The 288,358-nt window shown below is 42.5% G+C and overlaps 1 protein-coding gene and 1 non-coding gene across 2 annotated transcripts; both read left to right on the plus strand.

Annotated features, from left to right (window-relative positions):
• Window positions 1–13,586: 13,586 nt before the first annotated feature.
• On the plus strand, window positions 13,587–13,669 carry TRNAL-UAA (transfer RNA leucine (anticodon UAA)). Its single transcript has one exon. It is a non-coding gene; the product is annotated as a tRNA-Leu (tRNA).
• Window positions 13,670–22,895: 9,226 nt separating this feature from the next.
• LDB3 (LIM domain binding 3) lies at window positions 22,896–204,893 on the plus strand. The gene is made up of 15 exons (XM_065408201.1): window positions 22,896–22,988; window positions 77,532–77,683; window positions 102,960–103,035; window positions 118,743–118,765; window positions 122,195–122,398; window positions 133,988–134,157; window positions 134,564–134,600; window positions 160,263–160,275; window positions 179,900–180,026; window positions 195,135–195,146; window positions 195,688–196,003; window positions 197,340–197,520; window positions 201,053–201,173; window positions 202,964–203,079; window positions 204,804–204,893. The coding sequence occupies exons 1-15, from the start codon at window positions 22,896–22,898 to the stop codon at window positions 204,891–204,893; spliced, it is 1,731 nt and encodes a 576-aa protein (XP_065264273.1).
• Window positions 204,894–288,358: the final 83,465 nt, after the last annotated feature.

Below are 288,358 nucleotides of genomic sequence, written 5' to 3' on the forward strand. Positions count from 1 at the left end.
TTTCTTACTGCATGTTGCCATGGCACGCTTTCAAAGTTCAATAGATCTCATATTTCAAAACCGTTTCCCCCCAAAAACTTCTGTGAGCATATATAGCTCAGGGACTATGCATGTGTGACATTTTAAGTTTGAAGTTTCTGCTGTTTTTTGACTTGGAAAGAATTAATAATTTAGTTTTTATATTGGTGAAAATTGGTTGCTCGGCATTTTCTTATTATTTTGCTCTTTCTCATAACTGAACACTCTAATTGAAGCAGTTTACCATGAAATGCAATGGATTTTATGTCACTGAATGTTTAAAATCAAGACTGGGTGTCTTTCTATAGATATACTATAGTTTATGGACAAGTTATTGGGCTAAAAGCAGGCATTACTGAGTGAAATTCTATGGCTTGTATTATGCAGGAGGTCAGACTAGCTGATCACAATGGTCCCTTCTAGCCCTTAAATGAATGAAAAATGGAAGATTTTGGCCAAATTATAATAGAAATCAGCAGCAGCCAGAGACATATCATGGAAAATTTCAGTACCAAAGATAAAGGTTTTAGAAAGTTATGAAGCCATGAAAATGGTTAACAATGGAAACTGTTCTGCAACATTAACTAAAGTGGGCACAATCAGCCAGTCCTATAATACACTCACATTTCCATTAGCCCTTCTTTGACAAATCCGTGTCATGTCACCTTTATTTCAAACCTCTGTGAACTATTTCAGTTTGATTTGTCATATTGTCCAAAAAATCAGTTTGCAGCGTGTTCATTAGTGCTCACGCTAGATTGTGACAGTCTGCCTTTACACAGTACTGTGACCTTTTAATCTAGCCATAAGCATCCAGGAACTGTTCCAAAAGGATTTATTACAACACATCTCCTCTATCTATAAATTGTTCAGGCAGCTCTATCTCAAACTGTTGGATTGCCCTAGGGTTTAATTCAGTGCCACATTCTGAGGCTTAAATTCCCATAGCTAGAGCTGAGGAGCCTATATGAACTATAAAGATTTGAACCACAGCAGTTAAAAATTGTTGCTAGTACTGTATAGTCATATGCCAAAGCTATAGCTGGAAATAATGAAAGAATACAAAGGGGGTAGGGAAGATTGGCTCACAGTGCTTACAAATTAATCCCTGGTGTATAATATAACTCCACTGAAGCGCTGGTGAGATTAACCCTTTGTCTAGAACTGGGTGAAGTTTTTAGACTGAAATTTTTTCAACAAAAATGCAGATTTGGTGACTGAAATTAATGTGTGTCAATTTTTACTGAATTGTTTTGGTCGAAAAAAACTTTTTAAAAATCAAAAAATGTTTGGTTTAGACAATTTTTAAAAACTAGACGGTCTGATTTTTCACTTAAAAACAACTTTTTGTTTCAAAATTTCCTTAATTTTATTAAAAAATTAAAATATTAAAAAACCTCAGAATTTAAATGCAACGTTTTGTTTGCCCTGAAACTATTTTTTTTTTACTTTCACTGAAAACTTTGAAAAATATCATTTTTGGTTTGACCCAAAGTGATTTTTTTCAGAATTACCAGCAAACCAAAAAAGCTGTCATCCACCCAGCTCTATTTCTGTCTATTGCACTTTAGTTAGTTAGTTTGTAGGTTAATTTCTCTCCTTTGCCACAGCACAGTAGGTATAATTAAAAACAGAATGAAAGAATCCCTCCAAGTGATGAGGAGAGTGAGAGAATTAGGTTGAATCATCATTAAGTGGCTCAGTCTTATCCTGAGAGCACCTTACTCACTGAACACCTCTGCTAGAGTCTTCTAACTGATGCTGGGTGCCAAATGTTACCTTGTATATATTCTCTGTCCAATTCCGGTTGATGAGGCACATCACGACCACAGCTGTATTAGATCTAAATTGTCAGGCATAGATTTTGGTCTAACCATGAAAATCTGTCCCCTCCCCTGTTTAATAGTAAAGTTAATCAAAATATAACAGACTTGCAGTTATTGGCCCAGCTGGTGGCATTAAGAGGGGGAGGGGCAGGATGCTATCCTACACATATCCCATGAGAGATAGCATATGGCAGTGGCCATTTTCCAGGGTTTGCTATTATTATTTTTAAATCAGTATCTCCATCCCTGACTATTGCATACCAAAAGTGTTACTTTGCAGCCACTGTGAGAAAGGCAGTTTAGCCTGGTTCATGTGTCATATCTACAACGAGATCCAAAATTCTTGGAAAAGTCTGGGTAATTCTTCCCATCCCTGGAAAATGTTTGCTGCAGATCATCGTAGTGACTGCACTGGTGAAAGAGCAAAATATTTCTCAACTCTGGATTCTTAAAGTAAGGGCCTGTCTGTACGGAGACTTAGTGTGTGGCAAGCGGGGGTATAAATCTACAGCACACTAACTTGCTGTGCACTAAGTGGTCTCCTGGATCCTGCTGCCACACAGTTAAAGTTCCATTGTGTGCTTTGATATACTGCTGCTTAAGCTAGTGCACTGTAGATTCACACTTGACTTGCCACATGCCGCACTCTGTATAGATGAGCCTTCAATATGCTGAGTGTTATGGTCCTGTAAGGTATTATATAGAGGTCACATCCAGTTTGTAATGCATGTTTTAGAAAGCCTTGGGTATTATTTTTAATGATCACATGATTTTAGTGTTCATGAAAAGTGCTCATGTCTGAGTCCTTTCTCCACAGAAGAGGTACAGCATGGGCAGCAATAAAGCAATATTGTCAACATTACGATGTGCTTGGTCCCTCCAGCTCAGGGTCGACCTCTTGGAACTAGAGGATAGTTTACATTTCAGGCCCATGGAGTCATTCACCTCCCTGCTGAGTCTGCCAACAAGAGGGGGAGGGGCAATTAGTGCCAATTGTTATATGGTTTGTGTGATAAGTGCTCCTGTCTACCGGGAGTCAGGCTGAGTCCAAATCATTGCACAGAGGCCACCAAACTATCCCTTGTTAAAACTACAGATGTCTGTCTATCAATATTTGTGCATATATATGTTTGGTTACTTTCCTGCACTGAGATGGCACTTGTGAGACAGCAGGACACCAGAGAATTTTCTTATGGCTTTTGGGGTGTAATCTAGTGGTCTGAGGGCAGTTGTTAAAGCCAGAAATTTCTTCCTTTCTAGAGCATGTTTCCTATCTGGAATGATCCACAGGGTAGGGTGCTAATCTCAGACATGGGCGCTTCTGGTTCAATTCGTTCCTTCACCACAGACTTCCTGTGTGTCCTTGAAAAAGTCACTTAGTCTCTCTGTGCCCCAGTTCCCTATCTATAAAATGGGAATAATAGTATTTGCCTACCTCGTATGAGGATAGATACATTAAAGATTTGAGGCTCTTGGATACTGTGATAATAGGGTCCATATAAATACCTAAAATAGATAGAAAGTTCTAATTCCAGCTCTGATACTGACTCCCTCTGTGACCTTGGGCAGATCACTTCACCTCTCTGTCCAAGTTCCCTCATCTATAAACAGGCATACTATTGTTTACCTCACAGAGGTATTGTAAGGCTTAATTAGTTATGAGAATGCTAAGTATTATTTATATTATTGTGGTTACTGATTTTTGAAAAAGGTTAAAAGGTAGATGTTTCTTTCCCCAATCCTGACACACATGAATCAGTCTTTATCTTAATAAAGATAAATGTACAGATTAATAAGCCATGAACTGTGATGTGAGAATTGGAAGGTCTCTAGAGAGAGATGAAATGGAAGGGATGGACAATGCCTGTCACTGCACAGATGGCAGACATACGCCACTGATTATTTACTGCCTCTATTTATTGGGGAAGCTGGATATCTAATTTAAACTTCAGTGAATTCCTGTTTTCTGTTTACATCTGCAATTGTAGTATCAGAATTTATTTTCTAGACAACACATTGACATTTAGAGATTGGCCTGAACCCAGGGGGAGTTTGGGTTGTAAACTGCACTTCAGTGCTTGGGTTCATTTCTACTAAGAATCTACCTTGACTTTCACTTAAATAATGGTGTCTTGATGTCATACTATGTCTTGGGATGTTATGTCAATGGTGCATCTCAGTGAATTGACAGAGATTTCCAATGAAGATTACAGTATTTGACCTCCTCCTCTTTCATTTGTAAGGAAAACTCTAAGAAGTCAGTAGGTAATAATGTTTTTACTTGATTTCTGTATAACAGCTAAGTTGTCATATGGGCAATATTACAAATGCACCTTTTAGAAAAGTGTATGGTGAGCAAAGATTGTTGCTAAAACTGATGCAATCCTATGGTAAAAGTGTATAAAGTAATTAATGTAGATGTGCTGGAGTTCTTCATCTCATTTACAGAAAATCTGAATATCCTCTGAGTTTCATTTTGACTTGTTTTGCAAAATAAAATCATTTGTAAAACTCTAAAATATTAGATTCCTTCTTTTATGGGTAAGTTTGGCATTATTCACTAACTATGCCATATCACCATTTGAGTCAGCCTGTGTATTGGACACATCTGTGGTCCTGTTTTTAAAGAAATTCCTTGCATTCTTTAATCAATAGGGAAGTGAAGATTGTGAGTTGGTTTGAGTCAGTTTATTCATCATTCACAAAAGGAAGAGCAGACCATTGAACCTTATACTTTCTGCACTTAGCACTGGGTAGAAGATACTGGGAATCAATGTTGTTATTAAAGTGCTAAGCACTGTACATGATCACATGGTAAAAGCCAAGCTTTTCTGTCCTTTCTAAAAACTGAATGCAATGCTTATTATGAAATGTGACCAATTGATAGCATTGGAGACTGAAACGCTTCCTTTATTAGAACTGGTATAGTATGTGCAAATGGCAGTGCAAGTTTCACTTGTGCTTCTCTGCCACTGTACCTGATACCCGATCACCGTTGAGAGTGAGTCTAGATCGCTATCAGTGCTGCCCATTCAGTCCTTGTTCTCTTAGGGTGCCAGCTGATGGACCAAGTCATTTCACATACTTTAGAATTTTTCAATTTATCTTTAGTTGAATCAGTGAGCAAGAACCAAAATTCTCCTATGCCATTAAACTAATCCCATGAGCCATCCAAAACATATACACGTGAGCATTTTTTACAGTGTCAGAGATGAGTTATGGGTAAAGAACATTCAGATGGGTAAGACAGTCCAACCACGTCTCAAACATGTCTACCTTAAGACTGGCTACCAGGGCAAATTTGCAGCCACCTGTCAGAGCCACCAATGACCTCTGCCACAGAACTGCATGTTGCTAAAAGTCTGTTGTAGAATTTTACATTTGGGATCCTACATCTAATCTTTAATGCACTCATCACAAATTTAATCTGATAGGACCATGTTTTCCCGACCACTCACCATTTATGCTATTTTACATGGACAGTTCTTGCTATATTTCCAGGAGAGCCACTTGTGGTCACTCTGCAGCTTTTGTTATTGAGGAAGGAATTGTGTGACATGATGGGGGGAAATAGAACTCTAGGGATGGCAAGGCATGTATTCACCCTGATCTTTACTAGCATGGGATTCCATTGCAAAGGGTATACCAGTGAGAATGCCTGGCCTCTGACAGTTTCATCCTCAGCTTCATCAGCCATTACATTCCCCGCGATTACAACTGTTTTGGTGGATCACACAGAGCAAGAGAGAGCTCCATCCACTGAGGACTTTAAAGATTGGCACCAGTATACCACTGAAGCTGAAGCCAGTGCAGAGCCCCAGGGTTATGTGTAACTTCTATGGTTGTCAGGATCAGACCCAAATAAAGGGTCAGATTCTGCCCTCATTATTCCTATGCAATCCTATTGAAGGAAATGTAATTGGAATGGCATGGGTGCAAATGAAGACCTAATCTTGCCCAAACTATTTTCACTCCTTTTCTTGTCCAGTGTTGGGAAGTTTGGTGGCACACAAAGGAAATGGGTTAATATTAACCAAACCTTCTTGAACCCCAAATATAGGTTCATTTGAGAGATGTGCAAAAATTTGGATATATTCTTATTTTATTTGGACTTTTCTTGTCCCCCCCCAAAAAAGAGAAGCAAATCTAAACTAAAGCAGTGGAATTTTCAAAAGCACTCAAAAATGGTTTTCCTCTGCTCCCATTGAAGTTAAAATTTTCTATTGACTTCAGTGGGGATAGAATCAGGCCAATGCTGAGCTCTTCTGAAAATCTCACTTAACATGTTCCTAATCATTCAAATGGTGATGCCAAAATTGTTATAACTTTCCTCTTACAAAGGTCTCTGAGAATGACACACTCAAAAATCTTAGTGGAAATTGAAGGATGCCGTCAATAAGATTAACAATGAAAATTAAAGTTTATTTCATAATTGGATTGTGTACATAGGGTACATGTTTGCTTATAGCTGGCATGCATTTTCCTCAGCCAAAACTATTGGAGTGTCAGTCCTGCTCTATTTCTGCATGTAGCAGAGCCTGCCTTCTGCCTGTAACTCCCCTTCTCCCCTGAATCTCAAACTCACAGAGGTTTCATAGAATTGGTACATTTCATTTCATCAGCTGGAAACAACCACTGTCGCAGGTATATATCTATTTGGCAATTCTTACTCATGTGAGTAGTTACATTTAAGCCAGTGTGGCTACTCACATGAATAACAGTTGCAGTTTGGGTCTAAGGGTAACATGATCAGCACCTGCTGACTACCCAAGTCAACTGTCCCTATTTATTTTTGGGTGAAATATTTGTTTTGTTCCCAAAAAAGTTCTCCCAATGAAATGGAGTGAAAATATGTGTTCCAGTTCCCCCACCCCAAACTTTAGATTCTGAATGTTGGCCAGTATGTGGCCAAAAGGTAAAAACTAACCAAGTTTAAAGCAAACAAACTCTAAAAACATTTAAAAAGAAATGTGGCACTGTAGCTTTAAGAGATCCACCTTAAGCAAGCTCCCCCCCCGCCCCTTTGGCCTGAGTGGACTACGTCACTGGGGATGCAGGGATCAGATAAATCTGCAGCTGGAGCAACAGTAGAGCCACAAGAGTACCAGAGGACATCTGTAGAGCTACTCCCAGGTAGAAGTGACCAGCACGTCTCTATCTAAGCATTGCCAACTGTCTAGCTACACTAATTCTTTTCCTAGTAACCAAGGGCTTTTCCTTACTACTTTGCACTTACTGCATGTTGTTTCTATCTCTTGCTGATAGTTTTCTTCCTTTTCCTCTCAGAATGGAGCATGCTAATTTTATTTACTGAGGCTGCTGTCATGTTGTTTGCATTTCATGCGTATGCCTGTTGGGGTATTTAATCAGTCTGATGTGCTAACTGGGATTTACTTCAGACCATTTGTTCACTAATCACATAGGATCAGCTGTTCGGTTCTTTTTTTCTTTCTCTCTCTCTCTCTCTCTCTCCAAAGCACACAGGTCACCCAGTATTCAGCAGAGGCGGTTAGCAGCCAGCACATCATTCCTCTCTCCCTTTCTCCCTCCCCCCAACAAACCAAAAACTACTTTTAAGCCTCATTCTACATTTATCATTTAATTTTTCTAATTAGTTGTATGCTAGGGGATGTGTTTGTGATACACTTGGAATAATCCATTTGTATTTGCCAAACTATCTTATTTTTAAAATTTGGAGTCAAAAATTGCTTCTGAGCTAGTCTCAAAAAATGTTTTTAAACCTATATTCTACAGCTAACTAGCAAAATATATTCTATTATTTGTTAATATGACCCATCTTGAGATTTTATTCATGAAAGCAATAAACTGATGCACATTAATTTTAATTGTATTAACAAAAATCTGCAGTCTTTTTCTCACTTTTTTTGGGGTGCCAATGTTAGTTTAAAAGTCAATTTGTTTTAAAGCATCTCCAGCAGCAGCATACTTTCTATACATCCCTCTGTGAAGACCTACACTATTTAAATGGTGTAACTTCTATATTGCATGATATTCATAGGTTAAATGATATAACTATAGGTATGTGAATTAAAGCTGGATGTACATACTGAGAACCTATGATCCAAACTGATAGTACTATTTTAAACCTTTTTCTAATGCTAAAGGATGTAAGAAAATAAATATACATGCTGATTATGCTTACATAGTTTCTCTGTGATACACATCTGCTCTTTTCATGTTATTTGAGGCATTAGATCTAACAAAGCTTGTAGCTCCAATTAATCAAGGATTTATGCTCGCATCAAGTAGAAATGCATTACAATGTCATAACACGAACATGGCTGAATTTAACAATCCCAAACTGCTGACCATTTAAGCAACTGTGGCTGGACTTTATTATGAGGAAAGCCTTTCAGTTTCTAACTGCTTTCCTTCTTCTGCAAAAAAAAAAAAAAAAAAAAAAAAAAAAACCCTCTGGAATTGGAACAGCATAGAAAAACATAAGGTGAAAACTCCAGTTCTGCCCAGAGATTGGGTATGGTACACCCTAGCCAATGGAAGGACGTTGCCATATGCACAAGTAGCATATATAATTTGTAAATTAGCTGTGTGTAAAGTGGGTTGCCATGTATTTTTATAAAATATCCTTAGACATTAACGTTTTTCTTTATTGGTAGACATTACCAACAAACAAACGGGCTTTGTTGTTGGGCATGTAAAAGCTGGTGGGCAAGTTGTTTGCATGTTGGTCTGAATTGATCATTTTGGGATCTGACCATCAAAATAAAATTCGTTCCGTTTATCTGCCTCTGAAGGTGAAATAGTTTATAGGCCTCATATCACCAAATCATAGTGGAATACATTATGAAAGATTGCAAGTGAATGTATGGATTATACTCTTCCTAGATATAAGACCAATCTTGTTATGGCTCAGGTGTCCTTGACTCCGTTTATTTTGAAAACCATGGGAGTAGATGGTGCTCAAACTCAGGATTTGGTCCCATATTCTCATTTTATTAGAGTGTTTAGAGTAAATCCTAGTAAAACATTTTACAAAAGAGACAATACTTTCTTAGGCCTGGTCTACACTGGGGGCGGGGAGGGGGGTCGATCTAAGTTATGCAACTTCAGCTACATGAATAACGTAGCTGAAGTCGACATACTTAGATCTACTTACAGTGGTGTCTTCACTGCAGTAAATCGACGGCTGACACTCCCCCGTCGATTCTGCCTGCGTCTCTCGCGCCGGTGGAGTACCGGAGTCGATGGGAAACTGCTCAGCGGTCGATTTATCGCGTCTAGACTAGACTAGACGCGATAAATCGACCTCCCCCCCGCTGGATCGATCGCTGCCCGTCGATCCAGCGGATAATGTAGACAAGCCCTTAGTACTGTAGCATTTGGTAGAGTACTCTTACGTGAAGATTTTACTGCTTCCTGGTTTTGGACAGAAGGCCAGGTAGTTAGCTCTTCATGTAGCATTTCCATTTCCAGAGTCTCCCAAAACGAGGAAGTATCCAGAGGCATAGAAATTAAAACTAAGAACCATCCGAGGTATGTTTGAATATGAAGTAAGTTTTGTGTCTTGGGTCTACTAGTGGATTGCAGATCACATCACATCACAGCTGGCTCAAAGCTTGATGGAATTCTCAATACAGAAGTCAAGTGACTTAACTACCCACTCTCACCTTTAGTAGTGGGTCATCTGGGTGAGGAACAAGGCATATTGGTGGGGCCATGGGGGTAGACTCACATGACTGCTGCCCATGTGGTACACATTCTCTAGATAAGTAAGGGACCCCAGGACTGTCAGTCTGACACTTCTCATGAAGTGTTTATTTATTTATTTTTAAAACTCCTCTAGATCTCCAAGGAGGTTCAGATTTTTCTCATTCTTCTTTTGACGAAGTTTGAGTCCGTTATTTTATCTGGACCGTTTTCACTTCCCTTAATATTGAGGCCCCAGTTATAAACACGTTAATCTTACACATTTGATTATCTAGCATTATATAGGCAAACCTCAGCTTTATAGAGATTCAAGGGACTTTAAGGGTGTCTAAACTCCATAGGCCTAATGCTAAGCTCCATTGAGGTTCCTGAACCCCACTTAGGAGCTTGGCAAGTACCAAGCCTGAAATACCACTCCTACAGGATCTGATCTGCACTAACTGCAGCCGTGGGAAACTTAACTAACCTTTCGTTAAACCAAAGATTTGGAATATCTGGGATTACTGTAACAGAACATCATACTTAAAACAGGACTATTAGTATACTGGATTGATTCCCCCAAATAGATGTGTGGGTGAGTACAACTAACCTAATCACTTGCTTTAATGATTGGATGTATTAAATATTATTGTCCTCATTTGACAAATAATACTGAGACAAAGAGATATTGAAGGCTTAATTTGAAGACATTCAGTTTACCAAGGGGATTGTTATCAAACTAGAAACAGTAGCTTCTCTGAAGCCCAATTGATACATTATCTTAAGCAGACCACATGAAAGCTCACGGAGGCCATGATCTTTCAAACTGCTCCATGTACACTATCTTCTGCATATGCACAGAGCTCATTGCAGGATCAGAGCCTAAGTCAAGTGTCAACCAACCTACCTCTGATGTAAATCTCTTGGAGATTCTTAATCTTATAGATCAGTGGTTTTCAAACTTTTTTTCTGGCGACCCACTTGAAGAAAATTGATGCCCGCAACCCAACGGAACTGGGAAGGAGGGGCTTGGGGTGTGGGAGGGGCTCTGGGCTGGGTTGGGGATTGGGGTGTGGGAGGAGGTCTGGGCTGGGAGTGCAGGCTCTGGGGTGGACCAGGGATGAGGGGTTTGGGGTGCAGGATGGGGCTCTGGGTTTGGGGGGGGCTCAGGGCTGGGGCAGGGGATTGGGAGGCGGAGTTGGGCCGTGGGCTTACCTTGGGTGGCTCCTTGTCAGCGATGCGGCAGGGCTGCTAAGGCAGGCTTCCTGCCTGTCCTGGCACCGCGGACAGTGCTGCATCCCGGAAGTGGCCAGCAGCAGGTCCGGCTCCTAGTTGGAGGCACGCACGCTGCTCTCGCCCGCAAGCACTGCCCCCCCAGCTCCTATTTGCCAGGAACTGGCCAATGGGAGTGCAGAGCCGGTGCTCGGGGAGGGAGCAGTGCACGGAGCCCCGTGGCCCCCCCGCCTAGGAGCCGGACCTGCTGCTGGCCGATTCCAGGGTGCAGCGCAGTGTCGGAAAAGGTAGGGAGTAGCCTGCCTTAGCCGGGCAGCGTCGCTGACAGGACTTTTAATGGTTCGGTCGGCGGTGCTGACCACAGCCGCCGTGACCCAGTACTGAGTTGCGGCCCGCAGTTTGAAAACCACTGTTATAGATGTTACAATTTTGTTATCACAGTAATGTTCAGGGAACTAATTCACTACTGCATATAAAATATACAGGATGAGCAATGTGACCAAGTTAATGTAGTCATAGAAACCTTATCATTTGGAATTTCTGTGACTTGATTAGTGCTTATATCCTCAATCTTAACTCTGCATTGATGCTAGGTTTTTGTCTTTCCATTCAGTTGATAGTAATGTACTTCCAAGCATTCAGTCATAACTTTCCTCAAGCTCTTTCTTTCTAGTACAACAATGTAGTATCCTGGCATTTACGAATTGTTTCCACTACTCTAATGAATCTGCCATTAGTTGTCAAACCATCACCCGGTTCTATTCTGAGCCATTACTTTGAGGTAGCCATTCTCCCCCTTGCACGCGAGATACTCTAACATGGACACTAATGTATCATTGTTACCTTTACAGTTGCATCTCTTCTGTGACATGAATTTACAGATGTTTGTATCAATCAACTGCTGTCAACACTGGTGGGACTTGCTGAACTCTAGATAATCCTTCATTTTGATATTGGAAGAGAACATTTCATTCTGTTCCCTGATATTTTTTTTTTTAATGTTGTTAGTTAAGTCTGTGACCTTCTCGTCTGCTTAAACATAGTTACTATCTACATACGTCTCTTGTTTTAAGGGAAGTCTAAGATGAAGAATGTGGGGGAGGAGGTCACCATTAAAGATAGTAAATGCTACCTTCTTAGGCAAAATAAAAGACTTTGAGAAAGATGCTCTTTATAGTGATATAAAGGAATATTAAGAAACTAAAACAGGCTGTAATTAAAAGTCATCAGAAGTTTTTGACAAGAACAAGGGTGTTATGTAGAATAGTTTATTACATCATCAGGTTTTCTAAAGTGCTTTACTCCACTAAATTCTGAGTTAATGTGATGGGGTATAAAAACCCCACCCTAGGATTGAAGGGGTTAAAGGACAGTACTGGGCCCAGCTAGCACCGCCCCTCCAACCCTGCAGAGCATGCTCCAATTGGAGACAGGGTTGGAAAGGGAGCAACCAAGCTCTGAAGGCTGCAGAGGAGTACAGACCTATCTGAAGGCTGTTGCCAAAAGGGGCTAGAGATGCCTCCCTGAAGTGCCAGGACTGTGCAATGAGCCTGGTTTGGTTACCTTTTCATTTGTCTTTTGCCGTATCTGGGACCAGAAGTGGAGGGAAGTAGTGGTAGGAAGTGACCCAGGGAGGGTAACTCAGAGGTTGCCCCCCTCCCGCCCCCCCCAGAGGTCAAATGTTGCTGACCTTCTTAGGACCTTGGGTAAGAGCCTGGTGGAGTGGTGGGCCTGGGCTCCCCTATCATTGCCCCATTGAGTGGATGCTAACCACTAGGCCTCACAGCCCACTGAGGACCCTATTACAGTTACATACTAGTGGTAATGACTTGCTGCTGGGATGGTACACAATGCAGCAACCTAGTTGTCTCTCTTTGCCCCAGATTCTCCCTATGGGCTTATGGGCCTGATTTCCCCCCTCCCTCCCCCCTGCCCCACCGATGTGTTGAGCACCTGCATTTCCCAATGACTCCAGCAGTCGCTGGGTCTTTGAAAATCAGACACCATATGATCAGCACGGAGGGCGGTGGAATTTATTTCATTTGGAGTGACACTCATGACTGCATATAACTGGCTGTCACACCACCAGTCCTCTGCTCCAGATGCAAGAATATGCACAAAACAAGCACCATCTGTACTGCAGGACTTAACAGCAAACCTGGTGTTATGACTATAGCATGAAGAGCTCTGGCTGCTATAGCAGCTCACTATGTGGCACAAGGCTTAAATGGAGGAGTGGCAAAGAGAAGGGAACAAGAAAGAGGGGTAGGTGAGGCAGAGTTAGTGGGGAGGGAAAGGGACACAGTAAAGGGGGAGCAGGGAAATTAGCATTCTATAATCCCTCCTCTCCAATGCTGCTATTGGTACAGTGACTGTGTGGGCAAACATGGAAACATAGTTCACGTTGCCTTGGGCATTAGATCCTGTTGTATTGAAAGGGAATGTTGTCCAGGACAGAAGAGGTGTTCCTTATATTCTCCCTGAAAATGCCAAGCTATCTTGAACTTTAACATGGATATGGAGAACCACCAAAGAAATAGGCACAAGTGACCTCAGTTTAACAGTGTCTGAATAAGTGGCGTCTTTTATTTCTCAAACAGTAAACTGAACAGAGGTAGCCATTCAGGGATTTTACGCAGGTATTTTCCTATCCTCTACTGCTTTTTAAGACATTTTTGTAAACACCATTTGCTTTCCTTTATCTGATTAAATAGTACAGACTTTACAGCTGTCCTCAGAGTTCTGTTTCATAAACTGTAACACTGATTTAATGATTTTAATTCCTTTTCCACAGCAGTATCTATTGTAGTGAGTCAGTGACTCTCAGTGGTCTATGCACTTACCAGAATGGCCGAGTGGTTAAGGTGTTGGACTTAAAATCCAATGGATGTGTGTCTGCGTGGGTTCAAACCCCACTTCTGGTAGCAATGTTCTTTTGACATTGATAAGGAGTAATGGTTTCAAGTTGCAGTGGGGGAGGTTGAGGTTGGATATGGGGGGGGGGGAGGACTTTTTCACTAGGAGGGTGGTGAAGCACTGGAATGGGTTGCCTAGGGAGGTGGTGGAATCTCCTTCCTTAGAGGCTTTTAAGATCAGGCTTGACAAAGCCCTGGCTGGGATGACTTAGTTGGGGATTGGTCCTGCTTTGAGCAGCGGGTTGGACTTAGATGACCTCCTGAGGTCCCTTCCAATCATATTCTATGAGAGGATCTCTCTCCTATAGTGATCCACAGAAGGAAAATGTTGAAGAACCATAGTAGTGAGCCATTAAGTTACTGTGTACCTGGCCTAGTGCTACATTGACATTGCTTAGATCTTGTTCACACAAGTAGAATTGTAACATCTAGAGATGGAAGAGACCTAGTATGTTATCTGTTTCATACCTCTCCACATTACATGAAACACACAGCAACTGATCTTTCTTTGAAGCTCTTCTGCTACATGCTCTGAAACTTGTCACAAATTCATAGGAGGGGAAGGAGGAAAAGACCGTAAAGTCTCTCTTTTTTTGTCACTATTCTAATAAATTAGAGCTTTAAAGTATTTGACCATTTTTTCCATTATTTGACAATATTTGGTCAACTGACCAGTCAATTATTTTTGTACCGTGTGTGTGTGTGTGTATATATATGGTACAAAAATAATATAAAGCCTGGAGCAGAAAACAGGGTTGGATTAGTCCATAATTGCCCTATTCTGTACACCTACCTGAAACTCTGGTACAGACCACTGTTGGAGACAGGATACTGGCCAAGATGGACCATGGTCTGACCCATTATGCAGCTCTTATGATCATATATTACACACAGCAATATATTTTGGGCCCTTTGCAGCATGTTTTGGAGGTATCTACCTTGCATTTGGGTTGGAGTAAATTCTATTATTGGAGTATTGTCTATTATCAGTGGTAACTTAGGGCAGCATTTGGACCTTTGGTAGGAAATACAGAGGTATGATTAAAGCCAACTCTTTACGAGTACATGATTAATCCCTGTTGTACAAATTGCTCTTTTGACAAACTGCCAAAATAAGCCTGAACATGAATACTTTTCTTTATTTCCTTCTGGCTTTAAATCTTTACCCAAGAACTACTAAATAGGACAGTGGTGGTGGTTTGCTTTTTCTAGCCTCTCTACTGCATTTAGGATTTATGTTGTAGCAACAGTGCCATTTACAGACTGACCTCCCATCAACACTTTTAACTGATTTCCGCTCATTATGTGCCTTTGATTGTCTCTAGTTTATCTGAGGACAGCTACATTCTTGTTTTTCACCAACACACAAATAGGGATTACTTCATTCATCAATCTGGGATGACAAGAAGGAACTATGTAGCTTCTTAGGAGGTGCAGCAAATGAAGAACATATTGTGCTCATTTGAAATTAAAGGGGAATATAGATAAGCAGAATGCAATTACTCAAGTTGGAATGCAGACAGAATTTTGGAAATAACAACCTTACTCCTGTAGAAAGTGCTATGGGATCTCTCTTCTTCAATGACCTGGACTAATTAAGTTCTCAATTTTTATGTTTCACTTGAAAGACAGCACCTGTAGCTGCATGGGTTCTGTAGTTTCTCAGCGGGAAGACTGCCCCCATCTAACACCATGGTCCCCTATACAGTATTACACTGAATTGTCAACACTAAGGCCTGGCCTCCCTTTCCTTTTTCCTTGACTTTTATCTTGAAGTGACAATATTTTGAGTTGTGCTTGCAGTGTGCTCGCTCTCTCTCACACTCTCTCTTTCTTTCTCTCTCCCCCTCCCCTGCCCTCATGAGTTATTAGAGGTAGTTTAGTGGAGGCTTTGTACATACTAAGCCATGGGGACTCTCAGATGGGAATAGCTTTTTCTCCTCTCCAAAGTTCTAAGAGAGTTTGTATGTTGTGTCCTCCCTGGTGCTTACCAGACAAGAGCCAAGGGTGAGGGATCTAGTTGAATTCCTCCATCCTGTCAATCTAGGTTATCTTTCTTTGTACTGACACAGAAAGAAAAAATGTTGAGTGTGTAGCCCCGTCTGTTTTGGGGGCAATTCTGTCAGAGCTCACTTGGCTTTTTCCTTTGGCACATCAGAAAGTTGCTAGGTGGGGTATAATGGGGATGCGGAGAGGTTGCATGCGAACAGAATTGCTGCATCTTCTCTGTGCCCTTTAATAATTCAAGTGATGTATGAATGAATTAGTGGTGTGACTTAGGCCTGGTCTACACTAGGAGGTTATGTCGAATTTAGCGCCGTTACATCGAATTAACCCTGCACCCGTCCACACCACGAAGCTATTTAGTTCGACATAGAGGTCTCTTAAATTCGACTTCTGTACTCCTCCCCAACGAGGGGAGTAGCGGTAAATTCGAAATGGCCATATCGAATTAGGCTAGGTGTGGATGGAAATCGACGCTAATAGCTCCGGGAGCTATCCCACAGTGCACCACTCTGTTGACGCTCTGGACAGCAGTCCGAGCTCGGATGCTCTGACCAGCCACACAGGAAAAGCCCCGGGAAAATTTGAATTCCTTTTCCTGTCTGGCCAGTTTGAATCTCATTTCCTGTTTGGACATCGTGGCGAGCTCAGCAGCACTGGCAACGATGCAGAGCTCTCCAGCAGAGATGGCCGTGCAATCTAATAGAAAGAGGGCCCCAGCATGGACTGATCGGGAAGTCTTGGATCTGATCGCTGTGTGGGGCGATGAGTCCGTGCTTTCCGAGCTGCGCTCCAAAAGACGGAATGCAAAGATCTACGAGAAGATCTCTAAAGCCATGGCAGAGAGAGGATACAGCCGGGATGCAACGCAGTGCCGCGTGAAAATCAAGGAGCTGAGACAAGGCTACCAGAAGACCAAAGAGGCAAACGGACGCTCCGGATCCCAGCCCCAGACATCCCGTTTCTACGAGGCACTGCATTCCATCATAGGTGCGGCTGCCACCACTACCCCACCACTGACCGTGGACTCTGAGGATGGGATATTGTCCACGGCCGGTTCCTCGGACATGTTAGCGGACGAGAAAGATGAGGAAGGAGATGAAGAGGACGAGGCAGTCGACAGCGCTTACAACGCTGATTTCCCCGACAGCCAGGATCTCTTCATCACCCTTACAGAGATCCCCTACCAACCGTCCCCAGCCGTTAACCCGGACACAGAATCAGGGGAAGGATCAAGCAGTAAGTGTGTTAAACATCTAAACATTTATTTTTAACAGAACTGGAATATTAACAATAACAACAATGGGTTTTTCATGATTAGTTTGCCCTAGGCGCTTAACGTTTCAGTCCTGGGCAGTGCAACTATTGAAAAAAATCTAACAATGTCCGGTTTTGCATGATTGTTCTGCCCAAGCCGCTCTACTGTTTAGTCCCTGCCAGTGCAGCTACAGTAAAATGCGGTCTATATGTCCGGGGATAGAGCTGAAATCCTCAATGGACATCTCCACGAAGCTCTCCTGGAGGTAATTGAAAAGCCTTTGCATCAGGTTCCTGGGGAGAGCGGCCTTATTGGGTCCTCCGTGGTAGGAAACGTTTCCGCGCCAGGAGACAATCAAGTACTCCGAGATCATTGCCCTGCAGAGCATGGCGGCATACGGCCCTGGTCTTTGCAGGCTTTCCCGAAGCATTCTTTCTCTTTCCGTGTCTGAGATCCTCATCAGGGTGATGTCGCTCATGGTGACCTGCTTTGAATTAGGTAGGGGAATGTTAGTATTGGGACTGCTTGCCCGTTCCTTTACAGAACTGTAACCGGCGGTTTACAGGCACGCGGTGGAGGCGGGAGAGGGGCAGCACACAGGGATCTTTCCCTGGGACAGCCGCGAGGGGGTGGGACGGGGCAGAGCTCATGCTTGCCGGATTGCTGGCAGCAGGGACTGGCATTGCTTTCAATGTGAAAGGAGGCCAGTGCAACTATTAAAGTTTTAAGCAGCCACAAGTCTACGGCTTACCATGTCGGCCTGCTACACAAATTCCGGTGTCCTGCCCCGCTTCTCTGATCTGCATTGCAAGACCCCAGGCACTGAATGCGAAGGCCGAAAATTCGACCTTGTCCTGAGTGCGCATGTGATAGGTGCTGTGCATGGTCTTCTTTACAGAGAAAGACTATGTTCTTTGTTCACAACTAAATTTATCTTTCTGAGGAATTCACTCCCTTTTTCCCATTCCCACAGCTGCGACTGTCTCCCAACCCAGCCTGGCATCACACTCCCTGAGGCTAGCGCAGATTAGGCGTAGGAAGAAGAGGACACGGGAGGACATGTTCTCGGAACTTATGGGCTGCTCCCGAGCCCAGGCAGCACAGCAGACCCGGTGGAGGGAGAACTTGTCCCAAATGCACCGTTCACACATGGAACGGGAGGAGAGGTGGCGGCAGGAAGACCAGCAGGTGACTCAAACGCTGCTTGGACTACTGAGGGAGCAAACGGACATGCTCCGGCGCCTTGTGGATGTTCTGCAGGATCGGAGGCAGGAGGACAGAGCCCCGCTGCAGTCTATCTCTAACCGCCCTCCCCCGCCACCAAGTCCCATACCCCCCTCACCCAAAGTCCAAAGAAGGAGGGGCGGCAGAGTCCGTGAAAACTCTCACTCCACCCCTGCAGACAGCTCTACTACTAGAAGGCTCTCATTCCCCAAAATTTGACAAGTCCTTTCCTTCCCGCCTCACCCAAGCCCCCATCCAAGTTTCACCCCCCAGTTTCATGTGTAGTTGCTAATAAAAAATACGTTTCTGTTAATTACTGTTTCCATCGTGTTCTTTAGAGGAGAGTCTGTCTGAAGGGGGGGAAGGGGGTTGGTAATTGGACAGAACAGTCACCTTTACCAGGGTACAGAGGCGGGGGCAGGTTCAGCAGCAGGGCACACACACATTGCAGTCACTAGTTACCCTGGTCATTCTGGGAGGTGGTTTTAGTGTTCTGTGGGGGGTGCTCTGTGACTTTGTGGCGGGGGAGGGCAGTTACAGATCTTATGCAGCGGTCCTTATCCTGGATCACAGAGCCACGCAGCAGGGGATCTGTAACCGTCCTCCCCCTGCCACAAAGTCACATAGCCCCCCCCCCACACAGAGTCCCGAACAGGAGGGGTGGCAGGGTCCGTTGAAACCACCAGTCGACCACTGCGGAGCCTGTCATTCCTGGAGTTTGGAAGCGTCATTTGCATCACTACACTACACCCGCTCCCCACCACAGTCTGCGTCCCAGGTTCAACACTTTCCCACGAAAACAGTAATAAAGAAAACGGTGTTCATTAACAAAATTCAAGTGATTTTATTTTTAACCGTGTGTTGGAAGGGGGGGAACGGGGTATGTAACTGGAGAGGATTCTGAACATTTAGTGGGTAAAGAAACGGGGGCAGGTTCAGCTTCTCTGTACACAAACTGAAAAGTCACTGGTTACCCTGCTCACTCAGGAACCTAGCTTTCAAAGCCTCCCGGATGCACAGCGCGTCCCGCTGGGCTCTTCTAATCGCCCGGCTGTCTGGCTGGGCATAATCAGAAGCCAGGCTACTTGCCTCAACCTCCCACCCCGCCACAAAGGTCTCCCCCTTGCTCTCACACAGATTGTGGAGCACACAGCAAGCTGCAATTACAATGGGGATATTGGTTTCGCTGAGATCACAGCGAGTCAGTAAGCTTCTCCATCTCCCCTTGAGACGGCCAAAAGCACACTCCACCACCATTCTGCACTTGCTCAGCCGGTAGTTGAAGAGTTCTTTTTCACTGTCCAGGGCGCCAGTATAGGGCTTCATGAGCCAGGGCATTAGCGGGTAGGCTGGGTCCCCGAGGATCACTGTAGGCATCTCCACATCCCCAAGAGTTATTTTGTGGTCCGGGAAGTAAATACCTTCCTGCAGCCGTCTAAACAGACCAGAGTTCCTGAAAACACGAGCGTCATGAACCTTGCCCGGCCATCCGACGTTGATGTTTGTAAAATGTCCCCTATGGTCCACCAGTGCTTGCAGCACCATTGAAAAGTAGCCCTTTCGGTTGATGTACTGGCTGGCCTGGTGGTCCGGTCCCAGGGTGGGGATGTGAGTTCCATCTATAGCCCCACCGCAGTTTGGGAATCCCATCGCGGCGAAGCCATCTATGATGGCCTGCGCGTTTCCCAGGGTCACTACCTTTGAGAGCAGTACCTCAACGATTGCGTTGGCTACTTGCATCACAACAACCCCCACGGTAGATTTGCCCACGCCAAAGTGGTTCGCGACTGACCGGTAGCTGTCTGGTGTTGCAAGCTTCCAGAGGGCTATGGCCACTCGCTTCTGGACAGTCAGGGCTGCTCGCATCCGGGTGTCATTGCGCTTCAGGGCAGGGGACAGCAACTCACAAAGTTCAAGGAAAGTCCCCTTCCGCATGCGAAAGTTTCGCAGCCACTGGGATTCATCCCAGACCCGCAGCACTATGCGGTCCCACCAGTCCGTGCTTGTTTCCCGTGCCCAGAATCGCCATTCCACAACATCCACATGACCCATTGCCACCGTGATGTCCTCGGCGCTGGGTCCCGTGCTTTCTGACAGGTCTGTGCTACTCTCAGACTTCAGGCCCTCACCGCGGTGCCGTAGCCTCCTCGCCTGATTTATCTGCATCTGCCTCTGGGAAAGGTGGATGATAAGCTGCGAGGCGTTGACAACGGCCACAACTGCAGCGATGGTTGCAGCGGGCTCCATGCTCGCAGTGCTGTGGCGTCCGCGCTGTCACTGACCAGAAAAGTGCACGAACTGATTTCCCGCCGGCGCTTTCAGGGAGGGAGGGTGGGAGTGACGGTTGGATGACGACAGTTACCCAAAACCACCCTTGACACATTTTTTTCTCCAGAAGGCATTGGGGGCTCGACCCAGAATTCCAATGGGCAGCGGGGACTGTGGGAACTGTGGGATAGCTGCCCACAGTGCACCGCTTCCAATGTCGACGCTTGCCCCGTTAGTGTGGACTCACAAAGTCGAATTACTGTCCTTAGTGTGGACACACACGTTCGACTTTGCAATATCGATTCCACATATTCGATTTAAGTAAAATCGAACTACTCTCGTAGTGTAGACATACCCTAAGTATGTCTTAGGGTATAGCCCAAGTGAGAGAGTAGGTGTTTAAACTTCTGACCTTCCATCCATAACTGATGGTGTTAACAAATGAATTGTTTTAGCACCAACAAGTGAGGCCTGCAGTGAGGTGGTGCTTAAATAAGCTGGTTTCGCATTTTACAGAGACTTTGGGCATGTCTACACTGCACAGTAAGCTCGAGTCTGTCGGACTTGGCTTGGAGACAGTGTCTCCAAGCCTGTGCTGGAGTGTCTGCACTGCATTAAACCTGAGTTTACAGTTGCTGGACTCAGGTCTCACAGCTGTGCTAACGTGTCCATACTGGACTACGCAAACCTGACTCTGGTCTGCTGCTTGACCTGCATTCCCACTGCAAAATGACAGTGCTTGGACCCAAGTCACAGTGGGATCTACTTCCCCCAGCAGGTCCTAGGACCTGAGTTCTGGCCGACCCAAGTTAGACTGATTTGTGTGTGAATGGAAGTGGAGCGTGGGCTCAAACCTGAGTCAGAACTTGGGTTTCATGTGCAGTGCAGACATACCCTTGGAGTCTAGCCATAGAAATGAATAGGCAGGTACAAACTGTGAGTCTCTTATAAATCTCATCTTCCTCTTGAAGCCATGTCTGCTTTGGTGCTGTGTTGATTTTAATTACATGGGTATTGTGGGTTGGTTGTTCTGGGCAAGTAGAAGAGGTTATCTTCTCCATATGCCCAAGAGGCAACTCCACTAGATAGAATGTTTAGGATTTTAAACAAATATCCTGCCATACAACATGTCCTGTTGTCCATACCAATTTGTGATGCTTGTTTGCAATGTTATTGTGCTGTTAGAAGCCATAGGTAGGAAGAAGTTTGCTAAAGTAGATAGCTTGATGTAAGGAAACATTTAACTAGTTGTTAGAACTTGGCACAGGGACTCAAATTCTGTGTTCTATTCCGAGCTCTGCCAATAACCCACTCTGTTACAATGGATAACTCACTTAACTTCCCTAGATGTCAATGTTCCTCAGTGAAAAATAAGGGTAAGAGTTACCTACACCATATGGTGGTTGAAAGATTTAATTTAATAATGTTTGCATACTGGCTTAATATTTTCTGACTTGCTAGAGAGCAAAAGATTTTTTTTTTCTTGAAAATGTTCAATTTACTAAGAAATGGAGACAAATTATCAAACCTTCCAAAAATAAACTAGAAAACAGTGCTGTGTCCAAGTGTATTGTCTTTAGCTACTCTTTTCTTAATTGATAATTCTTATGTCACCTGACAGTAACATGATCAAAATGCTTTAGCTGTAGAGATCTTTTCTAAATCCAAGGTGATTTTATGAAAAACAATAAAAAGCCACTTCTGTTGCATGATAACAGAATAAACTATATTTTTCTGTAGAAGTAAAGGCTGTAGAAACAAGGGGCAAACATCTTTTCATGAATTGGTGAGTGTATGGGGCAGATATTTTTCCAGTGCTGCAGCAAATTTTCCAGCTTACCAGGTCAATGCAGAGAAAGGAGCAAATGCTTCCCAATTCATATACTTTCGGATATAAGAAAAGGGTCAGTATAAAAAAAAAAACTTGATTTGTAGTGCATGAAATCTCAAAATGAAGTAAATATGAATTTATGTTCTGTGGAGCAACAGTTATAAGTGGCTTTGGAAAGCAAAAGTCTTTCCGTTGTTAGCAGGATATTAATGTTTGGGCTTCTAGTGAATCCTAAATTAGGTTCTGGGGTTGCTGTTGGTAGTAGTTTTTTGTTTTTATTTAATTTATATATAATAAAGTAGTTCTGAACATGAAGAGGGACTTGGGGAGCCTAGAAAGATCTGCTAACCTCCCAGGGGGCTATATTAGATCTCTGAGTCATGGAGTCCTTGCATAGTAAGTGTTTGGTTACAAGCCTTTTATGGGCCCCAGCTCAGCTGGGATATCAGTATCTGTATTATAGCTCCTATCTATTCTTAGGTGGCACTTCAGCAGGACTGAGCAGGCAAGGCAACAAAGAAGCAATTATTGTGTTCTCAATATTTGTAAATGTCTTTTTTCTTTATTTTTAAAAATATTTTCTTTTATTTCCCTCCCCATACCCCTTTTCTGTAGAGCCTTTTTGGTGACCTGCGTAAAAGAGTTACAAAATGTCTTACAACGTGACTCTAAATGGACCTGGACCATGGGGTTTCCGACTGCAAGGGGGAAAGGACTTCAACATGCCCTTGACCATATCCAGAGTAAGTGCTAATACACAAAAAGCCTTCTTGCATTTGCTTAGGTTGGAAAGTAGCAGCAAAGGAGTTGCTAAATGCACACTCTAACCTGGACAAAATTAAGAGATTGGTCAGTCTGCTTAAATAGAGGCAGAAGGGACTGAAAAAACAGAGCATTTTAGTGGAACTAAAAAGAATAGAATGTTTTCTTTTAGCACATTTAAACTTGATGATTCAAGGCATAGCTGATAATGCCAAGAAGCGATATCTTAGATGGACTGTATAAGAAAGATGAAGCTGCATCTTTACTCAATAAGAGCAAAAACCTCCTTTTAAATTAATGTTTCTGTCATGCTATAAAACAATTTTATTTTCCATAATATTGCTTCTTTGCTGTGACCAAGGGGCCTTACCTACTTTGTTTGTAATGAGGTTTGGTGATGGAGGGAAGGAAAAGGAAGTGTTCATAATAAATCAAATGAAGTTTCCAGAAAACGAGCATGTAGCTGCCTATAAATGTGTATAGTTTGGGTTTTGTCAGACTTTTTTGTTTTGACATCCCCCCCCCCCCCCCCTGGCTTTTCATCTGTAGTCCATCAAGCTTTAGGACCTGTGACTATTTTTTTTTTCTTCTTACTTGGCACAGAATAGTGTAGCCACATTGGCTAATAAGACGAACATCAAAGATCATTTCAATAACTCCTGTTTTGAGAAGAACATGGTGGTAGGTTTGGGGCTTTTGTTGCTTTTTTTTAATCATCTTAGATTTAAAGAAAATTTACTGAGGTTTGTAATGGGCTTAAAATTACACAGAGTGAAGCAGAAGCTCAATGGTGCTGAAAATATTGTCTTAAATTATACAGGGGCCTTCCACTTGCTGATGAAAAGCAGTGAATGATGTAATAATTAATTACTCAGTGCAGTTATTGAGTATGAATCAGTCCATTGGTTGCATTTCCACCTCCTTTATTTCCTCTAAGAGTAATTTTTAAAGGCAATCCAGGGGCATGCTCTACTTATTACCTGACCTATTTTACTAGTTTCCTAAAAGGAGAGGTGTTCCAAAACCTCTCAACACTGAATGCTTTTGAATTTGTAGATGGGAAAGATTTTTCTCTGTAATCAGCAACTAAGCAGTTATTTAACAGTTCTAATTCAGCAGCTGGAAATTTTGCTCCCTATTTGATTTTTGTGAAGTCAGTCTTAAGTATTATTTCAGACTATTTAGATATAGAAGCAGAAATGTGTAGTCCAGATGTGTTCTGATTCCTTCACAAAATTAGCTGCAGCAGGAGTTCCAGTTTTTGTGGTGGACACAAGAGAGGTTAGTTAATTAACAAAATGTTAAAAGAATAACAAACTTATCTGCTCAGATAAACAGGTAGATGGCAAATAAAAACTGTTTGGGGTGCCACATACTATCAACACTCATTTGGAAAGCTAAACTTTATCTGATCCTCCAGCATTTGAAGCTTTTAATACAAAATTTATTATGTTGACTTTTGGAAACAAAACTGATTATCTTTGCACCAGTCATGAGTCAAAGACTTCAGCAAGCTTTTGAAATCCTGGGAAACTATCCATTTTAACCTTTATGCTATAAAGCTCTGTCTTATTTGCTCTCCCTTGTATATATGCATAGTGTGTGACACTCTGTTCAAGGCTGAGTCTGCATTAATTTCAGGTTGCTAAATTTATATGCTCCTACTCTGATAGGAGGAACCCTTTCTTTATCCTCTCTGCAAAGGTGTCATTGTTCGGTACTGTTATTAAAGAAGACTGCTCTGTTGTCAGCAATACAAAAATATTGTCACAAAAATAAAAATTTACTTTTCCAGTTTTAAGCTAATTTTAGTACCCTAGATACTGCTAGTCTCCCCTTATCCCAAACAAGGTAAGGATATAATAGACTGCTTATGCTAGATTTGCTAATATCCTGTAGATGTACTTGTGACTTTTACCACCCTTTATTGTGAGGTCCTAGTTATTATTTGTAGTGCCTAGAGGCTACCCAATCAAGGATCAAGGGCCCCATTTTGCTGACTCTGTATACACAGAAATGAAAAGACAGTTGTTGCCCTAAAGAACTTAAAATCTCAGGCCCTGATCACTGTGAGAGTCCCATTGACTTCAGGGGGACTGCTGAATGCATATAATTTAAGCATGAGTGTAAATCTTTGCAGGATCAAAGCCCCAAAAAGTGCTTCAGCTTCTCTGAGCACCCTCAACTGCCAGTGATCTCAACACCTTTGAGCCCTTCATCAGGCTGACTTTTGCTTGCACTGATAATGTCAAATATGATGTGAGGCTGTTTGAAATCTTGCCCAGTGAAACATTTATTCTTGGGAATATTACTCTGGAATTGTGTTTTGTATCTAATATAAAATAACAGCAGATCATGCTCTGTTTCTGTACATGAAAATGTACACAGCCTTTTTCCCCCCTCAGAGAGGGGGATGGGCGGGAATAGGAATGTTTGGAAGCTGCGTTATTTTTAAATTGGAACATTGTATCCCATAGCTTTTGGTGATAATAGCTTAATAAACCCTGTTTTTTATATAAATATCCCAAAACCGATCAAGAGACCCCCCATTGTCAGCAATTAATTTGCAGTCATAAGCGAGGCAAGCTGTGAACTCAGTCAGATAGCACACACAAAAATGTTATTGCAGGAATAATACTTTACTTTAAAATTATGAGCCAAGTTCTGTTCTCAGGGAACACAGTGCTCCATGAATCTCCAAGTGCTGTCAATGGAGATTACACATGATTATCTGATAACAGAATTTGACCCATAGTAGCATGTGATGGGACCGGAACCTCCAACTCTTCCCAAAGCAGCATATGCGAGTAGGTAGAGCCCTGGATTGAGACTCAGGAGTCCTGAGTTGTATTCCCAGCTCTGCTGCTGGATGACCTTGGGCAAGTTACTTTACTTGTTCTTTGTGCCTCCATCTCCCTTCTGTAAAATGGGAGAGACAAAAACCTCTGTTAAAGCCCTTGGAGATCTCACTGATGAAAAATACTATACAAGAGCTTTTATTATGATTTCCCTTCCTAAGACTGGCGTTTACATTTTAAACAGTGGGCAATGAAGGAGAATTGCCAAAAATAAATGGTCTGATGGCTGGTTTGTTTTTTAATGCTCTCTGAGGCACTATCATTTGTTCCCTTCTGGGAGGTCCAGGTGATCAAATCCCTGCCAAGTCTTCAACAGCTTGAGACACAGGAGTCCCAGTCAATCAGCTGAATGACAGGTGAAGACATATCTTTGTGTTCCCATGAAATGGAGCATTGTGCCTAATACCCTGTTCTTCATCTAAAAATAAGTGTCTGTGTGGTGTCAGCACTGGGGTAGGAGGGGAAAGCCAGCACGGAAGATTTAAGGTAACCCTGCAGCTTCATACTCCTTGAACTATGGAATTAGCAAATAAAAGAGAAGTCTTTGTAGTTTCATGGGGTTTTTTTCATCCCCCACCTCACAGCTCCTCACACCCTGTAGGGGTAACCCTGCCATGCAGCGGGATAGGCAAATGTCTAGGGTAGCGTTTTGCTCTATTCTACGTTTCAGTAGATCTGAGTACCTGTCATCCTGTTTAAATGAATGGGAGTTACAGGTGCTCAGCTCCACTGAAAGCTGTTGCCAATGGCCTGATTGTGTGAGCGACTCTGGTCCTTTCTAAATTGATGAGCCCAGCAAAAATCCTAGTGCTGATGTGATCCATTTTCTTCTAAAGCCTGTGTGTGCTCTTCATTGACTGGTGGTGAGGAGGAGGAGGATGCTCTGAGACAACAATTGCATTGACCAAGCTAATGCTCTATTCTGCCCTGTGTAAGAAAGGGGGCTTTGTAAATTAAATATTTTGCTGCTGGCCTGCCATGTTACCTAATAGGCTATCATCATTCCAGTACTTAGATACCATGGTTGATTAATGTTATATTAAAAATAGGTACATTCTCTTCATGTTCCAGTGAAATGTAGAATGCCAGGAACAGTCCAGAGAGAAACAAGAGGCACCTGAATTGGCTTATATTGAAACCATAGTTTAAATTTGAATGGAAAGATGCCCCAAGTGATATATGTATAGTGTCGTTACATATGGTTGATCAATCTACGATATGGTATTTCTAATTCATCCACCACTGTATTGGCTGGGCACTATTTATATAATATATAAATTTACTGTTGCCTTCAGCGCCAGCTCAGAAGCCAGAGCTCTGGGGCTGGTAAAAATGGCAAAAAACGTCTGTGGTTTTTGGTTTTTTAAATGAAGAGAATAGAAGGTGTGACAGGATTGTGAGCATTATGGGTGAACAGTAGGAGGAAGGAAACTGAAGAAATGGAACCTCCTCACCAATTCGTATACTTATGCTGCTAATCAGAAAAACAGTCTGGGACTGCTTAAGTAAACCATTTTATATGGCATTGGAAGAACATGAAAGTGTTTTTGTTGTTGTTGGTTTTTTTTTTTTTTTGGTCATATTTGCTGGGCTGAATTTTTTTTTTAATTTTTTTTTTTAACTACTATCCTTCCCTCCTTACTACCTCTTCCACCCTTACCACCACACACACAGAGGTATACACCATCCTTCATGAGGAGATATTAATGTGACAGCATTTCCCCTTTGAGGGACTATAATGTATATGAGAATTCCCCTGGCGCTTTTGTTTTACTTGCTGTACATGGAGACTCCTCACCTTGCATAGTGTACTAGTGATGAATGATGGGAGCCCCCCTTAGTTTTCTTCACTACTGAAGGCAGTGGAGCCTTGGGTCATCTTTTGAAGCATCATCCCTTCCCCACCATCAGAGTGATTTGTCATTTAATCATCCGGACAGCTGAGTGCTACTGCATGTGAACTGCCTTCAAAAGGGCAAAATGTACCTGAGTAAATTGATAACACAGAAACTCTGTAGAGGAGCACAGAACTCACTGGAGGCATTAAAGGGGAAATGATAGCATAAATGATGAATTTGCCATGGTGCCTTAGCATAAAAACAAAGCATCTTTTGGACAGCAGATATCTGACTTTCTGTTTAGTACACTGACTTCATTCTCTATCTGTGCCTGGTCTAGTGCAGAGATATAGCCTTTGAAAGGGTAAGGGTACCATGGCCTTTTTTGGTATGGAATATGTCAATCCCATTCCAGCAATTCCTGTACTGTTTCCATGACACACCAAGGGCTATCAATCTGTTCTTTTCTCCCTCTTCAAAGATGAAGCAATCAAAAAATTTCCTCTACTCCTGCTCTTACTTACTCTAGCTAGACCCAAGAAACTTTTTTTAAATAGTAATAAATAATATTTACAAAGTTTAAGAGCATTAAGTTTTGTATGCTAGGCTCTTCCCATCTCCCCCACAGATCATTCTAGCTACCACTCACTGCATAGATATCAGGATGACTTTTTATTGGCAGGTGTACCAGATTTTCCTGTTATTTGCCTTGGGCAGTAGGCAAGCAGGTTTGCGGAAGTGTGTTTGAGTAGTAGCTGTGCATATAACTTCATAATCTTGGGTTACACTGACTAATGACCAAATTCATTAAAAATTATATAATCCTATATGAAGCAGCACATCATATGTAAGTGTGCTGTGTATGCATCCCATATGTGTAGCTGATATTAGTATGACAAACTGATAGAATGCATTTATCATACACCTTTGACCATCTCTGACCACCTCCCCGGGTCTCTAATCATTGATCCATCTCTGCCAAGATTATTTCTAACCTTCTAAGGTGCTGTCATATTTAAAAATCAAATTTTCAGAGGAAAGATTCCTTGCTGCTCCCCCAAATGTGGAATCCTCTGCAATACCTAAACCTACAGCCCAGGAGAGATAATAGCTAGCGCTAGACCACAGAGAAGCTAAAGGTCTGATATCTAGCTATCTACCAATGTTGGAAATGGGACCTTTATACCGCTGGTAAGCCGAGATTTCTCTTTTTTTCCCAATTAGACACAAACAGCCCTTGTTTTAGTTTCTGGAAGGTCCAAGCTATTGGACTTTAATGTCATGCTATTTTCATAGCTAGAAAAGCTATTTTAGGTTCTTTTCTATAGAGTTTTAAATTGGTTTCTCTCTCTCCTAGCCCTCCACAGTTGAACTCTCAGTTAACAGCTAGTGGAGGAATAAGGGATATCAAACAGTCCCAGTGCAATTTTTAAGAACACTCAAAGCATGACTAGTTACATAACAACTGTATGTGTTTCTGATTCATGCTATTGATGACAGGTAATGTGGTGTATACAGGGTTTATCTGCACCCCTTTGGGATGACCTGCTAAACTCACTGGTGACTTAATGAGTAACAAAGCCATCCCAAACCACTAAAAACCTTTATGCCACACAATCATGTATTTATACTCTGTTTATGTATCATTATTGTGGACAGCTGGAAACAAAGGTACCATCTAGGACAGGGTGGGCAAACTACAGCCCACAGGCTGGGTCCAGCCTGTCAGGGTTTTGGATCCGGCCCGCAGGATTGCCACCCCAATGGCACCGTGGGCCCAGCGCCGCTGCTGGAAGCGGCCAGCACCACATCCCTGCAGTCCCTGGGGGCGGGGGGCAGAAGGCTCCATGCGCTGTCCTTGCCTCCAGGCACCGTCCCCCGCAGCTCCTATTGGCTGGGAACGGGGAACCACAGTCAATGGGAGCTTTGGGGGAGGTACCCGCAGGGGAGGGCAGCACGCGGAGCCCTCTGCCTCCCCTCCCCCAGGGGCCACAGGGACATGGTCCCAGCTGCTTCTGGGAGCGGCGCGGGGCCGGGGCCAGGGCAGGCAGGGAGCCTGTCTTAGCCCTGCTGCGCACCACTGCCACCCGGAGCCGCTCCAGGTAAGCGGCACCAGGCCGGAGCCCAGACCCCAAACCCCTCCTGCAGCCTGCACCCCAACCCCCTGCCACACCCCGCACCTCTCCTGCACCCCAACCACCTGCCCTGAGCCCCCCTGTACAACCCGCACCCTCCTGCACCCCAACCCCCTGCCCGAGCCCTACATTCATGATCCTGCATGCAATTTTCCCACCCAGATGTGGTCCTTGGGCCAAAATGTTTGCCCACCCCGATCTAGGATCTCTCCGTACACAAGGACTCATAACTAGCATCTTTTTCCACCTTAGCCTTCTCTAATAATTATTCATACAATGCTGTATGGTCCTCCTCTTAGATCATTAGTTTCCCTACACTCCTCCCTCCTTTGTCTTTTTAATTGTAAGTGATTTTCAACTGCATAATGAACCTAGTATTTGACTAACTGATTTCTTCCCCCCCCCCCCCCCCCACCGCATGCTGCAATACCATGGTGTACAAAGGAAATCTTCTGGTTTCCTCCCTTGAGGAAAGCATTCTTAAAAAAGGACACATTCATATTATTTGGTGTTAGACTAGGGCTTTTGGAATCCATGTTGTGCTTTGAATTTCAATCCTTCCAGCATCATTGTGCAATGTACTGGTTTTGTGTGCGCTTTGCATGTGAGCAATATTGCCCTCTGCTGACTGGCCCACAGAGAGGATATGGGACCAACTACAAAGGTTGGCTAAATGGACTCTCCTTTAGATCAGGTTGACTGTGTGTATTTGGAGCCAAAGTACAAGGTATATATTCATTGTAATTCACTTCTATGCCTGTTGCCATAAGCTAGCAGTATGTAAAGATGTAGCAACTGTGAATATACAATAGATATCTTGCATCTATCCTTTGTTTGGCTCATAAATTTGTTTTGTTTTTTAATTGAACACCCAATTTCTTGGGTCTGGCCATGTTTTTAATTTCAGGAGACATATTTAGGATTCTTAAAATATAGGCCAAAGCAAATGGTGCTCTTACCAGTGCCTGTTACAATAGCTGAGGCCCTGGGCTAAATGGTGGCTGTATATAACAAAAACTTCCATAGCATTGCCCATGTTGGCACAATTACCAGTTATGTGCCAGCAGTCTTTCCTTTGTGTTTCAGCTGCATAATGCAGCCATTCTATTTGTGTATTGAACAAGTGGGGCTGTTTCTTCATTGATCCCTATTCTTGCCTTCTGTTGGATCATCAATCTGTATGTGACATCATCTCATACCACAAGAAAAACATTGAAATCACAGATCCAACATTATGACTAGAACTGGGCAGAAAATGGTTTTCCTGTCCAGTGAGAATTTTTCCAAAAACTTTCATTACTATATTAGACAAAAAGCCAAAATTGGAAAACATTTCACAAACCAGCAAAACAAAAAATAATTCAGTACAGGTCCATCAAAATATTTTGTTTTGCTATTTTCAAACCATTTTATTTCAATTTGTCTTTTTTAAAAACTTGTTTAAATCAACAGTTATTTTTACTCGAAGTGAAACTTTCTGGTTCAGGTTTCCCCCCCCCCCCCCCCCCCCCCACAAAATTTCTGTGTCGGGAGATTAATTGAAACTGACCCTGTTTCACAAACTGTTTCAGCTTCTGATCAGCATTGTGGGGCAGAAAAATGGTTCATTGAAAAAATTTCCAACCAGCTGTAATTATGATCTCAATGTAGGAGATTGTAAGCAGATAAAATAGAGAGGAATAAACACTGGATTAAATCATTATACTCAAATGGAATTTTGTACAGGGATGTTGTACAGCTACTCACCACAAATACAACCTTATTCTCATGCATTTTCCTATACCAGGCTAGTAATGTCCCCAAGGTTCAGTGTTCAGTTGCAGCCTTTGACTCCCATCAGGGCCGGCTCCAGCTTTTCTGCCGCCCCAAGTGTCCCCCCCGCCCCCAAAAAAAGGCGAGCGGTGGCACTTCGGCGGCAGCTCAATCGCTCCGCTTCTTCTGCGGCAGTTCGGCGGTGGGTCCTCCCTTTCTTCCTCTTCGGTGGCAATTCAGCGGCAGCTCAAAGAGGAAGAGAGGGAATGAGGGACCCGCCGCTGAATTTCCGCCGAAGACCTGGACATGTCGCCCTGATACCGGATGGAGTGCCGCCTCTTTGAATTGGCCGTCCCAAGCACCTGCTTGCTAAGCTGGTGCCTGGAGCCGGCCCTGACTCCAATTAAAAGATGCGGAAAGATGATGAGGAAATTGTGTGCGGGAAATCTAGCCTACCATGCTGAAAATTGACTCCTGCAAGTCTTGAGGCACTGAAAAGCTTAATTTGTGACAAAATATTTGAGATGCCATCTTTTATATGAATTAAAGGAATAATGCTAACTGAAAATGGATGACTTGTACATAAGGAGAGGACAGCGTGTGAAAGGACAATTTCTCCTTATTGGATTATAACTAAAGCCTGCAAATTAAAAAGGTTACCCTAGGAATTAAGAATTAGATCTTGTACAATCTTTTAAATTCTTCAGTTAGAATTTAATGTGGAAAACCTTGGTAATCTTCAATAAAAAGCATTTAGTAAGAAACTGAATTAATGCCTATACACGGATGGTAATACTAGATTGTTCATGGTATGCCATTCAATCACACTACTGTATTTGTACAGACACTCCCCGACTTATGCAAGCGTTCCATTCCGAAACGCCTTGCGTAGCTCGAATTTTGCATAAGTTGGTAACGTATACCCGACCATTACGCGCAAAAAAAAAAAAAAAAAAAACAACCAAAAACCATTTCTAGCTTACAGAACTTTTTCCGTAAGTCGGGTTTGCGTAACCCAGGGGGCGTCTGTATTTAAATACATTGAATGATGTAAAGCTCAAGTCAACACAAACACAGTGATATATTCTTCAAAATGTATCAAAACATGGCTAGCAGATGATAAAACAAAAAAAATGTACTCTTCATTGTCACTGTCACAACTTAATGGTCCAAATCAAATGAGAACTTCTTGCAAAACAATAATAGCAAGGTCATATATCCTCTAAGCATGGCCCCAAACTCAGTCCACTGCTAGAGACAGGTATTCTTTGGGAACCGTATTCAAACATTATCCAGTTTTAAGGCCCTAGAAGAGATCTTCTTAGCCTTGTCATAGATTCTGAGTCTTGTGGGAAAAGGAAAAACCACTTCTGTGTTCTGTTGGGAGGTTTTTTTCAGCAGCATAAATAGTCAGCACTTCATCTGTTTAGTTTCTATATCTGAAAAAAAATCTCCATCCTTGTCTCTGGGATTGAGTACCATGGAAATAAGTACCCACCAGCATATTAACTAATAGCTCTAAATGGCATCTTGAATTGTTTAATATAAAATTATTCCTGTTTTTCAGTGATGGGGTAGTTGGCAGTCATTTTTTCCAGGGCAGCAATGAGATCTTGCCCTTCTTCTCCCTTCAGGAAAACCTGACAGGCCAAATGTGCTGCTGTCATAACTGTGCAAATCCATTGGCAAGGATGGAGTTACCTTCTGCACCTCCCACGCACATAGCCAGGGTTGGTGGCATCTACATCAGAGGATGCCTGTACTTGAATACTGTGAATAAATAGGTTTTGTTCTTTGTTCAAAATCATTCCAAACATATTGATTTGTAGCAATGGCAGCTGATGGATTAGGAAGAGTTCTGCCTTTCATGATACTGGAACTCCGTCATCCTGTCTGCCTTGCTCAGAGTCCAAATGCCAGTTGCTGAGCTATTTTGGCTCCCTCGCTGCTGCTGTTGGTTGGTTATCCTTGCTGTTAATACTGACCTAAACCTTTTCTCTTAAAAGATCATCAGCTCAAAGCTGTAAATTAATTATGAGCTACCTATAGCTCATTGATGTACAGCCAGTGTTAGTCAGAATTACTATGCAGCATGAAGACAAATAATAACTGTAAGGCACTATATAACTGGTACCTGGACCAGGCCACAAGTACACCCCTCTAAAGCCTTTATGAGGACTGACATTCTATATTTAAAGCATCCTGTAACATAGGAAGCTATTTTGAACTGGAGCTAATGCTCCATTTACTTCACACCTCTGGAATGCTTGCTTGGGACAGGGCATCCAGAACTCCCAAAATACATCTTGTAACCCCAGATTCTTGCACATCATGCCAAATCCAGAATGCTTTGGTGTTAGGGTGCATTTGGGCTGCCTTCCCTTCATCCTGGGAGGTCAGTTGGAGCTGTCCTCTAACTGAGAATGTCAGCATTCCCTTCTAGCCTAGTCACAGCTGGTTCCAGAATGATAGAGAGCAGGTGGTACTGCAGGGGGTGATTTTTTTTTTTTTTTTAAAAAGACAGCTAAACCAAGGGAGGATCTTTAATCAGAGCTGGATGAACTTGGTTGGACTAAGAAATAAGCTTAACGTGCTTCTTGTTGAACTTTAGTTAGAAGTTGCAAAAGACAAATACCTTTCTGCTCCCTTGTCCAGTTGCCTTTGTTACAAAAGCCTTTCTGAGAGGTGATTGTTTAGTCAGTGTTTGATAGTAGTGGCCCTCTCTGAAAGTATTAATCGGATTTCTCCAGGTCCCTTCTAGTGTAAAGAATTATTTGGGATAAAATCTCTTACCTAACTAAATGTGCTGTTCACAGGGGAGATGGAGGTAGAATATGATCATGTTTATCCTTTGCGTATTCTGAGGACAATGTAGGTCTGGTGTGGCTTCCATAAATTTCACTGTATGTATTCCTTTATCTTTTGTACTGGTGTGATTTAGAAAGTGAGGACTTTATATCAGACTGAAAATAGTGGCATCAAGAAGATATGCTTTCCTAAACATTAAAAAAAAGAACAGGAGTACTTGTGGCTTATGCTCAGATAAATTTGTTAGTCTCTAAGGTGCCACAAGTACTCCTCGTTCTTTTTGGAAAATATAGAAGATACTCTGGGACTGAAGTTTAAATTAGTCCAACCTGGGAAAACCCGCCGGCTTTCTCATGAGCGATCCTTGGCTGTTGTCTTAAGCTGTTCTTTTTGCGGATACAGACTAACATGGCTGCTACTCTGAAAACTAAACATTAAAGGAACCACGTGAATGGTGATCGGTTTTCATTGATTGATTGTTCTAAAGTTTAACATTTAATTTTTTGCGTACCACTTACATTTTAATTCTGTATGCCTTGTCAGTGTATTGTATTTATGGCCATAGTTAAAGCTGTGTGTTGGTAGCTCAGGGTTAGAGTGAAGACATGTAGGTGGTGGGAAGGAAGTAGTTGAGGTTGAGAAGGGGAACTGATGAATGGAGTGAAGAGGGGCATTTGAATGAGTCAGGTGCTTATTTCCTGATGTTTACTTTGTATCTGGTGAAATACACAGTCTAGCATCCTTAACTCAAATGTAACCGTTTATGTTTGTGCGTCTTGTTTTTCTGAGTGGGAATTTCTCATTTTTAATTGTGTGTATCGATTATTGACAGCCAGCTACATGGATAGATATCAACGTTACTGTGTTTATGCTCTTCTTCTTCTTCTTCTTCTTCTTCTTCTTCTTCTTCTTCTTCTTCTTCTTCTACTGCTTTTTTTTTTTTTTTTTTTTTTTTAATTAGTGGAGCTCTGGTGTCTCCTATTGGCCTCCTTTCCCACCCCAGCACCCAGCTTCCTCCTCCTGGCCCCATGCATAGCTTCACCCCTCCCTTTCCTACACCCCTCAGCCTTCCACCTATAGAAACCTATTTCTCCATGCTGCCCTCTCTGCCTGCTTCTCCTAGCCCTGATGCTCACCCACATCCCTATTTCCCCACCATGTGCGGGCAAGGAACCCTCCCCCCCCCCCCCCGCCGGCACTGTTCTGTTAATTTAGATGGAATGTATGAGCCCCAAGAGTTAAAGGGGTTAATATAATCCAGTCACTGTCCAGTGTTAAACAGTGTTAAAGAAGGTTCAGGGTTTGGTATACAGCGACCTCACCCTGCTTAGTGCACACTATAAAATTCATGCCAAAAGTTAGAAAATGATTGATTGATACATACACACACACACACACACACACACACACACACACACACACACACACACACATACGAATCGAAACAACGTAAAGAGCATTGAAATTACAGTAATTATCCAAAACAAACTTAATCAAAACCTATCAAAGTCCCTTTTTTGGAGTCAATGAATATTGATTAAATTCTCTCTTCAGCCAAACAGTCTTTCTTGGTGGGTAAGAAAGGGTTTAGTCCTGTAGTTCAGTTCTGTGTTGGGAAAGATAGTCACTTTCCTGCTTAAGACAAAACAAACACAGAAGGGAGGGAAAAAAGAGGATTGTAAAGATGAGGGAAATGCAGCTGGGTGGACCATCTCATCTCGCTGTACTGGTGCTGTGCAGTACTGTTGATTTCAGGATCAGGTGAAAAGTTTTGAGAGTGAGGACAGGAGGAAGACCAGGGGGTGGGGCGTGGGGAGCCACTACACAAACAATGAGTTAACGATTGGGGGGGGGGGGTATGTGTGTATATATAAATTGTATTAGAAATATATTAAGGGTGATTTTCATATTCACATGTAAATCAATACAGGCCTGATCCAACCCCCAATGAAGAGACTCCCACTGATTTAAATGAACATTGGATTGGGCCCTAGATGATCATGAATAAATCTAGTGTGTCAAATATATTTTCCTTTATATAGCTTGCACAAAGAAGCGTTCCATGTTATGGGAAGTACACTAAAATATAAAAATATCAAGCAAAAGTTAAGCATGCTTTTGAGAGCCTTTAAATTTAGTACTGTTCTTACTCTTTCTGATCTGGTTCTTTTCATAGCTGAAATGGGAAGGCATTGGGAATCAGTAGTACACTTTCTTGTTCAGTGCATGGGGCTACTTTGTGATGACCTCATCAAATTATGTGGAAGAACATTATGTTAGGATTTGTTATAATGTTTGTATAGTTTTGGGGAAGCAGTAGTTGTTTGTGCTTGAGTATTCATAGGGCAGAGCAAAAAGTGATCATTGTTCCCACAGTACTGAATACATATTTCCAATTTGATTGACAGACTGAGATGGTGGGATATCTTCCCTCTGCATATCAAGGGGCTGGCAGTGAATGAAACCAAAACTAGAACTGAGATGCTTTATTTAGCCACTGAACAGGTGCAATGCAGGCAACTGCAGTGTGAGCTTTCATCCCCTCCACTCACAATTCCCTACAGTTAGTGTGTCCTAAAGGCTTACCCTCGAAAGGGGCAGGACACTCCCTTGTACAGTATTATATTTTTATATATCTCTCACACACACACACACACACACACACACACACACACACACACACACACACACACACACACACACACACAGTCTGAGATTATAGTGAGGGAAACCAAGGCCATATCACAGTCTCAGGCTATTTGATGAGATTTGTGGGTGTCTTCTCTCTCCACTGACATGAACTTTTGGTTAAAATACTTAATCTTAGTTTTTAGTAACTTTTCTATATTTGTCTGCTTAATAAAACCCTTAAATGTTTGGGCAAATGAGGAATCTGAGGCAGAGAAACCATTTAAAAAATCATTTAATAAAAAACCAACATGTTGTGTCTGTCTCTTATTAAACGGACAGTCCAATTCACTTTAATCTGAGGTAATTTAGGCAAGAGGAATGTCAAGAAATAAATTACTTTTGCCAAAATAAGGCCTGATCCAGCTCTCATTGTCCTCAGCAGGAAGTTGAATTGTGGGCCCCAAAATAGGCATTTTTTAACTTAAACATCTACGTCCATGTTTAGGTACCCAAATTTGGAGATTTCGGCCCTAGGTCTAAAACTTGTCGCATGAGAAAGTTATATTAGTGGGCTATAAACCTTCATGCATTAGGATAGAAACCAACTTATAAATTAAGGGATAGGAAGAAACTTTCTTTGTGGCCAGGCTATTCTAAATCATCTACTCTGTTTGTGAGAGGCGGGGCGGTTCTCTGTTTTTTACCTTTCTCTGAAGCATCTGGTTCTGGCTATTATCAGAAACAGGATACCGGAGTTGATGGACCATGGGTCTGACCAAGGTTGTCTTATCTTTAAATGAGCCAAGAATGATAAGGTTCCTTTCAGCACAATATTTTCCATGTAAACCACTCTGTTTTTTTTGTTTGTTTGTTTGTTATTTTTTTATGTTAATCAGGGACTGGAATAGAAAGGGCTGATTTTGTAGGAATGCATCTGAGCACTTTTAGACAAAAGGCATAACAGCAGGATATGTGTTCTCTTGTGAAATTTTTACTGTACCCTTATCTTGACACACTTGCATACTAAAATGAAATTCAATAGAAGTTAATTTTTTCATGCTTTCATTACTCATTTGTATCTTTCTGACTGCCTGTGGCTTTAAGGGGTTAGGGTGACCACCTTGAAAATGTGAAAGTTGAAATGTATTTATTTAATAAACTGCAACATTGAAGCCTCCAGATTTATTATTGTAGAAGAAAGTGAGGAAATAGGAGCTCAAATAAAAGCACATCTATTTGGAAAGACCGCAAACCATGAGAATAAATGGATGATGCGGAGGGTAATGTTGACTTTTGGTATCTTTGGTATATTTTTGTTTTGGTTTTAGTTTCACATTTTTGGTTGGCACCCAAGAAATGTCTCCCCTCCCCCCCCCCCCCCAAAAAAATGAAATGTAAATCATACAGTAATGCATGCATTTTATCTTGTGATTTAAGTGGGTCATAGAAACTTCTCCAGCTTTGCTCTTGTATGTCTAGATGAGTCATAGATCCCCTTGATTTAAAATATATATCCTTCTCTCTTATTTCTGGCCGCATTGCACATTACTCTTTATTGCTACTTTCTTTTCCTTTAGTACAAGAATAAGCAAAATATTTGGCCTGCTCCAGTGGGAAAGTTTTAGTTAGATAACACTTCATCTATCCTGTCAACTGATGGGCTAGTGGATAGGGTGCTTGGCTGGGAGTCTGGAGACCTGGGTGCTGATCTCAGCTCTACTACTGACCTAATCTGATTTTGAGCAAGTTGTTTCATCTCTGTGTCTCTTTCCTCATCTGCTGTTTCTTTCTTGACTGTATGTTCTTCTGGGCAGGTATAGTCTCTCCCTGCATGCTTACAATGCCTAGCACAATGGGGTCTCAATCTCAGATGGGACTTTTAGACACTACTATAATGCAAATAATAAATAACTACTAATTTGACTCTCTTGACTGTTTCATTTGCTTTGTGAGAATTCTTCTAGTACCTTGCATGGCTTTAAGAACAGGAGTACTTGTGGCACCTTAGAGACTAACAAATTTATTAGAGTATAAGCTTTCGTGGGCTACAGCCCACTTCTTCGGATGCATGGCTTTGTATTCTAACTGGCTTACATCATGACTTTTCTCAATTTGAGACATTTAAAAAAAGTGTTCCAGTGCCCCTCTGTTTACGGAGAGCTGTGTTTTAAGTGGACTTAAAATTGCCTGTATGAGTATTAACCTCCATTTAGCCTTCTATAATGTCTGACTTATTGAAACTTATTCTCTCTTCCTTTTCCCCCCCCATGTCTTCAAACCCCTATGTTCACCCTTTTACAGCCAATTTAATTATAGACTGTGACAAAGTCAAAGCAGACGACTGTAAGAGAGTAGTGGAAGGCAGGTATATCATCCCTAGAATGAACTGAAAAGAGTTGAACTCAGGTCAACTAGGGACCCCTGAGTCCAATTAATGGCTGCCTCTGACCTTTAATCATCCCCACTCTCCTTCCAGTGAGCAAGAGGGAGGAGAGAAGGGAGACAACCTGCAGCAGGGAGAAAAGATGTCTCCTGAGTGGAAGGCTGCTCTCCTCTCTGTAGAGGAAGCAACCAAACTAACTGCCTGTTTAAGGAAGGACTGGCTCTCAGAAACCAGCATAACAAGGGAACAGCCCAGAGAGGTGGCAGGGAAAGGTATTCCCTTTTTGTATTATGAATTTGTTTCTTTGGTTTGGCTGAAGAGCACTCCTTGGGCCTACCCTTGGGCCCACCTTGTAAAATACTGAAAAATAAAACCTGAGTGAGGAATAAAAATTCTCCAGAGGGGGAATGGTTTGCTCCAGCTCCCCACCACCAGAGGGGGAGGTGAAGGAGGTGCCCTGCTGCAAGATTGAATAATCTCTTCCACAAGAAGAATTCTTCTTCCCTTGGGCTAAAGTACATGTTGCCAAATGTATCAAAGGAGTCCATCATAGATTCATAGGACTGGAAGGGACCTCGAAAGGTCTTCTAGTCCAGTCCCCTGCACTAATGGCAGGACTACATATTATCTAGACCATCCCTGACAGGTGTTTGTCAAACCTGCTCTTAAAAATGTCCAGTGATGGAGATTCCACAACCTCCCTAGGCAATTTTTTCCAGTGCTTAACTACCCTGACAGTTAAGAAGTTTTTCCTAATGTCCAACCTAAACCGCCCTTGCTGCAATTTAAGCCCATTGCTTCTTGTCCTATCCTCAGAGGTTAAGGAGAACAAATTTTCTCCCTCCTCCTTGTAACAACCGTTTATGTACTTGAAAACTGTTATCATGTCCACTCTTAGTCTTCTCTTTTCCAGACTAAACAAACCCATTTTTTTTCAATCTTCCCTCATAGGTCATGTTTTCTAGACCTTTAATCATTTTTGTTGCTCTTCTCTGGACTTTCTCCATAGTTAAGATTCTTATCATAGTTAAGATTACATTGGAGCTTTCACTGAAACATTCTGCCAACCTCGTTCCATTTTCACAAGCTTTTTGAAATTTCTGAATTCTATCAAGTATTGATATACCTAGGGAGCGCGATCAAGACTAGGCAAACACTAACATTTAAAGTGGAATAGGCATTCCGGGAGGTGGTGGTGTTAGCAAGCCAGTTGTCTGCTGCTGGAGACTTGATTTCGGATCCTAGCTTAGATTGTAAATGGAAATGACCTTGATAATTCTTACCCCATATCCTAATGTTCATAAAACCATCAACATTTGGCACAGTCAAAGCATACATTTTTTTTTTATTAGGACTGGAATATTTTGTGGAGGCTTAGGTTGGGATTGAGGTATATTAATAAACATGTGGGAACTCAGGTCTGAAATAGCAGAGAGTACTGCAAGTCAGGCGTATGTGGCAATAATAGAACCATATGGAGGCAGTTTACATTCTGCTTCATTCTAGCTACTAGTAAACATCCCTTTTTAACACCAAAATCACCTATTTTATTTTAAACAAAGAAGTAGAAAAAGTGAAGAAAAATAGCCTTCTTTTCCTGTTTACTGCTCACTCACAACATCTGCAATGGCAGAGAATGAAGTTGATTTTTAAGCACTGCACCAAATGTCATTTTAAATAGTTACTTTTATGAGTAATAGGGAAAGAACACTTCCACATTTTACTCAGGTAAATTGTATATCAGTTGAGACTGAGATCAAATTAATCCCTTGTCTAAGGGGTTGAAAACAATTGGTTTCAGTGAAATTGAATCTGCTTATGGTCCCCTAAGGGCCTGTCCAAAGTGCACCGAAGTCAGATGAGTTAAGAACACAATACAAGTGAACACTCCTGTGACGGGTTGAATCACAGAAACCCCCTTGGGAGCTGCCACCTGATGTGCAAAGACTACCTCTGCTCCTGTTTTCCCTGCCAGCTCAGGACTCCAGCACCCTGTCTTGCTGAGCCAGACACTCCCATCTGCTTCAACACAGACCCAGGGTCTGAATCACTTGTCCCAGAGCTGCAAGTTTACCTGAAAACAGCTCACAGAAGTGTGCTGTCTTTAGCACTCAGATGCCCAACTCCCAATGGGGTCTAAACCCAAATAAATCCGTTTTACCCTGCATAAAGCTTATGCAGAGTAAACTCATAAATTGTTCACCCTCTATATAACACTGATAGAGAGATATGCACAGTTGTTTGCTCCCCCAGGTATTAATACATACTCTGAGTAAATTACTAAATAAAAAGTGATTTTATTAAATACAGACAGTAGGATTTAAGTGGTTCCAAGTAGTAACAGACAGAACAAAGTAAGTCACCAAGTAAAATAAAATAAAATGTGCAAATCTATGTCTAATCAAACTAAATACAGATAATCTCACCCTCAGAGATGCTTCAGTAAGTTTTTCTCAGACTGGACACCTTCCAGGCCTGGGCACAATTCTTTCCCCTGGTACAGCTCTTGTTCCAGCTCAGGTGATAGCTAGGGGATTCTTCATGATGGCTTCTCTCCCCCTTTGTTCTGTTCCACCCCTTTATATATCTTTTGCATAAGGCGGGAACCCTTTGTCCCTCTGGGTTTCCACCCCCCCTCACTGGAAAAGCACCAGGTTAAAGACGGATTCCAGTTCAGGTGACATGATCACATGTCACTGCAAGACTTCATTGCCCACTTGCCAGCACACACATACAGGAAGACTAACAGGTAAACATAGCCATCTGCAGACAATGGTCCTTGTTAATGGGAGTCATCAAGATTCCAAACCATCATTAATGGCCCACACTTTACATAATTACAATAGACCCTCAGAGTTATCTTTTATATTTCTAGTTTTAGATACAAGAGATGTACATTTCTACAAATAGGATGATCACACTCAGTAGATTATAAGCTTTGTAATGATACCTTACAAGAGACCTTTTGCATGAAGCATATCCCAGTTGCATTATATTCACTTATTATCATGTTTTTATAAAACCATATAGACTGCACAACGTCACAACTCCCATTGGCTTTATAGGGTTTTGGATTGGGCCCTAAATCTTCCTGACCAGGGCCGGCTCCAGCTTTTTTGCTGCCCCAGGCGGCGAAGCGGGGGGGGGGAAAAAAAAGAAAGCCGATCAGCGGCAGCTCAATCGCACTGCTTCATTCTTCTGCGGCAATTTGGCAGCGGGTCCTTCGCTCCCTCTCTTCCTCTTCGGCGGCATTTCGGCGGCAGCTCAAAAAAGAGGAAGAGAGGGACTGAGGGACCTGCCGCCGAATTGCCGCCGAAGACCCAGACATGCCGCCTCTTTCCATTGGCCACCCCAAGCACCTGCTTCCTTCGCTGATGCCTGGAGCCGGCCCTGTTCCTGACATGCCATGTCAGAAATGTCACAGCCCTTGCACAGAACTTGATATACTCTCCTCTTTTTCTTTTATCAAGGTACAAAAATATTGACTCCAGTAAGTTAGAGGATGCTGCTATTGTTGGCAGGTCTTCGATGGGCACTCCTGGAATTTCATTGCAGGAGCTATGACTTCTGTTTTATTTAACATCTCACTGGCTCTTGATGACAGACAAGATCTGTTTTTAGCATTGCACTGAAGGTCAGGCAAAAGTTTCCCAAATAGAGAGCGGTTGAAGATATAGGGCCAAATTCATTCCTGATACAACTCTACTGGCTCTGTAGAGTTAGCCAAAGAATAAAATTAGTCCATGGAGTTTCATGAACAGGGAGACATCTTTACTTTTCAGTCACTTGGGAAGAAAGGTAGGGGATGAAGAAAGTCATATATCATGTAAAGTTAAAATTCTTTTTGTGAGAGGAGCATTACATTATCCAGGACTAGAGGGCCATATCCTCAGCTGATTCACTCTGCATAACTCCACTGAAGAGGTTTGTACCATTGAACACAATGGAGCTATGCTGCCTTAAACCATCTGAGTTTAGAAGCAAGAGATGGGAAGGATAGGGCTAGAACGATTAACACGCTATTTTCAACTTTATGTATCACTTATGGATTAAATAGGGGGATATATCCTGAACTTTGCTCTTTAGGCTGATTTCCTCCTCCCACCCCCACCCCCAAATGTTCTGGGTTAACATCATCTTTCACAAATCATTAATTTCCCCCTCACATAAGATAAATGATAAGCTTTTAAATTGCTTATCAAGTTGGCTGGGTAGATATATCTCTTTTCTTCCGCTAGTTACTGATGATCTTAATTCACATGCATGGCAGTAAAGTGATCTGGCAAATTACTTACAAAAGGTCACGAGTAATTTTTGTGGAAATAAAAAAAATTATATAGAATTGTATACGCATTTGGAGAGGAACTGCAAAGACCACTGAAAAGGCAGGATATTATGAAGGTCTAAGAATTGAGAAGATTAATTGGTTCTTCAGAGGAGTTTGTTAGAGGCAGAAATCATCTTCCTCCTTGTTTGCATAGGTCAAGACCTTAATGGCCAATGGTCATGTTGGTTTGGGGTATTGTGTGTGTTTTCAAGTGTGGCCAAGAAGGAGGGTCATCTCCTCTTACTCTTCATGATGATGGCAATGAGTCATAGGAGATGCTCTATTCACTCCAGGTTCACAGTAGTAAAGAGGCAATACTTTCTGGACAATGACAGAGTTTCTGGCTGCAAGAAATATCTATGCAGGGGAAGAATGTCAAGACCCTGGTCTCAAGCCCCTGACTCAAACTCAGGCTCACTAGGCTTTTGGGATGCAGCCTTGGCTGTCATGCCACATGGATTTACTGAATTACCAGGTAATGCAGACTTGGGTGGGCCAGCCTCAAGGTTCCGAGATGTGCTTCCTGATTGGCCACATGATCTTGACCCTGATTGGCTGGTGAACATATTTAAACTTTCTGCTTCTTTTCTGGCCTTGTCTGATTAACAACTTGATAGTCACTAGTTGGACCCTTCATGACCATGCCTTGCTACCTTGCCTGATTCTGTCTTGCCACTTCACCCTGCCTTACTGCTTCCCTCAACCCTGCCAGCTGCCTTGCTGTAGCCTTCCCCTTGGATTGGATCTCCAGGCTATCAGACCTCTTGCATAAATGCTGACCACTTATCTGGACTGCCCTTCAACTTGCCTGACCCCTGGACATTGCACAGAAGAAGTACTAATGACATGTGAAGTCACATACTCTGATATTGCAGTAATAGGCGCAACAGAAGGCTCTAAATAGATAAAGTGGGTCCATATGCTACCCATCTTGGTATCCTAATTCTTTGGATATGAAATGCCAGATTCAGTTTTGATTACCAGCTTATGTGAAGGCTGGATTTGGCACAAAGATACAAGGTGGATTTCTTATAAAGAGGGTATTTATCAATCAGTGTGGAATAAACACATAGCACACCTCTGGATGTTGAAAAAGTAGGCTCAGTTATTCTTTATTTATAGCTCTGTATTTATTTTAGAAAATTTATTTTTACCACACTCTGTTACGTCAATATTTTACTCTCATTCCAACCTGAAGCTCATACTGGGTGAGTTTTTGGCTAACAGGTGACACCGTTTTTCTTAGCATATAAAAGTACTCATGGTGAACATAAGGAATAAACAGCTGTTGCTGTGCTGATTCAGGATTTCTTCAAACTCCTTCAGATATGATTCAGTCACACCCATGGCTCTAGTCTTCCAGATCATTCAGGACATATGTCCTTTTTAAGCCTATGCGGAACACCACCAACAGTGGACTTGCTCCATATCCTACATTTTAATGGCAGTGCATACATTTGCCTTGACATATGGTGCCTCCCAGGACACATTGTTCAAATACCCTTCAGTAGTACTAAGACACCCCTGTACTTGAGGGCCTTTCAGCGGATCTGTGACAAACCCCACTTTGGAAAAATGTGTAGCTTTCCCCAAAATGAATCGAGGCAAAACTTGTCATAATTCATAAGGGAAATTTGGCTGCCATTTGCTGCTTAGTGTGACTTGGACTGATGCCCTTTGAGGGAGGGGTGCATGTGTATGTATTTTTTTTTTAACCAGGCAAATTGCAAATAATCCAGTATTTTTTTTTAAAAGTGCTTAAGAGAATTAGGCTCCCAAATCCCATGTCACTGTAGTGCCCTTAGGGCCCTTTGAAAATCCCAGTCTATATTTTTAAATTTTGAGTACAAACCACTGTACCATCACAGTTTAGTTATACTATATGCTTATAGCAAGAAAGTAATCCCAAAATAATGGGAAGAGACATGAATACCACCTTGCTTTATCAAGTATTCTTTGTGCTTCAGATTGCTCCTCAAAATATACCTTGCTAACATCAAGTCACTCCAGATTATGTATAGTATGACCTCTACCATCTAGTTATTGATATCTTCATACTGTAGACTCTCAAATGCTTTGCCCATAATTCACACCAAACTACATAGGCACTGCATCATATGGTGTGCTGTAAGACATTATGCTTGGATCTGAGATCCTGCAATGCCTTAGTAAATAAGGACTGAAGCTTTTTTCCCTAAATGGAGTTGCTTTGGTATATTACATAAAGCTGAAAAAGGAAACAAAATTTGGTTTTCAGGAAAAAAATATAAATGTGATTGTTTCTAATACATTCTCATTTCTCTTGGAAGCTTCTGTAATCTTCCTTGCTCTGTTGTAATCTGCTGTTGAATGCGCCCTCCTAATCTGCAATGCAAGTGAAACAGAATCTCTCTTGAATTTCATTGCACACATTTACTATTTTTATGGCTATCAATTACTGCATAGTTTCAAGCTGATAATACCTGCTTGTTTAAGGGGTTTCTGAACAGAAGTTTAGTGAAGTCTCTTCCCCTGATTCTACGAACCATTCTCCTGACTTGCTGTTAGCAGCATACTTGCTAGCTAACTCATCTGTGTCATTCTGAAAACATGCTTCTGAATATATTCCTAACTCTTTACTGCCCAGAGTTTGCCACTGTCCTTTTCTACTCCCCATCCCTCCAAGTTCATCATTCTACATTGTTGGCCACTGTTTTGTTTACAGCAATCCCTTCTTTGTATTTACCTTTCATACTGTACATCAATTGGTACTGGAGGGCAAGGACCGTAGAAACCCTCTCTGCAGTTCAATTAAGCTACTGTGGGGGATTTACACTTGACATTTGTAATGTTTGTGTAACTGGTTTAATAAAAAACATACTGGACTGCTTATGGCCAAACTGGTTGTCCATATGCTTGCTCCACTGAATCAGTGCATGATCTCGGACCGTCTAAATCTAGGAAATAAAATGTGAGAATAAAGTTAAATGAATATTAACTTGAAATTTTTAGCATGAAGAGCTAAATTGAGTTTTGCCCTTAGTATTTCATTTCTTGACATCAGGTTTTGAAGGTGATTAAATCAAAAGAGAAATAAGAGGTAGACTGGTCCAGCCTAGGTGCTCTAATACAGGGCCGCCCAGAGGATTCAGGTGGCCTGGGGTCTTCGGCGGCGGTGGTCCTTCACTCGCTCCGGGACCCGCCGCCGAAGTGCTCCGAAGACCCGGAGCGGAAGGAGCCCCCGCCGCCGAAGTGCCGCCGAAGACCCGGAGCGGAAGGAGCTCCGGGTCTTTGGCAGGGGGTCCTTCACTCGCTCCGGGTGTGTTCGGTGGCACTGAAGGACCTGCCGCCGAAGACCCGCCAAAAACTCTCGTGGGGACCCCTGTGGGGCCCCGGGCCCCAGGGCAAATTGCCCCACTTGCCCCCCCCCCCCCCGGCGGCCCTGCTCTAACCACAGGAATAAACACAGTATAAGTAACTAGATAGTGTGGCTGATGCAATGAGGACCAGGTCTATAAGCTGTGCCGTGTGCTTGTAGCATAGCATATAACCCAGCCAGTTCTTCCAAGAGAAATTAGTTTTCTGTGGCCTCAGCCTTAGTGTATGTTTCTTCATGTTTCAAAACAATGGCAAAATATGGCAGAGCTGCCAGTTGTTAATTTGGGATTAGAATACCTGGGGTGTTGCCATGCAGGACTCAGGTGTATGGGAACACTCTGTCATGGCTGCCCACCCTCCTTGGCTTTAGTCAGAGATGAGAGTCCCTCATTTCCACATGCACTAACATTCACCAGACAAGGTCCAACATTTCAAAAGGGGAAACTGGAGCCTTTATAATCCAGGATAACACTAAAATGTAAATCCAAGGCACACTTTCCAAATATTATTTGAGAAGGAACCATTGATATATTGGTGGAGACTGGAGATACAGAGACTGATTCTCCACAGCCGTGCAGCTTGTGCAGTTATTTATATATGGAATTTTTGCTACAGTAAAGTTTTAATCCTGAAGCTCTGGGCTGGCCTTACCATGAGGTGAACTGAGGCGGCCGCCTCAGGTGTCAGACTGTGGAGGGGCGCCACTAGGACCCAAAGTGTAGAAAATTGTGTCTGCTGCTGGTGCATTTGTATTCTCTCTGCTCTAGATGCACAGAGATGGTGGAGTGCTGTGCTGGAGGAAGGAGGGCACAAGAGACATAACAGGCAGGCAGGAGAAAAGATGAGAGGGAATAACAGGGAACTGCAGGGGGAGAGAGGAGGCGGAGCCTCTTATGTACTTCTCTAGCACCCCCAGGAGCCTGGACTGATTAACACCAGCTTCTCAGGGAGCTTCTTGTTTCCTGTTGCTTCCCTGAACCCACTTGAGGAGAACAGGCAATCAACGGAAGTAGTAGGAGCCAGTTAGGCCCTTAAGATGCTGATATCTTCCCTCACTCAGGCCCTGTTACCAGCCTGCTTATTTGTCCCCTTCAATTGAGTGTTGAGAGCCACTATAGCTGGCGCAGAACAGCAGTCATGAGAAAGAAGAAAACGCCCCTCTGGGGCAGCATTTAGAAAAAGAAAGAAAGCAAAGGAAGCTTTTCTATCTAAGCAGGAAGGAGCTCTCCTGAGATACGTAGATACAAATGTTCACAATAAGCCTTCCGGCCTCAGTGGCAGTGGTGAGCTGGAGCTGGTTCACACTGGTTCGCAGGAACCAGTTGTTAAATTTAGAAGCCCTTTTAGAACCGGACAACCAGTTCTAAAAGGGCATTTAAATTTAACAAGCGCTCCCCGCCGCGGCCCCAGCTCACCTCAGCTCTGCCTCCTCCCATGAATGCTCCGCCCTGTTTCTCCTCCCCCCTGCTTCCCGCGAATCAGCTGTTTGCGCGGGAAGCCTGGGAGGGCTGAGAAGCAAGCAGGCTTCCCGCTCAGGCCCAGGAAGACGGAGCTAAGGTAGGGGGAGGTGGGAGCGAGGAGGGCCATGCGCTCCGGCCGCGGCCCTGCCCGGCCCCGCGTCCCCACCTGCCCAGCTCTGGCCGTGGCCCTCCCCGGCTCCGGCCGGGGCCCTGCCCGGCCTCGTGTCCCTGGCCTCCTGGCTCCTGCTGTGGCGCAACGCGGGCCGGCTCCGGCAGTGCGGGACCGGGCGCAGCGGCGGCCCAGCCCCGCAGCTCCGGCCGTGGCCCTCCTAAGCCGCCCGGCTCCTGCTGCGGCCCTCCCTGGCTCCGGCCGGAGCCCGGGGACGCGGGGCCGGGGCAGGAGTCGCACGACTCCTGCCCCGTCCCCGGGCTCCGGCCGCCTGGCTCCTGCCCCGGCCCCGCGTCCCCGGGCTCCGGCCGCAGCCCCGCATCCCCAGCTGCCCGGCTCCGGGCGCGGCCCTCTCCAGCCGCCCGGCTCCTGCCGCGGCCCTCCCTGGCTCCGGCTGGTTGCCCGGCTCCCGCCGCGTCCCCGGGCCCCGCGGGGGTGTTGGAGAGAGGGCAGGGGGGGTGATGGGGAGGTGGATAGGGGTTGGGGCGGTCAGAGGTCAGGGAACAGGGGGATTGAATGGGGGCAAGGGTCCCGGGGGGGGGGCAGTCAGGAAGGAGCAGGGGTTGGATGGGGCGGTGGGAGGCAGTCAGGGGACAGAGAGAAGGGGTGGTTGGATGGGGCAGGGGTCCCGGGGGGCCATCAGGAATGAGAGGAGGGGTTGGATGGAGCAGCGGGGGGCAGTTAGGGGACAGGGAAGGGGGTGGATGGGGCAGGGGTCCCTGGGGTGGGGGAGGCATCAAGGAACGCGGGGGTTTGGATAGGGCAGGAGTCCCGGGGGGGTGGGCCATGACCCCCTCGTGGGGTGAGGAGGGAACCGGTTGTTACGATTTTGGCAGCTCATCACTGCTCAGTGGGGATGTGAGTGATGAGGAGATGCCTGATCTTCCAGTTAGTCAGAGTGCAGGTGACCTGGCAGCTACTGCAGCATCCATATCTCCATCTCAAATGGATGTAACCATGCACATTCCTGAAGAAAAGTGTAGATAAGAGAAGAGTGTGGTGGAGGTGCAAGAAACAGCTGCTGCTGCGTTTAGTTCCTTAAGTCTAGATTATCCAGGACTGTGGGCCCACTTGAGCAGTAGCCTGAGGGACTTCCTTGTACTGCATAGGCCACAGCAAGTGAAAAACTTCATGTTCCCCAAAGACAATGAAAATAGAAGTTTCCATCCAACACATTACTGGTGTGAAATCCCCAATGGTGACAAAGTGGAGAGGCCATGGCTTATGTACTCAAAAACCCAGAATGCTGCATGCTGTTTTTATTGCAAACTCTTCCAGTCTAATGTCCAGCCACATTGGGTTCTACAGGAACAAAGGACTGGAAAAATCTGGCTAGAAATCTGGCATGCCATGAGAAGGCAACAAATCACCAGAGAGCATTCCATAGGTGGAAAGAGCTTGAGATGAGACTTAGGTTAAAGGCCACCGTAGATGATCAGCAACAAGAAAAGATTGCATCAGAGTCTCTTTACTGGCAAAATGTTCTGAAAAGGTTCATTGCCATTGTGAGAGTGCTTGCTACCCAAAACCTAGTACTGCGTGGCACTTCAGATCAGCTGTATGTGCCAAACAATGGAAACTTCCTTAAAATTGTGGAGCTGATGGCTGAGTTTGATGCTGTACTCCAGGAGCATCTAAGAAGCGTCACCACCCAAGAAATGTACACACACCACTACCTTGGAAAAACAATTTAAAATGAGATCATACAGTTACTGGCAACAAAAGTCAAACAGAAGATTGTGGCAGATCTGAAGTCAGCAAGATATTACTCTGTTATTCTGGACTGCACACCTGACATCAGCCATACAGAACAAATGACTTTAATGGTGCGTTTTGTAACAACAGAACCTAGTGAAAATGTCCCTGCAATGGCGACTGTCAGAGAGCATTTTCTAGAATTTATTGACATTGATGATACTACAAGAGCTGATATGACAACTGTACTTCTTAAAAAGCTGGAAGATACGGGAATTGCAATAGCTGACATGAGAGGTCAGGGCTACGATAATGGTGCCAAAATGAGAGGAAAGAACAGAGGAGTGCAGACACGGATCCAAGAGTTAAACCCTCGAGCTTTTTTGTCCCGTGCAGTTCTCATTCATTGAACTTGGTGGTCAGTGATGCAGCATCAGCTTCTAATGAGGCTGCTGAATTTTTTAATGTAATTCAAAGCATCTATGTATTTTTCTCTGCATCAACTCATCGATGGCAAATTTTGAAGCAACATCTGGGAACATCCTCTCTGACACTGAAACCACTGAGTGCCACACGATGGGAAAGTTGAGTGGAGGCGATAAAGCCTATCAAACACCAAATTGGGAAGATAGATGATGCCATAGTTGCCATTATGGAGGATAATGCTATGACAGGAACTGTTCGTGGGAGAACAGTGGCAGAGGGAAATGGAATCACCAGAAACATACATAACTTCAAATTTCTATGTGGCTTAGTGTTGTGGCATGACATACTGTTTGAAATAAATGTTGTAAGGAAGAGACTCCAAGGTGTTGACCTTGATATATCTGGAGCAATGGAACAACTGGACAAAGCAAAGTCATAACTACAGTCTTACCGGTCAGATGAGGGATTTCAAAACATTCTGAAGAGTGCACAGAAGTTGTCAGAGGAACTTCACACTGAAGCTATTTTCCCACCCATTCAAGAATACAGAGTCACCGAAGAAGAAGACATTTTGATTACGAGGCACGGGATAATCCCATAAGAGACCCCAAACAACAATTCAAAGTTGAATTCTTTAACCAGGTGCTAGATTGTGCAATACAGTCAGTTGAAGAATGTTTCATGCAGCTCAAGAAACGCAGCAGCATATTTGGGATGTTGTATGATATTCCAAAACTCCTCACTATACCTGAAGAAGACCTACACCGGCAATGCAGGGCATTAGAGACGGTGTTGACACATGATGACATGCGCGATATTAATGCGAGTGATTTAGGTGATGAACTGAAAGCCCTTTCAAAATACATTTCAGCAGGATCAACTCCAAAGGCTGTTCTGGAATATATGTGCACAAATAAGATGACCACCCTCTTTCCAAATGCTTTTGCTGCTCTGCGCATACTTCTAACACTTCCTGTAACAGTTGCCAGTGGAGAACGCAGCTTTTCCAAGCTGAAGTTAATAAAAACACATCTACACTCCACAATGACACAGGAGAGGCTGGTCGGCCTTGCAACCATCTCAATAGAGCATGAGCTGGCCCAGACTGTGGACCTTCAGCAGGAAGCAGTTCAAATCTTTGCAACCAAGAAGGCACGGAGAGCACCACTTTGATTATTCAAACAGATAAAAATGCCAGTGTTTACAATGCAGACAAGAAAAGTTATATTTGCTGTTCAGGTGTTTGAAAGTTAAATGTTACTTACAATTTTGGAACAAGGCATTTTAAGTTGTTAGTTCTCCTTTATTGGGGTAGGTAGCAGAGCTGCACCATGAAAGGAGTAGAACAGGAAGAAGGCAGAATTGAGACCTTTCAAAGTTTTGGCCCAAGCAAGGGGGTATGGGGGTGTCATTTGAGCTCCCGGCCTCAGGTGCCAAAATGTTGCGGGACGGCCCTGCTAAAGCTTCCACTCAAAACAACTATGCCCTTCCTACTGAGATGGGAAAGGTCAGATTTGGGGTACAGGGGGAAGTCCCACAAGGAATTTATTTCCTGCACTGGGAGAATTTTTTTGCCTTCTCGAGTGTCTATATTACTGGGAATCTTAACTCAAAACCTACTTGATAATGTATTTGCAACCATGCTGTTTCAAATTCCCCTAAATCCATAGTTCAGAATTACCCTATGTTTTGTCTTCTCTGGAAGGATTTAACCACTTTTGACATTTAACTTTTAGTTCTCCATTTTGGTCTTTTGTGATGACTGATTATCAGATACCTGCTAGCATAAGCACAAGACCTAATTACATGCTGATATAGTACAAACAGCGCATTAACTTCTTATCGCCCTTTACATAATACAGGCATGGCTCTCTATCATTTCTGAATGGCAGCCAGGAAAAGCCCAGCTTGACAGCCCAGTGCCTTTTCTCTCTGGACTATCACATTGCACATTCTTATAGGGTCATGCCTGATAAAAAGGGATAAGGAGCCTCCCAAGGGACGTGACCGATATCTCATTGTCTGCAAAGCTTTGACCTCTAATTTTCTCTGGTTCCTTCACTGCAAATTCACCTAAACCAAGTCTTTACACAGAGGCGAGTGTGAGGAGACGTAATATGGTTATAGCTTATATGACCAGCTAGGGGATCATAGTGGGTTCTGAAACTGATGCCTTAGTCTTTGAGACTGTTGTCTTTAAGATCAACAGTGTCATATTAGCACCTCAAAGTGGACATCAGAGTTAATATCCTGATCTCCATCATATTAGAATCTTGTCTTAAAACAACTTTTTTCTCTTTGCTTAAGTCTCTTAATTTCTTCTTTCCCTTCTTTCCCTTTATTGTTGGACTATATTCATGTAACTTATACCAGTTTTTGATTTCTTATCTTGATATGTCGCTGTCTTGTATTTCACTCTCTCTAAAGCAGTGGGATTCCCCATTTATGTTTTTTAATTAATTATTTGTATTACAGAAGTGCCTGGAGGCCCAACATGAGATCAGGTTGCCAGTGGGTTAGGCACTGTACATAGACAATTTCTGCCTTAAATATTCAAGACAAAAAAAATTATCCCATTTTACACGTTAAAAACTGAAACACAGAGATCACACAGGTCACAAAGGAAATCTGTGGCAGAATAGGGAGATGAATTCAGGGCTCCTCTCAGGTCCCAAATTAATGGTCTAATCACTAGCATATCGTTCTTCTCTTTCCTTTTATTAGCTCATTTCTAATGTACGTTGGAAGTTTCTTTCTAGTTCTGATTTTGGATAGCTTTCAAATAACAGCATTGCTATGATATCTGACTTGCTGCTTTCTGGTACAGAGTGATGAGATCGTACATTTGTGTGGGGCAGCAGGGATTTCTGTTGAAGTTATGTTGGGTGGGATTTGACCAGATGTGTTGAGACTACCTGGAATCATGAGGGAGCTCTTTCTTGTGGAGTTTGTGTTTGGGAAGTGGAGAAGTGGCAGTACTACATATGAATTTCATTTAATCATGGGCTACAGTGTCAAGATGGACAGAGGGAAAGGATTTTTTTGGAGTGACTGTAATCAGCTGAGAGGACCAGATGGGACACTTCTTTGTATTGTTAGTTAACTAATATTTAGTAAAAGCTGTGGGAGTGTCCTCAGATTTTCATTATGCAGTAACATGCAAAGTCCATATGCTGCTTAAATGTGGGACACTATTGTAATTTTACAGTCCTTGGGAGAGCTGTATAACTCATAAATAGGAGTCTAATGATAGGGTGTAGGCAGGTTATTCATATTATTCCATTTGTGGAGCACATGTTTCTCTCCCAGGAATCTCCCCAGCTGCATTCTTGATTTTGGTTTCTTTCCTCCCTTTGGGACATGAAGTTGTTAAATGGGTTCATGTTGATTGGTGAGAAATACTGTTCTCATGCTGCCCCTGGGTTTGCCAAATTCTCAGAATGCTGCATATCAAGGCCATTTTGCTGAAGATTATTGAACATTTTCCCTGCAAATACGATTCATCAGACTGAGCAACGTTCCCTCTGTTATGTGTGCCTGAAAAAGAGAGCGATGAAGAGAGAGAGTAGGGAGGATTCTAGCCAATAATTCATTGGGTAACCCCCTGAAATATGGGGACTTGAGAAAATGAGACCTTCACATGGCCAAACTTAACTGATGTTTTGCAGCACCAAAACCATCAGTTTTATCCACATGTAGACCTACCGCTGTAGAAAAATATTTCGTAAATATTCCTGTGCCAACAGATGGATAAGCGTAGGAAAAGAACACTGCAGGTATTGTTGCTAAAATATAATGGACTGGCATGTCTGCTGTTTTTGCAATATGATGAGTTAATCACATTAAGACTTTTGCTGTGTTCTTCATGGTGCTTCTGCTTTACCTGCATTTTTAATCATAATTTTTAAAATTTTGTGAGTAAATTCAACTGAGGGACTGAGCACCATACAGAGCTCTGCATTGGGTCTCTTGCAAACACAGGCTGCTGTCTGTGGTGAAGTGTACCCAATGAACAGATGTTTTTATGCTGATGAGTGTGGCATATTTTTGACTGACTCCAAGATTTGCATGGGGGTCTCAGAGGGTATATTAATCCACTCCATCACTTACAGCCACTTGTAGTTTTGATTCTTTAAAAACACCTTTACTTAATGCAACCCAAGTCCCAAATATCATTTTAATTTAACAATCCAGTTTCTTGTTTGCAGGAGGTGATGGATGAAACCCATTGTCTTGCAGAAATTTCACAAGGCACTCACTGGAGGATATAGTGGTGGTGGCTAACTGATTTTTTTTGCTTATCTTTCAAAAGTGTTTTTCTTTTTTTAAACAAGTCATGTGAATTCCATTTTGCAAGCATCAGAAACCCCAAATTGAAGTAACTGTCTTGGACTCAGTCATCTGCTCTATTCATTGTTCTTCAATTAATCATTTAATGCCAGATGAGGAAAAAGAGACATGCCATGCAGAGGAAAACAAACTGCTCCTTCCTCATCCTTTCTGAAGTGCTTTGTCAGTGGGACAATGGCTTTCTAGCTGTTACCTTTGAGCCTCATTGCATGTACCAGAATGGCTGATGTTGCCAAGAAGAACAGCTTTTAAAAATATTGAGGCCAAATTCTGTCCTTGATTGTATGCATTTCATTGGCTTAATAAGATATTCAGGCAAGTTCATTTAAGGATTGAGGCAAAAAATAAATGGATAGAATGTCATCCTTCGTTGATGTATTTGTCTCCTACGTTGGGCCAAGGACCTCACTAAGTCAAACACCCTGAATTAACAAGCTCTGAGTGGTCATCTATGTGCCTGTGCTGATTACTGTCTCTGCTTTTGGTGTTTGAGAGAGAGAGAGAGAAATGCATGTTGTTGTCATGGGAAGGTATCAGAGATAAAAATGTATGTTTTGAAATGGGTAAGATGTACCCTGTCAGATGACTCTCTTACACCCCCTTATATCTAACTTGATGAGTTGCAAAGTCTTTTGGATCCCAGAGTTATAGACAGTGCAGTACAAAGTCACAGCCTTCTAGAGCATCATTCTGAATCCAAGGAGCATAGGGAAGTGAATAAACACTGCAAGGGGAAAATGACGTTAAAGAGAATTAATTAGCAGATGTGGGTTTGTGTGTGCACAGAGCAATCCCAAATATATATTGCTTGACATAGATTTCTCCCTTGGAAAACTGTAGTTAATAAAGTTGTTCTTTACTGTAAAACAAATGATCAGTGCTTGGCAGATACAGTGAAAAGCATATTGACAAATTGCATAGTAAAAGGATATTAAGGTTCTGCTGGAAGTTTCCACTGTATCTGCTGCTTCACTTGTTCTACAGCTACCTAGTATATTAAAATTATAAACTACCTAAGAAATCAGAATGTACTGTTAGCTGAGAAGAAAAATGGTCTTGTGGTTAAGCCACTAGACTGAGACTTGGGAGATTAAGGTTCAGTTCTTAGCTCTGCTGTAGACTTCCTGTGTGATCTTAGCCAAGCCATTTAATCACCTTGAGCATCAGTTCTGTAAAATGGGTGTAATACTTCCTTTCTTGCACCCTTTACCTCTTTGACAAGACCTCTGTAAGGCCTTCAGAACAGGGACCATTCATCTGTGTGTCTATAATGTCCAGCCCAATGGGGCCTGAATCTCGGTTGCAGCCTGCAGGTGCTATCATAATACAAATAATTAAAAGTAATAATAAGCTGAACACCACCTGTAAAGCTCTGTGCAACACTAATATGGGATAGTGGTTCTGCTGGTTTTGAGGCACATCTTTGATTATTACTTTTTAAATGTAAGGTTTTTAAATTGAAAATTGTAAAACTTCCATGGTTGCCCGAGACTATCAGGTGTAGCTAAGTTAGATCTCTTGTCTCTTTTTGGAGCACCATTGATTCAGTTTGTATGAGACCAAAGTGCTTATCTTACTTTGCACTTACTGTATTTTATTCTCTCCCAAACAGCACCATGAATTGATAAATCTGCACTCTGATGTGGAAAAGAAGACTTTGGGTGCATGTATTAATGTTGTATCTGGAGCTGGCCAGAAAAAAACCCACTTCTATTCCGTGAAACATTTTGGTTTTGATTAAATGGCTATTTTATTGGAAAAAAGTTTAGGCTAACATTTGTTGACCAGCCCTAGATGTATGTGCTCAAACCTCCAGGGTTTTCTGACCTTTTTTCCCAGATAAAAGAAACAATTAATTTTAATAAATGGTATATTTTCTGTGAGGTGTTTCCGCTGGTAGTAAAAGCCAATTGAGGTGATGTAAGCAATCTAATGGATACATGTAGGAGTGTAAGGTCATTTTCAAAAGTAATGTAAGCACTTAAGAAATCTAATGGCGTGCCTAGGTCACTTTTGAAAATGGGATCTGTTCACCTCTCTTATCCTCTCCCGTTGATTGCAAAAGCAGGCGGCTCAGTATGTGACAGTTCAGTGAAAATGGGGCAGACTTCTCTGCTTCCTCAGAGTCTCTTTCTGATCCACCAGTTGTGCAGAGCCTTTGCTACCTGCGTATGGAGAAATTTCCCTTTTTCCTGCTAGAATGTAAAACCTATTGTCAGAGATGACTGTGTAGCATAGCAGGGAGAGAATTGTGCTGTGACTCCTTAGACAAGCAGAGGACAAATGCTGGCTAAGTAGCATTACAGTGACTTGAAACTTGAGCAGAGCTACGAAAATAACCTAGCTTCTCCACCATCAACAGCATCAGTACAACTCTCCTGTTTTAACTCTTGCACACAGCAATATTTCTTCCCCACCATGAGCTACAGGAATATGCAGCTAACTGAGCAAGCTGGTTAGCTGCACATGCTTTGTAGTTACAGGTGAATCTCCAAAGGTTTGGAGTTTGAATAAGTATCCTCTCCCACCAAAAAAATCTCTTTATCCAAAGATTACTGGGCCTGGTTGAGCCCCTTGGTTCTGAGCTAGGATGGATAGCTTGTGCATTCAGGCTCCTCTCTTTGGGATGGAATGCCACCAAAACAGCTTCTCTTGTTATATTTTGAAATATCTGAATCTAGTCCCCGTCAAAAACCTGGTTTACTGAGGTGCCTCAAAAGTAAGTGGCATGATGACAAAGGTGAACACTGCTTTTTGGAGCCTCACAAAGAGGTCGCTCCATGTGAAGATCAATTTGTGAGGTGGGAGGTTTATTTTATCTCTAGATTAGTTTAAATCTTAGTGTTAAAATGCTTTCTAAATGTCCTGTTTCAACACCAGGTTATTTCATACTTATCAGAGGTATGAAACATTCATATTAAAACCTAATTTCAATGGCTCCCTTTCCTTTTTCCTTGACTTTTATCTTGAAGTGACAATATTTTGAGTTGTGCTTGCAGTGTGCTCGCTCTCTCTCTCACACTCTCTCTTTCTCTCTCCCCCTCCCCTGCCCTCATGAGTTATTAGAGGTAGTTTAGTGGAGGCTTTGTACATACTAAGCCATGGGGACTCTCAGATGGGAATAGCTTTTTCTCCTCTCCAAAGTTCTAAGAGAGTTTGTATGTTGTGTCCTCCCTGGTGCTTACCACACAAGAGCCAAGGGTGAGGGATCTAGTTGAATTCCTCCATCCTGTCAATCTAGGTTATCTTTCTTTGTACTGACACAGAAAGAAAAAATGTTGAGTGTGTAGCCCCGTCTGTTTTGGGGGCAATTCTGTCAGAGCTCACTTGGCTTTTTCCTTTGGCACATCAGAAAGTTGCTAGGTGGGGTATAATGGGGATGCGGAGAGGTTGCATGCGAACAGAATTGCTGCATCTTCTCTGTGCCCTTTAATAATTCAAGTGATGTATGAATGAATTAGTGGTGTGACTTAGGCCAGGTCTACACTACCGCGGTAGTTCGACAGCTGGCAATCGAACTTCCGTGTTCGATTTATCGCGTCTGGTCTGGACGCGATAAATCGATCCCGGAAGCGCTCGCCGTCGACTGCGGTACTCCAGCTCGGCGAGAGGAGTACCGCGGAGTCGACGGGGAGCCTGCCTGCCGCGTGTGGACCGCGTCTGAACCGCGGTAAGTTCGAACTAAGGTATGTCGACTTCAGCTACGTTATTCACGTAGCTGAAGTTGCGTACCTTAGTTCGAATTTGGGGGTTAGTGTAGACCAGGCCTTAGTGACATTCCTCCTTTACCACTAGCTTACTCACTGGACTTTTATCCTTGAATCATCAAAAGCCTTGGAAAGAGAAATGCTAAAATTCTTTGTCTTTACAGATCTTTAAAATATCTGATTTCAAAGTATTTTGTTTTTTGTTTGGAAAGCCTCAAACTCTTCCTAAATCATATTAAGAATGGATACCGTACAGCATACACTAGTACAGTGAGATCCGTTGGGTCCAAAACACACAGCATTTTGGGGAGACTTGGAGCTTAATACTGCAAGGTCCTAGAGCCCTCAACTCCCACTGAAGTCATTGTGGAACAGGTGAGGGCTCTCTGCATTTCACAGAAAGCAGTTAGCTACTTGCAGGATTAGGCTTGTTATCTGTGTGATATGGAATTACAATCTGATAAATGATATGTAACAAGCTCACACAGAAACAGCATTTTTATCCTGAGAAAACTGTGTGTGTAGGTTTGCTTGTACTTCGTCAAACAAACATTACCTGTTGTGGTAAATCAGTCCATGAGACTCAGCAAATTTTAAATGAGAAAATTCAAAGTTATTGTCAAGGCAGATTTGAAATGGATGTATTTAAAATGAAGAAGAGCTCTATGTAACCTCAAAGGCTTCTCTTTCACCAACGGAAGTTTTTCCAATCAACGATATTAACTCACCCACCTTGTCTCTCTAATACTTTCTGCGATAGTCAATCTCTCTTTCAGACTGTAGCCAAAAACAACAGTAGCAGCAACAACAACACTGTAAAAAGTGAATAGTAGCCTCAGCAATATCTACACTTCTCATTATTCAAGATTAAGGGAACAGATAAAGCAAAATCGTTTTTTGGCTAGAGAGTTTTCTTTAAGTTTAAATTGTTTTGCTTTTCATTTTCTTTTGTCTGTCTTTTCTGTCCAGAATAAAGACAAATTCAAGTATCACTGAGGCAAGTTACCTCTCTTCTGTTTTTTGAGGTCCTGCATTCTTCTCTTTTACACAGATATACTTCTCAGTGGCTTCCCACTACATCACTGTTACAATGGGAGAGGCACCTATACACCTGAGAGCAGAATTAAAACAGCGTTTTTAAACCATGAGATTTTTCATTTTAGATGACAGAGACATTTTCATTTACCACCACCTGTCTACTGAACCATCTGGTGGTACACCGCTACCTCGATATAACACGACCTGATATAACATGAATTCGGATATAACGCAGTAAAGCAGTGCTCCGGGGGGGCGGGGCTGCGCACTCCGGTGGATCAAAGCAAGTTCAATATAACGCGGTTTCACCTATAACGCGTTAAGATTTTTTGGCTCCCGAGGACAGCGTTATATCGAGGTAGAGGTGTATATGTATCTGTTGTGACATTGGTGTTTATGTGATACATCTTCAAATTTCCAAGTACCCTGCCTGCATGCAGGGTTATCTGCCATTTTGTGAGGCAAAGATGATGCAGCATATTATAGTGATGACTCACACTGTGCTTTCTCATGGGGACTTCTTGTTTCTCTTAATTATAAAATAAATCATGCAGCCTCTAAGCATGGGAAAATAGCTAGGTGACAGCAAAATCTGCTTCTTTCTACTCAGAGAGGGCAGGGAGGAGCTAGCCAGTATAGTACAGGGGAAATGCTTTGCACTATCCTAAGGGATATTGGGAATATTCACACTCCCCTGGTGCACTGGTAGCTCCAGGAGGTGCAATCCCACATGGAGGTCTCTCTGGGTCAATGTTGCTCATACACAGCCTTGAACATGAGAATAATGGCCAGGATGCTGAGGTTCTCTCTTGGGCTTCCCAAAATGTGCTTTGGAACCTTTAGACTTCCACCTGTACAGTGAAACAATGAAATCATACTTCTGTGGCTCCTTTGGGTAATGTTGATCACTAATTTGGCTCCTGAGCCACTGAGGTCTGAGTATCACTGGTTTAATGTCTCCAGCCACAGACGCCAGCTTCCTCCTTGCCCCGGGGCTGCTCAACCCCCACTCTGCCCTGGGCCCTGGCCCCACTCCATTCCTTCCCCCACTCCAGCCCAGGCCTGCCCCCACTCCACCCCTTCCTGCCACTCCTGCCCCGCCTCTTCCCACCACATTCCGCCCCTTCCCCCAAGCATGCCCTGTCCCTGCTCCTCCTCCTCCCCTAGCGCCTCCTGAATGCTGCGGAACAGCTGATCGCAGTGGACGGGAGGTGTGGGGAGAGAGAGGGAGGAGTTGATTGGTGGGTAGGAGTCGCTGTGGGGGAGGAGGAGGAGCTGGCTAATTTTTTTCCGTGGGTGCTCCAGCCCTAGAGCATCCACGGAGTCAGCACCTATGTCTCCCTCTGCAGGGCAGCACCTCTGAAAGTACCGCTCCTGTCATACATCTCTAACCTCCCTATTACCAGTACACTACAGTACCATGTCAGCTGCTGGCAAGGTGTGGGAGTGAAAGCTACCCACTTATGGTTCAGAAATGAGACCGCAACCTGCTGCATCAGACTGACACCAAGCATTAAGCTGGTTATTGCAGGGAGTTCTACCACTGGTAGATGGTGGTGAAAAGAACCTGCTGAATTAAAAGAAATATAAAGAATAGCTTGAGATTAAAATGATCTTTAAAAAAAACATATAACACCCTACAACTTTGAATACATATAATAAAAATTCTAGTTAATTGAATAATAGGACAAGACCAATCATTTATACAGGAGCAAAATTTGTGCCTAGAACTTCTGGACATATTCAAAGTCAAAGCTATTTTGAGTTGCTGAATATCAAAAGTGGCTTCAAGCCACTGAATCAGTGAGTACCAAATTAAAACTCTTCCTATTATCTGGAGTGCCCTTTTAGGACCTGAGTTCAGGCCTTATTTTTGCTGAATGGGTCAAAAAACTGAAGTTAAACTAAAATATAGAGGTCTTAGTTATTTCCTGTGAAATATATTAGAAAGGGTGGTTTAAAAAGAAAGTAATTAAAATTGTCTTAGCATAGTAACCAATAGTAAAAAGACATACAATCCTTAGTTTATTGCTTGTGCTTATAGTGGGAAGCAAGATAATTTTTTTCTGAGTTAGGAGGTAGGGCAGGCCAAAAAAACTGCACAGAAAAGAATTCAAAAACACACAAAGCTGTGATAATCTATAGGGATGTCTTCAAAATCGATGAGTACACACAGCAATGTCCTACCTCATAAGAAGGAGGGAATTAAAAACTATCTTAAAATGAATCCAAATTAAAAAAGGAAAACTCTGAAGGAATTTGGCAGCCCTAATCCTGCAAGTATATATAAATATGCTTAACTTTATGCATGTGAGTAGTCTGATCGAATTCAAAAGAACTACTCATTGTTTGCTGGATCATTGCCTTGATTAAGGTACCAAATTTCACTTGCCTTAAAATTATTAAAATCCGTGATCGCATCAAGAGCCTATAGATGACAATGTTTAAAGAACAAAGTAATCACAACACAACAGGTGGAGAAAGGTGCACTATTCAGTTCTCCACTTTAACTTAAACAGGACTTCATCTCTGCAAGATATTCTATAGTAAAGAAAACAGCTAACCTGTTTTATACCAGAGGAGAGCACATTGAACTAATCTCTCTGCCACTATTATTTATTCTTTGAGAGGAGTGGGGAGAGGAGAGGTTACCAGTAGTTATGCCATGCTAAATTCAAAAGGCCAAATTCTCTTTTCCATTCTCCCACCCCATGAGGATCCCTCAACCATGCTCTGGCTATCAATTGCATACTCCACACTGTACTGAACATGCAGAAGAGAGATCCACAGAGCACCCTGGAGAGAAGAATTTGTACTCGAGTCCATACAGTGACAACTGCCCAGAGTACCACTTCTAAGAGATCACTTCAAAGCACCTCTGATACTTTTTAGCTCAACTCTGGTTAAACTTTATTATAGGAAGTAGCTATGTGAGGTCCAATAGAGTATTTTGCTGATCCCTTTAATGTTTGTTGAAGGAAGGTTTTGTTGCCTTCAAAAGCCAGACCTCTGTTTTTTTTAAAAACAAAACTGGCAATAAATTGAAAATATTGAAACCATTTATCCAGCAAAGGCAGAGCAGTGACTGCACAAAGGAAATCCTTTGGGATTTGTTATTGGTGCATAGGGGAAAGTGATGAATTTCAGCCTGACAGTTTACTCCAGAAGTTTTCCTCTTTCTCTCCTTCACTGACCCCTGCTGATCCAGAGGTCTCTCTTTTAAACTACTGATTGCCACTTCGGGGATATTAAAGCTACCAGCTTCATTGTGGGGGGGAGAGTGGTGGGAAGGAGAGGAAATGTAACTTGTTTAGGAGATAAAGCTGCTTCCTCTCCTTCATCTGTGGACCCTTGCCTAAGCTGTAGAAGGAAGAAGTGCTGTCTGCAATCTAGAGCAGAAAACTTGGAGTCACATGGGACTGCTTCTATTCCTGGCTCTTGCACTGACATGCTGTGTGACCTTAGTGTGTCACTTACACTTTCAGCAGCTCAATTTCCCACCTATGAAATGGGGATAATGTTTACCTACCTCCGCCAAGTGTTGTGAGGCTTAGTGTATGGAAAGAATGTCTCTTCTGAAAGCCACTCTAAAAAGGCATAGTCGCACAATTTTCTTCTGTGTTGCCATGCAGAAATTAAATCAAAAGAAACTAAAATGCTCAGTTTTTCATGGAGCAGATGTATTTTATTTTCTAGCTGTCCTCAGTATCTATCCTTCCATTCATTTTCTTATAACAGAAACCATAATGGTTTCTGGCATCAAATTACTTAAATCATATTTCCAAGACCTTTGCTGCAATTCCAATTTCATAGTATTTCTGACTATAGATAGGATCCTTTTCTTTTTTTTTAATCCCAGGAATTCTATCTATTAGATTTCTTATTCACAGGTACCTCAGCTCATCTATAATGCTAATACTTCTTTGCTTCATAAAGCTTTGTCCAACATAGTGCCAGTTAGTGCTTGGCCTCCGCCTCTGCACAAGTGGAGGAGTCTGAAAAAATCCTTTCATCCCATTGGCCCAGCACAGGGCCAGGCACAGCTGTCATCCTGGAGTTAGAACTGCTCTTCTCTGCGCGCTACCCCAATAACATCCTAAATCCTGTGTGTAATTTTCTGTCTTTTGGATTGGGAATTCCTTGAGGATTCCTTGGGAAGGGTGTATGTATCTGACTAGCTGCTTATATGGGCATTCTCATTAATATTGTAACATTAATCTCCTGTGCAAGATGACTGGTCCCTTTGGAGCAGAGCTGGCTGGGTTTAGATTGGAGCACACGTTGCACTCCCATAGTGTAGCAGCTGCACACTGCCTCCCAGAGCTCCTGCTGGGGTGCAGTCTGTACACACTGCACCCAATGCATCCCTGTGTTTTCAAGGCACAACCGACCCATTGTTTTACTTGCTAATCCAGTACATAATTCTCGTCACTACAGAGTAGCAGCAAAATTCTCTTTAGTGCATTGAAAGCAATATCATGTTCCCTCAGCCTGCCCAATTGCTCTAAGCTGATGATCTTGGAAGTAAAAATTTTCCTCCAGGGAACTTGCGGGAGCTGGGAACAGGTCACGTTTTTGCAAGGAAAGCTGTTCCTCCACTGATATCTCCTTTTCTGGGGAAGTTGGTGAGAGGCATAAGGTGTTTAAAAACTGTATCTATACTTCAAACTGGGAAGCTAAAGAAATATTTTTTAAGATTAGCTTTTGCTGTGAATGAGTCACACACTGCTTCTACCTGTCCCCTGACTTGGATTTTCTATACCAGGCTACAAGAGCTTGTAGTCACAACTTGAATCTCTGGCAAACAGCTCACTGCAGCCCTAAATAAAGACTCTTGCAACAGTTAGCAGCCCAAAGCTGTGCTATAATCCAGTGTCACCTAAAGGCTATGTTGCATGGTATGCACACCCCGTCCTCCTTAAGGGTGGGTCAGTGTAGTGACACCAATGCGGTTACAGTCTATTGGACTGTCCTTAGGCTGAGAACAGGAGAGGCCGGAGTCAATATGGCAGCCCTCGAGTACAGAAACTGCACGGCCTAGCAGCCAGAGTCTGTGCAGCTGCCCTTGGAGTCAGGGCAGCGTGGCCTGGTGGCCAGAGTCAGGGAAATGGCCTACCACCTATGGGTGGGTGGCAACTGTGGTGGGGGACCCAGGCCCTCCCTCTCCACCAGGTCCCAGCCCAGGGCCCTGTTGGCAACAGGAGTAGTTGTCACCCAGTCAACGGGGAATCCTACCGCAACACGCTGACCTTGCTTGGTGGTAGATACCACTCCTCCACCTCCCTGGGCCACTTCCTACCGCATTTCCTGAGGTAGCAGTCCATACAGTGTCGGGGCCTCTGGGTTCCCTGGTGGGGGTAACTCCCTGGGAGTCTGGCTCCCTGCGGTCTGCTGGAGGTAGGAGTTCACCAGTCTGGTCCTTGGGATCTCTGGTTCCTGTAGTCTGTGACTATAGCAGCTCCTGGCCTGGAGCCTCCACCAAGTGTCTTCTCCCCTCAGTGGTCAGCCTAGAACAGGGGTGGGCAAAGCACGGCCTGTGGGCCACGTCCAGCCTGTCAGACGTTTTAATCCGGCCCTTGAGCTCCCGCTGGAGAGCGGGGTCTGGGGCTTGCCTCACTCCGGCATTCCAGCCGAAGAGCAGGGTTGGGGGCTTGCCCTGCTCCGCGAATGTTGTGGCTCTGCGCAGCTCCCAGAAGCAGCTGCATGTCCCCCCTCCAGCTCCTATGCATAGGGGCAGCCACGGGGCTCCGCACGCTGCCCCCACCCCAAATGCTACACCCATCAGCTGGGGCGGTGTCTGCGCACGGGACAGTGCAGTGCGCAGAGCCACCTGGCCACTCTTCTGTGTAGGAGCTGGAGGGGGGACATGCCGCTGCTTTCGCGAGCTGCTTGAGGTAAACGCCGCCCAGAGCCTGCACTCCTCACCCCCCCCATACCTCAACCCCCTACCCCAGCCCTGATCCCCCTCCTGCCCTCCGAATCCCTTGGTTCCAGCCCGGAGCACCCTCCTGTACCGCAAACTCCTCATCCCCAGCTCCACCCCAGAGCCCGCACCCGCAGCCGTCAGTCCCCCCTCCACCCCAACCCCTGCCCCAGCCCTGATCTCCCTCCCGCCCTCCGAATCTCTTGGTTCCAGCCCGGAGCACCCTCCTGCACCCCAAACCCCTCATCCCTAGCCCCACCCCAGAGTCTGCACCTCCAGCCGGAGCCCTCATACCCCTTCCACCCCAACCCCTGCCCCAGCCCTGATCTCCCTCCCGCACTCTGAACCCCTTGGTCCCAACCAGGAACACCCTCCTGCATCCCAAACCCCTCATCCCCAGCCCCACCCCAGAGCCCTCCCCCCCACACACCCCAACCCCAATTACGTGAGCATTCATGGCCCGTCATACAATTTCCATACCCAGATGTGGCCCTTGGGCCAAAAAGTTTGCCCACCCCTGGCCTAGAATGAGCTGGGCTGCTCCCTTTTATACTGAGGCAGCAGTTGGCGCATGCCCAGCAGGGTCTAAGGGGCAGGACTTCCACCGCCCATAATGTGGGGTTAACCCTCTCTTGTCCAGTGCGGGGTATGCCCACCCCATCACAGGCTATTACAAAGGTTTTCTGAGGTATCACTCTATGGACCTTGCTCAATAATATTTTGATTAAGGGCAAAATATTCTAGTCATAGATTGCATTAATGTGCCTATGACCTAAGCAAGATTGTATTGGTCCATTCAAAAATCTACTTTTATTGACAGATGAGAGGTAGAGATCAGGCCAAACCAGAACACTGAATTTGGGTCTTATTTACCTTTTATAGAGGCGTGGACCTAGATTTGGATCCATACTTTAAAGTTTGTTTGGGGTTCGTCTCTCATTGGTAGCCTCCAAACTTTAACAGAAGTGATAAATTAACACACATCCACTGTACTGTCCAAAAAAAAATTGGAGGGCTTGTAAAGAAGATGAATATTATAATCTTGCAATGGACTCTGCATGGGTGGATCCCCTGTGTCTGTGTGGAGCTCCAGTGACTTCAGTGGGGCACTGCATGGATGTAGGGGGTCTACCTGAGCAGAGTCCATTGCAGGACAAGGGCCTAAATGAGGACATTTATACAAATGACTATACAAACAAAAATTAACTCCCTTCCTGAGGCACTCACAATTTAAGACAGCCTGGACCAGAATACACTGGAAGAGCCATAGAATTGTGATAATTTAGAACATTTTGACTAATATAGATAGCTGTGGTGATGGTGTTATATTGACAAAGGTTGTCAAAGTTTTAATTGGATGCAGTTGGACTGGCACACTGGGATAAGGGACATTGTTCTAGGCTTAGTGAGAGAGGCAGGGAAGAGGACACAGACTAATGGGAGAAGGAAATTAAGGGAAAGGTGAGGTTGGCATTATTTGTGGCATGAAGAGGCAAAATGAGATAAAATAAGAAACGAGCAGAGATTTAGGCAGGGTCAAATTTTGCAGAGTTTCAAGGGTCAGGACAAGATCCTTAAACTAGATTTGGTTGGTCAGCGGGAACCAGTAGGTGGACTCAAAGCCTGGCACTTTAAGAACCAGAGTTATAATTAAAGCTGCGATTCTTTCACGGAGGTCATGGAAGTCACGGATTCCGTGACTTTCTGTGACCTCCATGACTTCTGCAGCAGCTGGTACGGCTGACTTCAGGGCCGCTGCTGGAGCGACCCGGGACCAGCTGCTCCGGCGGCCCTCAGGGCCAGCCGCAGCAGCCGCTGCTCAGCAGGGCTCCAGCAGCTGGCTCCAGGGACAGCCTGAGCAGCAGCCAGTGCAGATGGTCCCACGGACCGCTTGAGCAGCGGTCCTGGGGGTGGCCCCAGGGGCTTGGGCAGCCCATGCGGCTGGTCCCGGGGACCACCCAAGCAACAGTCCTGGGGGTGGCCCCAGGGAACGTCTGAGCAGCGGTCCCGGGGGCTGCCACAGGTCTAGCCGCACCGGCCACTTCTCGGGCGGCCCTGGGCAGCTGGCTCCGGGGACTGCCGCCGGTGTGGCTGCTCCGGGGAGCACCTGAACTGTGGTTCTGGGGGTGCCCTGGGGACCGCCCGAGAGCAGCGGTCCCGGAGTGGCTGCCGCAGCGGCCTCAGAGGCACTCAGAGGCTGTCTGGAGAGTGGTCCCCGGGAGCAGCAGGTGGGGGAAAATCAACCCCCAGCGCTGGAGCAGGAGGGCTCCAGAAGTAGAGATTTAGTTAGGGGTATTTTTGGTAAAAGTCATAGACAGGTCACAGGCTGTGAAATTTAATTGACCTGTTCATGACTTACCAAAAATACCCCTGACTAAATCTTAGCCTTAGTTATAGTTAAGCCCCAATGTAAAGAAAGGGTTCATTTGCAGCATTAGGATCTAAGTTCAGATCTGAAACATCTGTGGAGTCTGGAGAAGCTGCGAGTTTTCATTCAGGTCTCTAGTCTAGGTGAACTCATTTTAAAAAAATCAGGAAACTTTTAAAAAAAATTTTAATCTGGAAAAATAGTACTTAAGACTTCTGGCTTTTTGTCTTCCTGTTTTTTTCCCCTTTGTTTTTTAATTTAATGAATTAACAGGAGACCAGAACTGAATTTTCAGAACAAGAGAAGACATCAGGAGAGAGAGGCCATGCTTTCCATTTCTTTTTGCTGGATTTTTAAAAATAGGAACAGCATAGTCCCAAATGTACCTTGACACTTCAGTCCTGGCTCCGCTTTATCTCCATCAGTATGCTGGAACTTTGCCCCACGGTGATTATTAAATGTTCTCAATGCTGGCCCTAGTTGCAGATTGTTGGTTCACTTGGAAGTCTATCAGGGAAGCCACTTAGCTTCTAATTATAGTGACTGGGTTTTTACTTCAAGATAAGTCTTTTATTTAAGTTATAAACCCTGACCTTTAGGATCTCATACATTTCAACTCCACTGAGCTGAACAGTTTTCATAGCAAAGTTGCTAGTCCAGTTGTCTTTTGTTTGTAATCGGTATTTCTTCTTCGAGTGCTTGTTCATGTTGATTCCATTCTACGTGTGAGCACGCCCACATTCACGGCCATCTGAGATTTTTGATTTAGTGGTATCCATAGGGTTGGCTGTGGCGCCCTCTTGAGTGCCACGCTTATGCATCAGTATATCAGGCGCTGCTGGCCCTATGCCTTCTCAGTTCCTTCTAGCTAGCGGTTTTCATCTCTTCTGACTTCAAGCCTTAGGACCTTGTAAATAGTTTGTTTATAGTAGTTAGTGTTAGTCAGTTTCTGGGGCTTAAGCCCTGCTCAGACTGCAACAGTCCTATGACTGTTAATGACCTCCATAGCACCTGCCTGAAGTGCTTGGGGGAGTCACAAGTGAAGGACAAGTGTCACATTTGCAAAAACTTTCGACCCAGGACCTAGAAAGAGTGCGACATCCGTCTGAGGGCCCTCCTCATGGAGGCTGCTCTTCGCCCAGCTTCCAAGCCTTCCCAGCCGGATTCTACCACTAGTACCTCTGCCTCGGTACGTAGCATCCCCCCGGCACCGGGATCCACCCAGCACTGCTCTCCGTCACCAATGCCCAAAAGAAGGCCAAGAAGCATGGCTCCTCAGCACCGGGCAAGAAAGGCCAGGAGGTATTGGGCAAAGGACCCAATTTGGGCCACCCGCCCACACCAAAGTCACATGGATGTGCCTCCTCAACTGGAACCTCAAGGGATCCCCTCCCAAGGGATCTGCCACCGACTCCCAGGAGTGGTAGGGGACCCAGACTTGTGGCGGGGCCGACGCCTTCCCAGGCTCTCCTGGCGCCTAGAGAGCAGAGGCCTCTACCAGCGCTGACAGTACCGTGTATGCCTCAGGAAGCAGCAAAGGCTCCCTACGAGGGTAAGCCAGCTGTCAGGACCTGCCTGAGGGCACTTGAGCACCGTCGATCCCCAGAGATGAGGCAGCGCTGTCTGACTCCGTGCCGCAGATCTCCAGCTTCACAGCCCACGTCCTCTGCAGCTTGCCCAAGATCACTGACACTGCGATCGTGGTCTCCGCCCTCTTGATGCGGATTACCTAGGGGGAGGCGCCAGTCACCGTATCGCTGGCACCATTCACCCGCCTGCTGGTCATCTTCTCAGAGCAGATCCCTATCCCCCGCACTGTGGGAATGATCTCCGTCGCGGTACCGGTCCCCCCGGCCCTGGCACCGGTCCCATTCAAAGCGCTGGTCAGCTGACAAATGCAGGCATTGACGGCCCCACTGTGGTCACTGGAAGGGGATTTCTCTGGCATGGAGAGGAAGTTCAGCCCCTCACCGAGGCATCACGGCATGATTGGGCACCTGAGGCTGCGTCGACCTTTGCGATGCCGCCTTGGCAACATGGCCAGTGGCCAGCACAGTGGCCCTATTGGAGTGCATTGGGCACGCTTGTGATGTCGATGCCTCCTTCGCACCATTCATCAGCTGCCACCTTGGAGCAACAGTTGGCGGTACCAGGCTTGGTGTGCAATGCTCACTTGGAGGTCGGGGTATAGGAGCAGGTGCCCACCCTGAAACTCCTTTCCCCTATGGGAGATGATGCCCCGGGGCCTCCCCTGGCGGTACAGTTGTCGTCCTCATCCCCGGACAAGGCGGTGACGGGGCCCTCGAGTGCCAGCCCGCTGGACAATTTTAAGGAATACCAGGGGAGAAAAATTTATTCAACAGTCAGCCTTCAGTTTCGGGTGGCGAACCACCAGGCTCTCTTGGGCAGATACTATTTTAACTTATGGGACTCCCTCCGTAAGTTCAAGGAGTCCCTACCCTAGGACTTGGCCCAGGAGTTTGGCACCCTGGTAGAGGAGGGTACTGCAGCAGCAAGGTGCTCCCTTCAAATGGTGTGGAACACAGCCGACTCGGCAGTTAGGGTGGTCGCGTTGGTGGTGTTCCCTGTGCCGGTAAGTCTTCTATGTTACTTTCACCCCTGGATAGTACAGCAACGACTAAAGCTTGTCTTTTTCTCCTCCCACTCACCTGCGCAGCCCGGCCTGGCAAAGCATCCCAGGGGCCAGAAGTGCTCATTTTGAAGGTGCGCTCAAGAGCGATGCCCCAGTCAGCTCCCGGGATCCACCTTGTTCTTCACTCGACTATCGTCGTCCCTACCATTCAGCCTGGTCACAGGTCACCTCAGACTATTGGGTGCTAGAGATACCCTGCAGCTATATCTCTGGCCGGATCTGCTGTCCCAGAACCACGGCAGTCTTCTACACATGAACCTGGTGGCATTGCACATGACAACATGGCTACTGCATGGCTGAATGCGGAAGAACGGGAATGCTTGGCCCATGTCCAACAGGTCTTGCTGGGTAGCAGAAAGCCCTCCACCAGAGCGACCTACCTGGCCAAGTGGAAGAGGTTCATGTGCTGGATCTTAGACGGGGTATCTGGGCCGAGCAGGCTTCTCTGCAGGCGATCCTGGACTATCTTCTGCACCTCAAGCTTCAAGGGTTGTTCTTGTCATTGATCAAAGTCCACTTGGCCACTATTTCGGCCTTCCACCTTCCGCTCCAGGGCAGGTCGGTCTTCGCTCATGACAACGGTCCAGTTTTTGAAAGGTCTGGAGTGTCTCTACCCACACATCAGGGATCCCGTCCCTCCCTGGGACCTGAACCTCTTGGTGTCATGGCTCATGGGTCCTCCCTTCAAGCCTCTAGCTTCCTGCTCCCTTCTCCTCCTGTCCTGGAAAGTTTCTTTCCTGGTCACAATAATGGCCGCCAATAGAGTCTCTGAGATCTGGGCGCTTACTTCAGAGCTGCCTATACGGTGTTCTGCAAGGGCAAGGTCCAGCTGCAGCTACATCCAGCGTTCCTGCTCAAGGTAGTTTCACAGTTTTATACCGGTCAAGACATATACTTACCGGTCTTCTTTCCAAAGCCTCATAAATCGGAAGAGGAACACATATTGCACACCCTGGACTTCAGGAGGGCGCTTTCCTTCTACATTGGCAGGATTAAGCCATTTTTCAAGTCAACGCAGTTGTTCATTGTGGTGGTGGACAGGATGAAAAGTCGCCGAGTGTCTGCTCAGAAGATTGGATCATGGCCTGCATCCGTTACTGCTATGAGCTGGCGAAGGTGCCTCCACCAGTGACCGTGACTTCCCACTAGACTAGGGCATAGGTGTCATCGGAAGCCTTCCTGGCACAGGTACCGATCCAAGAGATCTGTCGGGCTGCTACCTGGTCGTCCGTCCACACGTTTACGTCTCATTATGCTCTTACCCAGCAAGCCCAAGACGATGCTGGCTTTGGCGGAGCAGTGTCGCAAGCCACTTGGCCCTGACCTCTGAGCCTGCCTCCAGGGATACTGCTTGTGAGTCACCTAGAATGGAATCAATATGAGCAAGCACTCAAAGAAGAAAAAACAGTTACTTACCTTTTGTAACTGTTGTTCTTCGAGATGTGTTGCTCATGTCCATTCCATTACCCGCACTCCTGCCCCTCTGTCGGAAATGCCGGCAGGAAGGAACTGAGAGGGCGTAGGGCTGGTGGCACCTGATATACTGATGCATGAGCGCAGCACTCAAGAGGGCACCACAGCCGACCCTACGGGTACCGGTAAGGCAAAAATCTCCAACGGCCGTGCATGTGGGCTCATGAACACCTAGAATAGAATGGACATGAGCGACACATTTAGAAGAACAACCGTTATGAAAGGTAGGTATCCGTTTTTGGTTTTTTTGTTGGTTATGCTGGTTCTGAGTTACAGATCTAATACATTAGTTTGGATTAAATTTTTATATTTATAGGCTTAGTGGGTGTCTGAAAAATGATTCTGGAAGTGCTGTCCAATCCCTTAAAATGGACTTCAGTGCATGTAAAGAACAGTGATTATATATGGATGGGACAAACTGGTTAGAAAAAGTAAAAGTGTCTCTGAACATCATGCTGTTTTACCTCTGCTGCAACAATGCGTCGTGACTTGGGAGAATGCAACATGATTGGCAGACTCTGCTCAGAAGAGTCAAAGGGCTAGAATAACTGGGATATTGAAGGCCAAGTGAAGAGTGCATTAGTGAAGCTGTGCAGGGCCCCAAGACTGGAACACAAAAGTCTACTGCAGAGCTGTTTGGAGAAATCTTGCACAGAGCATGCCCTCACTATCCTTGGCTCAGGACATGGCTACTAATCCCTTCACTTTTGTAAACAGTTAACTTTCAAATGAAACGGATGCTGTCAAGACTGACAGGCTACAACTTTGACCCCTTCCCCAAAGATCAATTTTACCTTTAAAATATGGTCCTACTATTGCTTGTGGCCTCACAGATGACTGTGATGGTCATAATTAGAGGTTTGTACAGAGCACTATGCAAACCCAAACCCACTCAGGAATCTTTAGTATTACAAATGCCTATCATGTGGATGGAGTTGATTTAGTTAGGGGTCAGACATTCTCTGCTTGTGTAAATGAGTGCAAGTCCATTGAAATAAACAGTGTTTAATCCATTTACACTAACAGAGAATTTGGTCCTTTAATTTTAAGACAGTTATAGCCCTTTTCTATACCAGGGCTTATTTAAAAAGGTAAGGCCTTTATTTGGGGCTGGGGGAAAGGAAGATGTGGCCCGTCATCCCTGTTTCAGTCCTCTTTATTGAGGTGTTTAGCTCTTTTTGTCCATACTATTTAAGTTCATGTTCCCTAGCTTTATTTAGTTCATAAGGTGGGCGGGAGGGCAGGGTGGAGAGGTTTATGTGTGGAGTAGGAATTCCAAAGTTAGGCTAGCTTTTTCAGTAAGAGGCTTAATGTTCAGCAATGAATCTTTATTCTTGATAGGCACAAGCAGGTGCGCAGATCACTAGGAGTCCACTAGCTGAAGTGTGGAGGTGTCAGCAGCACAGCACAGTTAACATTTTTATGACAAGGGCATGCACGTTTTCTGTGGGAAGGGAGAGTGGTATCTTACAGATGGCTAGAGATTTTTTTTAGTAGCCTTTATCAGCCAGGCTCATATCTTGGTGTCTGACTGCTTGGAAAGTACTTTCCTTTCAGTGAAGAAAGGAGTTAAAGGGATCACTCAAGCCATGGTGTTCAATCTGGTATTTAAAAGGAGTTCTGCTAGATTATTTGACTCTGATTGAATTGGCTGTTGGGTCTCCTTTCCATTCTAAAAAAAGAACAGGAGTACTTGTGGCACCTTAGAGACTAACAAATTTATTTGAGCATAAGCTTTCGTGGGCTAAAACCCACTTCATCGGATGCATGCAGTGGAAAATACAGTAGGAAGATATATATATATATATAGATATATATATATCTACACACACACACACACACACACACACACACACACACACACACAGAGAACATGAAACAATGGGTGTTATTATACACACTGGAACGAGAGTGATCAGTTAAGGTGAGCTATTACCAGCAGGAGAGGGGAGAGAAAAAACTTTTTGTAGTGGTAATCAAAATGGCCCATTTCCAGCAGTTGACAAGAAGGTGTGAGGAACTGTAGGGGGAAAAAATAAACATGGGGAAATAGTTTTACTTTGTGTAATGACCCATCCACTCCCAGTCTTTATTCAAGCCTAATTTAATGGTGTCAAGTTTGCAAATTAATTCCAATTCAGCAGTCTCTCGTTGGAGTCTGTTTTTGAAGGTTTTTTTGTTGTAATATTGCAACTTGTAGGTCTGTAATCGAGTGATCAGGGAGATTGAAGTGTTCAACTGGTTTTTGAATGTTATAATTCTTGACGTCTGATTTGTGTCCATTTATTCTTTTACGTAGAGACTGTCCGGTTTGGCCAATGTACATGGCAGAGGGGCATTGCTGAGACATGTTGGCATATATCACATTGGTAGATGTGCAGGTGAACGAGCCTCTGATAGTGTGGCTGATGTGATTAGGTTCTATGATGGTGTCCCCTGAATAGATATGTGGACAGAGTTGGCAACGGGCTTTGTTGCAAGGATAGGTTCCTAGTTAGTGTTTTTGTTGTGTGGTGTGTGGTTGCTGGTGAGTATTTGCTTCAGGTTGGAGGCTGTCTGTAAGCAAGGACTGGCCTGTCTCCCAAGATCTGTGAGTGAGAATCATCCTTCAGGATAGGTTGTAGATCCTTGATGATGCGCTGGAGAGGTTTTAGTTGGCGGCTGAAGGTGATGGGCTAGTGGCGTTCTGTTACTTTCTTTGTTGGGCCTATCATGTAGTAGGTGACTTCTGGGTATTCTTCTGGCTCTGTCAATCTGTTTCTTCACTTCAGCAGGTGGGTATTGTAGTTGTAAGAACGCTTGTAGGTGTTTGTCTCTGTCTGAGGGGTTGGAGCAAATAACCTGCTGGTAATAGCTCACCTTAACTGATCACTCTTGTTACAGTGTGTATGGTAACACCCATTGTTTCATGGTCTCTGGGTGTATATATATATATCTTCCTACTGTATTTTCCACTGCATGCATTCAATGAAGTGGGTTTTAGCCCACGAAAGCTTATGCTCAAATAAATTTGTTAGTCTCTAAGGTGCCACAAGTACTCCTGTTCTTTTTGCGGATACGGACTAACACGGCTGCTACTCTGAAACCTTTCTATTTTAAGTTATTCTCCCTACCTTTCTATTTTATGTATTATTGTATGTGATGACATATTTGGGGGATTGAGAGGGGAGAGGGTCTTTCAGTAATTGGATTATTTGGAAAGTAAATCTGATAACTGAAATAATTTATTCTTTAAATTGTGTGTGTGTGTGTGTGTGTGTGTGTGTGTGTGTGTGTGTGTGTGTGTGTGTGTGTGTGTGTGTGTGAAACAGGTCAGTGAGATGCATAGGAAAGCTGAGAATGAGAACAATTCTCTGGTGCTGTTCAATGAATGACAAATTGTAATATGAAATACACTAAATCCTGTGTTTCTTGTATGTCCCTACTTAAGAGGGAGTGGATGATGCATAAAAATTGCAGGATAAAACTTTTTCCCTAGAGATTGACTTTAACTTTCCCCCCCTATTCTATGAAAACAGAAAAGTACAAGAGAGAATGGATCTATATTATTAATGAAACCTTTAAATCACATGCAGAGAGCTTTAATACATCTTTGGCTATTATTTTTTCATTCAGAGTACACACAGCTAGCCTTGATGGCATTACAAGAATATCTCTGCTAAGGAGCTAAAAAATGTCCTACTCTGATGTAAGGTTGTCAACCACAATCTTCGTGCTGGAGTTCTAGATGATTTATTTTTTAAAGATATGCTGTGCCCAGATAATTGATTGCCTAGAACACAGGGAGTAAGAGACAGATTTTTAAAGTCATTTAGTTTCCTAAAAATGAAGAAGGGTGCCTATTGAGATTTTCAAAAGCACCTGGTGACCTGACATTGAAATCAATGGATTCAGGCGCCTAGGTGCTTTTGAAAATCCCACTGCGTATACTGGTCTGCATCTTTAGGCACTTAATTTCCTTTAAACATCTGTCTTTAAGACCTTGAACTTGATTCAGTATTCTATGGGAAGCCAGAGTAGAGAGCAGAGGACAGGTTTGATGTGCAGTTGGTAGCCTATGTTGCTGAGGAATTGTGCTGCAGCATTCTGTAGTAGTTGGAGTTTCCTAAGGGCTGATGGCCTCATGCCTAGTGATATTACATTGCTGTAGTCCAGATGGAAAGTACAAAGGTGTGTGTAACTGAGGCCAGGATATTTTCTGCCATGATGAGATGGCATCTCCTATACAACTGAAGATGGTAGAAATCTTTATTTGTAGATGCTGCTATAGGAGAGCTAAGTGTCTGTGAGGAGTCCAAGAGCATTCCTAAACTATGGATGGAATTGACCAGTTGTGGGTGTGTACCTTCAACCAAAGGGAACTGCTCCACCGTCCCAGTTCAAACCAATAAAATGGATTTTGGGAAAGTTCAATGGTAAGGGAAAGAGTGACAAAAAATTAATATGTTCTGCACCAGGCAGAGCGGTGCTCGATCCTGATTAGGGTCTGTAGGGACTCCCAACTGCAATCCAAATGATAATAAATAACCATAAAATTTAAGGCAACTTTGGATGTGAAAATAAATGCACTTTCGAGCAACATGTAGAAACAAATCCAATTCTGATGGTTATTACACAATAGGTGAACTCCCTGCACACTCTCTGTGCAAGGGAGATGGTAGAACATGCCTTTCAGTGGTGAGAAATACTTTTGAAACTAACTGTGTATTTATAATGGACTAGATCTTCAGCTGGTGTAAACCAGTGTAGTTCCATTAAGTTTGCTTGGGCAAAATCCAGGCTGATGTTAAAAATATTTTAATTGCTTTAGACAACTTTTTATAAATAACCTGACAGTTATCTGAACCTGTTGAGTAACATCCATCTTGGGTTAAATGGGAATTTTCAATATATGCAGAAAGTGCTGGGAGATCTACTCTCCGTTAATTGAGGGTGAAGTTTAGCCCTGTTTAGAGGGGCCAACACAAGTTATATGGAACACTTAAGTCCAAAATAGTGCTTAAGTGAAAAAGACGAATTTCACCCTGTGTGTCTAGCTTCCATTAGTATCATTATTTGCAGGGATCGAGGAGAGTGAGGAATAAACCCCTCCCATAACAACTCTGGACTGGACTTGTTCTCTGAAACCATTTCACACAAAGAATAAAGTCTGTTTTTCTTTTCTCCCTCACAGATCACCCCTGGCAGCAAAGCAGCCCAGTCCCACATGAACCAGGGGGACCTTGTGGTAGCCATTGATGGAGTCAACACAGATGGCATGACCCACTTAGAGGCCCAGAACAAGATCAAATCAGCCAGCTACAACCTGAGCCTTACCCTTCAAAAGTATGTTGACATAAGTTAATACTTTCATGAGCTGCAGAATTGTTACGAGAAAGTGGCAGACCGAGGGAGTGATAAACATCAGAGTTTTGCCTGTTAGGTTTTCTTCAAGAATCTGTGAAGATTTGGACATAAGATTGAGATGAAAGGTCAAATTCTGCTCTGATTTACACCATGTGCAACTTTACTGAAATCAGTGGGGTTGCACAGTGTGCTAGTCTGGGTGGAATTTATCCTATTGAATATAAAATGGGTATGCTAATGCTTCCTTAGCCCGCTGGGAAATTTTTAAAAGCATCCTGTTCCAAAGCAATTCTGCTTATAATTGATTTTGTTCTTGCTTATTCCCTGGCTGATGTCAAACTATTTTGTTTTTTGACATCATGAATGTCTGCTGTGGAAATGATTCCCTCAAATGGAGGATTATGATTTCAGATGAAGAACAAGGTGAAAAAGCCCACCAGATATTTGCATCAGATCCCTTCAGTGGTGGCTACTAGTGGCCTGATCCTTCTTTCTGTGAGGGTGGAGCCTAGCTTCGTCTGAGAAAGGTGTGGTCTGAGCACAGGACTGGGAGCCAGTACAATTGCAGGGAGGAGAATCTCCCTCACAGAGATGGGGAAGAAGCTTCCTTCCCCTGGAGAGCGCAGAATCACTCTCCTGATTCCTCCTGGCATTGCTTCCTTGCACTGCATAAGAGAGAGTTCATTTTTGAGAGCCTTGTTCTAAAATGCAGTAACCTTCTTTGACATTGTGATTAGATTTAATTAGAAAACTCTTTCTTAATACCTGTGTTAATATTTAAAGCTGTGTAATGATAGGAGGCAAAGTAACTGCTACTTACATTGTATGGCATGTTAGAGAGAATACTTCGTATAAATCACAGGAAGCAATCCTTGGGAAGGCTACGATGTGTAAATCGTAAATGTGTACGATGTGTTATGTGCTGAGAACATAACAGAGGCTCTGTTGTGCCATTGCATAGCTGAGCCAGTTAGCACCAGGAGCAGACTAACTGCTAAGGGACACAGATCCTGGGTTGAGGTTTTGAAAGCAGTGCAGGGGATTCTAATAGATGATGTGTGGCTAAATTCCCTGAAACTTCCATTTTTTAAGCAGATGTTCCTGTTAATGCATAAAATAAGTAAATGAAAAGAAAAGGCACTAAGAGAGTTCCTAATGTATAGAATATGTTTTCGGTTTTCAGGTGATGTCAGTTGCTTTTCACAAGTTACATTGTATTAAATGTGGACTGGAAAAGAGAGAGTTAAGTTTAATAATGAAAATAGCCTAAGGAAGTCTGAAAAAGGTTGCAGTCCATCTGTCTTAATTAATTTCTCTTCACCCCAAATCTTAATACATCAGGTAGAGGGGCATAGAGAGTTATTTCCATCACTCCATGTAATGTGGAGGGGCGTCTCTAAGGTAAGCAGGAAGGGGACTCAGCCAAAATTAATAAAGGGCCAGACCAAAGGTCTGATACAAATTAATGGATTTCCATTGACGGCAGTGGGCTTTGGGTCAGGCCCCAAGCCAATAAATTGACAAGACTAATTTTATTTCATCCACAGCCCCTTGGGCTCCCAAACTAATGCTACGCCCTCATAGAATAGATCCAGGAGGGTTTATGTATCTGCTGGGCCGGCTCCAGGGTTTTTGCCGCCCCAAGCGGCGCAAAAAAAAAAAAGCGGCGATCGCGATCTGCGGCGGCAATTCGGCGGGAGGTCCTTCACTCCGAGCGGGAGTGAGGGACCAGCCCCCAAATTGCCGCCGAATAGTTGGACCTGCCGCCCCTCTCCGGAGTGGCCGCCCCAAGCACCTGCTTGGCAAGCTGGTGCCTGGAGCCGCCCCTGTGTATCTGTACAAGTGAATTCCCACCTGGTCTTCTCCTATGCTATACATGTGCAAGTGTACAACAACTTCTAGCCCTGCCCACTAAGGGTTTCATTGTGCTGCTGTAGTGGATGTGAATGGATTTCACATAGATTTGTTTTGTGCTTTTTAAAATAGTCTGGATTATTCTTTGCCTTTTGAGGGAAGGGAGAAATCCTTCCAATAAAAAAAGTCTCTCTTCTACTGGATTCTCGTGTTTCTTGCTGAGGGTTTAAATCTCTTGAATAGTAGTCATCTTTTTAGGCCTCAAGTTCATTCAGGACAAGCAATGTTTCCTTTTCTTTTTCTTGGCATTATTGTACACATGTATTTTTTTCCCCAACCATCTGCAGTACTTTTTACCCTACTTTTTAATAGCAGTGAAAAATACAATAAATGTTAACCTTTTTAAAAATTTATTTCACTAGTGTGGAAATGTAACAATATTTTGGTTTCTGCGAAAGGAGTAGATGGTCTCAGACTGCTTCAAAGAGTATCCGTATCACAAACCCACCAACACAGCTGGCACCTTTGTTGGCAGTCTTAGCAGAAAAAGGATTGAATAGACATGGAAATAATGCTAATGTCTTACAAAAACGATTTAACCAATTTGTTATAAAGGACATAAATGCATCTTATTTTCATAAGTAATAAAATAATAATTTTACAAAAACCTCAGAAAATGGTTGTGAAACATGAACATTGGCAGTATGTGTCCCAATTTAGTGTCCTCTATGTATCTTGGATGTGTTGAATGAAAACTATCAATTTGTTGAACACACAGTGTTCAAAGAGTCTTGTATTCATATATGTGAGTTTGCTCTGCTGTTATTCATGTAGCCATCTTGTTCCTTGTTTGACAGTTCAAGCAACTGTGACTATGTTAAAATATTTGTAAAATCCTGAAAACTTCACATATTTTAGTATAAAATAGATTTGTTTGAAAACTCTTAATAGAACTGTGATGTTCTCAAACCACTATTACTTTATTACTATTTGTTCTGCTGTTTAAAAAAGTATGCATCCACTCACAGCTAAAAAAACCCAATATCATGTGACTCAGATGACCAGTCTCTCACTGTGAATAGTCAGAGCAAACAGTTTCAGAGTACCATATAGGCTGAAATGTGTTTGCATAGATTAATGTATTCATGTTAATCAGATCAGTTTGTGAACAGGAAAGAGCTAACGTTGCATTGAGCATTTATTAATCATAAAAAGTCTAGCAGCTTCTATATTCACGACATTTTACCTTTTACAGATGCTCGTGCTCTGAATGATTTTTTTCACTACATTTCCTTTTGTTCTGTTGCCTCTTGATGTTGGCCAACAGTGAGAGATGGTGGCTCCTTCTGCCTTGTTAGACCCTTAGAAATGATGAACAATGTGTGAAATCAATGCAGACTTTTTATAGTAGAGTCTGGTACCTAAGCAGATTTACAGACACTTATGGATTTGGTATCAACTGGATGTCTAACATAGTGAATGCCAGTGAAAATGAGGTATGGTCTGAGGCTAAAACAGGGAAAGAATAAGTTAACTGTTACTTAGACAAATTAGATTGTCTTCAAGTTGCCAGGGCCTGATGAAATACATCCTAGAATACTCAAGGAGCCGACTGAGGAGGTATCTGAGCCATTAGCAATTATCTTTGAAAAATCATGGAAGATGGGAGAGATTCCAGAGGACTGGAAAAGGGCAAATATAATGCCAATCTATAAAAAGGGGAATATAAGGACAACCCGGGGAATTACAGACAAGTCAGCTTAACATCCAGAATGATAATGGAGCAAATAATTAAGCAATCAATTTGCAAACACCTAGAAGATAATAAAGTGATAAGTAACAATCAGCATGGATTTGTCAAGAAAAAATCGTGTCAAACCAATCCAATAGCTTTCTTTGACAGGGTAACAAACCTTGTGGATGGAGGAAAATGGTAGATGTGGTATATCTTGACTTTAGTAAGGCTTTTGATATTGTCTCACATGACCTTCTCATAAACAAACTGGGGAAATACAGCCTAGATGGAGCTACTAATATAAGGTGGGTGCATAACTGGTTGGAAAACCATTCCTAGAGAGTAATTATCAATGGTTCACAGTCAAGGTGGAAGGGCATATCGAGAGGGGTCCCCCAGGGATCAGTTTTGGGTCCAGTTCTGTTCAATATCTTCATCAGTGATTTAGATAATGGTGTAGAGAGTATACTTCTAAAGTTTGTGGATGATACCAAGCTGGAAGGGGGTTGCAAGTGCTTTGGAGGATAGGATTACAATTCAAAATGAACTGGACAAACTGGAGAAATGGTCTGAAGTAAATAGAATGACATTCAATAAGAACAAGGGCAAAGTACTCCACTTAGGAAGGAACAATCAACTTCACACATACAAAATGGGAACTGGCTGCCCAGGAAGTAATACTGTGGAAAGGCATCTAGGGGTCATAGTGGATCACAAGCTAAATATGAGTCAACAGTGTAACGCTTACAAAAAAAAAGTGAACTTTATTCTGGGCTGTATTAGCAGGAGTGTTGTAAGCAAGACACAAGAGGTAATTCTTCCACTCTACTCCACACTGATTAGGCCTCAACTGGAGTATTGTATCCTTGTTCTGGGGGCTACATTTCAGGAAAGAAGCACACAAATTGGACAAAGTCCAGAGAAGAGCAACAAAAATAATTAAACATGACCTATGAGGGAAGATTGAAAAAATTGGGTTTATTTAGTCTGGAGAAGAGAAGACTGAGGGAGGACATAACAGTTTTCAAGTACACCTCTACCTCGATATAACACTGTCCTCGGGAGCCAAAAAATCTTACCACGTTATAGGTGAAACCGCGTTATATCGAATTTGCTTTGATCCACCGGAGTGTGCAGCCCCGCCCCCGCCCAGAGCACTGCTTTACCGCGTTATATCCGAATTCGTGTTATATCGGGTCGCGTTATATCGAGGTAGCGGTGCACATAAAAGGTTGTTGCAAGGAGGAGCTCTTGGACAGTGTAATGTTTGGTTTCTACCATCCTTCATTCCACTGATCCTGCAAACAGTATTATCCAAATTCACAAAAAGTATTGTTTGGACTCAGAGTTGCTTTCACAAGTTGTACTCCCACCAACCTAATCAAGCTGTGGCTTTTAATAGCTGGGCTAGAGAGAGAGTAGGGTATAGAAAGAGGGTGGTCAAAATGGCTTTCAGTGAAGTGTGGTACTGATGCTCAATCACTTTTAACTGGAGGCTATTATATGACTCTACTTTCAATGCAGATGGACTGAACTTGCTTTGCTTTTCTTCAAATCTGTTTAAAGTCCCAAATGTCTTCATTCCACATTCTTTCCTGGAAGTGACTATGGTCTCTTCGTGACTATACATTTTTGGGATGGGCACTTCATAAAGGAATCCACACCTTTCCAGCTACACCACATCACTGGCCAGCTACATGGCAGAAGATCTCTGTATTCCTCTGATGCATCAACAATGCCTAGGATACATGACTTGATGTGATATGCTGTGGTAAATCCTATATCCTCAAAAGTGATTCTCACAGCCAAAGTAATTGCCAAGTGCCCTTCTTTAAGAGAGAAGGGAAAGAGATACTGACCAAGGGGAGAAAAGTGGGAACTATCTCTGAGCAGTGAGAGAAGGCAAAGAGAGTTTCCAACCAAACCAAGAACCAAAAGGGAGAGGAGAAACCCCCTTGGACCTAGTAGCCAGCAAAGTGACCAGTGTTAATTGAAACGTCTGGAGGTTATACCTCCACATAGCCCTCTTCTAGCCATGGCTTGTTTGGAGTGAGGCTAGCTTGGACAATCTTAGTACTGTGGATATGAAGTGGAAATCAGGTTTTTCCTCAAGACTTTAAAGAAAGGTGGGAATGGGGATGCATAAAAAAAAATCTGATAGGTACATTAAAGGTGAGAAATCTTGGGAAATTTATTTTTTAAAAGTATTGCTTAAATAGTTTATTTTTCTGTTGCCCTGTATTACAGTCAATGCAGGGGAAGGGAGTATCTGTATACGGAATGAGAATATGGTGGGGCTAGCACCTTTTAGGGCTTTCGATGGAAAGGCCGTATCCCTAGATTGAGATTATTTAGGACAGTAGTGCATGGTAGCAACACCGCTCTATAGAGAATGATCCTTAGTAGTGAAATTCCCAAGCTATGCCAGGAAATTAATAGTTTTGTTTTGCTCTTCAAGCACTGTTGATCAAACGGAGCTAGCTTGCTCACTTCCTCTATCTACAATACCAGAGAAGAGAGGAATCTCATTTTTAAGCAATGAGATATGAAATCTAGACATTTTCACTCCCAGATAATTTTTTTTAAATGGCTCTTGGCTCCAAGAGCAGTGACATTTTCTTTTATAGATCTTGGCCATGAAGGTTTCATGAGCATTGTTTATAACATGGCACCTCAGATGGAGTGTGCTACCGCTTACTTTTATTACCACAGTTACAGGCCTGGTGGTTTTTTATTGTGGGCAGGTGGTTGTTTTTTATTTGATTATCTAAGAAAATTGTGCATTCTGGAAACAGTTGTGCAGGACATCAAATCAAACTGCAAACATCAAGCCTCACACAGCACACTCCCCTTCTCTTTTTAGATTGCCTGCCTATACCAAGGTGAATCTGAGTTCCTTCTGTCTAAATACACATAAGTGAAATATTTTCTTCAGGTTAGATTAATCCAAGTTGTTGAGTGTTCAGTTATCATAAATACTTTAATAAGGTACTTGTTGTGCCAACCCTGATCAAAGCTCCATTTTGCATCATTCAAGTGGATATTCATGTGCTTCCACAAATATCCCAATAATCTGTGAAGAATATTGGTATATCCAGTCTTTTTCTGGTCTGCGTTTCTCATGACCAGATACTTACTGTAAGAGGCAATTTCTTCAATGTGGCTGGAGCAATGAGATAAAGAAATTACAGGAACACAAAACTCCAATAAATCTGTGGCATACCTAATTATCATCATATTTCATAGGCATTTGTGATGTTATTGGGAAGAAGTTGAACAATTATTTTCTTGGGGAGGCTTCTGCGGATTTTCATCCATAGTTTCCTAGCCCTGTGTTCCTGCATCCTAGCAGGGTTAGATGCGGTTTACTTCATGAACCTTCAATACAGCTTAGAGTCACCATTGTCCTACATACGCCCTTTCCCCCTGGCCCTCCTATCCAGGGAGATCTGTGGGCATAAATGATATTAACAGTGTTGCAGAATTCTCATGGGGGGAATAGGGGAAAATCAATTTGCTCAACTTTTCTCTCGATAAAGGGAAAAAAATCCTAATGCTATTTGCCCCCTCTTGGCTGTGTCCCACACGACCACTGAGGGATAGAACTTTGCAAACTGCAATGTGACCTCTTCCAGGGCCTTGCACCACATGCAGCATGCCCATCCTGCCAGCTAGAGTGCCACCTATCCCTGGCCTTTCTGATTGGTACAGGAACACTCAGTTCCCTAATTTTCTTTCCCCATTTCCTGCATGGAAAGTTAGGTCTCAGCTTCAGTTTCTGGCTTCCCATTCTCTCTAGTCTACCATGGAGCTCACAAACACAAGTGCAAATTATGTTACCAAAGTCTGAGAGGGTTGCAGGGAGGCAGGGCATGCAGAGGTGGAAGGACTTGGTCATAGGTGGAACGAGATATGTGTGGGGACCTTCCAAAATAGAGTCCAGCCATGCCCCAACTTTTCTCCAATTCAGGAGACAAAAGTTTTTGCCTAGCAATTGAACTCTGCTTTCTCTTGTGATACAGAGAACAGGTGTGTGTGTGTGGGGGGGGAGAAATAGCTTTTTACATAGTGTATAATTAACCAGTGGAACTCAGTGCTGCAGGTTATTATTGAGGCAAAGGTGTAGTAAGTTCTTAATTTTTTAAAATAAATATGATTAGATGAATATATTTCTCACACACCTGCACTAGGCTGAACACACAGAACTGAAGTTCAGTGCTAATTCTAATAGGCAGCAGTATGGAATGCTGTAATGGGACTGTAAAGTCCCTAGAGCACTACTAAAAGGAAAATGTTACTGCTTCAGTTTTGGTATCCTTGTGGTTTACTTGTGTTTAATTGTCATTAGTATAGTATTGAAAATGATTATCCTGTTCTAACAAATTAAAAAAAAAAAAAAAAAAGCCCCACAATTTTACAATCAGGCATTTAAAGTACATGATGGTGCCTGACAGCTGCTTCACTGACATACAGCCACAAGCTTATTGCACTGCTATGTGCAAAATATAGATGAAAAACATAAACATGGGCAAAAATCTATTTACATTCCATACAAATTGGTTTCTTTCTCAACTCCCAATAAATGCAGTGCATGAAAGTGCAGTATTATCTAAGCACTTCCTGGGGAATCTATACAAGGACTTGGGTCTTCTCACAAGGAATCAGGTCACCGTCTTTGGAAAGGATTCACCAAATGCTCAGGTTTAGTTTTGGAAAGTGCAGTAACATGAGAGCACCTTATTCTACTCTCACAAGTTCTCAGAACACTTTGTAAAATGTCTGTCTCCTGTTTTCCACCAAGTTTTGCTGGAGTTGAGCGAAGGTGATACAACAGTTTCATTGCAGTATACATACTGACACATACTCCATTTTCCAGTGCTGTGACTAGCTGTTAAATTGAATCTAGACAAATTCAGACTGGAAATAATGTACACATTTTTGACAGTGAGGGTCTTGACTAATATATGCTGGCATACTATATATATTAGTATGCATTAAGCACAAATATTATAGCACTTCTATAGTCTAAACTTGCCTATGATTTTTATATAACCCTGCTCACTTCAGCTAAGTATCCAATAACTTCTTGCATTCACTGAAGTTTTTGCTTGAGCAAATAGGGAAGCTGTCAAGATCAAGACAGATGAATGTTTTACCGTAGCAATAGAAAGGGAGTTATTCTCACAGGCCTTTACTGGAATGTTCCAAAGGAAGAGGACAAGCCATAGAACAATCCTATGTCTTAGTACAAGTTGGGAAATACCTCCATGGACCAGTACCTGGAATGCTAGTATCCAAAATAGAGTTAAGGAAGGAACAGAACAAGCCAGGGAACTGGGACAAACTGAGGAGTTGGATTTTAGTGATGTGTAAAGAGATGTGTAACTTGTAAAATCATTATATAAATAATACCAGCTTAAATGTGTAAGTGAACATATAAACGCTGCACAAGACCGCTTCTATCATATAGAACCTTTTTTCTGTACTATGTTATTAGCTTATCACAGTAACCCTGACATACATTGATTATTTGGTCTCTTGAATATATTTCATAATGAACCAAAGTATGGCCAAGCAACTGAATATACAATTTATCAACAGAATCTGGTAAATTGCTTTTCTCTACTTGAAGAATGAATTGCTTACAACCACAGGGCTAATACGTTAGCTTTTTTTTTCCCTTGTGTAAGCAATGGAAGTCTCCTCTGCTATCCCAGAGTTTATAGTCCCACACTGGCATCAGTGTATTGTAATGGAATATTAAGACATCTGGAAAAAATGTTCATTAGTTTAGTCTTTAAGAGTCTGTGGAGAGAACATGAAAGGTCTATAAGCTCTTCAGAGCAGTGAGCTGATTCTGCTATATACTGCTGATTGAGGTTATACTAGAAAACAAATTTCTGTTAGAGATCCATACATAATTCCAGCAGGTTGACCTCTAGCTAGTCATATGGCAAGGAGCACTCAGGAACCAAGCTTTGGTCCATGTCAGGATTCCATTTTTGTGTCTACCCTGAAGTTGAAGAGCCATTTTGGGATATGAATTTGAATATATTCAATATAATAAAAATATATTCCAATATAATAAAAGTAATGATAAAAGTTAGCACTTCTCATTTTCCTAGTGCATCATAAACTTTAATCCTCATAGCTCTCTCAGAGGTGTGAAGTAAGTAGTATTCTCCCCATTTTATGGAGGGGAGAGCAGAGGCAGATTAGTTCAAGGGCATATTTCTCACGGAGAAGTATTAGAAAGCAGGCCACAGCTCTGCTGTGAGATGTCAGTTTGCTTAAGGCCACAGAGGGAGTCACTATCAAAAATGATGTTAGTACTTGAGAGCTTCTGCCCTCTACTCCCATATTCCTACCAATAGGCTGTGCTTCTTTAGTAGAACAAAACAGATTAATGCTAGGGGTGGATCAACAGTTGGGGCAAATATATGAATCCACTCAAATCTGACATTAAATCTATTGAACTGAACATCAAGAAATTTGTTCAGCAGTCAGAACCCATCTCTTGGGAGCCCATCCATGGATTAAAAACAGAAGCTCAGAGTTCTACATGTTCATCAGTGACCGAACTCCGTCCTCATCTCTTCCTGGTTCTCACTGCCCTCTGACTACCCACCACAATCATGACACTAAGGAAGCTGGATCCCTGGAATCATTGCACTGTTCTGGAATGTGGGTGTGATTCCCAAACCCAAGCCCTTGGAAATATGGAGAATGCTGCAGTAAATTCAGACATGGCAAGTACCTCATGTCACACCACAGCGCATCCTGTGCCACTGGTTGGGGAGCCTCTTCCAGTAATCCATGGCCAGCATGATGGTGGTTCATAAAAGATAGGGGAACAGAAGGATCTTTAGGTCTCTGGCAAGGGTGTAGAAGGGGGAGTGGTATCTGAATCTTTGGACAAAGGAATCTAACTTTAATGTCAGACTGGAGTGGGTATGTATCCTATCAGAACATATTACCAGTTCGTAAGATATTCATAAAGCGATGATGCCCATATTTCAGCTTAAATTTGGTAGAATATCACTTGTAATGATACATTGATTATTGTAATCTTTATGGTCTATTGTAGTTCTTAAGAGTTTTATTTAAATCCTCCTAAGTATTAATATAATTTTGTTTATATAGAAATATGCCATAGGAGATATTTGATACACAAGAAAAATTAAATACAAATATTTAAAAAAAAAGTTGCCTTCTCTAGAGCTGTCCACCTCAGAGTTCTGTAGAAACTTGTATTTAAACACAAAGATTATGGCCATCAACAAGTTAATAAAATTAAGGAAACTTTGGCTGACTATTGAGGGGGAAATGAGTGAACTGTTATATGTATTAGATATCCCATGGGATGGTCTCTCAGTGGAATTACTTCACTGAAATAATTAAGAACTGGACTGATCAAAACACTGAGGAAAATATAGACTGTGTATGAAAGAATTTTCCATTGATCTGTTATGGAGCCTCTTCTGCAGGTAAAGAGAGAATATTTTCTTCATTTCTGTTTATTCAGCTAGTTCTGTTCACTGACTAGTTCATTCAAGTTAAGAAACCAATTCAGAGTTGAAAAAGCAGGAAAGCTTGTTTTCCTCTTTCAATCTATGAATAAACACTACATCTGAGAGGAGGAGATCTACTAGTTCTAAAATCTCAAAAAAGACATGATGACCAGAAACAATCTGTTAAATTCATTAACTACAGATATACTTCCTTACTTTAATAAATCTGCTGTTCCAGCTGGAGGACACTTACATGTGCAGGAGTAATGTCTTACAGACAAAGTTGCCGGCATGTGAGTTCACTCTGGGGGAACAGTCTCCAAATTGCACAGTATTGTTAAAATGCTGGAACTCTGGTAAAATAAAAACTTCTTATGCTAGTAATAACGAGTTGTGTGGTGGCTAAAGAGGACCACTTCTAGTACGGATCTAGGGAATGTTATTTTAAGTTGCCTATGTTCCATTTCACACCTACATTTCCTGTGGTAACAAATAGAAATTCTCATATTTTGTACCATTTTAATAATGTCATTAAAATAAAAGCAAAGTTAAAATTACTAAAGAATGTTTTATAGCTTATAATGTAAATTACATCCTGATGGGCTATACTAAATAAAGTAAGCTTGCACCACTTGGTTCATACGTTTAGCCTAATATTAATAGTAGTTCAAATAATTACAACTACTGTGGTCTTGGGAATATGTTCCTAAGTAGTTAACTCGAAAAAAAGAAAGCACAAAACACAAAAATATGATGCAAATAAAACAAATGCTAATATAAAAAGCAAAACAAGCAGTGGAATGCTGGCTTGGCTTGACATGAGAAATTGGACATGGCTGAGGCCTCATTTCTTGGGAGACAAGATTAGAGAGGTAAATGTATCAGCAGGCTGAAAACAGAATTACTGTACAGCTAAGATAAGGGGGAACACCCAGAGAACCTTTGACAATGGACAGGGTAGCAATGGATAAGATAAGTAATGAATGTAAAGATGCGGTTAAGAGTAAGTTGTACATGGACTGTGAATGGACAGAGCAAAATGTGTCATGCAATATATACTAAATGTATATAAAGAAAGAGGTTTGCTGTATAATTTTGGATATGCAGTATGCTAACCCCTTAGTCTTGGATCTGATCAATTCAGCATTTTGCTGTATACCAGATAAAGGAACCTCAATGACAAGACTGGAGTTGGACTGAATTCTTGGGGAACCTAGTTTAAGAGATCTCAGGGGACCCCCAAGAAGTTGCAGTAAACATGTATTAAATAGTTACCAACTTTTCTTTAGGAAAAATAAAAAGTACAAATGCAAATTACAATCAAAATCAATTTTTTAAATCATGATTACATTTTATTGAAATCGCTTTAATTTAAATCAGTCCACTCTGTATACTTTATTCTTCTTAGCCAGAGAAGAGACTGACAATTGACTCTAGAGCTTTGGAGAGCGGTTTGCGTGTGGCACCACCAAGTTTCTTCTGAGTGTCTGCTGTTGTGCTGTTCTGAAAGCACAAAGAGCACATACAGCCCCCAGACTCTGTTAACAGATCAAGAATTTTCCTGCACCTGGCCAGTTTCTCACAGGCAGAAAAGACACCTTCCCCACTTGGATTTCCCCTCCCCAGTGTTTAATCCAATTATACATCCAACTGCCTCTGAATTAGGCCAAATTGAGAGGGTAACATATTTCATTGTTACCTGGCAGACTATAGCCAAGGCAGTGTTATGCGTTATCCTGGGATAGCAACATTTATCAGTTAAAATTAATGAGCACTTTTTCCATGGAAAAAAAATGTCAACACTGATCACTGCAATGAATATTTATTTTCCTTAGATGTGCAGTTTAATTCAGTTACTATCTGAATGGGCTGCTATTTACACATACTGCATAGAGCATGTGCTTATTAGTTTCAGAGAAGAGCCAGGAACCATGGATAACTGCCATGGCTTTAAATGGCAATAAAATCTTCATTGCCCAGATCCCACTTAGGTATTAGAACAGGTCTCAGAGTGCACATCACTTTGATTGTTTTGGTTTTTTTCTTCAAAAATGTTATCTTAGAAGTAAAATTAAATTGTGAAGAATATTCCCTGGATGGGTTAAAGTTAATCTCCAGGTGAGTTGTTCCACAGCATTACATTGCATTCACCATGAAAAGGTCACGATGGAATTACTGGTACATCTCATTTGAGTTGATGGGCTGACACAACATACTCAATTAACATGACAGTTATAATTTCAGACAAACAGTTATTGATTACATTCTGCAGCAAGGAAGTTCATGTTACCCATAATGCTATTATAGATGAGATGGCCACAATGTTTTAAATATAGAGCCTTTTCTCATTGATTGGTACTCTTTAGCTTACAAAATTGACTTAAGTGCAAATTGCACATTTGGTGCTAACTAACAGGAGGAGCCTATTGCAGTCCACTTCAATGATAATGTAGCCACAAGAGGAGTGGATATTTAATAATGGTGAGAAAGTACTTGTCTGTTTTCTTTCAGTTATACAGCAAAACCTGTGCATTGTCATTTGAATCAGATGAGGTTTGTCTTAAAATTCCAGAATGGTGTAATTACAGAATGGTATATTTGACTTCTGACCCAGTAAAAAAAAAAAAAGTAATGGAATCAGTATTAAGGATGAAATGGTGCATTATTTAGATGAAAATAGGAGCCTAGGTACTTGCCAGCATAATCAGCCAGAATAAATGGAGTTAAATGCTACTGATTTAAAAAAGAAGAATGGCAGAGAGTATGGATCCATGCACAGTTTTTTAACTGGTATTTCAGTAAAACTCTATAAGATTCCTCCCACCCAGCTAGGTGAATAAGATTTAAAAATATAGGTATCAGACATCTATAGTATTATACTCAACCAGCTCTTGATCTTGTAGGATACAGCAAGTGTTAAAGATAATGAGCCAAATCTCATTGTCAGTTACACTCGTGCACCCACATTGAAGTCCATGACAGCTGAGTGTTTGGGAGAATCAGCACAGATAATTATTAGTATTGCACCTGTGGGAATAGGAGTTAAAATAGAGCACAGTCTATGCAAAGAGCAGCTGAGGGTTGGAACAGCAGGGAGCATTGCAAAGTAAGATGAAAGTGCATTGTTTACACAATGCCTGTGTTCATGAAGACTACCGCTAGCTGCCACTCTCTCTCTTTCATGAGTACTAAAAATTCACCATGAAAATAGTTAATTATTCTTTTGGTAGAATACCACCAGTCTGTCTTTGGCTTTGTCAGAGGAATACACAATAGTTACCCTTGTTTGAACATTTAGAAGAATTGATGAAGAATGGAATGAATGAAGATCTCATTCTGACATGTTTTCTATTTTGGAAGCAGAGAAAGAATTCAAAGGCCCTGGATTAACTGAAGTGCAGCTATAACAGTTATCCACATTAGTGAGCTTCTTTTGTCCCACCTACGCCAAGGATAAATGCTCTAAAAGCCTCCAGAGTACATTGAAATGTCCACATTCAAAGTAGAATGAAACCAGCTAAATAAATATTCTGTGTAAAAAGCCACAGGATATTGAAGAATGTAATTTGTTGTTGAGATGCTTGGAGCACCCTAACCACTGCTTAATGAGATACAGACAGAGGTATGGGGATAAATGGATTCCATCTTTGTTAGCCAATGATTAGAAAATTCCTTTGGAACTGCAGCATTACAGCTTGTGTGTGTGCGCAATAGAAAGCTGTGTCAGTTGGATCTTACATTTTCTTGTGCCTTACGTTACCTTTTTGAACTAGGCTAGATGCTTTTAAGGTTTGATTGTAACTCCATGATTCTGGAGGCCAGGCCCCAGCTTATTTTAGATCAGAATGGGGGTTGCTATAATCTCTGATGGCTTTGGCACCCGAAGAGGCTATTTTCCAGCCAGGAATTGCTCACTTGTGCAGGGACTTTCAGGAGAAACTGTGTAGGACCCAGCTGTATGGGTTCTGCGCCTGCTGGGGACTTTCCTATACTAGGAAAGTGGGGAAATCTTTCTGCTTCTCATCACTATGATTTCTTTGAAATACTTATAAATCCTCACTCCTACTTATTACATCTGTTTCTTCACACATTAGGATTATTTATTTGTATTACAGTAGTGCCTGTCAAACTAGGACCCATTATTCTAGGCACTGTACAAACACTGAGCAAAAAAAAAAAAAACCCAGACAAAAAGGACTTATGATTAACTTACTCCTCCTATTAGCTGCTGTCAGTGTGGTGGTGGTGGAGTGGAGTGCGGGGGGGAGGGTGAGATGAATATTTCCCCCCTACATGAAACTGACTCTTCCATAGCTCACAATTTTTGTTCCATTATTCTTGCATACAGCAGTGTCCCAACTGAACATCTTTTCTCTATTTCCATACCCTTTATACTTTAATTGGATTCCTTCTTAATATCCATTTATAATCCTAAATAATGAATGTAGAAGTAATTTCTCTAATCTTTAATAATTTGGGACCCAGTTCTGCAAGCCCCCTGTATGCTGAGCTACAAAGCTTTCAGTGGAGATTGTGTGTTTGGAGGGCATGCAGGATCAGGCTCGGCGATCCTAGACTGCTTATATTATTGTGGTTGCTCTCTGCTGTCCCACCTTAATTCCTATGATAACCTCTTCAATAGCAGCGTGACCAGAGTTCTGCACAGCATTCAAATACATCCTAGCTAGTTCATTACCCGTTGCAAGAGTAATAGTCTCCATTTTATGTTTATGTCTCCCTAAATTCTTGCAGCATTGTGCTGAAGGCAGCAGAGTTTTATTCATCTTAATGTTTCTGCCAGTATTTTAAAGGAGGGATTGATGTAAATGTCATTGTCCTCTGATCAATAATGGTGCAAGGAAATGTCTATTTGTGGGAGGGTGCAAAGGGGAGAAAGATACCCTATTTCCACTCCCAAAGACACACATTTTTAATGAAGTTAAAATGTAATTCACTTCTAAATACCACTCTATTCAAATTAAATTAGCATAATCAGAAAAGCCATGTAAAACTTCTGTAATAAAACCAGAAGCCTAATGAAACTTTCCTAATTTGGATTTAAGTTAAAAGTTGCACTTCAGATCAGATTCATGATGATGTCCAATCGGAGGCCAATGCTTCAAGTAAACCTGGACTGATGTATGGTTGACATATCCTTTTGGGTTAGAAACTGGATAAAACATGGTGGTTAGATGCAAAGCAAAGTAATGAGAACCAAAGCAGAAGGGGTTTGTATGATAATATAGTGAAGCCACCAGGTTTTGTAACACTGTAGGAAATAAATACATGTATCAAGTGACAGTCTAGTTGGTGACTGAATGTTAAAGGTAGCTCATCTCAGATCTAATGTGATCTACATAATTCTTTTGGGAAAACTAGATGTAGAACTGGTGTAAGTTCACATAGCTTCAATGAAGTCAGTTCACATATGCCAATTTACACCAGTTGAGGATCTGTCCCTAAAGTTATAAAATGAAAAAAAATGAACATGATTCTTTAACCCCTGAAAAGACAGCATCATCCCAGTAACATTTCCAACAGTTACTTTCATTTCCAATAGAGACAGGGAGAGAAAGTGTTTGGAAATAAAGTAGGGCACAGAAAGGAATAAGAAGAGAGCAAGAAAGAGAACCATGGAGCTGGAAGATAGGCCTTTCTGGGGCTTCTTGACTAGGGATACCAAGTGTAGTGCATCATGTATGATACCTTTTGTCATTTGTCAGCTTTTGCATGTCTCCCCCCAGCCCATCTGGGCTGTCATGCAGAGATTCCCCTGCAGTTTCTTCTCTTGGCCATTGGGTGTTGCTGTGGTGGAGGGATTTCAGGTAGCTAAGCTGTCTCTCATCCTCAGCTCCTGCTGCTTGCCCTGCTGATCCAAGCCAGCATACAGGAGCTAGGAGGAGGAAGAGGCAGCAGCTATAGTTGGTTGCACAAGGACCTTCCTGCCAAGAAAGATGAGGAGGCCATATAGAAGGAATAGAGATGGTGGACAAAAGAAGGGGGTGGTAAGATAGAGGCAGAAGAGACGGTGAGGGATGCATAAGTAGCAGAAGAGAGGGAAATAGTTAAAGAGGGACACACAAGGCAATGGGCTGATTGGGAAAAGGAATAGAAAGCCTAATGGGAACAAGAGCAGAATAGTGGGGAGGCTGCTTCAGTATTTCCTGATCCATATCCTCACTCAAAAATCTCCCACGTTTACCCCAGCAGTTCCTCCCCTCTCGGGCTTTCCCAAGCTCCCTACAGCTTCCCATTCACCTTCATTCCCGTAACATCTCCTCCCATCATGCGGGATGTTCTTGGCTCCCCCAGCATTCCCTCTTGTTTCTGAAATAAGGCAGGGAAAAGACATTCCAAAATGAGTCCATTTTTATATAGTTGTATTTGGCTGGCCTCTTTTGCGGCCACAGTTTATGCATGAAAAATTTGTGCCCATAGATCACATGGGTGCAAACATTAACACTTGGAAGGATAACAGCCTGATTTGTAATCCAGCCAAATACAGCATGATACAGACACAATTTACAAATCAGATAGTTATCCACCCAAATGCCAATATTTGCATTCACAATGAGCTGCAGATGCAAATTGTTATTCCAATGTTGAGTTTTGTATTTTTATTGTAGGCACAGATGATACCCACAAACTAGTACTCTTGGCCCAACTCAAAATTTACCTCACTTATGTTTGAAATAATATGTAATCTATTGTGAAATATTCAAAGAGATATGGAAGGATTTGCCTTTATGACCCCTCTTAAAGTCAGCGGGGCTTTTGTCAAAAACTCCATGTGGTGCTTGAGAACTTTGACAATAGTGTCACTAGAACAAAACAAACTTTATGGTAAATCTTTAAAAAAGACAAAGTTTCTATTTTTGGCAAAGTAAGTATATAGCTCTTAGTTAGCTTTAAGGCTCTGCTGACAGATTATTGATTTTAAGATTTATAAACTGGACAGTAGGGATCAACAGGCCTAAAATTTGACCTGTCCCTCTTCTCTCTCTCATTTTTTCCCCAAATAAAGCCATTGATATGTTTGTTTCAAAGCGAAGAAGGTCAGAAGTCCAATTCTGCTCCCTGTACTGTTTTGCAGCCTCCCAGTGGTTGCATTTCAGTGGTGTGGTATGAGTGATTTATAAAGTGCCTATCCTCTTAATATCTCAAGCACTAAGGAAATGTAAGTTACAATAAATACCTCCTATTTATGCTGAAAGATATAAGATAGTGCTCACACACAATGGAGTCAAGGAAAAAAACCTCTGTAAGAAAACCATTTTCAATTTCAGCCTTCCAAAAAGTTAACAAAGAAAAAGCAAGGGAGACATTGATTGTCAAAATTATGAAATATACAAGGATCATTTCCTTTTAAAGGTCAGCAAGGATCATGGTACATAGTAATGGAAAAGAGCTACTAGCTATTAGATTGTCACCACTCTGCAAATACAGTATCTTTCTCCCTGTGACAGTCTATGCCCCTAGGGTCAGGGCAGCAGGCAGAGTCTATAAAGCAGCCCTTAGGCACAGGGCAGCAGGGCCTAGCGGCCAGAGTCTATGGGGGTGGGGCACCCACCAAGGGGTGTAGCAGCCCCAGTAGGGGGGTCTGGGCCCACCCGACTCCACCAGGCCCTGACCCAGGGCCCTAACAGTGGCATAACAACTTGCCACTGACTCAGCAGGGGGTCCTACCAAAACACACTGAGGTTTCCTGGGTGGGAGGTACCACTCCATCACCCTCCCTGGGTCACTTCCTACTAGTGTCTGCATTGGGGTCTCCCATGAGACATCAGGTTCTCTGTGGTCAGCTGAGCCGGTCACCTCCAGTGGCTCCTCCAGTTGCCAGGGTTCAGGCAGGCCCAGGGAGGCTCTGATTCCCGGCACAGTCAGGGGCTGTGGCTGGCCCTCTGCAGGCGCTTCCCAGACAGGTCCTTCCCCTGCAGCCCAGAATGAGCTGGGCTTCCTCCTTTTATACTGCTAGACCATTTGGAGCATGCCCAGTCCCGCCGGGGAGGCAGGACTTCCACTGTCAATAATATGGGCTTAACCCTGTCTGGGCTAGTGCGGGGTAAGCAGACCCCATCACATACCCCTTACAAAGGACACACATTAAACGGACATATTATAGCCCTATCTTGCAATCCGTTCTTATGTGGTTAGCTTTTGCTAATACATTTGGTTCCCATGGAGTCCTTTATTCATAAAAGTATGGATTTCAGCACTGTCTTGAAGAAGGTGAATATTTAATACTGTTTAGTAGCAGAGCTGCAGCAGCTGACGTCTGGTGCACTAAACTTTACCCCAGCGGTTGGTGGTTCTCAGGTAAAAGGGTCTGACTTTACATTTACACACACAGTTACAGACTTTAGACAAAAGATGAACAAAAAACTGCAAATATTTTTTAAATTACCCTCCTTCATAAGAATATAAGAATGGCCGTACCGGGTCAGACCAAAGGTCCATCCAGCCCAGTATCCTGTCTACTGACAGTGGCCAATGCCAGGTGCCCCAGAGGGAGTGAACCTAACAGGTAATGATTAAGGGATCTCTCTCCTGCCGTCCATCACCACTCTCTGACAAACAGAGGCTAGGGACACCATTCCTTACCCATTTTGGCTGATAGCCATTAATGGACTTAACCTCCATGAATTTATCCAGTTCTCTTTTAAACGCTGTTATAGTCCTAGCCTTCACAACCTCCTCAGGCAAGGAGTTCCACAAGTTGACTGTGCGCTGTGTGAAGAAGAACTTCCTTTTATTTGTTTTAAACCTGCTGCCCATTAATTTCATTTGGTGACCCGAGTTCTTATATTATGGGAACAAGTAAATAAATTTTCCTTATTCACTTTCTCCACATCACTCATGATTGTATATACCTCTATCATATCCCCCCTTAGTCTCCTCTTTTCCAAGCTGAAGAGTCCTAGCCTCTTTAATCTCTCCTCATATGGGACCCGTTCCAAACCCCTAAGCATTTTAGTTGCCCTTTTCTGAACCTTTTCTAGTGCCAGTATATCTTTTTTGAGATGAGGAGACCACATCTGTGTGCAGTATTCGAGATGTGGGCGTACCATCGATTTATATAAAGGCAATAAGATATTCTCCGTCTTATTCTCTATCCCCTTTTTAATGATTCCTAACATCCTGTTTGCTTTTTTGACTGCCGCTGCACACTGCGTGGACGTCTTCAGAGAACTATCCACGATGACTCCAAGATCTTTTTCCTGACTTGTTTTAGCTAAATTAGCCCCCATCATATTGTATGTATAGTTGGGGTTATTTTTCCTAATGTGCATTACTTTACATTTATCCACATTACATTTCATTTTCCATTTTGTTGCCCAATCACTTAGTTTTGTGAGATCTTTTTGAAGTTCTTCACAGTCTGCTTTGATCTTAACTATCTTGAGCAGTTTAGTATCATCTGGAAACTTTGCCTCCTCACTTTTTACTCCTTTCTCCAGATCATTTATGAATAAGTTGAATAGGATTGGTCCTAGGACTGACCCTTGGGGAACACCACTAGTTACCCCTCTCCATTCTGAGAATGTACCATTTATTCCTACCCTTTGTTCCCTGTCTTTTAACCAGTTCTCAATCCATGAAAGGAACTTCCCTTTTATCCCATGACAACTTAATTTACGTAAGAGCCTTTGGTGAGGGACCTTTCAGCCTGCTCTGCTCCCCTGGCTCCCAGCCGCGGTGCCGGCGAGTGCAGGGGGGTGGTTCCCCCCTCCCCCCAAGCCTGGGAGCCAGGGGAGCGGAGCAGGCTGGGGCCGGGTCACTCCACTTCCTGCAGGAAGTAGCCAGCACCCCCCACGGAGGCCTGGGGCCCCAGCCTGCTCCGCTCCCCTGGCTCCCAGGCTTGGGTGGGGCGGGGACCGCCCCCCCAGCACTCGCCGGCGCCACAGCTGGGAGCCAGGGGAGCAGAGCAGGCTGGGGCCGGGTTGCTCCACTTACCATGCGGTGAGTGCAGGGTCAGGCCTGGCTGCAGTCTTCAGGGGAGCGGTGGCGGGGCCGGGGTGGAGCAGGGGCGGGAAGAGTCCGGGTTGGGGCAGAGCAGAGGCGGGGGCCATGGGGCGGGGGCAGGGAGCCCCCCCTCCGGCAGCTCCCGCCCGCCCTCCTCCGCCCGGGGAGCCCCCCCTCCTCCACCCGGGGAGCCCCCCTTGCAGCATCTCCCAGCCCTGCGGTGCCCCCCCTGGCGGCAGCTCCCCCCCCCCGCCCGGGCAGCCCCCCCTGCGGCAGCTCCCCGCCCCAGCTCCCCTCCGCTCCGCCTTCTCCCCTGAGCACGCCGGAGCCGCTCCACTTCTCCTGCCTCCAAGGCTTGCCGCGCCAATCAGCTGTTTGGCGCGGCAAGCCTGGGACGGGAGGAGAATTAAAGCGGGGCTGGCGTGCTCAGGGGAGAAGGCGGAGCGGAGGGGAGCTGGGGCGGGGAGCGATTCCCCTGCACTCCCCCCCATTACTTGCTGCGGGCAGCCCTCCCCGCGGCCCCCTCCCCCAGCTAACCTCCACTCCACCGCCTCCCCTGAGCGCACTTTTTGGTGCCCCCAACCACTTGGCGCCCTAGGTGGCTGCCTAGTTCGCCTAGTGGTTGCACCGGTCCTGACTGCATGAGAGACTTATGTTTGATTATTGAGGCCAGCATTTCATTCTGTGAGGCAGCAAGGACTAAAAGCACTGTTCACATGTGGTCACTGGAGAGAATACTTCATGTCACTCTAGTTACTCCTTAGTCAGTGTAAGGATGGCACTAATGGGCTATTAGGGAAATCCCCATTCACCTGTCTTCTTAAAGAAAGAATTGTTTCTGCAATGCAGGGCCTGGAGGAAGCAAAAGTGGAAAAGTGCAAACAAAGCATAATATGGGGGGGAGGGGGAAGTGACTCCTGGTGTCCCAAGGGAGCCATAAGACATACAGAAATTGTTTTAAATATTCTCAGATCAGTTCCTCTCTCACTTTCCAGCTAATCCTTAAGTGCAAGATGTTCACCTTGCATTAGTTGAAACAGACTCCAAACTTACCTAAAGCAAAGGAGGTGTCATTTGAGAGTAGAGATGGACAAGACCTGTTAGGTGATGGGAATAAGATTGTTCTTTCACACCAAGTATTTCTTAGTGCATTCATTTTTCCATCAGTACCTACACTTTTCTGTTAGTTGTTTGCAATGTCATCAATGGCGGTTGCAATGGAAACCTGGGATCCTTATCTCAGGATTTATAAATGAAAGGGAGGAGGAATTTTGTTTTAAGATGAATTATGCACAGGAGATGTGTAGGCCACCTTGTCCAACTGTGCTGCCCAGATCCCTTTTGAGGGCCTTGTGCATAGGGTTGCCAACCCTCCATGATTGTCCTGGAGTCTCCAAGAATTAAAGATTAATCTTTAATTAAAGATTATGTTATGTGATGAAGCCTCCAGGAACACGTCCAACCAAAATTGCACCCCTAGTTGTGAAGATGACATCACCCTGACTGATCTGGGAATCCTAAAAGACTTTTTTCAAAAATATAACTTCATTCACCTTCTACACTGATCTCTCAATGATCTGTCTGTGGTGCCCACTTGATCCTGATGGCAGAAGTGAAAGCAAAGGATAAATGATCCAGAGCTACTGAACTCATGTTTTCAGTGCATCTCATGGAGAGAAAAACTGCAAACATGTGACTCATTCTTTCTGTGTGCTTCTGTGATAGAACAAGTAAGGAGAAACACTGTGAATAAAATAATGTTGCCATTGATGGCGTAGACCTTAGACTTCAACACACAAGTGTACAATGGCAATTTCTTCACTTTAAAAAACAGAACAAGTCATGAACGTAATTACTAGGACTTGACTATCCAACAAGAGGGGTTTGAGGAAGAAAGTGCCTCTGAATTTAGACATTCTTTGAAGGACAATGGCCCTCTGTGAATGCATGAGTTTTCATTTCCATTGAGGGACTTCACCTCTTCTATCTACCCCTCCAACTCCAACTATGCTAAATCCAGCAAGTCTTTGTGTTCTGTGATAAATGTCAGAGCTGTAGTTGTTGAGCGCAGAGTTATCTAGATACCTTTTTTATTTTAAAGTGGTACTGGTGCCGTTGAAATCTTGCGCAAAGTTAATGTGAAAAAAAAAGCCTCAGCTGGGCAGTATTATGAATGACGAATGCAGCATATCAATAATGTGTAGAACAGATGATATAGCATGTTAATGACATCCATTATGGTAAGGTGGCAACTAAAAGAGAATAAATGGTGAAAGTGATGGCGCAGTTTAATCAATGAATCCCTTTGCTACAATACAAAAGTTTTCCAGAGGAGCCTCAAAGGGATGTGTGTGTGGTTTATGACTGCTTGCTGTAGCTCTGCAATTGACCAAAAATATTCGCACTGCTCACTGGGTCTGAAACAAACATTCGTAGTCCATACATGTGTACCAGATAAGATACTCAGTGGACAAGGGAGCACATAGTACTCCATGTGAGGACATAACACCGATCTATATAATGGCAGTACAGTATTATCAATATTATTTTTTATTCCATCTTTGGCACACTCCAGTATTTTCTGTTATATTTTTTGACCACCCCCTGTTCATTGAGCAGAAGATTTCACGGAGCTGTTCTATTCTACCCTATCTAGGTTCTTACACCATCCCTTTCTACATAGCATCTGAACACCTTCCAGCAATTCATTAAGTGGCATAATTAATATCTGTTGAGTGTGGTTCATTTTCTCTCCCATGCTCTTTTTAGGGGGAGAATGTGTGCGTGCGTGTGCAGTGCAGAGTTTTATTTTAGTAGGGCTTTGTTTTTAAATGTACAAGATGCTCTGTGTTTATGTTAGAGAAGGCAGGTCAAAGAAGTGTGTCTTGCAGATGGAGCAGAAGGTGGTGTGGTTTGTGATGGTCCTTAATTCTTCTGTCCAAAATGAAGCCCACAGTCTCTCTCTCTTAGGAAGAGAGGAGGATTTGTAATATGGCATAAGAACAGCTATACTGGATCGGACCAATGGTCCATCTCGCCCAGTGTCCTGTCTTCTGACAGTGGCCAATGCCAGGTGCTTCAGAGGGAATGAACAGGACAGGTAATCATCAAGTGATCCATCCCCTGTCGCCCATTCCCAGCTTCTGGCAAACAGAGGCTAGGGACATCATCCCTGCCTATCTTGGCTAATAGTCACTGGTGGATCTATCCTCCATGAACTTATCTAGTTCTTTTTTTAAGCTTGTTATAGTCTTGGCCTTCACAACATCCTCAGGCAAAGAGTTACACAGGTTGATTGTGCATTGTCTGAAGAAGCACTACATTAATTTAAACTGTCAGTAACAAAAATCTGTTCAGGTACATGATGCTGAAGGTCAAAATTTACAAAAGTGTCCTATGATTTTGAGATGCCTCAAGTTTAGAATAGGAGTACTTGTGGCACCTTAGAGACTAACAAATTTATTTGAGCATAAGCTTTCGTGGGCTACATAGTGCATCCGAAGAAGTGGGCTGTAGCCCATGAAAGCTTACGCTCAAATAAATTTGTTAGTGTCTAAGGTGCCACAAGTACTCCTATTCTTTTTGCGGATGCAGACTAACACAGCTGCTACTCCGAAACTGTCAAGTTTAGAATGTGCATCTTAAGACACAGTGGACCTGATTATCAGAAGTGCTGAGCACTTCCAGCTTAGATTGACTTCAACTAGAGTTGTTGGTGCTCAGCACCTAGACAATCAGGCTCCGTATATCTAGATCTAGGCACCCAAAAATTGAAGCTTCCCAAAATCATCTCTCATGACACTTTTGAATATTTGGCCTGTCAACATTGCTAAAAATTAAAAGTTTAATTCAGATTTCCAAGATCTCTCTAAAGTAGGGTTGCCAACCCTTCAGGATTGTCTTGGAGTCTCCCGGAATTAAAAATTAATCTTTAATGAAAGATTATGTCCAGGAATACATCCAACCAAAATTGGCAATCCTACCCTAAAGCAGAAGGGAAGATCTTGCTTATTGATGGAGACAGAATGTTGGTGGTTGACAAGAGGCTAGGCTGGTTTCTACATATGGCTTTCACTCTGGATAAAGGATAATTTTTCAGTGCAATATAAAAGGTGTTTGAAAGGATCTAAAAAAAAGAAGAGGCGAGGTTGTTCTGATTATTAATCTTTTTTTGGAATGTTTTGATCCCCAGATCTAAACGGCCAGCTCCAGTTCCAACAGCCACACCTAAAGTTGACTCTCCCAGGCCTGTAATTCCCCATCAGAAGGTATGTAACATATTATCTCTTTAGTGCTTCTTGTTATTTGACTCTAACATAAATCACATAAACATAAATCGGTATCCAGTCTAATCCTCTCCGAGCACCTGGAGCATTTCTGACTTTTTTTTATTCTGTTCTCTTCTAGGCTGTAGGTAGCTAAGCCTATCAAAGCTTCCCAAAATATACAGTCATTTCCCAAAGCACTTGAGGAAAAACCCCATTAGCATATGGCTCAGCTCAGCTAAAAATTGACTAAAACTGACAACATGTTGACTTGGCTAGACTAGATGACATTAAGGCATTTTACAATCTTTATTGGTAGCTGTGCCTTCTTGTCAGGTGAGTTAATAAATGTGACACCAAAAAATAGAGGATAATTTAATGTAAAGATGAACAGAGAATGATGGGGAAAGTGGATGGCTCAGGTTCCATGGACTAAGTTCATCTCCTAGGATATAGATGTCCAAAAGCCATCACCACCGCTAGCATTCACTGTCTAGTTAGCAACTGTGTCTGCAGTCTCTGTAGGGTGGCCAGAGACTATGAATGGCTGCAATTGTGTATCTTCCTATCCCTAGATATGAGAGGTTGTCTGAGATGGGGAGGGGACATGATAACAGTTTTCAAGTACATAAAAGGTTGTTACAAGGAGGAGAGTGAAAAAAATTTCTCGTTAATCTCTGAGGATAGGACAAGAAGCAATGGGCTTAAATTGCAGGAAGGGAGGTTTAGGTTGGACATTAGGAAAAACTTCCTAACTGTCAGAGTGGTTAAGCACTGGAACAAATTGCCTAGCAAAGTTGTGGAATCTCCGTCATTGGAGGTTTTTAAGAATGGGTTATACAAACCTGTCAGGAATGGTCTAGTTATTATTTAGTCCTGCCCTGAGTGCAGGGCACTGAACTAGATGACCTACTGAGGTCCCTTCCAGTCCTACACTTCTATGATTCTATGCAGTGCATTGGCAGCGCAGTGTGGAGGAAATTTGGACTACCAGTGCCCAGGCTGTACTCTTATTGATTGGATAAACAGGGAAGTGCAGTCCCTACTCTCAATCCTACCTACTCTGTGAGGGCTAATTTCACACACACACACACACCCAATGACATAAAATAAGAAACAAGACAAACCATTTCAGATCCCAAATCAATAACAGAGAGTACACGTCAGCTTCAAACATTTCTTATAAATACTGTGCATTCCAAATTCTGAGCTCAGGAGGTTTGTGTCTTCCCTGCAGCAGCTGCTGACATGTTGAAACTAACATACAAGATATCATCTTGGGGCGAAATGTTTGCTTTTATTTATTAATTAATTTTGTGAAAATTTGAAAGGAACCTGCTCAGTCATTTTTGAGTCAAGTCAGAAACAATATTATGTCACTCAAGTGCCTCATGGGTATTTGGGCAGGGAAAGAAGAAATATTAAAATTTATCCTGCAAGGAGTTGTTCCCCTTTATATATTTTTTCTGAAGACTACAGAGGGCACTGCGGGAAAGGAAGAGGAGTCAAAGTGTATGTCCATTTGCTTCATCCAGAGAGATGATGGAAATGTCTGCCTCTTCTCATACTAGAATATTATGGGGCTCACCAGTTGAGACTGTTATTTTGTGGGACAGAAGGTTATTGGAGAGGAAATATGGAATATCACTATGAATTCTCATGGAAAAGAAGAACGTTCCATTCTTTTGTTTAGAACTGTCTCCCACTTCACCAGCCCAGTAGGGGTTGTTTTGTTCTGTATTGCCCTGAAAGGAAATTGTCAGAGAATTTTTAGCCTCCAAAGCAGCCTGAGTGACCTAGTAAACTGTTCATCTCTTCATGTATTGGAACTTCTCCAGGGCTTCTACGTGACACACTGACTCCCAGGAGCGTCTGAATGGATGTGACAGACCTGCACAGCTCCAGAGATTGCTCATTCATGGGCAAGCCATAGTTTCAAGAGATCACATTTTGATAACTCCATAATTAACTATACTCCATGTCTGGCAAATGTCAATTAAAAAACCTCCTAAGTAGTCACTTATCTTACCAAAGTTGTTTCTATATGGTAAATATGTAAGAAGGGGGAAGGGAGGAGGTTAAATACATATCAATTCTTTAAAATATTGTTGGTTTAAAAAAGTCATAAAGATATCTTTGATATAGTTGCTGGAGTGTCAGCTCAACTTGTATTTTCTGTTTTAGCCCTTCATAGTGTTATGAGAATTAAAGGTCTTAGATTGCCTAAGCACAGACATTTAGTTTCTAGGTGCATGTCACCTTAAAGCTGAACATTCTGTAGGTGAGGGAGTAGGTTGGATGAAGGATTATTTCTGGTGTTTGCTAAGGGTTTTTCAAAGAGCTGGGATGTGGGTCCTATCCCATTTCCAAGTGTGCTAAGAGGTTTCTCACAGCTGTGGGTCAGGTTGGCTAGATCTCTTGTCTGGGAGTATGATGTGTGGTTAGTAGCAACTAGGAGTGGAAATGATGTTGTTGGAGTAGCATTTCTGGCAGGACTGAAGAGGGTTTTACACCTCAGAGGTGAGTCATGGTATTTGTCCAAGGTGATACTGGAAAGAAACTGGCAGTTGTAGGTCAGCTTAGGTCGCTTGTCCAGGGATTCTGGGAGACTTGGACAGTTGGGATGGGAATGATGATGCATGTCTTAGAGCAAGGCGACTGGGGGTCAGATGTATATCCAGAGGTTGTGAGGGAGTTCAGTCTCTCTCATGTTGGGCTAGGAGGATTGCAGTAGATGCATGCCAGGTCACGTGTGGTACATGTAGAGGGAAATTGTCAATGAGTTCAGTAGCTGAAATGAGTCCTCTTTAATGGTGTATTGGGAGGGAATTATAGTGGGAGCATGAATGTCTTGAATCACTAAAGCAGAGATCTCAAATATGGTATAAAAAAGATCTTACTGATGTAAACTAGTATTTCATGTATGTTGAGGTAAGGTATGTTACAGTAAATATATTGTTAAAATAAAGTTTTGTTTAAAATAAAACTTGTTACTTTTTAAAAGCCATCTTAGAATAGCCTTAGCATTGGGGGACTGGCTGGTTTAAGGGACTGTCAATGAGACACAGAGCTAGGTGTCTAGTTCCAGTTGATCTGATGGCTACTGCAGTGGCCCATATGAAATTAGTTTGATTTCATTTCAGCTCCCAGAGAGCAAGTGGCTACATTATAAAACCATCATTGCCAAGCTGTCCTCTCACCTGTAGGGGTAGTCTTTCCAGGTCAGGGACAATGCATGCAGCTAAGGTCTCTTGCATGTGCAGACAAGTTCAGTGGCTGATATAAACCATACACATTATTTCTGCTGACTCAATTGTAATTCCTGCTAATTTGCAAGCATGTATTTCTTTTCAACTTCTGTCAGCAGCTGATTATATAAGAACTCATATTAGGTGCAACTTCAGCCTATTGAAAGGCACAATCAATTTTTTTTCAGTTTGGTAGGAATGCTCCCGCATCCCCAGTGGAGCCCATTGTCTCCTCATTTTCTTCAGCTAATCTGTGTTTTGAGCTGAACGTCTGTGATACATGAGATCAACTGGGCTCCGGGGCTGCTGGAGGGAATGAATGTTTGATTGGATCACAGTATACTTTTTGCTTACCAAACAACTCAAAACAAGATTAATCATTTGCGAGTTAAATGAAGCTGTTTGCACAGCTCTAGGCATGAAATATTGAAAGAATAGAAGGATATATCCAAGACTGAGAACATTTGTGATTAGAAGTCATTCAAAATGGAGGAAAGAGAGATGGGGACTCTTCCGGAGAATTGAACTAAAGGTTCATAAATGCTCTGTGTTCATGCAACATTAGGGTTCATAGTTAAGCATCTACAAGTGAGGAAGTATGAAATTTAAGGGTCAACACACAGCCTTAACTCTGTCCTTTTGCATATAGGCATTATGATATAGTGTTTATTTATATCATCATATTCTGTACTATTTATGAAATATGGTGCTATAAAATTATTATGGTAATTAATATGTCTATTATGGTAGCTCTCAGAGTCCCAGTCAGAATCTGAGCCTCCTTGTGTTTATGAATAGTATATTCTACAACACTGTGAACTTGTATGTAAAATAACCAGCAATCATAGTTGGAGGAAGGATGGTCTTGTTGAATAAGGCACAGAACAGGAGATCTGTGTTCTATTCCTGACTGTGCCACAGACTGCTTGTGTGACCCTGGACAACTCACTTAATTTCTCTGTGCCTCAGTTCACCTGTCTGTGAAGTGGTGATAGTAACAACTAGCTTCTTAATATGGGTGTTGTAAGGCTAAATTAAATAATTAATGTTTCTAAAAACTTGAAATCATTCTTGTAGACATTCAAAGAATTGGTATAATATTCTAATTAAAGACTGTATCCCAATTCATAGTAAGGTCAGAGTTAACATTACCTTTCATACTTCCTGACTTGAGTGCTTAACAGTGCAGTCTCAATAGTGCATTAACACAGTGCCCTGCTGTGGGTCCCCATACCCAGATGCCCCTTGAGTCCCACCTTTGTACTAGAGCAGAGTTCACACCATGGAATGAATCCATACAAGTTAATGTTCATTCAGTCAGCTCTTGTTCACCCTGGTCCATCCCTCCCCACTCCCACATCCCTAACCCACACAATGCCCGTAAAGAGACTTCTTTGGGGTGAGGATGAAAGTGGAGCATGTTGACAAATTGACATACTGTTTTGGTACCTCCCACTCTAGAAGCCAGTGATGCCCATGTTGAGGTTCCCCTCCTGTCCCACAGGTGAAGGGGAGTGTTCTGCCCTTAGAGAAGTTAGACGAATATTAGAAAGTAAAAAAAAAGGTTTTACTGAGAACAAAGAACGGTTCATAATAAACTCTTTTCACCCCCAAATGTTCTGTGTTCTCCTCTACATAATCATTTTTAAGCTCATCCATTGATGTGGTATCTCACCGTTACACTGGAAAATTAGAATCCAGCTGCCTGACTTCTTCATGTAGCAAGGGATCTCAGCAAGGTGACAGCATCTTTCTCTAGGGAGGAAGCCAATGCCCAGTGTTAGAGCCTCCTCTTCTGGTCAGCAGAAAGGTAGCAACAGACTTTTATAGATGAAAATGTTAGCTCATTTTTCCAGCCACAGGGATAATTTGATGGGGTGGAATGGGTGGAGGGGGGAGAAGATGTGGAACAAGGAAATGTTAGTCACTGCTGACTACTTATAATTTCATTAGATATAATGGTAAGAGATGTTCATTACTAGAAGCCTGACATTCAGATTTCAGAAGTGCAATAAATTTTTCCTTCATTGGTCTGTTCTTGCCACTAGACTGAAACAAACAGAACAATAATTTAATCTAAAATATACTTTTATGAATGAACCAAATAACAGGTACTTTATCAGTCATGAGAGGAAACAGCCAAATAAGCTGATCAGTGGAAAATGGTTCTTTTAGAAAATTATACTGATGCTGAAAGTCCATATCCCCATCCTTCCACTTTACCCCACAAATTGCCCCTTGTCTCCAAAAATTCTCACAGTCTTAACTTAAAAACCTCAAACATGGCCCCCAGGTTTCCAGTGTAAACTGTAGGACATAGTTCTGTTTTCCTATGCCAGTAATCAGCTATTACAATAAATCAATACCAACATGCAGTTAAGAAACCTAGCTAGAAAATATTTGAGGAACATAACCAAAATTCCCCCAAAAGCTAAAGGATGGCAACCCCACCAGCCTTCATTTTCTGTCCCCTTACCCACAGTATTTCCTTTCTTATAACCATCCCTTTATTTAATCTACAGTTCTGCCAAATATTATTAGGTTGCTTTTTATTGATTAAAAATGTTTCTCTCTTCTAGAGCTCACGCTAACACCACTTAATAATTTCCCCCCACAGTACCCTTCCCTATATCAGAGGTGAGGGGAAGGAGTCCTGCATTAAATTTTCATTGATTCTAAAATGTTTTTTTCTAGTTAACCTACAGATCTAGCTTCATCAGATGCTGTATGTTCCTTCTGTTGTTGTTGTATGTGTTTCACCTTGATTTTTCCGTCCTGCCAGGATGTACAGCTTTCAGAAGGAGAGCATCTATGTAATTGGTGACTCATTATCTGAGAAAGGATTGTGCATTTGTTCCTCTTTAAAAATATATATTTTAGGTGGAAATCCTGTTTTTTATTTGTTTAATGATACTTGGACGCCTGTAATAGGCAATTACCAAGGGTTATTTGCAGACTTTTTTTGAGTTCAGAACGTATTGACTGAAGTGTGTGATTAATTATGGACAAAATATGTAAAAAGCAGTAATTTGAAATATACTATTAAGATAATCATTTTCCATAGCCTCAATGGCCTCACACCAGAAAGCCAACAGTGGATAATTAGACCCAACGCGAGTAACTAATATTCATTGACAATGACATTGTTACCCACTCTGTAAATTTCAGTTTGAAGGCCAAACTCTGCTCAGGCTTACACCCTCTGCAACCCCATAGAAGCCAGTGGGGTTGCAGATTTGGGATGTCCAAATATGACCCTGCAAACCATTATAGCCCTATATGGGGCAGAGTGCCCCAGGGGTCACTGAGGGACTTACGCTGAGTAGCAGTTCCTTCAAAACCTTTGAAAGGTTTAGCCTTCAACTCCAGTCTGGAGCGGTGTTCTTGGCCTTTGCTGCTGCAGGGGCTACATCCCTTTTTAGATACGCTCCCCTGGGATGTGAGTCCTGGCAGCAACACTGACAGGCATTCCAATCTTGTGCTTCCAAGAATGTGGTTATTAATTATGGCTTCTACGTGTCCACATGCACAGGGGTGGGGAAAAGGTACAGCACTGAATCAGGGTCAGCGTAAATTAGCTGTAAGACAGGACTCTAAGCTTCTGGGATAGATTGCAAGTTGATATCACATATACACTAAGAAATCCACAAATTCCCCATTCATCCAAATGCTTTATCTAGTGCCTCACTATACACTGGCGTTCAACAGATACAACAATGCCGGAAAATGTCTGTTGCTGTCCTGTTTCATTCAAATCATATAAATAAACAGAAGGAAAAATAAAGCTTACAATCTAAGTATAGTAGAAGGGTTTTACAAGAGGTACATGCACTTAAGATTGGAATTTCTTTGGGGCAGAGACCCTCTTTTTGTTCTGTGTGCCTAGCACAGTTGGATTCCATGCCTAGGGCTCCTAAGTGTTATGATAATATATATAATAATTATGTTGATTGCTCATGGATACTCCATTATCAAGTGAGCTGCCAAAACATAACAGAAAAAAAAGTCTCACAAAGACACCTTCCATGAGGAGAGTTTGAACTATTGAACTGAGGTACCAACCAGGCTAAAAGATGAAAGGGAATGGATTTATTGGAACTAGCTTTGGTTTAATAGCAAAACAGGGGCACAAAAAGTTGGGCATTATGAAGACAAAGACATGCTGAACACTGGTGTGGTGGATTTATGAGTTAGATTTTCCAAACACAAATTGGAAAACCATGTTCTTAAGATCTAGATGGTCTTTTATTTCAAATTAAGGAGAAAACAAAGAGACTACATACATTTAAAATGCCCATGAGAGTTAAAACAGAGCATCTTTCTCTTGCTCTGTAAGATCCTTCATCTTTAATCTTCTTGCAGCCGTTCCCTCTAGCAGACAGACAGACTTCTTAAAGAAAATACAAAAAAACAATATCCTAGTTATGATACACCACAGTGAGCCAATGATGGAAATATAGGCAGTTTAGTTGGATCTAAAGGTTCCGTCCTACCAGGTACTCTGTATGCCCTGAGAAATGCTGGCTGCCCTCAACTCCCACTGACTTATGTGGAGTTACACCTGGGGTGAATTTGTGCTGAAGGGGCACAAGGCAATGCTCTAGATCAAGAGTTCACAAACTTCATTGCACCGTAATCCCCTTCTGACAAGAAAAATTACTACATGAACCCAGGAGGGAGGACCAAAGCCTGAGCCAAAGCCCAATCCCCACCGCCCTGGGTGGGGAGGCCAAAGCCCAAGGGCTTCAGCCCCAGCAGGGAGCCTGTAACCTGACCCCTTCCACCCAGGGCTGAAGCCCTCAGGCTTCGGCCCCGGGTAGTGGGGCTCAGGCTTCAGCTTCGGCCCCGAGGTGGTGGGTCTCGGGCTTTGGCTCTGGTCCCGGGCCCCAGCAAGTCTAAGCCAGCCCTGGCAACCCCAGGGTCGTGACCCACTTTGTGGTCCCGACCCACAGTTTGAAAACCGCTGATCTAGATCACAGCAAGCACTAGCTCAAAACTTTTGAATGAGAGGGAGCAGGGAGAGGAGGTGAGTTGTCCTTTTCATAGTTTATGGTCTAATTCTCTTACGATTTGCTGATTATTTTTTGTGTGGAATGTGTTACTGAAAATGTCATTATTTCCTGTTTTCAATATTAACCTTATTTAATCTGTACTTTGCAGCATTAGTAGGAAACTATTTATTGACATTATATTTAACAAAATGCATAATTTTCTATTATTTTCCAGAGTGGGTTTTAGAAAGTTAAGATGTGCTTCGAATGTTAGGCACCAGCAGGAGGTCTTGCATATGTCTGATATTGGGAGCGCTTCTTGAGACCCTCACAAAGACAATATTCCATAGTGTCCTAGCTTGAAAAAAACATCCAAATCACAGATGTGGAATTATACTCTTAAGGTGCAATTTCATGCTCTATGCCTGTTTAACTTCCATTCATTTAAATGGAAATTATGCACACGCATAAAAGAGAAACTATACCTGTTGGTTAATACACCTTCTTGAGTTCTTTCAGCCTACTTGCTAACCATGTTGCATGGCCTTATTAGCATGACCTGGAGCCTATGAGAAGAATGCAGTTTAAGGACTTCATTAATTTTAGGACTGTTCGTGAGAAATTGAATGCTGTGATTTCAGAAACATTAGGTCTTAAATTTCTAGCTAATAGCATAGATTTTTGTACTTGTATATTAGTGCCTCAAATGGGACTGACCTCAAACCATTCAGATTTCCTTAATTATCATAGGAATGAATGGAAGATATAGTCTATCAAATGATATCTAATTATATCTTCAGCTAATAACAGAAGCTCTTTTGATAAGTTAAATTTTAACTTGTATGTTTCAACTAAAAAAAATGCCTGGGTGTGTAGTCCCACCCTATTGAAAGAAGATCAACTGAATGTTCTGTTTTATCAAAAGGCTGGCTACCTCAGCCACTAATCTATTTGTCTCAAGTGTATGAATATATACAGAAAGCGATAGATATAGATATATTCTTTTTGCATGTGTTCTATGATTGCTCTTTTTTTCTTTTCTTGGCCTGCATGTTTGCTACTACAGGACCCTGCTTTGGAAATCAGTGGCAACAGAACAACCTTCAGTCCTCTAACTAGCACAGCGACTGGGCCTTTGGGTAGTATTTTAGCCACCAATGGAACGTTTTCAGGCTACCTCAGCAAGCAGGAGATCAGCTGTTCAAATAGCTCTTCCTTCTTAAAGACCACTGCAGTTAGAACTTCCATGGCCTCTCTGTCTGTGACACCTGACATTTCACCTGCAAAGAGTAACCTAGGTTCAAAACTAAGTCCTGTGTTCACTGATGGCAGTAGTCCTAAACACCAGCTGAGCCCTGCAAGGCAATATAACAACCCCATTGGCCTTTACTCAGCAGAGACTCTAAAGGAAATGGCTGAGATGCATAAATTAAGTCTCAAACGAAGGGCTTCAGAAGGTGGACTTCCTAGAGGGTAGGTAACATGGTGATTAATTCAATGTTTCAGTAAGTAAGTAATTAGCTGAAGAATGAAGTATAAAACCAGTTACTATACTGTGAATTTGTCTTGTAATTATCATTAATGATGTCCTGAAAAATAGTTATTAAACCTTTCCCCACCTCAAACAGGACACATGGTGCTATTTCATAACAACTCTTGGTCTTTGGTATCCTGAATTGTATTACAGATTGGGTACTGGGTATCCTGGCATGAGGAGGAACACTGTGGTTAAGGTACCTGTGACTAAACCAGTGTGTTGGTATTCTTCAATTTAATTCTCTATACTTAATCTGGTTGACCTGAATATCAACTACAGGCCTGTATGGAAGTTGCTGTAAAAGGGATCTGAAACTACACTTTCCTAAAGAGAAATTGCCTGGAGCAGCTAAGATAACAATCTTAATCTATTGCAGTGAACTTCTATAACTCTTTCCTCAATGTAGTCACTTTCCGGTGCAAATTGAGATTGAATTATTATTTGGTTCAACCCCTTGGTTTGAATGTCATCCAGCTCAAATCTAAGCACTATTCCACCTGTGTGGAAAGAAATACTCAATAGTTATTATCCACCTGGTAAGATATAGAGATGATCCCACCTAGTTTTACTTCAGAATATGAAGTTGTTCAGTGCTGTACTGTATTTGTAGAGCAGGTATTTTTGCCACAAGCTTGGACTACATTACAGAAATGTTGAAATAAATGACAGACATGGGAAAGAGTTACTTTCCCACCTTTCTACTTTTATTTGTGATTTTTTAATTTACAAACACACCTCTATAAGTCAGTTACCCCAAAGCTGTCTTTATCTGAAATGAAGTCATGTTTCCCAATGTGTTTTAGGAAAAACAAGGAATTTTCAGCACCCTTATCTGAATAAATCCCATGTCCGCCTTTCTGTTTGGATAATTAAGGTCTGATTAAGGAAAAGAGTATTTCAAATAACAATGCAGAAGTATATTAACAGGTAGATAAAGGGAAAACTTCCCTGAGACACAATTTAGTCACCAAAGCTTTCCTTTAGCTCAATATAATATACAAAATGAGGGGCTGAGAGCAAGAGAAAAATACAATAGGGGCCTGATTCTCCTTTGCCCAGTACCTTGCATAGTCACTTACATGAGAGCAAAGTGGATGTAAAATGCTATTATTCTGAGTTGATAGTGTTTTACACCAGTATGCACTCAGTTTGCATTAGTGTAAATGACTACACAAGATGTAAGACAGTGAGCCTAGCGCTCACTAGCACAATCAAGCCCTAGCACTGTAAACTCAAAAGTGCTGTCTACATTTGGTTATAAGAGACTTAAATTCAAAGACATTTTTCAGCAGAAACAGACCAAAAAAAGCTTTTGTTTTCATTTACATTTTTCATGATGAAAAGTGTCATTTCTCTACCTGCTTTAGCGCTCAAAGCTCCTCGGTAGCACATCTTACCTCCCTTGTCTTGGCCTCCTCACATCCCTTGTTAACCTTTCTCCTTGTATTTTCCTTTAGGTAAATTTTGTGCAGATGAACTGCCTGAGTATTCCTACTATGTACTATTACAAAAAAATACACACTATAGGGTTGCATCTGCCACTCATTGACATCAGTAGGAGCCTTTCCATTGATTTCAATAGGCGTTGGATCAGGCCTCATAATAGAAGCATTTGTCCTTAAGGAGGCAAACAAAATATGGACACTGAACCAGCTCCACAGTAATCCCCCTACTTCATAGCACTGCCTTTCTATATGTGCCACTTCTTCCCACATATATGCACAAGCACTCTCACAAAATAATTTAAGCTCCTCTTGGTGCATATCTGTGACCTGCTGGTAATATACTGAGACATAGCATAAGACGGCTCAGCAGAATTCAATTTTAATTTTTTTATAATTTGGATGGATAATATTGATATTTATTTTTAAACATTGTAATTTTTTTTTCAATTTATATTTTCACCATTGTGCAAAATTGCAGGAAATTGGGGCAGGGGTGTCAGACAATAGTTATTTAATGACCGTAGGCATTGAGATTCAAAAATTTAAAGCCTTATAATCGTTAAAACACAAATTGTCAACGTGACGTGTCAAAATATACAAAGGAAATATCCTTAAATCAAACTCTAACAAGTTCTCAAGCAGCACTTTTCTTTCTTACATTGCTAAGCTATAAATTTGGATTATTACTAATGGAAATATTTTTTTCATCAGAGTGTGTGTTTACATCAAAACTTACTGACATTTCCCAATAAAAATGGAATCTTTCCAAGTTTAAGTGTAAGACTCCCAATAACAAAGCTAAAGCTTTTATCATGGTACCCACACCTGAGATTTCATTCTGAATTTGAATATGGTTTTGGGGTGCTTTTGTGTGAGTAGCTGTAACATATTCATAAATTATAGCCAATTCTGCCTCCTTTTTTTACATATAAATAAACGGGGCAATATGAAAAATCATGTACAGTTAATGGACCCCTCCCTGGGAAAGAAAGAGCTGTTTTGATAGCTGTTAAGCACTCAGCAAAGTACAAACAGCCTGAAATTACTCAGCACAAGTGTCTCTGTAATGGTAGCATGTTGTGAAGATTCAGTGTTCCCGGGCCCCCATTTCCACTTGTATGTTATCCATGAAGTGAGAAGCCCCGTGGACTGCAATCTAAAAAGGAATACTAGCTTTCTTGGGACCTGCTAGAGGTTTAGTGCTTATGTTATCGATGATTCTCTGTTTTTCTGGGTTTGTACATTCATAAAAAGCAGTACATGTGCATAAGCAAAACAGGCTCTGCAAGGTCAGCTCTGACTCTGATTGGTACTAGTCTATAAGTGATACTTTATAAGAACCTACATAGGCAGGTAGATCCCAGGTGTATTTTATATTTAAATGTTTGGGATTTTTTTAAACTTGTATCCTGTGAAACATCTAAACAGATCCAGTGATGTATTGAAGGGGACTCTGGGGAGCCCCTTGTTAAAATTCTGTCAGCAAGCGCAAAGGAAGATTGGATTGATTTCTCTGTCTCTTACTGAGTTCCCAGTTCCTTACTCCTCTTATGCACTTCTGGAATTAAGGGTTTATCACAGGGCAAGGGTGAACATTTTTTGCAGGAGTGCCTATTACAGTGTCAGCAGGAGATCTTAATGGAGTAAAGGTTCTGCAATGGGGAACATTAACACAGATTGAGAATGAGTCATAGATTCTCATGTATGGATTCTCATTCCAGCCTGTGTTATTCTGCACGTCTTTGGTTAGGGCAGTAAATACCTGTCCCGCATGTTTTTGTGTGTCAGGGGGGTAGGGTTACCAGCTTGTTACTCTGTGGCATCTTTGAGTGAGCAGGTTGCGTATTTCAGTACCTGCCCATATTTAGAAATAAACTAAAATGATGTGTGGGACTGAGCTGGAGAAAATGTTATCATCTCAACCCAGCATATCAAGAGAGGCTAAGCTTTACTGTAGCTTGAGGGAGCTGTGATAATCTGTTTAGGTCTGAAAAATCTTTGCTGAGATTTGAGGATATTGACCACTTCTCAGAAGACTAATGTGTGCACAGTATTTTTTCTGTCTATGAAACATAGTTTACATGTGGATGTTCTTCATACTCCACCATCAAAGAATTGGTTGCTCTCTCTTTTAAGGGGTATTTTACAAACTCCAGTGCTACCTTAAAAATATTGTTTTCTATGCACAGACATGGTTGAGAGGATTAGAACAGCCGTCAGAGTTCACTTCAGAAAATGATACTATTACACCATGTTTCACTGTAAGCGGTTGCTCAGCTGTCTTGCACATACCTAACATGGATATAGAATCACTGACCTGCTTACAGGCTACAACTTGTTCCTAATATATCTCTACTGATTCCTGTAAAAGACAGATATATTTGGCTCATTGCATGGTTTACAAAGCTGGCAGAATATTCTCGAAGCTGAGAACCTGAGGGGCAGACACTGGGAAAAAAGGCATTTTGTGACTGTATGTCCAGACAAATGCAACAGCATAGAGCCCCATGCCACAGCTTTGGCTCGCTGCACAGTTTTTTGTTAATTAAAAATAAACTTGGGTGACAGAGCTGCAGAAAAGCCTTCTGTAAAGAAGAAGCTACTCCAAAGAGTCACTGAGATGAAAGCAGGGGGAACCAAACCTAACTTGTGGGCCAATCCAGTCGTAATGCTGCTCAGCACTGCTCTGTGGGAGACCCAGATTCACTCCCAAGGCTGGAAAGGTTGCAGAAGCAACTGGGAAGATGATGATGCCCAGATCTATCAAAAGTGTCTTATGTAGCCAATTAGAAAATAATGCTGTTGACTATCTCTGCATGGAATCTTGTCCACTTTTTCCTTGGTCACAGACATGATCTGCTATCCATGATCCAGAGGGATGGGGCAAGAAGGAGGGCAAAGATTCATGTTCTCAAAGCTTTGAGAAAGACTATGTGAAAATGAGCATCCAGATCCCATCAGTACCACTCTCTGCATACATTAGCAGAGGTCATTGGGGAATGATATAAGGAGCTTCCCCTTACCAGAGGTCTGAGCTCCTTGCTTCTGTCATGCTCCCAGCTTCTGCCTGCCTGAGACCTAAATTCTGATCCCTTGTGTTGTGCTGCTTTCCAATTGCTCGGCAGGCTACAACCAGTTATTGTTAATGCAGTGAAGAACGATGCTACATAAATATTGTTTTTTCCTGCATTATGTCCTGTTACTGACCTCAAAAAGACACAATATTAATGCTACAAAATTAATGCTCTCAGGCCTTGTAACAGAGTGGCTTGTTCCTAAAGGACTGGAGGGCTTTGGGCTAGCCAACCGTGATTACCAAAAGGGCACACCTCAGTTGGCTCATGTAATTTCTTATGAAGGGCAGCAGAGAAGGGGGAGGCTCAGGAAATAAAAAAGGCTTCTGCAAGGACGACCCTGATGCCACGGGGGTTGGAGCCAAAGCAGAAATCTGTGGCTCCAGACCTGAGCGCAAGGCTTCAGCTAAGCAGGGTCTGGGAGTGGCCTGCAAAGACAGGAAAGGCCTCAGTCAAGAAGGTCTGGTAGTATGGTAAATTGGAGACTGTTGGGGACTGAGCAGGCTCTAGCAAAAATACCTAGGACGTGGGGTTTCACTACTGCAATTTAAAGTAGGAAAAGCCTGGGAGTGACCTGACAAAAGGTTAAAAATGATGGACTGTATTTTTGGACACTGAGTTTTACTTTGAAGCTTTATTTATGTGATTAAACTTGGACCCTCAAGAAGGGGTACTGAATGGACAAGAAAAGCCTGTGTTGAGTTTAAAAAGCCCTTGGAGGGAAAAATTGTTAGCAGGGCACCACAGAGGCTTCCCTGGCCACAGGGGATTGCATGGGAGACAACTGATCCCACTACATGGCTGATTAGCTTTTAACTTTGTCTGGTGTAAAATCAGGAGTGACCACTGAAATCAATTGATATACACCACTGTAAAACCAATATAAGTGAGATCAGATTCAGGTCAGTAATGTGTTAAGTAGAGGGGCTTTTTCCTTCAAATATCTGTTGATATTTTCTTTGGATATTCTTCAGCAGATCCTGCTCACTGGATTGACTATACGGGGCCAGGCTGATGGGACTGGCATTACATATATGAATATTTAGTGTCTGGGGAGGAGGATATAATCTCTCCCACTCGTGTTATTTCAAGAGGAGTATACAGCCTGCAAATAGTTCTGCTTCCTTGCTTCTGTAACCCTCAATAACAATACTTCCAGTGATGCACAGTAATAAAAATGTTGTCAAGGATCAGCCAGAATGCCTTGGTACCTTAATAAGTCTCTGTGGATAAACTATAATCCCTACATTTCTCCTCTCTCTAAATCCATTGTGGTTTTTTAGGCATACCGTTGCTTTCTATTCCTATTTGTAGATGGTTTGATAAAGCTTTATAAATCCTTGTTAATACATATTGCCCTTGACACGCTAAAACTATTGTTCCTTTTGTTTGTTTGTTCTTTCTCTCTTCCCTAGGTCATAGCCAACACTGCTGCCAAGTTAGTATCAAATAGTGTGTACGTGTTATGCTGTACGTTTGGGGATTTGTTTTCTGGGGTAGCATGAGCCCATATGTTCTTGCTGTGTCTATTTGCAAGGTAAAAGCATTGAAAAAGACCAGATTGGCGCGGCAGGCATCATACATGGCTACTATATCCAGAAGTGGTTCTAGTCTAACAATATTTCTGAAACTCTCCTGCTTGTTTAGAATTTCATGTTGATATCCTAACTTTGCAAATGTAACTTGGATTGGAACTTGCTCAACTCTTGAAGAGCTTTTCAGATCTTTTTAATTCCCTGAAGTCATACATGCATTTCTTCTTAATTCTTCCAATAGTCTTCATGCCCCCGGGATTTTGTGGGCTTTGGCTAAAGGCTTTTTATTATATAATTACCGATGTATTTTTAGCTTCAGGAGATAGATATAAATCTTGAAGTCCAATTCCAGCCAAATTCCCATTGACTTCAACGTTTAGCTCTTGGGTTTTAAATATCTAAGACGTACATTTCTTCAGCGGGAATTCTGCCTGAATAAGGAGTTAGTATGTACTTGAGGATCTGACCCATCAGCTTTTAGGCAGGGAAATTCCCCCAACTCCCCTTCAACTTTGACCTTCAATTTTGAGGAGAGAGCAGAAAGATCCCTTCTGAATTCCTGCTTGACCTCTCTGGATTGAAAGTTGCTCTTGCCCATGCAACATTCTGGAAGTCCAGAAACTGATGGGAACTCAAGATTGGGATAAATTCAGCAGCGAAGTAAATGATGAAGCAAGTTAAATGTCAAGTTTAACTGATAAGAGGATGGGTGGAAATGATAGAGTAGTTCAACTTGAATTGGCGTTTAGAGGGTGAGCAACATAAGTGTAATTTACACTGATTTGGCAGTGTGTGGTGCCCACATTAAGCCCTTGATGTAGCTAGGAACAAATGGATAAAACTTCCATTGAAGTCAGAGGAGCCTTTTCCCACTTACGCTTAGGACTGAATTTTTCCCTGGAGTTGTAGGGCCGATGTAGCAGAAATCAAAGTATGGGCTCTATTTTATCTTACACTCTTCTGTTACATTTCCTGCATACTTCCAGAGTTCTGCTACCAAGCTGTATAAATTTTGCACACCTGCTGAATGCCTGTCAGCATTATCTTTTGCAGAGATCCCAGATTTGTAGCTCTTAGTTTCTTGCTCCTGCTAGAATTGGCACCTCACCTGTGCCAAAGGGTCCTGCACTGAGCATCCTGTATTGACATTAACATTTCCTCCCCTCCCAACATGACATTGCAGTAGAAACTCTGCAGTTGAAAGAGACCTTTTCTAGTTCTTTCTATGGAAATGCCTATTGATTTCAATTGATGTTTTGCCTTGCGAAGGACTGTAGGTTTGACCACATCCTGTTAAGAGAGCAATGAAATTGCTTCAATTCCACATTCCAACACCAAAATCAGTAATTTTTGTGCGAGCCTAAGCATCCCTGAGACCTCTAGCCCTTTTTTGGTTTGGACTATATTTTCATACGAATTGCAGCTTCAGTTTAGGTAAACTGATGCCTTCACTGAGTCTTCCTTCTCCTATTAATGGAAAAGAGGGAGAGCACTGAATTAATGATCTCCAGGGTCTATGAATTCCGAACTGCTCTCCGATGGCTTGATACATTGTGGGGATAAGAGAAGTCACCTCAATAACAAAGCATGGGGATTTTCAGAAGCCAATAGTAGGCATAATGTGCAGTCTCTCTTTCTTTGTGAGTCATTCTACAAGATGGTATCAATAGACTAATGTTATCATGGTTATTAAACATGTTAATTAAGAGACATTTAAAAGGGTGAAAATGTTCAAATAAATGCATGTTTTTTATTTGTACCGAATGCATAATGAAGCTTCTTAATTCCTTCAAAATGTCTATGCATGTATTGCAGGGCTGTGTTTGCAATAAGATATGTGTGCATCTATATGCACCTGTCCCTGCTGCATGCTACTGTCAGTGCTCTTCTCAAATATTGCTGCAAAAATGCACAACTATCTCTCTCCTGTTGGCCTCAGTAAAGGCATCTCACCAAACAAAAGGCTGTTACAGGAGTTGGAATCCATTGCATGAGAGAGCAGATCACCTATGATAATCAGCGCAAGTCTCAAGTCAGTTGAATGCTGGGAGTCTTCACAACTTGTGGGAAGAGTTTTTCACCCCCTTGATTTTCTTCTCTCTCCTTTAATGATTGAGGGGGCATCTTCTATTAACAAACACTCTAAAAGGCCCATACTGTGGCCCGATCCTTCTGACCTGCCATGAATATTGCAGATTCCTTTTCTTCATTGTTGCTCAGTAAACTGGAAGAGTTACTGCTGAGCACTGTGAAGCAATCCCTACCATTCCGGGTTGAGCATATAGTGTCTGAAACACCCCAAACACTTTATTTTCTTGGTGGGTTGAGGGAGGAGGTGGGGGTGACAGATAAGAATTTAACCCTGGTGTCCCATATGGTAGCCAAGAGCAGTTAATTAAATGACTGAAGATCCGATTTAAAACGTTACTTGGAAAAACTTAAGCTAAACTCTAGGAGTATAACACTGTCTACCAAGATGCTGAGAGTCATGGCCTAATGATCTAAGTTTAGGATTGACAGTGAGGAACCCTGGCGTTCAAATCCTAGCTCTGACACTGATTCCCTCCATGATTTTGAGTGTGTCACCTAAACAGCCTGTGCCTCATTTTCCCTAATAAAAATCCTTACCCACATGGAGGTCACAATAGGCAACTATCTCAGGATAATGAGTACAATTGTCCTGTCGACTGTGATGTAGACAGATTTAGGACTGACCTTGCAATAAATTTATCCTGTAGTGGTTACATATTTTGGTAACCTCCACATTTCCTCACAGAGGTGCTATAAGGATTAAATTGTTAATATCTGCAAAGGGCTGTGAAGATGAAAAGCATGAGTACTAAATAGCACCATGATGAATTATCCATATAGAAAAAAATGTAATTCTGCATAAGAGAGAAGCAGATGTTTATTTCAACTCATTAAACTTTCTAGTACCTTAGAAGATCTTTCTAAAAAGATTGAAGGAATACATGGGGAGCTCTTTGGGTGTAGACATAGATGTACCTACATATATATATAACAGCTATATTTGCCATAATTTTTGTTTTGTGGCTGCAACTGTCTCAAGTTTACAAAACTATCAGCCAACACAAAAACCTCATTCTATAGTCTAGCCCCTGACCACTTTCCTTGTTAATGTTATCCATTACGCATTGTGTTCTTTCTCTCCAGCAGTCTGAACAGATGCTTTTGTGGTGAGATGTCTTAGGCACATGCACGCATTCCTCTGCTGCTGCTTTTTTCTTTTTATAATTATCACCTGTTTGTCCTTATTTTCTTTTCTTTCTCCCTTTGTCTCTTCTCCAAACCTCACTCTCACATAACCCCAGCACTGAGTATGTGGAACGCTTCAACCCTAATGTCCTGAAGGACTCTGCCCTGTCTACACACAAACCCATTGAGGTGAAAGGCCCGGGTGGCAAGGCCACTATAATTCATGCCCAGTATAACACCCCGATCAGCATGTATTCCCAGGATGCTATCATGGATGCCATCGCAGGCCAGGCACAGGCCCAAGGTGGTGAACTTGCTGGGTAAGGTTTTTTCTTGTGTAAAATGGCACCTATCTGCATGATATATGAATCCTTCCTCTCATCCTTTTTCTCTCCTTGTTTGTTTGTTTGGATTTTGCGGGGGAAGGAGGAAGTATCTTTATGCACTGCACTGAAAAATACAGATCGGTGTTTTCTTTAAATATTTTGAGGTGGAATTACATCCTTTGAAAGATAAAAGGAGGAGGGGTGTTTAGAATAGAAAAATTCCTTTTTCAGTATTCTTCCTAGATTTGGAAACTCTGATGACTTGGAGAAATCCCACATGGTTATACAGAGAGGTTTTTGTCTGTAAAACTAAATGGTTCTCACTTGGTAGCAGAAGACATTCTGAGGTGAGGGATGAGCTGTAGTCATAAAAAAAAAACCCCAAAAAATCCTGCTACTAGCTATTTGCAAATATCCGCATTATTTCGGTGGCTTTTTCACGTCAGGCCAGATTCTGCCACAGTTACTCTCACTAGGTAAATGAGACTACTCACAGACTAAGGCACAGTTCAGTGAGAGTAATGGTGGTGGAATCAGGCCATTTTATATATGGTACTTGAAGCAGAAAAGGAAAGTTATTTTGACTCTCTCAATCTGTTCCATGGTTACCCTTGGTGAGAGATGCTTTGTCAGGTAAGGTAAGCCCCAGATTTGACTTATGAAAAAATTGTTAGAAATTACTGGGGGCGTATCTTGCCCTTAGCCTGTCCATTCATTTCCCTCTGATATGGTTGTGGGTTCCACACATGGAATGGGAACTAAATATACTGTACTTTTCAGCATTGAGAAACTGGAAAGTATGCAAACTTGATAGGGAAAGAAATTTTTTTAAGCCTCTAAGATGGTATTACAAAAATGGAGAGTAAAAATATTATTAGTAAGGAAATTGGCAGCACTTTTTTTAAGTTGATGTGCAAACTGTTAAATTAATCTCCGTGATTTGAATATTGCTCTCAGCTACTTGGGTGTAAATCCAGAGTAATTCCACTGACTTCAGCAAAGTTCTCCTGGTTTTACATTGGTATAAGTGACAGCAGATCATCGGTTTTGTTTAATTTTTTTATTATATCCATCATCAAGCTCAGAGAAACAGGTTGCTGTTAAAGCATAAGGGCTAAGGTTACTCAAGTAAAATATTGCTATCAGAATGTTAATAAAGAGCAACTTAGTACGTTTCACCTGGAGAAAAGGTTTGTGGAGTTGGAAATATGGATAGTTATTGTCTTAATAATGCCTATTATAACAACCATACTTTCAGTCTAATAACTGCATTGATTACATAGCACAACAGGCAAGGAAAATGGAGGAGCATTTGTCATTGGTATAAAAAGAATGTAAGATGCATTTTTATTACTGGTTATTGTTTGATGTTTTTCAGAATGAAGCCCAATGTTATGTTATCCTGCTTTGGGATTTATATTTAACGACTGCTGTTTAATTGAAACCTCTAACTTAGGATAAACAGGAGTTTGCATATTTCACAGTTGAGAAGATATTTAAGCTGAAAATGATGTTTCCGCAATACTGTATGCATCACTAAAAATTAATAATTTCTCCCAACTGCTGATTTAAACCAGAGTGGGGTGATTATGACCCCTCTCTTTCGTTGTCTTGAGCAGACAGACAGAGGTTTGTGTATAAAGAAAGTGGTGAAGACAGACAAGATACTCTGTTGATCCAAATACATACTTTTCACTTTTTTCATGGGTATGGGAAGGAGAAATGTGTGCTGTACCTTTAACATAGTTGATATTGAGGGGATAACCAGTGAGCTTATTCAAAGTGCTAACATTTTTATGTATCTCTTTGTGCTCCCTTTTATTGATCATTTCTTTTCTTTTCTCTTTATTCAATCCTTTTCTTCACTAATTTCTGATACTAACATTACTTTGTTGTGCACATCCCAATGCTCCATAATGATGGATCCCGCACAATGCCTTTTGTTGGGTTTTGACCATATGACTCACAGTGAATCTCCATTGGCGTAAGTAGATCCATATTTCCAATTAGCTGAACACAATGAAAGAAGTACAGTGTATGTGTGTTCTTTTAAAAAGGTTCACTTCTTTCATATATATGGATTTTAGAGGCATTTTATTGTATTTGCAAAGTCATACAATACAAATCATATCTCTTTAAAACTGCCATTTAGACAGTCTCATAGTTATAAAGTTTCACTGTTGAGCATGTGAAGTCCTGGTAATTTCATAGACGGCTCTTAAATGAGATCTGTCAAATGCAGTTCAGAACAAAGAATTTGCCATATTGGATCAGACCACTGGTCCAATATGCCTCTCCTATATGAGGCCAGTCCCTGATGCTTCACAGAAAGGAGAGACTGACCCTTCCAGAAAATCCCAGATAAGATGAAAGAATTCCACTAAGTGCAGATGGAGATGAGAATTCAATGTATTTTCTAATGGGAGGGGAAAAGTGTGTACTTATTTAAATATTCCTTAGTGTTAGAGAATTCTGACATGGGCAGGCTGAGTAATGATAAAGGGTCCAAATGATGAACACTAGAGTAAAGGTAAATATAGCTGGAAAGGAAACAAAAGGAAATAAACATATCTAGATAAAAAGCCAGGAGTCAGCCCTTCTGTTGTTTTACATAAGACGTAGCACCAGTGAAGTCAGTGGAGCTGTGCCAGTTGACATCAGCAGAAGCTTTGTTCCAATTTTTTTTCCATTTTGTATATTAAATTTTAAATTTTAGAAATTAAATAGTTACTGACATTTATTTTTATGTATCAGGCAGTTTTAGTGAACTGTTACTTTTTGGAAATACGCCCATGAAATAATCCTCCTCTGTTACCTCAAGTAGAAAGCTAATCTGGAAGCTACACTATATGAACTAGCATTGAAGCATTTCCTTCATCTTTGGAGAGTGATTTCTGAGGGCTTGTAAACACAGCACGGCAAAGTGCTCTATGGGGGTGTGATTTATAAAGCATCCTAACATGTTGTGCTCTAACTGCGCTGTAGAGACCCTGCTGGCGTGCTCTAAAAGGTACGTAGTTTGTGTTAACATAGTCCTCTTTCATTCCTATGTTAACACAAACTAGGTACCTTTTAAGTTACATCTACACTACAAGCTAGACATGATTATTCCCCTGCTTTCATGCACGTATGTGCACTAGCTCACATCGGTTAGTGTAGCCATGGTAGTAGGGGCAGCAGCAGCAGAGGCACAGCTTAGCTATGCTGAGTACAAACCCACCTGAAACCAGTGGGTACACCCCCCCTGAATTTCCCCAACACCCTCCCCCAGTTTTGTGAACTAGTTACATACAGTGTTGCCAATTTAGTGATTGTTTGGAAATTTGAATTGAAATTGAAACAATAATTCACACTTTTAAAGCATATAAAGTGTCTGATAAAATACATGTATCTGAAAAAGTATAATTGATTGAAAAGTATGAACATAGACTAGCTTCCTTATACAGATGTTGTTTTTTATGACGATGTCATAGTGCGTTCATTTCAGTGATCTTGGCCAATTTAATAATTTCAAATTATGTTTTGTAAGCAAATTCGAAATGAGCTCTCCCTGACAACTAGTGATGAGCTTGGGGGAAAGGCTGCAGGACCAGATTGTATTTATAGTTACACCTACTATATCTAGGTATCCAGCAAACAGAGCTGTGTTGCCCAAGTGATAGACTTTGGCTGGGGTTGGGTTAAAAATCACTTGAATGTGGGGGGAGGGGGAGAATGAAATGTTGCTATTCTTATTGTATGAGTAAAGGGCAGTAGAACTGTACTTAGCCTGTGCAGATTGAGGGCATCGAGAGAGGGTGGGGACAGGTGTTTTGCTTGATGGTCTGCCTGAGTCACAAGTACTATTTGACCTGCCCCTCTCCACTGTTTAAAGACAGAGCTGATTAGGCTCCATGGATAGTCTTTTGTTTTGTTAAGTGATCACTGCAGCTGAAATCACTAATAATCAGGTCTAAGTGCTTAGACCTGCTGTGGGACAGTGTTTATGTGGAAGAGACGGCCCAGTCTGCACTAGCAGCGAGGTTCCCCCACTGAGAGCTCAGCTGAAATCACTGAGAGCTGGGCGGAACCTCAAGAGACCAACTCGCAGAGGTCACAGTGGCAGGTGGCAGCAGAAGGTGACGGCGCAGGGCCATGGCAACAGAGCAAAGGAGTGAACGGTGGCACAATGAACAACAGTGGCCAGAACGAACAGTTGAGCAGCTGGAGGAATGAGCAAGGTGCCTTCTTGCCCCCCCTCCCCGGAAGGTGAACTCATGTGAAAGCACCTCTGAACTCTGAGTCTCCGCTGACCAAGGACAACACCGGTGAGTGTTAACAAGGCTGTTAAGAATGCTGGAGACACAACACAGTTCATGCGAACAAACATGGCTGTAGCATCATACTTTCTATTTAAGCAAGAGATACCACACACTACAAACTAGAGGCAAATGTTAACTGCATTGTCACTTGTTCATCCTGAAGTTGAACACTGGTTCCGAACAAGACCAGCAAATGCTCACTGTCTTTCTGCAAGAAACTCAACTGACTGGCTAGAAGCATGTGGTGCAACAGTGAAAGACTCAACAGTTGAAAAAGTGAAGAACTCTCTCACCACATTCAAAACATTTGCATATATGGCTGATGAATGCACCTTAATAGATTAGTCTCGTTATAGTTGGTATGGCAACACCCATTTTTTCACGTTCTCTGTGTATATATATCTTCCTACTGTATTTTCCACTGCATGTATCCGATGAAGTGGGTTTTAGCTCACGAAAGCTTATGCCCAAATACATTTGTTAGTCTCTAAGGTGCCATAAGTACTCCTCGTTCTTTTTGAAAAATATAGAAGATACTCTGGGACTGAAGTTCAAATTAGTCCAACCTGGGAAAACCCGCCGGCTTTCTCATGAGTGATCCTTGACTGTTGTCTTAAGCCGTTGTCTTAACCGTTATCACTGGCCTTGCAAAGTATCTACCAAGATGGGATGGATCTAAGTAGTGAGGCTGGTGGATTACTTTTGCTACTATGTTCAGAGAAGACTATTGCCATTCTCTCTCTTGTAAGTCTACTGTTGAAACCACTTGGGTCATTAAACAATGCCATCCAGGCATCTGCTATAACAATAGTAGATCTTTGTCCAGCAAGAGAAGCTACATTTGGATCAATCAGAGAGCTATCCATTGAAAAAGTACTGGAAGAAGCAAAGACTTCAGTCCAGAAGTTGACTAATGAAGGCATTTATATTGAATCCTTAAGTGAAGAGGACAAGAAATGTTTGTTAAGACAACTGAAAAAATACACAGACTTGATTCTTAAAAATCCACAACAGCGACTTCTAGATTCTACTTAACCTCTACATAACTTTTACAGATTCCTGTCCTATAAAACACTGACAGTTGAGTGGAGTGAGGCATTACCAGCAATGGGGCTGCCATGTGCTCAGGACAGAATAGAGAATTTGAACACAGAGTGGAATATCATACGATGAATGAATGAAGATTTGACTTCAACTTCTTTTTTATCATCACTAGAGGCTCGACCCGATCTTTGTGCTATGTTTCCTGGGATGAAAGAAGTAGGTATACATCTCTTGCTACTCCAAGTCACAACAACTACAGTTGAGCATTCTTTTTCATCATTGAATAGAATTTTGTGTTCTGAAAGAAGTCGCCTTCTGCCTGATCATGTGAATGAACTAATGAGCATATCAATTGAAGGAATGGAAGTACCGGACACATGAGAAGCCACCAAAGATGAACACATTGCATTCAAGAAGTTCATTAATAAAGTTGTGCAAAATTATAACAGGAAACCAAGAAGGATGTAGATGTAGTGCTTCATAGAAGGCTTGAGTAGCTAACTTTAATTTGTGTGATGATTTTAAAACATGAGTTAAATCTAATAAAATGGTCATGAAACATTTTTCAGGTTTTACTATGGTGCCATACAGCCCACCTTCACCCTCACGGTCTCACCCTTCATCGGCCCTGACACCCCCATAAATTCGAAACCCCCCCCCCCCCAAATTTCAATTCCTAGGGAAAACACTGAGTGGGTACATACACTGTGTGGCTAAGCTATGCGTCCACTGCCATTACCTGCACTACCACAGCTACATTGCTGTTTATACTTGTGCTAGCTCTATGATACAGAGTGCGAGTATGTGTACACTATGTATTGTAATGTATTCTAGACATATCATATTGTAGATGTAGCCTTAGGGTATGTCTGTGCTGCAATTAGACACCTGTGGCTGGCCCGTACCAGCTGACTCGGGCTAAGGGGCTGTTTAATTGTGGTGTAGATGTTTGGCTGCAGCCCGAGCTCTGGGACCCTCCCACCGTGATGGTCCTAGATCTCTGGCTCCAACCTGAGTCCGAACGTCTACACCGCAATTAAACAGCCCTGCGAGCCCAAGTCACTTGGCACAGGCCAGCTGTGGGTTTTTAATTGCAGTGTAGATATACCGTTAGAGCACTCCATCAAGGTCTACTCGGGGCAGTTAGGTCCTTTACAAATTACACCCCTGTAGAGTGCTTTGCCATGCGGTGTAGACAAGCCTTCAGTCTAATATTAATCTGGATCAGAGTAGTGCTTCTATCCTTTGAGTTCTCAGACTCGGCTCTTTAAATATGCTTTGCTCAGGGCTGCAGCCTGTTGGCACAGCTTTCTTTTTGTGAACTTCCTAACTTCTTACTTAGTGAATGTTAGATTCTCCCCAGAAGGTTATATGCTATGCTTTAAATTTAGGCATTAAAGCAAACCTTCTACTCTTCTCTGATCAGATCATCTCAAAAGTAAAGGCCTGGCCAGTGATTGGATTATATTCATTTGATCATATCATTGGCTTGATCCTTCAGGGTGCTGCTTGTGCCTTCTGCGATATGCTGACTATTCTGAACTCCAGCTTACTACAGTGGAGTTGAGGCTATTCATCACCTTGCTTGTTCAAGCCTGAAATAAGCATTTTGCTGCTAAATATGAAAATAACTGTATAAGCGGTATTCTAACAGTTAGCCAAATTCTCCTTTAGTCCTCCTTTAGATTCAGTTCTCTGCAGAGAATTTGGCCCCATGTATGTAAAAGTGCAAGAAGATGCAGACTTCAGATCTCAAGAGTGTAGGTTCAGCTTGAGAAATCATATAATAGGCGATTTCTGCTATGTGAAGTCTTGAAGCACTGTGTACGCTTGTGTAGAAATGAATAATAATAAAAATATAAACTCAGTGTCTGGGGCCAATTTCTGATATAATCATTTCAGTCAATGGTGTTAAAGCTGGGGTAAGTAAGATCAGCATCAGGCCTATGTTGTTTGATGTAAGAAAATCATTCAAATATACCAAATCAATTTATTTATACTGGAATTATTCAAACCCTCATGCCAGGACATCAAGGTAGGAGAGTGAGAATGCCCTGTCTGTGTGCCCTTTTTCCATCATTCCTGTCGTATTATAACTCAGAATATACCAAGAACCAAGAGTTGGTGCCCATAAGATCTTGTACTCATGTGTTTCATGTACATTTCAGTCAAACCTCTTTTACAAGTCATTAAAGATTTTTGTCCAAATTCACTCCAGATGTAAGTGTAATTTCAGTGACTTCAGCAGAGTTGCACCCAGCTAAGACCGGCACTTGAAATTAACCCGTTGAGTGTGTAAACTGAATTAAGCAACAATAACAGACTCTAGATTTTCTTTATAATGAACAAAAATGGATGGCTATTTTACAATTCCCTATAAGTCTTTGATAATTTCTGTAATTGCTTTTGTTACTAATTGGAATCAAAATGCCATCCATTCAGTATTTATATGGATCAAATACCCTTCTTCATAGAAATTCAACTGTATTTTTACATCAAGGCCCAAATCCTGAAGCCCTTACTTAACTTTTACTCAACCTTTTGTTACCTGAGTAAGAACTGACTTCAATATATGGTCCACTTGTTGAGCCATAGCTTATAATGAATAGAAAGTCACAGACACTTTACTCCTTATTCAAAGAGGTTTGATTATCTATAGATCTTATTTTGGTGCAAATTAATTTTGCTGTGAATGCATGACCCACCTAATGATGTGAACAAAGGTATAATTTTCTATTCAATCATAGCAAAATGCCCTAAATTATTTGGGCAGATTTTTTTGTGTGCACACACACGCTAGGAAAACAAACTTTAAAATGAAGAAAGGGCATAGCAGTAACTGATAAGTCTTTTTATTTTTTATTTCCATTATCAAGTTTTCTGAAAGAGTCAGGTGCCCCATCTAAGCTTTTGGAAAGACCATAACCAGCCACAGTGTTGCTCTGGATTATACACTGCCATTCCTACTGGCTCATATATCCCAATACTTATTTGTGGTATAATTATGATTCAAACAAAGATAAAGGCCTGTTGCATTAAAGTCATAATTGGAAATGTTCCGATATGTTTTGCTCAACTAGATAACCTAGTTTGACTTAGAGTGAGGCACTTCATTCAGTGAGGGAAGGTTAATTCACCAGAATCCATTTCCTGTCTTTATTGTCTGCCATAAAGATATTAATATACCCTGATACATATTGCTATTCTGAAATCTCTACTGCTGCACAGCCACATCTGAGCTATTGGGCATTTTTATATTTATAGTTTTAATCAATTTTTTTTTTTTTTTGTAAATCCATCATAATACTAGAACAAAGCAGTGTAAGTAGGGGATTTAGCAAAATGAACCTGGCTCTCTGTCCGTGACCCAAATGCTAGTACTGCCACAGTAACACATAGCTGACAGTTGAAGTCAGCTGTACCATCCATGATCTGGGTTTTATTATCCAGTATCCATCATTCTGCAGCTGTGAAATTTGCAATCAAACAGAGCATTGTTTTAAGCTCCAGCAGGATCAAAATGTAAGTCGGGATATAAAGTTAATCATCTGTTAGCCAGTAATAGGCAGCCAGCCATCCATTACAATAAAAAAAGCAAAAGATGCTGCTTACTCAGTAGAAAAATGAACATATAAAGTGTAGTTGGAAACATGAAAATGTTACCACCTAATTGGAAACCTTTACTAAATCATTTGCTGTGAGGAATACAATGTTATTTATATTTTTTATTTTCATGCTTCTCTTGGAGAGTAGTTTGAGGGGTGAGACATGGCAATTGAATGACTATAATGTAGGCTTCATTTCTTTCCTTTCTATTCACATTACAAAATTTCTTCATTAGCCCTTATACTAAGGCTGTTTCTGATATAAGGCTTGATTCACTAGTGCCTCAGTGGAAGGTGTAATTTATACCTCCCTGCATTAGCAAGGCCTACTGTTCCACATGGAAAATTCAGTTAAAGGAGGCTGATGCTGTCCCTCCCCTATCTTCCCTCAGGGTCTCCAGGGGGATGGGGATGAGGGAAGGATGCAGCTTTAGTTTACAGCTGGAGCCACACAGGAACTCTGCTGGTGGAGACTACAGAGGGGATGCTCAGAATCAGTGCTACCTTTGCAAGATGAGCTTGTCCCCCAATGTTCCCACACCTGTCAGCACTTAGATACCATGGTGATGGGTACTATAGAAAGACAGAAGGTAGACACCGAAAGTGAGGTTATAGCTTCTTTCTGTTCTTGCACTCTTCCAACTGGGCAGACGTTCCAGCTCACCTCTGGGCACTGTGGCAGGGTTTATCCTGGTTGAAGCCATTTTATGGGCATAATCTAATTTATGGTCCAACAGTGAAAAATTAGTCCATTATGTTAAGAATGTTCCCCTTTTGTGTAAGAAGTGCAAAAGAATAGGAAATGTAAGCTTAGTGTACTGCTTCCTAGCATTCTGTCGGATCCTCAGGAAAGATGGAAGGTAGCATATCCTGGGGAGGGGGGGAGGGAGGAAGGAACAGCTGCAAATACCCCCTTTAGAGGTGGGTCCATAGGGGGTCATATACATTATAGTGCTCTTTCAAACTGGCTTATATAGGGAATAGGGATCCATGGCATATTTAAATACAGTGTTTCCAAGTCCCTTGTCAAGGTGGTTAAGCACTGGAATAAATTGCCTAGGGAGGTTGTGGAATCTCCATCACTGGAGATTTTTAAGAGCAGGTTAGACAAACACCTCTCAGGGATGGTCTAGATAATACTTATTCCTGCCACGAGTGCAGGGGACTGGACTAGATGACCTCTCGAGGTCCCTTCCAGTCCTACGATTCTGTAATTCTATTCTGACATGAAACACACACATCCCCATGCTATTTGCAGATACAAATCCATTGATATGGTTTATATTATGCTATGCTGAGAGCACCAGTAATTGGCAATGCTTTTTCCTGTGGCAAATTATATTATTGTCTGCACAGTGCCATACCAGTTACTTTGGCTTTTCCCTGACTCCTCTCACATTGTCAAACCACACCCCCATTTTTGCTTTTTGTGGGTCTTCTCTAGAGAATTGTATCTTGCCAAGTAGGAAGTTTGGGCAACTGCCTAGGCTTTAGAGGAAGGTTTTATAACAGGTGGTTGCTCTGATTCCTTGCTCTTTATAGCAGGGAGCTCATTGGACAATATGGCCCTTAATTTTTAAAATAGCTTTTCTCAATTTTCATGACATCGAGCATGCCACTTTCAAAGCTCTGTAAGGCATGGATCATACAGTTACAATGTAAATCACTCACTTCAGAAATAATCTTGTATTTAGAGGAGTCCTGGAGCCAAGGTATGACATGACTGCACACATCACCATCAATGTATGTATCTGCAGCTCTATTAATATTAAATTTAACTGCACATTATGCAAAAGTTATTTTGATGAGAAAAAAAACTATTAAATGACCATGTCTACTTCCAACTTGCATCATAAATCAAAATAGAGGTTAACTCAATTGGTGCTTTAGGGTGTCTTATGAACTTTTGTAGTTTGGGCTCTAGGTATGCAAAACTGAATGGTTCTTCCTATACAGTCTGTGCAAGGTCATCAGAGGGATCATAAACATTAGGTATAGTTTAATAATGAAGGTTTGAAATATGAAATAACTAGAGAAGTGTCTGAGCCTCAAGTTCGAATCCAGATTTTCTAATGTTCTGAAGTGTTTGGATTCAGCGTTTTGGTACCAGCCTACCTCTGGAAAGAATTAAAAAATCTGCACTAAATTAACTTTTTTATAATCAAAATATATGTTCTCCTTTTCAGTGTAACCATAAAATGGTCCATTTCCACAACTGCAAGAATATACTCTAGGGTCAGTTAATTAGTTCCACAACATGAGGCACTAACTATGCACAATTATAGGGGTAACAATACTCAATTAGTCCAGTAATCTTGACTTGCTGACCATCCTTTATTGATTTATATTGATTTATTACTACCACAATCTTGTGGCTGTGTTGGCTTAGGGGTCATGGACAGACTGGCAAACATATTGGTTTGAATAATAATAATATGAAATGTTAAAGACAAAGTGAACTGAAATGTTCTCGATTCACATGTTTTTGATCTACTGTAATTTGTTTATTTCTTAGGCAAATGGGTATTTTCAAAAACAATATTTTTGGTTTTTGTTATTGGTTGTTTTGGAGTAGAAACTGCAACATGAGGTGGGATGTGCTGTTTTATAATGAGCCCTTTTCTGCATTTCAGTAGCCTTCCTGTTAAAGATCCTCACATAGATAGTGCCTCTCCAGTGTATCAGGCTGTGCTTAAAACTCAGAACAAGTCTGAGGATGAGCTTGACGACTGGACTCGCCGTTCTGCCAATCTGCAGTCCAAGTCTTTCCGCATCCTCGCCCAGATGACGGGAACGGAGTACAGTAAGTCAAGCAATGAAGCCCCAAATTTGTTTTTAGATTAATTTTATTTTTCTTTCCTCTTTTATACACTAGCTATTGAGTCTCAAAGATGACTCACTTCCTTCAGTAAACCTCCCCAATGTGGGCTAAAGTCACAAAGCTCTGAATCTAGTTAATCAGCCACGAGTACTATTCTTTTATTGTGGTGAGTGCTAATAATAATCATTAACTAAACAAGATCCTATAAATTCCACTGAAGCCAGAGTTGCTCCTGCTCACTTTATATCTCTGTGTGACCTAATGGTGGAAAGCTGCCATGCTTATCCCCTTAGATTGTATTTTCTTTTATGCTTTTCTGGTAACCTGGGGTTGGATTGTGGGCCTCATCTAGTAGGTTTTTTTAATGGAAACATTTTCACTTCTGCAGTGCAAGACCCGGATGAAGAAGCCCTGAGGAGATCAAGGTAGGCAACTAGCAGCAGGCATTATGGCCTTCTCCTTACTGATAACCAATACCTAATGCTCTAAAATGGCATTAATATGAAAATACAAAACTAGATTTTTTTCTTAAATATTCTAACACATTTACTCAACAATCACTAAAATGAAAATGCTGTTGGCTTAGAAATCTGCAAGAAGTGCTTGATTGAAAAGGTAACAATGTGACCGTTAGGTGTAATACAGTACAAAATCCTGGAATGAGTACTCAATCTTGCAAGCTCTTTGCACATGGAATTCCCATTGACTTCAGTGGGAGTGCTGTTTGTGCTGGGCTCATAGGATCAGACCCTATGTGACTGCATTCAATTCTGTAACTGGATGAAAATATATGATGTTGTGGTAGTGTTGAAATTTAATGAGCAATTTATTTGGATGATCCTGTGATTGGCACTTGATTCAGCTGACATGATATAGTAATGTAGTTGTTTCCAATTATAGACATGGAATAATCATCACCTGAATATATTTTATGTGAAACAGAAAAAAATGATTTTTTTTTTAGATAATACACAGTATGAGGATACAGGACTGCTTTTGCTACTGGAGAAAAGTACATATCCATTTTCAAATGTTCTGCCAGTAAGGATTTTACACATTCCTAGGCTCATAAACTATAAGGCTATTACGAACAGTTATGATCATCTAGTCTGACTTCTGCATAAACACAAGCCATAGATTTTACCCAGAGATTTCTACATCTAGTTCAGCAACTTGTGATTGAACTAGAGTGTATGGGGTCCTAGCCTGATGTATTCTATTTACATATTCCACATCCCTATCTTGCCAAAAATATTTTAAACAGCTTGTTTAGTTTGTGATCTGTCTGGTATTTTGCCCACTCAATGTTTAAATTGTGTTATTATGAAATGGATTATATGCAAGGTTTTGGACTGTTGATCCTTCTGCACCTAGTAATGTAGGGTTACAAATGATGAGTCGATGAGCAAAACACGTACCTTTTAACTTACAATATGAAAATACAAATCCAAGGGATATATTTTCAACTGGATGTATTTCCCATCCAGGTTCCACAACAGTTCACTGAAAGTTGCATAGCTAGATGCCTCCATATCAGTTTGAGACTGTGCCACCCTTGCACTAAATTCTGTCCTCAAATATGCCAACACAATTCCTGTTGATCTCATTATAAGTCTCGATTCAGGAAGTGTGTACTGAAGTCCTGTTAACTTCAGTGGAACTTAATACAAATCCTGCAGTATCCAAACAAACACTATGTACAGGAAGGACCTTCACTAGAACTAAATTCTGTCTGCTAATGCAAGGGCTTGGCTCCCATGCATCTGTTTGTGGGCAGAATGTAGACCGTCATGAGCTTTAGCTGTGGTCCATAAATAGAAGATGCATATAGAAAGGCCTGGGTGTTGAAAAAAAACACTTGGAATTGGATAGATTTTTAAAAGAATAATTGGTTAATAACACATAAGTCTCTGCACCAGGGATCGGCAACCTTTGGCACGCGACTCGCCAGGGTAAGCACCCTGGTGGGCCGGGCTGGTTTGTTTACCTGCCGCATCCGCAGGTTTGGCCGATCGTGGCTCCCACTGGCCGCGGTTCACTGTCCCAGGCCAATGGGGGCGGCGGGAAGCGGCGGCCAGCACATCCCTCGGCCCACGCCGCTTCCCACAACCCCCATTGGCCTGGAACGGTCATATTTACAGCATGCTCCCCTCTTCTTCTGCCCTCTTACCCAATACAGCAGAAACCCCTCCACAGGGTCCTAGTTACGAAAGGTCAGAGGTATAAACGGGTGCGCATTATGGTAAGCTCCACCCCCAGGCTCCCAACAGCATAAATTACTGTAGACAGAGCCTGCAGCATTGTACATTGCTACTCTTTCATGGTTTGAAATCCACAGTGGGGGTTTCTGGGGCAGCCAAAGGCGAAGGGATCCCCTGGAAGTACAAATACTGCAGGAGTCTTTGCAGTTCTTTAGCGATCCATTGGTTTGAGCTGTATATCAGACTGTCAGATGCCATCCCTGATGGAAAAGTTTCATGTACACATAAGTTAAAATGTCAGAATTCTCATGTAATGGAGAATTTTGGTCGAAAGTCATGCCTGCCAAGAGTGCTCTCTTCTCTCTCGTGCTTTTCCTCTCTTCTCTGTGTATCAGCTTTGTTCAGTGTGAACAATAATAAGGGTTGAGTCAAACTTAGTGGTAGCTCCATGTCTACTTTTTCTTTTAGACATTTTCAAAGAAGGAAAACACAAGTAACTTTCCTATTTTTTTAATGCAAGTGTTCACCCCTAGACTTGGTGCCTATTGTCACAGATACTGGCATGTACTCTGAACAGAGCCCATAATGTGCAGGAATTTTCAGATGGCAAAATGCCTGTTTCTCTTCATATTAATGAGTGTGTTTTATGACTCTTTTGTTCAAGTTATACTGGCAGCCACACAGGCACATGTGGCTGTGGATGAAAGGCACTTTGAGGTACTTTTGATATAAGATTACCATTTGTTATGAAACCTTTCCTTTGCATTGGGATTGTTATGAATGTTTTGTTGAAAATTTGATAAGTAATTTGTCTATCGCCAGTAAAACAGACATCTCTTGAATTAATACCCTTCCGTATGTGGAGATGGAGGGATATAACTTAAAAAAAACGAGGGATTTCTTAAACTTCATGATTCCTATTAAATCCAGTTGAAGCTGCACAGCTACCACCCTGCACATTGCTTTGAAAAAATACCTCTCAAAGTTGCAGCATCACAGCTAGGGGTATTCTGAATAATTTTATTTTTATAAGCATAAAGTGGCATTTGAGAAATCATACATCAACAGAGTCCCTTAGAAGTGTTATTTGTATCATATTATGCTGTTAGAAACTGAAGAATTAAAAAAGTTAAAGTACTTGTCACCATTTACTCTGTGGGGGTTTTTTGTTTGTTTGTTTGTGCTTTGTAAAGCTTGGAGAGTGAAACTAGCCTGGTCTGTTTATTTTCTTTTTCTCTAATCAGTTTCACTCTCTGGCTCTCCTGCATTAATACAATGGTTTTGTGTTTGGATATCAGCCATTCAGGAGAAATGAACATGTCTGCTTTGAAACAAACACATGCACAAATCATGTGAACATTTTAATTTCCAATAGGATTTGTAAAGTTCTCTTCTCTGCTCCACCACCCCCCTTTGTTTATATTTTTAACTTAAAAAACCTGGGACCTAAACCAGAGGACAGTATCCAGAAAAGATCCAACCCTGAAAGAAGTAGAACACCACCTGTGAGGTGCTGAGTGCCCTTCTCTCCTATTGAAGTTGATAGGAGTTGAGAATGCTTAGATATTGGAAGGAAGTGATCAGCACTACACAGATTCTGCCTCTGTGTTGTTCTGTTTTTAACTCAAATGACTGGAGATACTTATTTAAATACCAACATTTGCAGGATTTCAGGTTCTCGTTGCTTAATCTCTAACAAAAGCAAAAAAGCTATGAGGAAACATTGCTCAAATTTGCAGCCGATGGTCCTTGTAAGAAAAGATATAGGCTGACCTAGATATTATAGGATAGGAAATGTTTGCATTGATTTTGTCTTGTACAATGTTGACTTTCACTTCCTGCTCAGCTGGAAAAAATACTGAGAGTCTGCTGGCAGGAAAACAGTAGAATTATGCTGAGAATTTCTAGCAAAAGCAGCCCTGTCAAACAAAAACAAAACCAAGGAATACAAATTTGTGTTACATTACAGCTCAAAAATACAAATCTAAAAAGCTTTCCAAAATTTCTCTGGAAAAGGATCACCCAGCCTAGTTTGCCTTTATTTTGGGAGGTAACATAAATCCAAATAAATTGCCGTTGCCCTAGTTATAAAGCAGGGGAGTAGTGGCCACATTCCCTAACCCCTTTCTTTCTCCCTTCTTTCTCTCTCTCTGTCTTTTTCTTTCTCTCTCTCTTTCTCCATGCCACAGGGAAAGGTTTGAAACGGAACGTAACAGCCCACGCTTTGCCAAATTGCGCAACTGGCATCACGGCCTATCGGCGCAAATCCTTAATGTTAAAAGTTAAAAACCCACGTGTAACAAATAAATGCGCAAGATATAAAATTACACTAAAGAATTAACTGCTTTCCTGAGTTAGAACCTGGGGGTATCATATATATACATACACAGTAAAGACATAAGATAGGGGGTTTTCTCTGAGTGCCTGCCTTTATTGTTTTCTGTTGCTAGCCTGATATTTCTCCACTCTCACCAAAAAAAAAAAAAAAAAAAAAAAAGAACAAAAAAAACCCAGACCTACAAATGATCTTCAATGTAAAGTGGATTTCTTTTTGCCTTCTGATAAAATATAATTTTAAAGTATTGATGGGGGAAAGATGTAGCCATTGTACTTTATTTAAATACAAAGAGCAACAAGAGAAATGATTGTCAGATTTTCTTGGGGGTTGAGGGGAGATATACCTTTCCAGAGAGTGTGACTGCTGTAAGAAAGTCAAATTTAAGCCTAGCTGAAAGGTTCTAAATACATAGTCCTTTTAATTTCTTTCAATATTTAAAAAATGTTTCAGATAAGACTGTAGATGTGATAAGTTTATTTTTCTTGAATGTGCTATATTGTTAAGAGTCACTGCTGGCAACATTGCTTATAGTTTTCCCTTTGAAAACAGAATTTGTCTTGGGGAGAAAGATAGAGGTGGAATGTGGCAGCTGTGAGACTGTGAAGAAAAGGGGATTAGGTGACACTTCGTTAGAGATGGCTTAGAAGTAAAAAGAATATATGAGACAATTCATGTACTAAGTTTTTAAAAGCATGTTGTAAGTTTCAGGCAAAGTGCTGCTCATTCTGTATTGCTCTTGTTTTGATCCCTCACTTTTTTCTGTATATAGCAGCATGCTTTATCTGAAATAAAAGGATTTTAAAAATTAAAGTAATGATGTGCCTGTTTTACACAAGTACTTTACTCTGGAAAATAAAATAAACCTTGGAAGTATATCAGAAGGAGAGGAAATGTTCTTTCCACAATAGAGAACATTGTCAATAAGCTTTTCCCAATTAAACATAATTCTTACAGATCTCAAAATGATCTGAATTAGAACGCTCGGTGTAGCCTATATAAAAGGACAAGAATAGAACTGAACACACAAATTCTGAGTAACAAAAGAAAACAGGATATTTTTGTGGATTTTGGAGGGGGAATTATAATAATTGCACAAATTCCTTTGGTAGTCTGCATTCTCTGAGGTGTTGCTAATATTGACTTAGTACATACCTGCTGTGTTGACATGTGGGTCATTGCTGGGGGTTAGAATGAGGTAGCTTTGTTTCAACAAGTATATTGCAAGCATTGCAACAATAATTTTATTTTAAAATATATAATCTATAGTAGTTGTTTTTTAAAATGCCATAACTATTTTTAAATAATCACCATGGCAATCCAATTACAAATTAAGCCATATTACAAATATTTATTAATAATTTTAACTTATGGAAATGCCAAGGGCCAGATTCTGATCTCATTCACATCTGTGTAAATCCAGAGTAACTCCACTAAAGTTAACGCAGTTATTCTGGATTTTCCCAGGGTGTCACTTAGAGGAGAATCTGGTTCAAATAAGTGAAAGTCTATTTCACATAGAAGATTTATATAGCGTTTAAAATATCAATATACAATATAGTGTATTCATTTTTTTAAAAATGATAAATATTTCAAAGCTAAAGTATTTTGCGTCTAGTTTAAGATTGAAGTAAATCACTTCTGAATTATTAATCCCAGAGTTTAAATGTTAATAGGAATTGTATGCACTTACTATCAAAACACTGTAATGTATTTGGTTTTATTAGTACTGGCGGGTGCCACTGATAATGACAGGACTAATGCCCAGAATGTAAGTGCTTTATGTCTAAACATAATTCTCAGTCTTTGTAGATGTTTGAATAATCCGAAAAAATTAGACGTATAATGTATCATAACAGTAACTGAAAGAAGAGATTGGTCTCCTCTAGGTCTTCTTAAATGCACATATGACCTGCTTAATTACCAGAGCCAGATTCAGGGGAGGCAACACATGCAACCAGTTAGTGAGTCGAGGTGGCATTAGAAATAGTTGTCCTCCTCTTCCCTGGAAAACATGCAGAAAACATAAACTAAATAATCTCTAAATTATCAGCATTTAATTCTTTAATTGTTTGTATAGGGCTCATGTAAAATTTTGTAGAAAAATGTAACTCTTCTAAGGTTTGAAATGCAATCCTAGAAATCAGAGATGATAAAGACCTATTACTGAACATAATCCATCCCCCATTACTCATGCAAAATTATTTCATATAACACATAGTCTAATGTTTTGTTCAGTCCCATTTTAACAGACCCAAATGATGGGTCATATTCATAAAACCATTTGGAAACCAAATAAAATTATTTCTGTATTTTTTCTTTTACCAATTTATTTTAAAAGGAAAATTCCTTACAAAAATAAAAATAAAATTCTGCACTTCAATTAATGTTTAGATAATGTCACAAACCATCAAAAGCCAGAAAAGTCAAGCTAAAGCAGTTTTATGTCATTAACAGATCTTCCGCTTTTTCCTTGTGATTGGGAATTAGGTTTCGACTGTGAAGTGGAGAAGTTAGGCCAGGAGTTGCCTTCTTACTCAGTCCCACTGCTCGAGAAAGTAATGGACAGAGAACTGATGAGAATTTGCAGGGGGCATCATAAAGCGACTAGCCTTGTGATTAAGGCCAGCTCTAGCCTGGATGGGCTCCATCACTAACTTATGCAGATTTTCTTAGTTTATAGTACCTTGCAGGTGTATCTGTCTGTCTTTAGGGTATAGTCTAAAGCGTGATTGTTTTGTTCAGTGGAGGAATGTTGGTGACAGTGCAGCAGGCTAGCTTCAAAGGATTGTTTTGTAAAGAGCCCCCATCCCAAATAAGAAGATAAAATGTAGCATGTGGGCAATGATATCCCAGCAATCTTGCCCAAAAAAGCCCAATGTTTATAAACATTTAATGAAGATACAGCCAAGGAAACTAGGAAATCAAAACCAAAAGGCCTTCCAGGTAAATCTGCTTGTCTGGTTATGGCACAGGGAAATGCTCATTTTCTGCTGTGGTCCAAGCCTGTTTGATCCCAACTAATCTGTTTCCTAAATGCCCTTGCTTTGCCCTCTACTCAAATGCTCTCTCTCTTATCCTCTTCCAGTGACTAGACTTGCAGCAGGAATACTGACTGCATGCAGTGCATGCTGGTACGGCAAGTGTGTGTTTGTAAGAAACCAGGCTTAAGAACCTGACCTCTCATGCTTCCTGCATGAATGGATGACAAGAGAGGAGATGCTCTGGGGCTACTTTCCTTACTTGCCCCTTCTCACACCCTGCCTATGTGGGAAGGATTTTAAGCTTTTGCTATATAGTGAATCAGTGAAGAGGTCACTTTCTCTAAAACATGGTTTCTCAGGCACTGTGTGTGAGACAAGTTGGGATTGTATTTGTTCAGTAAGGAGAGATGGGTATGTAGGGACCATTTTAGCACTGCTGGAAATGCAAATACTTCTATATTAGGACTGGTTTCAGAGTAGCAGCCGTGTTAGTCTGTATCCGCAAAAATAACAGGAGTACTTGTGGCACCTTAGAGACTAACAAATTTATTAGAGCATAAGCTTTCGTGGGCTACAACCCACTTCTTCGGATGCATATAGAAGAAGTGGGTTGTAGCCCACGAAAGCTTATGCTCTAATAAATTTGTTAGTCTCTAAGGTGCCACAAGTACTCCTGTTATATTAGGACTGCGTCTGAATTCTTCATGCAAAGATAGCAGACTTGAGACATTATAGCATACTCAAACTTGGGTTCCTACCAGAGATAATTTAAATCTCATTTGGTCAAATTCTTCCATGATGTAGTTCCACTGACTTTACTGAGCTTGCAGTAGGGATGAATTTGACCCATTAAATGCAATAAGTACAGTGGAGTTAAGTCAGTATATCTGCATCACTCATTGACTGGGACCTGTCACTGTAGTTTCAGCAACTACCTGGGTGTCTTGCACACAATTTTGCTTGTAAACGTGACAAGCTAGAATTTGATGTGTTAACAACCAGTACTAACTCTGTGAATATATTGAATATCTGGCTGTGGTGCCCTCATTGGTCAGGCACTCAGGACCTCCCCTTCTCAATGTTCTATCACAGTTTCCAGCCCCATACTTGAAAATGAATATACCCAAATCCCACTCTCAGTTGTAAGAACCTGTGTCCCGTTTAAGCTGGTAAGAGCCTTCTGACACACCCAAATCAAGACAAGCACCTTGATCCCCTTTCCTCATTTGCTAAAATCTCCAATTGTTAGCACCCTCTGACCCTGCCCAATTGCCAAATCTTCCCATCCATGAATATGCTATGTAGACTACTGAAATCCTTCGGTGGACCGATGCCTTATTTCACAGAGGGTCTCACAAAAACAAAGCCAGCTGTGTAACTAATTCCATCATGCAGGGTACCTAAGTAGAATCAGGAAATAATGAGAATTTCATCAGTTTTATCTTGTGCCATCCCCTCTCACATAAGAGTTTCAGTGACCTAAGGATAGTGAATAATCTTGATTGTTTCTGGTTAATGTGGAAACCTGGTTGATGTCAGAGAAGGAAACTAGACCAAAGCTGGTGGCAAAGTGGCACCACAAACTGTTAGTCTGGTAGTTTTGTGGGAACTATGAATTTATGGCCACTTGTTTCCATGCCACCCCTTCTGGAAAGATGGCATGATCCAGGACAGTGTTGATGATTATTTGTAATCTGTCCAATTAATATTAATTTAAAATGAGGAATCCATATAAGGTTAACAAAAAGAGTGAACCCATCCTCAAAACGGTCTGTAGAGGGGAGCACATGTAAGCCAGCAAACCTCGTCATAGCTCTAGGTGCACCATTACCGTCTGTGGATTGAACTGCATTGGAAAAGAAAAGACTGTTCTTCACCTGTCTTTGTCTTCTACATTCTCCTGTTTACCACTGACCCTTCCTGCATGGACTGTAGTTTTAGTTTAATTTTCATTTGTCTCTCAAGTGCAAGTTTTTTGTGTGTGGGTGCATGTGTGTGTCCTTCCATTGATGTTGGTAGCTAACCAAGATCTCACTGTAGCAATACTGCATTTCTCTGTGGATTGTCTGAATCCTTGTGTTGCCCTCAGTATGGTAAGGGAGAATTAGTTCTTGAATGTACTAAGTGTTACATCAAGCATGTCTAATCCAGAGCTTTTCAAACTGTGCTCTGTGGAGAATCGGTGGTTCACAGAGCATTGGCTAGTAGTGCGTGGAGAGCTGGCTGATCATATAGTACTGGCTCCTCTTTATTACTCCCAGCTGCTAAATTGCATTAAAGACAGCTAAAAATGTACTAAATAGTTTCCTAATATTTTCCATGTAAGTAATTGCTGTAGTTGCTACAGGAATATCATGCAATTACAAATGGAAGGGAGAAAAAGTAAGAGAATTCACAAGACAATCTCTATATTAAATGTGATCTGTGTTATGAAATAATTTGAAAACCACTGTTCTAATCCACACCATTCAGTGTTTGGCTTAGAAATTGGTGAAATTGAAAATTATCTGAGGCAGAGCATGAAATTTAGGCCAATAGTGAGCAGAGAAGGTATAAAGTACTTTAGAACTTTTTATTCATGCCCATTTATTTTTAAAGAATTATCACTCATCACTAAGACTTATTGGAACTGATTCTTTTCCCTCTTACACTGGTGTAAATCAGGAGTCAATGGAGTCATGGTGGTGAGAGGGGAATTGGGTCCAATTATGCGTTCTCTAGATTTGAACATTGGCTCTCATTTATCTGCAGCTGTCACAGATGTAAAACTAAGCCCTGATCCTGCAATTGGATCCACGGTAGGAGATCTCTATGGCTCACCCAAGGTGGAAGTAGCCCCTCAAGCAGATCCAATTGCAGGATTGGGGCCTTATATTTCTAAATCAGATGGGTGGATAAAGAGGAGAGCTATCTGAAGTGAATTTCTTTGCTTCTCTGAAATGCATTCTGGGCATATTTCAAACTCCTTCTCTTATTCATAATTTTGCAAGCAAAACCGCTTACTAAAGTAACCTGATAAGATATACTGAATTAGTGCTCAAAACCTGCCTGATACCAAATGCTTTCAAATATAAGTTAGGACACATATACTTGCATGCAGAATATGTATATATAAATCTTGGAAAGGAATTTAAGGCTGTATCTTACACTTATTATGCAATCGCATCTCTTCCAACAATTCTAGACCTGTTACATGGCTATGTCCTAACACTACAGCATATTTATGAATGGCACCAAAAACACACACGACAGTTGCTTTAATTTATTTCAGTACTGGCTGTTGAGCAAATACAGAATTGATTGCTATGTTCTTCACCGAATGTATAGTAATTTTTTCCTCTTCTATGTTGGCTTAGTCTGCGCTAACCAGGATGCTTTCTAAGAGAGCAATATTTCCCTAAGGTAGACTTGCAAGCGGACTTACTGGCAGGATAAACTGCAATCAGTTTTAGAATAGGTTGCTCTACTCTCTTAACTGCAGTGGCTGAGAAAGAGACACTGGCTTTCCTCCTCCCCCCATTTTCTGATTACTAAAGTCATAAACTAAACCAGCATGTTAATCACTGTAACTTTCAGCCTTTTGTCCTCTCCTGTTAACTGTTTTTTCCTTCATGTTTTGTGCTGTCTTTGTTGTCAAGATTACAGTTAAAATAATACAACTTTAAGAAATATAGGGATAAACATTAGCACTTCTTTGTAGTTTTGTGCTCATGGTGTCATGGAACAATTCCTACTCAGACATAGGAACAACCACATTAGATCAGAACACAGGTCCAGTCTAGTCCAGTATCCTGTCACTGATCGTGCCCAGTACCAGATACTTTGGACGAAGGTACAAGAAATCCTCTGGTAGGCAATGATGAAATAACTTGCCCACAGGGAAAGTTTCTTCCTAACCTCCATCAAATATTCACAGACAATTCTCCTTGTATTGTTACTTCTGACAAGGAAATCTAACTTGCAGACAAATATTTTTATGATAAAATAAGAAAACAATAAAGGATAAATAAACTATATAAAGGAAAAACAGGAAATGTTTAAGGACCAGATTTTCAGCAAACATCTAGCATATTCTGTCTTTCCATTTATTGACATGGGATTTATGTATGTAATGCCCATAAACATCCTGGTTATCAATGGGAAGATAGAACCTTTAATTGCTAGAAATGTAGAACCTGGTAATTTATCAATTGTACTTTTCAGTTGTTTTATCTTCAAACCAGGCACCTCAGCCTGTGCTGTGGCAGGTAGGACAGAAGACTACTTACTGGTCATAGAGCAGAATACTGACAAAGGACTAGCCCTCTCATCTTCTCGCCCCTTTCGCATACTCTGTGTTTAGGGTCCAGTCTCACAAGTGGTGCTGAGTATCCTCAATCCCCACTGACTTCAAAGATGGGGGATATTTTAAGATACTGGATTGGGATTCAGAACAGCTTGATTCAGTTTCTAGCCTTGCCACAGACTTTGTGTGTGACAACAAGCAAATTACTCAGGGCCTAATTTTCAGAGGTGCCAAGCACCAGCACCTCCAGTTGGAGTCTATAGGAGATGCAGGTACTCAGCACCTCTGAAAATTGGGTCCTTAATCTCGTTCCACTTCAATTCTTCCTCTGTTATACTGCAATAATACTTCCCTACTGCACAGGAATGCTGTGAGGATAAATTCAGTAATGTTTATGTAGCACTCAGATATTACACTGATAGCACCCTAAAAGTACCTGCAGAGAGAAAACATGAAGGCCTCCTAGGAAGCCTTCAGCACCTTGCATAATCAGGCCTTTACTATGTATAAGGTGCCCAATCTCTGAGCCTGTGACAATGAGGGAAAGAGCCCTTCAGCTGAATTTAAAATGCCTGGATATGAAGAAATAGCCACTGAATCACATACCATATTCAATTAAATGGTGCTGAGATATTTAAAGGAACATTTTCAGATTTAAAATAATGTTTTTAAGAAGGAATGTCTTCACTCAAGTTGCTTATACTACTTTAGATTATTACAAATGAAAGATTTTTTAAAGAATCCTAATTCACATCTCACCATTTACTGTATTGGGCTTGTGGACCTTTTGCACTTCATTCAACTTAAACAATGTGGACTAGTCAGTTTCCCTTTCACTGATAGTGTCTCGCACTCCAGCACAGAGTTCCAGTTGTAAACACTCCAGGGGAAAGTTTAAATCCAAACTTCTTTTGTTTTTAAAAGAACTATTCACTGGATTTTTTTTTTTAAATCTGTAATAAGCCCACTCTTGCTCCCATTGAAGCCAGTGGAAGCCAAGGGCTTGTCTACACTTACAAGGCTGCAGCAGCACTGTTGTAGCACTTCAGTGAAGATGCTACCCACACCAATGGGAGGGCTTCTCCTGTCAACACAGGTAATTACCTTCTCTGAGAGGCAGTAGCTATGAAGCCCTCCCATCAACATAGCACTATCTACACCAGGAGTTAAGTCAGTATATCTGCGTCACTCAGGGGCATAGATGACGCGTAAGGGGGGAATCTGGGGTGTGTGTGTCAAGTGCCCCCCAGATTTCTGCTTGGCCTGCTGGGGGGGAGGGAGAGGGGCTCTGTCCTTCTTCTGCTGTGCCTGCCTCCCGGCATGCTCGGCTCCTGTCCCTGGCAGCTGGGCCCAGGCAGGGAGTGGAAGGGGTGGGACCAGCCACTTCTCATGCCGCCGCTCTGGGTCACTGCTCTGTGCAGCACGGTGGCTGCCTGAGAGAGAGCCCAGCTGAGGAGGTGGCAGAGAGCCACCTCCCAGCCTAAGCCCGGCTGCCAGAGACAAGGGCTGAGTGAGCCAGAGCACCCACTCCCCTGGCATGTTTCTGGCTCGCTCAACCCCTGTCTCCAGCAGCCAGGCCTGAGTGGGGGACAGCCCATTGCCGCCGCCACCTCCCCAGCCAGGCTGTCTCTCAGGCTGCTGGTGCGCTGCACAGAGCAGTGAGCCGGAGTGGCCAGCTTCAGCTGTGTGACAAGTGGCTCCGTGCCGCTCCACACCCGGGCTCAGTTGCCAGGGAGAGCGGCCGAACATTCTGGGCGAGAGGCATAGCGGGAGAAGGATAGAGGCCCCTCACTCCCTGCAGGTAACTCTTGGGGCGGGGAAAGCACGGTGGCCCCAGGCTGGGCACAGGCCAAGGAGGGGTCACACATATGGGGAGGCATGAGTGGTCTGTGCTAAGGGGTGTGGATTTTCCACGTCCCTGAGTGATGTAGTTATACCAACATAAGTTACTAGTGTAGACCAAGCCTCATCATACAGTTCAAAGTGCAGGAAGGCAAAATTAGAGGAACTCTAATACAGCAGCACAGGTGCGTTCTGAGTTAGGGAGCTGAGCCCAGAAAAAAGATTGCAAAGCAGGAATGAGAACTGCAGAATAGCTCTGACCTACCATTTTTTTCTTTATTCCAAAATTTATTTCTTTTATTTTCTAATCTGTCCTCTCTGTATCTGTGTGATTTTAGAGGAACAGTAAGGAATTAGTTTTGTTAATTCTGGAGAAAGTCTAGCATTCTCTTTTTAGGAGTGAGTGGAAAATGTGCTTAACTTGAGTGCTGGTTTAACAATCTCTTACATTTGGTTTCTAAATGAAAAACACAACAGTAAAATGTACTGTATGCTGTTCAGATTCTCTAAAATCCTTATTAAAGCTCTCTAAAGTTCAGAGCCTTTTGGCATTCAACGGAAAGTAACAAATGTGTTTTGTAAACGTGTATGGCAAACATGTATTGCATTTTGTTATCTAATTTATTAAAATTCTTAAGCTTGATAGTGCTGTGGGTGGGTTTTAAAAGTCTTAATTCAGTTCACTTGGTCTGTCTTCATGATCATTTCATGCACTGTATTATCAAACATCTCCTAATTTCAACTATATACTGCACTGTGTAACTGAGACTAACAGTAGAATGGACAAATATATGTTCTCTGATGCACATATAAAGCTCCTACTGAAATCTGTGGGAGTTGCCACCATTTTGTTAGAGGGGACATTATACAAGGCCCTGCTATCTAAAGCTGGTTCACCTGTGTGGGGGACAACAGGAACTGAAGAAAGCCCAGGTTTGAATCTCTTCCTGATAGCCCAAAACTACTCTCCACCTCTATAATCATATTTGTGTGATCAGCCTGTATAATCACAGTACAAAAATAGTTTAAATCTCATTCGGTCAAATTCTTCCGTGATGTAGTTCCACTGACTTTACTGAGCTTGCAGTAGGGATGAATTTGACCCATTAAATGCAATAAGTACAGTGGTTTTAGAAAGCAAATTAAGTTCAACATTCCCATAGTGGAAAGGGTTAGGGTTTGGTCCGTTTCATCTTCAAAACCCTCTGTCAATACTCTATACCAATAGCTGAGTCCAAATTCCAGTTCAGTTGATTCAACTACAGGAGTTGTTCTCACTCACAGAGAGGAGAATAATCCCTGATGAAAATGTGTTGTGTGCGTTTGAGTTTGTCTTTTCCCTTTTCTCTCTGCTCTGAATCAGTTCCTTTTCCCTTGCTTTGTTCTGTGGAATTGTGTTTATTATAATTGTTCTATACCTCTCTCTCCTTTAACTATCAGAACTCCCCTGCCACCATCATTAAGCAGTGCCCTACACTTGCACAGTCAGTGAAAGAGTTAGGGTGAAGTGCTGACCCCAGTGAAGTCATTGGGAGTTTTGCCATTAGCTTCAATTCAGCCAGGATTTCGCCCACCTCTGCTGTAGCAGGAGAGGATGAATCAGGTTAATCATAACTGCAGTGGTCTAATGCTACTAGAAGCCTTATCCCAATTGCTTGTCTTTTGGTCTGGACTATGCATTTTTTTCATAACCCATTTTGCTATACTGGAAATAAACCACGCTTCAGATTTTTCACGCTATGAGTTTGTTTTTTAATATTCTTGCATGACTTTGGTTCTTGGTATATTATTTTAACACTTCTTTTCTTTCCACAGACTAAATCTCTAACATATCCCCCTCCTTTTTTCAGCCTGGCTACTTGATATATTACATTCCAGTGAACTCATGACTTGGTCATCTATAGAGCTAGTGTTTGGTTTGTCATCACTCTAGACAGGTGAACTGATGCAGCTTCACGTTTCTTGGGGATTCAGTTTTAAGCCAGTATCTTTCATTCTGAGCACTATGTCATCCTTATTAAAGGCAGACAAACTTGTTCTGCTTGATTTCTGACATTGTGGCTTTTGAAAGTTTCCCTTGGACTCATACACTTTTGGGTTTAGGAAATATTGTGAGAAGGAGGAAAAGGAGAGACAACACAAATACAATGAGCCAGACCCACAGCTGTAAATTAGAGTAGTTCATATGACTTCAGTGGCGCTCCACTGAGTTGCACCTGTTAAGGGTCTAGCTTAGTATATTTATATATAACATACATGCACAGCAGTGACTAATACTAGCCCACCTTATGGAGAGAAGGGAATGGCTCTTCTATCCCTACTATGCTACCCACCTTCCCTTTAGCAAAATAAAAAACAGAACCAACAACAACCAACACACACACACACACACACACCACTTCCTAGAGGGGAAACCTCCTTCACTAGCACACTTCCCCCTCAGAAAATGAAAATTCAGCAGCTGCTATCAGGGATTTCTGTTGTCTAAGGGATGCAGTCAGAGCTGGCTCACTGTGGCTATAAGAGGAATCATACTTTATCTTTCTACCAAGTACCTTTGAAAGCAAACGGCTTCTTAATTAGTATTGTATTATTAAATAACATATATCCAGATTAGAAACAGTCAAACAGTATATAATCAATGGTAATAACTATTATATTCAGAAATACTCAGTGAAACTTTTTTAATACCATAAGCAAAGTAGAAAAATGACTTGGCCTAACAAATTAGTAGATTTAAAATTTACATTGCATCTTTTTTTACTCTTAGGTGCCAGAATAAGTATCCCTATTCAAGATGACATTTAAGCATATACTGTACTTAGTACAGTTCTTAGTAGGAATGAATGTAAGCCTATTCTTAAGTGCTTTCCTGAATCAGGTCCTAAAAGATTTTAATAAGTTGAAAAATTATGTTCAAAATTATAAAATGGAGGATTAAAGTCTTAAGGCCCCAGTCCTTCTAACAGTTATGCACATACTTAACTATACTCATATAAATAGTCTCATTGACTGTGCTGAAACTAGTCTGAAGCTTATAGTTAAGTACATGTATAAGTGTTTGCAGGACCAAGGCCTAATTCTGTACCATTGAAATCTGTGGGTGTCTTGCCATTGACTTCAATAGGAATCCTTCATTTGACTTAAATAGATGTTAGACTGGGGCCTTAGTGTCTTGTCCTTCAGCTCCTGTGTGACTCACATTAAAGTAAATGGGAGTCTTATATGTATTACAAGTTCAAAATGGGACCTCATAAAGGCACTTGCCAGCTCACCCCTCCAAGTGGCCCTCCAAGTGGCTCTGTGCCTCCTTCTATCTCTTTCCCCAGCACTAGGACCATGGAGCGGAAAGCAGGGCTGGAGTTGAATGCCCCAGATGCCTTCCCTTCCTTCGTTGTCCGCCAACATGAACTTGATACTTTTGGGGGAAGGAGGAGAGTAAAAGCTTGGTAGGGAGGGGAGAAGAGGAATCTGACAAGAGTCTCTGTTGCATGTAGCCTCACTGTGTTGCTCAGCTCCAGTTGAGCTCCACACTGTGGAGGCACAATCCTAGGCTTTGTCCCTAAGGGCCTATCTGGGCAGGATGAATTGCCTCTTACGCATTTTTAAGTGAGCCCAGACATGTAATGCAGCCCATCTCGTAGGAGTCCCTGTTAGCCATTGAAAAACAACAGCTTCACATTGAGCACATACTGGTAGTGCACATCTTCTCTAAGACTGGTTACCACTTCAGAACACTGGATACCCAGGGACAAACCAACTCTGACTATGATTGTCTTCACAAACTGGAGTTGGCACACGAGTATGTTCTACTCGGATACTAAAGGGTTATTTTTTAAACAGGGCCATTATTGAAGCCAAAGCTATACATGAGATGATATATTGTTCATACACAGAGCGGTTGATTTGTACTGTGTCGCTAAGCCTCCATTTTACGAAATAGCCTACAATTAACAAAGAGAAAGCTTGTAAAAAAATCACACATCTGGGTTCCAGCACATTTTTTATCTAATTCTTAAAAAGAAAAAAAAATTGATTCTAGGGTATTTCTCACAACAACAATAGTCATAAACATCTAGAACATAACTCTAAAAAGCTTTTGATAACCAAACATCTGTCCTCACACTGCCTTCTTTTGCTGCTATTCTTCCTTCTTCCCCCACCACTGGTACTTGCACTTGCTTTATTCATACTGTATCCCCTCCTTTCACAGTGGCAAGGAAAATGTTGCTGCAGCAGCTGAAAACAGGTAACGTTTGCCTTGTATTCTTTTTCCCTCAGACTTTCCACACAAAGTTTTTACCTAAAAATACATCAGATGTAGGCACTCTTTGAACAGATGAATTATAATGGTGTTTCAGCTGAGATGATTTGCTAGAGATGTTCATTTTCATTCAGATATTTGAAAGATTCCTGGCCAGGTGGCAGACTGTATTGGAATTGTGCAAAATATACCACATTACCTTTAATTCTAGAAAACAGAAAAATAAGCAGCATTTAATCAATGTTTTTGAAGTTCAATATTGTCGTTGTTCAGCAGAGGCGAACAGTCCAGAAGTTCAAGAACCATTTCCATTTTTAATCAGATTCCAATGTTGTGGTCTGAGCTGCTCCACAGGTTTTTTAAATCTAAATTAGTTGAACTTCTTGACATTTTAAAAGCAATTCTAAATCTGATTCTTGAGTTGTATTGATCATGGATTAAAAAGATACTAATCCTTCCTATATATAGTATTTCTTTGCATTTATATAGTGCTTTTCCTCCCAAAAGATCCCAATGCACTTACAAAATTCATAAACTATCTATGTGTATATCTATATTATATACATTTATGTAGATGTAGATAAAAATAATTTCAGCACCAAACACTGAAATGCAGCTACTTCTAGGATGAAGCATTGCTATTATTTATCAGAGCATAGCAACTCTTTATAAGTTCAGAGCATAGAAATAAAGATTTAAGACAGTGCCTTCCTCTGATATCTTGATTACTTCACACACAACAAGGTTTTATGTCTGCTTTTAAAATAACCCGTATTTGAACAAGTATTGCAGAGAATTAAAATCAGAGTAAGTGCGAGGATTGTCACCACTAACAACATGACCAATCGTGACTGGGATTCCCAGTAAGGGGGGAAAAAACAGCAGTTTACTGGGTCATACCAATAAGATGGAACAGAGGGGGAGGGAGTTGATATATGAAATAATTAGCAACCACATCTACATTAAATAACAGAAGCAGGGAATGAAGGGTAGTATCTATCACTATTGCTTGTGTACGACTGACCACAAGATTACATGGTTGCTTCATTGAAACTTAACTGCAAATCTCTCTTTGTTGGACTATCTTGAACAATTTCAGACATCTGTCTGGTTTTGGGGTCACACTATACCTACTGAGTCACTTACGTTTGGTTGTGTTGTAACATGTCTTCACCTCTATTGTCTCCAGTGTCTCATTTCTGCTAGGTCTTATTTTGATACTATGATGTCAATAATGTTGTCTCCAGTTTTAGCTGAAGGATAAAGAAGACTGTAATGAACCTGTAGATCTCTATCCTGGTTCTCAGAATGACTCCTGGCCATAGTCTTTAATACGGCATTGAAGATTGGTATGATTTCACATGTGATTCTGCAATGATATCAAAAGAGACTTAGGGGATAAAATAAGAGGACATTAGAGATTTGCTGATGTAAATCTCTTCCCAAATAAGATGTCAGTCACAAAACTGAAGCCTTCTTCATCAAACAAAAAGCTAACCTGGCTTTTTTTAATGTTGAGGTTCAGCAGTTTCTCACTCTTTTTCCTTAAGGCCTTTCCCAGTGCATTGAAATACTAAGTCCTACGTCAGAGGGGTAGACATGAGTGTTCTGAAATGATGTCCCGTTTGTTAGATTACATGGTAAGCATTTGGATCTCAAAAAACTAAGTGGAACAAATAAAACACTTCTCACTTAAAGGCACTGGCTGCTTTTTTGGCTGGTACTCTTCTTCGCTCTGAAAGACCTAATATTCATTTAAGCAACTGGTAATGCGGTTAAAAATATATCTCATGCACATACACCCTTCTAATTTTTGTTACCCAGCCCTACAGGTTCTCATCATGTGGCACAGTATGTGACCTCAAGTGTTTGGCATCCTCCTAAGTCACGCACCATGGATGCCAACATTGACAAAGCTAAGCCAGTGGCCTCCAAGGGTTCCGTGAGGTTTGGAACGGGTACAAGTCAAAGGGAAGCCAGTTACATCAGGACTGGCCAGAAAGCCCCTCTTACTTCATCCAATAATCAAAGGTACACTGCAACATGTAACTCCATAACTGACCTGGCTTGTGGCTTTGGTATGGTTTTGTAATAACATTCTCTAACTCTTTCATATGAAAAATCCCATTGCCTAAAAGGCAAATATCTAAGTACTATAAATTTCACCAGCTTTTAGTTCATATGCTTCCCATTGTAAGTGACTTTCTTAATGGCTTCCTCTACCACCAGGCAGGTGACAGCCACATAGGAACCATCTCCACAGAAACAGCAGCCCAGTCTATTGAATGGATGCTGTTGGCATCTGAATAGAGCTCTTCTTTCTACTAATGCAAGTCCAAAACACATCCATGTTGTGTTCTGCTCTAACTGCAATCTCCAGCACTTCCATCATTAATATATGCTACGGTAGAAGAGATTAGTTCTTTGACTGCTCATTTTGATTAATCTTCCCTACAATTTCAATCCTTTACCCTACCAGAGATTTCTTTGGAGCACCTGAAACAAAAACAACTTTGTGCACTGCTTAAAAGAGACTAATTACCGCTTTAATAACCTGCTCTTTAGTTACTATTGCAAGACTCTTAGACCCGGAATTTCATAGGGCTAGTACTCTTCTCAGGTAAAGGAGTGTAATCTGTACTTATTTTTAAGTGTTTGTGTGTGTTTGTGTATGTGTTTTAAACATGGTTGTTAATCATTATCATCTGCTTAACCTCTGCTGAACTGTGTTCCTTCTCATGAGTGAACATCAAAATGGTAACAGAATATACGTACGTGTGTGTGTATATTCATCCACATAACTTTACCATGCTGAATATTTCATTTTATACTTTATTAAGAAAATATTGAGCTATTTAAGAACTTACATTTCCTTTGATTATCCCCTTAAAATATAAAATACTGTAAAGACTGATGGAATAGGGTGGTTGGTTAAAAGTGAACTGGAGAAGAACCAGTAAGGAAACAACAGTAACCACTTTACTCATAAAATTATTATTCATGCCCTGATATACAGTAGCTGTTTCATTTTATAAACCATGACTTCATCCTTAGTCAATCAGCAGACATCTGAAGAACTGCTAGGAACCTCCTGGCTCTGCCACTGATTCTCATGGTGGTTTTTGATTACTGTGAATTCTGCCCCAAGTTACACCCATTCAGTGGGATGAATATATTAACTGAGGGCAGAATTCCCTTTGGATTTGTTTCCCCATTTCTAAAAAGAAGAGTTCTAAGAGTTAATGTTCATAAAGAGCTTTCAAGCTGCAGACATTGTATATGTCCTAAGTATTATTATTTCTACCCAAAAAAGAGAAAGACACTTGCTAAATCGCCACATATTTCTACAGCTTGCTCTTTAGTGTCTATGGAATGTGCCTCCTGCAGATACAAAAGGTGAAATCCTGGCTCTGGTGAAGTCAATGGCAAACCACCCATTGCCTTTAGTAGGGACAGTATTTCCAGTCTAAGGTTTTATAGGGTTTAATACAAAAACTGATTGTTCAACAGAACTACAAGCATTCATAAAACAGGGAACAACCCGTTTCTGCTGTCATTACACTGTGGTAAATCTGGAGTAATTCCAGTAAAGACAGTGAAGTTACTCTGGATTCTACTGGTAAAAGTAAACGAAGTATTAGGTCCAAAGTGCAGAAGTTAAAGGTAGCAAGATCACATTGCTAATTTAGCTATTTATATATGCTTTGTGTAACTATTTTCTTATTCTCTGGAATAATGAATGCATATCCTAGTGATCTGCAGTTGCAGGAGAATAATTCAGGCCTCTGTGACTTTTAGATTTCTAGTGCCTAAGTAAAGAAACCTTAAAAACATGTAACATTATTGTTTGATGTCCTTATAATGTATTCTAATGTCCTTGCGTTCAGTTTTATTATATCTACTGTAACATGCCCATCCGCCTCAAACCTGCCCCCACACAGGTACATGTCCACATAAATTCTTAGTGTTCCTTTGTTTGATTAATTATTGGGGATGTGTTTCAGCTCACATTTAAAAGATCCACTACAAAAATTGAATAACCATACCATAGGCTTATTACCCATGGAGTGAAACCCTGACCCCAGTGAAGCCTGTGGCAAAATTCCCATTGACTGTAGTGGGAACAGGATTTCACCCATGGTTTTTGTCTTGCTCGTTTGTGTTTCCTCTTAAGAAAAAACATACAGTAAATCCTATTTTGTTTGAGGCATGATTTCAGTCCATGCAAATTTGCCAGACCTAAGACATAACAGTAAAATGTAGAGTATCTCCACGTTGGTGTGATATCCATTCCAAAAAGAGGAAATGCAGCTACCACACTGCTTGCAGAGACAGTCAAATACATTGTGTTTTCTTTTATCTGTAAACATGGTATTGCATTCATAGCTCTGAAGCCAGGGCATTGTACAACTACAGTGTTATATGCTTTAAATAATACATAATATATTCGGATAGTGGCTGAGGCAAATGAATCCACAGCATGTTAAAATATGACATCAAGAACAATGAGGATTAGATCTGAGTTTTGCATATGTGTATGAAGGTTGGAAAATTTCTGTGGAAGAATTTGAAAGCCTAAATTGTAGATGTGGTGGATATTTTCACTAGTTTATTCATTCTGTAGCTAATAGTAGATACAATATAGAAAGAGAAAGAGATGGGGATTTTTTTTGTAAATATAAAATTGTTCCCTTTCCCTGTTTCTTTCTTCTGAATTTTGTTTGTTTCCTTTTCAAATGGGATAGTTCCAAATGACTCAGGTGTGTTTATTTCATTTGCTGACAGCTGGCTAGTAAATTCACTATTTGCCTTCTGTTTTTCACATGTGTCATTAAAACATTTCAGCACAGGACTTGGAGAGTTCCTCCTGAATGTAGCATGTGCTATTCATGCTGGGTAGGGGCTATGGTCTAATCAATAGGCAATGGCCCAGGACTCAGGAGCTTTAGGTTCAATTCCCCAGATGAGCCACAAACTTCCTGTGTAGCCTTGTGCAAATCAGTTAATCTACACTGTACTTCAATTTCCCATCTGTAAAATAGGATAACACTTCCTCACCTCACAGAGTTGTTGTGAGGATAAACTCCATTAACAATTGCGAGGTGTTCAGATATCATGGTGCTGAGGGACATAGAAGTACCTAAATAAAGTGTTACAATCAATATTTTGTACTCAAGAAGACTAGATGTAGTTTTGGTTTCAATAAGCCTATTTTGTCATCAGATAAGGGCAGATACGTTGCTCTGGTCTGCTCCTGCTCCACTTGTGTGACAAAGGGAGCAGAAACTAACTTCATCTCCCAAGCAGGCTTAGGACTGGTATAGCAAACTCATATGCTGTCCCATCCCTTCTTTCAGCCCTGATGTTGGGGGTGGTGAGGGGCATGTCAGGGCCATGGCTTGCTACTCAAACTTTTGGTGGGATGAAGAAAGTGCTGAGCAGAGAATGACTGAGCCATAATTAGCTCCGTAGCACTGCACCACCCTGCACATTGCACTGAGGAGATTACACCCCGATGGTTTCTGCTCAGTAACATCCAGAACAGCAGTAACTTGTAGCAATTCTGTTTATTCAGGCCTATGACGATATCGCACAACTGGTTTCCTTTCATCAATGTAATTTTTTTAATGCTTCCACCTAATGTAATCTCTGATCCGGAAGTTAACATTATGCATAAGTGAGTGAAATTTACCCTAGCACTGACGGTTCTTGCAGGCCTCTACATAACCACCTAAGTCTCACGTGCTGGGAGTTTTTTTGCCATTAACTTCAGTGGGACCAGGATTGGGCAGTAAGACCTTATGTGCTGTGGGATGAATTTCACCCAAATGAGAACATTATTGAACTCAGCATTAAACCTAATTTTAGTCCTAACTCAGCTACAGAAAAAGCTTAACAAATGTGCTTTTGACCTTCCATATCTGTGCTTTTCCCCCCAATAATACAGCTTGCCACTCTGCAACTTTTGGGGCCAAACACAGTGGGTTTTGTGCCTTTACACAGTAAACATACACTTTTTAAGATGCTTCTTGTTTTATTTAATTTAACTCTAATTAGTACCCCTGTTGAGCATGCGCCAGTGTCTACCAGCTCTGCCTCTGCTCCTGTGCCAGTTGCTTCAGCCAATCAGCCTGCTACTCAAAACACATCCAGTCAGATGACACCACCATCAGCCACTCCCATCTCTGTAGTACAAGATTCCTTCTCTTCCTCTTTCCAAAGGTAATGCTTTTTTGCATTGTCTTTTTGCAAATGTCTCCCTGTTTGGTGTTTAGAAGTGCTGTGACTCTGTGTGTGTGTGTGTGTGTGTACATGGGAGTGGGGGGCGGAACTTTATTCAAGTTTGCAGAATATTGGGGAAATATGTTGCCTAGTTTTATGTATTGTGAAGTTGTTTATTGTTGGAGTGTTGAATTTTTGTTTGCAAGGAAATTGCAAGATGCAAACTGATCTCAGACAAAATTAATCAAATATCTTTGTAAGTGAGGAATATAACTTACATTTTCAAAAAAGAAAATCTGATGTTAAAAATAAAACTGTTTTGTCGCCAGTAGCGAGGACACCAAAGTTTCATAATAATTAAAATAGCCAGAGAAAATCCTTTACATTGCATTACAGCAGTGTTAAAATTATCAAGAAATAAACAGGTTAATAAATTAGGCAAACTAATATAAAGATCCATCTGGATTTGAATATACCAAGACAACGCCCTTTAGAAGTTCAAAGAAGAAAATGCAAAATGCAGTTTAACGCTTTGAGTGATAACACACTGTGTATAGTAGGATCTTTGATATTTACTGTAGTGTTACAGACCTCAGTATTATGGGATGTGCCATGTACTGGATGTCAGTAGATCCATTCATTTGGGGGTTGACTTTTCTATAAAGGCACTAAGTTGATTTATTTCTATTTAACTGTGTTTTTTTCTAATAAGATTTAACTATACAATTAATACAGGATTTAAAAAGGAACAAAGATAGTAATTCAGAGTCTATTCTCACTTCACTGAGCATTCATAATTGCTGTATAATACTGAGAATTATACATGTATATCTAGGGTGAACAGACTCCTCAGACTGTGGGGAAAATGGGTGAAGTTTACAATGTTGCTATTTACATAATAATAATTGTCAAAAGAATAAGAGTGAATTCATGTTGTACCTTTTTTCTTTTCTCTTTTACAGTTTTTGCTCCTAAAAGCTTTGAAAATAATTTACCTTGCACATTTTAGCCCACTTTAAGTGGCCAGGAACAAAAAGTCTCCCCTTCAATAATATGAACTACTCTCAAATAATAGAGGCTCAAAATGTAACCTACAGTATCTTAAAATTGCATAATTTGGTAGGAAATGTTCTTTCTGTTCTAAAGATTTTGTTTTGGTTTTTTTACCTGCTATTCTCTCACCAAGACACTTTAAAAATATTTATGAATACTGACTTCTTTTAGCTGCTAATATCTCAGATTTCTTTCAAAACACTTTTTGTTTGACTCTGTATTTTTGTTCTGATGCCATAGAGTCAGACATCCAGCCAGCAAAGGGAGACTAAGCAAAGTACTACACCCTATTTTCATAATTATATTGATAACATCATTGCTTGAGAAGCTTTCACATACAATAATTGTTTAAATAATTTTAGCCCTCAGTATATCTTTACTTAAACTGCTGCACCAAGAAAATGGAGTGTAAAATACATTCTTGAAAAAGCAAATCCCTACTCCATATAGGTAAGAATATAAACAACCTTTTGGGATTGATCACAACAAAAATGACCATAAGACCTTTGTGCTCTTTACTCTGGCATTAGCTGAATATTTAAATGTTTGTCTTGACTTCTGATTCAAATATATTGTTCCTTAGAGGGTAAAAATGTATGCCGTTCAAACAAGATACTTGTCTGAACCACAACCTTTCTTAGCTATCCAGAGAGTCCTGTTTTAATATTTTTTCTGTAACTTGTGCGTTTTGTCTTCTGTAGGAATGTGCTTGGTTGTGCTATACTCTAGGTCTGCAGATGTATTCCACAGAAAATACATGTGTTGCTGTAACTATAGAGTGGTCGTCTTATACCTGAACTCATACATGGCTCAGTTCTGAGATGTCACTATTGTTCTCCTTGTAACATTCTTTTGTACATGCGTTCATGCTTTTACTGTGTCCTCTGCAGAGTGCTTGCAGGCCCCAGCGCTCTGTCACAGCCTAAACCTTTCCCTGGGTCCAAGAACATGTCACTAGCAGCTTCCACTGTTTCATCTGCTATCTCTGCTCAGTCTAGTATATTTGCAAACATCTCTTTTTCTTTTTAGTTAGATTGTTTTCACTCTTCATTATTCACTCCAGTTTGAGGTCCATAACTTCTTAAAAGATTGGCTTGGGAGAGAACATTGAGAAGTGTAAAATTTACTCGATGGAGCAGCCTGTTTGTTTTGATCTTGTCTGAATTAAAACCAAGATAAAAGAAAACCTTGATCTTTCAAGTAGTAGGTTTAAAGTACATGACTAAAAAATGTTCTCAGAGCTCAGACAGCTAGTTGTATGTCAGATTCAAGTTTGTTTGTTTGTGTGGTGTTTGTCTAATTAAGAGAGGTGGCAACCCCAAACTGTGTTTTACTTGGTGAAAAATTTGGATCATAATGTGACCAGCTGACCCATTTGTAAAGGTTCATCAGACCTGCTTTTATTGTATTTTAAACAATGATTAACTAATGACAGATCGCTAGTGGGAGAAGGGTTAGAAATAGTTATCACTAGAAACAAAGAATACTACCATAATGCTTTCTGCCAGGCTTTCCTAGTTGCTATGGAGCATTTACATTTAATCAAGCTGAACAGTAGAGAAGGCAATGGATTTTAAGATTTATTATTTGAGCACAATTAGATAATGATGATGATGAGAGAGACTGAGTCAGTCCATAATGTACTTGAGGTAATAATTATCCAAGTGTGCTTTATCTCAACATAAAACACCTCAGGGCATTGTTTGCAGTGAAAAGAGCACACTGGTTTGAAGGCCAAATCTGGAGAAATTTTATATGTAAAAATCTGGGGAACATTATAGAAAATATAAGTGACCACACAAGCATATCTCAAACCTTTCAATATGTTGTCATTTCTCTAGCACAGGGGTGGGCAAACTTTTTGGCCTGAGGGCCACATCTGGGTATGGAAATTGTATGGCGGGCCATGAATGAAATTGGGGGTTGGGGTGTAGGAGGGGGTGAGGGCTCCAGCTGGGGGTGCGGGCTCTGGGGTGGGGCTGGGGATGAGGGTTGGGGGTGCAGGAGAGTGCTCCGGGCTGGGACTGAGGGTTTTGGAGAGCGGGAGGGGAATCAGGGCTGGGGCATGTGGTTGGGGTGCGGGAGGGAGTCAGGGGTGCAGATCTTACCTCAAGCAGCTCCCGGAAGCAGCAGCATGTCCTCCCTCCGGCTCCTAAGTGGAGGCGTAGCCAGGCGGCTCTGCCCGCTGCCCTGTCCGCAGGCGCCATCCCTGCAGCTCCCATTGGCTGTGAGCCCATTGGCGGGGGTGGCACTTGGGGCAGGAGCAGCATGCAGAGCCCCCTGGCTGCCCCTATGCATAGGAGCTGGAGGGAGGACATGCCGCTGCTTCTGGGAGCCACGGCACATGTGGTGCGGGGCAAGCCCGCGACCCTGCTTCCTGGCAGGAGCTTGAGGGCCAGATCAAAACGTCTGAAGGGCCAGATGTGGCCTCCGGGCCGTAGTTTGCCCACCCCTGCTCTACCAACAATGCAGAATTGAAAGAGCTATGGGATGGAAAATCGTTATTGGTTCTGGAATGTAAATATGCACACTAAGCACTCCATCCGATTCTATAATTCCCGTATTCAGCAAGCTAAAACAAACTAGGCTAAATTCATTCTTGGTGTAATTCCACTGACTTCAGTGGAAATACATTTATCTCTGGTGTATCTCATTGGGCACTACAATTGACTTCTAATTTTCCTCATTAACTTCTGAAAACAGTGTAAGTCCTAGGTCAAATCTGCAACCATGGCCATTCCAAATAAATAAATGAAAGCAACCAGAGCTGTAAGAACTCAAGGATCATGTGGAGAAGTGAAGAACTGATTGATGTGTTAATGTGGTCCATACATTTTCACTTTATGTAAAATTAATGGGGCACTGGATTAATTTAAAATGTTATATATATGGTGAAATACAGCAAAATAATTGCTAGGGGAATTCACTGAGAAGCCAAATGTTGCCAGGAGTGGAAAATCTTGCCATAATACCTCCAACATCTTGGAAGGGGTCCTCTTATTGACATTGCACCACTTCACTAAATAGTTTTACAAGTATTCAGATAAGTGTGGATTTTTAGCTTTCTATGTGTATGGCCAAGTTTTTAAAAAGCGACTGGTGATTTTGGATGCCTCCATTACTTTTGGGTGTCCAACTTGAGACATCTTAAAGAGGTCTTATTTTCAAAGGGTGATTTTAACTAGAATTTATTTATTTGAGAATGGGGTCTGGGATCATTGAGATTGATAAAAAAATTTAATTACCAAAGAAGATCTCTTACTTGCTCAGGGGGGGGGGAATACTACATATAGTTAGGCGTGATGATTGGCACTCAAAAGTTATTCCTTTTGAGGATGTGGTCCTAGCTGACATGTAAACTCATGGGAAATATTTCTCTCTGTTTGTAATTAAACCTTATCCATAGATCAGAACAAAATTAGTAAACAAATGTAAGTCCTGGTGCTTACTCTTGCAAGCCAGGGAATTTGCATCAAAATTTTGTTAGTCTGCATTTCAAGCCTTCCAGATTGCTACTATGGGGATCTCTTTTAACATGGCTCCAAAAGGGATTTGCATGGGTGATTCCCCTTAGCTCTAATGGGAGTTACGGATGTAAAATCACTTGGACATGGATAAATTGAGCATTGAGCAACTAAAATGATTAAGGGTTTAGAGAGGGTCCCATATGAGGAAAGATTAAAGAGGCTAGGACTCTTCAGTTTGGAAAAGAGAAGACTAAGGGGGGACATGATAGAGGTATATAAAATCATGAGTGATGTTGAGAAAGTGGATAAGGAAAAGTTATTTACTTATTCCCATAATACAAGAACTAGGGGTCACCAAATGAAATTAATAGGCAGCAGGTTTAAAACAAATAAAAGGAAGTTCTTCTTCACGCAGCGCACAGTCAACTTGTGGAACTCCTTACCTGAGGAGGTTGTGAAGGCTAGGACTATAACAATGTTTAAAAGGGGACTGGATAAATTCATGGTGGCTAAGTCCATAAATGGCTATTAGCCAGGATGGGTAAGAATGGTGTCCCTAGCCTCTGTTCGTCAGAGGATGGAGATGGATGGCAGGAGAGAGATCACTTGATCATTGCCTGTTAGGTTCACTCCCTCTGGGGCACCTGGCATTGGCCACTGTCGGTAGACAGATACTGGGCTAGATGGACCTTTGGTCTGACCCAGTACGGCCTTTCTTATGTTCTTATGTTCTTAAATGAAGAGACTCCTAAATGTGCAAGTCCATTCAGCTTCCCATAATAAGGCAAAGAAAGCAGAAACAGATTAGAATAGTGATTGTATGGAATAATGCTCAGAAGTTGCTCAGAAGCTGTTTGCAGCAAGTAGCAAATAGCAGCTTAGCCCTGGTCTACACTAGGGGGCGGGATCGATCTAAGTTACGCAACTTCAGCTACGTAAATAACGTAGCTGAAGTCGATGTATTTAGATCGACTTACCGTGGTGTCTTCACCACGGTAAGTTGACTGCTGCTGCTCCCCCGTCGACTCTGCCTGCACCTCTCGTGGTGCTGGAGTACAGGAGTCAACGGGAGAGCGCTTGGGGGTCGATTTATTGCGTCTAGACTAGATGCAATAAATCGATCCCCACTGGATCGATCGCTGCCCGCCGATCCGGTGTGTAGTGTAGACATACCCCTAGAAGCAATTGCTCATTGTTGGTCCACTGCAGAGGTAATTGAAGTGGAAACTGCACATTGGCTCCAAAGAATAATTCCAAATGTATGTGGTCTTAGCACCTGACCCTGCCAACATTTAGCAGTGTAGTAACTTTCTAAAATTTCATAATGCAAATTTCAGGTTATTCTGAGGAGCATTTATTTTATTAACCAAACTGATTATTAAGATCGTTTGTTCAGAAACCGAAGCTGTCTCCTTTATACTCAGCTTCTCCCTGCTGTCTGATTTGTTCAGCGATGCCACAATCCAGTGCTTCTGATATTGACATTTAACTGCCAGAGAAGTCATTATGGTGTCACAACTGCTGGGCTGTGAGGCATCAGTCAGCAGCGAGAGAGAGGTAGGATATAAAACTTCTGTTTGTGTATACAGTCACTGATAAATCCATCAGAACGAGAGGGAAAGAAATCCAGAAAAAATGTGATGGCTTAAGAAAGACTTTCTCACAACAATTTTTTATAGCAGGTCAGTGATTTCTGAAAACTGCCCACTCGGACTGACACCACAGTCCTGTCTCAGGCACAGTATCTACTAAGTAGGGATAAGACCAGGAAGGATGGATTGATCCAGGTAGGAGTTACAGGAGAACCCAGTTCCCAAGGTTCTCTGTTAATTGTTTCTTCCAACTGAGGGCTTCATTCATTGAAAAGCAATGTAAGTCTGTTGTCTATAAAATCCCAGAGCTGGACTCTGCAATCAGACTAAGTTGGATGAGCCAGTTGCTCTTCATGAATAAAACTAAGGGAGCATCACCTGAATCTAAAATCCTGAGACACAAAAACTGTCTGATGTGTGTTTTCTTGACTGTGGTCCAAATTCTTCTCTCATTTACACCTGTGTAACTGCATTAGGCTTAGCCTGGTGTAATTGAGGGCAAAATTGGTGACTGTGTGACTAGTGAGTAAGAAGTAACTAGTAAGGTTACTTACTTCCTGTTACTTCCATGGTATATTAACTACTCATGAGGCCAACTACAGGTTCTTCTTGGAGTGATTGCTCATTTATATTCCACAATAAGTGTGCGTGCTCGCCACATGCACCGGTGCTGGAAGTTTTTCCCCTAGCAGTACCCGTAGGGGGGGAGCGCCCCCCGCAACCACTGGAGTGGCGCCTGCCTGGTGCGGTATAAGGGGAGCTGTGCGCTCCCCCCACCCTCAGTTCCTTCTTGCCGCCAGTGAAGGTGCGTTGGAACTGCTGAGCTCCAGCTTTGCTGCAGCTTGTCCCCAGAACTGTTTGTTCATTCATTAGTACCTGTAGTCAGTTAGCTATTTCAGTTAGTTTAATTAGTTAGTGAGCCAGGGCCAGGGCCAGGGCATGCCCCACGCCCCAGGATTTAAGTCGTGCGGCTCTTGTAGGCGTTCTATGCCAAGGAGTGACCTGCACGTGGACTGTCTGCGCTGCTTGGCAGAAACCCATAGCAGTGAAAGGTGCAAGATCTGCAAGTCGTTCAGGCCCGGACCAAAAAAGAAAGGGACATTAGGCTCTGGACCATCCTGATGGAATCGCGCTGGCCCCAACCCCGGCACACCGCTCCGAACTGGTACCCGGCACCGTGGCGTCGGTACGCGGAGACCCTCCAGTACCATCGACCAGTTGGCACCACTCCCCTTCCATGGGGCACGCCAAGAAGACCGGAAAGACTCCCTCTTAGCAATGGCACCGAGGGAAGTCTGGGACAGAGGCTAGGCCCATTCGGGTAGCCCTCGATCCCCACTGGGCCCTAGCCTCCGACTCATGTTGAGCGGAGTAGCCCAGCCCCTTCGGAGCAGACCTCTCCGGATATCCGGATGCCATCTATGCGCGAAGCCCTCCAGGCGGCCAGGTACGTCATGTCCATGCTGGTGCCCGAAGCTACGCCAATGTCAGCCCCACACTCCAGGGGCAAGCCGCCACTGGGATCACCGCAGTCGCCGCCAGCCCAGTACCGGTCTCTGTTGAGGGAACGTTCCCAACACCGCTCACTGCCCAGCAACCATTCAGGGCTCAGTCCATGTGGATCACCCTCGACACCGGCCAGACTGTCTGGATGGGTGCCGTCCAACCGGGACTCCCAGCACCGCTCGTCTTCGCGGAGCGAATATTGACAGGACCGTGGCCTGGGTGTCGGAAGCACTGTCGGCCTCCATCCCTAGACACCCAAGAAAGAAGTTGGTGGGACCTGTGCCCAGAGTCCGACCGCACTGGTCTCCTCGCCCCATCCGGAGGAGCTGATTGTGGCCCCGCCCCCCTCTGTCCCGCAGGAGGACTACTGGGCCCACCAAGACCTCTTAAAAAGGGTGGCAGCAAGCCTCCACCTCCAGGCAGAGGAGATGGAGGAGCCCTCAGACTCCCTGTTCAATGTGCTGTCCCCCTCAGCACTGGGCAGTGTGGCCTTGCCGCTCCATGAAGGGGTGGCAAGAATTTCAAACGCCCTGTGGCAAACACCAGCCTCGTTGGCTCCCATCTCTAAGAAGGCGGAACGCAAGTACTTTGTACCCCCTAAGGGGCACAAGTATTTGTATACCCACCCGGCGCCCAACTCCTTGGTGGTCAAGTCAGTCAACCACAGGGAACAGCAGGGGCAGCCTGCCCCGACCTCAAAGAACAAAGACTCTTGGAGGCTGGATACTTTCAGGAGAAAAGTTTATTCGTCCTCAAGCTTCCAGCTAAGAGTAGCAAACCATCAGGCTCTCTTGGGACGCTACGAGTTTAATCTCTGGGGATCCCTCCCCAAGTTCGAGGACTCCCTCCGGGAGCACGATAAAAAGAGGTTTAAGGAGCTTGTGGAGGAAGGGGCAGCGGCTGCAAGGGCATCCCTGCAGGCCGCTTCGGATGCAGCGGACATGGCCGCATGGTCCATGGCTTCAGCGGTGTCCATGAGATGGGCGTCATGGCTCCTGCTCTCTGGGCTATCCAGCAAAGCGCAGTCGTCAATGCAGGATCTCCCTTTCGACGGGAAGGCTATGTTTGCTGAGGAAACAGACACAAGGCTGCACGGCATGAAAGACTCCCGCACGACCCTCCAGACCTTGGGCCTCTCCCTGCTCCAGCAAAACTCAAGTTCAAGCCGCAGCAGGCTCCTGCCCAGGCCGCCCTCCTGAAGTACGAGGCCGCCCATAAGAAGCAGCGGGACTATAGAAAACGCCCGCAAAGGCAGTCTCGGCCTGCCCCCCAGCCTGGGTCCTCTAAGGGCAAGCAGGCGGGTAAAAATCATTTTCGATGGGACGCTCAGGGGTACCCCGCCAGTTCTCAGCAGGGATCCACCCCCAGTAAAGCTCCCTTTTTCCAACCGGTTGTGTGCTTTCCTCACGGAAGGATCGCAGCTCACCTCAGACCGAAGGGTCCTCAACACCATCTCCCGAGGTTACACCCTTCAGTTTACCTCCTCCCCGCCCAACCACCCCCTGCCCCCTTCCCTCTTGGGGGACCCATCGCACGAGGCTCTGCTCGAGCAGGAGGTCGGGCGGCTCCTGGAACTAGGAGCGATAGAGGCGGTGCCCAAGGAGTTCATGGGCAAGGGGTATTACTCCCGGTATTTCCTTATCCCGAAGGCCAAAAGGGGGCTCAGGCCCATCATGGATCTGCGAGGCCTGAACCAGTACATGGTGAAACTCAAGTTCCGCATGGTTTCCCTGGCCTCCATCATCCCCTCCCTGGATCCTGGGGACTGGTACTCTGTCCTCGATCTACAGGACGTGTACTTCCACATCCACATATTCGAAGGGCACATGCGCTTCCTCTGTTTCGTGGTGGGACAGAATCACTACCAATTCATGGTCCTCCCATTTGGTCTGTTTACTGCCCCCAGGGTCTTTACAAAGTGCATGTCGGTAGTAGCAGCCTACCTCAGGCACCGGGGGGTCCAGATATTCCCCTATCTGGACGACTGGCTGGTCAATGGCACCTCCCGATCGCAGGTGAGGGATCATGTGGCACTCCTCCTGTCCACATTCACCGCCCTGGGCCTGTTGGTAAACAACACCTAGTCCACGTTAGTCCCAGTCCAACACATAGAGTTTATCAGGGCGCTCCTGGACGCAACATCGGCCAGGACCTCTTTCCCCCCAGACTGGTTCGAGACCCTGAAAGGGCTCATCGACTTGGTCGCAAGGTTCCCGGTGATGACAGCCAGGGCTTGCCTGCAGCTGCTAGGTCACATGTCAGCGTGCACGTATGTGATCCGCCACGCCAGACTCAGGATGAGGCCCCTCCAGCTCTGGCTGGCCTCGAAGTTCTCCCAGGCCATGGACAGAATGGACAAGGTCTTCACCGTGCCAAACTCGGTGATCACCTCCCTGCGGTGGTGGTCCGCCCCAAGCAACATGCTCAAAGGGGTCCCGTTCAGGGACAGGGCCCCGTCGTTGGAGCTGGTGTCCGATGCATTGGACCTGGGCTGGGGGGCCCATGTGGGGAATTTTCAGACCCAAGGCCTGTGGTCTCTGCAAGACCTCACCCTTCATATAAACGTCAAGGAACTCAGGGCGGTGCGACTGGCATGTATGGCCTTCCGCTAGCACCTGAAGGGCAAGGTAGTCAGGGTCCTCATGGACAACACGGCCTCAATGTTCTATATCAACAGGCAAGGCGGGGCCCGATCCTCTGCCCTCTGCCACGAAGCCCTCGGTCTGTGGGACTTCTGTATAGCCCACGACATCCACCTAAAAGCCTTTCACCTGTCGAGTGCCCGGAACGTGAGGGTGGATCGCTTGAGCAGAGATTTTTCCTCTCAGCACAAGTGGTCTCTACACCCAGAAGTGGCCCACCAGCTCTTCCAAAGGTGTGGAACTCCCTAGGTGGACCTATTTGCGACCCGACAGAACCGACGATGCCCCTGGTTCTGCTCCGGGGGTGGCTTAGGGAAGGGCGCTATCTCCAATGCCTCCTATCCTGATCAGGCCAGCTTCTCTACACCTTTCCCCTGTTCCCTCAGATCAGCAGGGTCCTGGAGAAAATAAAGACGGACAAAGCCAGGGTCCTCTTCATTGCCCCAGCGTGGCCCAGGCAGCACTGGTATGGGACCCTCTCGGGCCTGGCGGTGGCTCCGCCGTGGCTGTTGTCGCTCCGCCCGGACCTGCTCTCTCAGGACCAGGGCCGCCTCCTCCACCCCAACCTGGCAGCTCTTCACCTTACGGCGTGGCTGCTCAGTGGCTAGGTGGCGAGGAAAGGACATGCTCAGAACAGGTTCAGCGCATCCTCCTCGAAAGTAGATGGCCCTCTACTCACCGCTCCTACATGGCAAAGTGGTCTCGGTTTTCTAGGTGGGCGGCGGACCAAGGTGTGTCCCCAACGTCTGCCCCGATCCAGCTTATCCTTGATTACCTCCTCCACCTGAGGGCCCAGGGCCTGGCGCCCTCGTCAGTCAGGGTGCACCTGGCGGCCATATCGGCCTTCCATCTCCCGGAGCGAGGACACATTGTGTTCTCCCATGCTATGACCGGCCGGTTCCTTAAGGGTTTGGACTGGCTTTACCCATATTCTAAGCCCCTGGTCCCACAATGGGACCTGAATCTGGTGTTGGCTCGTCTTACGGAGCCCCCGTTTGAACCATTAGCCATGTGTTCCTGGTCTCACCTCTCGTGGAAGGTGGCCTTCCTGGTTGCTATCACATCGGCCAGGTGGGTCTCGGAGGTCAGGGCCCTGACCTCCGAGCCGCCGTATACGGTCTTTCATAAGGACAAGGCCCAGCTCGGCCCACACCCCGCATTCCTCCCGTAGGTGGTCTCCGCCTACCACATGGGTCAGGACATTTTTCTACCAGTCCTCTGCCCCAAGCCTCATGTGACTAGTGAGGAGCGCTGTCTCCACACGCTCGATGTGAGGCGGGCTCTGGCTTTCTACCTCGAGCGGACCAAGCCGTTCAGAAAGTCCTCACAACTGTTTGTCGCCTCGGCTGAGCGCGCGAGAGGCCAGCCGATTTCCACTCAGCGGCTTTCCAGCTGGATCACTTTGTGCATCCGCTCCTGTTATGAGCTGGCGTTTGTCCCCCCCGCCGCCCATTGTGAGGGTGCACTCGACTCGGGCGCAGGCGTCATCGGCTGCCTTCGTGGTCCACGTCCCTATAAAGGACATTTGTAGGGCCGCCACGTGGTCTTTGGTTCACACGTTCACCTCGCACTATGCAATAGTCTCCCAAACCAGGGATGACGCCGGGTTCGGCAGGGCGGTACTCCGTCCCGAGAACTTGTGAACTCCTACCCACCTCCAGAAGGTATAGCTTGGAATCACCTATTGTGAAATACACATGAGCAATCACTCAAAGAAGAAAAGACAGTTATCTTTTCGTAACTGGTGTTCTTCAAGATGTGTTGCTCATGTCTATTCCACATCCCGCCCTCCTTCCCCTCTGGCGGAGTTGTCTGGCAAGAAGGAACTGAGGGTGGGGGGAGCACACAGCTCCCCTTATACCGCGCCAGGCAGGTGCCACTCCAGCGGTCGTGGGGGGCGCTCCCCCCCTACGGGTACTGCTGGGGAAAAACTTCCGGCACTGGTGCACGTGGCGAGCACACACACCTATTGTGGAATAGACATGAGCAACACATCTCGAAGAACACCAGTTATGAAAAGGTAACTGTCTTTTCCATATAAACTGGTGCCAGCTCTTTTCCTCCAAGAAAATAATGAGAGGGATCTCATCTAAATGGAAATGAACAACATTGCGGGAAAGGAGAAAAATAAAACCACAAATACTTTTCATGTTTCTTTTTCTGGGTTCAGTTTGTAACGTTGTCACCACTTTGTTTTTATTGCCTAACCTTAGATAAGAAATGCATGTCTACTGGTTGACTTGGGCTAAAAGACAGATTTGTTGTGCATTGTTGATTTCTATTTCTAGGTTTCTGATGCAGGGAAGGGAAAGAGAGAAAGAAGACACCAAGCTTTAAAACTGTCAGTTCTCCAGTTTAAGGAATTGGTTAAAATCACTTCAGAGTTTGTTTTTATGATTATGAAACTGCCTGCCTTAGTCAATAAGGACCTTTAACTGACTCTGAACAGGATGGGGTGCTGTTAATTGCCTGTGTCCATTCTAAATGTCTGGTCACTGTATGATAGCACTATCCCTTATATAAGATCCTAGGAGTAGTTGCACTGCAGACAATTATCTTTTTTAACTTCAATTTTTCCTATGAATGTTTTATTATTTTGCCATCTTCCTGATTTATTTTTAAGTAACAATCAGTCCAATAAAGTTATGCTCCTAAACAGTATCATGGTCTGGAGTGAAAGCACAGGATAAATCAGAAAGCTGTAAACTCTTGGGCTCAATTGGCATTACACAATTTGCTGAGAAACTCCCAAATCAAAATGTAATAGTTTCTCTTGAAATGTCATTGACTAACTAGCTTTTTCTTTCTTTTTACATTTTGTCACATTAATGCTAGACATTTGTACACGAATACAGTGATAGGCTGCTTGTTATCATGTTGTTATTTTATTATTTCGCTTTTTAATTTATCCACATTTGCTTGTCCGATAGTGTTTTGGAATCAACTTCACTGTCAGTATTGTGACTCTCAACAAACCAAACCAAAGCACCAGGAGCCTCTCATACTGGTGCAAACCAGCAATAAGTCCATTGACGTCCGTTGATGTCCATTGACATGGTGTATGTGAGAGGAGAATCAGGCCCACTTTGTGTACATAATGTTAATTTGTGTCAGAGATCAAAATGTTAAAAGATGACACACTGTCTTTAACTTAGGTTGCTGAGTTTTGGCAGCGTACCAGCATACATCGTAATGAGAACACACTGATCTAAGACCCCCCTACTATCTCAATGTACGGGTTCAGGGACAATAGTGGTAGTTTTTAGATTTTGTTTTTTGTTTTTGTTGGTTTCCAATTTTGGTATCTAAATACAACAGTGTTAGTGTGTTAAATTCCTTGGGTCTGATCCTGCCATCCTTACTTAGACAAAACTCTCATTGACTTGTGTGCAGGAGGATTTTTAAAGTTTAGTGTTTAAAAAAAAGACTAATAAAAACTAAATGATAAAAGAAAAATATTCTCCTAGAAGACTATGATGGCAGCAGTGTTAGCTCTTCTGCATTACTTCCTATCGTGTATATATGCACTAAAGGGGTTTTAAAATAGAGCATTATTTAAATAATAGCTGTTTAAGAACTTTTGAAAAACAGAACTTTAAAATTATAGATTGTCATGTAAAATTCCTGAAATTAGGATTTTCAGGAAGAATGAAGGTGGGGTTTCACATAATGGCTCTTTAGCTGATTATGTGTATATACTTTTTAAAAGGTAGATCATCAAGAAACTGCAACTACTCCTTTGTGTAGATCCCTGAAATCAGACTAACATTTTGTAAATCCCAGCAAAGATGCTTTTCAATTTGAAACATGATAATTGAATTTTTCTGTCATGAATACCTGTGTAACAATTATTCTGACAGATTGGTAACTGTTAGATGTCTTTCACTTTCCATGGTACTTTCCATAATCTTTAGTTGCACAATTAACTTTTTGATTAATATATTCTGGTTCAAAATGAACTGTATCCATTTGTGCCCGGAAAATTATAGGTAACTACTCTCAAAACTACAAATCACATGCTAACTATATAAGATTTTAATATAATATATATAGCAACAACTAATTAGTAATTAAAGATCTAGACACCATTGTGATCACATTAATTGCATAACCAATTCAACCTTTAAATATAAACTGATTAGTGTGTTTTATTTGATCCTTTTTCCATTTCCCTTCTATCCACATCCCTTTTCATTTAGACTTAGGAAGCACTCTTAAATCCTTGTTCCTCCAAATAGATATGCACAGTTACTCATGTGCAGCCCCACTGAATTCTACATAGGCAAAAGTGTCTGCCAGTGCATGTAGCAGTTTGAAGGTTGGGAACTTAATCAGTAAACGAGAGCGAGCGAGTTTGCCTTGAGCATGTATAAACTCCCTTACCACTTAACTACCTTTTTCTGTGTCTCAGTAGCATCATGGACCATGATACCCTCCTCATGCTATTTAAAAACAATTGAACATTGAAAAAAATAATTATTTAAATTAGCATATTCAGAATTGCAGCTTGCCACAATCAATTATCTGAGCCCAAGCTAGGGGATCCAAAGAGGGCTACACCAAGAAGTTGGATATGTTAGTGCCCTGAAATCTTAATTTGCATTCAAAATGGAACAGCAAGAAGTGACAAAGTTCTAAGGCCTCATATTGTTATCAGCAGGCAAGGGGTACACTCCCAGGTCAGATCTCCCATAGATGTAGAAGGTGCAGTAATGCAGCAGGTCTGGAGATTGAAGAGCTAACTGGAACTTCAGATGAACTATATAAAAGTACTTTCGTGATAGTCACAGGTGAAGAGGACTCTGAAGGGATAGAACTCCATACTAGTGGTCAGAGGGCTGAAATGTAGCTGGAGTTGGATTCTTTCTCTTTACATAGAAACCTTCTTGTTTCTTTTGTTATAAACTGTCCATTCAGGAGCATGGTAAAGATTTTTTAAAATGGATGCCTATAATTGGACTCCTAAGTCCATATTTTGGCACCTAGATAAGAAGCCTGGTCTTTCAAAAAACTAAACATCCAGCAGCTCCCATTTAAAAACAAGGCAACTTATTTAGGTGCTAAAATATGGACCTAGGAAACCAACTTTGGGCACCCATTTTAAAAAATCTTTTCCCTAAACCTTCAGAGAAAAAAGAAGTTGCTGGTAGTAATAACTTTGCTGCTGCCGTTGTGGGACGATCTAGTCCATTCTACCAGTTTAATAGAATTTTTCAACCCAGTCTTAAATCTGGGACAGGCCTAATTTCTCTTAGAAGAGCCTTCTCCTCAACTTCTTGCACAAAATTACTCAGCTACACTGGGAGTGAGATTTCTCCATGTTGCCTAATCCAGTCCAATGGATTTTCCCTGGATACTTAAAACAAACCTCCCAAGACATATGTGTGGGAGCATGGAACTTCTTAATCAATGTTCCTAACTAATGAAATCTGATCTAAGTGAAGTAGATCAGTTTCTTTAATGACTTCCCTTCAGTTAAAACACACTGTGTTCCTGAAGAAATATTTTCAGGGGAAGGGATTACAGAATTATTTTGGAGCCTGTCATTAATTGTTGATTGATCATATTTTCCCCTTATTTTAAAGCCTGTAATGTTAACTTGACTTTTTCACAGCCTTTTTCACAGCCTCACAAGGTTTAAACTTTAAAGCATAGTTGACTAAATACCTAGTTCAATAACATTTTAGAAATATAGGGTGAAATCTTGGCCCCATTGAAGACAGTTGCAGAACTCCTATTGATTATAACAGACTCAGGATTTCACCCGTAATATATAGCTTGACTTTGACATGAATCCAATGGACAAGTCTGTTGTCATTCATTATTTAGCATTTTATAAAAATACATCCATCATTTCACAAGATCAAATCTTCCATAGACTTTTAAGTGTTATCTCTGTAGGCTGATCCCTGTATTTTTATCCTTTACAGTTCCACCAACAGAAAAATGCTGTCTGGGTTGAAAATAACCAGGGGAAAGCGCAGGGTTGAAAATAATAAGGGAAAAGTTGGGGGTAGTAGCTTGATGCTGTGGTTTCATTTACGTTGCCACTTCTCTTTATTATGGGACAGCTGTTTGCCTCACCACAATTAAGGTGGAGCTGAGCTCCCAAGTTAAGAAGTGATGTTTCTATTCAAGGTTCACATTACTAAGATTTTATGCAACTTACTTAGGAGTATCCAGATTTGTGGACACTGAAACAAAGCAAATTTACCTTTTTTCTTTGTGTTAGTATTTAGTGAATGTCAAAGCAAACTGTCTCTTTAATTGCAGAACTAAAATCCTACAACTAAAGAATTAACACCAATGTATGAGCTAGTGATTTATGGGGCATTTTAGTCAATGAATCAAATTGTCCTCACCTTATTAAGACTGTAGTGTGATTTGTAGCCCGAGTAAGATGAGCAGGATTTGGCTCAATAACAGTTAAACATTGTTTTTGTAACCCAGATGAAAAGTAGTGCATGTCATGTATTTTAATGTGCCTCAACATACTGCTTATTGAATATAGTATGTACTTCCTTTTCATAAGGAAACTCATTGTAGGATAAGATACCCTAATTATCCTGATATATTTGGTTCTCAATTTCAAATGACATTTTCTTTTGCATAAAAACACAAACTTTTGTCTTATTTTAGCTTCAACCGGCATTCTTCCACCTCCATCAGCTACCAGTCAAAAAAGAGGTATAAAATATTATCTTTTGCAGCTACTACACATTAAAAGTATTTAACACACCAATTTAATGCTACTAGTAGACTTCTAGTGAACTATTAACCTAAAAGTGATCTTATTAAAAATGTCTCCTCTCTTCTTTTCCTGATGACTAATAGTTTTCAAACGTAGTATTTAATTCATTGCCTCACACATGTTATTGTCTGTTACAGATCCATTCGGTTAAGATTGGGCACTTTCAGTGCCTTTCAGAGATGTTATCATTTTACTGTTCCTTTAAACCATCTTCAGTCCTCAGGATATCTTTTGTCACCTGCTTAACCACTATTTACTTTCTGCGGCAGAAATTACAGCTGGTAAATCTTTCCAAAGCTGATTTAGCTTGACTAAAACCCTTAATGATGTAGCTCAATGCTTTATTTCTCTTACAGGAGTCTTTTCCTCTCCATTGCTAAATCTAATCTGCATCCCCACTTTGGTTGTCTTTTTAAACAGTTCCATAGTTAGTTATTGAACTCAATGGTGCTGTTGTTTTTTGTTTGTTTGGAGACAATTTTTTTATTTACTACAATTTATTTTCTCTCTAGCAGACACCAGTTTCCTAGAAGTACAAGGAAATCTAGGGCAGTGTTTCAAAGTGCTATAGACATTGAGAAATACATGAGTAACAAACAAGCAGTCCTAATGCATTTTGCAAATTTAGAGTCCTAATGTCTGAGATTAGAACATACTCAGCAATGGCAGGTACACTAGAATTTCAGATATGGTTTTATAATAAATGTAATTTATAATCTCCTACACTACATAGCAAGTGTTGATCAGATTCTTTAAAAGTAAGTATGTTGCACTGATTTCTTGTGTAACTGTTTTCCCTTTGAATAATAAGGCTTAAAGTAATAAAAGATCTTCAGATAGTGTATATTTTAGCCGATCACCTTTTGAAATCATCACATAAGGCCAAATCTATCACTGAATTGTTTCCAGTAACCTCAGGATGCCACTGAAACAGAGTCCCATAAGCTCTTACATTTCAAAACATTGGTGTCAGTATTGGATTAAATGGACACTGTTTATAAGGTATTTAGGTTGGTTTTTTTTAGTCATTCTGTCTGGAATACAAAAAAGAGCAATGATTCTGTGTGAGTTCTCACTGTTCTCCAACTGAAGTCCCGTGCAGCTGGCAGCTATTGGCATAAGACACTAAAGAGGGGACAGCAACAGGAAATAACTGTAAATATGAACAGTTTCATGTGTTATTGAGAGCATCTTTCATAGTTACAAAATTGTGGCACAATACAGCAGAGTCCACAGTAAACACAAACTCATGAGAATAGTTTGTCAAAATCAACACCCCTCATATTTTCCATGGCACAATGGAACCAAATTCAGGCTACGTTTACACTTAAGTTACGTTGGCATAGCTAGGACACTTAGGAATGTGTAAACACAGTAATATCAGGGGGGAAAAGTCTTATTTCTTATTTTATTCAGAGAACTGGTATAAGCTAGATGGGCAAAAGCTGTCTTTTTCCCCAGTATAAGTTGTGTCTCCAATAGAAGGGTTTGCGAGGTTAGTCTTTAAGGTGCCACCGGACTCCTTGTTGTTTTTGTGGATACAGACTAACACGGCTACCCCTGATACTATACCCTTTTATGTTTACTGTCAAAACCTTTCTAGTGTAGACAAGGCCTCAATGGTCAGAACCCCTAAATCCTGCAGCAGATGTGGATAAAAGTCTGAACTAGGCCTTGGGGGATCCTCCTCGTGTGAGGTTCACTGAAATAGTAGGATTGAAGGAAAAAATAGGAGTTTGTAAAGCAAGCATGGCGTTGAGGAAAGCAAGGGAACTGTTTAGCCCCAGCAAGGGTTTAATTACTCTTCCTGTATGGATTGCTGTGCTTGTTGCAGAGCGTAAACCTCAACATCTGCTGACTTCTGCCTCTTCTCCTCTTGCGCTTCTTCTTTTCCTTTGTTTGTTTTCCTTTTTACTCCTTCCCAAGGCAAGTTTTCTGTCTCATCTGATCCCTGACTCTCTGGTAGTGGTAGAATTGGGGCTTGAATAAACTGGAGAGTCTGCAGCCTATTCCCTCTTCCGCAGTACATAGAGGAACAAGGGCTCTTTACCTGCTTGGAGGCTACTTGCTCAGCAGAGGGGAAGGAGACCTAGAGCTAAGTGATTGGAGTACCATGTACATGGCCAAGTAATCTGATAGAGCATCTGGAAGAACCATGTGAGGAGTGGGATGGGCAGCAGCCCTTGTTTGTAAACACTGTTCAGCAAGCATGGTCTGGGGTAGAGCAGGGAAATCATCTCCAGATGACCAGATTGCTTGAGTAGATATAGCTGAACATTTGCAAGTGGACAGCTGTAGATCCTTCTGGTACCACTGTAGCTCTTGGGACTCCTTCTGAGGTATCAGGAACATCCCTGAACTCTTGCACCTGAACCAGAGAAGTCACCCTATGTTAGAGTGAGCTCTAGGGGCTGCAGAATCAAAGAACCATGGAAGTTGTCTGAGAGCTCTTATTCTGTCAAACAATTGAAGACAAGCCACTGAAGCCAGCCACAAGCTCTACCCTTCCCCTGGAGACACTCCTCTGCAACTGCAGTGGGAGCAGGGAAGGAGGATACATGTATCTGGTTTCATCTTTTCCTCTCACTGATTCCCATGGCTCAGACATCTCTCCCCCAGCATCTTGTTTCCCTTTAAAAGCACCTAATAAAGTAAATCCCCAAAACCTACACTGGTGCAACATTCAAGACCACAAAAAAGTATAGGTGTGTATGTACTTACGTGCATGCACACTAATCCCCATGTTAATAACTGATTTAAATATAAACATTAGAGGTTGGGTGTGTGTACACAAATAAGGTATTGTGTGAATGTATCTGAATTTGTGCACCCACAAAGCTGCATCCACACTTTTGATAATCTGGTCTTATAGCACAAGTAGAGTAGGGCAAAATATTTGCCATGTAAAATGTTCTTCAGTGAAATGTATCTACTTTTGAGGTAATCAAATATTTTATATGTTTCTTAAAAACAGCATGGTCAAGGAGATGGATTGAGCATAGGCCTGGGAACCAGAAATTCTTATTCCTACTTATTTTACTGGCTGTCCTAATAAAAACTGATCTTATATCCCAGTATACTGATAGGACGTTGCAATATTTAGTTAATGTATGCCTCACAAGACCTCTCTGAGGTAAGTGGATGTTGCTTCAAGTCCAGTGCTCAGTTCTCCAGACTAAATTGCATTCAGCTCATTTAATTAAAGTAAAAAGTTTGCAAGTGTGAAGACCAGTAAATCCAAGCTGCAAATAATTCTGTTGTTTACTGTTATCAAACTGAGGCCTTGTCTACACTACTGGGGTAAGTTGACCTAAGTTACGCTACTCCAGTTACGTAGCTGGAGTCAACGTAGCTTAGGTTGACTTACTGCGGTGTCTACACCGTGCTGCGTCGATGGGAGACGCTCTCCTGTCAACTTACCTTACTCCTCTCGTTACAGTGGAGTTCCGGAGTTGACCGGGGAGCACTCTGTGGACGATTTAGCAGGTCTTCAGTAGACCCGCTAAATCGACCCCCGCTGCATCGATCGCAGCAGTGTCGATCCCCAGTAAGTGTAGACATGCCTTCAGGTTTATTACCTGAACCATAAGAAAGTGCTGGAGACACAGGTGCTGGAACAATTTTTATAGAGGTGCTGAGAGCCATTGAACCAAACTGTAAACCCTGTATGTGATGGAAACCACTTCAAGCCAGGGGGTGTGGCAGCACCCCTAGTTCCAGCACCTATGTGTGGAGATAAACTCCTCAGGGGTGATTTTCCTCATTGAAATCCCTCGCTGCTGCTATTTGGAATCTTTCAAAGAGTTTTCCACTTACATGATCTCTCCCCTATGCTCCTGGATTGAGAATCGGAGGCTTTTGGGACCCTCCAAACTTAAAAATTAGAAAAATAAATGAATAGATTATAACCTCACCCTAGACCTAGAAAGGGGCTAGTTTCAGAGATGAGATATATTTTTCTTTCTGCTTTCTAAAGGCCAAGTGCTTGGTCCCACTGAAAAGAGGTGGGTTACCAGTTCTCATAGCACTAGTATAAATCACTGAATTTTGTTTGATTTTGCTCCCATTTAAATCAATAGCAAAACTCCCACTGATTTCAATGCGACCAGGATAAGCCTCTTTGTAGGCACTAGGCAAATGGACCAAGAATCTCATTTTCAGATGCCTAGCCCTGACGTCTGAAATGATCAACCCCTGCTAAATGGGATCTTCCTGCAGTTGGTCACACCCAAAACTAGAGATTGATTAGGTCTCCTATTTGGCTAGTTTTCCCAACCAAAGGGATTGATTCTTTAAAGGTGCCAGTGTTAAAGATACTGACAGCAGGCTCTTTTTTCGCTCATTAAATTTGTTTTTAAAGCAGTCATTAAAATGCCAGTGGTGGGGACTGCACTGGCTGCCTTCATCACCTATGATGGCTACAAAGGTTAATGAATCTCACATTCTTCTCTCTCTGCCATTAAGGAAGCATCCCTTGGGGTGGTATGGAAGCTGACAAATCTCTTGATTTCTTAATCTGTGGCTCTTGATGTCTGGAAAATTGCTCACAGCTTTGCTTTGCTTTTAGAGGTACGGGCCAGTCCTATACATCAACTCCAGTTTCCCAGGGTACCGCTTCTTCCTCAGGCTACAGTGAAAGTCCAGTTCCTGCTCCAAAACCAAGAGTTGTCACTACTGCTAGCATAAGGCCCTCTGTCTACCAGCCAGGTAAGGTGATTTCAAAAAGGTGAAAGGGTCCATACCAATGTCCAGTAGCATTTTATGCAGAAAATGCAAGGCCTTTTTACACACAAAGGACCAAATTCTGTTGGCCATGTTAGAAATGAGTGAACTTGTTCTACCTAATTTCAAACCCACCCTAATATTGTGACTTCTGAATTATGTTGGGTTTGTATTCTGCTTAGAAGACACTGTCAGAAGGAAGGGACTTAGGGGAGGAGAAAGAAGGGGGTTAACAAGAAACCAAAGTGATCTAAATTTCCCAATGTGAGGCATCTGAAATGCATCTGAAAACCACAATCTGTGCACCCAATAAGCAACAAGGGAACTTATGTGCACTTGAATATTGATAACAGGGTTTAAGAATGCTAGACCCTCTGTGCACCTATATGTGTTAGTGAAATAAATAACAGATGGCTTAAGGTATGACAGTCTATTAAATTGTGCGAGTATATTTGCAAAATAGGTAAGGCCATGAATCGAGCTTCTCAAACTTTCTTCCATGTGTAAGGAATGATGTATTCTTGAAAAGCACTTTGTTTGCAATGCTTTGCTCCCCATTCCCTGCAAATCCAATTAGTGAGGGGTATATTTGATTATAAACTTACTTAGAAAATGTGTTAACTGTTGTTTAAATTTCCTTTGTATTAATGTGTTACAAGTGGAGCAAATCGACCGCAAACCTCCAAAACCAACCATGACCAAATATGTGTAACCCAGATTGCACAAATTAAACAATAAGGACATAAAAATCTAAACATACTTACCAATAAAAAATCCTATCCCTAGCCATCCTAGTAACACATGCTTAATTCAGTTAACAAATAAACATATTGTAGTCTTAGCAAGTGTGCTTCAAGGATGCTTTACATCTTGCAGTCTAAGTAAATAAGAAAAGTCTGCCAAATCTGCCTATAAATCCCAAGAGTCCAGTATCCTCATCCATTCTAAAGTTCTGAGAGAGAAGAGAAGGTATCTTAAATTCAGAGGCTAAGAGAGGCAAAAAGCTCTCATGGGAACAGGGCCGGCTCCAGGCACCAGCTAAAGAAGCAGGTGCTTGGGGCGGCCAATACCAAGGGGCGGCACTCTGGCCGCTATTGGGGCGGCACGTCCGGGTCTTCGGCGGCAATTCGGCGGCTGGTCCCTCAGTCCCTCTCGGAGCGAAGGACCTGCTGTCGAATTGCCGCCGAAGAGTGGAGCGGCGCGATCACGCTGCCGCAGCTTTTGTTTGTTTGTTTGTTTTTTTTGTTTGCGCCGCTTGGGGCGGCAGAAAACCTGGAGCCAGCCCTGCATGGGAAGGTATAGATGTGACATAACCCAGCTAATAGCTGACATATTTTAGGCTGTTTAAAGGAACTTTCATCATTGGTCTCAACATCATTAACAATAAAGCTTTAAACTTCTACTAATTTTGTTTTTAGTTACATATGCCAGTCCATATTCCCTCACTACTGGATAGGAATAATTCCCATTGAAGCCAATGGGAGTTACTGCTGTCCCACAAAGGAGAACAAGGACCCCCCATAATTTTTTTAAAGGAAAAGTGAATCTATTCCTATAATAGAGATGAGAGCACAGAGAAGAGGATACCTAAAACATCTCTGGGAAATCTGATGATAGACTGGGTGCTCAGTTAGGGTCCTGGGTGACCTAATCCTGCAAACCCTGAGTACTCAGGACTCCCATTAAAGTAAATGAGTTTCATAAGCCATTGCTGGCAGGTTTGGGCCCTAAATTAGGTGTTCAGTTGGGCAGAGGGATGCCTTTATTTTCCATTGACCTGTGCACTTCTTTTGCAATTCTGTCTTTGTGCATCATTGCCCCTAATTGCAGACTTAAAATGCACACTTTGAAAATCAGGCCCTGCATGTGTCTCTGGACACAATGCACTTATTTCAGATCTTCATATTGTCTATGTATATTATTCCATGGATACTACAGGAGCATAGTGTCCCCCAGAGGGCAGGAGGAATTCAGAGCCGACATTCAGAACATTCATGATATGTTAGAGAGAAAAAAAGAGGAAAATGCAAATTGTGATAACCCTGGCAGAAAGCACCCTCCACTCGTAGGAGCTTGAGAATAATCACAAGGAGATATTTTAACATCTTATGAATCAACCCCCAAAAAGGTTTCAGATGCAAGAGAGTTTATATTTAACATATGTGTTAGAAAATAATAGAGTTTAGACCAAAGGCAATTTATTGTAGTCACTCTACAACATATTGCTGCTACTTAATGTGGTAGCAACTGGAGACTACATTTCTGGATATAAATTGACACTACAGGCAGGAGACCGTCGATCCAGCGGGTAATGTAGACAAGCCCTAATTTACAGAGCCACACTCCCATTGTAGCGACTTGGTTCTCTGACTTCATTTTCTACAGTCCACCGCATGCAAGGGTGAGACAGTGGAGACTATTAGCAGGATTTGCAGCACACTGAGGCATTGGGAGATGCCAATCCCTTGAAGAAGATTAGGTGTTTGGAGGGAGTTATTTGTTCATCATGCCCATCTGCCACTTGCAGCCTTTTAGCTGGCCCCACAGTATTCCAAATCTCACCCTTGTCATAAGTTTCTTCTGCAGGAAAAAAAAAGGCAACAAAACAGTGTGCAGCAATATTTCCCCTCCTCAGCTGCAGTGGTTGAGACTCTAGAATAAAGAAAACTAGAGATAGGCATTGTGAGGGCAGTCAGTAGGATACCAGGGCATTACGTAATTAGGCAACCCAGGATTGTGACGTTCACATTGAGACATCTGTCCTCTTTGCTTCTAGTAATTTATATTACTGAAGAGCCAAAAGCCAATACAGATCTTTTTCCTATGTGGAATGAATTTCTGATCTTAGCCCAGTTCTTAGAATCAAGAAATATATGTTGCCAAAACCATCAGCACAATTGGTTCTAATTAGCAGCTATAAATTGAATAGATATCAAACTATTCTTTGTCCTGTAGAAGTGGTTTCACTAGCTCAAAAAAGGATTACATTGGTGGCAATGTGAGGAAGCTTGCACTATCAGCTGCCAGTACTAAGGCTGTACCAAGGATAAATAAGAGTTCATTTCCCTGAGTTGTCAATCTGACACCTTTCCAAAGTGTGAGATTCACTTTTAAAATATCTAACTATTGTGTCTGTACATACCATAAGGCATTTTCTAGTTTTTGTAATTTATTTATTCAGATTCCTAGTACTCTAAACAAAATTGTGCCCATCCCAACCTCTGGGCGCCTTTGGGAGTCTATTTAATTATGTATATGTTAAGGCTCTGATTCATCAAGGTTCCATAAAAACCTGTCTAACTTCAAGCATGTGACAAATGCCTTTGAAGTCAATGGGACTACTCATGTACTTAAAGTTAGGCATGTGCTTATACACTTTGCTGAATTGGGATCTAAGAGACTATTATCAGCAATTACCCTCAGATCAAAATACCCATCAGTGTTACAGTATATGTAATCTCTCCCTAGAAAACCAAACCCAAGAACGTTTATACAAGCCTGCCATCAGCATGGTTGTGCAAGATGACCGAGTCTGTTTTTCAGAGTGAAAGTATGGGACTAGATCCTCATCTGGCATAAATTGATATTGATTTCAATGGAATTACACCAGTTTACATCAGCTGAGGATCTAGCTTATGTGGGCCATTACTAATAAGAGGCTGTACTTCAAACCAGACGGGTGGCCACTAATCCATGCTAATCCCTCAAAGCACTGTTATGATGCTAGCTGATTGCCTTGTTTGATGCCTCTGGGAAAAGCATACTTTGCACATCTCCTGGTGTTGAACAGAAATCATTTTTTCAAATATCATAACCCCTTTTTACAAGAAGTGAGGATTGTTGTTCTCTATGAATGACACTAGGTGGCAGGAAATACCTAGCTCTCTTTCATCTGTGATTTTTTAGACTAGGACAGTGCCTGGATTTTTTAGACTAGTACAGAGCAATCTATAGGCCAATCTTTTATTCCACAAAGCAGTGAGATAATTGAGAACAGTAAAAGATAAAGGAGATCTTTCCTTTTAACTCCTTTGATCAAATAGAATTATTCACATGTAAAATTACTCATGTGTAAGTGTTTGCAGGATCGAGGCCTAAAGCTGTAAACTCTCCAGGGCAGGAACTGTATCTTCCTGTGTGTAAGTGTGAGGACAGTGTCAAGTGTGAGGACTGCTTCTTTGGAGCAACGATTCTCATTTACCAGATGTTTGTACAGTACCTAGAACAATGGGGTCCTGACGTGTATGAGGCCTCTAGGTGCTATCACAATGTAAATGATTACTACTAATAATAAATTGTGTTTGCTACCAGAAAACGATTATGACAACTAACAATAATGATGCATTGGATCAAAAAACCTCAGGTGGTAATTGCATTTGTTAGTTTCTTTCCAGTGGTATTTTAAATTCAGAACATGCAGAACAAGTGCATAGGTCAGTGCACAGACCAATATAGGGTCTAAGAGAGTAAAGTATCTGAGCCTAAATAAGCGAACCTATGCCCTGCTACTTTGGAAGCTAGTCTTTTTTTTTTTTTTTCCCCTGAGAAAATTGTTTGTTGAGCCTAACTGCAACCCTGAATGTGAGTAGGAAGGTGAGAATTAGCTAAGTCCTGTGGAGGCAAGGACTCAACTTCTTGTAATAGCAGTTATATGAGTAGTTTCCCTATTTCCATATATCAGAGAAAATAACAAAGCTTATCCTTTCTTTTGTGCTATTGGACAGGCACAGGGTGTTTAAAAGTTGAGTGACTGAATCATTATAAGAGTTGTTTTTTTAACAGGATATGGGTTAGTTGGGTCAGTCTGTTGGCACATCTTGTCAATTTTACATTTTATATGTTCAGTCTAGTATTTCATGTAATGGCACTGGGAGTTGGAGATCTGAAGGCTAGTGAAATAAATAAAAATCAAAGGTGAATTTGTATGTGTAGAGCTACAAAGGTCAGACTAACATTCCAGATAAGCCGGGAAGATGTTTGAAAACTATAAGGTCAATATACTATTCCTTCCTCATCAGAATGGCTGGAATCCCAAGGCTGGTGAAATCATTCCTAGCAGATAGTGATGACACTCTGCTAAAAGTAAAAACAATTATAATAATGCCAACTTGTTTTTATAGGGGAAAATATTTTGCACGGAATCCTGGCTTTCAAGATGAAACGATGAATGACTGAAAAGTTATAATTATCTTGCGAGAACTCAAAGCAAGTTATGGACATTCATGACTGTCATTTTGCACCAGTTCTCCAGCCAGTGTATTTCAGTGATTGTGACATGATTCACCATGTTGCTTTATTTTTTAATGGCAAGTGGATGGGATGGAAAATCCAGAGTGAGAGACTCTTCCTCATTTCAGTTCATTTTACAGAAGAGACCCTGGGAAGAGGTGAACCCAGGTCCTAGAGGTTAAAAGGAGAGCTTTATAACTATTACTGATCACCACCTCTCTACTCCTACACTTAGCCCACTCAGGGTATTTTTAATTGACTGTAGGTCTTGTTTGAGGAAGCAGTTATGTCACAGTTATACACACATGCTGTCTGTTGAGGTAAAGAAAGCTGCTAAAATGCAGGGTTCCTAGTACAACTTAAGAGTGATGAAAAAGTGCATGCAGCATCCTTGTCTGCAAAGAGGCAACTGGCTAAATACTCCCAGGTTAAAACACAATGAGTTAGTATCTCTGAGCCTAGAAGTATACTAATCTTGATAATTTAAGCTAGTATCAACCTAAGAGTGGTACTTGTACTGCTCACTGGGGTTCCCATTTGTTCTCTGACTGAAAAAAGTTTACTAAAGCTATTGGAGCTTAGTGTCTGAATATCATTGAAACTTGAGATGATATTATCAGGTCTTCTGTGGCATACATTGGTCTGTCATGCTTTATATGAACAAACTGACTTTTGGGGGGGAAAATCATCCATAAAACTGAGTGAGCTAGAAATCACTGTATTTAATTATAGAGCCCCATAGGTGGGAGCCATTTGAACTCATCAATTAGAGATTAAATATTGCCTTCTAATTCTAACTGTCTTAATACCATAATAAGTAAATAGTTACAGCCCCAGGGCTTAAAGAGATTGAATATAAACTCCTTGTTCTGAGATCTTTAAACACTGTTTACAATTCCAAGATGAAAAAAAGAAGCCTAAAGCTAAGGTGGGATGCATGATTATGAAACAGTGAAATGGCTGATGCTGCAGTATAGGAAAGCTTTTTAGAGAAAATGTCTTAGAGTCCTGTTTGAACTCAGTAAAAAGAAAAAACAGATATTGTTATTGTGATCTTAGTAGAATGATGTACATACAATTCAAGCACCTGTAATTCCCAGTAACCAGTGACTGTCAGTCTCTTACACATGGGAGGGTGTGGGCAGAGGGAGGAGTGTTAAGCACTAAATAATCTTCTCAAAACTTTATTTTCTGTAGCGATCTGTGTTATAGTCCAAACTTCTTCCTGCCTCAATTAAGGTACTGTTTCCCTCCCCCCGCCCTACCCTGGGGTGTTCTGTATTCCTCTCAGTGCCTTGAGTCCCCTCTCCCCACCGTCATCTTATAAACAGTGTGGCCTACAGTATAGAGCACTGGACCGGGTCTCAGCAAGCCTCTGTTCCATTCCCAGCCCTGCACTGGCCTCCTGAGTGACCTTGGGCAAGTCACTTCACTGCTCTGTGCCTCAGCTTCTCCATCTGTAAAATGGGTATAACAATACTGATTTCCTTTGTAAAGTTCTTTGAGATCCACTGATGAAAAGCAGTGTACAAGAGCTAATTATTATTATTTTATTTTAGCGCATTCTCAAAGCCCCATGCCATGCCATGGCCAACTTTGGAGCTACCGCAGCTTGGTTACTCTTAAATTTCTCTTCTTCAAAAGTAGAGCTTGCGGCCTCTGCAGAAACCTTGGCCCTGCCAGAGTGAGAGGCTAGGATTTTTGTCACTCTTGCAGGCACTTCTAGAAAATTTTTAGCCAGTCTTATTTAAAACAAACACAAACCAGAACTTTGAGGAAATCTGCATAGCCCCTACTTGCACAGCAGCTGACTCCACTTAAGGATACTGATTCCACAGTTACAGCTGTAAGTGAGGAGAGACTGAGAGGAGGAGGAGAAGGACCTGGGATGTGGGGGTAGGAGGTAGATAGTGGCTGTGACTGGGTCAAGGAGCTGAGGGTGGATGCAGGGGCAGGGAAGATTAGGACTGGGATAGGCTGGAGGGGCCAAGGGCAGAAGGGCTGAGCCTTTAAGGGTGGAGATGGGAAGAATGGATTCTGGTGGCTAGAGTACACTCTCCTCAGAACCTGTCATAGAATCCAGGATTCCTGAGTGGCACCATTCCTTTGCAGTCAGCACAGGCGTGCGCAGCCCATTTCATTAGGGTGTGCACCCAGGGAGCCCTGCCCTAGCCCCACCCCCATCCACTCCCTCCTACTTCCCGCCCCCTGACTTCCCCCCTCAGAACGCCCAACCCTCCCTGTTCCTTGTCCCCCCTGACTACCCCCTCCTGGGACCCCTGCCCCTAACTGCCCCCCAGGACTCCACCCCCTACCTAAGCCTCCCTGCTCCTTTTCCCCTGACTGCCCCGACCCTTATCCACACCCCCGCCCCCAGACAGACCCCCCGGGACTCCCATGCCTATTCAACTGCTCCCCACCCCCTGACAGGACCCCCAGAACTCCCGACCCATACAACCCCCCTGCTCCCTGCCTCCCCCAACCCCTCTCCACACCCCTGGCTCCTGACAGCCCCCTGCAGAACTCCTGACTCCTCCAACCCCCCCCAGCTCCTTGTCCCTTGACCACCCCCTCTAGAGACCCCCCCCACTAACTGCCCCCCCAGGACCCTCCTTGCTCCCTGTCCCCTGACCCCTATCCACCCCCCGCCCCCTGAGAGACCCCGGGACTCCCATGCCCCATTCAATCCCCCCTGCTCCGTGACTGCCCCCTCCAGAGACCCCCCCGCCCCAACCACCCCCCACCCTGGGATCCCACCCCCTATCCAACCCACCCTGTCCCCTGACTGCCCCCACCCCTTATCCAACCCCCCTGGCCCTGGACCCCTTACCATGAGATGAGGCTCCTAGCCTCCCCACGGAGCCAAACACTGCCCCGCGGGAGCACACAGCCCCGGCCCCCAGAGCGCTGCCTGAGCGGCAGCATGGCTCCAGGGGAGGGGGGAGCGTGTCTGACTCCCCACGGAGCCCCGGCCCCCAGAGCGCTGCACCGCGTGGCAGCATGGCTCCAGGGGAGGGAGGAAGGTGGGGGAGGGACCGGCGGCTTGCTGCGCTTGGCCGGGCGGTTTGGCCCAGCAGCGTGGACCCCGCAGCTTGCCGCGCCGGGGAGTGGAACCATTTGCCCACCCCTGCATTAGGGTGTGCCTGGGCACACCCAGCACACCCCGTGTGCATGCCTATGGCAGTCAGTAAATAGTTGTCAAATCCACTAGTAATTGACCTTCGAACTGGCCTTCGAACAGGATGACAGCTTACTACAGCTATGAGTTATTCTGTTAACTCAAGAAGCAGAGTTCTGTACTGTGGTTCGAACCCTGCTGATGAATCACATGGCAGTCAGTATAACTGCACATCGTGGAATTTCTGGGGGGGTTAGTTTGCTTTTTTAAAAACTTAAGAAATTACATGCAAAAAGCCACATAAGAAAAATAATAAGATTGGAAAAACAAGCATGCAATAGTTAGGAAATGCCAGTACTAAGGCTGCCTGTTCAATAAAATATTTTATTAGGCTGCTGTTTGAAGGATCAGTGTGGCTTGTGTTAGCTATATTCATTGGTTTCTCAGGTTATAACTTAATTTACCAGGGGGTGGTATGGCATTGTTAAAGAAAACTACTTGCACTGATATTGTCAATAAACAATAGAAAGACTGGGAGGAGATGAGTCTAGTTTGTTTAAGGTCTTTATTTTTGTGGGGAGAAGGGTCATTACTGATGACTATTTTACTCCCACTGTAGAGGCTATCGAAGCATCAAAGTCTGTCTGAACACAGTATCAAGAATCTGCACAATGGTGACATTCTCCAAAAGCAGTTGAGTTTCAGTGAAGAACATATAGCTGCCCTGTGGATCAGTAAAGAATGGGGAGAGGTCAGGAAGCCAGCATGCAATGCCCACAGCTGATCTGTCAATGAGTAATAGAGGGTTTAATTGCTGCCAGTGGATCAGACCTAAATAATTCATTAGAAGAATAAGCTGATTGGGAGAAGAACCAGAAAAAAGTCAGAGGAGGGGCCATTTCAGAAAGCTAGGAGGACTCCAAAGCTTTTAATAGTAGGGGATGTAAAATAGGAGCCAGGAAGCAGCATGACTAAGAAGGTGAAATACTTTCCATTCCAGACAGTGAGCCCCCTGCAGCCTCTGCTCTTAAAGGTACACACTGTACTGTATTAGAGCTGCAGGCCTTGCTTGTCAAAGGATGGAGAATTTGCCCTGACAAGTTCTCTTTTGAAAATTCAAGATTTTGTTGAAGAAAAAAAAAAAAAAATCTAATCTCTGGCCAAACTACTAAGGAATATTCTAAGGTGTTATAACACTTTCATAAAGAACGAAATAATAGATATTACATGTTTATCTGACTATGGTACTGAGCTCCGCAGGGCTAAAACACAAAAGTCTCTTGCATTTTATCTTTGGTGGGGAAATTTACCAAAAAATTGTACCAGTAATTGCTGGGAGCACCAGCATAGACAGGGCTCTGGCAGCTTCTGGCATTTTTACTGCTGTTTTAGTGAAACCCAACTCACCCTTTGCTAGAGCCCCACTTACTCTTTCTTTCATTTCTGTTTTCTACCTCACCCCCAACATCCCTGTTCTATTAATATTCCTAAATAAGATAGGGGAAATCTGAGAACCCCTGCCCTAGAGGTCATTACTGGGAGGGGCAGCATGGGGGCCATGAGTAGGGAGCACATGGAGATGTTCTTTTTCTCTGTTCCTCAAGTATGACTTTCCCCTGCTTCCGTCAAACCGGAAATGCTGTATGCTCCGAATAACTGCTTACTCCCCTCTAAAGATGGCTGTGAACTCCACAAACTCCCCTGCTGTTCAGTTTTTCTTCCTTAGCTCGTCAGGAGTCTGTGCTGAGCCAGGAAGCATTGAAAACAGGAAATACTGTAGCTCAGTGGTTCTCAACCGGGGGCCCGGGGCTCCCTGTGGGACTGCAAGCAGGTTTCCGGGGGTCCGCCAAGCATGGCTGCCATTAGATTTGCTAGGGCCCAGGGCAGAAAGCCGAAGTCTCACCAGGCGGGACTGCAGCCTGGGGCCCCGAGCTCTGTCACCTGGGCCTGAAGCCAAAGCCTGAGCAACTTAGCTTTGTGTTGCTCCTTTTGGTGTGGGGCCCCGGGCAGTTGCCCTCCTTGATACCCCTTAACACCAGCCCTGGCTTTTATATGCGGAAAACAGTTGTTGTGGCACAAGTGGGCCATGGAATTTTTATAGCATGCTGGGGGGGGGGGGGGGGGGGGGGGGGAGGGGCGGACCTCGGTAAGAAAAAGGTTGAGAACCCCTGCTGTAGCAGACAGAGCCAGAGTGTTCTGTTGTATATTCTTCGTTTAGCATTTTGTTATGGTGAAAATGACTTAGGTCTTCTTCAAAATTAACGGAACTTTGTTGACATCTGAAGCTATTATCTGTTGTAGCAAGTTTGGGGTCAAATTTCTTGAGTGATTTTATATATATATATATATATATATATATATATATATATATATATATATATATATATATATATATATATATATATATATATTTAACATTCATGTATTATCATTGATAATACATGAATGTATTATCATGTATTATCAATTCATGTCAATTCAATCAGTACCTTCCAAAATTCACATACACTTCAGTTAGTATTTTCCACTTTCTGGTGTGGTATTTTTTTAAAACGGCAATCACTTTGACCTACACAAACTTGCTAACAGTGTGCCCATAATACATGTCATGTGAGTTAAGTTGATCCTAGCACTTGCCAAATGTAAAATCAGAACTAACTAATTTCCCCTCAAACTTTGGCTTCAGATTGAGGTTTTTAATGAGATCTACAAAACAGGCAGTGTTTGTAGGAAATTGGTTGAGTTGTTTAAAAGTTATGGGTATTTTAAGTCAGCAAAACATTTTTGAAAATTGTGTATGTGATGGGCCGCCCCCATTGGCCTCATGAAGAGTTTGTACACCCCGTCACCCAGTTGTTGGGATTCCCTGTTAGATCAGGTAATTGCAGTATAGTGGGCTCCGGACTCCTGGCAGGGCCGAGAAAACAAACAGTCAGTAGCCCCCTGAGTCTCCGGGCTGGGGCAGACAAAAGTCGGAGTTCTGGCCCTCTGGATAGGATAGAGCAATGGTCAGCCTGTAGCCCCAGACAGGGCTAGGCAAACAAATAGTCAGTGATGAGCTGCCAAAATATTAACAGCTGGTTCCCTCCTCCTCACCCCACGAGGGGGTCGTGCCCCTCCCCCACCCCCAGGGACTCCTGCCCCATCCAACCCCCCCACGTTCCTTGACACCCCACCCCCAGGATCCCTGCTCCATCTACCCCCCTTCCCTGTCCCCTAACTGCCCCCTGCCGCCCCATTCAACCTCTCCTCTCATTCCTGATGGCCCCCCGGAACTCCTGCCCCATCCAACCACCCCTTCTCTCTGTCCTGACTGCCCCTGGAACTCCTGCCCCTGACTGCCCCCCACCGTCCCATCTAACACCCCTGCTCTTTCCTGACTGCCCCCCCAGGACCCTTGCCCCCATTCAATTCCCCTGTTCCCTGCCCTCTGACCGCCCCGAGTCCCGACCCTAATCCACCCCCCCCGCCCTCTATCCAACAGCCCCCTCCCTGCTCCCCTTACCGCGCTGCCTGGAGATGGGGGCTACGCCGCCCAGAGTCAGGGCCGGGAGCTGCGGGTGCCAGGCCGGAGTCGGGGGCTGGGCTGGAGTTGGGGGCCGGGCCGGAGCTGGGGGCCGTCCTGAAGTCGGGGGCCGAGCCACAGGCCGGGCTGGAGTCGGGGGCCGGGCCTGCTGGCCGGCCTGAAATCGGGGGCCGGCCCAGAGCCGGGGGCCAGGCCGGAGCCAGCCCGGAGTCAGGGCCAGGCCGGAGCCGCTGGCTGAGCCGAAGTCAGGACCGGGGGCTGGAGCCTGGGGCTGGCCCAGAGCCGCTGGCCGGCCCGAAGTTGGGGCCGGGGGCTGGCCCGAAGTTGAGGCCGGGCCGGAGTTGGGGCCGGCCCGGAGCCACTGGCCGGGCCGAAGTCGGGGACCGGCCCAGAGTCGGGGCCAGGGGCTGGCCCGGCGCTGCGCCGCCCGGCCAGCTGGAATCGGAGTCAGGGCCACCCGGAGCTGCGCGGCGCCTGGAGCCCTCCTTGCGCCCCCAGCCCCAGCTCACCTGCAGGAAGCTGCTGCTTCCTTCTCAGTCCTCCCAGGCTTCCCGTGCTAACAGCTGATTCGTGGGAAGCTGGGAGGGGGAGCCTTCAGGGGAGGAGGCAGAGGCGGAGCCAGAGCCAGGTGAGCTGGGGCTGGGGGCAGGGCAGGGAGCTGCTGGAGCTTTTGTTACATTTAAAAGCCCTTTTAGAACCGGGACAACCGGTTCTAAAAGGGCTTCTAAATTTAACAACCGGTTCCTGCAAACCGGTGGGAACCGGCTCCAGCTCACCAGTGGAAATAGTTTATGGCTCACAAGCCTCCTGGTTGGGGGAAGGCAGTAGCAATTGCAGTTCTGGCCATCTGGGTGGGATAGAACAGCAATTAGTCTATAGCCCCCAGGTGGGCAGGGCAAACACTTAGCCTATAGCCTCTGAGCCTCCTGGGGCAGGCAGTTACAATTGGAGCTCTGGCCCTCTGGACAGGGCAGACCAAACAAACAGTCTATAGCCCCTAAGTCGCCTGGCTGGGGCAGACAGTAGCATTTGGGGAATCAGCCCCTTGGGCAGAGCAGAACAGCAATCAGTCTGTAGCCCCTGGACTGGGCAGAACAAATAAACAGGCTATAGTCCCTGAGCCCCCAGACTTGGCCAGACAGCAAACAGCAGCCACACCTAGTGTGGTAAAGGAACCCAGCCCCTCCTGCTTCACCACATTCCAACCCAAGGCACTATGAAGCTGGGGACTTCCATACTAAGGGTTTAGGCATCAGCTTCTACTACATCCCCTGGGTGACTTCCTACCACAAGTTGCATCCTGGGCACCTCCTCATCTGGTGGTGGCTTGTCTCTGCAGTCCATGAGTCACCTGCAGCGTAGTCCATGTCCTTGGGCTCTACTACCTGGAGCATCGCAGGCACCTCTGCAGTACACATCCTTCCTTCTCCACAGCCAGCCCCTACTGAGCTGGGCTGCCTCCTTTTATCTGGCTCTTCCACCTGGAGCATGCGCAGCAGGGAAAAGGGGGTGTTGCTTCCTGGGTCCGTCCTTGTTGGCCCAGTGCAGGATTGGTACACCTCGTCACAGTGTACCTAACTAATTCACAGATGCATACTATGTCTCCCTTTCAGGGCCTATCCTGGTCCTATTAAATCCTCGTCCTATTAAAGCCATCATGAACTTTTTTACTTACTTTATTGGGAGGAAGGACTGGACCCTCTGCGTGCACCTGTAGACTTTTTTTTTTTATATGAACATGCTCATACAGTTAAAACTATGGTAAAGCAACACCTTTAAAAAAAATAAAAGCAAGCAAAGGCACTGTTCCTCAAAGAGGATCCTATGCTGTGTTTCAAACTTCATCCATTTTTTCTGCAGCAGCCAAATAATATGTCTGGAATCCTTACAAAACAGGAAGTGATCTGTTTCACAGTTGCTGATCTCAAACAGATGAGGAATTTTGCTCACATCAACCCAAAAGAAAAATTCGCCTTTGGGGACATCAAGCATAAGAATGTTCAGTCCAAAATAGGACTATTTGGAAAAAGTTATCAGGATATGTTATCAGGGTGCTAACATGGATCATTTTACTCACAGTTAATAATTTCCCCTCATTAGTTAGCCTCAAGCCATAAGATAATTAATAATTACCTTCTACAGCTCATTCAAAACATCCTTTACACAATTCTGTACAACATGTAGTTCCACAAGTATCAACACAAATATGCATCTATGTAAACATCTCAAAGTAGCCATAGTGCAGTCTGTAATTTCTTCAGTGATAACAATAAATTAAAATGTTACTAATTTAATCCACTTAAAATAAATATTATTTAAAAAAGGCTTGAAAAGAGGGTATTTTTTATCAAGGCTCTGGAGGTCTGCACTGTATTCTTATTCTTGATCGCTGGCTTTCCTTGTTTTCCTACTCTCTTGTTTTATTTTCCTTCAGGCTGTTCCAGAATACATCAATAGATTTTTTTTGCTTCCTTTTTTCCTTTCCAAAGTAAAGAATATATTTGACCTTTCTACACTGTGATTGGGAGATGTGGCAGTTTCTCGGGTGAAATCTTCAGTTGTACCTAGATTTCTGAGCCTTAGGTCTATAGTTTTAAAAAGAGAACAAGATAATGGGAGGGCTTTCCAGTGAGTACAGACTCTAGATTCTGATGATTATTTGTATTAAGGCCCCACCCAAGATTAGTGCCCCATTGTGCTAGGCACTATACAAACAGATATAACAGTCAGTCCATACCTTGAAGAATTTACAATCTAAATAGACAAAACAAAGGATGGGAGAAAGGAAGTATCATTTTCCCCATTTTACAGACCAGACCTGAGACACAGATTATGATTTACGCATGGTCACACAGGAAATCCATGACAGAGTCAGGAACTGAATTGAGATCCTGAGTCCTGGTCCAGTACCTTAATCATAGGGACATTCTTCCTCTTGTTGCTGTTGATTTTGCCTTGCTGGCCGTGTGATCTGAGTATCGTGATAAATGGAAGTGGAGTCAGAGTGCCTGTGTTCCCTGGAGGGGCTTTTATTGAGGTTGACCCTAGGTGAACAGGGAACAGTTGGAGATAGGCTGGAAGCAACTCAGCCACATGGACAGAGCAGTGCACAAGGTTTAATAAAGTTCCACTTGTTCAATTTAACCTGCATTCAGTTTCACTTTTTGTAAATTAAATCTGTATTTGTTTCCCCAGAATTGTTTTTATTGTTCTCTTTCAGCCTCTGTGTTCCGTAAGTGAGGCTATCACTAACCCAGGTATAAAACTTCTACAAATTACAAATAAGAGTGAGAATCTGTGGAAAAATCCACATCTTCGGCAATGACACCAATACTTAAGCAGAAACTATTAAAATCATGGTGAGTTCTGCCTAAAAGCGGATGGCTTGCTTGATCTGGCCATTTGAATCTAGCTTGCCACTGTATTTCTGAACCTAGGTTACTACAGGTCAGAAGACAGTGATTACAACCATATACATGCACTCCCACTAAATAAAAACTAACACTGCAATGTCCTTGTAAGTGATCTTAATAAATTCAGTGAAAACCAGTAGATAATGGTTTCTGTGATTTATTTGGATATAAATCAAGGATTGTGGTGATATCCTGAAACTCACTTCAGCTCTGATCTATGCTAATGGGACAAACTACAATTAGAGTCATCTAAGTGTTCTGTTTATGTATGCAGTACATTTTGCTAAATGTTGTTGTTTGCAATCTAAAAAGAAAAGATCTTAAAGCATTCTTTGATTTTCTTTTGGATGTTTATAACAGCGCCAGCACCGGCACGAGCACCAGTGCATTCTTATACACCAGGCAAGGCTGATCCTTCATGCCGCCCTCCTTGGGTAACAGATGACTCCTTTTCCCAGAAATTTGCACCTGGAAAAACCACCACCTCTGTTACCAAACATACCCTGCCACGGGGTGCTCCAGCACCATCTCCTGCCTCAACTTCAGCCTACTCGTCTCCTTCAAAACCAGCCTCTTCCCAGACTCCTGCTGTAGCCCGGGGAACAATTCAAAGGGCTGAGCGTTTCCCAGCCAGCAACCGAACTCCTCTCTGTGGACACTGTAACAGCATCATTCGGTAAGATCATGAGACTCTTAGGAGAGGGATGGGGACAGGAGAGAAAGTATCACAGAGCAACTGATTATTGCATTTTATTATACAATCTCAGAGCATGAGACACAGTTAAATAATCCAGAGGGGATGTCTGTTGTTTGCTTGATTCATTTAACATTTCCAGAGCTCATCTTTGCCATCGTGTGGTTCACTTTTTATCACTGTAAAGTTATACAAGGTCATTGTTTTGGGCACCTTTCCTACCACAAGCACTGCCTTTTTCTTACAAATTTCTGGTCCCCAAGGTATCTCCGGAAATAAAACTGGAAGGACACTATGTAAAACTATATTGGGTCGAGGGAGTGAGATATCAGTTTGGAGACAAATGTAATTGCTGCTTTTGTGTCTGGAGAAAGATAATGCATACACTCTATTACCAGTGATTCACTGCATGCTTCTCTTTTCTCCTCCCCCAGTTCACTCTGCTGGACTGGTGCCCATTGTTACCCTGTTGATTGCTGCCTGATTTTAAGTAATCCGTGCATTTTTAATGACAGTGTCATCCACTAAAAAGGAACTGGTTTAGTGGTATGGGGCTACTGATTATCATTCTCCTATCTTCCCATATAGGAATACAACAGTAATACAAACAATAGTCTAATCACTACATCTAATTACAATTAACAGTAAATCACCAACATGTTTTAATGTGGCTGTAGTATAACTAAAGGATAATCAAACAGCAAGTTGCCATTTTGACAATCTGATGTAACATAGTGAATGCAACTTTCATTCAAATGCACATGAAAACATGATACTTTCAAAGCTATTGTAAGGTATATGTGTATTACACCTTTCACCAACTCTGGAAAGTCTCCTGCTTTTTCATGTTTTCAAATGGTAATTCTCTACTCTGTGTCATACTCATTAGAATGAGGAAACTTCCCATTTGATTCCTCCACCCCTTGTTTTATATTTAACACTTAAGTACTTTTGGTGATTTGTGGGTTTTTTGTTCATTTTTTAAAGAAAGCATTTTCAGTGCCCTACTCTACACAAGCAATTTACGGTTGCTGATGGGAAGTATCAGCAACATGGGAGTTCTCACAAACACTTTTACAGTTATTGAGATTTGGAAACCATGGCAGTATTTCCAACAGATGTTTTGAAAATTCAGTTATAATCATTTTTATAGGTTAATATATTAACTAATTCCTGAAATTTTCCTTTAAAATATCTTGAAAAGAGACCTCTTGTCAGCAGGTTATAGTGTCTTATTTTAAAATACATCCTCATTAGTATTGTTCATCAGTGCCATTAGATGCTTCTGCAATATAAATATAATAATGATGTTTCACAGGGGTCCTTTCCTGGTAGCCATGGGTCGTTCCTGGCACCCAGAGGAGTTCAACTGTGCTTACTGCAAGACATCTTTAGCAGATGTGTGCTTTGTGGAGGAGCAGAACAGTGTGTACTGTGAGCGCTGTTATGAACAGTTCTTTGCACCAACCTGTGCCAGATGCCACACCAAGATCATGGGGGTAAGTCAGAACAGCATAGCCTCACGTCTAAATCCTCACTGCATTGAAATTAGAAATGGAATACTTTTGATTATAGGCAACTAATTAAGTATTAAATTCTTCTGCTTTCTTCAACAGTAATTTCCTAGCCTATTAATTATCCCAGAATAAGACACATATAGGCTTACAGAACTATGTTTCTATACTGGCTGGAGATTTGGACATTACTGTACTGTACTTATCAGCCTATATGGAGGAAGTTTGTAATATGAATAACTTTTTTTAAATTGTATTTAGTTTATTTTTCACTCTTTCCTGCTCTTGCTTTGGTGACCTCCTAAAATGAAAATTTATTGCTCTCGTGTATCTCTTGCTAAAGTTAGGCAAAATGTGGGCTGATGCTATGCAATCTTCTTCAGATAGGGCTTAATCCAGAAAGTCCACTGACTTCAGCTGAAGTCAGGGGACTTTGATCAGGTCTACACAGCTATCAGTGCATCTCTGTGTGAATAACAAGACTCCTGCTCTAGAGAAATCATGACGATTAGATTTTTAAAATAAGATACAGACATCTGAACCCCACAAAGGCGAGAGAAGAGCCCACTTTTGTTTGTCTTATACACTCCTACTAGGCTTCATGCCTAGATACTGTGGTGACTAGGGTGACCAGACGTCCCGATTTCATCGGGACTGTCCCGATATTTGCTTCTTTGTCCCATGTCCCGACCAATGTTTGGTCGGGACACTGGACAAAAAAGAAATTTTGCCCTCCCGGAGGGACTCTCGCCCCGGCTCCGCCCCTTCCTTCCCCCATTGGCTCCCTCCCCAAATCCCCACCCTGGCCTCGCCTCTTCCCCAACCACGCAGCATTCCTCCTCCCTCCCAAGCTTGCAGCATGGCGGCGCAAGCCTGGAGGGAGGGGGTGGCGGCGGTGCCTGGATCCTGGAGCTGGTGAGTCAGTTCCGGCACCCGGGCACCGGGCGGGCGGGCAAAAGGGGCTGGCAAGGGAGGGAGATGGGGGGGCTCAGCTCTGAGCCCCCCGCCACGCCAGAGGGCTCCTGCCCGACCCCCGGGCCGCTGCACACGGGGGCCGGGGCCGGGAGCGCAGCCTGGAGGCTGCTGCAGCCCGTGGGGCAACGCGGTGGATCCGGGCGGGGGCAGCGCGGAGCGGGCAGGGGCCAGGTGGGCGGCACGGGGGCGTGGGCCGAATCCCCGCTGCTGCCGGGGAGCCCCGCGCCTCTCCCTCCCGCTCGCGGCTGCAGCTCCTTCCCAGCGGGACGCACCCCCCGGCCTGCCCTGGGCACATGCGGCGTGTGTCCAGCGGCTCCTTCCCGGCGGGAGGGAGACTAGGTGCGGGGGACGCGCGCCGCATGTGGCTGGGGCGGCGGGAGGTGCGTTCCGCTGGGAAGGAGCCGCAGCCGTGAGCAGGAGGGAGAGGCGCAGGGATTCGGCCCGCGCCGCCCACCCGGCCCCTGCCCACTCTGCGCTGCCCCTGCCCGGACCCACCGCGCGCCGCATATGCCTGTGGCGGGCCGGGGGGCGGGAGGCTCCGCGGGGAGGGCAGCGCGCGTGGCCAGGGCCTGCTAATGCCCCCCGGCCCCTTTTAAACTCGCCCTTTTTTTTTGCTTCGCTCCCCTCCCCCCCCCCCCCCCCCCCGTCCTGATATTTTATGCTGCTGATCTGGTCACCCTAGTGGTGACTGACACTCTATAAATATCTTAACAAGCTGATGAGGTGGTTGGAGCAGCAGATAATGATGATAATCTTAGCGATGGATTTATGTACACAATTGAGAAGGAAGATGAGACATGCAGGGATGCCTAGGGGGGAGGTCTAGGTTGGATATTAGGAAAAACTATTTCACTAGGAGGGTGGTGAAGCACTGGAATGGGTTACCTAGGGAGGTGGTGGAATCTCCGTCCTTAGAGGTTTTTAAGGCCCGGCTTGACAAAGCCCTGGCTGGGATGATTTAGTTGTGGTTGGTTGGACTAGATGACCTCCTGAGGTCTCTTCCAACCCTAATCTTCTATGATTCTATGCCACAGATGTGATCAAGGATCTCTCACAATTCTTCCATATTGGCAAATGAAGAGTACAATATTAGTTATCACTACTCTGCCTCCACTCCTGACATCTGTCTTAGTGTTGGGGAAGTCAGTGCTTTGCTTCCTGCTAGGAAGTGCATCATTAGACACTTGAAGTGAAGTCCTGACTCTAATCAAGCCCTGCATACTGGTGCTTTCGGGGGAATGTTAAAACAAAGCCACTGAAATACTTACTTATCTAATTAATGGAAGAACAAGTCAGATCTCCTCTGTGGATTTCTATCAGTAACATAGCAAAGCTGCCAGCTGACTCTGTTTACATTTGTAAGATTTCTCAATCTGTCTTTTACTTCTTAGCACTGAGAGGTTCATAAATGGATCCAAGCCTATTTGTCAGCTATAACTGTTTTGCAAACAGTAACAGAAGTTAATAAATCTCACTGGTGATTCTGTAATAAGATGTATGGCAAATATAAATGAGGCTGTGTTGTCTAGCAAGTTGGAGCAATGGACTGAAACACTGGCAACTACTTTCATTCCCTTGTGCCTCAGTCAGTAGAGATTAAAAAACGAGTAAACTGTAAGAAACTCACTTAGAATCAGATGCCCCATAAAACAGGAAATAAGATGCATTAAATCAGTGGCTCTAAACCTTTCCAGATTACTGTATCCCTTTCGGGAGTCTGATTTGTCTTGGGTACCCGCAAATTTCACCTCACTTTAAAACTATTTGCTTACAAAATCAGACCTAAAAATACAGAAGTGTCACAGGACACTATTACTGAAAAATTGCTTACTTTCTCATTTTTACCATATAATTTTGAAATAAATCAATTAGAATATAAATATTGTACTTACATTTCAGTGTATAGTATATAGAGCTGTATAAACAAGTCATTGTCTGTATGAAATTTTAGTTTGTACTGACTTTGCTAGTGCTTTTTGTGTAGCCTGTTGTAAAACTAGGCAAATATCTAGATGAGCTGACGTACCCCCTGGAAGACCTCTGCATACCCCTGGTTGAGAACAACTACATTAAATAAGTCACAAATCATGCAATCTGTTGGGTAACTACTTTGGCCCAGATCCTCAGTTGGTGTAAATCAGTGTAGCTTCACTGAAGTTAATAAAGCTAAATCTCAGGAGAGAGATTAAAACTTTCTTTTGTGCAGGGTTTCCCAGTGAGGAGGGAGCCATGGGTAGTGTTGATGCAGTCAACTGGCTGAATTGAGCTGTTGTCTGTTAGATGTTTGGTGGTTTTGTTTTGATAATAAATCATATTAGGAGGTTTCCAATGCTCTGAATGGAGGCAGAGCTTTCCCACAGGAGTAAGCATTGCTACTGAGGTTTGTTTTTCCTTATTTTAAAAATCCCTTGAGTTGTTGAGTTTTATCTTGGGCAAAAGAATTGGCTGATTTTAAAATGAGAAGCCCAGGGTATCCCAGCTTTGTATATTTTCCTGTATGTGGGCTTAGTGTATGTGGTATTTTGCTGTTTTTGTTTTTCAGGAAGTGATGCATGCTCTAAGGCAGACTTGGCACACGACTTGCTTTGTCTGTGCTGCCTGTAAGAAACCATTTGGGAATAGCCTCTTCCACATGGAGGATGGGGAGCCCTACTGTGAGAAAGGTATAACACACAATAGAGCCACTGTATCTTACTGGATAGTACTGTTCAATACTAGTGTCCTTCATGTTATCTGGCAGAACCACAGAAACAGGGCAATTGCCAAGCAAAATCAGGCCGATAGCCGATCTAGTCTGGTAGTTTGTCTCTGGCATCAAGCTATACGAGTGTTTCCTAGTCTGTGTTTTCCCACAGCTTCCCTTGCCTCCTTGTGATTAGACAGGCTGTTTGTTGGGTTTTAAACCGGACAGTCCTGCTTTTGTAGCGTTTGTCCCCCATCTGGTACTGAGACAAAACTGGATATGGTTTTGTCCATTATCAGATGAGAAACACTGTAATGGAGAGCGCGCCACTCCACTTCTGTCAGTGTGACCTCATGTGCACTGGGGCAGGGCGGTGTGCTCCTCAAAATGGCACCCTCTTTGTGGCATGACCTTGCACACACAGGCGCTGACCTTTGATTTTACCCCGTGCGTACTCCACCCTGAGGCCCCATTCCCACTTGGCCCCTTTTCCCAAGGCCCCACCCTTGCTCCGCCTCTTCCTGCCCCCGCTCTGTCCCTTCCCCCAAGACTCCCCCGCACTGCTCCCTCCTCTCCGCTCCCCCCTTCCCCAAGCGCCTCCTGCCAGCTGCTTGCTGACCTGCGGCCAGCCCTGAGGGCCTGTCGAACAGCTGATCGGTTACCAGCCCTGAGGCCGGAACCACTGTGGCCAGTGGGTGCTGAGTACCCATTTTTTTTCCATGGGGGTTTGAGTTAGCACCCATGGAGTTGGCATCTATTCTTGCATACACGCCCACACTATTCCCAGAAATGCCAGAATGCCCAGTATTCCAGAAATTTGCAAGTGTCCACCCTACAAGTTGTGATGGACCGGCAGATGGGTGGATAAATAAATGGAGCTAGCCAGGTGAATGAGCTATGAGGCAGGATCAAGGCTAGACTAAATTGTGAAGTGGTCCTTCCCTCCACATGCCCTGTCTCTGCTCTGTCCTGCATTCCTGGCCTCATCACTCTCTGGTAGTGAGAAATAGAAACTTGAAGGGTCAAAGAGTACCTCCTAGGTCCTGGATTTAAGGGGGGGATAAATCTAAAATGGCTTAGATTGGGACCCCAACACGTACTCTCTTAAAATGGGAGCTTTCAACCACAACCCCAATAACCTGAATACTTTTTTGACTCTCTTGCACCTTTTCTATTTCTGCTGTATCTTTTTTGAGATACAATAACTCCAGATTGACGTCAATATTCAAAGTTAGGATATATTAACCAAAGGATACAGTGTTGTTATATTTTCTATTTAATGCAAAAATTATGGTAGTCCAACATTAAACTGAAAATATAAATACACAGCAGGCAGGGAAATCTAAGTGGTGCTTACACAGTGCTCATCATGTCATCCCCCTGGTCCTCATATAGTATGTTGTATAAATTCATTTTGTGCTTATGATTTTTCTGGTGTGTGTGTGATTATAAATCAATCTATCTATGGCTAATTTCCAAATCCTGTGGGGAACATAACTTTGAATTTCCTGAATTGTGTGTGTTTATATTCACAGCCATAATACTACATTAAGTGGGTTTTTGCATTGAATTTCTGTGTTTAAAGAAGTAAAGGAAGGAGGAGGGGGAGCTGCTCAAAAATTTCACCCTTGAAGAATTTGAGTGGGAGGTAGAAAAGAATTCTAAATAAAAATAATCCCAAGAATCACTACTAGGCACATCTCTGATTCTTTTGTGTGTAATATGCTTGTGTTCAGCGTTTGTTCTAAGTTTGCTTTTGTTTTATTTTAGATTACATTGCTTTGTTCAGCACAAAATGCCATGGCTGTGATTTTCCTGTTGAAGCAGGAGATAAATTCATTGAAGCCCTTGGACACACTTGGCATGATACCTGCTTTATTTGTGCTGTAGGTATCTACATTAAAATCTACATTATTATTCTATAATCTTATTAGAACTTGTGACATTATACTGGAAGAATTCAGTTTAGTGGTGGTGGTGGGAAGCAGTTGATTGGTTTTAATTGCAGATGGGGGTTATTTTCCTTTTCCTAACCCCCACCCCCAGCCCCAGTTTTCATCAGAATAGCTAAATTTGATCTACACTGCTAATGCTCAGAAACACTAAGAAAACACTTGTGCTTTTTGGAAGAGTCTACAGAAACTGTGTGGGAGAGCAGTGCTTGGTATTCTTTTTAACTAAATTTGCACAAAGTGGTAAATCAGGATTTAAAATAAATCTCAGGCAATGATATTATCACCAAATTGAATAGTGTGAAATATAGTGACCAAATGTTTTGTTTATACAGTTGTGCAATTTGCATTTTCACACAGAAAGGAGTCAGTTCAGAAAAAACAAATAGTAATTAGTACAGATGTTAGTCAGAGTCATCATTCTGTCTGCTCTTGTGCATGTGTATACGTATTACACACACACACACACGATGGTAAAATCTATATAATAATCAGCACTTATCACCACTGAGTGTCCCACCTGCACTCATCCACTAACCCATTTCCCCTAGAACTATTAGTAATATTCCAAGCCTCTCATCAGCTACAAACAGTACATTGACATGGTCAGAAAGAACAGCGACAGCCTCACTGATTCGTTTGGGGCCGTACACCTCTCTAATGAACTTTAGGAAGTATAGAATTGATTGTTTGTGTCAAATGTTAAATTAACTTACTGGCTGCTGTTTTTACTTCAGTGATATAATATGCTCCTTTTCTGAAATTGGGAATGTCTGAAGTTGATACATGCATTTGTGTTAGTACACAGACTATTGCTTGCACAATCCAGTAGCTATTTTCTCTTGATTCAACATCATTTTGTCATAAAAACATATTTAATCACTTATAAAAGACACCTTCTCTGAATATTTCCTATTCTGGTGCATTTGCACTTTTAAGTAGTTTCTCACCCATTTATTTTAGTTGGCAAGACCCAAGTGTTTGTAGAGGTGACACTATCCCTTTGTTCTGTTAATGTAATTTTCACAGCTGTCCCACCCCAGTTTATCCTAATTGTTTTACTGGCATATAAAGCCAAACAGAAAAATCCATGTCAGTCTGTCTTTGTATTTCTAACGTGCTCATCCCAATCTTATTAATGTGCATTGCTTTCTGTCTAGCTGCAGTAGCACATTACTGTAGTTAGCACTTCTAGTCTACACTGGCAATGCTAAGCCCTGCCATGGCAGCGCTTTAACATGCCTTGTGTGGTCACAGCGCAGCGCTGGGAGAGAGCTCTCCCAGCACTCTAAAAAACACACCTCAACAAGGGGCGTAGCTCCCAGCACTGGGAGCACGCGCTGGGGCACTGTTTACACTGGTGCTTTCAAACGCTGCAACTTGCTGCGCTCAGCGGGGTGTTTTTTCACCCGCTGGAGCGAGAAAGTTGCAGCGCTGTTAATTGCCAGTGTAGCAAGCCCATATCTCCTAATACTGATCACTGCCTAACTCCTTAAGTGGTCCTAGTGAAATTTATCGGACTCTCATGGAGTATGGTGCTACTCATTGTGAGTCAGCGTATCAGAATCTAGTCCTTAAAAACTAAGGAGCAATAAAACTGTTACTAATAGCTACATTTCTCTTTGTGATTCCTGATTGTGTTTAATCTTTAATTTTAGGTGTGCCATGTGAATTTGGAAGGTCAGCCATTTTACTCCAAGAAAGATAAGCCACTGTGCAAGAAACATGCTCATGCCATCAATGTCTAAAAGAAGACCTGGAAGCTAATGGCACTGTGAGAAAATTGGCAACTAACTGAGAAATTGCAAAAAGGATAACCCCAACTGACATTTCTCATTGAGGGGAGGGTAGGAAGGCTAGGAAGCTATTGAACACTTCTGAAGTATAACTTTAATCACTTTTATATTTGCAGAGCATTTTTTTGCATGGTCCATACAGAAAGCTGAATGAACACTCAATGGCAAATTAGTCAATCTGAGTCAAATATTACTGCAAAAGTTAGAACAAAAATTAAAGAGATTAAAATTAATTTAAAAAAATGTTTTATGTAAAAATAAGTAATAAAAATACCCAGACCAGCCTTAGAGCTGAGACCATACACTAGTGTTTAAAAACAATTAAAAATAATTCTTGAAATTTGTTACAAGAAAATATTAAGTGCCAAAATATTAATTGTAAAATAATGTATAGAATCATAGCTTTAAAATTAAGATAAGTAGATCAGGATTTCCTCACCAAAAAAGAAGTATTATTCCATTATTTATGTCATGGTGCTACATCCAAGCATCAATTTTTTGAATGAACTAGAGCAGTGGTCGGCAACGTTCGGCACGCGGTTCGCCAGGGTAAGCACCCTCGCGGGCCGGGCCAGTTTATTTACCTGCTGACGCGGCAGGTTCGGCCGATCGCAGCCCCCACTGGCTACGGTTCGCCGTCCCGGGCCAATGGGGGCGGCAGGAAGCCCCGGCCAGCACATCCCTCGCCCGCGCCGCTTCCCGCCACCCCCATTGGCCCGGGACAGCGAACCGCGGCCAGTGGGGGCCGCGATCGGCCGAACCTGCCGCGTCAGCAGGTAAATAAACTGGCCCGGCCCGCTAGGGTGCTTACCCTGGCGAGCCGCATGCCAAACGTTGCCGACCCCTGAACTAGAGACATCCCATAGGCCAGGGGTTCTCAACCTTTTCCTTTCTGAGGCCTTCTCCACCCAACATGCTATAAAAACTCCACAGCCCATCTGTGCCACAACAACAGTTTTTCTGCATATAAAAGCCAGGGCCGGCATTAGGGAGTAGCAAGCAGGGCAGTTGCCTGGGGCTGAATGCCACAGGTGGCCCCATGAAGCTAAGTTGCTCAAGATTCAGCTTCAGCACAGAGTGGTGGGGCTTGGAGCAGCGAGGCTTCGGCTTTCTGCCCTGGGCCCCAGTGAGTCTAATGCCAGCCCTGCTTGGAAGACCCCCTGAAACCTGCTCATGGCCCCCCAGGGGGCCTCACCCCCCTGGTTGAGAACTGCTGCCATAGGCTTTCCCAAACAATAAGTTTGTCTTGAATCCTAATAGAACTACCATGCTAAGAAGGAGACAATGAGTGACTGAAAGTTTGGGAATCAGAATAAAAATTTGATGACGCTAAGTCCTTCCACCCACCCCCAGTTAAACCTTGATCAGTGCATGTGGCCTTGTGCATGCACAATGGATTATTTCATTTTCTAATCAGAGTGGAAAAGGGCAACTGGCTTTCTCTAATTTTCTCTTATATGGAATGGGCAGGGGGTGGTTGGAGAGGATCCATGTTGTGTTTCTAGTCAAAGCTGATTCATCTTTCCATTTGTCCTGTGAATGAAAAACATCTAGTTACTATTTGTTTAACACTGCAGACCCAGCCTCCATTTAGCACAGCTAGGAAGGGTAGGAGTGGCAAATAGCCTGGGAAGGTTCTCTACTCAATCCCAAATCCTTGGGAAAGGGGCGCCCTTTTTTCTTCCTATTAATGTTAGTGAAGACTGATAAAACATTTCATAGAGCAGCACCAAATCACAGGCACATGCTCTTATTACTGTGATTATTTTCTGTAAATGCAACACATCCCAAGTGTGGTTGTGGTTGCTGCTGTAAGAAGATACACCTCTACCCCAATATAACGCTGTCCTCGGGAGCCAAAAAATCTTACTGTGTTATAGGTGAAACTGCGTTATATCGAACTTGCTTTGATCCACCGGAGTGCGCAGCCCCTCCCCCCCCCCTCCCCGGAGCACTGCTTTACCACGTTATATCTGAATTCGTGTTATATCGGGTCGCGTTATATCGGGGTAGAGGTGTACATAGGCTCTCACACATAAGACAGAGTTAATATATCACCTGTTCTAGTATTTTAAAATCATCTGACACGTTCTTGCAAGTATTTATAAAAGCTTATATATTGTTGTGAAAGGCAGCAACTATTTATAGTATTGACATTAGCTTTGGATTTTAAAATTTAAATATCAGCGATAGTTTTGTATGTGAGACAGTAGTTTATTGCTACTCAGCAGCGAAAGATAATCATACTTAAGGACAGAAAGTTCCATCACTCTTCAAGTTTTCAGCTATTTATTTTTGAGTGAGCATTCTGATTGTATAGTGATTGACAGCATACAGTATTGACAATGTTAAGTCAATATTTCTCAGGCTCCAGATACCTAATGATGTAATGTATGGGCCCTATTTTAATGCCACCAGCACCCTAGTGTGTCTTGGATTTTTGCACAGTCTAAATATAAAAGTGGATCATTTGGTGGCTGTCTTTTCCCTCCTAAAATTCTATGCCCATTTTAGGAAACATGCCATATTTTCTTAGAGGATGAAGAGCATATCCAGTTGGTGGTGGGAGGGTCAAAATAAAAGGAACTTTTATCTCTGGTATGCAAGTTTCATATTGTCGATGCTAACTATCCTTATATATCCTGAAAAAAAATAGTGCCTAAGTTAAAACTGTCCTCTGGCAGCCCTGAGTTGTGTGACCTGTATTTATGCCATAGAGAACCTTGTTTTCACAGATCTTAGCATTTTCACAAGGGTCAGATTTTTACATGGATGAAGTGTATTCTTAAACAGTTTTGCCAGCATATTAGGTACAAATATTTTTTTCTATAGTAGGTAATTCTTTTTCCATTTATTGGCCTGATCCTCAGCTGGTTTAAATCAGCATAACACCACTGACTACTCCTGCCAAGGATCTGGCTCATTGCACTCTCCAACAGGATAAGTTACAATTAATTGAAAAAAAACAACAAACACCTCATTTTCCATTCATATTTGATTTCTGTTCCCTAGACACTGATGCAGTGTTCTTGTATCTACCAGTGTTGCTTTTCAAAAATTTCAAGACCTTTCAAGACTCTAGTGCCATTCAACAAATGATAGTGTTTATCACTCTTTATTACTTAGCAGTAGAATTAGTAGCAGGATCTATGGTACACCATGGATAGACAACATTGCAGCAGCTCTGTCAGGTGGTTTTTGTGTATTGCCTACTGGCAGGGGTTAGCATCTAGGATTATGTCTACACTACAAGCGCTACAGCTGCAGTGCGCTGCATACTGCTGTAGTATAGACACTTACTTTAGCAATGGAAGGGGGTTTTCCATCACTGTAGTAAATCCACCCTTTTGAGAGGTGGTAGCTAGGTCAACAGAAGAACCTTCCATTGACCTAGCTGCAGCTACAGTGAAGGTTAGGTTGACCTAATGTCACACAGGGCGTAACATTTTTCACAGCCCTGAGTGATATAGCAAGGTTAACCTGTTTTAGGTAGAGACCAGCCTAAGTAGTAGCATACAATACATTTCCTATTTTGACCTACATTGCTTCCTAATATGATCCAAAAATAAGGAATCCAGTTACCCACACTTGAAATCTATATTTAGACACCCTTTTTGCACAAACCTCAACCAGAAGCTGTGCATGGCAGTGTACTATTTTGAATCTCTTTTGTGTAAAATACTATGTAATCAATTTAAGTGTTTTGCGATGCAGAACACACTCCTAGGACAAAAAAGATACATATGCATAACTTAGAATAGGACCCTTACATTATATTTCACTACGGTAACTGCTGCAGAAAAACATAATTTTCAGGTTGAATAATGTGTATTACTGTTTATGTCTTTTAACAATTACCTGGGATTAAGTCATAAAACTTCCTAAAGTAATCTTTTCATTCTAATTCACATGAGGAATTTTGCCTAGAAGACAAAAATACTGTACCTCTGAATGGCCAAATGATAAAACTATACAAGAATTATGGTTTTTATCAAAAGATTTGCAAAAGACCCCATCTTAAATCTAATTAAAAATAGTCTTTAATCTCTATGCAGCTGAAAGTTCAAAAAATAAGCTTAAGACTTTTTATGTTGTTTTTTCTTTTTCTATTTAATTGCAGCACAGAAAGTAAATTAAACACTTCAGAAGAAAACTTCAGTGTAACTGTTGAAATTTTCTCTCAACTTCTTAAAATAACGGTTAGTTTTTTGGTTCATCAGATTCACACAGACAGAAAGAAATTCAACTAAAATAAGAAAAATCATTTAAGTTTGGTCCTTCAGTGGTCAGTAACATGGGTGAAATGTTTTATTTAAGGTTATTTCTTTTTATATTTAATAATGTGAATGTCTACAGCACTAAACACACTTATTAGTGTCTAATGCTGGACAGTATAATGTTTATTTGCAATACTTGTCTCCTGGTAGTAGACATTAATTTGTTTAGTATTTATAAATGGTTACATTTGCAACTGAGTGATTTAATGCCTGCAGTGATCATGCTAGGAGTCTAGCTTTTATAATGTACTGAAATGTTGACTTTACACCACAAGTGCCCTTGGTTTTAGATTTTTTTAAAATCTCTAGTTATTAGTTCAGAAACAGATTGTAGTGTGGTTTTTGAGATGTGAGTGAACATATCTTGCATGGATTATCTGTGCCAATATTCTAGCAATAAAAGGGATGTGCAAATACATTTAGAGCTTTATGTTTTGGATATATTTATTAATATGGTTTTTCAGCAGTTGACAACTTTCAGACAAGAAGTACTAGTTAGAAGACATAAACAAATGTATATTTTCTACATCAGAGCCTTAAGATTAAAAAAAATGGATTGGTTCAGCCTTCCATTGCTGTATAGCAGGGGTTGGCAACCTTTCAGAAGTGGTGTGCCGAGTCTTCATTTATTCACTCTAATTTAAGGTTTCGCGTGCCAGTCATACATTTTAATGTTTTTGGAAGGTCTCTTTCTATAAGTCTATAATATAGAACTAAACTATTGTTGTATGGAAAGTAAATAAGGTTTTTAAAATGTTTAGGAAGCTTCCTTTAAAATTAAATTAAAATGCAGAGCCCCCCGGACCGGTGGCCAGAACCCGGGCAGTGTGAGTGCCACTGAAAATCAGCTCGCGTGCCGCCTTTGGCACGCATGCCATAGGTTGCCTACCCCTGCTGTATAGCAACACTGAACATGCTGGTAAGTAAATTGCACTGTGTAAACAAACAAGTGTGAATACATTCAAAAGATGTAGTGCCTAGAAGTTGTAACTGGGCAAGACTTGTAAATTTACAGGCCTTATTGTGTCAACAGATATAACTTAAAATAACCTGATAAGCAAAAGGCAAATTTTGTCGTCAGTTACAAAGGTCTGAACTGATTTACATTGGTGTAATTGAGGGCAAAGTTTGGCCCCAACTAGGCAGGTTTTTATTCTTTTGTTTCTAACCAGAAATGGTTTTTAAGAATATTCAAAAAGATCTAACCCATCTGATTTAACTCTACTGCCATGATAGACTGGCAAATAAGAAATAAATCTTCAGCTAATATTGTGGTTGACTAAAACAGGCTTTTTTGCACATTATTACCCCGCCCCCAAAATGCACAGTTTTAAAATGACATAGCTATAGCTAATCATTAAACTTGATTAAAACGTATATATAAAACAGTAAAGAGACAGACTGCTTTAAATGGCATGAATGAGTTCCACACCAGGAAGTGAAGCTCCATACACTATAATTTTATTTTGCAGCCATAACTGTTTAAAATTTATGTGTGGAAAAAAATTAGAGATAGTTAAACTGAGATTAAAATTTACTGGAAAATGAGTCTACAGAATGAGCAGAAGTTACACAATTTACCTTTATATCTGAATCATTGTCTAATTATTTCTATCTTGATCTTTTCCCCTTTGCATTAATTGATTCTTAATGGAAGAGAAATTGTGCCTTGTCTGCTCTAAAGATGGTCTGTAGTTTCAAGTCTGGGGGTTTTCTTTGTAAATCATAAACCTTTAACTCAACCAGAGTCACTGGTGACTAACTAAGAAAGAAAAAGAGGAGTTGTGAAAAAATTGCTGCCAGCCACCCTTGGATACACAATGAAATGCTTTGTTCTCCTGGCCAAATCAGAGAGCTATGGCTGAGACTGAGATTAGAGTTAGGCAGAAATTCCCTGCTTTAAGCCTATAAGGCACGTCTTTAGACATCTATAAAGGTGAAATCCTCACTTCTCTGAGGAAGGACTGAGAGAAAGCGTTAGATACACTAACAAAGTTATTGCATTACAGACTAAATTGTGAAGAATTCTAACATTATTTCCCCCAACTTTTTGTAGTAATAAATGTCACATGTACGGCTCAATCCTGAAGACTGCCTTACTATTTTGTTGACAGAGGGACTCCTCATCTTTCTCTTGCATGGGTTTAGCCCCGTAAAAGGAGTATGTGTCCATTGAGCTGCAAGGATCTCAGAACACCTGCACAGGACAGGATTCTGTGTATGGAGCTATACTACATGTAACAGCAGGAGCTGTGTTGTCGGCCCATGCTCTGCAAAATCTTCCTCTGAGGGATTTTCCAGGTGTATTGCTCTAATTGGACATTTGTCTGAACCCAAGGAAAGCATGCCACAAAGATTGGCTGCTCCCCAACTCTTCATTACATGAACCTCAGGGCCCTGTGAAGTGGTGGGGTCTCCATGGTGTGAGGGACCAGGGAAGCATGCAGGAAAGCCATTGCTATACCCTCATTACTCTTTTGGGATCTTCTCTGGGACATTTTGCTTTCCTCTATACTGTGTTGTAGAGGAAAGAATGTGGCCCTCAGTCCTTCCTCTGACAAAACTCCTCTTAATATCCATAGTAGTTTTGCCCAAGTAATGACTTTCAGATTGGCCTGCAGACTTTTTTAGGTAGTAATGACAACCAGAAATAAAAAATGCCTTCATAAGAGAAAAGATTCTTCCAAATTTCCACAGATTTTAATTTTCAGGAAGGAATTGATTCATCTGCAGAAAAAAGAATCATTATTAATTTGAAATTAAATATTTGACTTATAATTCTACCTTATTTTTCCCCCACCAGGAAAAGCATTTTCCAGTTTAATTACTTTAAAAAGCTCACTCACTTTCAAAATTCAGATTCTTTTTGATTAATAGAAACAAAGTATGAAATCATTTTTTCTTTTACTAAGTGCCATGCTTTTGTGGAAGCCATTGAGGAAAAAAACAATTGAATTACGTTAGCTAAACTGATAAATACTTTTTTAAGGAGCTGGGGGTAGAAAGGAGGTGTCAGTTTGAACAAAGGGGATGGTTCATCGAAGGATATATGTGGAATGAATATTGCCTGTTATAAAAAGTCCACGCAATTGGCTATCCTTTTTAAAGTTTTCGGTTGTTGCAGTGTATTAAATAGCTTATTCTGGATTTTTAAGACTCAAGAAAGTTTTTTTTTTTTTTTCTTTTTTTAAAGGGTAGAGTGGGGGAAAAGAACACAAAATGCAATATCTGTTACTTCCAAAGCAGTTGAAAAAAATTACAGTTCAGAAGAGCAAAGAGTCGGTATAAGGGGAAAAGATTATTTAGTGGGCTTCAACAATATTATCGTCTGAACATATGTTAATTGGAAAATAATATTCTTTATGATTAAGAATTAGTTTAGTTTAAAGAAATCTTAAAGGATATTATTTGTTTAATGTAAGTGTGCACATGCATATACAATGGACCCTCATTAGAATGCGGGATTTGGGATCCATGCGCGGTACCGCATTAACACGGGGACCATGTTAAAATGAATTGCAATTAAAGTAATTAAATTTGGGATCCATGGCCGCGACCACATTATATGCGAATTCGCGCTATATAGACGCGCGTTCTAGCAAGGGTCCGGTGTATATGTAAGATAGGCATATGTGTACTACAGGAGAAATATTCAGAACTGAGGCATGGACTCCTTTATGGGGGATGCAGTTTATGCATGCAAAATTTGAGCATGCATTTTTGCACTCAGAATTAATTACATGTGGAAATCTGAGTACACAAACCTTTAACTACCTGATTTGTACCTGTGGTCAGGTAGGTAGAGATTTGTGGTTTATGATGTAGTGACTTTTTATACATTTGTGGCTGCAAAATAATTGTAGGAGCAAAAGGAGGGGCATACTTTTAAAGATTTGGCTCTATATGTAAAATATTACCTTAGGAATAAAAAAAGTTTTCTTATAATAACAAAAGGTAGGGATATTATTTCACCATCATTATTTTCATGAGGCATTTTTTCTATTCTCAGGAAGTATTTTACTGTGTAAACTTCATCAGTGAGCACAAGGCCCTATCTGGCATGCCATACTCAGGGGAAACTTCCATTGTATTCAGTGGAAAATTTTGATGAGTCAGGAGTGCAGGTTCAAGTCCCCTGAAAAAGCAGAGATACCTAGTGGTCTGAGCATGGAACTGGAAGTGAGAGTCTCCCTTAGTTATATAGTCTTGGCTCTGCCCTCATTGTGTGGCCTTAGATCACTTAATCTGATTGTGTGTATTTTCCTATCTGTAAAATGGGGATAATACTACTTACTTTGCGCACTATTAATAAAAAGTGTTAGCAAGTGAATGATAGAAAAGAACTCTGAAGTGGAAAAGTGGCTATGCAAGTACTGAATTATAATATTTACTCATATGAGAGTACCCTTGGCATGATTTATCTAAAAAACAAACATTTTTACCTCTTGTATTTCCTACAAATGTAGTTATATTTGTTACATTTTAATACTCATTAAAATATATCTTACCAGAGAAGACCCTTAAAGCAGGCTGTCCAACTTGTTCTGATTAAAAATGTGAGGAATCCCTTAAAAGGAAACTGAAATTATCTTTAATAAACAAATACAAACAACTATGTATGATCCTAAATAGTTTAGAAAATACATGAGCTTATATGAAAATATTTTTAAACAAAATATTTTAAAATAGCTTCCTCATTTATCTGCCAGCACCTGAGTTCAGGTTTTGCTTGAAACAGCTAATACCATCAGATGTACCTATTGCAGACTAACAAATTAAGGTTCCTGCTCTTTAAATGTGATACTATTAGCTCCTTAAGGAGACACACACAAGCCTGAATCAAAGTCTTGGCAGGTTAAAACAAACAAACACCCATGGATTCCATTAAGCTCGATTCAGCTACTCTGACCAGGACTGTTCAGTGTAAGGGCAGAAAATTCACACTATTACTGATTTTGGAATTTAAACAGATATTGTATCTCTTAGTTTAATAAACATTTCAGTTTATTTTTAGTAGTGTCAATATTGTCTAATAATATAACATAAGAGACAAAGAGTACGTACAGTGATTCTCCATTGCCTTGCATGTATCATATGCCTAGTGAAGTGCCAGTGTTCCAAAGAAACACTGCCACTTCGGCCAGTTCTATACTATGAACTATGCTAAGTTCCAGGAACTTAAAACTGAACACCTGCCATCAGAGAAGGCATCCTGGGGAAATAGTCAAATAAAAATATAAATATGAGAGACAAAAATGCAAAAGAAAATAGCTTTTTGAGATGATAGTTAGCCATCCATTTTGGCCTTTCCTTTTTCATCACAGGATAATTCACTGTAAATGAATTAATGGTGAAAGGTTCAGTAAAAGCCTTTAGTAAGGAAATAGGAGCAGTGTATCAGGATATCCTTTTTCCGCACCAGAGTACCCAATACTTTCAATTTTATATACAGCGGAAGTAATTAATTGTTACAGAAAGAAGCACAGCTGTGTTTCCTGATGGCCATACATGCAACAGCCACTATTGTTTAAGGTTCTGAGAATGTGTGTTGAAAATTGCTCAACTGCCTTGAGATTTTTGTTGTTCTCTGAATTTAATTTCTAGTATAAGTTTTTGAATTTGTTATGGAATGTTAATACTATTGTTAACATTGTTAATACTATTCTCTTAGGGCCAAATTCTGCATCCTTTAATCAGGCAAAATTTCTTTGAACTTCAGTGGGAGTTTTACCTCAGTAAGAATTAAAGGCCAAATCCTGAGAAGTGCTGAGAACCTGTCAACTCTCGTTGAAGGCAATGGAAATTGCAAATACTCACCATCAGTCAGGATTTACTCCCAAATAAGGATTGCAGGATTTGGTTCTTAGTCGTGTGTCTTTTTAACTTGTTCAGATTTCATTTCCAAGTGTGTGCAGGTGCATGTGTTGGATTGAAAGCCTGAGAGAATAAGGTTATATTTTTTTGCCTTCAATAATTTTTTATTATCCATTTCAAATGCACAACATGACTATTGTATTTCTCCTAAAAATTACTTGGCTGAACTGCAAGCATTGTCACTTTTCTTTTTTTTAATGCAGTTGAGCTGTACCATTTTGTTTGTACTATTTTTGGTAATATTATAGAGTGCATGTTGTAGAATGCATGACAGCAAATGATTTCCCAGCACTAGAGAGAGCAATTTGTGAAGAACTATAAATCTCTTGGAATATGCGAAGGATTTGCAAGCACTATGTACTGTACTTCTACATGTATGAACAAAGAGATGGTCAGATCACTTAGGTGCATATATAACTGTAGTAATACATTTGTGGTTAAGGATATGTTTACAATGATAAAGATCAAATAACATTTAAGGGCTTGATTCATTAAAAATTCTGTGCTTCACCTGGACTCTGATCTGTTTCATTCCAACAAGCATGCAACAAATTGCATGTCTGAAGTTTACATCTTTTCAATCTAGTAAGCCTCTATCTTCTTAAATCTTTCTACACTAGGTAACTCACCTATTGCTCACCACGGTTGTCAGCAACAGGTCACCCAGAACCAGAGTTAAAAACAATGTTACTGCTAGAGCAGTTGAGGATACAGCCATTTTCAGCATATATATCATGACAAGAGACCACACTTTTTGTAACGGTGCTGAAAAATTCTTCTGGCCCTTGCACAGTACCAATTAAACCATTTTTAACGTTGGTTCAGGGAGACCTGTTACTGACAAACATACTCAGCAACAAGTGACTTTCTTGGTGTAAAAGAGGCTTACAAGAATGAAGATTTACTATTGTCAGCAACAGTAGATGGGGCATTAATATGTTTTGCTGATGGACTCAAGGAGTATGCAACCTTCTACAAGAGACTTACGGGTACCGAACAAGAGGTGAAGTGAATGTGCAATCAGAAACAGATCTTAGGCAGTTAAAAGTTTACTCATTCTGGGTCAAATTTTGCTCTGGTTTTTACTGATTGTAAACCCAAAACAACTCCCATTAAGTTCAAGCGAGTTACTTTGGATTTAACGTAATGCTGTATGGTTAGCTACATGCTCATTATCACTATAATATGTAGTATTTTAAGTATGATCTGTATAACAGTGGGTGAGGCTATGATTATACAATCACTGTTTCTCTAAATTTGGATTTACTATATGTTAATCTTTGAATTTTATTAGCTCACTTGATAGACAAACATATTTTCCTTGAAAATTGTGCCTACATGTTACATTAATAAAAAGATGTAATTTGCAAGACAGTATATTCACAAAAGAAACAATTTTGGTTCAACTTATGTAGAAATACTACACATAGCAAACAATAGTCCTAAGCATAACTGCGCTCACTACACACAGCTACAAACCCCCTTACCTAGTTTTTTCACCAGGAAAAGGAGCTAACTTAATTAAAACAGATTTGTAGAGCATCTCCTTAATAAAGTGGTAATAATTCAGAAGACCACCTACTTTAAAATTAGTGCTGGAGTCCAGTTGTAAAGAGTTTATTCTCCCCTCAGTGCATACAAAGAATCTACAATAATGCAAGTGCATTTTATTACTGAAGAAAGAACATACCACTAATTCTGTGAACCTGAAACTAACAACTGTTGGTATCAGATGAATAATTGAGTGAAGCCTTAGTACCAGCTGTGTTCATAAATGTTTTTCCTTACCTATAAGTCATTTGATGCGTGACTTATGTGGTGGTAGAGAATAGAGCCAAACAGGGCTAGATGGTGCCAGTTAGGCATAGCCCATAGCAAAGGACACCATGGAGCTACACTCACTGAGGGATAGTAATGGGAGATTTTCTGCTACAGGGAGGCAAAATGCCTCCCAGAGGCCCTGGGCACACAGGGGCAATGCTCCCACCACTCTACTCTTTTGTGGGGTACAGCTTACTCCACTACATGGCCAGCAAGCTCTGCTGGTGCATATCTGGGCAAAAGGCCATGCTTTTGTCTCCCTTTCCTCTCCTTCCCTTTGAGGCATCATTTGCCACCCAACAGTAATGGAGAGGGAGTATTCTCTCCATTCCTTATGTCTTCTGTGCATGGGTCAGAAAGGATCTGGCCCACGAAAACTAACAAACCAGTGAAGTAACATGTAAACACACCTGCTAACTAAGCAATGCAAGGGTATCTTTCCCTTTCATTCTCCCTATGCTAAGCACACCAGGCTGTTATGACTCATGACATGTTTCTTCCTAACCTACTCCACCTGTGTTGCACTTTTAGTTCCACTGCAGACTTGTCTGGAATGAAGCTTGGTTAGTGATGTTTCAGAGCCCTCTTACCATATGAATATGCTTGCTTTTTTATTAGCCATGCTTCAAGAGTAGTAACCTTTGAAAAGCACCTTTACTCGTGACTTTCAGCCCAGTTTCTTGATTTAATTATACTGTTCTCATAATAATATTTATTCTAATCATTGGTAGTTCTAAGTAGTGGACAGATGCAATGAATTTAAAATTGAGATGTTGTGCTTTCAAATAAAATAATTCAGAAAAAGACAAGTTACTAGACAGGGCCAATTTAATGTCATTTTTAAGTAGAAAAACACCTGAGTGTGGGGTAATATTAAGGTGGAACATGGGGTATTTATTTTGGTAACAATATATGTTTGCAATCATAAAGATCAAATAAAATGGAAGGGCTTGATCAGTTAAAAATTCTGTGCTTCATCTGTACAGCATTCTGATCTGTTTCACTTCAACAAGCATGCAACAAAATTGCCTCCTTAAAGTTTACATCTCTTCAGGCTACTAAGCCTTCATATTCTTAAACCTTTCTATGCCAGATAAGTCACCTGTTTCTCACCATGCTTGTTGGGAACAGATCACCCTGAACCAGTTTCAGAGTGTCTGGAGTATGTACCACACTGCATATTTTGGAAGTATGAAGGGAAGAAGGATATACAAATATACTCTGCTCATACAGTTGACCTTATCTCTCTCTCTATATTTCTTTTTCTTGAAGATTTTTTCATATTTAAGATTTTCAGGGCCCAAAGTGATTCCAAGAACTAACAAAAAATTCCTGGAGAGGAAATGACAGAGAAAACACCTGGAAGTGTATCTAGTCTATACATTTATCGAAAAACCAGAACATTTTCTACACAGCTTCCTTAATCTCTGCAACATGACTGTCCACCTTGAGCTGGTCCTACTGTATTTCACCTGGGGTCCCCACACCCCTCAGGGCCAAGTGTAGGGTGCCCATATGTTCCTGCTCTCGGAGCCTGTCTCAGTGTTTCTGAGATTCTGTTATCAAAATAAATACCCATTTTATTAAAGAGTGGGGGTTCCCAGTTTTTGTGACCTCCTACAGTCTTGAGTCACTGCCCAGGTGAGTTTATGCTATTGATAACTGGTGGGCTGCATGCATATATGCCTCATTGACCAGATACTACTCATGGTGCTCACTACCAAGTGCCTGGTTTAAATAGATAGATCATCCTCAGCCAGACTTATCACATACTAACACTCTGCCCCAAACAGAAATGTGCAAAAATATCCCATTTCAGGCCCGATTCTTCACTCCTCACTCAGGCAAAGCCTCCAAGACAATCTCCCAAGTTTAGCTTGGTAAGAATTGCAAGATTGGGTCTTTTATGGAGTATATAATGAAAACATTTGCAAGTGACAGCTCTGATATTTCTCACCTTATATTTATTACATCCTGCTCCTTTTGAATTGCTATTAACTCTTGTCTACATGCAAACCCTCTTTTTAAACATATTACTTTGGACCTATAAATAATGGGCCATATTCTCACATCACTTATGTGGGTTTTACACAATTGTACCTCCATTAACTTTGCTGGCATTATTTCTGATTTACACCAGAATCAGTAAATCAGACAAACTCTTTCCAGTTTGAAATCAGAGTCATGGTTATTGGCTCTTTCCAATCCTTTGCTTTCCATCTGATTTTTTTTACTCATGGCCATCACAAACCCAGCCATTTGAGTAACTTTCTGTGCAAAGGTGTCTGACACTCATTTAGACACAGATTTACCTCCATCTCATGCAACCCTGACATTATTCTAATGCTATTTTCTTATGGTGTGTTACATTTTATTATTAAATTTAGTATTTATGAAAGATGCCACATTACCTGAGCCCTCTATTTATCCAGAGAATAGATACAATGTGGGCAATGGCAACACAAACTTAATCCACAACACAACACGTGCTTCAGTCCTGACTGGGAGGGAACACTTCAGGCATATTCAGTGCAAGACTATTCCAATGAGCACCCTAAAAGATACCCGTTGCAATTTCAGTTTTTGTGATGTATAAATCTGCCCAACAAGAACTGGATGAAAACCAGTTATACATTTCACATACAGCATCAAACAGATGTTCAGTGTTAGCAGCTTTTGGTCATTAGGAACCTATATTGGATTTGAATCAACCTATGCATGAAAGGCTCAGTATCACATTACCTCACAGCTTATTACTTTACAGAGATATTGTTAAGCCCACTGCCTTAAAGTTAGCTCTAGCAGTTATGCTTTGGGTTGTGAGAACACATGCCTGTCCCATTCTTCTCTACTGTCTGTTTTGTTGTTATGAGCAGATAGGCAGAGTGGAAGAACTGCATACATGTCAATAATTTCAAAGAAAAAGGGTACCTAGGTTTCTCTGGGTTCTATACTGCCCAGTGTAGAAGCTGTGATTTTTGTCTGTGCTGTAGGCTGTTCTCATTTTGGGTGCTGACACATTTTTCTGGCACAGGGACAAAAGGTAAGATGTTTCTGAAAATTTAAGAAAAGGTTTGCATTTCTACTGTGCTTATCACCACAGTATTTAGTCACCTAGACACATTTTTTAAAGTGTGCATTTAATTGTGTTCATGTAAAAAAAAAAAAAAAAAAAGCTGCAAAGGCATTAGGTTTGAAATGATACCTTCCTCTTTGTTTTCTAGAATAGGTTAACATGATACAAGTACTCACCCCACAGTTCTGATTCAATCAGGGTCTAAAATATACATGAACTGCGCTGTAAAGCCTGAGCTATTATCTCAGATCCAGAGATAGTAGTTAGAAGCTGAAGTGCAGAAGGTATATAAATTCTATCTAATACCAACAAATGGAATAGAGCTAGACTGTGAAGTGGACGCCACACCATGCATGCTAGTGTTTACTACAAAGCGTTTGTGTGAGGCCATCTGCCACCCATAAGTGTCTTCACCACACTTTCCAATCAGCTGCTCACTAGAAAGAGTTTGTCTGGGTAGGCATCCATCCTGCCAGCAGCAAATGCTGTGTCCTAAGCAGTGCTCCGTTCAGTTGCAAAGGGAAACTGGGTAGGTCTGAGCAATTTTAGTTTTCCTTTGCAGTAGGCTATGCATATAAAGCTCTTGACATAAACAGAAACTGAATACTTCTAATCACGTTTCTTCTGCAACATTAAGGTGCAAATCCTGTCCCTTCTCTGCAAGTGCACAAGGCCCTGCCCACAGTGGAACTGGTGTAGTTCTGGGGTGCGTGGCATAGAATGCTTAGAGTCCAGGTGGGCAGTGTGCCCCTCTACACGTCACACAGTGCAACACCACCAAGACTCCTTCTGTACCAGTGGTTGGGAAGCACTAATTGAAGACAGACAGCACCATGCTAATAATGAGGAGCTGAGAAATTCAATGCAAAGCATGGCCTTTAGCAAATTCACCAGTAAGCAATGCATCTCACTAGGGAGGTGAAAGGGGGAAGGTGTCAGAGTCTTAGCTGGCTTAGTTATTTGGAGAATTATCTGGGCAACATAAGAACATAAGAATGGCCGTACTGGGTCAGACCAAAGGTCCATCCAGCCCAGTATCCTGTCTACTGACAGTGGCCAATGCCAGGTGCCCCAGAGGGAGTGAACCTAACAGGTAATGATCAAGTGATCTCTCTCCTGCCGTCCATCACCACTCTCTGACAAACAGAGGCTAGGGACACCATTCCTTACCCATCCTGGCTAATAGCCATTAATGGACTTAACCTCCATGAATTTATCCAATTCTCTTTTAAACCCTTTTATAATCCTAGCCTTCACAACCTCCTTAGGCAAGGAGTTCCACAAGTTGACTGTGTGCTGTGTGAAGAACTTCCTTTTATTTGTTTTAAACCTGCTGCCAATTAATTTCATTTGGTGGCCCCTAGTTCTTATATTATGGGAACAAGTAAATAACTTTTCCTTATTCACTTTCTCCACATCACTCATGATTTTATATACCTCTATCATATCCCCCCTTAGTCTCCTCTTTTCCAAGCTGAAAAGTCCTAGCCTCTTTAATCTCTCCTCATATGGGACCCTTTCCAAACCCCTAATCATTTTAGTTGCCCTTCTCTGAACCTTTTCTAAACGATAAAAGTTGTTCTCCTTCATCCTGTACATAAAGGTTACAACAATATTCTGCCACTTCTCTTGTAACCTTTCCAGAATTCAAACTTTCCTTCTCCCATAGCTAAAACTCTTGTCCAGACTCCCATCTTGCTACTATAACCATCTCCTCTTGGCCACTCTAACATGCATGTTGCTCCCTTTGAATCCATCCAAAGCACAGCTGCTAACATAACCTTCAGAGCTCTTTGAAATCTTGGATTGACTCTGTTTTTCGCTGCATCAGGTCCAAGCTTATTTTCCTCCTTCAAAGCCACTGATAATTCTTTCTAATGCTGCTCTCATCTCCCAACATGTCACTACTTCTGCTCTGCTAAGGACGTTAGCCTCACACAGCCATTTGGCCACTTCCCCTTGCTGGAACACCCTCCTGTACTGATCTGGAAGGCCATCTGCCTCTCTTCTTTGGAGGCACCACAAGAGATAATCCTAATGGGTGCTGGTTTGGGCAGTTGTGGAGAGTTGAAGTGATTTATTTAAAACAGTGCATGTCTTTGCTGGGGACTGGAGCACCCAGCAATACCAACAGGCCCTGCTAGTAACCATGGGAGTGAGTGAGTGGGTGGTGGTGGCAGAGTATGGGTGGGCAACACAAAGGAAGCACCACGGAGGGGATTTATGAGGGAGCAGGGGTAGTTTGTGCTGCTGGTTGAGGGAGCAGAAAGCCCAGGCTCCGGTCCAGGGCCGTCCTTAGCCATAGGCAGAACAGGCAGCCGCCTAGGGCACCACGCTACCTGGGGGCACCGCTCTGCCCGGAGCCCGGACAGACGAGAAGCAGTGGAGCATGTAAGAGCAGGGCTGCTGGGTCCTAGAGAGAGCCGAATGCAGCAGAGTCTGAGGGAGGGGATTGGCTGCTGGGGTCTCTGGGAAGGGTACGGGTACGGGTGGGGGAAGGAACTCACCTCTGAGTGTGACTTTCCCCCAGCGTGAGGTGAGGCAGGCTCGGCGGCTCTGGCACCAGTATCCTTTGTTGTCCCCCATAACGTCCATTCTTCTCCCCCCTCCCCCCCCGATAGCATGTGCGAAAAATCAGGACGGGGGTTGGGGTAGGGTGAGCAGATGTCCCACTTTTATAGGGACAGTCCCAATTTTTGGGTCTTTTTCTTATATAGGCTCCTATTACCCCCCCACCCCCTGTCCTGATTTTTCACACTTGCTGTTTGGTGACCCTAGGTGGGAGTAATTGGTGCCTATATAAGACAAAGCCCCAAATATCGGGACTGGGCCTATAAAATCAGGACATCTGGTCACCCTAGCTGGGGAGCGTGTCTCTCCCCTGGGCTGGCAGCGATCCATCTCATTTGGGGGGAGCTGCACAGGGCAGGATGAGCTGCTGTGGATCCATGGGTGCCCCAGCCCTGAGATCAGATGCTGGGCTAACTTCACCATAGTCCATTGGGCTGGCGATGGTGCCCATTGGCGTGTGATCGGACCTGAGGGTTTTCTGCTGCTGTTGCTACTATGCACCCCAAGAGGTGGATTTTGGGGTCCTGCAGTTTTCCACCTATCTCCTCCTCTACTGCAGCTGTTGGACCAGCAGGCTGGGGGGTGAGCCAAGCATGAAAGCAGTACTGTGTTGCCATTTAGATTGTCATTTAACAACTTTGTTTGCCAAAAATGCTTGCTAACAATCCTGAATTCAATTTCAATATTTTTTTTTAAAAAATCAATATCTTAGCCAAAACCAGAAAATTAAGTTGTTGACAATTATTTGTGACAAGTTTGGTTTGGGGCAGGGAGTGGGCCAGTTTTCATCAGAGAAACAAAAAATGTTGACTGACTTTCCTATAGCCCTGTTATTGCTAAATAGAGCCCTCCAACAACTGTAATATGCTCATCTCCTTACTAGTGTATAGAGCAGGGGTCGGCAACCTACGGCATACGTGCCAAAGGTGGCATGTGAGCTGATTTTTGATGGCACGCAGCGGCTGGCTGAGTGGCTCAGCCCACCTCTGCTCTGGGGTTCCGGCTGCTGCCCCATTGCCAGCCGGGGTCCCAGCCGCCGGCCCCACTCAGCGCCCGCTGCTGGCCTGGGGACCCCCAAGGAACCCCAGGCTGTCAGCGGGCTGAGCTGGCCGGCGGCTGAGACCCCGGCTGAGCCACTCAACCCACTGCCGGTCTGGGGTTCCATTCACTCAGCCGGCAGCGGGCTGAGCGGGGCTGGTGGGGGGCTGAGCGGGGCCGGTGGGGGGCTGAGCGGGGCCAGCGGCTGGGACCCCGACTGGCAAGGGGCCAGCAGGCGGAACCCCAGAGCGGCAGCAGGCTGAGTGCTGCCGGCACCCCAGACTGGCAACGGACTGAGCCACTCAGCCCCCCGCCGGCCCTGCTCAGCCCCCCGCCGGCTGAGTGAATGGAATCCCAGACCAGCAGTGGGCTGAGCGGGGCTGGTGGCTGGAACCCCAGACTAGCAGTGGGCTGAGCGGGGCTGGTGGCTGGAACCCCAGACAAGGATCCCAGGCAAGGATCACACTAAATTGATAAGATCTGCATTTTAATTTTATTTTAAATTAAGCTTCTTAAATATTTTAAAAACCTTATTTACTTTAAATACAACAATAGTTTATTTATATAATATAGACATAGAGAGAGACCTTCTACAAACGTTAAAATGTATTACTGGCATGGGAAACCTTAAATTACAGTGAACTTGGCACACCACTTCTGAAAGGTTGCCGACCCCTGGTAGAGAGTGACCATATGTTGTACTAAGATTCTCTTGCTTTTTTTTCCAGTGAGTCAGTATAGCTTTTGCCAGCCCAGAGGTTGGGCAGCCAATGTCTTACGTTTTCACAATGTTTTGTCCAACTTTCATAAAGTAAATACATGGTTAATATGAGTTTAAAAGGCCAGGGACACTTCCTTGTGAAGAATCTGTGCAGCAGATCATGCTAAAGCTGTGAAAATGTCAGTTTCTGATGGAACTTTAGAGGCAGTGATTTATCATGTATTTCTGGCAGTGCCCAAAATGTGCTGCTATTGCTAATGTCTTTCCAAACAAAAATAAGGCACAATAGGATTTCTGTAACATTTCTGTGCTACCTTAATCTAGAAGAGATGATTCTGTGCTGACTTCATTTTGGTCACTTTGTGCTTTACCTAGGAGTAAAACTAGGGTTATATTTTCCCACTGCTTGGAAACCCAGCTTATTAAACTTGATAATGCCATTGATCTATTTACAGTATAAGGTTGATATAGAGTTGTAACTAACATTAAGACTGATGCCCACTATACATTTAAAACTAAAAAGTGGCTTTGTAAAAATGACATGGGTTTCCAACTCTACTGTGTCTCAGTCAGTGCAGAGCGCCTTGTGAGGTGTCTTCACAATAGCTCAAGGTCACAGTGCAAGAACCTAGAGAGCCTCCTGAAGCATGGTGATACTTTTGATTTAAATGGACTTGAACTGTACGAAGAATTGAGTACACTGTCACCAATGTTGCCACATGCAAAATCGGTGATGGACATTGTACAGTTTATTCATACCACCAAACTTGACATGTATCCTAATGTGTACATTGCCACTCGTATTCTACTGACAATTCCTGTAACCGTAGCATCAGGAGAACGGAGTTTCTCAAAACTAAAGCTCATTAAAAACTATCTCCGCTCTACAATGAGTCAGGAATGCTTGACTGGTCTTGCTATTCTTGCAATCGAACAAGACATCACTTTGTTTTTGTCATACAATGACATTATTACTGATTTTACAACCAAAAAATCCAGAAAGATTGCTTTTAATTAAAACCAAATCCTTGTTTCAATACCTCTTCATATAAATTTCCAATAAAATGTTGACAAATTAAAAAAATTATATTATTTGCATAATTCTGTCAAATCAGAATTTTTTCTATAGCACTACTTCTTTAGTGCTAGTCCATCAGCATTACAGTGTGCTTAATTAAGGCCAGGTCTACACTACCGTGGTAGTTCGACAGCTGGCAATCGAAGTTCCGGGTTCGATTTATCGAGTCTGGTCTGGACGCGATAAATCGATCCCGGAAGCGCTCGCCGTCGACTGCGGTACTCCAGCTCGGCGAGAGGAGTACCGCGGAGTCGACGGGGAGCCCGCCTGCCGCGTGTGGACCGCGTCTGAACCGCGGTAAGTTCGAACTAAGGTATGTCGAGTTCAGCTACGTTATTCACGTAGCTGAAGTTGCGTACCTTAGTTCGAATTTGGGGGTTAGTGTAGACCAGGCCTTAGTTAAACTGGGTTTAATAACGTGCATGTGGCAAGTTTTCCAATACTGTAAGCTTATGTTTGTGTTGCTAAGAGCAAGTCAGGCATAGGGGCACCAGTTTAATAATCCCGCCTAGGGCACCATAAATCCTAAGGACGGCCCTGCTCCGGTCAGTTCATCTCAAGGAACTCCCTGGGGTAACCCTTCGGCAATCTTGGGGATCTCCAAACACTGGACTTCGGGGCACAGTGAGTTGAGCTCCTCCAAGCGTTTGGAGTTGGTGATTCCCAGAGCTCAGGTTGGGGGGGAGGGGGTTGGTAATCTCGAGCGCTCGGGTTGCGGGGGAGGGTTTGGCGGTCTCCCAGCGCTCGGGTTTGGGGATCTCCGGGCGGGGGTGTTTGCTGGTCTTCGCACCGTCGGGGCGGCGCTTGGTGATCTCCGAAAGCTCGGGTCGGGGGGAGGGGGCACTGGCGAGCTCCTCCGAGCGCTCGCGTGTCAGGGGGCGGGCGGGAAGCCTTCGGGAATCTCCGCCGAGCAGCGCTCGGCTCCCCTCGGGAGGCACTGGTAGCAGTTGGAGGTTGGCGGCGCGTGAGGGCGGTGGTGTCCCAGGGGCGCTAGCCCCGAGTGAGCCAGTCTGGCCGCGGCGGTTGCGCGCTCCGCCTCCTCCTCCCCTTCGTGGTGCTGGTTGGTGTCGCTGGCTGCAGTGATTGGAGTCCTGCTCCCCCCTCCCGCACTCAGAGGGCTCTGGCCGGGCGTCGGGATTGTGAGCGGTGGCGGCGGAGCCTGCGCCGTGTCCCCTCTCCTCGCGCCCCCGCCTCCACCCCCACCGTCTAGCCGGGCCGTGTGAGGCCAGGAGCCGCTCGCGGGGTGACACGGGGAGCGACCCCCAACGAAGAGAATGACGGACCCCTGCGACGGGTGAGTGTCGGGAGTCCCGGGGGGGCGAGAGGCCCAGCGCGCCTTCGCGGGGCCGGCTTCTCCCGCAGTCTCTGGCTGTCGGGGAAATGTCCCCCCGGGATGCATTGATGGGGGGCACGTTGTGCTGCCCCGGGCCGGCGGAGGGACGTGCAAGCTGGTCGCTAGCTATCGCCGAGGCCCCCGTCCTACGGGGGTGCGCTGCGGGGCTGGGCCCTAGTCGCGCTTCACGCCCGTAGCCACCTTTGCCGCCGGAGCCCTGGGTGCCGCAATCACCCTGCACGTCGTGCCCCCTTCTCCTGCGGGAACAGCCCCCCAGCAGCGCTCGTTCTCGCAGCTTTCACCCTGCGCCGGGGCTGCCTGAGCGGGCTAACGTGACTCGCGACAGTAACGTTATTTCCAACGCTCCCTGCTCCCGGGGTGCTGGCGCCGCTCGGCAAAGCAGGCCCCAGTCCCGCAAGTGTGCGCATTGTGGGTGGGCCCTTGCAGTGACGCAGAGGGCCCATGGAAGTCAGTGGGTCTCCGTATGGGCAGAGCGGTCACCCAGTGCGAGGCCACTTGCAAGATTAGAGCTTTACGTGTTTGTCTGCTACAGTGGCTTCTCCCTCCCCACCCCCCATTTTGGTCATGTAATTTCAGGCTGGGTGGTATACAATCTATACCGGTGCAGGACGAGTCTCACTGGCACTACTTAGGTTAGTAAGGGCTTTCATGAAGGACCTTTCATTTCTACCTGTGTGAGGTGTTTTTAAACAAAATTATGTTACATCGTTTCTATTAAACCTGTAATAATTCAACAGTTAAACATTAAAGTATTTGATAGTTTCTGTACTTCAGGTAAATGGTCTGTTAGGTTTTAGGTTGCATATCTGTGCAACTGACTACAAAATCTAGAAGAAGCGGTTTGGCTAAACAATAACACTTCAGAATCCTTTAAATGTTTAGACTAGATTCTGTACCAAGAAACAATATTGCAGAATCTAAATCCAACAGTTTCACCTGTTCTGCAAGTGAGAGGTTGATCACGTTTTATATTAATTTTTTGCAGAAGGTGAAAAATCTGTTTTGAGAATACATATTTAAAGTGATGATAACTTTTCAGTGATCACCCAAGAAAAAAAACTTACGAGATAAGGACTGTCATTGGATATAGCACTGCACAACAGTGTCCAGAGGTTTATTAATAGAGTTAATATCAAAGTATGCACTTCTAACTCTGTGATTAAAACTTGGTGGAAATCTGTTCACCTTTTTTAAATCAGGGTAACATTTTTGACATAGTTGTTTAACAGATGCATATTTTATATTACAAATATTTAAGATCTACTGATAGGGGTTGAGTTTTTGTTTAGCAACTGTGAAGTACTTCACTAAAAGCAAGAACCTGCACCTGTGGGTGTAGATCTTAGTAGGTGCTATTTGACATACATTAATCTTCTATGTTAAATGAATTTGGTAAAGCTAGAGTCTTATGACTTTCATAAGGAAAACTTACCTCCCTTACTGTTTCTAAATTGTGACACCCAAAAATATTTTTTTAATTTTTAGATTGATTTTCACTGATAAAATATGAGCATTTTAAACTCTAACTACAAGGTATTTCAAATGATTTTGCAATAAAAGCCCCTATATAAAACCAAATTCTAATCTTCTTGACATTGTCTCTGCAGATATAGCTACATGAACCACAAAAATACTGACTGCAGTAAAACCTTTAAGGGGGACACATGTGCTTGTTCCTTGGTTCCAGTATAATCTGGAATCAAGAGTATAAAAATGTATGTACTCTAATGTATTCTCTTGGTTCTTCTTTTTCCTCCAGTTGGTATGGATATGGAACCAACTGTTCTTATACAATTTTCTGTTAGGTTTAGGCTTTGTGACTGTTAGTTTTCATAGGATTTTTTTGGGTAGTTACTGCAAAAGTTGGGTCAGATTTGTTCTGAGGCCTTGGCTACACTCGGGACAGCGCTGTGAAGTGCGAGTGTAGTCACGCCGTCAGCGCAGCGCTGTATGTACTCCACCTCTCCGAGGGGAATAGCTTGCAGCGCTGCGAGCGAGCGTGCAGCGCTGCAGGCACTGATTACACTGGCGCTTTACAGCGCTGTACTCGCACTCGAGGGGGTGTTTTTTCACACCCCTGAGCGGAGCAAGTTGCAGCGCTGTACACCACCAGTGTAGCCAAGGCCTCAGTTGTGTTGAGATTTTGTTCTTGGCCATGGCAGATGAGAAGAGGTGTGTATTTGGTTTTTTGTTTTGTTTTTTAATTACCCCAGTAAAATGTCCACCATAGATGAATGTTGCTACTGCTTAAAAGTGTTTGAGAGTGGATGTGAAGAGGCTTTTGAATGAGAGCAGGAGACTAGAGCCTGCCTACTGGAGTTTTTAAGATGAGTTCTCTGTAGCATGGTATGAAGAATATTATTTTGGGTTTAGATTTAATATAAAAAACCCTTTGCAGTTATATTTCTAATATTTTTTTGTGAAGCAAGGTAAAGGCTGTGCAGGTGTGTAGTGTTAAAATATGTTCAGTGAAGGATTTGTTAAGCATGCATATTAACTTGTATTTTAAAAAATAAAATATTGAGAAACTACGTGTAGACTACATTCACACTTTTTTTTTTAAAGGGGGGGGGGTTAAAAAAAGTGTTACCCCGTAGTAGATTAGTGAACTTCAGTTTTACCCTTTTGATCTCTTAGCTTGATAGCTGAAAATTTCCATGGCTTTTTAAGCTGCAGAAGGCCAGAGATGTTGGCTCCACAGCAAGAGCAGTGGTGCAGTTCTCCTGCACGAAAGGGGGAGAAGGCAGAATCCAAGGGTTTGTGCATACACTGCATGTGCCAATCCTATTTCTGTCAAGAGAAACATACCCTACTTCACCAACCTCCTTGAAAAAAATCCATCCTCAACCCCACTTCTCTTCATGGCTGGCATCTTTGATGGATGAAACAGTCTGTTTTCCCAAAAGCAGATAACCAGCTATGAGTCAGTCCAGCTGTAGGGCTGTATACAGTACCTTTATGGTATGACTCACTGAAAGGGACTGATAGGGCAGGGTTTTTTTAAATATGTAAATCTTCCAGGCATTCTTGTGTGAAGTTGCAAATAGGGAGTTCTCCTTACTGTTGCTTTCTGGGAATGCGCCCCACCATCTCCCAATCCCATGAGGTGCTTTTTTGATAAGGAGGAACTCAGTCTTCAAGCCAGTGGGCATTTCTTTCTTTATCTGACCTCTGAAAATAAGCAATAGTGAGAAAGAACTCAGTAATGTCAAGCCAAATCTCTTGAAAAAATTTTTTAATGGCGCAGATGGATAGCCCATTCCATGGTAGAATATTTGGAGATTGAGAGTATGCTCAGAGCCTCACTTCCTCCATTGTTATTCCTAAAAAGCAGGATACTCTGTACGGCAAATAGACTGGTTTAATTTGCAGAGCGTTGCAAGGCAGAGTAATTGCCCCTTTAGATGCAAATCTTCTATGGGCTGATAACTTGGAGGTTTTTTGGTTTTGTTTTTAAGCCGATTATCCCCATAAAATCTTGATGCTTTGTTTCTTCTTCAGTTACCTTCAGTTACCTTACTAACTAACATCTGCACTCCTCGCTGGTGACATCAGGTTTCTGTGTTTCCTCTACAATGTCGTCGTTGTGCTTCGGAAATGAAAGAAACTATTTTGTCATTTTTTGTTTCATGATCTTTTGCTTAGAAGCTAAGGTAAAGTCTTCACAGCTGTTAATATTCCCACAAGTGATTAAAATAATTTGAGTTTGAACATGTAAATCATACCATTTCTGGAAAAGATATTTAATTAAAACAAAAATAACATAAAAATTGAGACGTACTGAATCTGATATATATTAGACATATTTAAAAAATGAAAAATAATATTGGAGTGAGAGATACATAATTCTTGGTGAGGATAAGGAAATGAATTGAAAAACTAAACTGAGTCAGTTAATTTCCAATGGGGGGAAAAATAGACCATATTCAGGAATTTAAAACAATAGCGTGGGGTTTCATGGCAATTCTGTCTAGGAACAGTACACCATTTTTTAGTAAATGGATAAATATAAGATATATTCCTATTAAGGACCCAGTACAGCAATAATATTCAATATTTTATGCTTGCTCTTCATCAGCCTTAAGTTAAACAAAAAAATAGTTGGCCTGCCATAGAGGAGGAACAAAACTGAGGAGCTGGTTTCCAGCCTGACAGAATGTGGATATCTCATGCAAACAAGCTTTCCAACATCTTACTGGGTTTATCTTTCTTCCTTATTGGGGCCACACAGTTTGAAAGATTAACTCTAATAATGGGACTGGACCTCTGGTGATGAAAAAAGAGAGAGACTGATTTAAAACTGGAAAACCTTTATCTTCATGATTTAAAACTGGAAAACCAACGGTGATCCTTAGACTCCTTTTCTCCTGACTTTTGTTAGAGGCTCCCTCCTTGTTGATACTGAGGTACTAAGAGATTACTTCCTCCCTCTCTTGTCTCTAGAATTACACAGCTTGATAAACTGAAATGCAAAAGACTGGCGTATATTGAGGCTCATTGGACTATGGGCATAGTGTTGAGAATTTGTATAGTGGTTAATGTGAGAAGATCGGGGATCTTATTAATTGATATTTACATTACTATAGTTGGGCTGGGCAGAATTCAATTATATTTTTTTATAATTCTGACTGATAATATTAATGTTTATTTTTTAGCTTTTTTATTTGTATCTATTTAATGTTTCACAGTTATGGGAAATTATGGCAGGATCAGACAGTAATTATTTCATCACAGTAGATGTTGAGATTCAAAAAGTTAAAGCTCTATAACAGTTAATACAAATTTTCAGCATCTCATGTCAAAATACACAAAATAAATATCCTTAAATCAAACTCTAATAATTTCTCAAGCAACATTTTTCTTTCTTTGCCTATCCATACATTGATTATTATTGATGGACATTTTTTTTAGTGGTGTGTGTTGAAATCAACGTTTATGGACATTTACCAATAAAAATGTAATCTTTCCAAGCCTAACTATAGTTGTTAGATCAGGGGCAGGCAAACTTTTTGGCTTGAGGGCCGCATCGGGTTTCCAAAATTGTATGGAGGGCCGGTTAGGGGAGGCTGTGCCTCCCCAAACAGCCATGTATGGCCCGGACCCCGCCCCCTATCCGACCCCCCCTGCTCTCTGTCCCCTGACTGCCCCTGGAGCCCCCGCCCCTAACTGCCTCCCACCAACCCATCCAACCCCTCTCTCCTTCCTGACTGCCCCCCTGGGAGCCCTGACCCCATTAAACCACCCCTTCTCCCTGTCCCCGACCACCCCCAGAACCCCCACCCCTGACTGCCCCCTGCCACCCCATCCAACCTCTCCTCTCTTTCCTGACTGCCCGCCACCCCCCCCCCGGGACCCTTGCCCCCATTCAACCCCCCTGTTCCCTGCCCTCTGACCACCCCGACCCCTAACCACACCCCCGGCCCCTGACCACCCCCCGAACTCCGCTGCCCCCTATCCAACCCCCCCGCCCCCTTACCGTGCTGCCTGGAGCACTGGTGGCTGGCGGCACTACAGCTGCGCCGCCCAGAGCACTGGTGGCTGGCAGCCGTGCCGCCCGGCTGGAGCCAGCCATGCCACCATGCAGCACAGAGCACCGGGTGCAGCTGCGCTGCCCCAGGAGCTCGCTGCCCCAGGAGCTCGCAGCCCCGCCACCCAGAGCATTGCGCCAGTGGCGTGGTGAGCTGAGGCTGCAGGGGAGAGGGAACAGCGGGCGAGGGGCCGGGGGCTAGCCTCCCGGGCCAGGAGCTCAGGGACCAGGCTGGAGGGTCCCGTGGGCCGGATGTGGCCCGCGGACTGTAGTTTGCCCACCTCTGTGTTAGATGCACCAGCCCTGATCAGAGCCCCATTGTGCTAGGGTCTGCCTAAACATTGTGTGGGACACAATTCCAATCTCTAAGATTTGAAATTTTATAAACATATGTAGCTGGTCTTAATATGCATGTATTCAGTGGTATTTGTGCTATTTAAAAAAAATAACAAAATGGATAAATAACAAAATAAATACTTACATGAATATCGTTGAGGGGAAACATTTTGTCAGATAAGAACCACTAAAAACAATTAAATATCCTAGAAAGGAATAATTTATAGAATGCATTTCAACACTACACAACTGCATCCTCTGATACTCTTTCCTGTGTAAGCCTAACAAAAAGTCTGTTGTGGAGAGGGAAGTAATACCCTTTAAATGCAATTGTAATATGCCACCATCTGATTCAAGCTCTGCTGTAGAAAGAAAAAAAAAACAAACTTCTTAATGTTGTTCTTCACCTCTACAGTACTGAAGCTTGACAATTTGTGCAGTGCAATATGTGCCTAATAACTTCAGGCAACTACCTTAATGTCTCTTTAGCAGTAAATATGGGAAATTAAGTAGAGACCATTTTTAAATTTCTCTATACAAACTCAAAATAATTGTTTTAGGTGTAATAATCCCTAGATGTCATTTAAACATTTAATAATCCTTGCCAAAGCTTCACTAGAAAGCACTGGTATAGAAGATAAAGGTAGTTCCAGCTACTATTCATATATCTACTCCCACAGCTCATCACCTTTTTGAAAATGTGATAACTATTATATTGTGACTGATAAAATGCAAGCATTATTTTAGCAAGAGTGTGGTAGAAAAACAAATGACACTATAAAATGTAGCAAAGTACAAACCTAAATAACACATGGCAGTGTTGGCTTTTTTTCCTCTTGATGCGTATTTCATGTCTGTCAGAGCCGAGAGAATTTTATTTCTCATATTACACCCATAACCTGTGTGGTCCTGAATCATGAACCACAATTTTTCTTGTGGAAAGTAACTAATTCCGGCTCTCTTCAGAGGCTGTGAGTTGTGCTATTTAAGGGTCTGATCCAAAACCTATTGAAGACAGTGAACAGACTTACTGATTTCAGTGGGTTTTGGATTAGACTGTAACTACCTCTGAGGAACATGATGCCTTCAGGGGTTAATATTTGTTAGAGTGAGTACTTTATATTTTCCCATGCCCCTTTTCTCTTCCCTGTTACACTCCTAAGACTTTAATTTGGGAGAATCTCACATTTCGTACTTACATGGCTGCCAATAGGACTTTGCAAACTGACCGCTGTCTTTGTTGTTTTCACTCTTCTGGGAACTCAGAATATGCAGATGCTGCAGAGATGCAGGCACTGTCCTGTGCTGCTGTGCTTATGGGGCAAGAAACCTGTGAGGTAGAGAGCACTTCTCATTGCTTCCTAGTGATCCTGCCTGCTGATGGGAAAGAATAGAGGTTCCAAAAGGAGATGTGAAAAACTTTCTTAAAGCAGTAGGGACTTCTGGGTTAGAGAGATGGAAGTAAAAGTGAAAATATATAACTGAAACAAGGGAGAAGTGGAGAGTGATAGAAATGAATGGTGTATGTATAGTTGGGGCTTGAAGATGTACCTTTTTCATGGCTTTTTGTTTATCTCCGTTCACTGAAGGCAGGGTGGATTTGATTTAAATCATGATTTAAATCACTAGTCAGGAAGACTCGATTTAATCATGGATTTCTACATAAAAGTGCATTCTTGTTGGTTGTTACCTGAAGATCCTGCATGTTCAGACATGTTCCTTTCATCATCTTCAATACAGCTTCCTCCTGAGAAGGAACGCTTCTCGTGATGTTGTTGTTTCATTCGGACAACCAGGCCTTGCATTTCTTTGTTGCACTGTTTGCATTTTGCGCTCATGCCTGTCTTACCCACAGGTAGAGGAACTTCATTAAAATATCCCCGAACTGGGTCTCTTTTATGGCCTGCTGCCATTATAGGTTTTCCCTTCTAATGAGTGAATGGTATGGTAGATCTCAAATCTATGAAGGCTACACTCAGAAAGACCTCAAGACTTCTGGAATATGCTGCTCAAACAGTTTCACTTTTGTTTCTACTGCCTATCTCTCCCTTCTCATGTTTATCACCAGACTTCTTCTCCTTGTCCAGATCTATTCCGCCACCAACAATCTTCTATTCATTGAACTTTTTGAAACGTCGAACTTTTAGAGAAAGGTAAGGGTTTGACTCTGTGTACACGAATTTGCAAAGGGACAATAGGGTTGAGGTTTCTTATTTTTCACCTCTATATATTATTTATTTATTTAAAAACATTTTTGCTGTTAACAAGCATGTTATCTCTGGAGACACAAATCCACAGTTTGAGAACTGCGAAGCTAAGCAGTTTGGTATCTTCTCTGATGGTATCTTCTGTACTGAGCACTGAGTCCCATTGGGTAGATAGAAAGATTAACCTAAATAGTCTATACAGAAGCCCCTGGAATCCCATAAAATTGGATCACTAATTCATGAACTATTGGAACTCATTTACAAAACTTTTCTTAAACATTATATGAATATATTGTCTCACATTATAGAATTAGTATTTATAATCCCTGTTCCATGATGAGATATCTTTGAGCTATTATGTATCTTAATTAAAACTATCTTTAGATAGGTTTTTTCCTCGGATTTTTTTGATAAAATGCTTTTTGATTAAAAAAAATATCCAATTAAAAAAATCATTGATTTTTATCCACCCTGCTCAAAGGTACCCCTTTCTCCCTTTAATGGGAAGTGCAGGTCTTTTGCTACTCCTTGGATGGGGACCCAAAAGCCTTGTTGCATCCCCACAGAACCAGGCAGTGCCCTAAGGATTTGAGGATTAATTCCTTGTCGGTTTGGGGGACTGCTTAGCAAGGTAGCTAGTAGCCAGTTAATTAGGGTGTAGTCAGCCTGGTTAGGCTCAACAGACTAAAAGAAGGGTGTGTTATGCTCAGACTTCCTCTGTACTAGGGAAATTTAGCAAAAACCGTCTCAAACGGTTTGACTAGGTGCACAGGTAGAAACTGCTTATAGGTAAGGCTCTGTTGGTTACCTGCATTCTTACCATTATGTCAGTTAAACTTTTAAAATCTTGTTTATGAAGTTCTCTTCTGCTGGAGACAAAACAGAAATGTATGTGAGTAAATAAGAATGGGAAAAGATGCTTGTTAGTTTTACTTTTATGTGTTTGCATTTGTCGTGAGTTTAGTGATAATGTACTTTATTTTTAAATTGTGTATATATTGGTTCAGTAAAATGTAAATTGTTCAATAAAGCAAAATGTTCCAATAAAAAATGTACCAAAAAGAATAAGATTTTTTTTTTTTTTTACGGTTTTACTCATTTCAAAGGTTACATTTATGTTTTCTCTGAGCAGGTTTAACTGCCGTGTTGCCTTAAAAAAAATTGCTGAAAGCTCCCAAGCCTTGTTTACACTAGGGCAGGGGTCGGCAACCTCTGGCACGCGGCTCGCCAGGGTAAGCACCCTGGCAGGCCAGGCCAGTTTGTTTACCTGCCGCGTCGGCTGGTTCGGCCGATCGCGGCTCCCACTGGCCGCGGTTCGCCGTCCCAGGCCAATGGGAGCAGCAGGAAGCCGCGGCCAGCACATCCCTCGCCTGCGCCGCTTCCCGCCGCCCCCATTGGCCTGGGATGGCGAACTGCGGCCACTGGGAGCCGCGATCGGCCGAATCTGCCGACGCGGCAGGTAAACAAACTGGCCCGGCCCGCCAGGGTGCTTACCCTGGCGAGCTGCGTGCCAGAGGTTGCCGACCCCTGCACTAGGGGTTCCTCTGATGGAGTTGAACAAGTGATAGTACTGGTGAGAATTTTTTTCTAAAATCACCTAATGAGGGCTGGGTCTGAGAGTAGATGAGCCTTATTTAGACACAACTGCACCAGTTTAAAAACTCTGTTAGACTGATTCAGAACTGTTGTGTGAACACTATTAAATCTATTTAAATCTGGTTTATATCCGTGTAGCTTGAATAGATTGTTTACTAAATTAAGTTAATCAATATAAACCACAGGCTTAAATTAATCTGAAAGTAGCAACACTTGGGTGTGCATCAATCCAACTAAAAACACATCTTTAGTTAAACCAGTGAAAGTTTGTGTGTAGACAAGGCCACAGATTAAGATATAGTGCTACCCAGAAGGTAGGGCAGGGAGCTCTGATGAAATAGAGGAACAGTCCCTTATGGTTTGTGTTTTTGAGTTTACTACTCTTAAAACTGCATGGAAGGAATCCAGTTAGAGACTTGCCAGTTCAGGTTGAACCACGAACCCTGAAATAAACCCCTACCCAGACAGGACAGTTTTTGCTTAGACCTGAGCCTCTGTTGAACTGTCTGATTTTGTTTTACCCCTGGAGGTGCTACACCCTCCCACATCTCTTAAAATGTACAACTTTTTCAAATATAAAGATGTTCTTAATTTAGAGAATTATTTTGGCATAATGAACTAAAACAAGGGGAGAAACTAACTGAGGGTAGGTCAAAAAACAGATGAAAATAGAAAATCTGAAAACGTCTAGTAAAAAGAAAATAGAAATAATGGAATCTAAATACTGAAGTTATACATCTGCTCAGCAGCTGTGCATTCCTTATCCAGAAGTTCTGCTACAGAAATAGCATTTGAAATTTTGAGAAGAAGATGGTTTACTAATGATATAGAGTATATGTATTTACAATGATATATATTACTTAAAATGTGTGTGGAGGAGGGGAATTAAGGTGAGATCTGAATTCCCCCATAGTCATTCACAGCTGACTGACCTCCTCCGTTATTTTAATAGAATTATATAATTCTGTTACTTAATTCCCCATGGGTTTCTTTTAATTTAATTTTGTTTCTAATTTGGGGGATGATATTTAAATAAACAGAAATACATGGAATAATTTATCATTAGACACATAGGAGGAATTTTGTTATACTGGATCAAACTAGTGTTCCGTCTACTCCAGTATTGTCTCCAATTGCGGTTAGCACCAGATACTTCCGGGGAAGGTGTGAGAAACCCTGCAGGAGGCAGCTGTGGATAACTTGTCCCCTGGGAAGTTTCGTCCTAACCCCCAATAGTTACAAGTTGGTTGAAGCCTTAACACATATTGTGTAAAATTTAGAACTGTTGTTTGTGTACACCTATAATATTTAATGAATCATCATACTACGGCTGTATCTCATTCTAACTTGTATAAAATCACCACAGTAATAGAAATGGAATACGATGCAATATTTTAAATAATTTTTTCTTCATCCCAGAACTGCACTATTTTGCTTTGTGTTCACTAATAGTTTCCAAATTCACTTTATTCTAGTACCTTATAATCCTTAAGAATTTTATTTTTAGTTTATTAAAAGTACTTTGAAGACTAGTGAATAAAATCTTGTGAAAATTGAAATTCAAAAATTGGGAGATGGAAAGGCAAGTAGAAAATTACGTTTAGACTTTTTTATCTTTCTGAGGAACTCATTGTTTATCCCAGAGACTTGAAAGATAAGATAGAACATCATCCTCAAATGTATGACCACAAGACCATTTTTAGTACCATTTTAGTTGATTTGCATTGGTAAATAGTGCATCAGTTAATGTTAAGAGCCAGTGATGTGCTTAGCTCTATAAAAGACACATGACCAAAGACAATCCCTGCTTCAAAGAATTTAGACATCATTTTTTAATTTCTGAGGTTACAGATTCTTGGAATGTATTGGAGACAATTTTTTATTTCAGAAGGTGAAGAAAGCTACTAGGGCGGAGGCTGTTCTAGATTTGGTTTTGACAAATAGGGAGGAACTGGTTGAGAATTTGAAAGTGGAAGGTCGTGGGTGAAAGTGATCATGAAATGGTAGAGTTCATGATTCTAAGGAATGGTAGGAGGGAGAACAGCACAATAAAGACAATGGATTTCAAGAACGCAGACTTCAGCAAACTCAGGAAGTTGGTAGGTAGTTTTTCAAAGAGACATGATTAAGGGCACGAGCAAACTATCTCACTGCGTAGGAAATATAGGAAGTATGGCAAGAGACCACCCTGGCTTAACCAGGAGATCTTCAATGATCTAAAACTCAAAAAGAGTCCTACAAAAAGTGGAAACTTGATCAAATTACAAAGGATGAATATAAACAAATAACACAAGTATGTAGGGACAAAATTAGAAAAGCCAAGGCACAAAACGAGATCAAACTAGCTAGGACATAAAAGGAAACAAGAAAACATTCTACAAATACATTAGAAGTAAGAGGAAGACAAAGGACAGAGTAGGCCCATTACTCAATGAGGGGGCAAAGACAATAACAGAAAACGTGGAAATGGCAAAGGTGCTTCATGACTACTTTGTTTCGGTTTTCACAAGAAGGTTGGTGGCGATTGGACGTCTAACATAGTGAATGCCAGTGAAAATGAGGTAGGATCAGAGTCTAGAATAGGGAAAGAACAAGTCAAAAATTACTTAAACAAGTTAGATGTCTTCAACTCACCAGGGCCTGATGAAATACATCCTAGAATACTCAAGGAGCTGACTGAGGAGATATCTGAGCCATTAGCAATTATCTTTGAAAAGTCATGGAAGGCGGGAGACATTCCAGAAGACTGGAAAAGGGCAAATATAGTGCCCATCTATAAAAAGGGAAATAAGGACAACCTGGGGAATTACAGACCAATCAGCTTAACTTCTGTACCCGGAAAGACAATGAAGCAAATAATTAAGCAATTAATTTTCAAACACCTAGAAGATAATGTGATAAGTAACAGTCAGCATGGATTTGTCAAGATCAAATCGTGTCAAACCAACCTTCCCCAAAATCCCCACCCCAACTCCGTCCCTCCCTGCCCCCAGAGGGGGCAGGAGGGGTGTGGGGTGTGGCGGGGGCTCAGGGCAGGGAGTTGGGGTTTGGGTTGCAGGAGGGGTGAGGGGTGTGGCAGGGGGTCAGGGTGCAGGGTGCGGCAGGGGGCTCGGCAGGGGGTTGGGGTGCAGGAGGGGTGCAGGGTGCGGTGGGGGGTTCAGGGCAGGGGGTCGGGGTGCAGGGTGCAGCAGGGGGCTCGGCAGCAGGGGGTTCAGGGCAGGGGGTGCAGAGTGCGGCAGGGGACTCAGGGCAGGGGGTTGGGGTGCAGGAGGGGTGTGGGGTGTGGCAGGGGACTCAGGGCAGGGGGTCGGGGTGCAGGAGGGGTGCAGAGTGCGGCAGGGGACTCAGGGCAGGGGCAGGGGTTTCAGGGCAGGGGGTCAGGGTGCAGGAGGGGTTCGGGGGGCGGGCTCCGGCCCGATGCGCCTGCCTGCCCTGCCTTGCCCCTGCGCCGCTCCGGGAAGCGGCTGGAACCTGGGGAAAGAGGGGTGCAGAGGTGTGTGTGGCTGTTGCTTCAGGCACCGCCCCCAGCAGCTCCCATTGGCCTGCCCTGCCCCGGTGCGCGTCGGGCCGGAGCCGCTCTAGGTAAATGCTGGAGGAGGGCCGGGGGAGCGAGGAGCTTGCGGGCTGCAGAAAATAACCCCGCGGGCCGTGTGTTTGAGACCCCTGGTCTAGATAATACTTAGTCCTGCCTTGAGTGCAGGGAACTGGACTAGATGACCTCTCGAGGTCCCTTCCAGTTCTGTGATTCTATGAGTATTCTATAGGTAACTGAATAAATGGCCTTGTTTTCAGAGGCACTGAGCACCTTCAGGTGCCATGAAAGCTAACAAGAGTTTAATAATAAATCAATGATTGCCAAAAGGAGGAGGACACAGTCAGGGAGGAAATATGTTTTCAATGTATTCTCAAACACTGGGAAATAAATTATTCTTAAGATATCAGAAATTACACCATATTGTCAGTAGTTTCAAAATGACCATTATTAAATCTTTTTTTTCAATATTTATTAAATATTTTCCAAGCAAATAGTCAAGGGGAATGCATATTGAATGTAAGTGTATTTGATTAATTTTGCTTTGAAATTGTATGCTGTTATTCCTCTTATCCAGAAGGATCCCAGGGTGCTTTACAAATGAATAGGTAGGGGTTGAAAAACTTACCTGAAACTAGGAAAGGTTAAAAATGCATGTGTTATCATATACCTATGATGTTAGGAATGAACCAGTTGTGTATTATATATTTAATTGCAACATTTGTTGCAATCAACTTTTATTTTTTAAAATACAACTTACAGCATCGCTTGTCTGTATACCTTCTTTCCCTACCAGGCACCTCGTTTTTTTCTGTTTTCCTTTTTTTAACAGTTGATGGTGTATCTTTTCTTACATTGTCTTCACTCTCCCTGCACCCCCTTTGGTTTCTTTAGATTAGGAAAAGATGTAAAGTAAGGTTAGGTCAGGTTTAGCTAACATGACCAAGTCCTTAGTGTAGACTCAGGTTAACAACATTTACCTCAGGGTATGTCTACACTACGAGAGTAGTTCGATTTTACTTAAATTGAATTTGTGGAACCGATATTACAAAGTCGAACGTGTGTATCCACACTAAGGACAGTAATTCGACTTTGTGAGTCCACACTAACGGGGCAAGCGTCGACATTGGAAGCGGTGCACTGTGGGCAGCTATCCCACAGTTCCCGCAGTCCCCGCTGCCCATTGGAATTCTGGGTCGAGACCCCAATGCCTGCTGGGGAAAAAAATGTGTCAAAGGTGGTTTTGGGTAACAGTCGTCATTCAACAGTCACTCCCGCCCTCCCTCCCTGAAAGCGCCGGCGGGCAATCAGTTCGCGCACTTTTCTGGTGAGTGACAGCGTGGACGCCACAGCACTGCGAGCATGGAGCCCGCTGCGATCATCGCTGCAGTTATGGCCGTTGGCAACACCTCGCACCTTATCGTCCACCTTTTTCAGAGTCAGATGCTGAGAAATCGGGCGAAGAGGCTACGGCAGCGCGGTGAGGACATTCAGTCTGAGAGGGGCACAGACCTCTCACAAAGCACGGCATCCCGCGCCGTGAACATCATGGTGGCAATGGGTCATGTTGATGCTGTGGAACGGCGATTCTGGGCCCGGGAAACAAGCATGGACTGGTGGGACCGCATAGTGCTGCAGGTCTGGGATGAATCACAGTGGCTGCGAAACTTTAGGATGAGTAAGGGAACTTTCCTGGAACTTTGTGAGTTGCTGTCCCCTGCCCTGAAGCGCAAGGACACCCGGATGTGAGCAGCCCTGACTGTCCAGAAACGAGTGGCCATAGCCCTCTGGAAGCTTGAAACGCCAGACAGCTACCGGTCAGTCGCGAACCACTTCGGCGTGGGCAAATCTACCGTGGGGGTTGCTGTGATGCAAGTAGCCAACACAATCGTTGAGCTACTGCTGTCAAAGGTAGTGACCCTGGGAAACGTCCAGGTCATCATAGATGGCTTCGCCGCGATGGGATTCCCAAACTGCGGTGGGGCTATAGATGGAACTCACATCCCTATCCTGGGACTGGAGCACCAGGCCAGCCAGTACATTAACAGAAAGGGCTACTTTTCAATGGTGCTGCAAGCACTGGTGGACCATAGGGGACGTTTTACAAACATCAACGTCGGATGGCCGGGCAAGGTTCATGACGCTCGTGTTTTCAGGAACTCTGGTCTGTTTAGACGGCTGCAGGAAGGTATTTACTTCCTGGACCACAAAATAACTGTTGGGGATGTGGAGATGCCTATAGTGATCCTCGGGGACCCAGCCTACCCGCTAATGCCCTGGCTCATGAAGCCCTATACAGGCGCCCTGGACAGTGAAAAAGAACTCTTCAACTACCGTCTGAGCAAGTGCAGAATGGTGGTGGAGTGTGCTTTTGGACGTCTCAAGGGGAGATGGAGAAGCTTACTGACTCGCTCTGATCTCAGCGAAACCAATATCCCCATTGTTATTGCAGCTTGCTGTGTGCTCTACAATCTCTGTGAGAGCAAGGGGGAGACCTTTATGGCGGGGTGGGAGGTTGAGGCAAATAGCCTGGCTGCTGATTACGCCCAGCCAGACAGCCGTGCGATTAGAAGAGCCCAGCGGGACGCGCTGTGCATCCGGGAGGCTTTGAAAGCTAGGTTCCTCAGTGAGCAGGGTAACCTGTGACTATTAAGTTTGTTTAAAGAGAAGCTGAACCTGCCCCCGTTTCTTTACCCAGTTAATGTTGACTATCCTCTCCAGTTACATACCCCGTTCCCCCCCCTTCCAACACACGTTTAAAAATAAAATAAATGGAACTTTGTTAATTAACACCGTTTTCTTTATTACGGATTTTGCGGTAAAGTGTTGAAACTGGGACGCAGACTGTGGTGGGGAGCGGGCTTAGTGATGGAAAGAACGCTTCTAAACTCGAGGAATGACAGGCTCCTGCTCCTAGAGCGGTCCGCAGTGGTGGACTGGTTGTTTCAACGGAGCCTGCCACCCCTCCTTTTCGGGACTCTGTGTGTGGGGGCTATGTGACTTTGTGGCAGTGGAGGACGGTTACAGATCCCCTGCTGCGTGGCTCTGTGATCCAGGCTAAGGACCGCTGCATAAGATCTCTAACTCCCCTCCCCCGCCACAAAGTCACATAGACCCCCCACACACAGAACATGAAAACCACCTCCCAGTCTGACCAGGGTGCCTAGTGACTGCAATGTGTGTGTGACCTTCTGCTGAACCTGCCCCCGTGTCTGTACCCTAGTAAAGGTGACTGTCCTCTCCAATTACCAACCCCCTTCCCCCCCTTCAAACACACTCTCCTGTAAAAGAACATGATGGAAACAGTAATTAACAGAAACGTATTTTTTATTAGCAACTACACAGTTAGGGGATGAAACTGGGACAGGGGCTTGGGTGAGGCGGGAAGGAAAGGACTTATCAAATTTTTGGGAATGAGAGCCTTCTGGTACTTGAGCAGTCTGCAGGGGTGGAGTGACAGTTTTCACGGCCCCTGCCGCCCCTCCTTCTTGGGACTTTGGGTGAGGGGGGTATGGGACTTTGTGGCGGGGGAGGGCGGTTAGAGATAGACTGCAGCGGGGCTCTGTCCTCCTGCCTCCGGTCCTGCAGAACATCCACAAGGTGCCGGAGCGTGTCCGTTTGCTCCCTCATTAGTCCAAGCAGCGTTTGAGTCGCTTGCTGGTCTTACTACCGCCACCTCTCCTCCCGTTCGCTGTGTGATCGCTGGTATTGCGACATGTTCTCCCTCCACTGGGTCTGCTGGGCCGCCTCGGCTCGGGAGCAGCCCATAAGTTCTGAGAACATGTCGTCCCGTGTCCTTTTCTTTCTCCGCCTAATCTGCACCAGCCTCTGGGAGGGGGATGCCAGGGTAGGTCGGGAGACAGTCGCAGCTGTGGGATGGGAAAAAGGGAGTGAATTCCTCACAAAGATACATTTTTGTGAACAATGAACATAGTCTTTCTCTGTGAACAAGACCATGCACAGCACCTATCACATGCGCACTCAGGACAAGGTCGAATTTTCGGCCTTCGCATTCAGTGCCTGGGGTCTTGCAGTGGAGATCAGACAAGCGGGGCAGGACAGCGGAATTCGGGTAGCAGGCTGACATGGTAAGCCGTAGACTTTTGGCTGCTTAAAACTTAATTTATAGCAGTGCCCTCCTTTCACGTTCAAAGCAATGCTCCTAGCGTTGGCCAGTTCCTGCTGCCGGCAATCCGGCAAGCATGAACTCTGCCCCTGTCCCACCCCCTCGCGGATGTCCCCGGGAAAGATCCCTGTATGCTGCCCCTCTCCCGCCTCCACCGCGTGGCTGTAAACCGCCGGTTACAGTTATGTAAAGGAACAGGCAAGCAGTCCCAATACTAACATTCCCCTAATTCAAAGCAGGTCACCATGAGCGACATCACTCTGATGAGGATTTCTGACACAGAGAAAGACCGCATGCTGTGTGAAAGCCAGCAAAACCAGGGCCGTATGCCGCCATGCTCTGCGAGGCAATGATCCCAGAGTACTTGATGATAGCCTGGCGCGGAAAAGTTTCCTACCACGGAGGACGCAATAAGGCCGCTCTCCCCAGGAACCTCATGCAAAGGCTTTCCAATTACCTCCAGGAGAGCTTCGTGGAGATGTCCCATGAGGATTTCAGCTCTATCCCCTGACATATAGACCTTATTTTCCAGTAGCTGCACTGGCAAGGTCAAAAAAGTAGAGCGCCTAGGGCAAACTAATCATGATAAACCGGACATTGTTAGATTCTTTTGCAGTAGTTGCACTGCCAAGGACTAAAACGTTAAGCGCCTAGGGCAAACTAATCATGAAAAACCCATTTTTAATATTCCTGTTCTGTTCAAAATAAATGTTTACATGTTTAAAACACTTACCGACTGATCCTTCCCCTGATTCTGTGTCCGGGTTAACGCCTGGGGATGGTTGGTAGGGGATCTCTGTAAGGGTCATGAAGAGATCCTGGCTGTTGGGGAAATCAGCGTTGTAAGCGCTGTCAACTGCCTCGTCCTCCTCATCTCCTTCCTCATCTTCCCCGTCCGCTAACATGTCCGAGGAAGCGGCCGTCGACAATATCCCATCCTCGGAGTCCACGGTCAGTGGTGGGGTAGTGGTGGCGGCTGCACCTAGAATTGAATGCAGTGCCTCGTAGAAACGGCATGTCTGGGGATGGGATCCGGAGCGTCCGTTTGCCGCTTTGGTCTTCTGGTAGCCTTGTCTCAGGTCCTTGATTTTCACGTGGCACTGCGTTGCATCCCGGCTGTATCCTCTCTCCGTCATGGCTTTTGAGATCTTCTCGTAGATCTTCGCATTCCGTTTCTTGGAGCGCAGCTCCGAAAGCACGGACTCATCGCCCCACACAGCGATCAGCTCCAAGACTTCCCGATCAGTCCATGCTGGGGCCCTCTTTCTATTCTGAGATTGCATGGTCACCTCTGCTGGAGAGCTCTGCATCGTTGCCAGTGCTGCTGAGCTCGCCACGATGTCCAAACAGGAAATGAGATTCAAACTGGCCAGACAGGAAAAGGAATTCAAATTTTCCCGGGGCTTTTCCTGTGTGGCTGGTCAGAGCATCCGAGCTCGGACTGCTGTCCAGAGCGTCAACAGAGTGGTGCACTGTGGGATAGCTCCCGGAGCTATTAGCGTCGAATTCCATCCACACCTACCCTAATTCGACATGGCCATGTCGAATTTAGCGCTACTCCCCTCGTCGGGGAGGAGTACAGAAATTGAATTAAAGAGACCTCTATGTCGAACTAAATAGCTTCGTTGTGTGGACGGGTGCAGGGTTAATTCGATTTAACGCTGCTAAATTCGACATAACCTCCTAGTGTAGACCAGGCCTCAGTGTAGTTGTTTGAGGTCGACCCTGTGATAGGGAAAAAGTGTTACTAAAATCAACTAAGCTGCATGCACTTTTCCTAATCTAAGAAAACTCATATTTCTCCCTGCGTAATTCTCTCCTACATCTTTGGCCTTTTCTTACATCTCCTTTCCAAATCTGACTTTCAGAATACTGGATTTCTTTTCTAATTTATCCTGCCAGTGTCTTTCTCATCCTCCCTCACACCCACCTCCTTCCTCATAGGGTTTATAAACTTTTTTTTTTTTTGCCTAGGTAGTGTATAGTCAGAGGACTAAATGTACTAGCCAGAACTTCATATGACAAGTGGTATTCCTCCTACTGCCCAAGGGAAACTTCCAAATATGAAGTAACTCCACCCCCAACTTTTAGAAAAGCAAAGAAAATGGGGATTCTTGTCCCATTACTGTTCTTGTATCTAGGGCAGGGGTGGGTGAACTTTTTGTCTTGAGGGCTACATCTGGGTATAAAAATTGTACGGTGGGTCACGAATGCTCACGAAATTGGGGGTTGGGGTGCAGGAGGGGGTGCAGGCTCCGGCTGGGTTTGGGGCTGGGGATTTTGGGGTGCAGGAGGGTGTTCCAGGCTGGGACCGAGGGGTTCAGAGGGCGGGAGGGGGATCAGGGCTGGGGCAGGAGTCTGGGGTGCAGTGTGGGGGCTCAGGGGTGCAGGCTCTGGGAGGTGCTTACCTCAAGCAGCTCCCAGAAGCAGCGGCATGTCCCCACTCCGGCTCCTACGTGGAGGTGTGGCGAGGCGGCTCTGTGCGCTGCCCCGCCTGCAGGCGCTACCCCCGCAGCTCCCAGAAGCAGCATGCCCGCCTATTGCTCCTACATGGAGGCGCGGTACCGCCCCTGCAGCTCCCACTGGCCGCAGTTCATGGCCAATGGCAGCTGCAGGGGGCGGTGCTTGGGGTGGATGCAGCATGCGGAGAGCCTCCTGGCTGACCCTACGTGTAGGAGCTGGAGGGGGAACATGCCGCTGCTTCCGGAAGCTGTGCGGCAAGCTCCCGACCCCACTCCCTGTATGGAGCGCCGGAGCGGGACAAGCCTCTGACCCTGCTCCCCAGCAGAAGCTCAAGGGCCCGATTAAAAGGCCTGACGTGTCGGACGTGGCCTGCGGGCCATAGTTTGCCCATCCCTGATCTAGGGGCTTCATCTTTTTTTATCAGCTTCTCCCCTCCTCCCCCTGCTCCAAATTAAAAGTCAATATACTGCTGGAAGAGAGCACTATCTCTCTTCTTCCATCCCACCTCCAAGCCACCTTGACTGCAGCCTTTTGTTTGTTTACTACTTAACAGTCTCCCAATTTCCCCCATCCCTGTTTTTTGACTGATGTGAGGGGTGTTTTAATTGCTCTACCCCTCAGCATCCTCTGTTTTAGTCATCCTACATAATAACCCCAATGCCTGCCACAAACAGTGCCAGCAAAGTAGCATTAGAATGAAACTGACACAATTGTCATTTTTGCTGAGGTCTACAAAGCTCTTAATAGCAACTATGAAAACAGTAAAGACTGCAGTCAGTTTGCACTCTCCTGCAGTTGTCAAAGCTATGAGCAATAGTGGAGGCTCTGAGGAGCTCTTTTTGGAGACTTAGGAAGAACTTGCGTACCTGTTCATGTTTTTAATGTTATCTTTGAAACCATAAGCCTATAATCATAAAAATTGAAAGCTTCGATTCTACCAAACTTGATGGTACTCATGGTACTACTTGCTGTGAGTGGATTTTTTCAGATCCAGTTGTTTATTGTATCCCTTCTCACTGAGATGTGACACTTTTAGAGCAGTTTAAGATGTTAAGTGAAGAATACTGTGTCCTTAGTGAAACAGGGGAATTGAAAGATATAGTGTAATAATGCTATTCACGTATGCTGCCTTCCATTCAAGGATCTCATAGTGATATGAACATCCCTGGAGTTAGCCTTTCATGATCCTTGTGAAGGAGCTGAATAATATTACCCCCATTTTACAGATAAAGAAAAGGCAAAGTAAAATTAAGTAATTTGTCATGGGGTGATTTAAGGAGTCTGTACCAGTGTCATGAATGAACTCAGATGTCTGATTTGTGTTACACCCTTGCCCTCCTTCCTCACAGCTACCAAGGCAGATGAACACCCTTTCTCTTAAAATGTCTGTGGGATCGTTAATTACTGTGCATGAACTTTGATTTTGTTTCTCATCTTAAAGGTTACACTTTGAGCTGCATACTGCTCCTTTACCAAAGGCCCAGAAGGACTGTTGAGTGATGCTGCAGAGGGAACAATGCCATCTACTAAATCAGTAACACGTCCTGCGGAATCCTGGTTTTTCTTGGAGTATTATCATTCAAATACAGACTCAACTTTAATCTGCTTAGCATAGGACCATTTTAGGACTTCTTTTTTAAAGTTGCAGAATAGCTATTTCAGTGTAACATTTAGTGGTAATCTGTATTAGTATTCTCTCAAAATGGAGGACATGAGCAGCAAAATTTTTTTTTCTACCATCTTTTTGTTTTGAAGCAGGTTGAAATCTTGTAAAACTTATTCTTCCATCTCTGAATTCCATTGTTTGTTTGTTTGTTTTCAGTTGAATTATAGCATATATATAAATCTAAGGACTTGCAAATACCACCCTGCAGTTCAGACTGCGGGCGTCCAAATAGCAGTGCATATGAATGTGCTGTGCTGTAACTTCTGTGGGTGCGAACTAAAAGGTACCTAGTTTGCATTAATGTAATCACGTTTGAAGAGGATTACATTAATGTGAACTAGTGAGCTTTTAGTTCACACCCACCATGTCCTTACAGAGGAGTTAGTGCACAGCACTTTGATATGCACTGCTATTTGTACTTCCATAGTCCAGACTCATGAGGGTCATAAAAACATAAGAACGGCCATACTGGGTCAGACCAAAGGTCCTTCTAGCCCAGTATCCTGTCTTCCGACAGTGGCCAATGCCAGGTGCCCCAGAGGGAATGAACAGAACAGGTAATCATCAAGTGATCCATTCCCTGTCACCCATTCCCAGTTTCTGGCAAACAGAGGCTATGGACACCATCTCTTCCCATCCTGGCTAATAGCCATTGATGGACCTATCCTCCATGAACTTATATAGTTCTTTTTTGAACCCTGTTATAGTCTTGGCCTTCCTCTGGCAAAGAGTTCCGCAGGTTGACTGTGCATCGTGTGAAGAAATACTTGTTTGTTTGTTTTTTTAACCTGCTGCCTATTAATTTCATTTGGTGACCTCTAGTTCTTGTATTATGGGAAGGAGTAAATAACATTATCTTATTTACTTTCTCCATACCAGTCATGATTTTATAGACCTTAATCATATCTCCCCTTAGTCGTCTCTTTTCCAAGCTGAAAAGTCCCAGTCTTCTTAATCTCTCCTCATGCGGAAGCCGTTCCATACCCCTAATAATTTTTGTGGCCCTTTTCTGAACCTTTTCCAATTCCAGTATATCTTTTTGGAGATGGGGCGACCACATCTGCACGCAGTATTCAAGATGTGGGCATACCATGGATTTATATAGAGGCAGTATGATATTTTCTATCTTATTATCTATCCCTTAATGATTCCCAACTTTCTGTTTGCTTTTTTGACTGCCGCTGCACATTGAGTGGATGTTTCCACAATCACTCCATGATCCCTTTCTTGAGTAGTAACAGCTAATTTAGACCCCATCATTTTGTATGTATAGTTGTATGGTCAGTGTAGACGATATGGTATGGTCAGAGTAGACATGACCTATGACATTAGTTGGAGCAAAAAAAATTGGTGTTTATCGAAGGCTTCAGAGACATGCTGAGTGTACTGGTATCTTTGGGACTCAGCTGTGCAATAAGGTCTGTAGCTGTCTGCTACACAGCTTCAAAAAAAAAAAAAAAAGTAAGTGGCAGAGAAGATCCTGGGATATAACAATGTCTCAGAGGTGAGGGATGTTACGATCAGAAAGATTCAGTAAGCCTGAAACATGAACAGTTCCTCCTATGATAAGCATAATTCAAGTGAAGACAAGTTTTGACTGGCAGTGTGATTACTTGATCTAAGGGATGAGTTGGAGTAAAAATTGGAGAAAACTGAACAGTTGCTGATGAAGAGGTTGATGGAGAGATGGTTCTTTAAGTGTGTGATGAAACTTGTTTGCTCCATAAAGGGAAGATTAGAAATGAGAGAATCAAGTGAGGTTCAAAAACAAAAAATAGGTGATTTTTCAACATTCCTGCTGGGGTATAATGGGCTGATTAAAGTTGTTTTTATTATAGACCCTGCCGATGACTTCTGCTTACCAGTATTGAGATGTTATGTCAAAAGACAGTATGATTTGACCTCTGTTGTGACTTGTCTTTGGCGACAGAGATTGACAAAATATCTTTAAACTTGTTTGGATTTGGGACAGACGAGTACCCTAGCCAGATTAAAGGATTTTACAGTTATCCAAAAATCTTCTGCAGTTGAAGATTGGATGCTTACTTTGTGTATTATGCAAAATTGGGGGGGGGGGGGAGAGGAAGGGTTGGTATCTAAAGAAAGTAGGTATTTGGAGAAGATATGTCACTTACCTCTTCTTCCACCACCCCCCCCCCATCAAAAGAATTGGAACAGTTAAGATGTAGAGGATTGGCTTTTGTTGCAGCTGGACATATGGAATTAAATGCAAGCTTAGCAATATAATTGTGTGAGGAGTAATCTAAAAATACAATGCCGAAATGTGTGGCAAGGTCAGAGGAACAATAATGAAGCCACATGTTTGCATGTGTATGTAACCTCTTACAGACCCCTCAATAATAATGGAAAACAGATTCTCTATGAAGTGCCTTTTACAAATGTACTTCCAGTGAATTCCTGAGAATGCTGCTGGATCTGCAGAACACCAGCTTTTTGCATAGAATCATAATTTCAGAGGGATGTTAGTTTGATATTGTCCAGAATCGCCTCTTAGAGAGGAGGAAAACATTTGAGCTTTGTGGTACTGCATTTTCCAGTACACAAGCACTGTTGGGATTCAGTGTTAACTTTTTTCTCACCTTTATAATATAAGCCAGTTAAAATATCTTTAAAAAGAACATTTTGATTTGATATTTTAATGTATTAAATAAATGTATATATCTAAGTGGATTTTACTGTCCATTAATGCCCTGATTGTACAAACACTTATACATATGAGTAACTTTATGCATGTGAGTACTCCCACTGAGTTCACTTATAGGTCAGTGGGACTAATTGTGCATATTGTTTACAGCATCATGGCCTAAAATTGTACTCATTAAAACTTTTTACAACTATAAAACTCATGAATCTTTTCCCCTCAAACTGAGGAATGTTCAAAGGGACTCTGTTAAGATAAAATCACATCTGTCTGACAGTTGTTTAGCTGTTAGCATAAGAAAGCACCTAAGTTTACTATAACAGAAGGAAATTAAAGAAAATATTGTTTCAATTTTTAAATTAGAGTTTTAGAGCACTCTGTGTATAACAATGTCACTGTTCCCCCGGTGCAGCTAGTCATTCAGTTTCCCCTGTGTTTTCATACAGCAGCTGGGTAGAAAAACAAAACAATTTTTTTTTTAAAGGAATATACAAAGGTAAAACAGCAACAAATTGGCAAGGGTTTTACTGTAAACAAGGGCTTTTGATCGTGTATAGTACCTAGGGTGACCAGATAGCAAGAGTAAAAAATCAGGACGGGGTGGGGGGTAATAGGTGCCTATCTAAGAAAAAGCCCCCAAAATCGGGACTGTCCCTATAAAATCAGGACATCTGGTCACCCTGATAGTACTGGACACCACTTTTAATTCATTTGTTGAAATTAATTTTAAGTTGACGTCACTTTGCAAAATGTGGAAATACCCAAGTCAGCTGCCAGATTGAGGCAATTCAACCTAACAAATTGATAATACTTCTGGAGTAAAATCTGCAAAAAGCACTCCATAGTGAGCCTATTTATTGTGCTTCTCCAGCATCACCACCTTTGTAATGCTGCTTCTGAGAGCTAGAGACCATGCTGTACTCGTATTGCAGTGATTTAATGTAATCATTGCTGACATTAAATGTGTATTGTCACTGAAGCAGCAACAGGCATTCTTGAATGTTTCATGAAGCATTACAGCCATATTTGCTTATTGCTGCTCTGAAAAAAGAAGGGCATTAGCAGAGAAGTTTCTGTAAATTGTGTATAGATTGTTTTATTTATAGCTCAAGGGGTCTCTGGCCTAGCTGAAGCCTCTGCGTGCTTTTTGTATACCTCTGCCAATGTTTTGTTATTTTCTTTAATTGCTAAAGTTAATACCTTGTGAAAGATGTTCGAGTGAGAGCCATGGAGACTATTTTGCTTGTCCAAAGAGCAAGTATATCACAAGGAAGTGGCGTGCACTGCTCCACTTAACCCTAGACTCAAGAGACAACATCTAGGAATCAGAGAGTGGAGGTTCTTTGTTAATTTAATATTTGGCCTTTGCCAAAGCTATAAGAAGGATGCCAATGGTAGTATTGTGATGTGAACACCTCCAAAAAAAAGAACTGAGACCACCAACTCATTCTACGGAATCCATTGAACAGGTGTCGGGTAGTCATTACCATCTGTAACTGGATTGCTTGGTGGATTGAGCCTTCGTTTGATATACCTGGTATACCAGTCTTGATCCCTAATAGGCTCTCAATTAATTTATTGAGATACAGAAATGCAATTACTATATTAGGTAAAATTCCTGATTGACTCTGTGTTTTTATTATTGAGACTAAATGCTTTGAAATTGGCAAGTAGTTCATAATAAGGTATTTGCTTCTGGAATTTTGTTTAAAAATACACAGTAAAAATATTTTATATTAGGAGGAAGAAGGTGGTTACTGCAGGATCTGTACCTACTTATTAGACTGGTTGTATGGATTAACATTGCATATATTTTTAGAATTTATGTATTACGGTATGCATGGTAATATGGTGCATTAATGTCAATCAGTCTTCTTAAATTTTAATCCAACGAAGTGAATATGCAATTAGTATTTTTTAAAGGAAAAAATAACGGATTTTTAGATACTTATCTGTTTTCCTATGTTGATATTAATATAGGGACACAGATTACTACAGAAAATATATTGCCAGTAGATAAATTATGTCCTCTCCTTGAATACTATGTACAGTTTTGGTCACCTAATGTCAAAAAAATAAGCAGAAATGGATGAATTCCAAAAGGGAATATGTAAAAGCCATAAGAAGGATTCCGTAAGAGGAGAGACTTAAAAAGCCTATAGTTATGCAATTTGGAAATATGAAAAGGAGATAGTGTATTAAATAATGAATGATGTGGACAAGGTCAGTCAAATTATTTGGTGTACCTTTTTCCATAATAAAAGAGCAAGGGGTTACTGAAACACTATTAAAAGATAGAAATTCTATGCACATATAACTAGGCTTGGAAAGATTAGGTTTGTAGTGGTAAATGATGATTTCACCGTATACACACAAGTTGACAAAAAGATATTTCCATTGATGATGATAGAAATCTATAGAAAGGCAAAGTAAGAAAAATCTGCTCTCGAAATGTTGTTTGATTTAAGTAATTTGCTTTGTATGTTTTGATGTATGAGGTTGACAGTTTTTAAACAATTGTAAAGGTTTAACTTTAATGACAGCAGATGCTAAGATTTAAAAATAGTTGTCTGCCCCCCCATAATTTTCCACAACTGAAAATTTAAATGAAAGACAAGCTTAAAACCTACAATTTTGTGCAACTGAGAAAATTTAAATAGACAAAAAATTTAAATGCTTAAAAATGAACATGGATATTATCTGTCAAAATTATCAAAAAATAAAAATTGAATTTTGCCAAACCTACACATAAATACGCTGTGGAATTCATTGCTGCAGGTTATTGAGGCACATACAGCATCTTACCAAGAGTCTTTTAAAAAGTCTGATATTTATTGGAATAATAGTATTTTGCAAAGGTGCGTTGTTGGGTGATTGAGAGGCATATTTTTAATTATCCAGTATTATCTACTAAAACCTTTTTTATTTCTATATGAATCAAAAGAAATAATAACTTATCTATTGTGGGTTCTTAGGTGGGCCCCCATTACTGTAGTATCTGAGGACTTGAAACCTTAAGTGTATTTATCCTCACAAGACTTGTCTTGTCCTATAAAGGATGTTTTCCTCATTAGCTCTTCGGGCAAGGATCATCTTTTTGGGGTGTGTGTGTGTGTGTACAAACTTGGGTCACTGGCACTGTGGTAATACAAATAAATAACTTCATAGATGGGGGAACTGATGTAGAGAGAGACTAAGGCAGGGGTTCTCAGAACAAAATTTTTGGTGATCTGAGAATGTGGCCACCAACTCTTGCTGATGGCCACTCTCACACTTTTTCCTAAAGTACACCTCTACCCTGAAATAATGCGACCCGATATAACACAAATTCGGATATAACGCAGTAAAGCAGCGCTCCGGAGGGGCGGGGCTGCGCACTCTGGTGGATCAAAGCAAGTTCAATATAATGGGGTTTCACCTATAACGCGGTAAGATTTTTTGGCTCCCGAGGACAGCGTTATATCGGGGTAGAGGTGTACTTAATTAGCTGTAGGAAAACAAAATAAATATGCACATATACATGTCCAAATCATTGTAATTTATTTATTGCTAGCTAGTAAGTCTGTTGTGAAAAGTGATATTTACAAACATACAGACTTACTCAACCCTGGCAAGCCTGGGGACAAATTAAGCCCTGGAGGGGCAGGCAGTCCGGGTCAGGGGAGATGGGGGGGTGGAGAACTGGGGGAAGCAGCGGGGGGCTGGAGTCTGAAGCCCTTCTGCCAGAGCCTGAAGCCTCGTGACTGGAGGATAGGGTGACCAGACGTTCCGATTTTATCGGGACTGTCCCGATATTTGCTTGTTTGTCCCGCGTCCTGACCAATGTTAGGTCGGGACACTGGACAAACAAGCAAAGGCTCCGGAGCCCAGAAGGGCTCGCGCCCCCCCCCCTCCCCCGCCCTGACTCTGTCCCCTCCTTCCCCCATTGGCTCCCTCCCCAAATCCCCGCCTCTTCCCCAAGCACGCCATTCTTCCTCCCTCCACAAGCGCTGGAGGGAGGCCCCGGAGATGCAGGGGGAGCACGGGGCCGGAGTGAGTGAGAGTCCGGCCTGGCCCCGAGCACAGGCAGGACTCAGTTGGGCGGTACCTGGAGGGAGAGTAGGGGGGCGGCCCACGGGGCCAGGTGGCTGCTGTTCTCCCCACCTGGGCAGCGGGACTCGGGAGCAGCTGCTGCTGCAGCTTCTACTGCCGCGGCCAGAGGAAGCGGCCATGGCACTCGGCGGCTGCGGCTCTGGCGCCTGGGCCCAAACCCTCCGAGCCCAGGCCCGCTGCGGGGACCCAGCAGCGCGCACGCTGCGCCCAGCCCCTGGCCAGTCGCGTCTGGGCTGGTTGCCCAGCTGGTGCAATCCCATGGCGGCCCCGGGGCGGAGGCATTGGCAGCCCAGCCCCGTTCGTTCCCCTGCTTCCTCCGGCCGCGGCAGTAGGAGCTGCAGCAGCAGCTGCTCCCAAGTCCCGCTGCCCAGGTGGGGAGAACAGCAGCCACCTGGCCCCGCGGGCCGCCCCCCTACTCTCCCTCCAGGTACCGCCCGACTGAGTCCTGCCTGCGCTTGGGGCCAGGCTGGACTCTCACTCACCCCGGCCCCGCGCTCCCCCTGCGTCTCCGGGGCTTCCGTCCAGCGCTTGCGGAGGGAGGAGGAAGGGGGGGGGGAGTTGTTTTTTTGCTCTGCCGCAGTTTTTTTTTTTTGCCCCTCCCCCACTCCCGGTGCGTCCCGATATTTGACCTGGGTGATCTGGTCACCCTACTGGAGGACAGGCCCCAGGGATGGGCCATGTGGCTGGAGCCTGGGGCCTGCCGCCATGCAGTCTGAGCCCGGGGCTGGAGCCCGAAGCCCCGTATCCAGAGCCTGCTGGCCCACCACCCCAGGGCTGAAGCCTGAGCCCCACTGCCTCATGGAACTTGGGGAAGTCGCAGGCTGCCTGTTCTTACAGCATTGTGCCCCAGATGTCTCCAGAGGCGGGCAAGGCCCAATCCATGCTGGTGGCCCGAGCAACCAACACCAAGGCGGTGCATCCAGGAGCAATAGGAAGGAGAAGGGAGAGCTACTTTGCCCCTATCCCTCCCATCACATCCCAGGAGGCTGTGGCCACAAGAAAAGCCTCTGGTGGCCGCATTTGAGAAACGTTGCACTAAGGGTTTGTCTATGCTGCTGAGCCAGGTCAGCTGACTTGGGCTGCAAATGTTCAGATTGTGGAGTTGTAAAATTGCAGAGTAGATGTTTAGGCTGTGAGATGGGGGCGGGGAGGGTCACAGAGTCTGGGCTACCACTGTAACTCAGGATCACACAGGAGCAGGGAATTGAAACTGAGGTTCCTGCATCCCAGGCTAGTGTCTTAAGCACTGGATCACTCTTATTCTCTGAACCTAGTTTTTTACGTAGTAAATAAATAACATGACAGACATGATACTGGACTAGATAAACCACTGATCTGTACCAGTATGGTAGTGTGATCATTTTATTTCAGTCAGCCTTATGATATCTAAAAATGCAAAAATTGTTCTAAATGTACTGTAAGAAAAGATTTTTTTCCAGCAATTATTTTTGAAGTAAATGTTTTTGGGTTTTTTTTAAAATTACCCTTCCTTCTACCATCAGAATGATCACTGGCCGATACTTTTTAAATCTTAGTGTCTCAAAACAACTGTTTGCTTAATTAACTGAAACTTGTTTTCAGTATGGTAAAGGTATTAGCCCTTTTCTATGTGGCTGAATTTCAACCAAATTTATTTTGAATGATGACATTCCAAAAATCTTGTTGCATAAAATCAGTTTCGGGTGACAGCCATCAGTGAAAAAAAGTTGTATTGACAAAGCTTCTAATTTGTGCAATTTTTATAAGACTGATATAAATCTAAGCTGTCCTTTAATTTTTATTTTTCGATGGATATTTTTTTGTGCATGTGTGTAATCAAGGGTTGAAACCCAGAGTACATAAAACACTGGTACAATAAATAAACGGTGTACTTATCGCTTGAAAAATTGGTCAGATTTATAACTATATCATGCTCTTAACTTGAGTAAATGACATGGTTTTGATATGGTTAATGGATTTCTAACTTGATTTCATAATCATTGGGGTCTGAAATCCACATTATTCAATGTAAAAGAAACGTTCTCCACCTTTATTTATTGCACGTTTCTAAGTAACTTCTATTGTCTTCATTTCTAAGATTAGTAAAAGTTAAATGGGTTACAAATTAGCGTGGAGGTGAATCAAAGTACTGAGACCTCCATAGCTGTAGTAAAACTGGTTTTTGTTTTTTTTATTTTTTTTTATTAACCAGTGGCTTTTATTTTGCAAGCAGACACGTTAATAGTAAATAGTTAGATATGCAGCTATAAAGGACATATCCAAATATAATGTAGACTCAATTCCTGTGAATCTTTAAACAAAAAAAGATTTTCGTTCTTATTTCAGAAGAACATATAGATAGATATGCTCCCTGCTATGTAGTGCTGTGATGCCATTTTAAGAGGTTAAATTACTTTCTAAATGTTGCTGTGAAGGAGGAGGCAAGGGAAGAGATCAAGTTACTCATTCTGCATTCCAGAGCCTACCACTACACTTGAGGGCTGGAGACATGCTGGCGAGGCTAGAATACGCAATTGCCAGTCGTCTTTAGCCCTGCCCCCACTTAGAGGAGAGACACCAAAGAGATTTTCTTTAAAAGGGGCCTGAAAAGGGGGAAACAGTGTTTTTCCCCAGATATTTTTACGCACAGTTACTTGACATTATGGCTATTCCAACCTCTATAGATGTAACAAAGGCACAACTTTTTGTAATTTGTTTGAGACATTTTACCTTATTTGGATTTTAAGTTACATTGGCTGATGGCTTTTTACTCCAATTAACTTAAAAAGGCCTCCTTACTATTTGGGAAGGAACTTGCCCTTGAAATAAATTTTTTTAGATGCCAGAAAATCTCTCTCCTCAGTCGCTGTGGTATTTAATTTTGTGTTTGGTTCTAAAAATACTAGATTTTGTCAGAAACATTGTTTTGCTTAGAATAACATATTTTTTGAGGAGAGTTATAAAGTTCATTAACTCAAATGTGTGTGTTTATTTCCCTCTCCTATGTTCCTTTTATAATTCACTATAATACACTTTTTTAATTAGACAAAATTACTTAAATTATTAGAATTTGTTACTCCTTTCAGTAGTTCCTTATTGACATAGAGCGTTTGTGTATGTATATGTGAAAGATATTGTGCTACTTTGTGTGTTTTCCTGACTCCTATCACAAATAACAATTAGAAATATAACAGACTTGAAAATACATTATTTTTAAATATTCATCATTATTTGATATTTGCATTACAGTAGTATCTCTAGAGGTTCCCATCAATGATCGGGCCTGCTAGGAACTAAATACACCTCTACCCCGATATAACGCTGTCCTCGGGAGCCAAAAAATCTTACCGCGTTATAGGTGAAATTGCGTTATATCGAACTTGCTTTGATCCACTGGAGTGCGCAGTCCCTCCCTCCCCCCGGTGCGCTGCTTTACCGCGTTGTATCTGAATTCGTGTTATATCGGGGTAGAGGTTTACATGCCCATATGTCAAAAAGACTGTGCCCCAAAAATCTACATGCAAAAATATATCGATACGATTTCTTATATGTGCGCTTAAGAAGTCTCACGTTGACTTGGGAACACTATGCTGTATGGAAATAGGAAGGACTAACTTAGGCCTCGATTCTGGAACTCTTAAACACCAGCATAAATTTACCATCATAAGTAATCCAGTTGACTTAAATTGGACTATTTACATGAGTAAGAATTTGCAGGGTCATGGTCTTATGGGAAGGCATTAATTTGAAACCTACTCAATTAAAAAAAAAAAAGTTAAAACTAATTGTGGGTAATACACATGCTTCCGAGTCACCCTGCCAATCACATTTTCCTATCTTTTAAGCTGTCTTTCTCTACCTTGCTGTTGTATGAGAGACCCACAAAACCAAGATATATTATAGCTCCTGCCCTGCATCAGGGTTTGCTATCATGCACCCCTGTACTTGTATGGTGTCCCATTGAACCTTATAGGACTCTGCACAGTAGTCCCTTCTAATGGATCTCATTACTGGGCTGTAGCCTAAATGACAGAATGTACACAAAGTACAGTAAAATCCACAGCATGAACCAACTGAGAAAATAGAAAATTATTTTTCTGATCATTCAGTTATAGTTCTGTTAATTATTTATATGCTAGGCACAACTTTTAGGCAGTGGGATTTTTTTTAAGTTCATGGTGTATAATTTACTTGTAGCAAAAGAGGTGAAATTACTTTATCCCAGTGATGAGTAGCAATTCACTCTACAGTTATTAGTTGAATTAGTCAGAGGGGATTACCTGAGAATACTTTCTCCTGAGAAAACTGCTTTATCCAGGAGTTGCTAGAGCTTAATCCATAAAATGCTCCCGTTCCAAGGGACCAAACTGATTCACTGATACTAATCCACTGAATCAAGTCTTTACTCTTTTGTCTTCCTACCTCATCCTCTCCAACAAAGCATTATTGCACATTGCATCATCCTGAATAACCAAAAAGCTAGTATGGACAAGTGAAAATTTAATTTCTTACTGTGCACTGCATCAGTCGCAAATCAGAACTTAAATTTCCTAGCTATACTGAGTGATCAGCATGTCTGATCAGAGACTGCCAATGAAAACTGGCTTTCTACTTCAGTTTCTTTATAAAGACCTCTGAATAGTAGAAGAAATACATGACTTGCTCACCTTGTCTGCAAGTTGACTATATTCCTCCTCTTCTCTCTGCACAGCCAGTTGTGCTCCATACTGCATTTCAAAAAGTGCCCAAGGCTGGTTGTGTGTTTTTATTCTGAAATGCAGCTGCTACTCAGTGATATTTAAAAGGAAACTAAGGTTTCTGCTCAACCATATAGGTATCTTGATGCATCAAGTGTTTTCCAGTGCAGTTCAAATCAGTGACTACTTCAGTATGGGACCAGGGCTTGGGGGGGGCGGGGAGACATCTACCAGTGGGAACTAAGAACTAACCTGACAAGCCAAGCCAAATTGGACTGATACCGGAACCTGATCCCCTCTTGGCTGGTCTCCTTTTTGTTGGGTACCCAGAACCACTTGGACTCAAAGCCTATGGTCTCCCACTGGCTGAACTCTACAATCACATTAATTCCAGCCCACCTACCAAAACACCAAATCAATTAATGCTGCCCTCACAACAAATAATGAAGGGCAGCCTCCCCCATCCCCAAAATTAAAGCTGGACATTTTGTTCCTTAAATAAATCAGTTTAATTTGACAGCAGCAGTAGACTCCCAGAAAAAAAGGCAGCCTTAGTAGAGGCATAAAAACTCTTAAACCGATCAGAGATTCTGATTCTTATGTAGAGCCTTAAAGGAGGTGCTGCCAAAGAATGATTCCAGTAGGAGGAGCAGCTTTGAAGGACCCCAATGATAGTAAGATCGAAGACTACCAATAAAGATCCTGTGAATCCTCAAAGTTTTTGCTTCAAACTTCAGTTTGTCCAGCCTGTTTCCCAAGGAGCTGTTAGATGGCTTCTGTTGAGCTTTTGTAGCCACAGATAAGTCATCTCACATAACTGACCCCTTTTCTGGGCTCTGATCTATACTTAAAGATTAGATTGACCTAGCTATGTTGCTCAGGGCTGTGAAAAGATTTGCACCATAGTTAGGTTGGCCTGACCCCTGGTATAGATAATTCTTCCATGAACCTAGCTACTGCCTCTCGCAGAGATGGGTTAACTGCATCAGTGGAAAAACTTCTGTCCGTGTAGGAAATCTGTACATATGGTGTGACAGTGGCACAGCAGCATCACCGTAGCTATGGTGCTGTAGAGTCTAGTGTAGACATGCACTGGATTAGGCACTGATATGAGATTCTCCAACTACAATGATCTGGATCACATCTCTAGCCATGGCCTCCCCAGTGCTGTGTCTACAGAAGAGAGTTTTCCAAACTTCTGAAAGTTGAGCCCCTCCTTCAGGAAAATGAAACTAATCACTTCCCCCAGAAATCCTACCATAGTTAAAGACCTACACAATTTATACATCTTTGGCCCACCTATTCCTCCCCCCTGCTCATTCTCACCCCAGAGAACACTTGCATAGATATTCACATTATGATACTTCCTCCTTTAAGTGCATTGTTGAGCAGTGAAATAGCTAACAATGTTGACATTAAAACAGCGCCCACAGGCCTGGTCTACGCTAGGAAATTAGGTCCGTATAACTCCGCCGCTCAGGGGTGTGAAAAAGACACATACAGTTTTCGACAGGAGAATTCTTCTGTCATCCTAGCTACACCTCGAGGAGGTGATTAACCAAGCCGATAGGAGAAGCCCTCCTGTCGGCTTAGGTAGTGTCTTCACTGAAGCGCCAAAGTGGCGCTACTGCACTTTTTAAACTCTAGACATACCCATAGAAATGAATGTGGTAGTTGACACCTCGGAGCTATTATTCGTACTGTCTGCAAAGGCATCTCAACACGGCTACTCCATATTTTGAAGGTTTTCTTTTTAACCATAACAGATGATTTAAAAATGATAGCGGAGACTCTAGAGAATAACTTTGGCGGTTTACCTCCCAGGTGGATTGATTTAAATCACAGATTTTTAATCATGATTTCAATGAACACACAGGAATCCTTGATTTTAATTGTGTTTTGCATTTGTACTTTATTTTCCTCAAGAAAGGTTGAGTGTCAGTGGTTGGTAACCATTAAAACATGTTTATTTGCAACTAATTATAGCATTTACACTAAATTTGGTGATTCTTTTTGCTATTCAGGAGGATACACTACATCTATATACATTTACTTAAGCAATTAAATATCTTAACTTAAATGTATGCAGATTCTTAATTTTTAAATTTTTTATTATGTTAGAAAATGATGAATGAGATATTTTATTCACAAGTAAAAGAATGAATCACTTTGTAATTTGTGTCAACTTGTATTTGGACAGAAATTTAAATTAAAATTAAAAAAACAGGCATTTTAATTTTTTTATTAATTAAAATTGCCTAAAATATGTTGTATACATAAACTTTTTGCTAAGCTTTTGTTCTTATCAGAATATGTTTTGCATTTAAAACTGATTTATTAAACAAAGGAAGGTAATCTCTAGTTAGTGAATTGAACTGATTATTTCTGGTCACTATGCTCTTCAGAATTTTATAGCTAGAAGATCTCATCCGCTCACACACTGTTTTTATTCATAGATTGGAAGAGGAAAAAACAAGCTTTCCAGCTTTTTTTCAAATCCCAATTGATTTCTTACCTTTGAATGAACTAGTCATTGAACTGAGCTAGTTGAATAAACTGAAATGAAGAAAATATTCTCTCTGCACTTGCAGAAGAGAGACTACTGCTGTCAAAAGCTGATTTAGCACTTAAGCAAATTCCAGGTGCTTAGCCAGTGCCTTCCATCAGTTGAGCATTTTGACTTTCTTTAAAACTTGGCCGCAAATATATATTGCTTACTATTGTATTTTTTGTATTTAAAGGAATTTATAGATTATAATACATTTGGGACTTAATATAGGTTGTCAATTGCAAACTTAAATTTTAAAAACTTTATTTTTTATAATAAAATCTGCTTTTAATTTTAATACAATGATTTTTATCCATTCTGCTACCTGTACACCTCTTCTCCTCCAGTTAGTGTTTGTGCCTCTCCAATGGAGCATGCCCCAACATTAGGAAATGCTGGTGTAGGAGATCCTGTGGCTGGAACAGAGAGTCACTATCAGTATTTTGAGGCCAGATTGAGACCACTTTTTCTTTTAAAGGTAGTGGACATATCCATCAGTTTGTATCCAATTCTGAAACATGAATCTCTCCTCAAGACAGGACACTCATAATTAGGGATATGTTGGAGTCTTGATGGACTGTAATGTAGCCTGAGCTCTGGTTTCCTTAAGGTCCACATCAGGGTGTTAGGAGTTGTGAGTTCTTTTCCTGCCACTAACACCACTTTTGCTGCTGCACTGTCACATGTCCTGGTTCTTTAAAGCTGTTCTTGCAGAGAACCCCTATCAGGAGAGCAATAGAACAATTCACTGCTACAGGTCATCCTCAAATCTCCTAATCATTTGGTGTCCAGTGAGAGCTGTTGGGGGGTGTTGCTTAGCACCTTTGAAAAATCTGGCCACTTATTTAGATGTCTAAATCTGGATGTATGAACCTACCTCTAGCTAGGGTGGCCAACTTTCTGTTTGCAGAAAACCGAATACCCTTGCCCTGCTGCCTGCCCCGAGGCCAAGCCCTACCCCACCCCTTCTCTGAGGCTCCGTCCCCTGCGCACTCCACCCCCCCCTTCCTCCGTCGCTCGCTCTCCCCCACCCTTGCTCACTCGCTCATTTTCACCGCCCTGGGGCAGGGGGGCGGGGTATGGGAAAGGGTGAGGGCTCTGTCTCAGGGTGTGGACTCTCGGGTGGGGCCGGAGATGAGGGGTTTGGGGTGAAGGAGAGGGCTCTAGGCTGGGGCAGGGGGTTGGGGTGTGGGAGGGGCTCTGTGCTCTGAGCTGGGGGTGCGGGCTCCGAGTGGGGCCAGAAATGAGGGGTTCAAGGTGTGGGTGGGGACTCCAGGCTGGGGCAGGAGGTTAGGATATGGGAGGGGGGTACAGGCTGTGGCTGGGGGTGCAGGCTCTGGGGTGGGGCTGGAGATTGGTTTGGGGTGCAGGAGGGGGCTCTGGGCTGGGGCCAAGGGGTTTGGAATGCGGGAGGGGGCTCAGAGCTGGGCAGGGGGGTGGTGCACAGGAGGGGGTTTGGGGTGCGGGCTCCGGGCGACGCTTACCTCGGGTGGCTCCCGGAAGTGGTGACATCTCCCTCTGGCTCCTAGGTGCAGGGGTAGCCAGGTGGCTCTGTGTGCTGCCACTGCCTAAGGGCGCCGCCCCCACAGGTCCCATTGGCTGCGGTTCCTGGCCAATGGGAGCTCAGGGTCGGGGCAGCGCGCGGCGCCCCTGTGGCCACTTTTGCTCCTAGTAGCCAGAGGGAGATGCTGGCAACTTCATGGAAGCCGGGTAGGCTCCCTGCCTCCCCCACTGTGGGCAGCCAACCAGACTTTTAACTGCCCAGTCAGCGGTGCTGACTGGAGCCGCCAGGATCCCTTTCTGACTGGGCATTCTGATTGAAAACCATGCGCCTGGCAACCCTCCTTTTAGCCTCCTTTTTTAATTTTAAATCTTTAGTTCTGCATTCACAATGTCACTTTTAACAAACTGATTTTTTTCTCTTACATTTTCTTGTACTATATAATTCTAAGTTACAAAGTAAAAGAAATTTCGGTATTTGAACTGGAAACGAAAACAATATGAAAAATTGTTGAATTTTGTATAGAGTGCAATGGAACAATAGAGAGACACTTTTTAAAAAAATGTTAAAAGTCCTTAATTCTTCTGTCGGTGCTAGAATTAGCAGTGGTTCACAAACTTGGGAAACAATTTAGCAGGAAAGTAGCAACTCTTAATGTATTTTGTGTAACTCAGAAGTGATATGAATTTTCTGTAAATGTGTAAGTCCTTCAGTGGGACTTAAAATAGCAAAACATGTTTAACTTCTAGCTAAATAAACTGCAAGTGAAAATTTTCCTCCATTTTGGGAGATAAAATTTGAAACAATTATATGTGGAACTAGTTATCAGTGAGCAATTATTTCTAAGTGCATAATTGAAATAATTTAAAACTAATAGGAAGATTTTTTTGAAGGTGATAGGTCTATGCATGCTGGGGGTTTTTTAATCTAAGAAAGGAGAGAATTATAGCACTCCCTTAATAATAATAAATTGTACCAGGTTCTGAATGGGTGTTCTGGATGTCTCCAAGTGCTGTATGAATAATTTATTACAGAAGGGATTATTGATTCAGTTGGAGTTTCTTGGATCTGTTACCCAAGATAAATTTATTGAATATTTTCACTCAACCTCATACCCCAAAAAAACAAAAACAAAAATCTTATTTTAAATGTTGAAATCCAGCAGATTTTACTTTTATACCATTTTAAAAACTAAAGCTGTAACTTGGCAGAGAAACAAAAAACCTCAGAAGCAGAGTTATTGCACTTGGAAAGACTCCAGATATCCTCAATTCAAAACCTAAATCCACTTACATTTAATATTTCACTCGTTGCTTACCCTATTTTCTAAATATCAAAGCTATTTTTATTTAAACCAGGTCTTCTTTCAGCCCATCTTCTCCTCTTTATATCATCCTGCAATTAAGACAATACTGAAAATGCCATTGTTTCCATACTGCGCAAGTATAAATACATGATTGTAACTTTAAAGGAACTTTATCATACTTTGCCAGGTAAGGTGAATACCGTGGTAACATCTGGGAATAGAGAAAATATTTCTCTATTATTTCAATTTGTTTACTTCGTGTACAGCACTGTGTACATATTTTATTATATTCCATTAGTTTACCCGTTGTTTCCCCTCCACCCCCCAACAAGAGAGGAGGAAACTTTTTAAAGTATGAAACTTAAGCCACAAAAATTTTGCAGGGTGTACTCTGGAAGTTAAGTACTTAAAACTACTTTTTAGTTTTGTTTAAAAATATAAAAATATAGTGGACCATACATTGTCACTTTAACTTTACAATCAAGCAGAAATAAAGCTGAGCCGTGAGATAGGAAGTAACATGTAACTATAGCATTATTAAAGAAAAGGACCCGGAAGATGTACTTGTAGAATTTTTTTCCTGATTTAATTTGGTATGAAAACTAGTTAATAAGCCTTTCCTTCTTGATAAAGGGAGTAGGCCAAATTTAAGTGTAAAATATAATGTTAACTTATTTGAATTTTGGTTATCTTTTTCTTTTAATACTGTCTGGGAAATAGATGTATTGTTGCAGAGGGTAAAAGTAATAAAAATGTGAGAAGTGCTTTTCCTCTCCCTCTCCTCATTTGTATCGACCATCCTTAAAAATTTTCTGCTGCACACACTGATATAAAAACTGTGATTAGAATTTGCAGTCAGTAATGATTACACTGTGTCAGATGAAGGAGATGACCTGACTCATTAAGCAGATAACACACTGGCATAGTGATCAAAACCTTTGTTTCCAATAGTGGCTGGATTCTCCACAAACTACCCAAGCGTCACAATTGTTTCCAGTGGCTTGGAAAGCTCTTGCATCTGCCTTTTTAAGACAGCTCAGTATGCTGACAGTGCTATATGAATAACTAATAGAGTCTGGCACAAACAACTGATCCCAAAAATGAAATATCCGACAATTCTTAAATATTAAGAAAATAGAGATGGGATAGAAGAGAATATCTGAATTGGGAATGGCCAAATCCTTTTTGAACTGTGTGGAAATAATCCTTTATAAATCATCAGTTATCTCCAGTTTTTGGATTAGGTTAGAGTTCAAATGATTAGAGTAATGTATGTTAATTACTTTCTGTTTCCAACACAGCTGGGTCCCTTAACATTCAAGAAAAAATAAAAACTGTGTCAGCTAGCTAGTGAGTGATTTAAAATTATTTAGTTGGAACAAGTCTTACATTCTTTCTAGAAATGTTGTGGGCATTTTTGTAAAATAACAGCATGGAGAAATGTGGTGCTACTAGAAGATTAGAGGAAAGTTGTTCTTTGCAATTACTTTTCTATGTATTATATAATAGGCCATTTGCTATTCAGGATGCCATTGCTATGTTTGGAGCACTTGCATTCAAAATGTGGAGGCTGGACTGAAGAGTTTCGCCACCAACGTGCTCACCCTATGTAAACTAGAAATTAGGTTCCACTGTCCCAGTTGTGTCCTTTGTGTAGCAGTGAGGAGTTGTTGAAGCCAGTTCTCTCCTGAGAGTCTTTCCTTTTTTTCTTTCTCCAAAATTTTCTGCTCCTTCAGTTGTGAAGAGCCTTTCCTTATACACTGAGAATTTCTCTTTTTCCAGCCTAAGGTCCTGGTGGAAGAAATCTTTGGTCTTCCTCTTGTCCATTGTCTGGGCACAGAGTAGCTCTCCTAACCCGCTTCCCCCAACCCATCTGCTCAGGGAATCTGGTCTGACAGGAGAGAGGAAGTCAGATCAACCTTTTAGCACTTTGCACATAGTAGGTTTAATGCTTCTAGCTTTCCAAGAGTATCTTCTCAATCAACCTGTTGTCATATGCTCAGGAGGAAATTTTCAAAGGCACATAATGGGAATTAGCATCCAACTGCCATTGCTTTTTCATTGCCTGAAAAAAATCTCCCCACCAGTTAATATAGTTAATCTTTGGTGTATTAATAAGTAAGGAGAAATCAGAAGCAAGTTTCTGGCTTGTGAAGTATTTCTGTTGAACTGGGCAGAAAAAGAACTTATTACTGAAATTTTTATTATTGTAAAAGCTACACACTGAGTTCATCCACTCTTCTTCTGACAGAATGATCCCTGACAAGGACCCTTTCCTAAATTAATTTCTCCATCCCCCACATATCTCTCTTGAGTTTTGTGAAAGACCAATATGAATTAAGTTTCCCTGGTCCTTGTCACACCAAATGGCCTGGAGGTTGTGGTAATTTGACAGGATGAGAAGCTGTATCATGTCACTTCTAGATCTTTCATCAATGCGAGAAAACCTATTTTAGGGTTTTTAATGGTGCCTCCTCCAATTTTCACATATAGTCCTGGTTTATGAGAGAGACTGAGGTATTACAGAACATAATAGAGTTATTGGGTGCAACCTGAAATCCAGACCTATACCTATGCCATCATGTGCCAGCAATGCCCCTCTGCCATGTACATTGGCCAAACCAGACAGTCTCTACGGAGTAGAATACAGTGGAGTCGCATCTTACACGGGGGTTAGGTTCTAAAGTCCGCGCGTAAGGTGAAAATCGCGTATAGTCAAATTTACCCTTGAAAATCCCTTAAATCGCCCATAAAGTATAGTATACTGTACATGGTTTTGTGTATACAACCCTGTACAGTAATATGTATAATGTATACAGTAATGTACAGTATATAATGAGTACATATGCAAAATATAATTTTACAATACTGTATTTTTAATTACAGGGGGTAATTACAGGGGGTCATCAGGGCTTGATGTCGATCCAGAAGACGGAGGTGACTGAGAGCTTGGGTGACGGAGAGCGAGTTGTAGACGACGTGGTTGGCTCTGGTTCAGTTCGAGAAGTTGATTGCGTAGGCTCATCTGCTGCTGGTTGTTTTTCCTTGAAAAACATGATCAGCAGCTGTCCCTGTTGTCTCTTGAGCTGCTCAAACATTTCTTGATATGGACTCAAATCGTCCGTAATACTACGTGTGATTTTGAGGCTTCGTTCCATAGAGGGATCGTATTCAGAAATTAAATCATTCAAGTGTTTCGCTGCTTGGAACACTTCAGCAAATTTATGAAGATTCCAACTTGCTGGCTCTTCCTGTTTGTCGTCATCATCTTCGTCTTCTGTAGACGAGTTTATCAGTTCCTCTAATTCTTCGTTAGTCAAGGTTTCTCTATGGCTCTCAATTAATTCTTCAATTTCTTCCTCAAGGATGTCGACGAAGCCATCACCACCCACTTGCCTGGCTACCTGAACAATGCGTTTCACTTCTTTGTCAATGGTCGGGAAACCCTTAAAATCATTCACACATTCTTTCCATAGGTTTTGCCAACATGCATTGACTGTTTCAGGCTTGATTGCATCCATTGCCTGTTTAATATAAGTGATGCAATCGGCAATGTTGAAGGACTTCCAACACTCCATCACATTAAGATTGGGATCAGCATCCATAGCGCTACGTATCCGTGAGAACGTAAGCCTCGTGTACATGGCCTTGAAACAGCGAATCACACCTTGGTCGAGAGGTTGGAGGATGGAGGTGGTATTGGGGGGGAGAAAGACGACTTCAATGCTATGTGCAAACCGGAGTGCCGCAGGGTGGCCAGGAGCATTGTCTAGTCCTTTCTCTTCGAGGTACCGCTTGACCTCTGGAATGAAACACTTGTGGAACCAATCCAGAAATAATGCTACAGTCACCCAAGCCTTTTTATTTGATTGCCAGAACACAGGCAGGAGATTTTTGTTCTTGCCTTTTAGGGCACGGGGATTTGCAGCCCTGTAGAGCAAGCCCGGCTTTATTAAATGCCCAGCTCCATTGCCACAAAACAACACAGTCACACGGTCTTTAGCTGCTTTGAAGCCAGGGGTTTGTCTTTCTGATTTCGAAATGTAAGTGAGGTTGGGCATTTTTTCCCCAGAAGAGCGTAGTCTCATCAGCATTAAAAAACTTGTTTCGGAAGATAGCCCTTTTCTTCTATGATTTTCTTTAATTGTTTGGGGTAGGCTTTTGCTGCCTCTTCATTGGCAGATGCAGCTTCACCAGTAGTCTGCATGTTTTTGAGGTTGAAGCGGTTCCTAAAACTGTTAAGCCAACCTTGTCTGGCATTGAATTCCTTCTCATCAGAAGGCTGAGGTTTGAACAGCGCGTAGAGGCTAAGAGCCTTTTCTCGCAACGTGGTGCCATTGATAGGCATATGTTTACGGTTCATGTCTTTCAGCCATAAGTTTAATGCCTTTTCAGTCTTCACTAAAGTCTTATGCACCTGGCTCGTCACCTTAGCAGTTATTGGAGCACTTGATGCCACGGCTTGACGAATTTCTCTCTCTCTCTAATCTTGATGGCACGGATACTAGATTCGTTGCGGCCATATTTACGCGCCACATTGGAGACCGACATACCGTCTCTCAATAAGTCCAACACAGCCAGTTTTCCCTCCAGCGTTGCAACAGCTCGCTGTTTCTTTGGTTGAGCACCAGATGAAGTAGTTGGCTTGCATTTAGGGACCATGTTGTACGAAAAATACGTATCTTTAAACACTAGAATCACACTCAGCGTGGTGAGATGCTCACACTATATGAGACACGCAGGAACTGAGACCGACTGAGGGAACAGCAGATTCAGGTCTCCCAACTCACGCTCACTCCGGGGCATACTCTCATTGGGTGGAATCGCCCGCACTATTTACAGGCATCTTGTTTTTCTTTTTTTTTTGCCGAGCGCTTATAGTTGAATTCGCGTAAGTTAAATGCACGTATGATGCGACTCACCTGTAAATGGACACAAATCAGACATGAAGAATTGTAACATTCAAAAACCAGTAGGAGAACCCTTCAATCTCCCTGGACACTCAATAACAGACTTAAAAGTGGCAATTTTTCAACAAAAAAAACTTCAAAAACAGACTCCAACGAGAAACTGCAGAACTGGAATTAATTTGCAAACTGAACACCATCAAATTAGGCCTGAATAAAGCCTGGGAGTGGATGTGTCACTACAAAAAGTAATTTTCCCTCTGCTGATACTCACACCTTCTTGTCAACTGCTGGAAATGGGCCACCTTGATTGCATTGGCATCGTTAGCACTACAAAAGTAATTTTCCCTCCCTTCGTATTCACCCCTTCTTGTCAACTGTTGAGAATAGGCCATTTCCATCTTAATTGAATTGGCTCGTTAGCACTGTCCCCTCCCCCTCCACTTGGTAAGGCAACACCCATCTTTTCATGTGCTATAGTATATATTCTTCTTATTGTATTTTTCACTCCATGCATCTGATGAAGTGGGTTTTAGGCCACGAAAGCTTATGCCCAAATAAATTTGTTAATCTTTAAGGTGCCACAAGGACTCCTCGTTATTTCAGTTTTTTCAGGTTGTTTAAAAACAAAACAAAACCCCAAATATTAGGCATAAACCTGTTCTTATCTGGTTCTGCTTAGATTTGCTCCCTTTGAATCTCTCCATTCCGTGTTACTCTTCAGGGTTTTGATTTAAGTGTGGTTCTTCTGTGAAAAGTGACTTCATAAAAAAGACATTGTTTTATTCAGCAGATCTGCTGCTTGAGCATATTCAGTCACTTCTTGCTTTAATAACTCTTTGGCCTCTGTAGAGTCAGCATAGCTAAAAGCAGCTAGACTCTATTCTTCCTTGTACATTAGGAAAAAATGTTTACTATGTTGAAAATACTTTCACTTTTGCAAACCCTCTGAAGGCAGTGGGACTGCATGGGTGTAACTGGAGCCATAAGCCCTCTTGGAGACTTACGTACATCATCACTAGTAATAGGTGGTAACCCATCTTGACTCTTATCCAGGGTTGAATTTGCAGAGTTGGCAGGTATTAAAAAAAAGTCTGTTTTTCTGGTAACAGAGTACACTTCGAGTATTGTAAACCAATAAATATGGAACTCCATTTTTTCACTTCTAGTCACTTTAAAAGTGACCTTCAGATAGGAGAGAGGGTGTTGGCAGTTTTTTTTTGGTGCTTTATGATTTATTAGGAAGGGCCTATGAGAATTCAACTTCTGTGGTTTGTTTATTTTATTTATTTTTTTGTTTGTTTTAATTTTAAAATATCAAGGTTAATCTTTCTTGGCTTTGTTCGGGGACTTGGGTGTTTTGTATATTGAGTAATACTTGGTGGGAAATGGTTTTCCTGTCCATAATTTTCAAGAATTTGAAAAAAAAAAATCCTGTTCCTTTCATAGGCAGGCATGTGCATGTGTGAAACTAGATAGAGGGGAATAGCCAGTACCCAGTAATTAGGTTTCCCACCTGGAATGTGGGAGATCTGGGTTCAAGTCCTTACTCCAAATTGAGCAGAGCATGAATTTGAACCCACGTCTCCCTCCTCGCACCAGGTGAGTGCCCTAAACACCTAGCTATTGCTGTTCTGGAATGTGTCTATCTTGATTGTTTTGACCAGAAATTCCTTCCTGAACCCGAAGAACATTTTTTGATTAAACTTTCATCAATCCAAGTATGTTCCTGCTAACAGTTTCAGTTTCAACAAATCCTACACAGACGGAAAAACTCCTGCTGTTAGTGTGAACTGCATGGAAAATTCCCGACCAGCTCTAGTTGTGAGATTTCTCAACCTTTAACTCCCTGCCTTCTCCCAACTGCTGATTCCATGATTTTAAGTTAGAAGTACAAATAAACAAAAGACAGGCATTAGAACAGTCTGAATAAAATCACTTTCCCTTCTCAGTTATGTTTAACTGTGTGGTGTCTTTGGTGTTAGAAATTTACCTGATGTCCATTGTTTTTCAGAAGAAAAACATGGAGGATGAGACTTTTAATTTGTAATATTTTATAAAAGAAAAACTTAATTTTTGCCCTCTTTGCTAGTTAACTTTCGAGACACTTTTTTGTGTCCTTAACCTCTGCTCATAGAATCAGTGAGGGTAGTACCCTGTCATCTGGATTCTCCTCCATTGTCCACAGGTACAAGTGAATTTGAGCACTGTCCATAACATTAAATTCCTTTCACAGGAATCTGATGATTAGCCATCTACCTTTTGTCCCAAACCGCTCTTCAGCAGGAGAACTTGACGCTCCCTGTTTGTTATCAAGGCCCTGAAATTCTTGCCTCCACTGGGACCCAAGGAAAGTTGGATGGCTTTCCGTTCGGTGATAGTGAAGTGGATATGATATGCTTCTACATCAAGGTGGCCTACTTGGTGCAGGATCACTTTTAACGTTAGGGTTAACTGTTAAAGCATGGCAGCAATTTGCCCCAAGGAACAGACAGTGAGAAGTGTCAGTCATCTGAAAAATGGTACACATGTTCGCTTTTCACTACAAAGTAAATGCAGGTGAGCCCTTAAAAGTTGCATTTTGTCACAGAGTATACCAGGACTAATAATCTTAGTTTTTTTGCCCCAAAACATTTCTATCTAAATGTTTGAGTACTGATTATATAGAAAATATACAATATACTATTTCGTGCAGACTAAAAGAAAAAATCAGTTTTGTCTAACCAGTAAGTTTGACTATCTGAAGACTGCAAGCTTTATCTGGGCGGCTATGTGTTGTTTCTTCCTGTGTATATTTAATTGTTTGCTATCTGATCAGTAGTTTATCAGCAGTTTGGGAATAGATTGTTCTGCAGAAAACAGTGTTAAATCCTAATAGTGGATTAGTCTGTCAGAATCACTTGTGGAGGTGCAGCATTTATGTAGATTTTTTTTATTTTTTTTCTGGTAAGACCAAATTTGTTCAGTGATTGTGCACAGTCAATATATGTGTACCCAATGCCCTCAAGTTGGAGACTTTTGCCAGAAGTACCAGTAGATGGCACGTGCACTCCTGCTGTCCTCATGCGCCAAGCTGGGGGCATTAAAAGGGTGAAGCTGGGGGTATTAAAAGGGTGTCTGCCCTCTCTCTCTCAGTTCCTTCTGACTGCCCATGGCAAGAGTTGGAGTTCTCTGTCACTTTTTAGCCTCGGTTTGCCAGATTTTCAAAATTGTATAGTTGTATATAGTTAGTTTAGTTGTAGTATAAGCTAATATAGTTAGTTTAGTTTCTATAATTTCAAGAAACTGGGTATTTAGGATGAAAAAATCCCCAGGGCTTAAGCACTGTGCCATGTGCAGGACCATTATTATCCCTTTCACAAATAAATTAAGCAGCTTTAATGCCTTATTGAGGGACATGTGAGGAACAAATGCCCTATTTGTACCCTCTTCCCCATCCGAGCTAAGAAACGGAGGGATTTCTGCCTCCAAGTCTATCCTATGGAGGAGGCAATGTGTTCCTCTTCGGAACCGGACCCTGATCGTGAGAGCACTGATTCTGCGTCAGTGAGGAGTGCCCCTCTAGCTGCTCCAGTTCTAAGTACAGATTTGGAGGAAAAAGACTATTCTTCATCATCCCTGGTAGTTTCCTCAAAGCACTCATCCGACTCAGAGAGGTGATCAATGTGCCACTCTTCGCGTCATAAGAAAGCTTTTAGAAAGTCCTCTGGTGCCGAGTCAAGTTCTAGTCCCAGGTATGGATACTCACTTGCGCTGAGGCGACAGTGATGACTTAGACTCTTCCTGGACCATCAACACCAGCGTCTTCACTATTACTAGGTTCCTCTTCTCTGGCACCGTTGGCACTGCTGGCGCAGACAATTTAATGCTTAACTCCAATTTCGGTGCCACTGATTCTGTAAGCCTTCCTTGCAGCAAAAGACCTCTTGTGCCTTCCACGACTGGACTCTCCACCGTTGCACTGTCCAGGGTCTGCATTGTTGGCACCGTTTGTCATTTATCGGCATGGTTCCATTTCTTTCTCTGACTTATTTGTTTCTGCCCCCTTCATTGGATCTGAATTACTCTTTGGTGTTCTGACTGCCTCTTGCACTTAAATTGGTCCCTTTAGGTGCTGCTGCTCTGTTGGTGCTATTAGGTCAACAGCAGGCATCTCTAATACCAAGACCTCCTTGAACACCGATGGGGATTGCCCCTCCTTTTATCTAAGACCGCTACATCTCTTCTTTGGATTTGGACCACAAAGGATCAATATATTCATTGAGGTCTTTTGGGTCACCGTATAGATCTCATTCTAGGGATAGTAAACCCAAGGGTCAAGACTGGCATTCTTATAAGGAAGCTCCAGTATGGTGCCCATCACCATGGGCAGTTCAAAGACTGGACTACTGCCCTTGGCCTTATTGGGCATCTTGGACTGCTCTAAAGGAGTCTAGACCTCCATTGAAGCCCCATTCTAGGGGAAAGACCCCTTCTTCCATACTAGAAACCACCAGAGAAGTCCCTTTTATGATCCCTCAGTGTCTTCTCTTGGAACCTATTAAGGAAGGGTAGATAATGGAAAGGAAACCCTAGATTTTCCTCCTTATACCTCATCATGCTGTCTGGATGAGGCCATCATCCTGGAATCAGTCTCTCCCTCTCCCCTAGGAGTGCAGGCAGCACCTTTAGAAGATAACCTACACAAACTTTTGGATACCCTATACACAGACCCCTGCCTGGGAAGGGTTGCCTTTCCCAATAATGAAGCTTTGCTTGAACTGGCCCGAATCCTCTGTCAGACTCTAGCCTTCATTCCACATACTCCCAAATGGGCAGACAGATGCTACCACGTTCCTTAGCAAAACTTCTATTGTTTCTGTACCCAGCTGATTCTAGACTCCCTGGTGGTTATGGCTGCTACTGAGTGTTCTGGCCACTCCACAGGACAAGGAGTTTGAGAGATTTATATGGCAGGTAGGCCTTATTCCAATGTTAGCCTTCAGATGAGGGTGGCTAATTATCAGGCACTGTTATCTAAAAACACTTTTATTAGTTGGGCACCAGTTTCCAAATTTGCCAACACAATTGCCTTAAGAGTACAAAGAATAGTTCTTATCAATAGCTTTGTAAGAATGCTTCTGTGCTCAAACATCAGTCTGAGTGGCAGTCAATGCCACCGACATCGCCTCACACTCCATAGTTACTGCCATCTCCATGAGAAGCTCTTCTTTGCTATAAGCCTTTGGCTTCCTGTGAGAGCTACAAAATACAACTGAGGATTAACTCTTTAAGGCTTCCAGATCCTTAGAAAATGTATGTGGCCATGCACACTTTAAAAGGCTCTCATGTGACTCACCGTTCGCTAGCGGTCTACACCCCAGTAACAGAGGAAATGGTTTAAATCCCAATTGTACTACAGAACTTCTCAGCAGAAGACACTTGACACTGCCAAAAGACGGTCTAAGCTTTGTAAACATCACCAGTTGGCATCATCCACAGCAGGCCATTCTCACCAGACCTCTTCAGCTTTGAAGCAGTCATTTTAGACTGTTCGATTTGAGGACAGCACACCAACCACATCTCACCTCCCTCCTTTTGAGAAGTCCCTATCTCTCTTACCATGCTTGGAAAGAGATTTCAATGGTCAAAATGGGTACTCAGCACTGTAAAGGAGGGATACGACATCTAGTTTGCCTCCCTTCCCTTTCCCTTTTCAGCAACCCCTTTCATGAAACTATTGCTTGAGGAAATGAGTCTGTTGGAATTGGCAGCAATAGAGGCAGTTTCCTGCCAACACACGGAGAGAGAGAGAGAAGGTTTCTATTCCCAGTATTTCCTATTACCCTAGAAAACTGGTGGTCTTCGTCCTATTCAACACCTCAGAAAACTAAAATGATTGCTTCCATTATCCCTTCCCTAGAGATTGGAGATTGATCTGTCACCCTCTATCTGCAGGATTCTTATTTCCACATGGCGAGATATCCTGGGCACAGGAAGTACTTTCAATTCATTCACTATCAGTACACGTTGGTTCCCTTGGGATGATCATCAGCCCTGCGAGCATTCACCAAATGCACGTTAATAGTAGCAGCACATTTGTGCTATGATGGCATCCAGATATTTCTTTACCTGGATGATTGGCTAGTTCAGAGAAAATCAAGCACCCAAGTCCAAAACAGCATCCTTGTCATTAGACAGCTCTTCTCTTGTCTGGGCCTGAAATTAAATATGAACAAATCAAAGTAAAAACTGACACAACAAATAACCTTCATAGGAGCAGACATCAGTGCCACAATTGCTTACCTCTCTGCAGACTCATCAGTCCATGGTGTGTCTATCCAAAAGCCTCAAATCCAACCCAAGGGCAACAGTTCATTCCTGTCTGCATCTACATGATCACATGGCATTGTGTACATATGTGACTCCGTATGTCACCTAAATAACCTCTGCTGTTTGCAGGCCTGGCTCCACTCAGTATATTGACTGAGTAGGCATTGATTGGGTGTACTGATTTGTGTACTTGCAAGAATGCTTCGGCCCTTGGGCTGGAGGTTGAACCCTGTGAATGTATGCAAAAAGGTTCCCTTTCTGTTTCAGAACCGGATATGTCTCTTGTAACAGAAACATCCATCAAAGGGTTGGGAGCCAATCTTAGTCAACTTTAGGCGCAAGCTCTTTGGTCCCCTCAGGAAGTTTTGCTTCATGTAAATGTGTTGGAGCTTTGAGTTGTTTTTTGCTGGGCCTGCGAGATGGTTCCTCATGGTGGGCATGAACAAGTTGTTCACGTTCTCACAGACAAAATCACTGCTGTGTTTTATCTCAGCGTTCAAGTGTAAGATTGTTTCAGCTGTGACAAGAAGTGTCCCACCTGGGAAATCTCTGTATTAGAAACAAAGGCTTTCTAAAAGCCTTTCACTTTCCAAGGATGAGGAACACCATTGCAGATTCCCTGAGTGGCCGCTAGCACGAGCAGGTCAATTAGGAAGGATGGTAGTACTCCACTTATATGCAACCAACCTGAACAACAAATGCAGGAGGTTTTGCTCCAGGGCTGGTCACAGGCCAGGTTTTGCAACAAATGCCTTTCTTTTTCCCTGGTCAAACCATCTGCTCTATGTGTTCCCTTCAGTCCCTCTAATTCCAAGAGTGCTCAGGAAACTGAAAAGAGAGAAGGTAACCTTTAATCCTTATGGTGCCAAGATAGTACTGGTTCATGACCCTCCATCAACTTTTCATCCAGTCTCCCGTAATTTTACACATAGTTGAGCATCTCTCCTGCCTCAAAACCTTGGTAAGTCTCTGTATCCCAACCTCCAAGCTTTCCATCTCACCGCATGGATGATCTTTGGTCAAGTACTCACGAGAGATTGAGCTCAAGTGATCATCTTGGTAAGCAGCAGGCAGGATTCCACTAGAACCACATATAGAGCAAAATTGAAAAGGTTTCAGCCAGATTAAGAACCTTATCAATTATCACCAAATCACATGGAGTTTAGACACATACTGGACTACTTATTGTATCTGAAATTCTCCCGCCTTTCAGTTACTTCAGTGAGAGTGTACTTGGCTTCCATCTCTGCAGTACATCTACCAGTGGATGGCTTTTCTGACTTCCCCTCCCCCCCCCCCCACCACTTCAGGCATTAGATACATAGTGGTACAGAGGAATGGAGAGGGAGGAGGCAGATTTGCGAATTTTATGCCCTCAGCTCCTGCACAACAATGGCATGGGGGGTGCATGCACCGCCTAGTGGTACTGCTAGCAGAAATCTCCATGTTGAGTGTATTGGGCCTACAGTGGAATACATATGTTCACAACACATCTGGAAGAACAGTTACTGTTCAGGTAAGTAACCGTTTTTTCTTTTCTGTTTGTATGTTCTCCTAAATCAGAGGTTCTCCAACTAGGGGGCAAGCCCTCTGGGAGGTGTGTGTGTGGGGGTGCAGAATGTATTCTGGGGAGCATGACAAGCTTTGGAGGGGGGGGAAAAAAGCTTACTGCACACATTTTACCCCAGCAATGAATAACTGGCAAAGATGATTCCTCTAGATGCATCAGGTCCTCAGATGGTGCTGTGCATTTGACTCTAAATGGCGCTGTGCATTTTGATAGATTTCTGTCAAGCTCACATAGCATTATACAAAATCGTTGCAATCTGTCTGTTAATCCGTTTGCTACAATGTGGTGTGCACATTCAATTGTAAGTATCAACTGCAATAGCAGTTTTGCTTTTGCTCTTATTACAGTTGATCGTTGTCTATGTTTGAATAATGCCTTACTGTTTTGAATATTTAGAGAGAGTTGCATGTTGATTTTTTTATCAGTATATGTACTTGTGTGGCGGGGTGGGGGGCGGGCGTAAAGTGCTACGGACACAAAAAAGGGGGGCATGATCAAATTAGTTTGCGAATCACTGTGCAAAATCAATCCATGCAAACCCATGGGTGCCCAAAGGTTTCTTATTGAATGGCTATTTGGCACAGTCTGTCTTAGCTATCAAATTGTGATATTCTAGGGAAAGAAGGATTTTTTTTTTTCAATAGAGTATAGTATTGAAGGGAGGAAAGTGATCTGCCTAAATAATTGCAAAGATTATTTTAAAAACAGTGTTCCATACAAACTTCATAGACCATGCTGAAAACTTTTAAAACCGAACAGTGTGGAAAATTGTGCTGATTCCTTTTTCTTGTATTACTTTCCTCTATTCACCATGTTACTTGCTTGACAGTTTTTAATAGAATCCAGATGTTTTTCAGCGTGGAATGGGGCAGAGGATAGCTGTGTGTTTGAATTCCTCTTGTATTTTCCCCTGGTTACAACACGAGCTTGTTCAGTTACTGAATTAGGGAAAAAACACCCCAATATTTTTTTTTTTTTTTGTATTTTTGACAAGAAATTGTGTAGAAGGAGGTGATAATTGCATAGTTAAGCTATATCACTATTTAAGACATATTTGTTACTATTTAATCTTCTAATTACTCTGTCTGAAGATATAAACCACATGATCCAGTAAGAAAAATGTATACCTCAAAACTGTACTGATATTTAAAGTTTTTTCCCCATAAGTTTTTTTTTTTAAAGTAACTTGACGTCGTTATTAATCAGCAAGACATCATGGAGGAAAAAGGACATCTTGTTATGATTACTCAATCTTGGTAGTCTAGAAGGCCTCCATCAATGTACTTCTCTTTGAAAAATGGATCTCTACTCCTATGTGGATCTCTACTGAAATCAAAGGGGCTTCATGCACACCCAGAGATTCAGCCAGCTCTGGCTCTCCTGGCAAAAATGGGGCCTATTACTTTGTATAGTTTTCTATTCATATGGGTCCCTTCTGGCCTTAAAAATCTATGAACATCTGTTTTCTACAACAGTCCATAACTGTTGGTTGAACCACAGTATATCTTTTAGAAAGACATCTATTGAAGACCTGAAGCAATAGAGAGTTCACCACAACCCTTGGTAAATTGTTCCAATGACTAATTATCCTGTATTGTTAAGTGTGCACCATTTTTCTGATCTGAGTTTATATAGCTTCAGCTTTCAGCATTGGATCTTATTATACATTTGTCTGCTAGATTGAATAGATTTGTATAAAATCTTCTCTCTGTGTGGGTACTTAAAGACCATAATCAGGTCATCTCTTAACTTTCTCTTTGTTTAGCTAAATAGCTTGAGCTTCTTAAGTCTCTCATGGTAAGGCGATTTTTCAGACAACAGATCGTTCTTGTACCTCTTTTCTGAACTCTCTTCAATTTTTCAACATCCTCTCCTCCTTGTCCCGCCAGTGTGGACACCATAACTGGCCACAGTATTCCAGTAGTGGTCTGTTCAATGCTGGTAATAGTGTTTTTACCACTTGATATTTCCCTGTTAATGCATCCAAAAATTGTGTTTATCCCTCTTACCCACAATATTTCAATGGGAGCTTTTTTGGTTATCCACCATGACATGGTGTTTTCAGAATTTCTGCTTTCCAGGATTCAGTCCCTGATCCTATAAGAATGTCTACATTCTTTGTTCCTAGATGTATGAATTAAAACATATCTTGGATGTTTGCATCCAGTTTACCGAGTGACACAGCTTAGTCTATATAAGTGACCTGTCCCCATCATTTACCACTTTACCAATTCGTCATCTGCCAATTTTACTATCCTAGATTTTGTAATCTCTTTCCTGATCATTGATAAAGATAACAGTCAAAAATAGATCATTGCAAGATCCCACTAAAAAAACCACCCTCATTTGATGATTCTCTATTAATAAATACATTTTTGAAACCTTTCAGCCAGTTTTTAATCCCTATGATAAACATTACATTGATTTTATATAATTCTGATTTTTAATCAATATATCATGTGGTATGAAGTCAAACGATTAGGGTAAACACACATTTAAACATCTCACCCAGCAGTTAAGCAGCATATGTCGCTCCATGGTGCCCTAATTCAGTCCAGGGAATTTGCCTTGAGGATTTGGAGGCTTAGCCTTTAATCAGTTTAGTTTCACAATGGATCTTTCCAAGGATCCATGGAAGTCACTTTATGCATAGGGATAAGCTAAAGCTCTGTTTCCCTATCCATGAAGATATAGGTGGGAATGACTAGACACAAAATACTCTTTACCTGTGAACATGCATAAATTATACAGATTGCCCAAAGAATTTTATGTCTTGTAGGGTACGTACTCGATCCTTGATAATGCTGTGAGTTTTTGATATCCCCTTCCTAAGGTTGTTTATCTCTCAAGGATCTGTTATTGGAAACCAGAAGTGAATCTAAAAGGAATTGTGGTTTGATGACCAAAGGGATTACAATCAATACAGCAGTGGTATATTACATGAAAGCCCTGTGTGTATAACTTTTAGGGGTTTGAATGGCTGAGAGATTTTGAATGGTTCAGTCCCTAGACTGGATTAGTGTTCTCTGTGATTTTCTTTATGATGTGGGATTGACAGTTGGACTTAACAAATTCCTCATTGCCACTCAGGTGAAATGTCTCCGGCACTGTCCTGATTGTGCCCTTTAGGACCTTAAAGAATAGAAAAATGTCTAAGGCAACAGTGTTTCTAAAAGTAGACCTAAGTAGTACAAACTTTCCAAACCAGCCAAAGACTTTGATTTCATGACCTAAAATCTCCTCCTCTTCCACTGGGAAATAGGCTGTTTCTTTTCTGTTTTTCCTGTGATGAAAAATTACAACCAGTTGTTGGATTCTGCCAATCTCTACAAGATATTAAAAATATTTTTTTCTTCAGGAGGAAGACATGTACTTCTTCTCGTTGCTGCTTCTTCCAGTGAACAAGTGGGGGGAGTTAGCAGTCACAAATGTCAGAATTCAAATATCAAATCAGTCTGCTCTTACCACACCAAAAATAATCTGGAGTCTACTTATTAATATTCCCATTGGTAAAATCTAGCTCATTTTAGATCTGACATAATCATCACTTCAGTATAATCTACCTGTTTTTTAATTGCCGTGGTACAATCTGGAGACTTTCATCCTCAGATATCTACTGCCTCCATTAAACAAAATGGTGTTTCTATTTACCTCTGAGTCCCCTTCCAACTGCAATACACAACACTACTATTTAGCATTTCTTCCACACCTAGAGGGTTCTCTGAGTCTCAAGTGTTGCAGCTACTCCTCACCCCAGAAAGATTCTTGTCTTTCTGTAACATGACATACTAGTTTGTGCCATCTTCAGCATGGATTGAACTCAGTACTTCTCGAACTAAATCCAGGAGCCTCAATTGCTTGAGTCAAGAGACTTGGGTCTGTTAGCTCAAAGGGAGTAGCAGAAAGCCAGTAAACCTTTTAAAACCTCTGTGGTCCATACTTGGACGTAGCTTAAATTGATTGGTGTAGAGATTCAGGGCATGTCTATCTACAAAGTTAAGTTGACTTAATGTAAGTTGACATCCTGCCACCAAAGTAATTAAGTTGGTTCTGGGCATCCACACCATGCTCATTGTGTCGGTGGATTGTGTCCTCACTAGCAGCACTTGCATTGATGCACAGAGCGGTGTATTGTGGGTAGCTATCCCACAATGCAACTAGCCGCATGGGGTCTTGGGAAGGTCTTGCAATGCCTCATGGATCAAAACATTGTCGCAGGGGGGAATGGGAACGTGGCTTCGGCATCCCATGATGCCATGATGCAGTTTTCTCCCTACCAACCTCCCTATCCTGATAACAATGGCAAACAACCCATCTTGTTTTGTGCCTTTTTCCCGAAAGCCTGGCTTAGCCGCACGTACACCAGAGCCCGAGAAGCATGGATCCTGCTCAGCGGTGCACTATTGTTGTGAGCATTACAAATACTTTGCATCTTATCCTGCAGTATTTCTAGAGCTGAGACAGGAGCCGCCGTGGGGAATATTGCTATGTCATGCAGGCAGCCCTGCCACAAGCTATAGAACGAAACAATTCCAGGTTGCTGCTGGCAGTTGCACAGCAGCTGAACACGGTGGAGCGCTGTTTCTGGTTCCGGGAAACAAGCTCTAACTGGTGGGATCACATCATTATGCAGCTATGGGATGATAAGCAGTGGCTGCAGAACTTTTGAATGTGGAAAGCCACTTTCCAGGAACTTTGTGCAGAGCTTTCCCCAGCCCTGAAGCACAGCAACACTAAAATGTGACCTGCTCTGACAGTGGAGAAGCGAGTGGTAATCACTCTGTGGAAGCTTGCAATGCCAAACTGTTACCGCGCAGTGGGGAATCAATTTGGAGTTGGTAAATCTAGTGTGGGAGCTGTTGTGATCCAAGTTTGCAAGGCCATTAATCGACTTCTGCAAAGAAAGGTAGTGACCCTGGGCAACGTGCAGGACATAGTGGATGGTTTTGCCACGATGGGGTTCCCTAAGTGCGATGGGGCGATCGATGTTAGGTTTATTCCTATCTTGGCACCAGACTACCTTGCCAAAGAGTACATAAACCATAAGGGATAGTTTTCAATGGTTTTGCAAGCGCTGGTGGATCACAGGGGGCGTTTCACTGACATCAACATGGGACGGTCAGGAAAGATGCATGCCGCACATCTTTAGGAACACAGGTCCGTTCAGAAAGTTGCAAGCAGCAACTTCCTTTCCAGACTGCAAAATAACCATTAATTATACTGAAATGCCTATTGTCATCCTGGGAGACCCAGCCTGTCCCTTCCTCCCATGGCTCATGAAGCTGTACACTGGCCATCGGACAGCAGTAAGGAGCGGTTCAACAATAGTCTGAGCAAGTTCAGAATAGTGGTGGAATGTGCCTTTGGACGTTTAAAGGGGTTGCTGGTGCAGTTTGCTTACTAGTTTAGACCTCAATGAAAGCAATACCCTATTGTTATCGCTGCCTGCTGTGTGCTCCATAGCATCTGTGAGGCAAAAGGAGAAAAGTTTCTGCAGGGGTGGGGCGTGGAAGCAGATGGGTTAGAAGCTAATTTTGAGTAACCAGATACCAGGGCAATAAGAAGAGCCCAGCAAGGAGCACTGCGTCTCTGAGAGACTTTGAAAACAAGTTTCAGTAATAACCATTGCACATTACTGAGGCTTATCTGCACTGTGCCTTCCCATACCATCCTCTCCGTTGAATCAGTTTCCTCGTACCTTCCCCTCCAAGCCCCCATGACTGGAATAAAGAGCCTTTCTTTCTTGAAGTGTTTAGTTTTATTGTACACTCACAAAGAAACTGAAAAAACTTGAAAATAAGGTAACCTTGGGCAAATGGTCTGATAAAATTGGGAGGCGAGAAAACTAATCAACTTGGTTTTGAAAGCACATTAGTCATGACCATCAAAGGTCTTGGAATGGGCTCTTACTGTTCTTGGTACCCTCCCCTAGTGTTGAGTGGAAGGGATACAGAACCTCCCCACCCACCTCCTGGAACATTTCGGGCAGGGGGATTGTGAACAGGGCGATGCTTGCAGGCAGTTCTGTAGCGGTTGCAGAGGGAGTCTAGCCTCAAGCTGTTTTTCTTGAAACTCAACCAGACACCTCAACAGGTGTGGTTGGTCCTTCATAATCTGCAACACCTCCTCTTGTGTGGCATGCTCCTGCTATACTCTCCTGCTTTCCATGTCCATTTCTCGTAGAGTGAAATCTCCAGGCTCTGAGCACCATCTCAGCTGTCCCGGAGGCATTCATTATCTCGCTGAACATGTCATCCTGCGTCATCTTTTTCTGCTGTCTAATCTGTGAAAGTCTCTCTCCCGGTGTGGAGGATGCGTTGAAGGAGAAGCTTTCCGCTGTAAGGCAAGCAGAGCACAAGGCAACCATTGTCAGCGCATACCCTGGTTCCAGTGCAAGTTTGCTATTTTGAATAAAACACTCACCTTATTACACTCAAGTACAAGCCAGAACATAATCATAATCCCTAGCTGTTCAATGAACCTGTTTGCTGTTCCACCATGGTGAGTCTGGACCCGTGGAATGGGCAACAGGCCTTGTGCTGCAAGTTGTGGCAAACCCATGTTCAGAGACAGGTAGGCAAGTGGTCAATGCCCCCTCCCGCTAGCAACATGGATGTTGTTTTAAGACCAGGGACCAGTGTAAAGCCTCCCGAATTGCCATCTTGGTAATGCCAGCTCTGGGGGGGGACGACACAGGAAGCTAACCCTTCCTTCCCTTAATGCTACTGGTAATAGACGCCGATCCCTGCCATCCCAAGCAATAGCATGTTAAGAAAAGTGTGGCTGAGGGACCCGAAATTAACTGGGGGGGTGGATCACATGCTCTGTTGTTTGTGGTGCGAGCACTTATAATGAAAACTTCCCCCGTTTCCTCTAGGTGACCCTATGTGATATCAGTCTCTTGAGGGTAACAGAGATGGCAAGGGAATAGATGCGGCAAGCATCTGGGTACAGACCTGGTCCTTATGCTGCTATGCTATGTACTGCAATGGTGCCAAAAGAGTTAATACTGGAGAGGTGTGGAAAACTCCTACAGTGGTGGAAGAAATAAGGCAGCTCTCCCAAGAAATCTTCTGCAAGGGATTGCAGAGTACTACCTCCATGAAAGTTTCCTAGAGATCTCGATGGAGGATTCCTGGGCCATCCCTATGCACATAAACAGACCTTTCTGGGGAGCAGGCTCTGCGTAGCTGGAATGGTCACTAGGAAACTAGTGGGTAGAATCGTATGCAGCTCGTTGTAAAAGTCGCATGTCTGTGGGGCAGAACCAGAACAACTATTCATCTCCCTTGTCTTCTAGTACACCTGTTGAAGTTCGTTGATTTTTCACTCAGCACCCCGTTGCGTGTCCCTGGTGTAACCCTTTTTCCACCATGCCCTGTGTGATCTTTGTGTAGCTGTGTACGGCTGGATAGGAGCTGTGACTGCACAGACTCTTCTCCCCACAGACCAATAAGATTAACCACCTCCTGTTTACTCGAAGCTGGAGCGTGTTTACGGCATTGAGTTTCTATGATTAGCTGGGCTTGCGAGCTCTCCCCATTGATCGAACAGGAAATGGGAATTCAAAATTTCCCAGGGCTGTAACAGGAGAGGGGCTGTTTCCTGTGCACAGCAAAGTTGAAAACAGTCTCTAGGATGGTCACAATGGAGCATTGTGGGACACCTCCTGGAGGCCATTTCAGTTGAATTACACAATGCTGCATATATACTTTTTCTCTTTCTCGACTCATCAGCGTTGAGTTAAGAGCTATGCCTTTCGCCATAGTGGAGTAATTAAGTCGATGCTACAGGCAAGTTAGGTCTGTGGAAGGGACTTGGTAGTGTAAACACATACATTGTTAGGTCTATTAAAAGTGGCATCCGTCAAGATTGTAGTGTTGTAGACCAGGCCTCAGATGTCGTACATTTTGTAGAGGCTTCTGTTTTGTGCTTCAGAATCCAAGATTTCTTTTGCTGGTACAAAGTCACTTGCCCATAAAATTGTAAAGATAACTTCAAAATATAAGGCAACTAAACCAATACAATAGTGTGTCTGCGTATGCAGACAGCCTAAACAATAGCTGAGGTGTGAAATGCTGCTATTTATCTCAGTCAAGTGTTGACGCTGTAGCTCAGTGATTTTAAACATTATCTACTGTTCACAATATGCAAGAAATGGGGATGAGCTATTACGAAGATCTACAGTCAAGTGTCATTTGCATTTGTTTATGGGTAGAATTTAGGAGAAAATCACTGTTCTCAACCCCCCCTGCATTTGAGACTTGTCTGGGCAACTAGTTGGCAAAAGCTCTACAAGAAGATTGTTGATGTGGTTCAGGTCTCGGTATACCTGCTCTCTCAGCTGAGATTCAGTGAACAAAAATTCCAACTCCTGCTTTTAGTGGCTGATTTACCTCTGGTTACCTTCTTTGGTACCCACCCACCTACCATTCTCCATTCAGAGGAACAGATTGCTGCACTTTCATCACAGTCTTAACAAATGCACTTTCCAGGTGCCACTGGAGAATGTCACTAAGTATGAGTGACAACATATTTACTGGAGCTTAGTTTCCTGCGTCAGAAAGTTCTCACGATCTGCTTCACTCCCTTCTGCAGAACTGACTTCTCAAAAACAGTTATTTCAGCAGTTCAATACTTCTCTGAACCTATCAAATAACTTTATTTATGGAAGGGTAATACCATAAACCTCTGAAAAGGAATTCTGTTTAAGAATATAATGAAACATCACTAGTCTAAACATTGGTTGGCTCCTAATATTTTGACCAAAAGACAGGAGAAGCTGCACATCAACCTGCAAGTTCAAGACAGCATTGGTTCCACTTCTGACTTCACATCATGATCTGTCATGAGTCACAATGACAACTGGTGTCCTTTCTATCAGCAAGCAGGGAGAGATACGATATATTAGCCAGAGAAGCTGTGACTTTAGTGGAATAAATAGATGGAGGGATATCTCATTCACTTTCAGGTATTGTAACTGGCAGGCTCACAGCTAGATTAGAGTGTGAGTGTGAGATGGCATCTTTGCCATTTGGGTTCTCCTTATTAATTTTACAGTAGTATATTTCCCTTGAAACTATCCCTATTTTTAATCTTCATTTTTCTTAGGAATCAGGCCATCTACTTTCTCTTATTCTGCCCTAATCAGTGTATTTGGAGTCCTATATTTTTTAGGGAAAATTGGGTCCAAATATCTTTAGATACAGGATCTAAGTTTAGGAAATCTGATTTTCTTGTTCATCTCGTTTCAGTGACCAATAAAAGTTCTAGGGTTTCTATATCACTAAGGGAGACATACATAGTGGCTAACTAGGATTGGTCATAGAGAGTTGGCATGCATGGAGCCCCGAGGATTGCAGAGTGTCAGATGGATTCAAGTCTGTAACAGTAGAGGAGATCTCATGCTGCCACCTGAACTTCTGTCCACTGGTTTGCTAGGCATGTGAATCTTTCAACTTCAGAGACTGCACTCCGGCAACAGACATTCTGACTGAAATTCCTTAGGCCTTTTTTTTTTAAAAAACTATTTTTTTAAGAACACATTTCTGGGTTTGGGCACTCCCACACAGTGTGCAATCACTTCAGAATAGAGGAAGCTTGACTAGAAATATGTATTTTGTCTTTAGTTAAAAATCTGTTATTCTCCAAAGGGCTCCTGGTATGGAGGGCCACCTTGGGGTTACTCTGTAGTTCTCCAAATCTGTCCTTGCTTTTTCATGTGAAGGATATATTCTGTGGGAAATAGGGATGTTGCTGGAGCTAGGAGACAAAATTTTGTTTATCCTGTTGAGTGAAGCTATCTATTGCTGGCAAGGGCACAGGTTATGCCAATGGACTACAAATTGCAAGTCTCTTTTGTAGAATAATAAACTTTCTGAAATGTTTCATATCAAAATATCCTTTTCAAGCCCAGAATTTTTTGTAAAAGCAATTTTAATAAGTCAGAATCTAACAAAGGTTTTTAAATACTGGAAAGAAATCTTTGCCAAGTGGAAATTCTACAAAAAGTGCAGATTTCTAGAAAAATTATTTTTGTTCAAAGTATCCAATAATTGTCCAATAATCCAAAAGAGCCACCGTGGCTTAACAGCCATGTAAAAGAAGCCGTGAAAGATAAAAAGACTTCCTTTAAAAAGTGGAAGTCAGATCCTAGTGAGGTAAATAGAAGGGAGCATAAACACTACCAAATTAAGTGTAAAAATGTAATAAGAAAAGCCAAAGAGGAGTTTGAAGAACAGCTAGCCAAAAACTCCAAAGGTAATAACAAAATGTTTTTTAAGTACATCAGAAGCAGGAAGCCTGCTAAACAACCAGTGGGGCCCCTTGATGATCGAGATACAAAAGGAGTGCTTAAAGACGATAAAGTCATTGCGGAGAAAGTAAATGGATTCTTTGCTTCAGTCTTCACGGCTGAGGAAGTTAGAGAGATTCCCAAACCTGAGCTGGCTTTTGTAGGTGACAAATATGAGGAATTGTCACAGATTGAAGTGTCACTAGAGGAGATTTTGGAATTAATTGATAAAGTTAACATTAACAAGTCACCGGGACCAGATGGCATTCACCCAAGAGTTCTGAAA

This window comes from Emys orbicularis, chromosome 7 (assembly GCF_028017835.1).
Source record: "Emys orbicularis isolate rEmyOrb1 chromosome 7, rEmyOrb1.hap1, whole genome shotgun sequence".
Taxonomy (NCBI): domain Eukaryota; kingdom Metazoa; phylum Chordata; order Testudines; family Emydidae; genus Emys; species Emys orbicularis.

Coding starts and splice junctions, on each gene's coding strand:
- LDB3 (XM_065408201.1), top strand. CDS start 22,896: ATGTCTTACAACGTGACTCTAAATGGACCTGGACCATGGGGTTTCCGA. Junction 103,036..118,742: donor CTGTAATTCCCCATCAGAAG/GTATGTAACATA, acceptor TCTCTTCCCTAG/GTCATAGCCAACACTGCTGC. Junction 118,766..122,194: donor ATAGCCAACACTGCTGCCAA/GTTAGTATCAAA, acceptor ACATAACCCCAG/CACTGAGTATGTGGAACGCT.